The sequence below is a fragment of the Parasteatoda tepidariorum genome, chromosome 6 (genome assembly GCF_982258835.1).
Source record: "Parasteatoda tepidariorum strain Cologne lab strain chromosome 6, Ptep-v5.0, whole genome shotgun sequence".
NCBI classification, from domain to species: domain Eukaryota; kingdom Metazoa; phylum Arthropoda; class Arachnida; order Araneae; family Theridiidae; genus Parasteatoda; species Parasteatoda tepidariorum.
Window position 1 is genome coordinate 59,715,306 of NC_141760.1, and position 288,358 is coordinate 60,003,663.

At 28.0% G+C, this 288,358-nt stretch overlaps 9 protein-coding genes and 1 long non-coding RNA gene across 37 annotated transcripts in view; 7 read left to right on the plus strand and 3 right to left on the minus strand.

The window, feature by feature from the left end:
- Positions 1-3,762: 3,762 nt before the first annotated feature.
- On the plus strand, positions 3,763-9,237 carry Dsp1 (Dorsal switch protein 1). The gene is made up of 4 exons (XM_016072940.5): positions 3,763-3,923; positions 6,905-7,062; positions 7,147-7,321; positions 8,318-9,237. The coding sequence occupies exons 1-4, from the start codon at positions 3,777-3,779 to the stop codon at positions 8,516-8,518; spliced, it is 681 nt and encodes a 226-aa protein (XP_015928426.1). The 5' UTR covers positions 3,763-3,776; the 3' UTR covers positions 8,519-9,237.
- A 6,769-nt stretch (positions 9,238-16,006) lies between these two features.
- LOC107455387 (gamma-tubulin complex component 4) lies at positions 16,007-52,971 on the minus strand. 8 transcript variants are annotated; one of them, XM_087165927.1, is made up of 18 exons: positions 52,946-52,971; positions 51,836-51,958; positions 50,725-50,812; positions 48,426-48,558; positions 45,967-46,118; positions 43,927-43,989; positions 42,540-42,619; positions 40,623-40,779; positions 40,406-40,526; positions 39,148-39,272; positions 34,179-34,335; positions 30,860-30,958; positions 28,742-28,868; positions 28,121-28,298; positions 27,534-27,668; positions 24,675-24,791; positions 23,120-23,259; positions 16,007-16,141 (listed from the first exon to the last, which is right to left on the minus strand). In XM_087165927.1, the coding sequence occupies exons 3-18, from the start codon at positions 50,803-50,805 to the stop codon at positions 16,132-16,134; spliced, it is 1,875 nt and encodes a 624-aa protein (XP_087022053.1). In that variant the 5' UTR covers positions 50,806-50,812; positions 51,836-51,958; positions 52,946-52,971; the 3' UTR covers positions 16,007-16,131. The 8 variants fall into 8 exon arrangements, with proteins under 8 accessions (XP_087022053.1, XP_087022049.1, XP_087022051.1 ...); XM_087165923.1 differs by having other exon boundaries at positions 52,722-52,961; XM_087165925.1 differs by lacking the exon at positions 52,946-52,971 and adding an exon at positions 52,811-52,876.
- Positions 52,959-76,191, plus strand: Pbp49 (proximal sequence element A Pbp49). Its single transcript, XM_016072933.4, has 9 exons — positions 52,959-53,328; positions 54,800-54,892; positions 58,221-58,317; positions 60,479-60,625; positions 62,869-63,003; positions 65,341-65,423; positions 67,808-67,972; positions 68,091-68,198; positions 75,908-76,191. The coding sequence occupies exons 1-9, from the start codon at positions 53,159-53,161 to the stop codon at positions 76,053-76,055; spliced, it is 1,146 nt and encodes a 381-aa protein (XP_015928419.1). The 5' UTR covers positions 52,959-53,158; the 3' UTR covers positions 76,056-76,191.
- Positions 76,192-81,558: 5,367 nt separating this feature from the next.
- On the plus strand, positions 81,559-106,476 carry LOC107455391 (heterogeneous nuclear ribonucleoprotein K). Of its 12 annotated transcripts, none has more exons than XM_043047352.3 (14): positions 81,559-81,753; positions 82,412-82,490; positions 82,568-82,689; positions 85,174-85,230; positions 86,981-87,024; positions 92,251-92,323; positions 92,409-92,522; positions 94,050-94,178; positions 94,256-94,386; positions 94,725-94,982; positions 95,836-96,067; positions 104,826-104,903; positions 104,997-105,166; positions 106,294-106,476. In XM_043047352.3, exons 2-14 carry the CDS (start codon positions 82,478-82,480, stop codon positions 106,316-106,318), a joined length of 1,446 nt encoding a protein of 481 aa, XP_042903286.1. In that variant the 5' UTR covers positions 81,559-81,753; positions 82,412-82,477; the 3' UTR covers positions 106,319-106,476. The 12 variants fall into 12 exon arrangements, with proteins under 12 accessions (XP_042903286.1, XP_071034710.1, XP_042903288.1 ...); XM_043047351.3 differs by having other exon boundaries at positions 81,607-81,753; positions 82,565-82,689; XM_071178602.2 differs by having other exon boundaries at positions 81,641-81,917; positions 82,565-82,689.
- A 1,545-nt stretch (positions 106,477-108,021) lies between these two features.
- Positions 108,022-111,459, minus strand: LOC147808069 (uncharacterized protein C15orf61). The gene is made up of 2 exons (XM_087165930.1): positions 111,042-111,459; positions 108,022-108,278 (listed from the first exon to the last, which is right to left on the minus strand). The coding sequence occupies exons 1-2, from the start codon at positions 111,436-111,438 to the stop codon at positions 108,154-108,156; spliced, it is 522 nt and encodes a 173-aa protein (XP_087022056.1). The 5' UTR covers positions 111,439-111,459; the 3' UTR covers positions 108,022-108,153.
- A 363-nt stretch (positions 111,460-111,822) lies between these two features.
- On the plus strand, positions 111,823-116,106 carry LOC147808070 (uncharacterized). Of its 4 annotated transcripts, none has more exons than XR_015434701.1 (3): positions 111,823-112,075; positions 112,340-112,545; positions 115,062-116,106. It is a non-coding gene; the product is annotated as an uncharacterized LOC147808070 (long non-coding RNA). The 4 variants fall into 4 exon arrangements; XR_015434702.1 differs by lacking the exon at positions 115,062-116,106 and adding an exon at positions 114,208-114,343 and having other exon boundaries at positions 111,884-112,075; XR_015434705.1 differs by lacking the exon at positions 112,340-112,545 and having other exon boundaries at positions 111,884-112,075; positions 115,062-115,318.
- Positions 116,107-120,920: 4,814 nt separating this feature from the next.
- epsilonCOP (coatomer subunit epsilon) lies at positions 120,921-147,074 on the plus strand. Of its 2 annotated transcripts, none has more exons than XM_016072953.4 (10): positions 120,921-121,135; positions 122,493-122,659; positions 133,643-133,742; positions 134,541-134,590; positions 141,168-141,221; positions 141,370-141,451; positions 142,083-142,238; positions 142,321-142,389; positions 145,509-145,583; positions 146,930-147,074. In XM_016072953.4, the coding sequence occupies exons 1-10, from the start codon at positions 121,037-121,039 to the stop codon at positions 146,972-146,974; spliced, it is 897 nt and encodes a 298-aa protein (XP_015928439.1). In that variant the 5' UTR covers positions 120,921-121,036; the 3' UTR covers positions 146,975-147,074. The 2 variants fall into 2 exon arrangements, with proteins under 2 accessions (XP_015928439.1, XP_042903284.1); XM_043047350.3 differs by having other exon boundaries at positions 120,923-120,993.
- A 19,171-nt stretch (positions 147,075-166,245) lies between these two features.
- Positions 166,246-222,271, plus strand: Syt4 (Synaptotagmin 4). Of its 2 annotated transcripts, none has more exons than XM_016072948.4 (5): positions 166,246-166,622; positions 210,316-210,817; positions 216,125-216,500; positions 217,629-217,752; positions 218,865-222,271. In XM_016072948.4, the coding sequence occupies exons 1-5, from the start codon at positions 166,583-166,585 to the stop codon at positions 219,170-219,172; spliced, it is 1,350 nt and encodes a 449-aa protein (XP_015928434.3). In that variant the 5' UTR covers positions 166,246-166,582; the 3' UTR covers positions 219,173-222,271. The 2 variants fall into 2 exon arrangements, with proteins under 2 accessions (XP_015928434.3, XP_015928433.3); XM_016072947.4 differs by lacking the exon at positions 166,246-166,622 and adding an exon at positions 184,236-184,526.
- Positions 222,272-224,992: 2,721 nt separating this feature from the next.
- Lon (lon protease homolog, mitochondrial) lies at positions 224,993-257,499 on the minus strand. 2 transcript variants are annotated; one of them, XM_043047348.3, is made up of 21 exons: positions 256,784-257,499; positions 256,612-256,700; positions 255,090-255,206; positions 254,923-254,951; positions 253,427-253,599; positions 253,132-253,264; positions 251,742-251,800; positions 250,161-250,244; positions 249,942-250,073; positions 245,275-245,363; positions 242,047-242,185; positions 240,072-240,194; positions 239,936-239,991; positions 238,922-239,009; positions 237,540-237,662; positions 235,485-235,601; positions 233,758-233,898; positions 232,363-232,528; positions 228,586-228,797; positions 227,026-227,190; positions 224,993-225,208 (listed from the first exon to the last, which is right to left on the minus strand). In XM_043047348.3, the coding sequence occupies exons 1-21, from the start codon at positions 257,234-257,236 to the stop codon at positions 225,065-225,067; spliced, it is 2,832 nt and encodes a 943-aa protein (XP_042903282.2). In that variant the 5' UTR covers positions 257,237-257,499; the 3' UTR covers positions 224,993-225,064. The 2 variants fall into 2 exon arrangements, with proteins under 2 accessions (XP_042903282.2, XP_071034716.2); XM_071178615.2 differs by having other exon boundaries at positions 257,354-257,402.
- Positions 257,500-257,809: 310 nt separating this feature from the next.
- Positions 257,810-288,358, plus strand: part of vap (RAS p21 protein activator vap) — a 32,917-nt gene continuing 2,368 nt past the window's right edge. The window contains exons 1-22 of one of the 4 annotated variants that reach the window (XM_016072944.5): positions 257,810-258,230; positions 260,035-260,184; positions 261,918-262,053; positions 262,577-262,647; positions 263,493-263,610; positions 267,369-267,453; positions 267,990-268,134; positions 268,427-268,502; positions 270,236-270,383; positions 270,502-270,599; positions 273,206-273,279; positions 273,700-273,787; positions 275,354-275,589; positions 277,531-277,607; positions 279,048-279,220; positions 281,327-281,486; positions 281,820-281,962; positions 282,235-282,350; positions 286,102-286,188; positions 287,277-287,344; positions 287,474-287,571; positions 288,217-288,294. In XM_016072944.5, coding sequence (XP_015928430.1) covers positions 258,055-258,230; positions 260,035-260,184; positions 261,918-262,053; positions 262,577-262,647; positions 263,493-263,610; positions 267,369-267,453; positions 267,990-268,134; positions 268,427-268,502; positions 270,236-270,383; positions 270,502-270,599; positions 273,206-273,279; positions 273,700-273,787; positions 275,354-275,589; positions 277,531-277,607; positions 279,048-279,220; positions 281,327-281,486; positions 281,820-281,962; positions 282,235-282,350; positions 286,102-286,188; positions 287,277-287,344; positions 287,474-287,571; positions 288,217-288,294 — 2,601 coding nt within the window. In that variant the 5' untranslated portion in view covers positions 257,810-258,054. The remainder of the gene's footprint in view (positions 258,231-260,034; positions 260,185-261,917; positions 262,054-262,576; positions 262,648-263,492; positions 263,611-267,368; positions 267,454-267,989; positions 268,135-268,426; positions 268,503-270,235; positions 270,384-270,501; positions 270,600-273,205; positions 273,280-273,699; positions 273,788-275,353; positions 275,590-277,530; positions 277,608-279,047; positions 279,221-281,326; positions 281,487-281,819; positions 281,963-282,234; positions 282,351-286,101; positions 286,189-287,276; positions 287,345-287,473; positions 287,572-288,216; positions 288,295-288,358) is intronic. The other 3 variants (XM_016072945.5, XM_016072946.5, XM_071178616.2) reach the window with 3 other exon arrangements.

Sequence of the window (288,358 nt, forward strand, 5' to 3'; positions counted from 1 at the left end):
CCTCACATATTTTCTTTTTGTTTAAACAAAAATAATAAAAATTTAAAAAAAAATAAAAATAAATAAATAAAAATAATAAAAATTAAAAAAAAAATAATAATAATTTCAAAAAAATATTCTTTCAAAAAATAATCATGAGATTGAGATACTCATGAAATTTTTAATTAAATTATATTAAGCCGTCCCATTAAAAAAATCATTAGTTTTTTAACTAATAAAAAACAGTTCTTTTTTAGCTTTAACTTTGAAAAATTAACCCAAGAAAATTTCTGATATTTTCCATAAATGCTTTTGCCGTAGTGCCTATATTTGCAAATGATTTGCTAATGTGTTATTTTTGATCGTCATGAAAAATAAAAAAAAAATAAAAAAACTTAATAGAACAATCCGTCACCTCACCCTCTTCAAATCGCATAAATCTTCAGAACTAAGTAGAGCTTTTTTCTTTACGCATAATAATATCAAAAATAAAGAATGGTAAATAACAATGTTAAATACACATTTTCTTATAATAATAAAAAAAATAAAATCCCCTTCTCAAATGCTAGCTGAATACCAAAAAGAAGCTCATTTTATATTTATGATTAAGGATGGTTTAAATAAATACTATTGAACACATTAGGACGAGGTTTTGCCGTTAGATCCACTCATCTCTGTCAGAGATAAAAAATAAATAAATAAAATCGTTACCTTACTTATTTCGAATTTTGTTTTCGAAGTATACTAATTTTTACAATTTATAAGAAATTTTTGACCATAGAGCAGTGCTTTACATAAGCATTGCCCATACCGCCATCTCCCTTGTCAGCAACTATATGTACAATATAATATAATATGCATATCTTAAATCTATATTTCCTTTAGAGCAAACATAATAGTTGAATTCTGTAATATTGAATTGTGATATCAACCCATATATTATTTATCATTAAGAGTTGTATTTTAAGCACTACAAACTTTAGGTTGGATTTCTCTTATCCTCATTTTAAAACAATTAAAACGTCCGATTAAATTTGCAGATTTTGGGGGAATTAATATCTATACATGGTCACTCGCTGGAGAGGGGTCAAGGTATACTTGCGCCCTTTTGCAAATTCATTAAATTAAAAATTATATTTTGCTTTTGAATCTAATTATTTTTTTTAATTTCATGCTTAACTAATGTTTATTTGCTTAATTAAAGGTTAAAAAAAATAAGGAAATAAAAAAAAATAGAATTATTTGTTTTTCTTCTGTGCTCACACCATATTTGAATTTAAAAAAATCAGCTTTCATTAATTTTTTTCTACTTTAAAGTTCTTAAAATGTATAAAATTTTTATTAAAAAATTTTGGTTTAGTATCTTGATTACTTACTCATATATATTTTTGAGAACTATGAAATTTTTTGATATTTTAATGAAGCTTTGCACTCGAGAAAATTCAACGAGCGGCTTCGAACACAAGAAAAAGTAACAACAAATAGAAAAGCTTTACAAAATCAAAAAAATGAAGACTTAAACAAAAAACTTCTTTTTAAATAAAACAAAAGGAAACATAAAAAGTTTACAGATTTTGAGATGGTTTAATAGCAAGAAAATGTTTAAATTTAAAGTACAACTAAAAATTAAATTAAAAAAAATCATATGCCATTTTTGAAACATTCTTCAGTAAATGGTTAATAAAAATAGTAAATATTTAAATAATAACATCAAATAAATAAAAAATCTTAGTTCTTTGATTAATATTCTTTGAAGACACCGAGTGAAGAGATTATTTATTTTCAAAATATTTTTCCAAGTATATAATTGTTCAACTTATTTGTTGGGGTTCACTGAAAGAAAATAAGGTACTAAATTTTTTTTTTTCACTTATTACATTCATTAAAAAAAAGCACTTTTCAAAAAGAAAAATCTCTGATGAAGAATACGAAAAAATAATGGTTTATACTTATGAAGAATATGAATAAATTGTTCTAGTTTATTATCGTTTAAGAAAAAATAAATTTGTAAAGATTAATTCCTATTTATTTCACTCTCATCCTACAAACCAAAGAATCAACAAATAATATAAGGTATTGTATCTTGTTTTAAATGGGCCTGAACTTGAGATCGTATTTATCATGAAAAAAATATATTCCCTAAAGTTCTGCCGATCTTCTTTTTTTTATATAATTCTTCCAATCTTGCTTGTTTCCGCTCAGTAATTGGTCGAAATATGCGGAGGGATCCTTGTCAGTTAAAAAGATTCTTCGATACCATTGGATGATTTTGTGCGGCATATATGAAATTATCCAATGGCAACTGCTCCCGACGCTACCTACAGAGAACCTCACTTGGAGCGCTCTTGAAGCGGCGGCGTGAGAAAATCCTATGTAGGAAATCAAGTAGTTCTGTATAACGCTATTCGTACGGGCTAAGCTTGGAAAATTCTATCGTAAGTATTTAAATAGAATCTTAAAAATATATTAAGTGTTCGAAAATTGATTAAAAATTCGTATTTAATTTCTCCATACTGTTAACTTTGATTCTCTAATAATAGTTTTTCTGAAATAATTTTAGTTTAATAATTATTCGATATTTATTGAAGTGAAGCCTCTCCATAGACATAAAGGAGGCTACAGACGCCATACTTTTGTATTGGGGGAATCGTATTTGAAGGTGTTTTTGAAAATCGAATTATAGTGTAAGTAAAGTTAAAATAAATTTTCTAATGAAGGAGAATTGAAGATAAGATCTTAAATAAAAAGTTTTCAATTCAAGTTTTCTTTCGAAATTTCTTTATTTAAGAGATATTGATTTTTCAAAATGGTATCCCAAATGGTTGCTGTGCGGCTTTAGTTATATTCTTCGTAGTAAAAGCTGTGTAGGGTATTCGCTAACGTTATACCTCAATAGCAATGTTAACTCTATGGATAGGATCGGACATAGAGTTGCAATGGTAGCTTCATGTAGTATTGGAAAAATGATTTTTAATTAATTACTTATCTGATTCGTCATCATTGTTGGAGGATAGGTAGCCATTTTATGTTCTCAAAAGCTGAATTCAACGGGGTTTTCACTAATAGAAACATGGTCTGGAGATATAAAAAAATGAATAATACAGCTTACTATAGAATTATATTGGAGTTAATGCGCTTTTGAGAAGTAAGGTAAAAACATAAAATTTTAATATTTTACTTATGTAAGTAAATTAAAAAATAAATTAGAATTTATTTCTACATTTTTATGCTGCATTTTAATTACTTAATCTTATTTCTTGCTTTTGTGATGACGTTTTCTAAGTATGCTGTTGTTACTTAACAAATAAATTAAAGAAATATTTTTTAAACACTTAATAAAATTTACAGCATTAGAGAAATGAAATATTTATTAAGTTTGAAAATTTTTATCTCGAATCTTAACTTGAAATAGATTTAGATTTTTTTTAAAATTAGAAATTCTATATTCAGTTATTAGTTTTGCCTTATTAGTTGAAAATTTATGTATTATTTCCTATATTTAAAATTAACCTTGAATATATTAAATAATAATTATTCAATGTTTTTAAAAGGCCTGTTTTCTAATATTTGATATGGTTTTAATTAGAATTTTTTTTTTGCAATGAATAAGTTATCTATATTTTAAAAATATAAATACACCTGCATGGCTTTTATTGATAAAACTCAACATCATATTAATAAGGTTTTAGGATATGTAAAGTAAAAATTTGTCTTAGAATTTTTTTTTTAAACTTTTTTAATTTGCTGTAATTTTTTTAATTTGCTATGATTTTTTTAAAATAGATATACTGATTATAATGGGCAAGGGAGATAATAAACCTCGTGGTCGGATGTCTGCATATGCATTTTTTGTGCAGACCTGCCGAGAAGAACACAAGAAAAAGCATCCTGATGAGAGTGTAGTTTTCTCAGAATTTTCGAAGAGATGTGCTGACCGCTGGAAGGTAAGATTTAGTTCTTTTGCATGAATTTTGACGATTGATTTTTATATAGATATCTCTTTCAACTTTAAATTTTGTGGTACATACTTATGTTTGAAAATTTTTTTGTTCGCTTCAAAATTTTTAGGTTAAGTATTTCTCTAAATAGGATTTTCTTTTTAAAAATTAAGTATTAATAATGGGACCTGAAATCTATATAGTGTTGAGAATGTGTTATGTAGGATGAACTTACTAAAAATTTCTCATTTAGTTGTTAAACGTTTGTTCAAGTTAGCATTAAAAATTTTCTATGGCATCTTTTTCTTTGATTAAGCTTAAGTTACTGGTTTTTGGGATCAAAAAATTTATATAAAATACTCCATCGTTTAGGTATGCAAAAATCACTTTTTATATTGAACCATATCAATTAAATTGAATTAAACTAAAAACTGAATGCATGTTGGGCTAAACTTTTTGAATTGCGATACTACATAGTGGATATGAAGTTTTATAATAAAGTATTTATTTTGCATGGAAACTCAATTACAATTTACTATTTTGAAATTGAATTGAGAATTAAAAAAAAAAAAACACTAATCAGTAAATCCATGAAAAAAAATTTATTTATAGCCAGTATTAACTAATTTGAATGTAACTGCTATCCAATCTTGTTTTGAATTTTCTATTTTTATTTCCTAACATTTTCTACAAGTTCTGAGATGGTTAGAGTTATAGAAAATGAAATTACAGTAACATTTTAAAATAAAGATATATTCATAGGTATACAGTGCGTAAAATAAAAAGACCAACCTGATAACTTCTGATCAAATGATCGGATCTTCACCTTCTAGGATTTTATCATAATAGCTTGAGGGGGTGACCTCAAATAGGCTGATGATTTAGTGCAGGCAATATTTTTTAAGTTATGCAATTAAACACAAAAATGTACATACTCTGGAAAAAACATAGTTTTTCGACAGATTGGGATTTCTGGCCTTTTAATTTATATAGATTAATCACAATCTGGGAAATATGGTCCCAATAGTTAGGACCCTAGTGTTAATTTTACTTTTGCGTACTTTGCTATATCTCAAACTTTTTAAGCAAATTGAAAAAAATTTGCACATAATTATAAAATTATTTTATCATAAAATAACTCCATGCAAAAAACTTTTAGTAAATATTCATTTTTATTTTATTTAATAATGGTTGAAAAATTTTGAATTGTAAGGCATACTATTTTTTGCATAATTTTAAAGTATGTAATTTTACATGGCAAAATACAAAATTTGTGCAAAATTAAGTTCCAATATAGCAATGAGAAATCAAATTTAATTTTTTGGTGCTTCTAAATTTACATACTAAATGCTCAATAATCAAAATTCAAAATAGCTTATTAATTTTTAAATTTATTTTTTTTAAGAGCATTTGTGAAAAATACACTGATGCTATGTTCATTTTATATCAATATCTTTTACTTATGTACTTACAGCTAAGCAATTCTATTAGATTATTAATAGATTTTTCAGTTTCATCCGATTTCTTCTTTTTTTTATTCCAAAATAGGTTTCTTTCAAACAAGATATTAAGCATGATCTTCAAGAATGCACTCTTATCCCTTGTCTTAAATCTTGGATAAAATATTTTTTGGTCCATTTTCTATATTCTATACCCAAAAAATCTAGTACTTTAAAAATTTTACCATTCAGCAATTGTGTACTTTCATGGTCACATTAATTTCAGTGGTTCACTTAAGAAAAATAATTTTGAAATTTCCATATTTGTACTTAGACCCAGACAGTAATATGCAAGAACTATCTCTAAGAATCAGGAGTCTGTTTAGAAGAAATTTGGGTCCGTTAGTGGACCCTTCAAAAAATGATTTTTCCTTTATTCGGACCCTTCACAATTTTGTTTATCTTCATTATTGTTTTTTTAATTGAATAAGCCCTTCCCAGGACAGAAAACAAGAAAGAGTTTTGTCTTCGGCAGACGCTTCTTCCACTATACGTATGAAATGAATATTCTGCTTTCAGCAGTTAAAGCTAAATACCAAATATTTGCATGTTGCATCTCTAATTTAGAAGCAGCAATTGCTGTTTATTTTTTAAAATTTAATTTTTTTTATTATAATTTTACAGTGCTGAGCATAATTTCGTATTTCTTTTCAATTTAAAAACTCCTTGAAATTTTTTTTGCAATAACTGGACCCTATTTGCATAAATTCATAGAAGCAGGGCCCTGGTTGAAAGAATGTGACTTAACGTGTATTTTATATTCACATAGTACGAGTAATTTTTTCACAATTTTACAAAAAACGGACCTGTCACAAAATGTCTGGACAGACCTCTGTGAATAGACTAAGACTATGAATTCCAGAAAACATATTTTTTATTTTCTGTTCTTTATTTGTTGAATTTGTCAGCTAGTTTACTATTCATTCCTTTTTAAGACTAATTAGCTTTGCTTGTATTCTAAAGAATACTGAAAGCAAACAATTTTTCCCTTTTCAAAAAAGTTTTGAAGATTTTTGCGTTATTATCGGCACCAAGTGATTTTGGTGACTTGAGCAGTAGTCGGTAGGAAACTTTAACAAAATATCCCAGAAAAGAGCAAACTCGGGCCTTATAGACACTCGGAAAATCTTAAGATTAAATTATAAGTTTAAAATTCTTTTGGTACTTTGACGATTGTGGTTGGCAAAAACTGATGCCAACATGGAAATATCTCGAATATTCTTTTCTGTTGATTAATCCAATTTTATTCAAATTAATTGCTAATCTAGTTCAAAACTTTTTTGTTAGACTTTCTATAACATACAAGAATAGTGCTTTATAAAATATCATTGAGTAAAAAATATTACTTGCTTTGCTTTATTGATAATTGTGACACAGCTCTACCCAAAGAATAAATACTGTCTTGTAATATAATAAATAATTTAAAATTCAATCTTCAATCAGTATTCTTAAAAAGTATAACCGTTAAATATTGTATTTATTTTTTAGACCATGAATGATAAAGAAAAAACCAGGTTTCAACAGATGGCAGAAAAAGATAAGAAGCGATATGAATCTGAAATGGCAAACTACAAACCTTCAAAGAATGAAAAGGGTGGTAAGAAAAGGAAGCGCACAAAGGACCCAAATGCCCCCAAGCGATCCTTGTAAGTTCATAGTGTTTATTTTGGTAGAGAATATCTAGGTTATTTTAAAGATTTCCTTTTGCATAAGTATTTTTACTCTTACAGGTCTGCTTTCTTCTGGTTTTCAAATGATGAACGTCCTAAAGTGAAAGAGTCTATGCCAGATTCAACAGTTGGAGATATTGCTAAGGAGCTTGGTCGACGATGGAATGAAGTTTCTCAAGAAACCAGAGCTAAATATGAAGCTTTAGCTGCTAAGGATAAAGCCAGATACATGAAAGTAAGTAAAATTTTTATGTCGATACTCGATTACTTGAGAATGAGATTTTCCATTTTCATGCTTTACATTTCTTTTCCTCAAAATTTTACCGTTTTTGTAAGGTAACCATGCTGTCAAAAAATTTGATAGAAATGCTTACTGATTTGATCATGCATTAGTAATTGATATAATTTTTTTTAATGCATTTCTCATTTTCCCCCCTCTCATTTGAAAAATGTAAGTACCAGAGAATTATATTTATTGCAATATAGTAGGGAACCAATTATCCGGAACGATCGGGACCATCGCTTTTCCGGATAACTGATTTTTCCGGTTTTCTGAATCGCTACGAAAAGAGTTTTTTTTTTTTCCATTGTTAAACCCAACTAAAAAAAGTTGGAAATAATCTTTAAAAAAAGAAAAAACGATGAAGTAATACACTAATGATTATTTCCAAACTGATGGTAGGGTAAAAATCTTTCAAAAAAGAAAGAAAAATCCTAAAATCTTATGAGGAAAAAAAAAATTTTTTTTTTAAATAAATGGTGGGAAAATTCATCGAATTTCATTCCGGTTTTTTGATTTCCGGATAACGGGTTCTGCACTGTATAATCTAAGTTTTAATTGTTTTTTAAGATAAGATGCATTTCTCAAGTTCATGTGCTTTACTTTTTTAAATCATACTTGCCATAAGTTAATGTATCCTATCTTATTAATATATAAATAAAATTTAGGGCAATTGTACTTTGCCATTGTTAAAAACATTAATTAGGCTTGATAAGTTTTGTTTAACGATGCATTAATTACAATAACTTTATGATTAATAGATTATGTAATGTTGAAAATGATCTTCTTTAGAGTTGACATGAGTCATTAGTAGGGTATGGTTAGTTAGGTATTTGATTAGATATAATTTTATTTATTAACATCAATATATATTTAAAAACATGTTATTTTTGGAAAACAAAATTATATTTAAGTATCTTTTTTATGTTAAATTATTATTTTGTATTGCAGGAAGTAACCGCATACAAAAACACTGGCGTAAGTGCAGGTGGTGGCGGCGGCGGTGGAAAGAAGGCCAAGAAGGCACCTGCTAAGGGTAAAAAGAAGGCAGAGTCTGATGATGAATCTGGTGAGGAAGAGGAGGAGGAAGAAGAACCAGAAGAAGCTGAAGGAGAAGATGACGAAGAGGAGGAAGATGAAGATGATGAATGATCAATATATACCTCACCCATCATTTAGACAGCAATTCAGATCTGTCTTAGTAAACTTGTTAATAGCATTTTCAATGTAGGGGTTTATGGAATAGGTGTGTTATTTGTGCATCATTGTCTCGGCTCAGAAAAGCAACTACATGCTTGCTGTTGACATCATTCCTTTGGCATTAAAATTTATTGAAAAAAAAAGAAAAAAAATCTTTATCAGCTTGAATGTAGGTTTGCTCTTCTGACATTCAACGGTCATCCTCATTATTCATATTTCTTTTCATTTTGATGTACTTATGTAATAACTTCATCTACCAAACTGGCTAAACACAATTTTCAGGGTTTATCTCTTCACTAATTCATCCACTTTGCCATCTGCTTACGTGGTTGCATCTGTACATATTTTCCATTTTAAATTCTTTTGTTTCGTTTAAAAAAAAGATGCAGAAACATTTTTCTATTGTATACTTCAAGCTGGTTGAATAAATCTACCTCTATAGTTAATTCCAAATTTTTAATTTATTAAAATCCCTTTACTTCTTTAAATTGGAGAATTAAAAAAAATTGTATTTATTGTCTGAATTTTTGAATTGACTCTGAAAGTTGTTTGATTGAATTAGCAAATCCCTACATTATTTTTTCAGACTGTACATTTTTAAATATTGTTTAGTGAAGTACATCATTTTAATGTGTTAACAATTTGTATTACAATAAAACATGGTTTTGTCACTCTTGTTCTTTTTCCTTATCTTCTAATATTTTTCCATAATTTATAGCAAAATAATTTAGCTAACTGTCAGAGTTCCAAGAAGCTTAAGCATAGATTATTTAGGTTTCTCATACATCAGAGTTAGTAAAAAAAAAAAATTTGTTTAGCATACAGTGACTAATACATATGGTAGATGTAAAAGAATTAAATCTGCTTTTCAAAGTTATGTTAAAAATTTGCATCCCAAAGAACATTTTGATAGGATTTGCAGTTGAGGCATTGGAACCAAGTGCTACGATGCTTGAAAATTATTTGCAAATGTTAACAATTTTTTCTGAGCTATGAAAGGCGTATATGTAGAAACCATTGTAAGGCAACTCTACTGATCCCAATATTATAATAATAAAAAGAATTTTATGACTGAATTTTGTAAATCTAAGGAAAGGAATGTACTGAGTAGCTGAATCTAAAAAAATTAAAACTTTAATTTTTTAAAAATTTAAAGCAAATTTTATTAATAATAAATTATAGGTTTTTCCTTCAACTCTCTTATAAGTTCAACAAATATTTAGCAGTATCTAATATTATAATGAAACATTTTAAATTTAATGCATTAAAAGTATCCATTTTTTAAAATCTTGAAAGTAAAATTTTTGATTACAAGATTTGTTACTGCATTTATTAAAAATTATGAGTATAACTCCTGAATTCATCAACATAATTTGATAAAGTAAGATTATTTATTTTTTCATAAAATTACTGAATCTCTAAAATAGTTTGAAACAGTGAATCCTGTGGCTGAAAGAATTAGACTTTGCCTAAATTACAAGCATAATTAAAATAAAAAATTTTAGATTAAAAATTCAAATCTTTCTTCAGACTATTTGAAAAGTCTTAATTCATGGAAAAAGGACAGCCTGGAATGTACTAAATCATGACTGGGAAATAACCAGTCTTAAAATGTGGATAACAGTAATTGGTTATTGAGATTAGATTTAAATAATTCTAACATCTATTAAAATTATTTGATAAAATTCTACCTTTTTAGTGAAACTTTTCATGTTGCTACTGTTAGTCAGAAATTCTAGAGTTTAAAACATTCAAGTGATTGTATTTGTTCTATTTCGAGATTTTAAAAAAGAGTAATTCTGTAGAATTCATGATGTAATAAGAGGCTACTGCATAGGTTTTATTCAGTCAGAATTACTAAATTCAAAGAAAAATATTTCGGTTAAAAGGAAAAAAAATATAGAGAAATACAGAGATTTAAATCTAATGATGTTTCAAAGTTATGCTAAACTGGAACTGTTTCAAGAATTTAAATAATGAAAGGAGACAACTGATACTCCTTTAAACAAGTTTAATAAAAAAGAAAAGCGTCTAAATTTTGAGTAAAACTTTAAAAAAAAATCTGAAATATTTGGTTAAAAAGATAACTTTATATAAATAAACAAAGCTCTGAGATATTACATATTTTAAAGTTATGCATACAATTTAAGTAAACAACAATTTACAAAATTTGAAAGCTTAGATTTTGAAAAATACATGTTGAATATAAAATCATTTAGAATATATAAGATTTAAATAAAGATTTGCCACAAATAAAATAAAAATTTTTTTTCTTCAATTCCTAGAGAGCTAGATTTTCCTTACTAACGGTTTTCCTGGTTTGAAAACATCCAACGATAATGATCATTTCTGTCAACCAATATGCTAGAAGATAATCTGACAAATAACACTACAATACATATTTTATAAAAAATAATGAGTTTTATAATTGTTTTAAACCACTGGCGTCGGAACCATAGGGGTCCGGACCCCCCCAATAATTGGGAAGCCAGGATTCATTATTTTGAGAAAATGTTTCCATAACTTTTAATTTCTCTCTCTCTTATTTTTACAAAGCGCAACTTATTATATTATATAATTAAAAGAAAATTAGTAAAAAATAAAATACACACAGAAAAATGCTCTGTCTGAAAAAATAAAACTGGTGTTTAGAGAACTACAAGAAATGTCACAGCCACCCTTTCCTTCAATAAGCAATAAAGCACTCTTCCCACCATTCCTTTCTTCTCACTGTTAATTGATAAAGACGATTCTCCCTCAACATAACACATAGTCATTTGATACCCAAAAATAGCCGCCTTAGTTTAGGATACGGGAAAATGGTTAGCATTTCTAACTTATCTTTATCGTATTTATGGCCCAGGGCTCTTTTGTCCTCTTTTTTAAAATGTCAAATATCAACAGACCCCTACCTATTCATAAATTGTCCCAAACAGGCAATTATCTAGAATTTCTAGGGGGGATTTCAGTGGGGGGAGATTCTCGTAGACATCTTCTATTTTTTTGGGTTTTTTTTTTTTTTTTTTTTTGGTGGTTTTGTTAAGAAAATTTCTCTGAAATAGAATCATTCTCAATCTTCTCTTACGTATAAGCGCTCACAGTGTTATTCCATCATTATTTAAACTAGACATTTCCAGTCAGTTCGAAATTTTGATAAATATAAGTAGTAATTCTGTTTACTTTTATATTTTGTTTCATTAATTGCTTTAACTTAAATTATTAGTTGTTATTTTTTTAAATAAAGTTTATTTAAAGTTTTTGTAATAATGTTTATCGTTGGATAATAAGAAGTCATTAAATAAATTCTGGGGAGGTAAGCAAATGTTTGTATTAAATCACTTACTAATACATTTATTATTATATGTTTGCAAGAATTGTTTTATAGTTTGTATATTAAATTTATTCATACAGTACATCATTTCATGGTTTTACTGTTCATTGCGCATGAATTTATTTTGAACGCACTGAGCTACTTTTTATTTATATTTGTAAAATCAATGTAACTTTTTAATTTTTAAAAATATAAATAATTATCAATTATATATATTAATTTTCAAATATAAATAATTATCACTAACTTGCATTTTAATTAATTAAAACAATGAAGAATTACTTTAAATGCAAAAGTTTCCTAAAAAAATTCATATAATTTTATTACGGTAAAAAAAACTAATAAAAATATTTTTTTTAAGAATGGGACAAATTGTTAAACTCAATTTATTGTATGAGTGCTTAATGATTACTTCATGTAAATTTATTTATTTTGTTTTTATCAAAATAATATGGGATTTTTAAAGTAATTATTTTGTGATAATAAGCATTTTCATAATTTGGTATTTTCAACAAATATTTTTTCTGAATTAAAAGTAATAATTTTTAAACTTTTAATACTGAAACTATAAATACTGCCGATAGAGGAAGGAAAATAAGATTTCTATGTGTTGTCTTTTTTATTTTTTCGTGTACATTTATATGAAGTTTTTATGCTTACCAAAATAAATCATGCGATCCAAGAAAACCAAAAATATCTCATCTTATCTGTTTCTTTGCTTGAAAATAATAAGAAGATAAATACATTAAATAAAATGTGCATAAAAATTATTCCCATCACAATTATTATAATTTATCATTTCTTCAAAATATGAATACTATAGTTCTGTCAATTAACTGAATAAAATTTTATTTTCCTTTTTAAAGACAATTTCGATTTTTAAAACGTTTTGAACCGGAACAAGATGAGAAAATGGCTAAACTTAAAACTGCTTTAATATTTTTGAATTTCTCAAATATTTTTTTTTTTTTTTTCTTCTTCTTTTTTTTTCTTTTGCAATTTAGTTTTATAGATATATTTATTTTAATCTTGATAATCTCTACCGAAACCAATATTAAAGATAGTTTCTCCAGTATTATTATTAATGTTGTATGTTTCATCTCAGAAATCCAGATCAATTAAAATTCATAGTAAAAAAAATTTTTTTTTTCGTTTAGCAAAACGTATTATGACTTTTTCCTTACATTTTTTTTTTAAAAAATTCCACTACAATTTGAAATGTTAAAATATGCCCCAAAAAATTTATCTCATTCATGATTGTTTAATCACGTAGGATTACATGACATAATATTATGCATTTATAAATTTCATGTCATTCTCAGCACAAACTTTAACAGACAAAATGTTCTTTTCAAAATAAAACTATATTTTTAAAACACTGTGCATATTGAATTTAAGTAATTTTACTTTTACCTCAATGTATTATTTAAAGAAATTATGCTTATTTTTCAATTGAGACTTTTGAAAAAGGGACATACGTGACACATAAAAATGATATGTGATACATGATTACTTCATATATTTTTAATACTTTATATGTTTTAATTTTTACATATTTTTAATTTTTTAATATATAGTATTGTAATAAATAATGTATCAATCTACAGCCTCTCAGGGGCTAAATCTTTTAATTAGTTAAAAATATCAAAAAAATTTAAAGTATTATCAATTTGTAAAGTTTTAGTCGTTTCTATGATACAATTCATTTTTTAATCATAGAATAAATTTGCAGTATTTCATACATTATATAGCAATCAAACACAGAATACAAAAATATGAAAGGTTCAAAAGTTAAAAATAAAATTGATGAAATTTTGCTTTTAAATAATGCTTTTTTATAAAAAAATGTATTAGAAAAAGAAGAAATAATCCTTTAATAAAAAATTGGAAAGTAAAAATAAAAATTATTTATTTGTCAAAATGTTGTTATCATGCACTATTCTGCAGTTTCTGCCTACAGAGCAAAAATTTAACTTACTGAACTCAGTTTTTTTTATTTTTAGTATGTTACTATAATTGAAATAAATAGTATTTTTATTAAAAAAATATTTAGCTATTTTAGACTAACAAGCCTAGCTCTCAAGGCAGTTTTTGAGGACAAATATATTTCCCCGCCTGAAGTAAATTACAAACTTACGACTCACCACAACTCAATTTTTAATTGATATTAATGTAATAATTGTATTTACTGCTTATTCTACTGATTCCCATTTTGAATCACACCTTCACATTGCACAGTTGCATGAGCATCATCCGGAAAAAATAACTCCCCAGTTTAAAATTTTTATTAATTTACAAGCCGAATACCAGTTCAGCGCATGGGGTAGAAAATAGGAAAGTAAATAATTAATAAATCGATGTTAATCAACATGCACAAGCATGTACCAAAGCAATTAATAAAGTTGAAATAATTAAAAAAAATTATTTATTATTATTTCTTGCTCTTTCCAAGAAATTTCTGTTAGATCAATGTGCTAACCTAATATTTGAACAAAATTCAATTTTTGTATAATTTTAATTTTTGCATAATTATAATTTGAATAAAAATTTAAAGACCAGTGAAAAAAAATTTAAAAATAAAAGGGATTTAAATATTATTTTATAATTCATTTTAAAATTGTTAAGAGGTAACGCAACAAAGAGGATTTCTAATTTTGTAATTATCTGAAAAAAGTGGTATGGCACAAAATTAGGGTTTCAATTGAAGTCAACATAAAAAAAATAATATTTAAAAAATATAAAAATTGAGAAGCCTGTGTAAGAGTCTTTTTTTTTTCGAATTACTTCAACTATTCTAGTTTTCATAGAAGAAACTAGTTTTTAACAAAGTTAGGTATATGTTTTATATTATTGTAATCTCCTCTTTTATCACACGAGGACATAGTTTCTTCTTTCCGCATCCTTTTTTACCATTATTGTCTTTCAATTTTAAGAACTTACTGACTAGTCTTTGATCTTGAACTACCTATCATTATCATCGCAATAGCATGAATATTTATTGAAGAAAAAGCTTCTATCGGTTCTTTTCATGATCAGTTAATCTCTTTACCTTTGCCACCAAAACTTCTAAAAAACGCAATAAAAAATACATAGCAAGAATTCATGGCAAATTTGCAAATAGAAATGTTTTTCAATCGTCGTAGTAGCCATAGTATTTTTAATTATATTTATTTCTAAAAATTACTGGTAGCCTTTAAGTTTTTACTCAGGCTAAAATACTAATTTTGATCTTAACAATTTTTTCTACATAATTTTACATAATTGCAAATCTTGTTTGTAGCATTATTTCTTAATAATATACTTTAAGAATTAAATAAAAGGGATTTAAATTGTATTTTTCGATTTCTCAAACGTTTGCTCTAGTCTGAAAATTTTTACTCAGACAGTACTTTATGTTGTATTTCATTATAGATTGTTTGATTTGTAATTTTATGCGCATTTAATAGTATTTTTTCACAGAATTGTGCACATGATGCTCCGTAAAGACAACTCCTTCGATAAATTTCTAGAATTCTTGTCACAAATGAAGTAAAAAAAAAAAAAGGATAACAAATCGATATTTCAGGGGGGGGGGGGGGAAAGAAAATCAAAACATGAACAAAAATTTATGTTTAGTTGCCGAAAAAACATAGAGGAATTGAAAGACACTTATTTGAAACACTTCAAACTTATTTCGGCAATCAAACTGGTTTGAAAGTTTCAATTCCGTTTATCTTAATAGTGATTCTTACGACTTTCTTATCGTTTTTTCCCGCTTTTAAATGGTAGTTTGCCATTCCAAATTTGTATAGTTTTTTAAACTTAATTCTTAAAGATGATTCTAAAATTATATATGAGGAAGTAGATTACGGACCACTCTGCATCATAGAATCGAGATGTTTCTTGATTCTATGATGCAGAGTTTATTCATTCATTAGAGTTGTATTCTTATTATATATATATATATATAATAAGGGGTGATATTTTTCTTTTTTTCTCAAGAAGCGTTAAAATAACAGTCTTAAGTATGGTCCCCCCAATAAATTTTATCTGACGACGCCAATGTTTTAAACAAATTCAAAAATTTCCCTATTCAACATTGCCTTAACAAAATTTAATGAAAGATAAACATTCTATAAAACACTTTAATGCATAACAAGATAGTACAAGCAGATATTTTACAATAAATGAACAATATATTACAAATGAGGAAATGAAAACAACATATTAGAACTGATGTTTAAAGCACATTTTTTCACTTGATCCTGAAAAGGAAGAAAAAAAATTATATTAAATAATATGCATACTACCTATGTGAAAAGGCAAGTAAAAATTACAAAAATAAGTTAGGAAGAAAAAGAAATGTAAACAATTTAAAAAACACCAACAATATTAAATCATGATGTTTGATGAATTAAAACAATTCAATGTATTGAAACTACAATAATTTATGATAGAAAGGATTTTTTTAAAATCAGGATTGATAAATATTGTTTTTGTATTTTCCCATCAAATAATTTCTTTTTTAAACACGGTTTTGTTATAATAAACTTTTATCAACTAATTATTTTTTTATAAGTCTTCTGAAATTATCTGTCTGAATTAATAAAACAAAGAGTTTGCGTGCTCGTGTACCTCTGTCTTATATGTGCTGAACTGTTAGTGCTATGATCTTGAAATTTGGACACCACGAATAAAGGGAAATTTTAGCCAATAATCATATTAATTAAAAATTTTTACTTAGTTCTTTCTAGAGGAATTTTTGAAAGATGAAATTTTTTATACATTTAATACTAGGCATTGTTATAACTTTTTTTCTTCGATTATTTAAAAGACAACATAGGGATGTTTGCTAGTCCATAACTCTAATTAAAAAAAAAGAGTTTTTTGGAAAGCTTTTCAAGATCTAATTATTTTTTATTTGTTATGTCATGTAAGCTCAATGATCAGTGCCAGACTTAGCCTAATTGGGGCCTGGGGCAAAAACTTCTTTGGTGCCCCCTGTCTGCTTCAGTAATGAAGAACTGAACTTTATGGAGGTATTTAAAATTTTCACCTCATTATAGATAAGAAGAAAATTGTCTGGAACTGAAAATAGCCATAAAATCCCCCACCTCTCCAATGGTCAGAGGAAATATCGTTCTATCCATTTGATTGATTTTCAGACAATACTATGTCCACTATGCCAATACAGTTCTTTGATTATTAATGCAGTCATCTAGCTGCTAAAATTTCATATCCTTGCTGACATTAGAGATGAGTTCAGCTAAATTTTTGCAATTACGATGACTTAATTAAGCCAATCAGAAGCCTGTATTTTTTAAAACATCGCAGTTTGCGATATGTAAAAATACAGGCTTTTGATTAGCCATATTTATCTATCGTAATTGTGAAAATTTAGCTGCATTCCGCCCTAGAAAGCCACGGATTTACGAAATATAGATTGTGATCATATGATAGATTAATGAAGAAGCTAACATAAAACTGATGGATTTTACATTGTACAGTCGGCAAAAAAAAAAAGATATCACCCTGAATAACTTTCGTTCGAATGATCGGATTTTCACGAACTAAGTGTTAATCTTAATGGTTCCTGGGGGTGACCTCAAATATGCTAATTAATTAGTGCTAACTATTAATTAAGTTACGAAATCAGACACAAAAACGTACTTTCTCTGAATAAACATATATTTTTTCTTACATATTTGGATTCTTAACCTTCAAAATATAGGGGGTAGCCGCAATCTGGGAAATATGGTCCCCATAGTTTGGTCAGGAGAGCGATCCAAAGTTCGTACCCCTTAATGTTAATTTCACTTTTTACGTTTTTAGTCATATTTTAAAAACTAATAAAGCAATTCGAAGAAAATTTCACCCAGTCATAAAACTCATTTACCCAAAGATAATTTCATGAAAAAAATAATTTTTAATAATTGTTAATTATTTTTTATTATTTAATTAAATTAAGGATGAAAAATTTTTGAATTATAATGTAGGAATTTTTTTATACCATATTAATCTACATATTTTTCAATTGAAAAATCTAAAGTTTCAACTGTTTTTATTTATTAGAAGCTGAGAAAAATAAAAATTAATTATTTTTAAAAAAATAATTAGCGACAATGAAGAAATGATTAAATGGAGCGATTAATATTAAAATGTGATAAACTTGCGAGGAACATGACTTCGCGCGCTTAGCATAAAATTTCATTCATATTTTTTTCGCTAATAATCGTTTGCTTATCTTTTCATTTTTATTTTTTAAGCTATAAAATACGATGTTTCTTCTTTAGTCGTCTAAAATTCTATTTGCAATTTAGTAAAGAAATTTGAATAAAACATTTTATTGAATAAAATACATTTTATTCAGAGAATGTGGAGTTTTATAAAAGCATGCTTCTGATAGAATATGATTATACAACAGATTGTGCTTCTTTAATGTGATTATTTTTTTTTCTCAATAACTGATAAAATTTCAATAATATACATACGAATGAATAAATTTGGAATAAAATATTCATCAATTTCTTGAATATATATTTTATAAATATTAATAAAAATACGCAGTCAACATTTTTAAGCATCTCTCACAACATCGCAAATTTCTCAAAATCTTATAGGGTAAACTAACCAGTGAAGGAATACTTAAGCTTAGCTTGTCTTTAAAAAAAAATCATAAAAATTTCAAAATTTGTAATTTTAGCTAAATGACGTATTTGTTATTAAATGCATGTCGACATATTTGTTATTAAATGCAAATTATGTAAAAAAAATTTAGATAACTTACATAATATTGTTTTAAGCTTTTGGTGGTTTAAATAATAAGTAGTAAGATAACCAAGTGAAGGAACAGTTTTTAAATTGAATAAACACTAAATTTTCCAGTGAATGAACACTTAATTTTGAGAATGTTTGATGCTCGTTAGGAATCCTTAGGCCACACAGATATCTGTCGCCCTGTAGATGCCTGAATTGACTGATTTTAACACAGGCGGGCATTAGGAAAAAAAAATCTTTTAAGTTTTCGTGCCCCCATTTCAGTATCTTAAGGGCCTTACGAGCTCTGTTTAAAAAGAGAGTATCATATCAGATATATATATATATATCTGATATATATATAACAAAAATAATCATAGTAGCAGTATTTGGTGGTAAATGTAGCTTATCGTAATTGAAGAATATGCTGTGCGACATTTTATGGTGAATTTGCGAACGTAAGTTTCAGAATGTATCGAAACATGTGGATGCTATTTGCTAATCATCTTTATCCAAAGAAAACCATGTAACGTAAATATCTAGCAAAATGAAGCAATTTTTTAAGCAATGAATCGTACAATATGCAACATAATATTATTTCAATATCTTATTCTTAAACATAACATATTTCAATGTTTTTAAAATGCCACTAAACATTCAGCAATTCTTTGAGTTATAGAAAAAAGAAATCGTAAATTACAGAAAACCTTGTGAAAGAATTACTATACAATCTACATTTTATTTTTCATGCACTTTTTTTTTCTTCAAACTTTCATGCCTAGAAGACTCGATTAAAGCTGTAAAAATCATTATCCCTAGAATTTTGTATATAGCTATTATAAGTTATGTTAATTTGATTTTAGTATGAAATCCTCGAATAAACATAGCAAAAATAGCATAATCTAAATAATATCAGATAAAAAGCTCATGTATTTAAATTCTGAAAACTTATAAATCGATTCAAATTTTCTTTTCGAAAGAGATTAAAATAATTTTTTATTTTATTTATTTATTTATTTTTTTTGCTTTTTGGACATAAATGAACTTAAAAATTGTCTATTGCCTAGAAACTTCGAGGTGTTTTCTATTAACTATTAATTAAACCTCTCAGAGCAATCACAAAACATTATTTCAATTTTTTTACAGTCAGAAATTGGTTGCCTAGCAACCTATAAAATTAAGCGTTTCTCTTTTGAATCAGTCAAGGGTTATCTTAAAATATTTATTTGCGCAGGCGACTTTTTTTGGCGGTTTTCTGGACTATCGCCAAATATATAAACCTTTATTGCAACCCAATTTACGACCCAATTGTTTTAAAATTTTGTCTACCCCCCCTAATTCAAGTGTCTAGATTCCAAATATGTAAAAAAAAATATATGTTTATTCAGAGAAAGTACGTTTTTGTGTCTGATTTCGTAACTTAATTAATAGTTAGCACTAATTAATTAGCATATTTGAGGTCACCCCCAGGAACCATTAAGATTGACACTTAGTTCGTGAAAATCGGATCATTAGAACGAAAGTTATTCAGGGTGATATCTTTTTTTTTTTGCGGACTGTACTTCTATTTTGTTTAAAAAAGTTCATTAAAGAAGGAAATTTAAAACAAACTTTCTATTTCATTTGGGGTCCCCCTCTAATGTGGGGAGGGCAACTGCCCTGTATACCCCAGACCTACTCAGGCTCTGTCCATGATTAATGTGAATAGCATGTGAGGATTGTCACTGAATTAATATTTCTAAAACCACATGTTTATTTTGGTTAGAGTCATGCTTTTAAAATGTGTTTTTATAATACTAAATGCTAATTATTTAATTTTGATAACAGATACTACTGGCGTTATGTTAATTTGTGCTGTTTTATTAGGTACCAAACATTCTAATATATATTTAAGTACTTACAATAGGTACTGTAGTAATAGTGTTTTACTACCCCAGAGTAGGGATATGTACCAGAAAAAAGTGCTTGATTGTGGTAAATTTCGGCTCTCATCAGTTGGCTTTGAGCAACAAGATCATTACAAATGATACTGAATATAGTTAATTGTTATTTTGATGAGATGAACTTCTAAAGATGTGTTTTGCTTGATCTACTAATGTAAAAGCCTTCAGAAAAGGTAACTAATAAAAAAACGGAAATTATTTATGCTTTATTAATTGCATGGATAAGCCTTTTAGTTTTGTGCTTGATTTTGTAATGTTGATTAATACTGATTAACATATACTGATTAATTTACATTTTTCACCCCATACAAAGAACAGTTATTCAGCTAGTAAGGTATAGAAGTATTATGCTTTTGTAACTGTACATTTTTTACTGAAATGCACCAATATACATAAAGAAATGAAACAAACTTTTCTGAGGTTATTAAAAATTAGGTTATATTAAAATTATTTAAAGCTAGTTTAAGAACTATAAAATATTATTGAAAGCATTTGATAAAAATATATACAAATGTAAGTAAATAAAAGAATGGAATGGATATAGAAAAAAGAAAATTCTCTATAGTAATATAAAAGGAATATTACATTCCTTCTCTAATTATATAGTCAATTATTATAAATTAATATTACTTTTCAAATCATGGGCAAAACTTTATCACTGTTGAAAAGAGAGGAAACTGTGCTGAACATCACTGTTGAAAGTAAAAAACAGGGGATAATATGTATTACTTAATCATTTGACTTCATTAACAGTTAGAAATTTTGAGAATTGATTTAATTTTTTGTAACTGGTCAAAAATCCACCAACAGCAAATTATTGACTATAACTTACATAAATCTTTTAATTATTACAACTTTAGCACAGAAACCATTTATGAAACCATTATGAACCATTTACTAGACAATTAGGAAAAGTATAATATTCCTCATAAACATAAAAGGGAATATTTTTTTTCTTAACTCCCATCACATTACTTTCAAAATCGATATAATTATCTAGATTTATAACAAAACTTTATCACTTTTTATAATATGAGTGATATAAAGTGAAAAACTCTATTTTTTCTTATTGATTTCCTCTAAGCTAACTTGTCTCTCTTACCTGTTTGTCTGGTCTCTCTAACCTATGCAGATTATGGGTTATGACTAATCTAAATTTTTAATTAGTACTATAGTTATTCTTCAGAAACTTTAAATTTATGCCCCAACAAATAAAATACATTATTTAAAACGTTTTTTGAGATGGAGGAAAAAATGCAAGGTCAAAACTTTATATACACTTTGTATAAATATTTTTATAAAAAATTTAAATAATTTGCAGATTTAGCAATATCCTAAAATGGAAGTGAATGTAATTTTAAAAAATGTAGTTTAAAATTGCAACCAAATAATGTGAAAATTTTTAACATCCAGTATTCCTAAATCTTTCTTAATCCTTAGTCAATTTTCTAATCAAATAATGATGGGTGATATGCATAAAAAAAAGGTCAGCCACCTATAAATAAGTGAATAAAAACAGTACATAAGCTAAAAAAGCAAATTGTTATTACCAAACCTTTTTATTCCATTTGTTTCACAAAGAGTTACCTTAATATGATTTAAGATTAATGTAGTAAATTGTAATTTTGCATTGTGTCAGAAATACATGCCATATAACAAAACTACAGTGCACTCCCGATTATCCGGGTTAATCACCGGGATAGGTCGCACGGACAATCGAAAAACACGGATAATCCAAAAACTCCTTTTATTAAAGAAAAATTCAATATCAGTACAAAATATAAAAAAATTACTGACATTTGCATGCATAACATCAAACTAGGAATTTTCCTTTTTAAAAAATGTGTAATGCGTCTTCGCCATATATCGATACACATATTTTACGAACCGCAGTAATGTCACCGTAATTAAATCCTCCCATATTATCTAATAAAGATTCCACAGAGCAGCAGAATGAGAAATTGTATTTCATTCATTTACTACATCTTTGGCATCAGTTACTATCATCACTATTTGATTTAACAACATAACGATGTCTACATCAGTCAAATACTGGAAGCCAGGCTCACACGCATCACTTTGAAATCAATCTTCTAAATTTTCTTCATAAAGAATTTCCAAACCTTAGATTTACTTTTGCTTGTTCGAGAATACTGTTATCATAGTTTTCTTGAACATCTGATGAGGATTGTTCATCAAGCGGTATCATCTTTCTCCACGATCGTGATAACGTAGACGATTTTCCATATCATCCATAACGTAGACGATTTGTTCCATATACTGCAATCCAATAACGAATATTGCTTTCCAAAAATTTGGTAGTGTTATAACTTCATGAATCAAATTTTTTTAATCTTGAAAATGTTTCTCGCTTTATACTTTTTGTGTGACTCCGGAATGAGCATGGATAATCCGCAAACCGGATAATACGCGCACGGATAATCGAGAGTGTACTGTATATTAATCCCTTAACACAAAAGTCAAAATAATTTTACGGTAAAAAATAAGTTAAGGGTTAAATAGTTATTGGAAAATAATATTTACCCTCCAAGTTGACAACCAGATGTGATAAAATACTTATTATAATCAATACGTAGCAACAGTTGGGCTACATGAGGGCTGACTTGTTGACTTCTGACACTAGACAAAATTCGAAATAAAAGAGCAGAATGTCTTTGAAAGTTCTACAAAGGAGGGAAAAGAAACGAGTGACACAATTGCAAACATGTTTCATAAATTCAAAACACTTTTGAGTATTTAACACAATTACATAACATAGGAAATATTTAATAAAGTTTCACAATTCGTCCCAATACATAACTGAATAAATAGTACAAATGTCTTAAATAATTTATTTTAAAAAGTTATATGAAACTACATAATGTTGCTTAAAATTATTGATTTCTCCAGTAGCTCATCATGATTAAAATATGTGACAGTTTATTAAATTAAAAGGCATGTAGGGAATGCATAAAAACTTATCACTATATTAAAAAAATAACTAATAGAATTTTTTTATTTTATTATTGTGTCAGATGTAAACATTGATAGTCAGCATATCAGACAATGAAGAAAATACAGTGAAAGTATGATTGTAATCAAAATGGTTTGATTCTTATAAAAATGCAAAATAAAAATTAGAAAGGTTACAGTTAAGACAGGAAAAAAAGTTACTATTTTTAGAAAATAAGATTGATTTGAATAATTTTAAAAATAATTTTGAAATTCCTTGTATTAAAATAATTTATTGAAAAATTTTCAAACAAAATATGTAAATTAATGTTTTTTTTTTTGTTGTAAATTATTAATGCATTTAACAAACAATGAAGAAATTTAAATATATGCACACTACCAGACGTTAATTTCAAGTAATTAATGAAATAAATGTGTAATCCACATTATAGTTTCAGATAAAGTTATCCAGTAGCAAGTAATTACTAATAACATTCTTTGTTAAGGAAGAAACTAAATGAAAGATTTTTGCTGCTGTTTCATAGAAAAGCAAGGGATGTAAAAGATAGGCAAATTATATAAATTGTATGCATTTTACAAAAATCTGTGGTACATTCTTGTGTCTGATTTCATAACTTAAAATATCGTCTGCACTAACTAAGGAGATTATTCACACCTATTAATATAACTTAAAAATAAAAAAAATAACAGGCTTTTCATTCATTATAATCTTCATAAATTTTTTCCCCTGTTATTTAACAATGCAATGCATGTAACAGAACTGCTGTAAATTTTTGAACATATTGCATCATTTTATGAGAGGGAAACTTGCATAATCTGAGCTTTTAACCTGATTTGATTAATCCTAAATAACTATTTTAAGAAGATTCTATTTTAATATTATAAAGTTTTAGCATGTTTTTGGATTTTATACTATAATTTATAGTCTCGGAAATAATTTAAGTAATATAAAAGAAATGATAAAAAAATATTAACATTTAATTTAACAGTTGAATAATAAGCAAATAGAATTCTAAAATTCGGCTGATCCAGTTATGTTCAGTGCAAAAAAAGAAAAGAAAAAAAAAGTATTTGTTCCACGACAGATATAAACAACATAATTGACATAAAACAATAATATACATACAAGCTTCAGATTTTCAAACTGGGCTATTTCTTTTTGACTTCTAGTTGAACTTAATCTACTGATAAGGTTACAAAAGGATGAACACAACTCTAAAATTTCATTAAGAGACAAATGCACCTAAAGGAAAAAGTATGAAAAAAAAAAAAACATTTACACATCCTGCTTAAACATTATAATAAACCAAAATATTGCAATGTATAAAATATTGTAAATTTTATTTCCAAATGCCGGGTTAAAGTTGAAACCCCTTCCTACGTAAGCAAAATAGGCAGCAAAAGGGGGCTAGATTAGTATCTATTTGAGAGAAGTGTAAATGCTGGCATAAAAGAGTCTTGCTTTCCCATGATATAGTGCATATTCTATTATCTATTTTAATTGGGTTATTTTGATTGTGTTTGTCATTCACTAAATGATTTTGCTAATAAACTTATCAACTTATTTTATTAAGCAAATACTTCTTAACGAAACAAAAATACAGTTTGTCATCATGAACTAATATTTTCCAAATCATAAGTAATTGTTTTTACACTTGAAAAAAAAATTTTTTTTTTTCTAGGAAAACATTTCATAGTTGATACAAAGTGTATTGTTTGATTACGAAAATATGTCTTTCTTAAAATTACATTTAATAACAATTCTCTTGTCCACAATTTGTTAAATGAGTAATTTAAAAAAATATTTTTTTTAAATAGATTTTTTTTTTTTTAAAAAAGGAAGATAGAAAAGCGACACATAGTTTGCATAAATGAGAATAAGAAATTAAGAAAATAATTTTTTTAATAATGTTAGAGGTTTATAATTGTGGAATACAAATATTTTTTATGGATATGTAAATATAATATCAAAAAATAATAACAAATGGCTCAAATGATGATTAGCAACATTTAAATAGAAAAGAAAAGCATTTAAAAATTTATTAGTACTTTACAACTACTAGTTATGTAATATTTAAAATTATGTATAAGATTAGTGATATATTTTAAAATCCTCTAAAAAAAGTAAATAATTATTTCATAATAGTGTAAAATATATTGTTTTATGCATCATTAGAATTTATGATCATTTCATTAAAAAACACATAACTCCTTATCATAATGTTTAAGCGCATGTTTTAAAAATTAGAATTTTATAATAATAAAATATGTCATAAAAAATAGAAAAGTAAGAGTTTTTAAAAGGTGTTTAGCTTTTCTCAGAATTGCTCTAAGAATAGTAGACTATATATAAATCTCATATTTTGCATTATGAAAAAATATTTTACAGTTTTTACTTTTTAATGTAGCAAGTAGAATAACATAGATTCATAGCAACATATACTTTGAACTAAAACTAGAAAAAATTTGGATTTTATTATTTTAATGAGAGAAATTAGAAAAAAATAAGATATTGAAATATTTGCAATAAAAAAAAAAACTTTTTTTTGACTAAAAGTTAAATGTATAGAGTGAACATAATTATAATTTTTCTAATTGCATATGTAGTTTTTTGGCTTTTAACAAGATTAATATTTCCAAATTCTTAAGCAATTTTTATGTAACGAATTAGTTTAAATTTAATTCTATTCCTAAAATGTGAAAAGCATCGTTGAAAATTTTTAATCTTCAAATTAAAAATTAATTACCAATCTTAGTTAAATTTTGCTTTAAAATGAATTTTTTTAAAAATCTATATAAAAGCTATACTACACAAGTTCAGTTAAATTCAGTTTTTTTAATTTGAATATATATTGTTTGAATATATATCAACTTAAATATACACTTAAATATACACTGAAAATATATATTGAGAATTATTCCTGGAGGCTGAGAATAAATGATTTTTTCTCAAATCCAAACCATAAGATAGATTATACTTCATAGATTAAGACTTATTTTCATACATTTTTCAGAATAAATTTTCTTTTAATTTTTTGATGAAAACAGCAAGTTTTAGTAACAGTAATGATTAAAAAGTATTTAATTAGCCAAAATTAATCTGAAGAATAATTTGAAATTCCATTTTTCTTTCACTATAACAATGTGCAACAGAACATGACAATCAAATATTGAATTACTAAATTAGTAAACTAACAGCATAAGAAAAATCAAAGTAAATAAATCTTCTTCGAAATTAAATTAACATGTGACCATGACGTCACATAAGATAACCATTGAAGTTGAGTTGAAATCCCAGGTAGAAAAGAAATTTTTTTCTCCCTTCTCATTCCAATTAAAATCTTTGTAAGTTTTTTTTACAATTCACATTACATTTGTGCATGCAGCAAGGCTGTTTAGAAAAACTTAATATTCAATAGAATGGAAACCTGCAATATGAACTCCAGAGACATATTTTCTACAAATAAGTTTCTTTTTTCTCCACACCAAATTGTTACAACTAAGTTGTCATGCATGTTACATAAAATAATATTTCTATAAAACAAAAATTGGGACAAACTTTTTTTTAAGTGAAAAAGAAAAACCAAAATTAACAAAGAATTAAGAGCACAATATATAAAATTTTTAAAAAAATAATGTATCATATACTTAGAAAGGTAAAAACCAAAATTTCAAGAAGAAAATAGTAATTTTTTAAAACCATTTAAAAATTTTAATTTTTGTGCAATTTTTTTCTTGTTGAAATGAAAAAAAAGTACTATAACATCTTCAACAGTCCTACTACAATTTACATTAACTTAAATTTTATAAATTGGCAGAAATATTCTATTTTGCTGGTTATGGAAAGAAGTTTCAAGAACAACTTAAAATTAGTAAACAATTTGTGTAATTTGAAATTAAATATTGAATAAGTTTTTTTTAAAAATATAAGTTTAAATAAAAAAAAAGAAGCGATAAATTAATAAAATCATAAATGTCTTTCTACCGTTTTTAGTTCCAAGAAGCATCGTGAAATTACATCAGTCAAAAACTGTTCATGAGACTGTTGTAATTCTTCATAATCTTTCACATTTTCCATTTTAGAGATTAGTTTGCAGAAACGAGATTCTAAAACATCAACCTAAAAAGTGAATTTGGCACATGAATTTACATGCACTACAGTGAGCAAAATAATAATAATAAAAAAGAACAGAACACTAAATAACTAATAATCTAATGATTAGACTCAATCTTAATGGTTTGAGAGGTTCAAACTATTGGGACTAAATTTTCCAGATTGCAGCTGCCTACCATATTTTGAAGAACAAAAATCTGAATCAGAAAAAAAAGTATGCTTATTCAGAGAAAGTACATTTTTGTGCCTGATTTCATAACTTAAAATATAGACAGAACAAATTGTTAGCATATTTGATGTTAAACCATTCTGAGTCTTGGTCCGATCATTTGATTAAAAGTTATGCAGGGTGTTTCATTTTTTAGCCAGTAACTTCACAACAACATTCACTCTTTATGACAAATCAACTAAAAAAAATTAAGAAGTTAACAACTAGAACAAATATTCATGAGACATACCAACACATAATACTGAAAGTTATCAATCAGAAAAGACATGCGACATCTTAAGGTCCAAAAAGGTATTAATGAGGAATCAAGGCAATTTCTTTTATTTTGCATTTGTGAGGCCCAACACTGATGCAGTTCCATTTGTGCTCTACGAAGTGATAACAAGAATCTGAACACCATATTGTACCTAGGGCATAAAAATAGCACAGTGTTATATAAATGTAAGCAAATCGATATACTCAAAAATATTTTTGGTTTCTTTAGGCTATAATATTTTATGCAATAAATTAAAATGCTTTAGTTAAAAATATATATGTTTATTATAAGCTGCTTGAACATAGTTTTTTTAACACATAAAATTTCATTCAATTTATTTTCTTTTGAAAAACGAGAAAAAATTATCTTTCCATCAAGGATTTTTTTTTGCATGAAATTTATGCATATTTAATCATTTAAATAACAATCATCAAAAGTGGACTCAAAATAATAAGTACAAAAAATGATCTCACGTGAGAGCCAGCAATAGTAAGAGAATATAATATAATAAAGGAAAAATATATTAGTTTAATTATATTAAATTTATAGAAACTGTTTTAAAAAAATACTTATACTGCAATAGAAAATACATACTGATCAATAACATTAGGAGTAAAAAGAATGTGAAGAGGTGAAAGTACATCATAGTGCAAACTTATAGCAGACCATCCAGTTTCGAGTTTTGCTTTAGATAAGGTACCTTTGTCTATGTCTTCAATATCTGAAAGGTAAAATACTCTTAATATTACAATGTATATTAAGCCATGATACAGTAGGGTGTTAATATACAGTAGGGTGTAGCAATAAAAACTTTTTTCTAAATTCAAAACTTCAAGTTGATTATAAGTTGTCACTTTCTTTTTCCGGTCAGGTTTAAGCACATTAAGATCTCCTGGAATAAGTCAAAAGTCTAACTTTTTTAGGTTAAAACGTAAATTTTAATTTTTCTTAAAAATATTATTAATCTAAAACAAATATAGTTTTCAAAAGTAAAAATGTAAAACATAGAATGTGCAATGATTCTAAGCAGTAAAAAAAAAAAAAAAAAAAATCATATATGAAGTGATCTTATATGATTTTTTGGAATCAATATGAAAATCTTAATTTTCAGTTAACAAATATGAATATTTTCAATCCAATCTTTATGTTAGGCTTTTATGTAGATACCAGAATAAATGCTCACTCATTTACAATAGCAGTATTTTTTGACTGTTTTTAAGGAAAATGACAACAAAATTCCAGACCATGTTTTTGTTATTAATAGTACATATAGTTTTCATAAATATTTTATGATAAACATAGTACAGTGAAACCTCAATAAAACGGACACTCTTGGGATTGAATTGCCCGCTTACGACAGTTGTCCGTGTACGGGAAGGAAACACTAATAACAGAGTTTAACCCCGCAAGTTGTTAGAATAATTGCAATGATATAGAAATAAGTGAAATAATCTACAATCCATAAACAAAACCAGTTTAGTCCAGATAAAAAGATGCCACTGTCTGAAATATGTCACATGAGCAGTATCATTTTCTTTCTTTCCTCTGCAAAGATAAAGAAAGGTGAAAGGAGAATGCTTGATTTTTTAGTAGTGAAATAGCTTAATATTTTTAGTTGTGTGCAAGGTAAAAAAATTACATGCCTTAAAAATGATGGAAAGTTGCATGTTTTTTTCCTTAAAATTTTAAAACAGATATTTTTTTTTCTTTCAAATTTAGAAAAATTGTTATCTGGTTTGTAGAGATAGAAAATAATGTTTCAGGGTATAAATGATTGTCCGCATCTGGTAGCGGGAGTGTCCGTTTTGCAGAGAAGGTACAAAATGTTTCATTTACAGAAGAATGAAACTTAATTTTCGATGTTAAATATTTTATTTTGTAAAAAATTAAATATCGCTAGGTTAAGGTTTAAATGTAGATTTTATAATACAGAAGCATATAAGTTACAGATAGAGGTGAAGGTTTAGATAGGTTAAGGTTTAAATGTAGATTTTATAATACACAAGCATATAAATTACAGACAGAGACCATATTTTGCACAAGAACCAGAAAAAAGTAAAAACTTAATATAATATAGTTTATTATTGGAGTAACATGTCATATAGCTATGAATATCTTACTTGTAATAGAAGTAAAATCTCTTAAAATCAAAGTATTTAGAATGCTAAATTTTTTTAAACAATTATTATCAGCGTAATAAATAGTATTATTAAAATTTAAATATGGATATAAAAGCAAAAAAAAAAAAATTGAAAGAATAAATTCTTAAACAAAGAGTATTTTGTATAAATCAATATCTTAATAAATCTAAGATAATGTAACCTTTTTTAAGCAGAATTTTTTGAAGTATAAAAAATATTTACTTTGAAAATCATTGGCTATTCATTGTTACAGAAAATTTTAAAAATGGTTTATTCTTCCAAGTTTGTAACATTTTTTGTTGTTGCAGGTTTTAGTTAAAAAATGCATTATTCCCAGAAAATACAAGATTTCTCTTGTCACTGTAGAAATCTTGGGTACATGATAAAAATAATTTGGCTAAAGTAATACAAAATTCTAAAATATTTATAGAAAGAATTTATTAAAGTAATGCAAATTACCCAAACTTTAACTACTTTGCCTCAATTTTATCACATTAATTTTATTTTTAAGACTTTATTTCACACATAACATCAAAAAATACATCTAAACAAATCAAACCAATATACTAACTCTTCCTTTTTTCTTGAAATTCAATACGGAACTTTTCAGTTATCAATTCATCATCAGGATAAATTCTTCGGACAACAGAAGTAAATAATTTGCTTGCATCTAAAAATGAAATAAACTTCTGATTAAAATGTAGCAAAATATTTGAAAGCTAAAAAGCTTTATATTACTAAAATTTCTTTACATTACTAAAAAACTTTATATTACTAAAAATCTTCAATAATGGCAGAAAAAACTCATTATACATTGTACAGTCAACCTTTGATTAGTCAAACTTAATTAAGAACTCGAAGGGTGACATTAAAAATTTTGCAACATCAAACAGTGAGGTGTCTGGTTCATTTCAATTAGATAAATAAATGCTAATTTTTTTTAAAATGATATTTTGATTGATTGTAATAAAGTTTAGATCTCTTCAGTTTTATGAAACCTGTTTTTGGTGACGTAGCGTTCTCATGCATTCAACTTATGTCAGTAACATCCGTCATGGTATTTTTATTTTCATTTGCTGTTGACATGATTCCTTATCTGTAGTATGAGATAATTTAAACTTCAGTTGAAAACTTATGTGTCTGAGTATTTTTAGGTTTAACATGTTTTTAAATAAATACTTTACCATGGATACTTTGTTTCTGTTTTAATGAAAGTTAATATTTAGTTGCAATGACATTTTAGCAGCTATTTTGGCTGTCAATTTCATTGACAATCACTTAACTGGCAAGCCGTTTTATCAACACCACTTCGTCTACAGATAATTTTATCAACCTGGTAATTTAATCGATAAACTATTTCCTTGATAGGGTCATTTCATGCTCAGGGTCGTTATGTCATCTGCATGTCTCTGAAATTTGGTATATTTTTAAGTGACTAAATTTTTTTAAACTTGCCTAAAACAACTTAAACAAACTTGCCTTTGTGTCATATACTGCAATTGTCAGAAGAGAAATTTTTTTTTTTAAAATTGCTTACTCTTTATGTTGTACTTACTATGTAACATTGCAAAGATTGAGCCTTTGCTCAATTGGAGTTTTAGAGGTACTTTATTTGCATTTCTTGCTAAGATTATTCGTTAATGTTAATCTTTTGAAGATTATAAATTATACATAATAAATTAGCACCGCAAAGAACTTACTATAATTACTGTAAATGATTCTTGATATAGCAAGTGAAAGAAAGCAGAAAAGTACAGGTGGAACAAAAGAAGAGACTGAATTGTTCATTTTAAGTCATTTTTCTTTTCAACGAAATTCTATATTGAATCCGATATTGCTTGATTTTGAAATAATTTCAGAATTACAAATTGTTTTTTAATTTAGTTTTTTAAAAAAAAATTTATTGACAGTTAGTCTGCGAAAATTTAACCGGAATCGGTGATGTACCAACATTTGTTTTTTTAATATCCAAATTGCAATAGAGCAGTGCGCAAAGATTGTCCTCAAATAATTACTAAGCATGATTCCTTAACCGATGTCATTGAGGCTCTAGTGTGACATTATTAAACAAAGGATATTTATTGTGAGAATTAAAAGTAATTAAAAGATACTAAAGTGACAAATTGGTAATTATGGGGAGGGGGAGGAATTTTTACACCCATTACGAAAATCACATTTAATAACACAGTTAAAAAATTAAGAAGCATTATTAACTTATGAAAATTTTTTAAAGTTGTGATATCATGAATGCTTTATTTTTTTGGTACAGTAGGGAACCGATTATCCGGAACGATCGGAACCATCGCTATTCCGGATAACTGATTTTTCCGGTTTTCTGAATCGCTACAAAAAGCCGTTTTTTTTATTGTTAAACCCAACTAAAAAAAACAAACAAATATTTGGAAATAATCTTAAAAAGAAGAAAAAAAGATGAACACTAACGATTATTTCCAAAATGATGGTAAGATAAACATCTTTCAAAAAAGAAAGAAAAATCCTAAAATCTCTTATGAGAAAAAAAAACGTTTTTTTTTTAAAAAAAAATTATGGGAAAATTTATCAAATTTCATTCCGGTCTTTTGGTTTTCCGGTTTTCTGATTTCCGGATAACTGGTTTTGTACTGTATTTACAGTTCAAATATATCAAGAAATCACAAAGAAATCGAAATTTTAAAAATAATGTAATAATATACTAAATAAAATAAAACAATGTACCTAGGTTCCAATTAACCATGCATCCCTGATATGTAAACAAAAATAAATAGTTAAGTAATTATTAATCTCATACTGTTCTGAAGATTTTGAAAAATGTTATTTTTACATATTAGAAAATCTAATAACTTGTTTAATGTTTACACCGATCAAATGTTTTGTCCATATTTTCTTATCTTTAACATTCATTTTTCTCTTCTTCAAGCCTACTGATAAAATGACCAGTGGAAGAAATGATTTGCCCAAGAAATGACATAGTTGACAAAGTGACCGAATTGACAAAATTACCCTGCAGACAAAATGAAATTTTGTCAAAACGACCCTGCTGACAAGTGATTCCTTTGCTTTGTTTGTATCATATATGAGCATTGCTTTGTCAAGCTAAATACAATACTCACATTTAAAAAATTGTATAACACGTATTTACTTCAAATAATGTCAAAATGTTTGGTTTTTCATTTTATTTTACATTTTGCTAAAATTCTATTTTCTTATCTAATCTTCTTATATATCTCCCAATGCCATAATATCATTTAATATTTCTGATAGTTCACAAAATATGAATAACACTAAAGATCCATGCTCCCATAATTTATTTTTTTAAGCTAGGAAAGAAGATATACATACATATAGGGAAATATGATTTCATAGGTATGCTGATATTTAGACAGAAAAACAGCTTTCTTTAGCAAATAAATTTAAATGCGCATTTTAAATAAAAATGCAATCTACTTTATATTATAGTACAAAATAGATTTGAAACCAAATTTTTAAAAAATTATTTTTAATACTGTGAGTAGTAGTCAAAAGATATTTTATTCTGTAAGAAAATGAAATAAAACATAAATAAATAAAAAAATTATAGTTTTAAATATTATACCATGGATTTCTAACATTAAATAAAGTAGTAAATACAAAAAGTAAGAATAGATAAAGTACCTAAACAAAACCTGTATTAACTTTTGAAGTATTAGTAAGAATTTTGTTCTTTTAAATGTTATGATCATACCTCAAAGTAAATTAAACTATAACTGTGACATAACTGTAAATTAAAACAACTTTTTTGAAGAATATTCATTGGTTAATAATTTGAATATTCTGAAGAATATTCTTTACTGACTTATACACTTAAATTAAACATAATAATAACATTAATAAAAACAAAATTTTACAAAAACCTGTTTCTGCAGATAAAGTCATTGGCATTCTTAACAGTTGGTTAGCTTCACAAATGAAGTTGAGGAATAGCTCTCCATTTCCCAAAAGGTAAAAATCTTTGAGGATTTTAAAATGATTTTTCACATTACATTGCTTAACAATCACATCCCATAAATACTAAAATTAAAGAGAAATATTTTAACTTTTATATAATATAAATTATCGTTTTATTTAATCTGGTTAACAATCTTACATAATGGGAAATTCTAATTGATTTTCTGCACTTCAGAAAATAGACACTGAACAGCCACTTTTTTATGACCACCCCTTCAATATTTCATTTAGCTATTTCTTTCCTGTTTAATATATTTTTGATTTTTCTTGACATGGACTCTAAGAGATGTTGAAAAGTAGTTTTTGGTATGTTCGTGACACTTTGCAACAGTACGAGACTGAATAGTTGTGAATCTAGATGATAAAGGAATCTTTCAACTGCATCAAACATATGCACATTAATATCGAGATATGGAGATTGTGGGGGGGGGGGGCTTATGCAACAAACTAAAGTCTCCATTATATTTTTGAAAGCAATCCTTCACAATAATAGCTACATAGTAAGAAGGATTATCTTTGCTAAAGTATCCTCCTTCCTCATTGCGATAAATCATGAGCATTACAGGATGTATTTAGTAAACAATGATGTTTAGTTGTACAATGTCTTATTTTCAGACTACCATGCACATTAAATCCCGACCTTAAGCTCAACATTAGCCACCTAAAAACAATACTAAGATGAAAAAATTCATTTGATGAAACTGTTAGGTGGTCATAATAAAGTTTTCATTCAGAGTATATGAATAATACAAAATGAATTTAAAATTGCTTCACAACAAGTCATATATTTAAAAAACTGGAAATATTGTATATTTGTACATATGCTGTCATGTAATATTTACATTTTTGTACAAGTATTTATAATATGTTAAGGTAAACTTGCATCCATCGATCTGAAAAGCACCTACTTTATTATTAATATTAAGATAGTCATTGTTAGCTTTGTTTCAAAATTTAATTTATTAACTATATTCAAATTTTTACAATAACTTGTTTATAAATTTAAACATTTCAAAATCAACAGAAAAATTCTTACAAATAATAAATAATTAAATAAACAGAAGACATTTCTTAGTTTCTTCATTTGATTTTCATTTCTAAGATAAAAAAAAAAAAAAAAAAAACTATACAATTTTACGAAATAATTCATAGTGTTAAAAAAAACTTTCTAGTTCTAAAACTAGCCAAGATTCCAATAAAAAAATTGCATCTAAATTGTATCAACTAAAATATTTTCAAAATACAAATAAATAAATTCATAAAAAAAATGATTTTCTTCTGAACATTGAGAAAAATTACTTTTGAGTAGGAAAATAAAAAAGGTTACATTATCATGTTTAATAAATGCTAATGTCCGTAAAATTGTATAGAAAATACTAATAAAATGAATAGGTTAAATTTTTGTCAAAAATAATTTTTGCAAGCCACTGCTAAAGATTTAGGAAAAGGAACATGAGTAACTATTGGGTTTAACAATAAATAAATGAGTATAATTTTTTTTAATACAATACAGGGATGAGATTAGCCAAAATGCAAAAAAGCTGAATTTCCACGATAGTAAATTTTACGCAAGCGCAACCCTTTAATAATAAATTCCAGACAGTTTAAGGTAATAAATAATGTGTTGACATACAATTGTGTACTAATCTATTATTATAAAAACGATTACATTGATACTTAACATTTAGTGAAAAAAAAATTACCAATTGAAAAAATAAAGCTGGAAATTATATTTTTCCTCAGTTCACATAAGAGACAATTACTACTTGAGAAACTACCTGGTTTAACAAATTAAAACTACTAAGAATATACATTAATATTTCATTTCTTTTAATAAATACTGTTATGTGATTTATAGCAAATATATCAGTAATATTACTTTTTAAATTATATTGGAAAAAAAAACTTTAACAATGGACCGAATCATTATTTTCATATTATAGTCTAATCCAGGGATGGGCAAACTACGGCCCGCCGGAAGATTTTATCCGGCCCGCTGATCGAATTTTAACTTTTTACCTTCTCTATTTTTGTTCTACAAAACATATATTAATTAAAATAGTTAGCATTAACAGCTTCAATTGATAAAATGTTGAAAGCAAAAGTTCCTTATAGAATAGCCATAGATTAGCTCCAACTAGTATTTGTCTTTCTCGACGAGCAGACATATGGAATCTAATATAGGTGAATTGTACTTCACATGAGGCTTACTACCCATTTTAAGTTCCAACGAGCGGATTTTTCTTCCGGCGTGAGTTCTAAAATTGTTTACTGCGTATGGAAAGGCTGCGCGCATACAACGTCATTGTAAAAAATGGTGAAATTATTAAATGTATGAAATGGCTACTGCCTTTTTGAGTTATTTGTAAACATTTTTAATCCCAAAATGGCAACTAAAAAATGCAAAGTTGATGTAGAGTGTCATGCGTTCAATGGTGAATTGACTTTATTTTATTTCAGAAGTTAGAATTTTTATTTTAGAAGTTTTTACTCGGCCCACCAAACTTTTTTTTTCTAGATTTTTGGCCCACGACCAAAAAAGTTTGCCCATCCCTGGTCTAATCTAACTACAGCCCTCTGAAACATATCAATAACAGTAAAGTAGAAATATATAGCAATTCCTTAACATACAAAAATTGCTATTTTAGTTTGAAAAATTACATGACAATCAGCAACTGTTTAGATAATTGCTTTTTATTTGATAAGAATTTTGCATTTTATAAGCATAAATAACAGCAATTATAAATAAAATTTTGATGATGAGTTAATTAACTCTTTTTCCCCCCAAATTTTTTTTTAATTAAATCCCTTTTTAAGTGATTGCTTTTGTTTGCTATATCCTTTATGTTTGCTATATTTAGTCGTTAGTCCATCTTCAAACATCTTGTGACAAATCCTATTTTTTCTTCTTTGCAAGCAGAGAATGTAAGTTTTGAATATATTCCCTTCCAGTTTCTCTGATGTTGTAACACTTACATATACTAATAATCGTCGTTAGAAAAACAGTCACCTTTATAGTAACTAATTAAAAAAAAATTTACTTCTTACAAGAATCGCGATAGTTGATCTTAAAATTGCGTGAATATGAATAACAATTATGGATTTTGAAATCACATGAATATGAAACTAGATATACGATTTTGAAAATGAAAAAATACAAACTGGGATATAGAATTTTTTAAACGCGTAAATACAAATCACGATTCATAATTTTTAGATAGGGTAAATACGAATCATGATGCGTAATTTTTAGATTGCATAAATAAGAATTATGATGCATAACTTTTAGAATGCGAATCCCAATGCCTTATTTTAAAATCACATATAAATACGAAAATCAATGTTTGATATTATAAACCGCATGAGCAAATCAACACATTGAATTTTAAACTTGCATAAATACGAATCGCTACATAGGTTTTTAAAAAGACGTAAATACGAATCACAATATCGGATTTTTAAATCTCGTAAATAAGAATCGCAACGTACAATATTCAAATCGCGTGAATAAGAATCGCAACACGCAAATATGAAAAGCTATGTTTGATATTAAAATTGTGTGAATAAGAATCAAGATATTAGCAGATTCCAGGCTTGGGACCTCTAAAAGGCTTTTCAGAAGCACGTCGTTTGAACTATGAAAATCGGATCTATCTGGAGGGCGGGTAAAAAATTCGGAAAATCTTATCTGCTGCGTGTAAAAGGGGAGAAAATAAGTAAAAATGAGAAAGAATTGGTAGCTATGTAGTTTAAATGTTCTGTTTCTCTTTGAAAATCGGTGAATTTTCTGAAAAAATGGAATACTTATTGAAAAAAAATTAAATTTTTAGAAAATCTGAATTTTTGATAAAAAAGGCTGAAATTTAAGAGATAAATGTGAAAAAAGCGGAAATCCGCTAAAAAGCGGAAAAATCTCATCCCTGACAATAACAATGAAAAGTTTGAAATTAACAATTTTGTATTAAATCTCTTACTTAGTTTAGATAATGTATAATACTAATTAATTCAGCTGATTTAGAGAAATTTCGAAGCATAATTTTGCAATAAATGATTGCAAAAGTATCTAAAACCTTTCTGCATAAATGACAGGGGTGTCATTCATGATACCAACTCAACTGTATTTATATTTGTTTAATCTACATTATAACTATCATATGAATAAAAATTTTGCTTCATCAGTTATAAAAGTTACAGAACATTTTTTTTCCATTTTTATATTACTTCATGAAACTCAAGGAGAACAAAGCAAAAAATTTTAAACCAATTTATTAGCATTTTACTTACAAAGCAAACAAAGTAACTTTTTAACTGAATAACCTATATAACATAAACAATATAAAAATTTCAAATTTTTTTTTTTACTTCAGGCTTAAAATTATTAAAAATTGAATGGTATCTTTAATAGGATATTATAAGTTTTCAACAATCTTGATTTTATTTTACAAATATATTTGAATAATAGAGGATAATAATGTACTGAACACAATTAAAAGTTTAATGTAACGATAAAAGAATCAATTTCAAGCACAATTTTTAATGCTAATATGCACTTGTAATTTAATATTATACAAACAAATTTCTTTTTATGAAGTTTGAAAGTTCATAAAATTTAGAGAACAATTTAGGTCAAATTTAAGTTTTGAAAGTTGGTCAAAATTAAGTTGAACTCTGAAAATTAAGCCTTGAAAAATCAATTTAAAAGAAAAAAGCTGCAATAAAATTATGCTGTTATTACTATTAATTACTTATATTCTTTCTCTACTCTTTCTATAATTGAATATTTTAATAAGCTAAACAAGTTTACCGATTCATTTATTTGAAAACTAAACAGTCATAGCACAGAAAAAACCTAATTTTTAGCTCAAAAATACAGACCTCAGATGCACACTTTCGAATATCATCAACCGTTGTTTCAAAATTAAGTAGAGAAAATGATGGCTTCTCAATTAGTTTCTCAAATTTCTTAGCAAAAACCCGTTCTTTTTTTAAAAACAAGGAGTCTGTAAAAAACGAAATATTCAGTAAAATCTCTTTAAATAAAAATAAGATTACAAAAGTATTATATAAAAAATTTTCTGTTGCTGTATTAACAGTTTTAACAAATATGCAATGAATAAAATACCTAATAAAGCATTCATTACAGAGATGTTTTTTTCTTCTTTTAATTTGATTTAAATGTAGTGTTCTAAATTGCCCCAAATATTAATAACATTCTTCTTTTTTTTACAGTAAAAAATGTACTACGTTAGCCAGAGAAAGAAAAACTTTATTTGTTTTTGGGAATAAATCTAAGTCATTGTTATTATTATAGATTATTTGTTTGTGGAAACTTATAAAATAAAATTTGACTATTTTTGAATATTTGATATTAAATCTACATATCAGAAAAGATTGATTGTAGATTTCTCTATAAATGTAAGCCGGAATTTTTATCTTACTGGTTGATTCAAAATATCATATTTTCTTAAGATAGCTTTATTTTTGTTAAGATCAACTATTTTAGTTTATCAGATGCTCTTCAGCCCAGATCTGGGAACATATGTCTTATTTTTTTTTCTTTTGATTTAATTGTTATTTATTTATCTTTTCAATTAGCAAAAATTAATCAGTTTTTTTTTTCAAGCTCCATATTTTTTTATTTCTTAGATACGAAAAAAAAAAAATTGTTCCAAAGCAAAATTTCACTATGTATATTGTCCCAAATAATATAACTAAGTACTATGAAACTATTTTGAATCAATTAACAAATAAAATAATTATTTAATCTTCCTATGTAATATTTTATTATTTTTTAAATGTCCTAAACTGAATTTGTTATATGAATACTAGACTACACCATAAAAATGTTTTTAAATTTTTTTTTTATCAATGTTATTGAAATTAATGACGGTTTAAAATACTTTTTTGCCTATTAAAAAAGCCTATTTTAAAAAGTCTTAAAGCTTATTTTAAAAATAATTTATTTCGAGCAATACCATTATGGTATTAATTAGGAGAAAAAACATTTTTCTTTAAATATTTATAAGCTGAATATTACAAAAATATATCCCAGTGTATAAATCAAAACCCAATTTTTGATTACTAGATAGAAAATTTCTGAGACGTCGGGTATATAATTTAAAAAAATACTTACAAGAATCTGAATTTTCAGTTGCTCCCAAAATAGAAACATATTCACCAACAAATTGAACTTTTGCTGCTAAGTTAGATGGTATATACGAGGGAAGAAGTGTAGGTTCTATAATGTATTTTACCTATTTGAAACAACTTCATCAGTAATAAAATCTTAAGTTATAAGAAAAAAATTTGACTGAATGTCAAAACAATTATAAAATTAAATATTTTATTACATTATCCTTATCAGAAGCAAAGTTACTGTTGCCTTGTGGTCTTTTTGCAGATGTATCTTGCTGAATAAAAAATTCCCTAAATGGATCTTCAACACTTCCATTCATCATTAAAGAAAAAACTTGTCGATACATAACAGAATGGCAACTTTGAAGAATTCTGGGGGGAAAAAATAAAAAACAGAATAAAATTTAAATGTGTTAAATAGCTGCTGATACAGTTTTGTAATAAAGGAATATTTTATATAATTTTTTAACATGCTCCTGCATCAGACCTCTCGGTTATAAGTCAACAAGAAGCCTTACACATTGAGGAGCGATAAAAATAAAACTAAAGACAGTAAAAGATAGTCTTCAACATATAAATATAACAGCAAATATATTATATTTAAACAATTCATGTTTTTAAAATGAAATGTATAATATAATAACTATATATAATATTAAAACGAAAATTATATTGTCCAATTTCCCCAGCCAAGCAAGTAAATATTTAATTAGCTATACCTTTAGATACTGTAAAAGCACCTCTTCAAAATTTTGATTACAACAGAAATTTCAAAAAAAAAAAAATAAATAAATAAATAAATAAATTAAATTTTTTCAATTATTCCCCAGCTTTTACTTTTTTTTAATTAATGTTTCTTTTACTATGTACAAAAAAATAATAAAAAGTTGAAATTGAAATACAAAAGAAGTGAGAGTGATATCAGTTCAATTGCTTATATGTAACATCTGATTGAAATCTTCAAGGGAATTTGGAAATGTTAGAGCCTCGTGGCAGAATTGCGGTGACACAGCGACATTGTTGCAGAACGTTACAGTGTTTTCACAGAAAGATTTTTCACTTGGGAAGAGGAAAATATCGTTTTCTTTTCTCTGCATAATTTTTTGAAAAACGTTTTTTTTCTCTGCAGAAATTTTTTTCAAACATGTCTTTCTTGCGCATCAGAGAGAAGAATAATCATGATTTTTCTATTCTCATTTGAGATTTTTTTAAAAATCGGTAATGACTGGCTTCAACTAGAATTTCAAATAAATTATATAAAATGAAAAATTCAGAAATAGAGTAAGTTAAAAAGATAGTTCGCTCTAGAAATGTTCTTTCATTTATTTTTCTGTAAAGAACACCATATTTTACATACACTTATTTAAGAATCTCTTTTTTAAAGAGTTCCATTCATGTCTTTATTTTGGGAGATACTGCAGGGATTTTACGATTTTTAATTTATGTAAGAATTGGGATTTATTATTGTTTAATTTATTTAAGAATTTTAATTTGTGTAATGATTTACAAAATTCAAAAGAGGAAATAATTAGTGCATTTTTCCACCTACAAAATGTGAAAATATCGCCTATAATATTAGAATTAAAAAATATTACTTTTAAATTTAAAATTTTTATTCCATACTTTCTTCTGTAAACACAACGTTTCCGTTACTTTAAATTAGTAATTGTTATAATTAAAGGTATCTTAAAGCAAAATATTAGTGCTAGGGAAGTTTGTCACAGAAAGCCTGAAAACATTACTGCCAGAGGGTGTTAGAGGATGCAAGATTTTTAAAAAAAATATTTATTTGAAATCCAGTCTTATTTAATAGAGAAGTTTTATATGGTCATATTACATTATGCATATCAAAATTTTAAGAAGAAGATAACTAAGATATAATGAATACACTAAATATAATTAAGATATATTGTATGCAATTATCTTTATGTTAATGAATTTTTTGAATATAGGATTTAGCAATTTTTGTCATATATTTTTTGCTTTTTTACACCTTTACTCTATTTTGAATTGAACAATTTGATATTTATTTGAAAAAAAAAAAGAAACATTAGAAAAGAACATATGTTGTAGTAAACATTAACAGACTTTTAGGAAAAACAGCAAAAAATGTTTGATAAAAAATTATTTACTTATTAATGGCAACTTCAATGAGAGGAACACCAGATACAGAATGTTTGAAGAGTAGCTCTAAAATTCTACAACCATGGGTCTGAAAAGTTATATCAAGCATAGAGATCAGTGAGAACATTGTTAATTAAAAACTGAATTTAATGCATATTTATATGTTAAATAAAATTTATCAGTTTGCTCACAATCATAAGCCTACTTAGACTTGAGAATTGAGCTCCATATTAAACTAATAAAAAAAATAAACTTTAACATAATTATCAACCGTATTGTTTATAAAATTGTAAGAAAAAATTAGCAGTGAAAGTTTGCTGTTCAAAACTTTTCATATGGAAAGACATTGTTAGAAAAGCGTTATAATGCAATATAAAATTAAAGAGGAATGGAATGATAATTAGGTCATCTCATTAATAAAGTTATACAGAGTGAATAGAAAAAACTATGGCTTATTTCGAGATCTAAAAAAATATTGATATGGCAATTTAATTATACTCTTGGAACAAAAATTTTGATATCTGAGCAACCATAGACTATTCTTTTCTTTTTAACTAATACTGAGAGCCAACAACTTTTCCATTTTAGCACATCCCCTCACATTCGTCAAAACCAACAAACTATGTTTTCTACTTTCCCATGTTCTGATTTTAATGTGACTCTGGGAAATCCTCCTGGGAGACAAGATCACAAAAGAATTTCCATTTAGAATGTAGTAAGGTAGAGAGCACAGTTTGTTTGTGATCTAAAACACATGCCATAGGAGTCCAGAAGAAATAATTGTCGGTTTTTGGCCTCGGTAAAATTTGCTGATTTGAATGTAATGATTTTTGCGTTAACAGCCATCCCTTAATTATTGCAAACACTTGTAAGTTAATCTCAAGTCGGAAATTATTTTGCAGATGACTAAAAACTATGCTGTTTTTCGTCGATTGCAAAATAACACCTAAATGAATTTTTAAAGTCTCGCTTTATAATAAATAAAAACAGCAAAAATGGATTTTTTTTCAAAAAATGCTAATTGACATCAGATTTTTACACATACTTCTGCTAACTTAAAAAAAAATGGTGGGTTTCAGAGAGAAAATACAACTTAGGAGCTTTCTTTAACGCACAGATTTTAGACAGCATTAAATTTCACAGTAGGTATTATTTTAGAAACATATACTAGACACTGAAAGATATTGAAGCATTTTTGAAAGAAGTCATTTAATATCTATGCTTAAAATAAAAAGAATTGTTTTTGTATTTAAAATGAATTCATTAAATACATTAAAAATCATTTAAAAATTTTCTATTACTTTTCTAAAAAATAAATAAGGGTAAGCTTGAGTAATAAATATACAAAATTAATATTCAGATTTGTAACAAGAAATTATGACTTTTTATAGCTACCATTTTCTGTTCATCTTGAATTTCTTTCACTATACTGCATAGTACTTCAAAGAGAGGATCCCACTTTAAAAACAAGTATTAATTTATTTAAAAAAAATATGCTTATAAAGTTTTTACGTATATATGCATATAAGTCACTATTGAGTGTATGATAAATGAAATTTTATTAAACAATTGATAATAAAATTTCTTAAATAAGTTCTTCTGTTTTCGGAGATTAGTTTTAAATGACATAGCAATGCAATGATCTTCTAATTCTAATCATATCAAAAATTTCTGCACATACAATAATATTTAAAATGTATATGGATTAGATATTTATCAATAATAAAATAAAATACATAATTTGTCAGCTCTTATAAATAAACTGACATTGAGAGTTTTAAAGGCTTCTTTTCAACATACAGTATAGCTTAGAAGAAACTAAATACATGCTGTTGTTGTTAATTTACGTCGCACTAGAGCTGCACAATGGGCTATTGGCGACGGTCTGGGAAACATCCCGGAGGATGATCCGAAGACATGCCATCACAATTTTGATCCTCTGCAGAGGGGATGGCACCCTCGCTTCGGTAGCCCGACGACCTGCGCGCGAAGTCGAGCACTTTACGGTAGCACAGTTTAGCGAGGACTAAATACATGCAGATTAAGTGTTTGTTAATGCCGAAAATATATATGAATAAAAGTCTAAAGGAAAAACATTAGAACAATAAAATGAGAATAAACAAAATGAAAATTGAAAGAATGTAGAAATAAATAAATAAACTTGTCAAGACATTACTCTTTAGTATGTAGGGTAATTTCGCACTTAAATGTTAATATCTTATGTATAACAATAAAAATTTAATACTTTAAAACTATTTTAATATTTGAGATGAAAATCATGAAAAAATTTACAATTTTCAGCCCAAATATTAAAAAAGCTCCAAAACTGTTTACCACTTAATCAGATTTTTTAAAATTGTGAAAAATCATTTATTAATTTAAAAATGAAAATTCAGTTATTTCTGGGTAAAAATTTACCATTAAAAATTCTTAAGTTAATTTTAAAATTGTAACTAGCTTACGATTTTATGAATAGATTGTAAAAATAAAATCTACATTAAAAAAAAATTAGTGATAAATACCTTTAGCAATCTTGTTTTATTATTCATACTTAATAGCATTTGGTAATGAAAATCAGTAATGTTATTTATAATTATAATAATCGTAATCCAATTATAAAATAAAGTTCTGCTATATGAGCGGAAAGTAAAAATTGAAAGATATGGGGGTTTAGCCCCCTGCTCTCTCACCAAGTGTGATGATCGTTTAACATTGTATCTACACATAAAACAGTTTTGGTACTTTTCAGTTAGCTTGGCACAAGCAAAAAAATTAACCTAAAAATATAGACCTCCACTAACTTCTTACCTTTTTTTTAAAAAAAAAAAAAAGTAGCTGAATTTTCTTGTGCTCAGCAAACCGAAAAGTACCAAAACTGTTCAACAAATCAAAAGGAATATTGTAAAAACTGATTTGTTCAAAAAAATGACGCCATATGGACTCGAAAAGAATTTTTTTAGAATTTCCTTAATGATTATGCATTTCACGAAATTTTTACATTAACTCTGAAAATAATCTTTTAATTGGAACAGTAAACACATTTATGGCTTTATATTGAATATATTACACACACACATATGTATATGTACATACATTGTAAAATGATGGAAGGAAAATGATTTTAATTAAACCTTTTCCAACACTTTTCATAATATTAAGAAAGTAGAGTAAAGTTTAAAACATAGCAGTTTTGAAAGGAAACAATTTGAGGCAAACTTAAATATATTAAATTTTGCAGGAAAATTGAAAGGTAATTAGTATACTTTGAGATATTAAGAGTTTTCCTGAGAAATGCTTTTTAAGGCAGTGGAAATTTAATTGCGTAAATTTGATACGAAAGATATTTAAACTATTTTATAAAATAGTATTAAAATTTTAATACTTTAACTAGATTATGATTTTGTTACTCATAAAAATGTATATATTACATACTACCTTTTCTAGCTTTAGAAAGTGGGTTAGAGGCAGAAAAGGATCTTTTAACAACTCTTGCTCAATTTCAACAAGTTCTTGTTGATACATGTTGAGAACTGTTTCTAAACCACAACAAAATGACTTTAAATAAAGACCTTTGACTTCGTAAGGATCTAAAAACATTAGAGATAAAGACATATGTAACAAACCTTTTGATATAATTAATTTGAATTACAGAAGAAATACAATTAAATAAAAAATGCAAAAAATTAATAAACAAAAATTTCTGATGACCCCAAACCTACAGTTGGTAAAGTTATTATCACAAAGTAAAGATAAAATCAAAAGACTTTTTGAATAAATGATTTGATTCTGGATTTTTATTTTATTAAAAAAAGTATGTTTCTTTAGAGTTCGTAACTTTAAACATTGCTTGCACAAATTAATTAGCAGATTTAAAGTTAGGCCCTCGAGCCATTAAGATTGAGTGTTAGTAAGCGAAAATCCAATCTTTAGATTAAAAGTTATTCAGGGAGTTCCATTTTTTTTTATGCACTGTACATTATGGGAAATTAAAATAAAACTTTGCATACAGTGCTCTTACATGTGAAAAAGTTTTGAGTAAAAAGTGATAACACATATTTTTTCAAAATGTCACTTCCTTATAGTCAATAATTACACAGTACAGTAGTCAGAAAAAGTCCTTAGTTGCTACTCAGGGGATATCCAATTACGGTACTGACGCGGAAATCTCAGCCTTCTTCGCCAATGAACAGCAGTGACCCATGCACAGCAACTTTCATGGAACCATCATTGAGAAGAAAGTGCTGAACGATTGCATGTCTATTTGTCCAAATGCATATCCGCAGCCAATGTTCATCTCTGTCACACATGGCTTGTGATGAACCATATTTCAATGTCTCTAATTTTGGAAAGTGTTATTTGTCAAACACGCTATACTTTTTCCATGTCTGCACATGAACAGTTTACAAAATTAGCCTTTTGCAAAATGCTTCCCCCCTTGGCTTTAAAGTCAACGAGTATGCCTTTTTGGAAGCCGGAAAAATTCCTCCATTTCTACATTATGTCATCTGCAATGTTCCTGATTCCTTTAGATACCTTTCATACACACTGCACTGACACCTGCCTTCTTTGATTAGTTATTTCATGTTGATGTCAAAAGAAGGTGAAGGTCACATTAATGTGACTGGACTATGTATACCCAGCAAGAGCTTTAATTCTGCCCAAGTTAAGTATAAGTCTATATCCAAAGATGCTTGTGGCAATAACTTATGTTTTTTATTTCTACAGTTAAAAATATTGGTTATTACTTTTTACCCTCAAATTCATATGAATAATTATTTTCCCAAATGAATTTCATTAAACACACTAATAGTCAACATAATTTTTTCTCTAAGTGCAGTAGAACCTCGATTAACCGAAGTTAATTGAGCCGATAAAGAAGTCTGTATATTTTTTCTTTCCTGAATGAGCCCTGAAAACACTCAACTTCCAAGAAATATTGACTCTGAGAAGTCAACAGAGGTGAACAATGCTTTTGTTTCTAGTGGCCGTGTGGTTCATTGAACACCAGGTGCAATCCGACTGTACTTTCCTAACAATGTACTTTTGCAACGAATTGCAACTGGATATTTCAAGATATAGCAATATAAATTTAACAAATTAATGTATATTAAATTCAAAAAATACAATCATTTTTGAGATTTCTGTGGTATTTGAAAATGCATCTTTTAGTTTACTATTAAAAATAGTAAACGAATTTCTATTTGCTTTTTAAAATTTATTACTAGTAGTTGATTTCCTTTTTAAATTTCTGGAGCTGTGAAACATAACTTTATATATGTTTATTTTTATTATTCAAAAAAGAGTTCTATTGCTTTTTATTTCAAAAGATGTTAAATTTGGGAGCAAGGCGAGTTTTTATACAGTTTCTATTAACCAAAATTTCCGATATCCAAGGTACTATAGGTTCCAATTAACTTGGATAAGCAAGGTTCTACTGTATATGTAATCCTTATTTTAAAAGAAAAAAACATTGATGAATGATTAATAATTATTTGGTTAGAAGGATTTTAATTTAAAAACAAAAGAAACTATATAAATGATTTAGCTTTTACCTATTGCAGATTCTGAGTAAAATTTACGGCAAAATGGACCCATCAAATTTAAGTATGAAAAAAACTAACATAATTTTGCCACTTATTAACAGCAGCATAGTTTCACTGAAAGTAAGAAGCTACATATATATAAAAATGCAGCTTCTTGCATTATACATTTATGCAAAAATTAAAATTGCAATTGATTTAAATTTTTTTAAAACTATATCACTGTTTTTTTTTATTCAGTTTAATAATAAAAAAAGTCAGAAATTTTGTGGTAATTTACGCAGCTAACACTCCCTACGGCTAATTGAAAATTATATATGGGGATGCGCGCCTAAATGGATTTTAAATAATTACCTCCAGATAAATCTGCAGAAAATTTATGTACTTTCCCAAAATCATGTAAACGTCTGTATTTTGTTGCAATCAAACATAGACGATCCAGAATATTTCTCTCACCAGGGTGTAAATTTGGAACACATGATGAAACCTGTAATTATATAATTAAACATATATATATATAAACACATATTATTAACAAAATATATAATTATCAAAAGATTCAATAAAATATCAAAAACAAATTAAATCACAGTATTTATATCATATTCCTCTTCCAAAAAAATAAATAAATAAAAATAGATGAAGATTATTTACATCTACCACTTATTTATAAAAAAAATTAAATTGAAAGAAATGTATTATAGATTCATAAGCAAAAGGGAGTTTCTGAATACTGTAACGTATGAGATGGAAAAGGACATGTATGTTTAAATACATTTTATTCCCGAATTCAATTGTAGTCACTATTTGGTGCTTAAGGCAGTTCCCAGGTATAGAGGTGCACCCTTTTGCCCCCCCACAAACTACACCTCTCTGCATACAAGCATTACCAAAAGATTTTATTTTCATAAGACCTAAATGTTACTGAAATTCATCAAAATAATATTTCTACCAAAGCTAGTCTATTCTTTTTTTTACTCTACTAATCATGTCAATTTTCATGAAAAAAAGTTTGCTGAACAATTTTTAAATTTAAATTCATCAGTCACATTTCAATATTGGTTGTTTTACACGAAAGGAAATAAGCAGATTGAAGAACATGCAATGGCAGATAATGCTTAATATGTCTGACAAGAATTTTTCTCCTTTATTAATGTACTAATCTCCTTTATTATGTACTAATGTAGTAAATGCACTGCGTTCACTACATTAGTACATAACAAACAACCAATGAACAATGAAAAACAATACAATCAATGTTTATTCATGCTTAATTGTGCTCAAGTGGAGATTAGCTTATAATTTTTAATCGCCATTTGTTATAATTAGTCAATCTGTGTCTGTTAGCAATGGTTCTTGATTTTTTTTGATTTAAATTGGATTTTTTTTTATTTAAATTGGATTTTTTTTATTTAAATCGGATTTGTTTGATTTAAATCAGATTTTTTAAATTTTTATTCAAATAAACTGTAAGAAATTTGATTTATGATTCAAACAACTTTAAAAGTGTTTGATCAAAATTAAGTTATTAAAACTATATTAAAACAATATTTTAGAAGCTCTAACTACCTAAAACAATTTTTATTATAATACATAGATTTGAATGCATAGTAACCTTTTTGAAGCAAATGCATGATTGAAATTTAAAGAGTAGATGAAATAGAAAATTTAAATCCTATTTTTGGCATATTAGGGTGATTTCTTTTTAAGATAACCTCAAGCTTTAGAAATATTAATGGATTTTTACAGCTATGCAAGTCTATATTAAGAGGGCATTAAATGTTTACTTTAATCTGCACTTTCAATCTGAAGAATCAAAAGATTTTTAAAAGTGTAATTTCAAATGTGTTGGAATTCAACACACACCAGGAAAGAAAGTAATTTCGTTACCTAAAATTTATTAATGCAGCAATTTATTTAAAATAAATTTTCAAACTAAGAAAAGAAAATAATAAAAGTATCAATAATTTAAAACACAGTTTTTTAACTTTTTAAATCAATATATATAAATAAAAACATCAGTTGATTTAAAAAAAATAATAATTTGATTTAAATCACGATTTTAATCGCGATTTAAATCAACAAACCCTGTAGCAACATTTAATTTTGCTGTCTAACCCCTAAATCACCTACGGGATAAAGCAATGGGGAGATTTTCATATAGTGATCTGTGGCAGAATAATCGCCAAATTTTGGCAAATTCCGGGCAGCGGCTTGTGAGAAACGAAAAAAACAGCACAGAAAGGTATAGCTTGTAGCTATCCCTGGACACACATTTACATGTTTTTTTACAAACATTTACAAGTTTAAAATCTATTTGGCACCTTGGCGATTGTATTTGGCACGGCAGATCGCAATGCGGAAATATCTCCAAAGGAACTTGCCCGTGAATCTTTTGCAATCCCAATCTCTGTTAGCTTCTTCTTCTAGCATAAAGTTACAACTAAAAATGCAGTGAAAACTCCCCACCGCTTCACATGTTTCGACAAATTAAGTTTAGAAAAAAAGTCTTGAAAAGTTGCTTCTCCTCTACCTCACATTAAAATTATTTATAACATTAAAACAGTATACTTAAACATTTACAAATTATTTCAATGTAATGTTGACTTTTTATTAATATTGACTGATACTAATCGACTAGTTTCTTGCTTACCGTAATATTTTGTTCCTTGGATGAATGATAGAAAATTGTACCAGGAAAGCCACTCAGGGCCATTAAGAGCTCGTGAAACATATTGTTGCTAAAAAAACAAAAGACAATTTAAAATCGATTATAGAAAAAACTCATTATTTAAAAGATTAAGTTTTTTAATGAATATCATTCAGCTAGTAATATAAATTCTAGTTCATTAATATGAAAATTTATTTTTTGAAGGAAATTTCCTTTTTGTACAAGAAATATAGAAAATGAAAAATTTGTAGCAATTTGGTTAAACAGTAATATATAATAATATATAGGTACTATAAAATTTCATCACAACATAACTTTAGTAATACAATATGACATAATTTTAAAAATAAATAAGCTTGCTTGGATGTGGCAAAAGGAGAGATTTCTATTTTGGTATCTGTGTCAAAATAATTTTCAAGTTTTGGTGATTATGAGCAGTGGTCAGTAAGACACTTAAAATATAAATATATATATATCATAGAACTATCTTGAAGGGTATAACTCACAGCCAACTTTTGAAGATCATTACGTATATAAATATAATATTTTAATTTTTGCAAGTTTAAAAACCTTTTGGTGTCTTGGTAATTTTAGTTAGCACAAATGGGTACCAATGACTATGAATTATATTGTTCCAATAAAAGCCTTTCCATGCTATTATTTTTAAAATTCACATGGAACTGCCCAGATATAGTAAAGATGAAGACTATTTTGGCACAATTAAGAAAAATCTTACTTATTTTTCAATTAATATTAAGGATTTTGAGGCATGGTGCAATAAGTAATAATAATAATAAAAAAAATAATTCATAGATAAACTGCATTTAAATAATTCTGTGTTACAGTGGCAATGATCTGAATTATAAAAACAAATATTCAAATTTATCTTGACTTTACGAGTGTAATACATAAAATTTTATTTCATATTTAATATCATAGTTAGTTTGGAGAATTTATTTTTTATTGTTTTAGGAGACATTTTCATAACAGTAACTATCTGCGTTTATAATAATTGCCAAAGTGATTTTGAACATAAAAATGTGGAGAAAAAAAATTTATGTAGAAGTTTGCCCAAGAGTAGCAATGAGCTTACCTTTAAAGTTAGTTATCTTCTGTGATGGTTTAGATAGATTTCTTGTAACTCCGAAAGTCATCAAAACCAAGAGATAGAGATCATTTTGAAGCACGTGTCGATATTGAAATATTCCCTTAATTCCTAAATAGGAGACAAGTAATAGATAATAAGTTCCTAAATAAGAAAAGTTCCTTTTAGGTTTGTACCTTTTTTTAAAGCCAAAAATTAGATTTATATTCTCAAATCCCTTTTGTCATATTACAGAAACACAAAAAATGTGCTGTTAATAATGATCATTATTTTTACTTTGATATTCAATAAGTGATGTATTGCAAACATTATATTTTAATGTTTCAAAATAGTACATTTGGTAATTTTGAGACCTTAGCAACAGTATTATACGAAGGTTCACATAATAAAAAGCCTGTGCTGAGGTTCTCCGAGAATATTTCTCAATCTTTATCTGCAGCAGAATGATTACTAAATCTTGGTAAATAACAGCCACCAGCACACAAGAATTAAAAAGAACATTACAGAAGGGGATTTCAAAGAGTATAATTTATAGACACTATAAAAAACTCTATTTTTAAACAATTTGTAAGTTAAATATCTACTTGGCTCCTTAGCAAATGTAGCTGGTGAGACAGATCATGATACCAAAATATCTGAGTAGTTTACATTAAGTGAATTGGATTATGAACAAAATAAAAAAATATGCGTACAAACTAAAATTTGTATTAAATCCTATGTTTACAAATAATATATATAGTTTCCTAGAATAAATTATTTCATCAGATTTTGAAGCAAAATTGAATTATTAGAAATATCCCCGTTATTAGTTAAGATAATTATAGTTGAAAACCTTTATTTTTATTCAAAATTACTGTAAAAATTTTCTTATAACCTTTATGAAATAAACTGGTCTATATAATATACTGCTAACAGAGATTTTTCATCATTCTGTATCTGATTAGGACTTATAAATAAACTAACTTTGAATTGATTTTAAAATTTGAAAATGAAAAAAAAAAAGAGCTCAATCTTAAAAAGTTCATTCGTAAATGAAGAACAAACATAACTCAAAAAGATTCGTTGTTTGCCAAGCGAAGCGTAGTACACTATACATACGTTTTTGGATTTTGGTGCGCATCATTGGTGCGCATTATCAAATGGGTACTTTTTTGCTTTACGTGTTTTTTCAGTATATTTACAATGAAGCAGAAATAGGAAGTCAAAATCCCCAGACTCATAAATTTTAATTGCGAGAACGAAATTTCTCGTTAATATAATTCTACTCTGAAATTTATCTCTCATCATTTTCAAGTTTTTTCATTTTCCAAAATGGAAAATGTACATAAAACTGCCACACGTCCATGGATTTCAAAACCACTAAGCGTGCAAAAATTTTTGACAGATTGGATGGAAATTTTAAATTCCGAAACCGAAAACTTCCCCGAGTTAAAAAGTATTATGAGTGAAGAAGAGTTTTCTAAAGTTGAACAAGAATGCAGGTATAAGATTACAAAGTTATTTAACTACTCTTCTGTAATTGTTTCTTAATTAGGGGATGGTATTTGTCCATCTTGCATTAATGCGCAAAAAATTTGAACGTCTTACATGAAGAAACCTTACCTACAGTAAACACGTGGTTGCAGAGAAATGCGTTCTGAAAGAGGTTTGGAGGGATGGTGTTCTGTTGTTCTTAAAGATTCTGAACAATACTGGTAAACAGGGAAGCTAGATAATGGGGCAGATGTTGAAAATAATGAAAGATCCAGGAAGAAAAGTGAAACGGATTTTATTCTAAATGGCGCAATGAGAAATTTTTTTCAAAATGCGAGAAATTCGCGAATTATGAAATTGGTTTATAGAATGCGCGAATTTCTCGCGGTAATCACTTTTTAATGCGAGAAAAGAAAAAAATATGCGAGATTCTCGCGCTGTAGTGAAAACAGTAACACTGGTACTACCACTTAAATTTATGAGAATATTTTCGACTGGGTCATAAAAAAAGTTTCACAGAGAAAAAAAATTTATAAGACAATAAAGGTCTTTTAGAATAAATTTAAAGTAATGTTTAATAATAATGTTGAGATAATAGTACCAATTTCAACTTCTGTAAAGATTAGAGAGGAAGAGCCGTCCTTTCATTTAAAAAAAAACTCATCAGAAAAAAGCTCGCTATAATAGGGCTTAAGTGACCAGTTAGGTTTACCACACCACACTATCTCACCAAAGATGTGAAAAGCGTTTGCATAGTACCTACTAGCGCCTTTTCCTCTATTTCAATTAAGAAATGGAGCTGCTGACGCTCCCTTTCTCCCTGAGTGTTTCGGGATCCCGGCATGCTCTCAGCCAGGCATAGGGAGGAAAAACTCTCTTCTTACAAACCTGGTGGGAAGGGAATTCTCCTACTATGTCATAATAGCAATCTGCGGGAAGGTTCCATTGCTATAATTGCAACTCAGAATGCCTAAGAAACAGGATTTATCATTTTTTATGGGGAAACAAAAACAAAATTTGGAGAGATTTCTGTATTGTGATCTATGGCAGAATAATTGCAGGGATCTGTCTAGGTTTTTCTGAGAGGTACCTATTTCGTGAAAATTTACGCATAATTTGTGAAAAATAAAAATAATATTAAAAAATGAAAACAAAAATATGTATTTATTGTTTTTTATGGGATAAAATTTTTTTTTAAGAAAAAGTATTTTGTGAAACTATTGTTTTTCCTAAAGTCGAATTTGTGAACGTACCACTAAACGGTAGTAAATTTGGCCTGGATATATGGATTCTTACACATAGTAATAAAATAATAGAAAAAAAAAATACCCCAAAATCTTTAAAAAATACAAAAATGACCAAAAATTAAAAAAAAATGCCTTAAACATTTTAAAAAAAGTGTCCAAAAATGCAAAATATGCTTAAAAATGCAGATGTCATTATAATAAAACTTTATATTTTATAACTTTTCTTGTTTAGTACTGCTGCCATGAAGTGTCCAAATCAGCATGTTATAGAATTGTGCTCAGCAGACTTTACTGTACCTGATGATGTTGATCTGGAAACAGTAAGGTAATTAGTTATTAATATTTTGATTACTAAATTATCTTAAATTTGGATACATATGTAAATTAGTCGTTAACTCATCTAATCTATTTGACATGGTTGTAGTGATTGAGTGCATTTAGTTCGGAAAGGCACACATAGAAATTTTCAAGTTAATGCTCAGTTTTTATTAATTTTTCAGATGTTTATAAGTGATATACAACTTTGATTTACCTTTTTAGGTTAAATAGTTCAAGCTGCAGAGAATGCTATTTTACAGCAAAGAGTATCATTATTTGTATTTGTTCCATTCTGATGCCATACTCTATTAAAGTTTGCTTAACAAAAAGAAAGAAAGAAATATTATTGATTGCTCAAACATATTTAAGGGCAACATAAGTGGTTTTTCGATTTTGTAATAAATTAGGCCATATTTTTTTCGCCATATTTTTCATTTTGACTCCATATTTTTCATTACAAGAGACTTATTTTGCTTTAAATACTATTGAGTTTCCATGTTCACTTTAAATGATTTTACTGGCAACGTTTTACTAATACCAAATCGCATCTTTAATCTAATCTCTTTACATTTATCATGATTAGTTAGTCTTACTTTTTTAAAAGTCAAAATGAATATGACATAGTGTGTAATTGAAATGCCAGTTGCATAAAGATTTATTTTTCTATCATTTTCAAGAAATATACTGTAGATCAACGAATGTTGTACACATTTTATTAAGCTTGATGGTTCAAATGTAGAGATTTTATTTAAAAGGTTGGGAATGCAAAGGATGGACAAAAACTGTTTAATAATGCAAAATTCATTATTGGATTTGACAAATGCCGAGAGAACAAGTCACATGCCAAAAGATTTCAATTAAAAAGCAAGATTCAAAAAATATTATCATTATGCTTCAACAGTCATGGGAATGATCCAGGGGCAAAAAATTTTAAATCCAAAATCAAAGCAAAGAAAAAGATTTATAGTGCCAATTGAAAATTACGCGAAAATACTCAAATTGAATATTGAGTATTTTTAGATATTCACTACCAGATATTGCTTCTCTCAATTATCTTTTTTTTTTCTTCTTTTTTTTAAATTAAGGATTTAAGGCTTGCATGAGTAGCAATTTCTTTTGTCAGAGGAATATAAAAAATTGGTTTTTAGCTTACCTTTAGTAATCAGGTGTTGTTTTAATGCAAAATGCATATGTGACCAGAAAGATAGCGAGAAGTTCTAGCTAGCAATATTTTGAATCGCTTTGTATTTAGTGCAATCAGTTTTGTGTAATTTAATATCATCTTTTACAAAAAAAAAAATTCTTCTCCATAAGAAGCTTAATAGTAAAAAAAAAAGTTTCCAAAAACAATAAAAATTTTTTTTATATGTTTCTCATTTCAATAATAGTTACAAGGCTTCATCTATATTTCTCAATTACTAGTTCAGTAACTTTGTAATTTACTAAATATTTCTGTATTATAATATAGCCCTGTATTATAATATATATATTATAATATATAAACCCTGTATTATAATATATAATTATAATATAATCAGTGTCATGCAAAAAAAGTTATCAAAGGATGTTTGCATTCCTTGTAGTCCCCTGTGACTGAATCGTGGCGACACAGCGACATTGTCGCCAAACGATACTGAGTTCTTGCTGAAAGATTTTTCCTTTAGGAAGTAAAGAACTTTAGTTTCTTTTCTGCAGAGATTTTCGAAATTTTTTTCTTTTCTTCAGAGTTATATTCAAAAACTGTTTTTTTTTTCCCTCTCATCAGAGTGGGAAAAAAATGCTTGTGATTTTTCTGTTCTCATTTGAGAATAATGAAAAATAAAGAGTAATAAAGTAAACAGTTTGGGTTTTTCTTTTCTGCAGAAATTTTCATTCTATTTTTTTAATGCAATTATTACTATTGATTTCCTCATAGCTTTTAAAATCAGATATTTTTAACACTGTATTATTTATTTCAACAACTGAATCTGAAAATGAAAAGACGCACTTAGTAACCCCTTTTTGAAGAGTCCAATTTACATGATTTTGCTGTCAATCTTTTTTTTTTTTTTCATTAGTTACTGCTGCGGATTTCACAATTTTTTTTAATGTGATGATGATTTACAAAAGACGAAAAAAAAATTTTTTTTGTCTTTTCCCCATACAAATTGCAATAATATTAGAATAAAAAAATATTACACATTCAATTAAAAAAGTTTTTTTCTTCTTTGAACTTGATGCTTCTGTTACTTTAAATTAGTAACATGTATATTTGTAAGTTTTAAAAGCATCTTCCAGAAAGATATTAGTATTAGAGAGGTATATCGCAGAAAGCCCGAAAAAATTCTGCAGCAGGGATGTAGCCTGTGGAAGAAATATGTAGTAGATCTCATTTTACCCAACATACAAATTATAGTAACTGACGCCCATTCATTGTCATTAAAACCCATGCATTAAAGGGCAATTGAATGCGTTAAAAAGTTACATTAAAAAAATTTATAAAATTTGGAAAATCTAACATGGAAAAAGATGCAATATTCAGCTTAGCTGAAACCTGATCTAGTTTTAAAAAAATAATAAATTTTGGAACAAAGCTCCAGAAAGTTACGGCTAAACAATAAAGAAAAGAAGAAAGTGAAAGAGAAAATAATGATGTTTATTTTACTGAATTCAAAATAACAACTTTGAAAATGCTGCTTTTGATAAATTCCTAAATTTGGTAAATTTCTACATTCAATGCTCAATATAATGGGTTATCCAAGGAAAAATAGGCACTATTATATGAAGTTATTATAGCATAAACATACAAAGATGTAGTAAATATTATTATTTATTCATGGCTAAAAACATTAGACTAATTTTAACAAAACAAACCTTATTTTATTTTTTAAGAATTAAAAAACTAACAAACTAATAACTAACAAGTGGCATTGATAATAATGCACTTGTTTTTTTTTAATTGTTAATACATCCATTTAAATACATATTAATTGTTCACTAATGGTAAAATTTTTTGTTATGTGGCTTATTATAGATCATAATGCTCATAAAATTTTGAGAAAAAAAAATCTTTAAGAAGAAAATTTGATTTCAAATTTGACCCTGCCCTTATTTTTGTTACTGATCAAAACTTAGAATTGTTTATAGATACAACTGATTTTAAATTGTTATTTTAATTACAATCGATATAAATTCAAACTATTTAAAGTATAAAATTGAGCAAAAATATAAATGTTAGTTAAAATGTTTTTTAAATATTTGCTGACAGTAAAATTCTATCAGCTATTGTTGTACAATTGGCAGTAAATTTTATTGTTTTACTCTATCTTTTTTTATGCCATTTGTATTTTTTATAGACTTCAACAAGAAGAGTTAACAAGACGAAAAAATGACCCACAGTATGACGCTATTGCTTATAATTCTATAAGATTTCACAATTATCCTCTTTATCAGGTATTGCTTTACTATATTTTTATGAAATTCTAGGAATAGTTTTCAAATAGTAACTAATACTTTTTTAATCATAGCATTATTGGAAAATCAAAGCTAACTTGATATGTAACTACTTGAAGCTTTAATTATGTTTTGTTAGAAAAATCTGAACTTTTCTAGCTATATGTTCATAGGTAGAAAAATTACCCATTAATGTCTTTTCATTAATAATCTTCTTAGTGATAGGTAAAAAATATTTCTGAATTTTTAAAATAAAATTATCTTTAAAGAAATGCAACCAATGCAGAAAAGATTATGTGAAAACTGATTTTAAAAGAAATTTTATACTAAGATTTAAAAACGAACAAATTCATTTTGTATAAAAATGTTATATGGATGGTAAATTTATTTTAGATTTAATCTAATTAAACAATAAATTTCAATTCAAAAATTAGATTTTAACGTTTAAATTATATTTATAAAATTATATAACTTAGTACATTTACTTATATATTAGCATAATTTATAGCTAGTTTTTAGAAATTTCATGTATTTTATATTGTTCTTCAATTTCTTCCCTATTGTCTTGAAAAAAATATGTTTCTTTCAGAAGAATGCTCAACCTGAAGTTTAAATTACTTAATTTCCACATGATTATGTTAAATTATGCAAACCCTTTTAAAGTAACAATGCCCCAAAAAACGTAGCTCTTCCACCTGCTGGTTATAATTTTTGGAACTTTTTTTTCTCCATAACTGTAATATTTTGCATTTTAATTACCTATACACAATGCATTACATTTATAGTATTCTTAGAATTGTAATCAAGACAAATCATATTTATATACTTTAAAAATGACTGAAAAGTATAAATATCCTTATTTTTGGTGTATTCCAAGACAGAAATAAATACTCAATTTATCACTCAATTGTATTTTGAAATATTTATTTATTTATTTTTATAATAAGCAACGATTATTAATATAAATAAATAAATAATAATAAATGAAAAAATGAAGTTGTGTACTAAGGCTCAATTTGAGAAAATTTTGTTACTGTGCTAAGAAAAGAAATTTTTTTGATTGTTAAGAAACATTTGTTTTGATTGTTTAAAATGATTATTAAATAGTAGTGCTGAATTACTTCTTATTTCCCAGAATAATTCATACAGATTGTTAAGTCTCTAAATGTGCTTTTTTTTAAAAATTTTTTTTGAAAGTTAATTCCAGTTTAATAATTAGTCAATTGACTATAAGACTTAGTAATTTCAATTTGAATTTTATTTTAGGAGAAAAATAGTTTTTAGATCAAAATAAATGAATATGTCAACATATTTGAATTGAATAAAATAATTAGTAGTTTTTTTTTCCCCAGAATAATTCATACAGATTGATAAGTCTCTAAATGTGTTTTTTTTTTTTTTTTTTTGAAGTTAATTCCAGTTTAATAATTAGTCAATTGACTATAAGACTTAGTAATTTCAATTTGAATTTTATTTTAGGAGAAAAATAGTTTTTAGATCAAAATAAATGAATTTGAATGATATTTGAATTGAATAAAATAATTAGTTTTCAATTTTAGAAGATTTTTGTTAGAATTTTATAGTTTTATTTGTGTGTGTGTAATTTTTCAATTGATGTAAATATTTGTTTAATGTTTCCCTTTTCTATTCAAAAAGACTTCATACTAATCTTACTACGAATCATTACTTTATAAAAAAAAAATTTTACTTAACACAACATTTAAAATGTGTTATATATTAATCTGTAATAGTAATTTTTTTAATATATTGAATTTTTTTAAAGAGTTTTAAACATTAAAGTTTAATATTTTAAAATACACTCAACTAGTAATTTGAATTCATACAGATTATGACTGGTTCATTGGTTGAGTAAAGATTAGGACTTAAGCTTCTAGAAATGATATTTTTGAAAATGGAAAATTTGTCTGAACTAAATTATGCAGAAAAGTTGGTTCTCCTTGTTACGATATTGGCTTTAAAACTTATTCTTTTTTCTGATAAATAATCTTTTTTGCTCTTTTGCAAGAATATTTTTGCTCTATGTACTAAACTTATGTTTCTGATAAAAGAAATGGTAATTAAATAGATTTTTGTGAATAAAAGTTACTTTTGTTTTATTTTCATATTTGTTATGATATCACTTATTTTTAAAATATGACAGAACTCCAGGGGTACAAGTAATTCGGAAAAGTTTGATTTTGTTCCTGTCAAAGAGCCAGATGTTGTCTTAACTGTCCAAATATTTCGTCCCGAAAAGCGATATTCAAGCCATACTAAAAATGCATATGCCAGGTTTCCTATATTTCATGTAAGTACTATTTTAAATATGTGGTACCAAAATAAATTCTTTACTTTTTAACAAAATTTTAAAAAAAATTTAAATTTTCAAGGGAGCAAAAAATGAGAAAATAATTATAATTTTGTCACCAAGACATAAAATGTAGGGCACATCAAGTACAAAAGAAGAAAGGAAAATTTTGAGTTATAATAGTACCTGATTATAATTTTATTGTATTTTATGGTTTTTGTTTTAGTGTAAGAAAATTTTTATTAAATTTTTTTAATTTGTTCCTATTTCTAGTTATTGTCTGCTATTTTATATATCTCCAAAAGGTGACAAAGTGGTCATTGGGATGCAAATGGCTATAAATTTTAATTGCACCATTAATAAAGCAGTGATAACCAGCCTTTTACATTAAGTACTAAGTTTTATTTGAGTTTTTAGCACTGTAGCTAGTCGAAAAAGTGGTCAAGATTTTAATTGATATTAATAAAATATCTACATAAATTCTGCTTGTAATGGTAAAAGAAAATAAACAATTACAACTTGTTTTTTCATTCAGATCAGAGCTCCAGTTAAAGTTTAGCACTCTAGATTTCCAATAAGTAAAAAAGATTTCTGTTAAAAAATAGTTCAAGTTATGATTGCAAGATTCTTCTCTCACAGAAGAAAGGGGGTTAAAAATTATTGTAATCATGCATTACCCTGCAATAATTAAAGAGACACTTTTTGACATTGCTTTAAATTTTTCATGAAATACAGTCAATTCGCTATAACTCGAAGTACGATAACTCGAATATTACTATAACTCGATTTTTTTATGAGGTCCCGACCCTTTTATCTTCAATTTCATGTTAATTATTCTCGATTACTCGAACTTTACTCCCTTTAACTCGATTTTTTGGGATCTTTTAAAGCAAAAAAAAAAAAAAAACTAGGAGCTGATATCTTGCCCCTTCCTTTGCAACACACACACAATGTCTTTCGTACTCTTCATGGAAAAGCTAAAGCTGTCCCTCTTGAAGTATGTGAACAATGGTTAAATGAAACGTTACCAAATTTACTTAAAGGATACAGTTAAAATGATGTTTTCAGTATTGATGAAATGGGTTTATTTTTTAAATGTCTTCCGAATAAGACTATGATGTTGAAGGATGAAAACTGCTCATGGGGTAAAATGAGCTAGGAACGTTTGACTGCACTAGTTGGAGGAAATGCGTCTGGGACAGAGAAATTGCCCTTAGTTGTTATTGGAAAATACCGAAATCCCCGATGTTTCAAGAATGTAAAAACGTATCCTTTGGATTACAAGTCTAACAAAAAGTTTTGGATGACATCAGTTTTATTTGAAGACTATGTAAGAAAATTGGATCGGAAATTCTTCGCTAAAAAAAGAAAAGTGATACTCTTTATGGATAAATGCACAACGCATAGTGATCTACCTAATTTGAAAGTAGTAAACTTGCAGTTTCTCCCGCCAAACACAACAGCAAAATTGCAGTCGATGGACCAGGGTATCATAAAGTGCTTCAAACAGTCTTATCGTAAATGGCTTGTCAGAAAACTGATCTTAAATATTGTAAGCATTTAGAAGATTTGTAATTAATAAGCATTAATTAAATAATCCGACAATATTTTGAAAGTCCAAAACCGAAACTAACGATAAGTCGAACTTCCGATATGTCGAAGTTTTTCGTCAGTCCTATCAGATTCGAGTTATCGCGAATTCACTGTACTTGGAGGATAATTTACTTTAGAGTTGTTTAGTTTGTGAGTGGGTTCAGTTCGTGAGTTCAGTGGTAATAAATGTATTCTTTAAAATTTGATGTTGATTTGTTATAAAGTAATTGTGACCATCCAGATGTATGAGTAATTCAAATATTCAGATTAAAAACTGTGATAAACATGTGATGTTTTTAAAAGCTAACAAAATTTTAAAATTTCTGTTAAACTTTATTGATGTTTAATTGCAACTATTACGAGAAAAATCTGGTTGAAACTTAAAATTAGCACCTCTGTTTATGCAAACGTAATTCGAAATCAGAAGATTTTCCATTAAAAATAAAAGTATTTTCTCATAATATTAAAATTATGAAAAGTTTTCTTGAAAGTTTTTTCACACTTTTGATTATTAATCATAATCCAAATGTTTAAAGTGTATGTATTAATTTTAAAAATAAATTATTTTATTTTATCAAAATAATGCATTTATCATGTTAATGTAATAATAACATGGCTTTTAAAGAATAATATGTTTTAAAACCTTTTAGGTTGATCAAGAATTTTTAATACTTGGATCTCAGTATTTGACAGAATTACGAGATCGAATACAATGTGTTTCTGACAAGGCAATTCCAGGAGATTACAGTGAAAATCCTTTTCAAAATATTGAAATTACTTGTAAGGTGATGTAAAATTTTGAAATAAAATAAGTTTGGAATTTTATTGCAATAATACTTATATAACTTCTAACTATCTAAATTGTTTCATTTTTATTTCTTTAATGAGTTAAATTTCATTTTGCTTATGCTTGTAGTGTATTTAATCAAATGCATAAGAGCTTTCCTGGTTAATAAAATTTTCTTTATTGTGTAATATCTTTATTTCTTAGTGTCTTTATTTCTGATATTTTTTTATTCCTTTAGAAATAAGCTAAGTTAATTATTAATAATTTGCTCCTCTTAGTAGAGAAGAGGTAACTTATTGTAAATTTGTTTTACACTCTCTAATTTTGTAAAAATTGTTTTATGAATTAATAGTTTTCATAATTGTGACTTAATCTTTTGTGATTTATAAAATTTTACTTATATGGTTGTAGTAATTACTCATATATTTGATAATCTTCATATGTAAAATATTCACTATAAGTACCAAAAAAATAAGAAAAAAAATAGTAAAAAGACTTATAGGTCAAAAATAAATTTGTATTTTATTTAGAAGTATACAAGAATTTTTTTTATATATTTTTTATTATAAAAGTTTGATTATTTTCGTGGTTTTGATTATTTAAAGCCAGGAAAAAGAGTTGTTTTTATTATTAGAACTTACTAATAATAACATTTGTTAGAGTTTTCTCAGTAATCTTTTCTTAAAGATAAAAAGAAATCATGATTTTAAAAATATTTTTAAACTAACTGAATACCCGTTTTGTATCAAGCAAAGAAAAGTAAACAGCCATCAAATCAGTGTCGAACATCACAAAAAAAAAAAGAAAAAAAATGCACAAAACTGAAATTCACATACAAACAAAATTAATAGAGCAAAAATAATTTCAATTATTTTATTTATTATTATTTTTTGCCCTTGGTAATGACTTTAACATTATTAGATTTTTAAAAAAAAATGCTTTTTTATTAGTTGTTCATCCCATCGTAATAAATTAGTTGTATTCGGTATCGCTTGGCATAGTGCTTTTGCTCAAAACCTTGAAAAAAAATTATAGATTTAAAAAAAAAATTATAAAAATAGAGAGAGAGAGAAACAATTAATTTGAGTTGGAGGTATACATAAAAAGATAGTTTTATAATAAATTTTTTGAAATTGTTTGTTAGCAATTTTAAAGGCAAGTTTTATGTATTGTATGTATAAGAATAAGGTATATTTGAAAAATTAATTATAAATTTTATGACACTGATTGCAAAAATTTGGGTAATTTGATATAATCTGTCTAGAAAAAGCAAAGAAAAAGGCACAAAAAAAGTTTTTTTTTTTTAATGTTTGTGGCTACTTCAGCTAATTCAGAAATTTCAGCTAATTTACTATTAGAGTAATCCCATTTATGAAAAATGTAAGCAATTTATTGAAGCTGAAAATATTTTCAAAATTTTTTAAATTTATACGTGTAATTTACTTGGAATGTGTGTTTGTACGTCTTTATTTCCATGTTTATCCAATCCATTCTTGCCTAAAATAATTTTAATTTAGGTTGGGTCCAGCGTAGTGGATACCCATTACCATATTTTTCAAATTTTTTTACTTTTATATGCTATTTTTAATATTTTTTTTTTAGAATTTTAAGATATTTGTGTAGTGAAAAATAAAATCAAAAGAAAAACCAATTTAAGTTACATGATGAAACATCAGCTTATTTTTAAACTAAGTACTTAGATTATGATTTATAGATAATGCTTTTTTTTTCCCCTCATAAAAAAAGGGGGGGGGAATGTATACTAATTTGGAAGCATGTTGACTGTGAAGTTGTAAACTTCTTTTAAAATTTTTTCTTTTTCTAACAAACTGTTGAATGCACTATAAAAAACCTGTATCCAATTAAAGGGATCATTTAGCCCCCTAACTACATTACAGTGAACCTTTCATTCTAGATTCAAACTTTTTCAAAAACTATTATGATTTATGCTTTGGAAAAAAAAATCACGGAGAATTTAAATTGTTATTTATTTTTGTTATTATTAACTATTATTTATCTACAGAAATTTTTCCTGTGATTTGATATTTATTTATATATTTAAAGTTTAGAACAATTAAAAGTAGGATACAATCCCTTAATATTATGGAATTTATTTTTCTGTAATTACTTATTTAAGAAATTGCAATTTTTAACTATATTATTTTAATATATTATCTACAAACAATTATATTTCTTTCACTAATATGGTTACATATTACTTCGAACAAAACAGTTTGTTCATATTATATCTCTCTCTTTTGGTACTGTTTGTTTTTATCAAAATTTGTAATGTTTGTTTTTCTTTCTAACTTTATTTTTTGAAATTTTTATAAAGGACTTGCATAAATCTGGTTTCTTTTATATTGATGGGATTTTCTATAATGATATGAGACATCCTGATTGTCGAGATTATAGCGAGTAGGTATATTCCTTTATTCAACAGTTATAATAATGCGACTAAATATTATTATAGTAATTCAGTAGAACCTCAATCGATCATTGTTCATGTGACCATTCATTGTGAATGATAAATGCAGATTGAGGTAAAATATCACATAATGACTTGAAAATTGATGAAAAGTTATAAATAATTATTAACTTGAAAATTGGTTAATTTCACAATAATTATGGAAATTTTATTTGAAAAACTATGAATTAACTGCAAAAATATTTAAAATGGAAAAAGAAATATGTTTATTTACAGGAGTCTGTCCAGGCCAAATTTACTACCACTTAGCGGTACCTTCACAAGTTCAAATTTAGGAAAAACGGTTGTTTCACAAAATACTTTTTCTTTAAATTTTATTTTTGTATCCCGTAAGAAACGATAAATTCATAGTTTTAACATATTTTTGTGTTGATTTTTTAATATAATTTTTTATTTTCACAAACTATGTCTAAATTTTTACAAAATAGGTATCTCTCCAAAAAACCCAGACAGACCCCTGATTTATTTATTTTAAATAGTTGCAAATTTTAGTTTAAACACACACTTTTTTTTCTCAGTGCAAAGAATAAATTTTCAACATTAGTAACAGATTGCTATTTATTTTTTGAAAGTTTGTGTGAATACAGAAAATTTTTCATTATTTCAAAGGCTTCAAGGCCTTTTGTAAATGTTGGCCTTGATTGAGATTTCATTCTGCCGTCTTTATCCCCGGCCCGTACAACCGTTTCTTGAGCATACAACACCATGAGTTTCAACATTTTCATCAACTAATGCATAAACATTTCAAACATCACATCATGTGATGTTTGAAACATTTTTCATCAACTGTAAAAAATCCTCATGTTCTTCTCAATCATTATCTTTAGAGTTTTTCTTTTCAGAATGTAATTGCTTAAATTTTTTTTAAAATGTTGCTAGAATTGCTAAATGATATTGAATAACTGAACGATTGGTGCAATCACTGATATATGTGAGAATCTGATAGTTTCAAAAACAATCTAAACAAATATTATTAACATTATAAGAATGACATATGTGTGAAGAGACCATTAAAACAAGACAATGCATATGGGAAAACGAAAGATTCAAAAATAATGGGATTAAAGTTCCAAATCCACACAGCTAACACCAGTATCATTAGGCCATGAATAATGTGGGAAAGATCCACTTGATCTCATCAATTGATTCAAGCATTTTGATGCTCATCGCCAATTTGCATTTATTTTTTTATGTACCACATATTGTTAAACACTAAAATGAAATCTTCTTATCTTAAAAACCAAATAAAATTTCTTATTAAAACGAAATTGAATATTTATTTTTTGTTCTATAAATTGAATTAAACATCCAGTTTTATATGAAAAACAGTTTCGTCTATTTTTTATCTGGGTAGTTTATTTCACTGTAAACGAAACGTTTCAATCTTGTTTAAACTTAATACATTTTTTTTCTCCAATTTTTCCTTACATTATGGTCATTGTGAACTCTTTACTTTTGTGTACATGTGAATAATACTCTTTTACTCATCTCTTTGCTCTTCCATATTTAACAGCATTAAGCAAGAAAGGTAGTACTGAATCTATCAATGCTCTTTGATTTTCTTTTTCTATAAAAATCTATCTTTTTTTTCTGAAAAGATCATTAGGGGGACACTTAGAAATTAAGAGTCTTCACAGGTGAACTTTTTTGTGCTATTTACAGATTTTAAAGACATTATTTTATGTATAGTTAAGGAACTAACTCTAATTTATAATTTTTTTTTATCCTTTTTGAAAGATGACAATTTTTGTGTTTTCTTACTATTAATTGATTTATTTTTTTGTTTTACTAATAATGTCTTTCTAATGCCACTTCTTTTGTAACACCTTTCCAGCACTTTTTATTGTCATAACATTCTCAAAATCTATAAAAAAATGTAATGTCCTTTTGATCTTTTGTTACCTTTTTAATTATATGTAAAATTTAAATTATTTTTCTGATCTACTTTGATTATGAACTGTTTTTCCCTTTCTGGGCTTGCACAAAGAAAATGGCTTGACTACCCACATGCTTTCTTGTAAGCAAACTATTAGTTTTATGCTAGATGTATAGAAATAGTGAGGATGGAAACAAAGCTTTCTAAGTTATATCAGTTTAAAATTTTCAAAAGGATTTTTTAAGCTTATTTTTTAGATTAGTTTCTGGTGTTAACCTGCTATATATAACAATATAGATCCCCCCCCCTTCTGTTTATAGATCAGCATCATTTTTTCACTTATATTTACTTAATTCTTTATTTTTTTCCTTATAGTTTTTAATTCTGTTTGACTTATTTATTTATTTAGTTGTTAATTATAAATGTAATTTTTTTCAGTATAATTATGAAATGGTCTGAAAGTGCCCAACGTGGTATTGGGCCTTTTCAGAAGAGGTTGATGGAAAAAACAAAATTTATAGATTTAAACTTACAACTTGGATATCCTTATGTATATGTTCATCAAGGAAACTGTGAGCATTTCATCGTATTCAGTGATTTGATGTAAGTTGCATAATTTTTCCTCTTTGTGCTTTTTTCTTCTTCTATATTTTTCAATTTTGTACATTATTTCAATTTTTCTAGATTTTATGTAAATTATAATTTTTAAAATTTTATTTAGGTTGTTTGGTTCCCATCATAATAATAACAGGAACGAATATCCCCTGTATACTGTACCAAAGCCAAAAAAATGTGTTGTGTGTATGGTCTGTCACATTCATATTGCTGCGTAAGTAAACTGTGACACTATATTATTTAAGTATTTTTTTCTTTAATTAATTTCTGTGAATATACATGTTTTTCTCTTCAATTTCTAAAACCAATGAAACAATTGCAATTTTATTTTAGCTTTTATTATTTATTGTGAGTCCATCTCTATTTCGAACACATATCAACTTAGTAATCAACTCCAAATAATTATTGCGAAATGAATTCCAAATATTTTATGATTAAAAAATATGAGAAGCAGAACTGATGAATGAAGTTAAGAATTTGAGAAGTAAATATGTCACAGAAATTGTAATTTTATGAGCACCTAACCAAATTTATTTAGGTGTTTTGGATTCTAATTGAATTAATTCTTTCTAATTAATTTTGGAAAGAATTAATGATAAATGTAATGTAATTTCGGAAATCTGGATACAACAATATTTTGATAAATCCTGGAATAGAATCAAGTGTCTTGATGAGAAAATAGATGAAAAATTTTTTATAGTAAAATTATTCATATAAAATTTTTTTTCTTCTCTAAAATGTACTTGATGTACATTTTTCTAGATACCAAATTATTTCAGGCGTTAAATGTTTCAATTTTTTTATGGTGGTTTTATGTTAAACAGTGGTTTGAAAACTGGTTACAAGAACGTCTGAAAAAGGAATATTATTGTTAGGCTTTCTTTCAACTATAGATTAAATGCATGTGTCTTTAGAATCATGAGAGTTTCCTTAATTTCTAATTGAGGTTCATCCAATAGAACTAAACAGTCATCAACATAATGAGTCTAGGATAAAAACTGTATGGCTTCAAATAACTAGAGTTCAAAATAGTGTATATATCCTTACATTTACTATTTTGAACTCCAATAATTTTGCATTTTTTCAATCTCAGAAAATATTTTAGTATCATAAATTCTTTTGTTCCGTTAGAATTTTTGACATTAAAGTTTAACTAAGCGTTTATACAGTAGCCTCTCATTTTTGAAGACTATCTAAAGAGAGCACTTTTTGTCTGTGTCTGCTCTAGTCAAAGTTTGCATTATATAACATTCCTTTAATTCAATATATATAAAAATGAATGTATGTGTGTGTGTCTTTTATAGACTCCTAAACCATCCGATGGAAAGCTATGAAGTTTAGCATACAGATAGTTCAAGGCTCGAGAAAGGTTACCATCGACATTAGAATATTTTAAGTCGCACCGTCCGAGTGGGATGAGCGAAAAGCGAAATGGAATTTTCTGTCTGCTTAAGAGTTAACCATTATTTTAAATTTAACGATTCAATTTTTCACGTGTTTTAAAGATATTATCATTGATAATTTTTAGCTTATAGCTTTATTTTATCAAAAAATAGTTTATTGCATGTATTTAAATATTTAGTTATTTTATTTTCACTATGTCAGATAAATTTAATGAACACTATGTGGTCTACGTCACCAAATTTCTACTTTTTCTGATACTACATGCTTTTATTTGAATTATATTAATTCTTTTAAATGTGTTTCTAAAAAATTACTTATTTAAAATCAGCGGTAATGGAATAGAATGTAAATATTTGTGTATTCAAAAGCAAAATTAATGTGAAAGGGGTACTAATTTGTTGAGCAGAAACATCAAGAATTGATGCCAATGAGGCTTAATTAATTAAGGTAACCTATGCATATTGAAATAAAAGAAATAAGCTATGTACTAGAAAGCAAAAGAAATGGAGTAAAGATATTTATTTGTCTAGAAGAACTGTAAGAAATAGTCAAACTATCATTGACGAAAATGATGCTTAATTAATGTTGGTAATATATATTAGTAATTGAAATTAAAAAAAATTACTTCTAAACTAAAAAGTAAAAATAAGTAGAAAAGGTACTTATTCGCATTTTGGGTAACTGTAAAATATCTACATATTATTATTGACTCTTATCTTAACTAAAATTGATAATGTGTATTAATTGAAATAAAATAAAATAAGCTAAGTGCTAAAAAGCCAAGCTCATGGAGGAAAGGTTAATGGAAAATTCATTTAAGAAAACCATAAAAAAATCGCGTCACTGATGAAGCTTAATTCATATGTATCACTGACAGTAATATGTAGTACAGGTATTATGGTAATTGGCAAATTGGTTTTGATAAAACTTCAACAACATATTTTCCATAGTTTCTGAAAATATTTTTTCCAGTGGTAACTAAGATAGTGTATTAATATTTTAATGAATTAAAATTAAAAGAACTTTTTCTACCACTACTTAAAATATTTTAACCGTAAATTGAAGGCCAGATAGAGAAATGGTCATGCTCCAAAATCCTTATGAAGTTCTTATATTTTTTTTAAAAAAATTCTACTTTAGTTGGCTGCCACTCACTCAAATGTTAAAGGGTTGTGTACCAAATATACTAATATAGGTATAAATGTAGGTATAAAAACAATATTTGGTGATTATTAAAACAGCACCAATCAGTTCTAATGCCGATACTTTGGAATTAAGCGTTTTACGGCCCCACAAAAGGGATATGCACCTGAGAAACACACATTACATTTTAGCTATCATGAATTGGTATGAGTAATATCATCATGTCAGGTGATGCTAAATACATTTTATCTTAATTCCAATGGTATGAATTACAAACAACGAGCTTTACTTATACTACAATAATGTAAAGACACCGAAGATTACGACATATAACATTATATTAAAAAATTTAAATTATTTTAGCTATATTGAAAAACTTAATGGCAAAACCAGGAAGTGACATTTTCAGAAAGAAAAAAGAACACATGTATCCGAATTATTTCTTTACCAATTTATTAGAAGGTGGGACTACAACTGTTTGCTTTATTTTATTTACCATTGCCTAATTTAAAATAAAAATCATGCAAACATATTAAAAACTAATATGGATTAGTTATGTTAAGATAAAAGTAAAAGCAAAAACAGTTCTGTTACATTAAACAAACCATATTGACGCCACCACTTTATGTTATTTTCTTTATTTCATTAATTCCCTTAAAAATGTCATTCTCCTGGTTTTTCCATCATGCTCTTTAATTTTGTCGGTATATGCCTTTCAGTTTTTAGCATCATTGTGTTGTGTTTTTCAGTATTGATTCTTTTCTTCTTTTTATTCACCCTGAAGAACGGATATTCCGCTAGTTGCATATAAATGTATATAATTTCAAATGAATGATTTTTTGATTTTGTGACTGTAAACAGGGTGGCCACTCACTCTGGAAACCGGGAATTCTCAGGGAATTTTGAAATACGACTAGAAAACCGGGAATTCTCAGGGAATTTCACGTCGATTCTGGAAAATAATTTTGTTGCGCGTCGCCGCTCTTTTCTTCCCATTCCGTTATGTTTAGTTTTTCGGAGCGAAACGCATCTGCTTCATCGCGATCAAGCATCACGTGATTATCCTCCAATGAACGCTTCGTGTCCCCGCGAAAAAGCGGAGATCCGGTTTTTCCCCCCCTAATTTTTAAAATTTCCGACCGTGTTCCAAAAACTAAAATTTTTTGGGAACTCCTATTGGAGAAACCCAAGCCGCCCGAACGATAGTCGGATTACTGCGAATTCCGCTATAGAGTGGAAAAGAGTCTAAGCATTTCGTTTCGACCGCCAATATTAGATTTTTTGTTTCTTTTTTTTTGTTTGGCTGATTTTCGGAATTTTAAATATTAGGAACTGCACCGGAATCTGCTAAAATCGCGATTTTTAATCAGACGATTGTAATATCAATCATCGATTTTCGTATTTAACGGATTTAAAACTTACGTGTTGCAATTTTTTTACGCGATTTAAAAATCGTACTAGCAATTCCTATTCACTAAATTTAAAAATCCAATATCGCGATTTGTATTTAAGCGTTTTTAAAACCCAATATTGCGATTTGTATTCTCGTGAGTTTAAAATCCAACGTCGCGATTCGAATTCACGCATATTTAAATCCAATTTTGCAATTCGTTATCACGCAGTTGAATATCAGATATCGTTTTTCGTATTTGTAGGCTATTTAAAAATTACTCACTGCGATTCGTAATCACGTGATCTAAAAATTATGCATCGTGATTCCTATTTACGCGATTTAAAAATTCAATATCGCAATTTGTACTTTCGTGTTTTTAAAAATCCAACAGCTCGATTCATATTCACGGGATTTTAAAATCCAAAATCGCGATTCATATTCACGCGATTTTAAAATCCAACCGCACGATTCATAATCACGCGATTTTAAAATCCAATATCGTGATTCATATTCACGCGATTTTAAAATCCAAAATCGCGATTCCTATTCACGAGATTTTAAAATCCAATATCGTGATTTGTATTTTCGTGTTTTTAAAATCCAACTGCACGATTCATATTCGCGCAATTTTAAAATCCAACAGCACGATTCATATTCATGCGATTTTAAAATCTAATATCAAGTTTCTTGAAAGAAGTAGAAGTAAGTTTTCTCTTGAGTTAGTTACTGCAAAGATGTGATATATTTTTCATTAGTAAGTAATTTAATAGTCGTGCCTTCCTATAATTGCTTAATTTTTTTTAATATATTAGTGGTCAAAATTTTAAAATTATATTTAAGAAAAATTTAAAGTTAACTGTCTAAATGCTTCTGCCACTTTAAATATTGAATAAAAATCTCCCAGCATAGTTAAAAGTTGCTTTTATAAATCTCAGTATCATATAGAGCACTCCCTCCCCCCCTCCTCCCAGTGACCTGCGTTGTAAAAGTTCAGCTTTTTTTATTTTTCTCCACTTTCATGCCTGATTATAGGGAGTAATTACAAAAAACCATAGCTAGTTGTGATTATTTAGTTATGGGCTTTGATGAAAGTCTAAATAAAATCGCTCAGAAACAACAAATGGACGTAAGTGTTCGACTTTGGAATAAAGATACAAATAAAGTCCAGACACGATATTTGACATCAGTATTTTTTGGTCATTCAACAGCCAAGGATTTGTTGGATAATTTCAAAGAAACCCTTACCCAATTTTCCATCAATAAAAATAAAATAATTCAAATATCTATGAATGGACCTAATGTCAACCATAAATTTCGTAATGATCTTAAAAAAGAACTTGAGGAAATGCCGCAAGATCCTGTGCTGTTAGATATAGGTAGCTGTGGACTGCATACAATCCATTGTGGATTTAAACATGCAATAAAGTCTACAGGGTGGAATGTAGTGGACTTTTAACGGACGCTATACTACATTTTTAAAGATGTACCATCACGTAGAGCTGATTTCGTATGTTTCACTGGATGTGAAAAATTTCCAAGGAAATTTTGTGCAATCCAATGGGTTCAAAATGTAGAAGTTGCTGAGAGGGCATTAGAAATGTTGCCTCATATTTTCGAATTTGTGAAAGCAGCAAAGAAGGAGAAAAAAATCTATGTTGGCTCAAAATATTTCAGTGTACTCTCGGAGTGTATCAAGGACAGTTTCTTTGCTGCAAAATTGTCATTTTTCCAATCATTAGCTGCTTTTATTGAAACATTTCTCACAGAATTTCAGAGTGATGCTCCATTAGCTCCTTTACTTTTCTCTAATTTAACATCAATTTTAAGATCTCTTCTTGATAAATTTATAAAACCCGATATTTTAGTGGAGAACTCTTCAAAATTAGGTAAAATAGATTTGTCATTGGCAGATAATCTGCTTCCAATCAACAAAGTTGCTCTCAGTTTTGCAGTTAAGGTTGAAATAAGGAAAATAAAAGATTCTTCACCTTCTGAAGAATTTTCATTTAGGAAAAAATGTGCAATTGCTTATAAAAAATTCTGTTAAAAGATTTCAGAAAGATCACCTTTTAAATTCCAGTTAACAAGGGGGCTATCTTGTCTTGATCCTGGTGTAATTTTAAATACATCTATTGCTGAAAAACGGCTTTCATCTTGCCTTTCAATGTTGGTATCTAGATATTGGATATCAGGTATCAAGGCTGACAGTGTGAAAGATAGTTACAAAACTTTCATTCGGAATCCTCTAGTTAAGAAAGAAATAGAGCAATTTGAGAAGAGGGAAAAACGACTGGATAATGTTTTCTTCTCTCTATTTGAAGTTTGCAATGCACCAGAAAATTTATGTTCCTTTGTTAAGTTTCTCCTCATATTGTCACACGGAAGTGCTTTTATAGAAAGAGGCTTTTCTATTAATTCAGATTGTTTAATAGAAAATCAACATGAAGATAGTTTAGTTGCTCTAAGGCAAATTCATGATGGTGTTATGGATGCTGGTGATGCTGACAATATAACTGTGACGAAATCCATGATAAACTATGGAAAACAGTCTCACACACGTTATATCGAAGTATTAGAAAAAAGGAAGGAGGCAAAATGAAAAATTAAAAAAAGAATTGCACGCTAAAAAACAAAAATTTACGGCTGATTTTTATTTAGAAACTTCTTTAATTGATGAACAATTAAATGCTATAAGAAATTAATTTTTAAAAGTTTTCAATTATTCACTTGTTGAGCTATTTATACTGTACAATTTGATTAACTCCACTTTTTAAAACATCTCAAACTTAAGTGTCAAAGAATATATTATTATATATATAGGTATATTTTTTATATTTGTATTTAAAATGAGTTTCCCAGATAATATAAATGAACAACATTATATGACTAAATATTTTTGGCTTTTCATTTATTGATAATTTATTTCACAAGTAATTTCGATCTCAATTCTAAATTTTTAGTTTGATGGAGTTGATCAATTTATAACAACTATATAACAACTTTTTATTTTATACAAAATAAAGTTTTTAAAATTCCTTGAAATGTAGATTTTTATTTTTATAATCTTTATAAACTATTATTAATTTTTAAGTTTATTTTTATGGTTGAATATACAGCAGTTATTTTTTTATATGTAAATTTTATGACTGCTATTTCAATAATCTATATTTTTAGCAGAAATATGTGTATTAATATATATTTTTTGGTGCTGGAAATGCCTAACTTTTTACACCTGTTTTATCAGAGAACATTTACACTTTTTTCCTCATTCCAATGTGTCATCAGATCTTGTAAAGTGTATCCACATTTGTAAAAGAAATTCATACAACACATTTTAAATGCATCACAGCTGTATATATAATTTTTTTTTATTTACTGTGTATCTAATAAATTTATGAAGTCTCGTTAATGTTGCGTTGTGGTATCTGGAATTTTAGAAATTTACTCTGGAAAGTCTGGAAAACTCAGGGAATTTTTTTTGGTCTGGAGAGTGGCCACCCTGGTAAATAAATTTTTCTACTTAAAAAGAAGGAAAATAATTTACGATTTAAAACGCTGTTTAAAATAAATTTGAATTTGAATTATTTTTTAAAGTAATATTATCAGGTATTTTTTGAAAATAAAACTAGTCATGCATTTCACTTCAATCAATAATTTTCTTATATAATTTATGATTTAATTGCTAACTCATTAATTATTTCTATTTGTCCCTATTATATCTATATAATATCAATTTTCTTCTGTTTATTAAAAAGTGAAATAATATTTTTTTTAAAAAAATTGAAGATACTACTTTAAAACTAACCAACTTACTATACATCTTATATGACTACATAGAATTCTGATAATTGAAAATTTTACCAAAAAATTCCTGACAAATTAGCTAAGATAAGATGGATTTTAAATCCTAATTTTTGAAGATTTAATTCCATGTTGTGTGAACATTTGAAGCTTGATAAAATTTTTCTATTTGCATTTTTCAGGTGGATAGTTTTCAATAACCAGCGTGTTCCTGAAACACCATTTTATTTTTGCAAGTCCTGTTTTTTTAGCTTTAATTATGATGAAGATGGAAAAAAAATTGGAGAATTTGAAGCATATCATCATATTGATCGAAGTACCATCCTATGAAAGATATTATTGTTTCATCATGTCCATTATTCCTTTTCATTTATTTATTTTCTTTTAAAGAAATATTGATTTTGTATATATTTTTTTTTCATTGTTTAAAGATTTTTCATTATTAAATAAATCCTCATATCTGTCATTTTGTTTCAAACATTGCTCATTATTTTGTATGCTATTATTAGCAATAAAATTCTCATTTTAACTTTAGTGTCAAAAAATTAAATTTTTTTCTGTAATGCTCATTTATATTAAGGATTTGTATTTTTCTAAAACACGGTTATTTCTCGATTGTGAGATGAAATATCTGAAATAGAAAGATATTCTAGAAAAACCCAAATTGAAATAAGTTTTTTCACACAAGATATTAACAAATTGAGTTTCTTTATACTATGAAATGAAATATAATTTATATTGCCTCCACTGTACTATGCCTCCATTTTAAGAAGCAAAAAACTCAAAATCGCTCTGCTAGGGAGGCCCTTTCGTATTTGAAAATGTAAAAATCTCTTATAAAAAATGTTTTTTATAAATCACATTACGTCATTGATAAATTTAGATTAACATAGATATGCACTGACTCAATCTGAAATTTAAGGTGGTTAGCAGGGTGGACACCCACCTGGAATTATCAGAGAATTTTTTTATACTGGAAGAATCAGGAAAATTTTAATAAAAATCAGGAAATTTTAAAGAAAAGCTGGGAATTTTTTCTTCAATTTTTTTAACTCTATTGTACTCCCATCCAAAAGAATTTTTGAATTATTTTTTCTCAGCCGAGCCAACCAATCACACATTTTCTTAGAATCGCTAACAGCAATGTATGTCGACAAATTGTTTCATAATTGCTAATTTTCACGATTTCGTTTGAACCTTTTATAACATATTTAAATTTTTTTTAAAAATTTTAAGAACTAATTATATATTAATATTTAAATTTACTGTTTTGTTGTTAAATATTTGATTCAAAATTCGAATTGTATAATAATGAAATTCACAAGATCGAAAGTTCAAAAATGTTGCTTGTATTCCAGGGATGATATTTTCAAAACTATTTCTACTTTTACCCGAAAAAGCTAACAACGACTAAGGCATGTATGGGAAACATATTAAATGATGTATAAACGTAAAATATATTTTTTTCCCATTCATATGTGTTTATTAGGAAGAAGGAAAGCAATACTTTGTTTTCATGTTCGACACGGAACAGGTGCAAGTTTCTAGTTGTAAAAACATAAACAATTAGCTACGCTAAATTAAAAAACCATGTGTTTATTAACCATGTGTTTTTTCCATTAAGTATGCAACAAGAAATGAGACAATTTTGCATTAGTGACGTTCATTTTTGTATACTGAATCTCTTAAAATAATATGTTAAAAACAATATTACTATTTAAAAATTTGACTTATTGGTTTATTGGACATTTGTTTAAAGAAAATATGATCAATGAATTTTATAAGAAGCTCTGTTTAGATAAAATACAGTATAAAATGGCTTTATATTGAAATGTAAATACAGTGACTCACAAAAGTGTTCATACACTTATGACTTTCAATGAAATAAGACCAGTACTGTCTTCACGCATGGGCACCACCAGGCAGTGCTCAAGGGCCCCAATCACTCAGGGGACCCCTAAGAATCTCACTTTTTATAAATTGTATTTAAAAAAAGACTAAAAATAAACAAAATTGCCTTATATATTTTTTTTAAATAAATATATTCTATTGTATAAAGAGTGTAATTTGTTTTTCTTTCTTCAAATAGTGATTGATTATCATGCAAACAACAATAATTTGAACAGTTTATCACCAGGGAAACATAAAAAAAAACAAGCATAATCTATTTTTCTACGTTCCAATAAAGTTTTTATGAGAATTAAGTTTTTTTGTGTCTACTAAAAATAAATTTAAATACATTTAAATCAAAATTTGTTCATTTAATTTAAGTTTAATATTTAAATTTGTTCAAATTATTGCATATGTTAAAAATGCTTTATTTTGTGTATGTGAAGTTTTTTTAGTTCGATTTTTAGCAGTATGACCTATGTAGGTCCCAAAACATTTCTCTGCCTAGGGGCCCTGCGTGTTATTAAGACGACCTTGAATGAGATTATCTATTAATTAAAATGAATATTTCAGCTTGGATATTAAATAATAAAAACTATATTCTATTCTTAGCTGAATTGTATGGAATATATTTAAAAAACTCAAAAGTTTATTTTTAAGGAATCAATCATCAAAAAGTAACAAAAACTTTATTTCACAAAAGTCATTGTATACTTTCAAAGGATTTTTTCTCCTGCAGTAAATATTCTAATTTTTTGTTAAAATAGCATTCGTAGAGTTTCTTTTCGCATCTACAATGGCTTTTAAAAGTCTAGTCTTTAAATAAATGTAACTAGTTTTTTTTTTTTTTTTGTCAGGGTGAAATTCGAGTGAAATATTTTTTTTTTTTATTAAATTTTACAAAACTTTTACAACACTCAGTTGTGAATTTATGAATTTTTCCCCAAATTTTATAATTTTAATCTCTGGTATGAAGTCGTTCTTTTAAGCATTTTATTTCATAATGCACTGTGGAATAGGACACAATAAACTAATTGAGCAATATTCAATACTGATTTACCTGGTATGATGACAAATAATCAACTGTCAAATATTGCCTATTGTTTTATTACAACTACAAGCCATTTTTAAATGTTAAAAGAAAATATTATGGAGTTAGCTAGTAAAAATTAAAAATATAATTTTGCTATCATAAGTTTCATACTAAATTGCAAATAAACAAATTATTAAATGAAAAATAATTGAATAGAAAAATTAAAGCAATAAACGATAATTTTAATTCGAAAATCCGAAACATTTAAGTGTCTGATGATTTTTTTGAGGCAAAATTTTTGTTACTTTTTGATTGATTTCTCGAAAAAAACTTTCCCTTTGTTTTTAAATATTCCACGCAGTTTTATTAAGAATAGATTATACATCTTATTATTAAATACCCATTCAGAAATATTCATTTTAATTAATGAATAGTGCCCTATTTCAATAAAAGTTATAAGTGAGCAAACACTTTTGAGAGCCACTGTAATTATAAAAATTTGTTGTTGTATAATCATCTGGAATGGTTTTCTTTTGCTTACTGAATATACATATATATTTGGCAATAGTTATCCAAGGTTTTTTTGGTCATTCTGTACTTGCCATTTGGTAGGTAATCAAAACTACTTATTTGAGCAAAAACTACTTGAAGTTTTTTTTTTTTGGTTAATCGCGGGCACTTGGGTCTAGAATTACTTGAAGTAACGCATTAAAATTATTTTATTCAATAAATACAATATAATAACAAGCTAAACATACTGTTTTCTTCACATATCTTTTTTTTTTTAAATTAATGTTGTATCAAAACAATAAAAAACAAAATCTTGCCAAATTGTTCAAATAAATTTAGTCTAATTATTTTTTCACGATGATGTATAAAAAATAACGTTTTAAATAAAACACTTTATACTATTGACATTTTTCTTGTACCCATTCAGAGAGAAAAAAAAAAAAAAAAAAAACAAGCTGACCTGGAAATTTTAAAATTTTTACTTGGAAAAATCAGGGAAATTTGAAACCTGATTTGAGTGGTCACTCTGGTTAGTAATCATGTAAAGCATAGGTTTTTAACAGGAGATGAGTCGCCTTGGTGGCTGGTGTTTACTTTAAGTGGGGTGCTAACAAACTAATAGGTATTTGAGGGATATTATGATTTTCTAGAAGGCTATTAAATTCCTAAATTTTTGGTTTCGTATGGAAGAATTTGCATTTCTAATTTTCAGTATATTATTTGTTTGAGGCAGCTATGTTATTAAAATTATTATTACTATTATTTATCAAGAGGAAGACAAAACGCTTTTTATCGATGACAAGAAAATACAATATAATACTTATCAAAGGGCTGATGTGCCCTTCAAATAAACTTAAAATTTCTTTGATCCTGCGACTTTGCTAAATTTTGCCTAAAAGGTTGATTTATTCTTCAACTTAACTAAGCATGAAGCCTAAAAGTGGTCAGAAATTTATTCAAGTCATTAAAATTCATTCTCTTCTTTTATAAATTTTTATTTTCTTTTCACTCATTTTATTTAGCACTTTATTAAAGAATTCTGAATATAACAATGAATTTATTTGTATAGTTTATGTGTTTCTTCTGTTAATAATTCAAAGAGATATTGAAATATAGTTGTTCTTTTGTTGACTTACAAAATGTAACTCTCAGATTTGATTTTAAGATGTATTTAGTCATGGTGCAACCCAATTTCAAGAGGGACAGAATTAAAATAAACAACCGCAAATAGCTCTCTAAATTTCATATGTAAGGAAAAAATTCTTATTTATTTCTGCTAAATATTTGCAAGAGAATTAATTACTTTTTATTTTATCTCTTTTTCGCTTTAGCCTTGATGAATTTAAATCGATGATTATTTATAGAAATTTATCTGAGTGTGTCTTTTAAAGATTTCATATTACTGTGGGAGTTATGTACCCACTGCAACCCCCTCCAACAAAGCCCTTGAGACTTAACTCAGTCTTCCTTTTACCAAAGCATACATAGCTATTGCATTGCAAATTGATATAATAGTATATATTTCTAATATACCTAATATTTCTAAAAATAATATAAAATCATAAACAACATCTCTGATTTCTCTCTCTCTCTCTCTTTTATATGTATATTAAAAGATGATTTATTTAACTTGAAAGTGACTTATTTACTTTATTTTTATTCAAATGCTTAAAAATTTTACAACTTAGTTAATTTTATTAAAACAAGTTTAAAAAACGTGACCAATGAATGGTTTTGGAATTCAGTTTATTTAACTAATTAAAATTAATAATTAATTTTTTATAATAACCAATAACTATTAATGATAATTAATTTTAGTAACTTAAATGCATGGATGCAGAAATGCATCATGATAAATTTTAAAAGATTTAAATAGGACTAAAAATACCTTTTTTTCCTCCCAAAAAAGCTGGAAATATTATGATGTAAAGGACCGAGTTTAAGGTAAAGTGTTCAAAGAGAAAGAAGTGAATTACTTGCTAAATATTTTTCTTGAGAAAAAGATTTTATAAAGAATAAAACAATTTTTAAAATAAAATTGATAATGATGTTGTGAGTGAAAGTGAAAATAAATGTAAAGTATTTTATAATTTAGAGAAGTGTGCATGAGCAAATTTAAAAAAGAATAAACTTTTACTTTCGGTGCCTAGGTATTTAAAAATATTTAAGAACATAATCTGCTTACTCTGAATCAAGCTTTAAGATCTCTTTTAAAGCTTTTTTATTTTCCCGCCAGATGACGCAGAAGCAATAAAATTACTGCCAAATTTTAGGAGCTATTCGCACTGTATATAAGAAATTTACTAATTCCAATTTTTCGTGATTAAATTTCGTGTCAAACCAATCAGGTTCCGAATTACATGACTGAATTCGCATTTGCAAAGTTTTTGTATGCAGTGAGAATAGGACCTTTCTTTTTTTGTGATATGGGAATCGTAATCGAAGTTCAATCTAATCATAAATTATTTTTTTATTATTCTTTGCATTTCACAGACAATTATAAAGATAAACGCCGGAAAATTTACTGTTGAATTTTTTAGGCTTTAGTTGTAAAGTAGAAATAAAACTGAGTATATCTTATTTGATAAGATTTAAGTAAGTACCTACTTGTAAATATCTTGCTTTTATGAGAAGTATTTTTATGTTTTCTTGATGTAGCATATTATCGGTGTTCTTTTTCACGATTTCCTAAGTGAACTACAAACTGTTCCGAATGCTTTAATTTTCTAATGTTATTTAATGTTTGAATATATTTTTTAGTAAGTATGAGTAGATACTTTAAAATATAAACAGTATAATTAATTAATGAACATTTTGTAGCTTCCAGCTGTGCCGACATTTTGAAAATGGCGATTTGAGTTCTTGATTATAGTTTCTCTTAAGACCACTTTTTTAATTTACCTCGTACGTAACAATCTTAGTTTGCAGGTTTAGTTTTGTAAAAAAAGCTTTTGGTACACAAAATGAAATATAAGCATATCTTAGATTCTTTCCTCGAAGTACCTACCTAAAAATGTCTCTTTTAAATTTATATGTCGAATTAATCTTATTTATAAAAAATTTTGATTACTGTTTAAAATTTTTTTTAAAAATCTCATTTACTGAATATATAGTCAGCTTTATAAATCACTTTTTTTGCATGCCTTCACATTTTAATTATCATTATTAAAATGTTTAAAGATTGGATTTAATGTTCTTTTAACATAGATTTTATATTCTCCAAACATATTAATATTTGAATTATTTTTTTCAGGTGAAGATTTACTGTGTCACTTTTTTTTTACCTTTCCCATTCCATTAGAATTTTATTTTTATTAGGATGACTGATATTGGTGAGTAACTGAATTTTTCTTTAAAGTGTGTTTTATAGTATTTGGTTCTTTTCTTAATTGATTCTTTGTCTTAGTAGGTCCTTACAAAACATCAATTAAGCGTGAAGCATCTCAAGACATGGGTGATAGTGAAGGTCCACCTAAACGTCCTAGGAGCGGTGGTCGTGCAGTTGACGTTCGATTTTTAGTACAAAGTAAAGTAAGTGTATTCGTAGTTCTTGTTTTTAATCAATTGTCAGATAGTTATATTGTTTATACTATTTTGAATACTGTAAAGCTTGTATAATTTCAGAAGGTAAAATTTTTTTCCAACTTTCATTAAAATTTACCTAATTTGAAAGTTTTCTTAAAAAGTTTTCCAAAAGATTTCCTTGTTCATTTATTTATTAATACTTATTTTCTACACTATTACTTGCTTCAATTGTTAATTCCTCTAGTTTAGTTATTTATATTCAAAATTTTTAAGTTATTTGTATCATAGAGCGTTAATATTCTCCAATAGGCTATGAACTTTTCTACCAATAGTGCTTAATATCTGACAGGGTGACTTTTACCTGGGCATTGCACTTTAAGCTGCAATGTTTAAATATTGAATCATAATTTGATCAATTGTGAATGCCTGGACTATGAAAATAAATTTTAACTAGCATTTGTTCTCTAAACTCTTAAAGTAGTTCTATGTGTATGAATTTATTTATTTCGAATTTTAAATGTTATGCTGTTCATTAAAAAAAAAGTTCTGATGATCTGCTACCGGATTATTGGGAGTTCGTAGTAGTTGAAAATGAAATGTTTAAATCAGGGTTGGGTTTTTGACGTCAAAAAGTGGTTTTTGACATGACAAGGGTATAATACTGGTTTAAACCGTCAAAAACCCGTCAAAAATGTCAAAAACTGAAGTTTGCCAAGAAAATATATAAACTTCAAAACTACCAACAGTTGCCATGCATTATATTAAAATTTAATTATACTATAGGTAATCAGCAGGTTTTAAAATATTGTTTAATTAAAATTAAGGTAAAATAACAGATTTAAAATCTCAGAAATTTATATTCAAATGCATGTTCAGAAAAATTTTTGCACAAAAATTGTTTAAATATTTATATTTAAAAATTTTTTTTTTCTTTTTGATACTTAAGAAAATTAAAAGTTTATTACTATACATTTTTGACATATAAGGAACATATAACTAATATTTATAAGGAACTTACAAGTTATGTTGTATAAATACAAACTTGATATAAGATACAAGTGTATAAAATTTTTTTTTAATGTTATACCGAATATCTTTATTATCCAGTATGTTAATTTGAATTTAAAAGTAGTTATTTTTATGAATAATGATAAATATAATTCATATTGTTTATTATATTTATTTACAATTATTACACTTATCATTTTAAAACTATTTTTATCTCTTAATTTTTTTTTCCTCCACTTGTATTAAGAATACAAATAATGCATATCTTGAAAGCAAGAAGTAATTATTCAACAGCTGAATATTTAGATATTCAACAAAGCTATATCATATTCAGCAAAATGAAATTCACAAGTATTTGGATAAACTAAATTTTCAGCATAGTAAATGAATAGGCTGAATATACTGTAAATCGACACTAACTACTCTGTGTATTTAACAGAAAGCACTTAAATTTGTATTGTCTTATGTTAAAAAGATTATTAAGAAGATTTAAAAGAATATTAAAAAGACTTTTCTTTAAAAGAAGATGTCTAATGTACAAAACTGCTATTGTTTATCTTTAAAAATGTCTAATTTTTAGTATAATCTATACTATACACTAAATTTGGTTATAAATAAATTTTTTAATAATATCACTGCAGATTTTCAATAACACATGAAAATGAATACATAATATTACAAAAGATAGGAGTTTTCAAAAGTACAAGATTTTGGTTACTATTCAAAATATAAGTGTTTCTTCAAAATTTTAAATTTATTTTTTCTAGAACATATTTAGAAACACTATCCTTTAAAAAATATATAAATTTTATGTATTAATTAAATTTCACATATGAATATAGGTTTTTGACATTTTTGACAGTGAGGTTTTTGACGTGACGGTTTAAACCATGGTTTAAACTGTCAAAAACTGTCACATGTCAAAAACCTGCCAACCCTGGTTTAAATATAAAAATTAAAAAAAAAAAAGAAACACATTGAAATGACAATTTGAAAGGAATACTATTTTTTCTTCTAGCTTACCTGAATTTAAGTTGATGACTAGGTTGACAATACATAAATGAGAAAAATTGAAATCCTTTATCAAGATTAGGTTCTCTGTAAAATTCGCCAATTCCTGTTATCGGAATAGTTGGTCTTTACACCCGATGTAACATTAAGAAAGAAAAAAAACTAGTTACAATTTCAAAAAATATATGTATATAAGCTTATACATGATTCTTTCACCCATTGTGCAACTGTTACTATATCAAGTTTTCTTAAATTCCCGCTTTTTGTTATGAAAAAGCTCCACATGTAATTTAGATAGCCATCATTGTAATATTTTAGTGTGTGCCAAGTTGCACTAAACTGTTCAATTCTTAATGGATTTGAAATGCCTGAATGAATGTTCTTTCATTTTTGCTTAATTAGTGTTCTGCTTAATGTGAAGAAACTGTTTTCAATTCTATTAATTGAAACAAGCGTTTATTTTTATTTTAGAATGCTGGTGCAATTATTGGAAAAAGTGGTTCAAACATAAATAGGTTAAGGACTGATGTGAGTAAAATTAGATTGGTTAATGTATCATAATAGTTGATAGTTAAGATTTGTTTATCTGAAAAATCCCTGTTTAAATACTTTATTATTTTTCAGATTATTTCTTTAATATTGGAATCTATTTCACATTAAAATGTAGTTAGAATAATACATTAAAAATTAAGTACCTGTCAGAAGTGACTTATGATTCAAAAAGTTTAAAAATTCAGGCACAGTGAATTATATGAATTTTACCTTGTCGGGCCATTCTGAGATCTTATATTACTGGAAACACTTATCACATGGTTATAATAGGCCTGTAAACTTCAATGGTGGCTTGTAACACCCATAATTTTTTTTTTTTTTAAAAAGTAGATACTATAAAATTTACATTACTTGGAAGAGTTATTTTAAAACAAAATCTTAAATATACATTTATTATTACAAGAGAGTTAAAGAAAAAACACTATTTTTTTAAAATAATTTAAGTAAAAAGTTTTATTAATTTTATTGTTCATATTTTTTAAAAAAATTTAATAGTTTATGTAAACTCAAAGGCCTTTGGTGTAGAAATTTGGAAATAAAACTGAATAATGATATAAATAACAGATTTCTTTTAATAATTGTTTTAATGTATATCTGTAATTTTTAAGAGGCATAAGTTTATATACTTTTTTTTTATAGCCCAAATTTAAATGGTACTTAAATTTTATAATGATGGAAGCTATGTTTCAAAGAATAAAGGATACTAACTTTTGGTTAAATTCCATCAAAAAAAAATTTTTTTTTTTGGCATTATAGTCATAGAATATTTTATTTTAAACCAACGATAGTTCTTAACAAAAAGTTGTAGTTGAAAAGGCACTTCAAAATTACTAATTCTAAATAATTTGATAGAGGGATTTTTGAATAAATAAAATAAAATGAGCATTTTGAGAAAATTATTCTATGCATAATTCATATATATATATATATATATATATATATATATATATATATATATATATATGAATTATGCATAGAATAGAATATATATATATACATAGAATATATATATATATATATATATTTGTTAAAAGTACGTACTATTTCTATATCTTTTAAAGTTCAGTTATAAATGATAAGGTAGTTCAAGATCTTATTTTATTTTGAACCGTTTGGGAGCTACTTTGAATTATTGCTCAATATTTGAAATTTTAAAGTAAGATAGTACAAATCGTTTGTAAATTTTATAAAAAATTAGCATAATACCATAATTGTCAACTGTTGAGTATAATATGAACAAATTGTTAGATTTTCACTTATCAATTTTTTATAACTTTTGTTTGGGGGCATTAAATATTTTTTATAAATCTGTACAGCTTTTTGATGGACTAATATAATATATTTGCTTAGTTTACAGATTTGAAAACATAAGTTTGTCCATGTGGGCTTATTTCTTTAGGAAATTTAGTAATAAAAAATATTGCTAATTACCTCAATATTTGTCACTCATTATGCTGTATAGATTAATTCTAGATATGTTTTTCCTGTGAATTATTTGGGCTAATGAATTAACCTTTCTTTCCCTTATATGCCCTGTCCTCAACATGGTTCACCCTTTGCCCTGCCTGTGCTGATGACATTTTATCTTACTTGAAAATTTATTGCCACCTAAAAATATGGAATTCTGATCTTATATGGATATCTGCATTTCGAACATGACTAATCATGTTCTGTATTCTCCACAATTTTGAATGCCCTTGCGGAAATGGGTCCCTCACCCCTGAAGTTCTCAGCAAGTGTTACAGTTCCCGACTGCCCTGGCCCAGAACGGTATGCTCTTGTGACTTTGCCCCTTTTACATTTTTACTTTTCTATACTTTTATGATTTTCAAAATCTGATATTTAGCGACAGTTATTTCATGCTTTGCTTTGTAAAAAAAAAAAATTTCTTTGCACAAGGTCTTGCTTTTAAAAGAATAAAAAGATTTTTTTTTTGTTTAAGTCGTAATACAAGACATTTTTGCAATTATAGGTTATACAAACAAGTTTAGAAATAATTTGTCTTGAATTAAAATAATTATTTTTTTCGGTAATTAAAAGTTTAAATACAGTGGAGAAATTTAACTAAGATATGTCTTAATTTTTTATTTGAAATAACTGTTATGAGCTAAAAAATTTCTCTAAAGAAAATGAAGCAACAAAGAATTATAAGGCAAATTATTGTATTTTTGTTCCACCTGGCCTGTTTTGTACGCCTTTACTTTTTTATAATGAAATACATATTTAAATGCATTTATTTTAAAATATGCATTAACATAAACAAGGTGCAACCTTATTTGAAGCTGGAGTTAAAAACATCTTTTTACATACTCCTTTAGTTTATCATTTCTTAAAGCAATATATTCATTATTATGAGATTAATTTTCAGGTTTCCACATTTACTTTTAACACATCTGATTTTTTCGATATACTTTAATATCGCTAATGTTTTCTTAAAGCTATGGTTCAATTGTCATTCAAGGTATTTTTTCATAATATCGATTTTTTTTTTTTGTTGGAATAAAATTTGTTTGAAAAAAAAGCTATTTTATTATGCTACATTAATTTGAAATGTCTAATGTTGATAAAGTGAAAAGAATGTGTGAGATAATAAAAATTAAAAAATATTTTTGCTTTGTATATAACTTTTTGTAATTATAGGGAATCAATGAAAGGTGTGCAGAAAAACCAGAATACATGAGTAACTTATCAGATTTTCATGTTCTTATATGCAATCATTGTCATTCAATGGTTAGGCCTCAAATGTACTAATTAATACAAGTAATTTTAGAAATTATGAAATCTTAAATTCATTTTCTTAAGTGGAATTCTCTTTTTTACGAATTCCTATTTTTGTCCTTATTAATGTGGGCAGGGTTGCCACAGGCGACTAAAATGCAACTATTTTCAGCATGAGGTGACTATGGCAAATTTTTTTTTTTTCTGCCTGAGAAGGCTAAAAAAGAAAAAGCCAAAGAACTATTTTCTGGCAAAGAGAGTATTGGGAGACTTTTCTGTACTACCGGCAATGTTTTTCTAGCATAAATTTGGTTGAAAACCTGTGGCCCACAGGAGATTCTAAACATTCATTTTTTTTTTTTTTTTTTTTTTTTGTTTAAAAAATAAACATTTTGAATTGCAAATTTCAGTCATCACTTTCTTAATTTGCTCAATTTGCACAGATTCCATTACAAGTCTATTTTGTTTCTCAATCATCTTTTCAACGGTTATTGCTACAAAATTCTGCTAGCTTTAAAAAACTAAACAAAAAACAAATTTATTACGATGGGTGAATTTTGAATTTGAGTAATCACCATTTCACAGTTTATATATATATATATATATATATATATATTTGCTATATATATATATATATATATATATATATATATATTGTTTATATATATATATATTTGCTAAGTCAATTATTGACAAAAGGGAAATTTGTTTTAGAAAAAAGTATGTTCTTTTTTTAATGAAAGTGTTTTTTCAATAAGTTCTAGTAATTAAAAGTATATAATTTTCTGCAAATATACAAATTTTTTTGATACAAAAATTTTGTGCTAGATCACTAACGTTTATATAAAAATTATATTGGCCACCAACTTGACTAAATGAATCATGGTATATGACAAGTCATTTAATGAAATTTTAGTCATATTTTTGTTCGTATTTAGGCAACTATTTTCATGCATTTTGGCTACTAAAAGCAACTATTTTGTTCATTTTTTTTCTGGCAACCCTGTATGGGGAATAATTATAATCAGGAAAACATGGGGTCCTAACAAGAGAATGGTTACAACATAGAATATCTTATCCTTGGTTTTACTCCTTTTTTTCATCTCACCAAAATCATTGAAAATTAAAGAAATTAAGGAGAAAAAAAGTTGAAAAATAAAAAAAAAATCAACCCCAGCTTAAATTCAGGCCATTTTGTGACCCCTTAACAAAGTTCAAATTTTAAAAAATGCCCCCTTCACAAAATTTGAATTTGTAAAAACACTCCCTTTTCATAAAGACTGCTTCTTCGCAAGGTTTCGCTTTATAAAATTGATCACACTTGGTGGATTCTTGGAACTTAATAAATTTCGGCTTGAACTGAACCTGTGGTTAAACATCAGAAAAAAAGCAAATTAAAAAGTTAAGTGTCGCAAATCATGCTCACTCGATTTTTAACGAACAGATTTTGTATTTGTGTGGATCTTTGCAGTTTGATTTCTATTCCATGACATGTTAAAGCTTGTGTTAGGATAGTTGTAGTTTTTGATTTCTATTCCATGACATGTTAAAGCTTATGTTAGGATAGTTATAGTTTTTGATTTCAATTCATCAAACAAAATAATAGAACGAGTGAAAGGTTAAGAGTTAGCAGAAGAGCTTTTTCCTACAATGTTCACTTTACTTTTGTCAAAAAAATTTTGATGTAAGTATGTGCTATCTTGTAAACAACTAATTACTCCAACTAATAACCATTTATAAAGACAAAGGCATTGTAAGAAATGTAAACCTTTTACTTTATCAAATTACTGCTTATCCCCCCTTTTTTTTTGAAATATTGATATTAAACATAAAATGTAGTAATTGCTAAAACTGGATGCTTTAAGAAATTTTCACAAAAATTTCTACTTTTCACATTAATGGGTCTAAGATAATAAAACCTGAGGCAACCCATGATAAAATTAACATTTAAACATTTTTTCTTACATTCTAAAATTATTTTTATTACTTTCATTGAAACATTTTTTGAAATGTAAGATACATAAATTCTTACATTTTTGACTAATCAAATGATTTGACATTAGAAAGCAAATTGAACAGGTCATATGTATTTAAATTCCAAATTATAAAGTATTCTTCAAGTTTTGTAGCTCACTAAAATAAAAAATAAATATTTGAGGCACTTTTAAAAGATAAGTTATTTATTATTGAACATTTTTGAAAATTTTAGATTTTTTCTAAAAACTAATAAGTATTGTAGAGAAATAGATTTTGTTTATAATTGATTTTAAAATGTATTAAAGAAGAAAAAAAATAAGTAATATAAAAAGTTAAGAACAGAGTAAAAAAAATTTAATGAGTAGATTTTACATTATGAAATATTAGATATATATATATATACTATGAAAGTAAAACTGAAATAAATTTTATCAGGCATAAATGTTCATAACTGTTGCTTTTTACGCTTATGTGAATCTGGTAATTGGGTCGATACAATGTTTTGAATATAAAAATCTTAAGTTAGTAACTTTCATTAAAAATCAAATTAAAAAAGAAAACCCTTCTAATATTGATTTCTTTAATTTATAACTGAAAAATTAAACAATACTTCTAACAATTAATTTTAACAAGTAAGCAATATCTTGTCTTTATCTTTATTGATGTGGTATTTTAAATGTGGACTAAATGAGCTTTGACATGTGAAATAGCATGTTATGACATTTGTTCAGACTTCAAATTTTTTAAAACATTCAGTTATTTGGCACTTTGATTTAGAACAAAGTATATTCAAGAAGGGTGTTTATGTAAATTTTTTTGAACATTAAAAGTGATTGTTGATTGGTAATGATTCATCTGTAAGAAGAGTGAATACAATTGTGCTGTATAATTTGTAACTAGCATAGGTATGAATAGCTTAGTTTTATTCATAATTATTGTGCTATTATTACTATGTGCCATAATTGAAAATCACGTACATAATATTTTTTTTATGGAATTCATGAAATATAAAACTACTATAACAGACATTTGCTGACATAATAGATGTCATCAAATGTCGGACCACTTAATGATGTAGCATTAAAAAGGCAAACTTTCTTGTTCATTTGTGGTGGCACGATAGATGTGATATACAAAATAACTGCACTACTTCCCTTTATAATGACTGCCAATTTCTAATTTCATATTGATGATTGTTTCCAACATCCCTGGTCCATATGGGTTTTGGATAATAAATCACTCTGATGTATATGGGCTAATTCTGCGGTGATTGATGCAATTTCTAAATGTTTTATTTAGAATAAAAATATAGAATGTGACTGATATTACTTAGAAAAGACATGGAATGAAATAGGGGTGCACAACCTATTTGAGTGAAGGGCCACTTGCACAGCAGGTAGATTAGCGAAGGACTGCACCCATATTTAGTCATGTTAGCTGCAAATATAATTATTTTTTTATGTAAACATTGTTTTAAGCACTAAAATTTTATATCAGTAAATTTAATAACATATTTGTAGAAAATTAATTACTTTTAATTATTTACATTTATTTAAAAATAAATTTTTTTTTTTGTAGTTTAATTTATTAAAATATATAAATATATATGTTAAAAATATAGAGAAAGCAAGGGAAAAAAGATGTCGATTTCCCAAAAGAGAAGGAAAAAAACTTATGTCTTTAAAAACATTCACAAATTTATAATATTTTTTTAAAAAAATTGGAAAATAAATTTAGGAAAAGGTGTAATCCATTATAGTACAAAATAAGATTCAATATTTAGTATTTTTCAGATATTTCTCTTGAATTATTAGAGCTTTTAGGAATTTTAAACATTTTCTTTTTAGTTTTTTCCTAAAGAAATCACCTAACCTGAAAAAAATTTAAAACAAAAGAAATTATAAACAGTAAATAAACTTAGTTGTACTGTAAAGTTGTAACATAGCTGTCAATTTTCCAGGAAACTGTCTTTATTTTAAGTGATATTTTTCTTTTGTTTCCTAAATTTTTAAATTTTATTCAGAATGACTTTAACCAACATTATTATTGAATAAATTGAATCGATTCATAAATGAATGGCAACATAGGTGTCTATCATATGAAGGTTCTGGCAAAATATAAAAATATTTCTGTTAACAATCTATTTTTCAAATCTTAATTGGATAACTCTTGGAAAAATATTGTTAGAAAGGCAAAAGTTGGCAGGTATAACATAGGTCTGTTGAAAATAGTAATTGGAATATTAGTTATTTCGTTACGTTTGTGACAAACATAAAATTTCTATTTTTTGTTTTAATCTAGGATATTGGCTATTGTTGCTGATATTGAAACATTAGGAGACATTTTACTTGATGTATTGCCTAAACTGGAAGATGTGAGTATTTTTTATCTCATGAACTTATTTTTAATACGTTATATTTTTTGAAAACTTTGTTTTAAATGAAAATTAATTTTTCCAGTATGCTCATAACCGTTCTATGGAATTCGATTGTGAGTTGCGTATGTTGTTGCATCAAAGTCATGCTGGGTGCTTGATTGGCAAAGGTGGATCTAGAATTAAAGAATTAAGAGAGGTACATTTTTGAAACAATGTTTTGTGTGTATTATTTTTCTGTTCCAATTAATTTTTAGTAAAGCTTTAAGTATATGGGCTTGAAGTAATCTTATTTCTTAGTTTCAAAGGCATGCTTGTTTATATTGATTTTTTTATTTATTTCCAATGTGCTCAGATTAAACTAAAATTACAGCAAAAAAATAGTACAAATAAAAGAAAACAATATGTACAAAGTAAACAATATGCTAACATTCGCTAGGAGTAAGGTGGTTTTGCTATTGTTTCTGAAGCTGCAACAACCGCATATGAAAGTAGAAGATTTGAGAGATGCACTGCCAAATTTCTTTTTTAGATCATTTTTCTTCAACTTTCTATTTTTATGAAATCTAAAGAGACAAAGATGTTTCATATCGCCTGGCTTAAATAGCAAAGCTAGTAACTAGCAAAGATAAAACAGCAATATAAGAACGTTGCCCTAAATACAAAAAAATGTTTTTTTTTTACAGCCCTTATAAAGTATACTATATAAATCCTTACATAAACAAAACTCCATTATCTGCCAGACAAATCTTCATAGTACAGTAGGGAACCGATTATCCGGAACGATCGGGACCATCGCTATTCCGGATAACAGATTTTTCCTGTTTTCTGAATCACTACAAAAAGCCGTTTTTTTTTTTTATTGTTATAAACCCAACTAAAAAAAAATATTAGGAAATAATCTTAAAAAGAAGAAAAAACGATGAAATAATACAGTAATGATTATTTCTAAAATGATGGTATGGTAAACATCTTTCAAAAAAGAAAAAAAAATTGTAAAATCTTATGAGGAAAAATTTTTTTTTTTAAAAAAATGGTGGGAAAATTCATCGGATTTCGTTCCGGTTTTTTGGTATTCCGGTTTTCTGATTTCCGGATAACGGGTTCTGTACTGTACTATCAAAAATTTTGACAGTGTTTGTGATCTTTTCCTGTGGCTCTACTGCTACAAAGAGAGTAAAGCTGAGTCTTTAACAAACCCTTACAAAAAAGTTGAACAGTGATAAATCCAATGAGCATAGGTGTCGCATAAAAGGTACATATTTTTTTTTGAAAATTTCCTAATAGGTAATTGTGGATTGTGTCTCATCCTTGTTCCTGATGACACCTCTAACACCACTTGTTCTGATGTAGCAAATTCTGACTCAAATTTTTTTTTATTACTGAAACCTTGCTTAGCAAAGAATAGTATCTATAACTAGCTCTATAAAAATGCCGAAATGTCTTAGGGGTTCTTAGTTCTATCTAAATTTAAACAAAATTTCTCTTTGATGTCAAATTAATATTCCAGGATATCTTAAAAAAATATAATTATGAATGAAAAAAATCAACATAATGTACCTTAACTTTATCTCTGTGGTAAAAAACATTTATGTGCTCTTCTGTATAATAAAATGTTTAAAATTATGTAACTCGCTACATGTTAAACTTCTAGTAGTTAAAACTAAAATAAAGGTGTATGTAAAGTTAGTAGTTATAGTGTTAATTTTATCTATTTTGGTTGTAGAAAACTGGTTCTCAGATAAAAATTTTTACTAATTGTTGTCCAAATTCAACTGAAAGAATAGTGCAGATCTCAGGGTATCCAAATGTGGTTGTCAATTGTGTAAAAGAAATATGCCATATAATCAGCTCGGTAAGTATTTTTTGCTATTCTTCCTTTCCTCTTGAACTTTTCATGTTGATTGTACAACAAGATTTTCCTTCTCTTAGGCTCCTATCAAGGGACCTAACAAGCAATATGATCCTCATCATTTCAATCCCATGTTTTGTAATGATTATGGTGGTTATGAAGATTCTGGTTCAAAAGGACGTGGAGGGCGTGGTTCTTTCAGAGGAGGAAGGTTTGTATTAGTACCTTTACTTCACAAGTAGGGATGTCAAAATTATTTATCTGTCTTTGTCAAACTTTCAACCTTTGAATACCAATATATTCAAGAAACTCTTTGAAAATTTAACTTAAGATTTGTTTTTTGAAATGTTATTGGTGACTTTTGCCTAAAAATCACTGTAAAATATATATTATATATGATTTTTTTTCTTCAAATTTTTTTCGTTTCTGTTGCCATCTACAGACCTTAAAGTACTCTGTTGCGTTATTAGTCTCAAAATTGGACAAAAAATTTAGACTAACATTTTGTATTCTGTTGCTGTCATGTGCTAAAATATTTTTTATTTTTAGGAGTTCAAATTTTAATAGACCACCACCTCCAGCCTGGCGTGATGAAGTAGTAGATAATTTTAGTTTTGGGGGTCCTGACAGTGGATCCAACCGTAGCCGTGGTGGATTTGGTGGAGGAAACAGTTATTCTGGCCGAGGGGGAGGACGTGGTATGATGAATCAAAGCCAGGGTGGAGGAAACCGTTGGAATCAAGGATCTAATACCGGTGGAAATTTAGGTGGCTGGGTTACTGACAGTGGCAGTAGCTATGGTAGTAGGTGAGTAAGTTTTTTCAGTTATAAAATAAATTATAAATTAAAGTAATGAGATCTATCTTAATTATTTTTAAGAAAAAAGCAATATTATAAGTTAAATGCTTCTAACCTATTTATTTTGATTGACTGTTGAGCATTCCATATTTTTTTAAAAAATAGGGTTCATTAAAAGAAATAATGCTGCAAATTTAAGCACAGAAAATTTGCTGAAGATGTCAATATTTGTCCTTGTAAATATATAATAATTTAGTTGAAAAATTTTATTAAATCTGCAACTAACAGGAAATTTTTTGATTAAATCCTATTTTTAACATGTAATTAGCAGAAATTTTCAAAATTTTATTTATTTATTTTTTAATTTTTATATAATTTTGACTTTTTTTTATATCCATAGTCCTTAGAAATCCTTAAAAATTAAGTTTTATTTTGGAAAGTAATAGCCCAAAAAAGTATTTATTTAATTTCAGTTCATGGTTTTTAAAAATCCCCAATATCCAGTAATCACTAGTTGATTGGAAAGATTTTTTTGTCTTACAAAATATTAAAAAAAAAAGTTTATTGCAATGAGTGCCTGCATTCACTATAGAGCATTTTGTGGGTCAAGAAAGGTTATGTGTAAGAGGGGCTGCGTACCTGCGGTAGTAAGCATGTCCTCTATATGGTTTTTGCTCTAGTTCTATTGAAATGGTTGAAATTCTAAACAGTTGGCAATGACATTAAAAAAGAAAAGAAAAATACTTATATAAAGTTCAACTTTGTTTTCATAAAAGGTATTTAAGTGGTAATTTTTTTCTTGATATTAATTTTGATAGGATTTATTTTTGGCTCCTCATAAATGAATTCTGTGCTGTTTCAGTGGTCGTATGATGGGATCTGCTAATGGGCAGTCTGGTTACATGGCTCAAGGATCAGCTGAAAAATCTATGGGACCTGGGATGGGTGGTCCTCGAAATCCAATGATGAATAGTGGCATGGGAGGATATCAAGGAAATGGTGGTCCTGGAGCTGCAGGAGCTGCTAATAGGTATATGGGAGGTCCTGCACGGGGACAGCCTAAGCAACAGGGCGGATACAACACAGCTTCCCAAGTAAGTTATTGTTAATTAAAGTAAGTTATTGTTAATTAAAGTAAGTTATTGTTATTTAAGATGCAGTGACCCTCTCAGTTTTGTTACTAATAGTTATTGTTGAAAGCTTTTTATTTTGAAAGTAAGGTGACCAGGTTTTTTTTTATTTTAAAATATTTAGTTTAAAATACTTGTTTTTAACATGTTTAAATTGTTTTTTTTTTCTGAACAATAGATCTTTTTTATAACATTTGTTTTTTTTTTTTTTTTGAATCTCGTATACTTTTAAACTTTTAACTTTTTTTTACACTTGCTACAATTTTTTCCACTGAATTCATCATAAATCAATCTCAAGCCATGCAATTTTTAAGAAATTAAATTCATAGCTATAGATTTTGGTTATAGCTGAGTTAAAGTGACCTTTCTAGATACAGTGTTTGAAGTTGTTAACAATATCTAAAAAGAAAAATGAAAATCAGGCTTTAAGATGCAGGAAATTACTTACACTATTCATTTACATCTACATCAACGTGTTTCTGTCCGGCATCCTATTTACAACAGAAAATAATCCTAAGAATTTTTTATACCCTCTAAAGCAGTGATTTCTAACTGGCGGCCCTAGACGTTTTTTTTTTTTTGCGGGCAATTTTCGTGCGGAAATCTATGGGTTTTAAAATACTTTTCTTTCGTTAAAAACCCCCCCTAATTTCTTCGTTTCTGTGAAATTTAACATACCAACCGTGCAAAGAAATTTATTTTGCAGGTTTTGCATTAAAAAAAATATTTATTATTATTTGTAATTCAATACTTTTGTTTTGTACAACTTGATAAAAATCTGGCTGTAGTATTTAATGTTCCTTTAAACATAAAAGAGTCCTATATAAAATTTTGATAAAGTTGCGGCCTGCCATTTGACTGGTGTTTTTAATTGCGGCCCCCGGCCTCATGTAAATTGGAAACCCCTGCTCTTGAGTTAGCTTCTACCATATTCGTGGTTTGTCCAGTTAGCTCTATTTTTCCTACCTTATTTATAATTGGTCCAATTAGCTTTATTTTTCAACTTAGTTGTCATTATGCAATTATCATTATTTTTATGTGTTGATAAAATCTCCTGGGGAAAATTAAACAGTATATCAAAAAATTTCAATTTATTTTCAAAATCAATTAAAAAATTAAGTTGTTATTATTATTATTAATTGAAAATATATGAAAGCATATTGCAATACTTAGTAATGAATTTGTTTTAAAAATTGTTTTAATTATCAATTTCATACAAGTAGGGTATTTATTCATGGAACATGAGATAATTTTTTTATAATTGTAGTTACCCCTAGTAGTTTTCATTTTAACCTAAAAAGATGCTTATAGTAACTCAGCAATTGAAAATCTTTCATTGCTAATTTTCACTTCTTATATTGCCAACTTGCTAATCTTTGTTTGAAAACCTATTCTATAGACACACAAATTGTTTATCAAATAGCGTTCTTCTTAGGATTAAAAAAAGGGCAGGGTGCTTCCGCACAGAAAAGAGCATTTTGAGTTTTGAAAAGGCTCTCACTTAACACCATAAATATTGATAAAAATGTGTAATATTATGCAATTTAATTTGAGCCTCATAATTTTTTAAATTACCCTCTTATACTATTTTATGTGTATATTTGAAAGAGTAGTTCTTACTCATTATTAAATAGGAGAGAAATTTGTATGCAAAAAAATAAAGGCTTGCTCTGCCTTTATTTTTTTTCAGTTTCTCTGCACAAAAAAAAAAAAAAGAAAAAAGAAATCAATGAGAAGTTTTTCTTTAATTTAAACTGATAATTAGGAAAATATATGCTTTTAAATATGCATTTAATATATCTTCCTCTGCCCCCCCCCCAAAGATTAACTTATAAAAATTTAACCAGTTGAAAATAATCCTAACAAAGTAAATATTTGTAATACTTATCAGAACCTATGAACATTTATAATACAAACATTTTTATGAACTATTAACATTTTTACCAGTATATAATAATTATTTAAACAGTTAATGACTTTTTAAAAAAAATGGAATATGAATAAAAAATCTGTTTTTAAGGGATGGCAGCTTATTTTTACAAAAACGTCGCATTTATAGGGATAAAAGAGCAGGCGTGGCGTCGCAGGCCGCTCTTCTATAGACGCTTAGGGAGAACACTGATAGAGATAGATCATTTATTAATTGATAAATTATATTTATTAATTGATAAATTATGAATTAATTGACTTTGTTTTATGGAACGAAATTTTTTTTATGGAATATTTGTAATATAACTTTTAATAACTTTTTAGTCTTTTATTTGTAAAAAGGTGACACTTATTGTTTTAGTTATGTGATTTAAATATTTAAATTTCTTTGATTTACTTAATCTTAGTTAGTTTTCGTTATGCTTATTTAAAAGTGTTAATTTGTTACTGTTAGATTGACCAGAGTTAAGTCTTTGCTTCAGTTGTGTTAGCTTCATTTGCACATAACCTCATAAAAATGTATAGCTTTACTTATGTTATGTGGTGTATGATTTTTTGTAGTATTTTTTAACTACTTGAAACGCGCAGGAAATCTTTTTTGTTTGAAATTACTACACAGAACTTTTTTGTTAAAGCTACAATTAAGAGTGTTTGTTAATTTTTTTTTTTTTTTTTTTGTGTGTGTGAATTAGTTGATTAGTGAAAAAATTTGTGTAATCAGGATCGGTGTTTAACGGAATATTGTATCAAATTATTTATTTATAAATGTATACCTAATGAATAAAATTAGATGATTTAAAAAAGTCACAAATAGTATTTATTTTCTCAACTTTTGCGTCAGATTAAAATAAAAGTTTGAGTTAAATGGTAATAAATAGATTACAGAAATAATTTATTTCAATGAATAAATTTTACGTACATATATTAAGTTCATTCAATCGCATTTCAATACTGATCAGGAGCAACACAGGTCAATTAAGTTTTGTGCCAAGTTTCATCTAAATGAAAAATTCTATTTAAAATTTAAGGGAAAAATTATAATTAAAATTTACTGTTTCTAGTTTATCTTTAAAAATTATTTTGCAAATATTCATTTTTTTAACAATAAATATAATGTTGCTTAAAGCAATTGGTGGATAGCTATAAAAAGTCAATATTATGAATCTCTACCTATCATCATCTTATTTAGCAAACGAAGAAAATAATTAGTATCATAATTTTGAAGAAAATGCCATACAGGACGTCTTCCTCAGATTTTAATTTAGTTATGTTATATTTTTCCCCCAATGAAGTGTTGATTGTATGGTAAAGAGCTGAATCTTCTAATGGTTTCTCACTTAAAATATCCATTAAATGATGATCTTAATGTTTTTCCCATTCATTTTATGGAAATGAGTTTTTTTTAAAATTCCATTTGCAGTTAGTTAGGTTCTTAATTTCTTTTAATTTTTATTGGTTGTTAATTCTCTTTCATTATGTTTCTGTTTTTATTGCTTATATGGACCCATTCAGTCTGAACAGGAAGTAAACAAATTACTAAAATGCGTTTAGAGCAAGTACAATGTTAGTATACATTGGTGGTATTTTATAATTTGTTTTACTATCGAATTTTCATTAAATGAAGTTTTAGTTTAAATCTTTTAGGGTTTTTTTTTTTTTTAAATTTAATATCTTGAGCTTTATCATTTTAGTTAATTTGGAAGTTTTTTAAAATAACATTAAAAATTGTTTCTGTAAAATTTATGATCTGTAATTTAATATCTTAAACGAATTTTGTATCCGAAACAAATTATAAATTTTAGAATTTAAAACTTGTTTATTCCACTGTCTTTCTCGTACAGTTTCATACGAGTTAAAGACCCATGAAAATCACAAGTTTTGATCAGTTTAATTTTATAAATATTTCTTAAACTTTTCTCTGTGCACAGTCGTCTTTAGGAGATATAAGAAACTATAAATTTAAAAGATTTTGTTTTTTCGCTTTTAATTTTGTTTATTATTTTAGCAGTCATAGATCATTAAATTTGAGTTTTCAGTTTTTTGCTATTTTCAATCCGGTTAATCAGGATTCCCTTGTATTTGATTTTATCTTGTTAATTTCTTTGCAGTGGAACCGCAACCCCAACCCCAGATTCCAGAAGTAGATGGTAGAATTATATGAGATGTCAAATATCTAATCTCCTTTGAAAAGATTTAGTCTACAATGATGTCGACTGTGTGTTTTACAGTGTATAATATCATATTTTAAGACAATTTCTTTGACGTCAGCCCTCTAAACTTGTATTATAATGAATCTTATATTGTGGCGATTGGATTGAAACATCTTCACTTTGTATATCAGTCTTCATTCGTATAGAAGACATGATTGTTAACATCACGCTAAATTTTTAGTCTTGTGATTTAGTTCAAATGAATTTATATTGTTTCTTTCTTATGACTCCATGGGTACCATATTTCATGTACATTTGGTTTTGAAATAAATTATAAGTTCAACATTTTTATTCCATATTTATTACAATTTTATTTGTCACTACAAAAACAATTTTTTTTTTTAATTGAGCAATTTTGTCATAATAAAATATATTAAGTCAGGGTTGCCACTCCACAGGGAGAATCTGGAAAATACAGGGAATTTAAAAATCGCCTAAAATAACAGGCAAAATGCAGGGAATTTTGATTTTTTCTTTACAAACTGGGAAATTACAGGGAATTTGTTTCTTATTTTTGTTTTTTAAAAAATCGCGACCACTCACAACGTAATCTATGGGATATTTAACCATGATATTTTAGCTAAAACTAAACTATTTTATTTACTATAGCATTATTTAAGTATGTTCAGCTGTTTTTCCAGCAATTAAACTAATAAATATAGTTAGCCTAATATAGCTCACACAAGAGCACAGTAATTGTTGTTTCCCCTTAGTATATTGTGTATAATATGTACAGGGAAATCACAGGGATTTTTTTTCCAGATTTGAGTGGCAACCCTGTAAGTAAGCTTGCATTTCATGGTTAATTTTTTCTCTCGATAAAATGTAGACTAGAATAAATGTTAAATTAGTAACAAACCTAATGTACTTAAAGTATCATAAACTTTTTGGCTATGGGATAAGAATCTTCACGCAAGCAGTTGCAATCTGTCTTCAAACAGCAAATATATTTAAAGAAACAAAACAAAAAAATTGTATAATTCGGTTCCTTAAATTTAATTAGTTTCAAGTGTGACTTGAAAATATAGTGTTGTGAAGATTTACATTAACATTTCTCTCCTTGAAATATTGCCTTATCTCAAACTTTTAGAAGTGCAAAGAAATAGAGGTTGACAGGGAAGAGTTGATTTAATAAATATAGGTATATATATATATAAATTTTTGTTTGTTAAAAAATACTTACTAAGGATTTAGTATACTATAAATATGCTTGCTAAAATAAAATCAATAAAATCCTATATATATATATTTACTAACAGGGGTCTGATAAATTTCTAGGAGTTAGTGTGCTGTGAAATGGAGAATAGACCAAACACTACCAAATTTTATTTAAAGCGCCTTTAATATTATTTGTAGACCTCTGTATTTATTTATATATATAGAAATAACTTATAGAATTCAACTAATTTCAATACAAATAAAATTAATCTTTCTTTATAGGGAAAGGGTAATGAGTTGTAGGTGATAAAATTTTCAGATATATTAATTCTAAGGAACTGTACTGATAAGATTTATTCTCAAAAATTATATTTTTGTGTTTAATATGTGCAGGACATGTTTAAATTTAAGTGTAGTTCTCCCTCTGAACAACGTTAAATTTTGTGATAAAATTTTTTTTGTGCATTATCCTTTGTTTAAAATTAAAAAAAAAAAAAAAAAGGGACAAAAGGGCTTGTTTTCTACTGGATGGTAAAAAATTTTCAACTAAGCACAAAAGTCTTTTTTTTTCCTTCCAAATTTTGTGCTGGCATCAAATCAATATCAAGGAAATACAAGAATAAAATTCATTTCATCATTTACGAAACATTTATCATATGCTTGTTTAAAATGCTTATAATTTATTGTAAAGAGTTTTAAAATTTTATTTTTGGGTGGGGGAACACTCAATTACTAGCCTACTAAATATAGTATTATACCTATGTACTTTATTAGGGTGTAGTGGTGAGACTGATACTTGTTTTCATTTTGCAATGTTTTCAAATTAAAAACTAAGACATAAGGCAGTACAAACCTGACAGTCTCTCTTGATTTATCATTAAGTTGATAATGAGACAAATATCTATGCACAATCTATGTTAGTAATCAATGTTCAAAAATTCACCTTTTAATTGTTTATTATAATTCTTGTCTTCATATTTATAATAAATAAAAAAATAAATTGAAGTTATGTTAAAGAATGTAAATTTTTTTTTACCCTTTATTACAAAATTTTTAGCTATTAATATTGTAAATTATTTTAATTCATTAACATGCTGTAAAATTTGACTTAGCAGAAATCTAAGAAGCATACTTAATAACTATCTTCCCATATATTATTTGGAAAACAAATGACCTTATTTAGAACTTTGCATTTTAATTAAGAAAGAAAAATTCTGACTGTCATAAAAGATTTTACAAAATTGATTTTAAAAAAAAAGGAAAAGTGACCAATTAAACGAATATTATTCATATAACTAAATTGTAGGGATAACTACATTCATAATATACTTCAATTACTTGATCGCATCTGATGGGTCCATTTCAGCTCTTATATTGCCATGCAATTGAAAAAATAATGTAAGTGCTTCAAGAAAGATTTTTGGGAAAATGTCTTAACGATTATTTTCTTTTCTAATACTATCAATGCTAAAATAAAATTTAAACTGATAAAAAAAAATGTGCGAAATTTATAAAAATCCCAATTTTGAATTTCTTTTTGTGCAGCATTATATTTAGCCTTGGCTTTTTAAATACAGTAGGGAACCGATTATCCGGAACGATCGGGACCGTCGCTATTCCGGATAACTGATTTTTCCGGTTTTCTGAATCGCTACAAAAAGCCGTTTTTTTATTGTCAAACTCAACTAAAAAAAAACAAACAATAATATTTGGAAATAATCTTAAAAAGAAGATAAAACAATGAATTAATACACTAATGATGATTTCCATAATGATGGTAAGTTAACATCTTTCAAAAAAGAAAGAAAAATCCTGAAATCTTATGAGGAAAAAAAAAATTCTTAAGAAAAATGGCGGGAAAATTTATCGAATTTCGTTCCGGTTTTTTGGTTTTCAGATTTCCGGATAACGGGTTCTGTACTGTACAACACAAATTCAAATACTTGGCTTTCCAAATAGCTCAGCAATCAAAGTTATGAAAACTTTGTTTAACTCACTATATATATTCTTTTAAACTTGTAACTAAATTGAATATTAAAATAATATAGATATAGCTGCCACTTATACTGGATTTTGTTAGTTTCTCCTTTATTCAAAATTTCTGGTGTTAGATTAACTGTGTGAAATTGTCTACAAGTATAGGTTTGATAATTTAACGTAATAAATTTTTTGAGTGATTTTTTTTGTTGTCAATCACAAATAGATAATGTTGCAATTTGCAGTGTAATATTCTTTTACATAGTAATATTCATGTTAACTCTATGAAGTCTGAATGTTTTGCTTTTATTATTCAAGCATTAAAAACACTATTTTAAGAAATTTGTAGTGACAACTTAATAAAAACTATTCATACACTTATAGAGAATAACATTCTTTACTCAAATGTGCATACTAAGAAAATACCTAAGAATTAAAAGTAAGTTTTTAAAATATATCTGCTACTTCTTTAATATATTAAGGCAAAATGGTAGTTAATAAGTACTGATCTTTAAAAATTTACATATCTGGAATATTTCTAAGTGATTTTTAGAAATATTTTAAGCTTTTTCTTTGATTTTAACTGCATAAATTTTTTATTGTTTCTCTATCCAGTTGTCGTGAAAATTAATATGCAGTTAGCAGGTTAATTATGGATGAAAGATGCCTAAGAAATATTAACTTTTGAACTTAATACTGTGGTTGAGTTAAAAATAGGAAGTAAAACAATGGGGTCACTGTATTTTAGAAAATAAGTGTGTAAAGATTTTAAGGACACTCAAATTGTGAATATTTAAATTAATGAACTGTTATACAATAATTGTGTTGTATGTTAAGAAGTAGAAAAAAGAAAACTTGAGATGTGAGATAAATTCAACATAATTCTGGAGGGAAAAAACTTAAAAACTAGTCAAACCTTTACTTTCCTTCGGGTCCTCCTATAACCTTATTTTCATGACTACAATTAATCTTAGAAACTGTAATGTCTCGTTTTCATATCTTGCTCAACTACAAAAGTTAACTTTCATTCTTTTTTCTATTAATGTAATGTTAGTTTCCATTGATATTTAAGGAAATAAACACCCAATTTAAAATTTCTATTTTATTCTCTAAGTGTCTTAACTTGTTGAGTCAAGCATTTCTCATTAAAAAATCAATTTTTTACCTGTTAAATTGATATTTTTTTAGTCAATGATATTTTCAGATTCTTTTCATACTTTTATTAGAGTTAAGTATGGTTACAATGAAAACTTGGGATTCAACTGATAGGAATATAAATGAACTTTATTTACTAAAAGATCCGCCACACGAATTTTTTCCCCATATTAGGTCGCAAAAGTTTTCCCCTTAAGTTTAAATATTCAAAATATTTTGAGTGTCTTTAAAGTTTTGGTATTTGTTATAATATCTTAATGAGAATCACAATACTTACTGCATTTTATACTTAGAATACTGGAGAAATGTTTAATGTTCCCATACCTAACAGTGATGGAACATATTCAGTAACAATGACAGTATCTAATGAAGTAAGTTCAGTTTCAGTAATTTATTTTTTAATATGATCAGAAAGTTTGTGTTTGTCAAAAAAAAAAAAAAAATTTTACACATTTTTAAAAAAGGTTGCAGGAGCTGTAATTGGTAAAGGTGGACAACGAATACGAAGAATAAGAAAAGATTCAGCAGCAATAATTAAGATTGAAGAGGGTCCAGAAGGATCGAAAAAGCGAACCATTACAGTAACTGGTGCTTTGAATCAGTTACAGAGAGCACAATCATTGATAGAAAGGAGGTTTGTGTCTTATATTACAATAGATTTAATTTTCTAAAGTGGTTGATTTCCATTTAGAATTGAATGTTATAAATATAAATGCTGAGACTTGAAATGATGCATTTTGAAAGAACTTGTTCTTTGCATTGTAGATTTATCTACGTAAAATTTGAGCACACCAGTATTATATATACCATACCATAAAGGTGCCCATATTTTATGTTGGCTGCAAATATGGTAGTTTTTATGGAAAGATTAGTCTTCTAAGCATTTTTTTTAATCAATAAACTTTGTAGCATATTTGCAGAAAATTAAATCTGTTTAGTTATTATAATTAATTCAAAAATAAAGAGAATGATACTTTAATTAAAATTTACATTTTTCACTGCTTGAACTTAATATAATTCTAATTGGTTATGAAACGTATCTAACAGAAATTACTCTAACTGAATAAAAAATAAATACAGGATTTGTTCATAAAAATTTATTTTGACGTAATTTTCATGATCAAGGGGAATGTGTATTTTCTTCGTGGTAGAAAAAATTGTTTGTTAATACTTTCGTCAAAATACAATTTGTTTCGCCGAATGCTTGGCACAGGATCAGTATATATATATATATGTTTAAATTACTTGTGTACTGAACAAAATTCTTTTAATTCCACTAATTAAAATATAAAGACATTGCCTTTGGGAAACCACTAGGAAAAATATTTTCTGCATATGGAAAATCAGTAATAGTTGGAGAGGTGATGTTTTCTTCCTTTATTAAATATGTATTTAATATTTTTTTTATAAACATATTTTTTTAAAATATGACAGTCCTCAGGGGGAAAAAACATTTTCATGTATATGCATTTATTATGGAAGGTTTTGTTTTGAAACAGTAATATAGTCAACCCAACCTAACCCTTAAGTGTCATAATTATGCAAGTAGTAATATGTGGGGGGAGGGGCAAATCTCTTCATATCTCTGTTTATAAGACCTACCTAAGTATTTATTCTGTCTTCTTATAATGAATGACTAGTGATTCTTATCTGTCTTGTGCAATTATAATAGATTATTTTGTTTATTTATTGTTTAAAATGTTTTTAGTAAACTAAATACATTTTTCTTGGTTTATTGATTTTTTCCCCCTTCCTTTGTAGCATTCAAGAAAATGGACTCGAGTGATACCTCTACTTATTTAATTGCACTATTTTGTACAAGTCTCCTCATCATCATAATTCAGAAACTATTGTTATCTTCTATGTTTGTTATGTTTGTGAAGTTCAATGAGTTAAGAAATATTTGGTTAACTTTTTGATAAATAAATTAAAGTTAGACCGAAATGTGTTTTGAATAGTTTCATTACAGAACTAGTAATAATTGTGTTTTGCTTAGAAAGTCATTAAATTTCTTGAAAACTGATAAGAATCCAGTCTCTCTCTCTCTTTTTTAAATTATAAAGAAGCCTTAACTTTAAAATAAACAAGTTTGTAAAGTATAGCAACAATCTATTCATCTAAGTTTTTTACATAAATGTTTAATGTTACAAAATGATTTCAAAATTATTTTTTAGGTAATTTTGATCTTTAGAAAGTAATTTCCTATCATTTTATGTAACAATTGTTCTAAACCTTTTTTTGACTTAAAAAATAATAAATGTTAAAATTATATAAAATAATTGTTATGCAAGAAATATTTTTTAATTATGTGGCATTTACTAATTGAATACTTGTGTTAATGTCTTAATAAATTTTTCAATATCTTTTTATAAACTGTTTAAGGCATCTTTATACAGGGTGCGTAGCAAATTCTTTCAACAAAAAATAAGCACCTTTTAAGTACTTTTTAAGCACTATATACATTAACAAAATGCAAAATAATTTTCAAAGATTTTACATGATAAAATAACTAGCTCCAGTTGTAGTTTCTGACAAAGAACTCTTCTTGATTATATTAGCCACTATAAAGAGATAGAGATTTTTTGGTTTGATTTCAGAGGGTGGAAAATGAAACCTGAAATAGAGAATATCTTGCAAAATGCAGCAGATTTGCACACGACAGTGCTAGAATCTCACCAAACTCAGCTCAGTAGGTGCACATGCGGACTCGGAAGTCATCAAACATGTAAAATGATTAGTGCTTTCATATGCTGTTGACCAACAGTACGCTGGAATGGATTGTGATTGAATGAATTGTGAAAACGTTGAATAGAGCAATTTAAAAAGCACATTTTTGCATAATTCATGGCAAAAATCAACATGGGAAAGAAAAAAAAAGGGAAGATTAGGCACTTTTTAAAAACACCCCATGAAAAAAGCACATTTAAGGACTTTTAGAAATCGAAAATAAGCACCTTTAAGCATTTCTTAAAAACGCTACCCGCCATGATATATACAATAAAAATATTAAAAAGAACTTTCTTTTTGAATAATTAAAAAAATATTTAAAGATCCATTGTTTTCTTAAATACGTTAATTTTTTAAATAAATTTAACTACTCACTCCAATGCTTCTTTTAAATATTCTGAAGAAAAGATAAAGCTTTCTAAAATTTCTGGTTCACCTTCCAAAAATATTAAACAAAATTAAATATAAACATTAAAGCAAAATTAATTTATGAAATAAAGTTATTGTTTCAATATGAAATAAAGTTATTGTTTCAATATGAAAAAAAGTTTATTGTGACAATAACTTGGAAGAAAAATTATTTATTATAATTACATTAAGTTCTAATTCTAGTTTTCAAAATTTTTAGTGTTATAAAACCATTTAAAAATAGTTACCCCTATTTGTTAAGTTACTGAAATAAGGACATTTTGTAACATAAGAAAAACAAAAGCACACATATAGAAAAACAGAAATGTGATCAAAATTAAACAAAAAATTATCGAGTTTTAATTTAACTTTTAATTTTTCACACTTGGACAGAGCAAAAACATTTGTGCAGTCTACTTAGAAAAGTTTATGATTGTTGTATATTGTATTATAAAGAATATAATAATTGTTTATTAATATAATATATCAATACATGGATGCTTTTTCTTCAATTAAAAAATATATTTTTACATCACCTAAAGAAGTAGAAACTATTTCTTCATGTTTAATCAACATGGATGCTCCTATTCCATAAGCTAATGTGGGCAAACCTAGAATGAGATAAAGAAATATTTTACATAGATCAAACACAGCTGTAAAAATTAATAGAAATGGAGGAAAATTAAATGTCTTTTATTGTATAGAAATTATGTTTCACCTTAAAATACCAGAAAAATGTTATATATATCAGATCCAATAAATTATGCAACTATGAAGCAGCAGTTTTTTAAAATGCAAGCAGGCTGCCAATGTCCTCAAAAATAAGTATTTTATAACTAAGGTATTAAAAAAGTTACATTTTATCCATATATGAAAACATAGTAATTATTAAAGTGAAATGAAATAGTCCAAAAGCTTTCAATATACAAGAAATATCCAATCGAGTAAATAATAAGCTCACCGACAGGCCCAAACCATTTGCAAGAATGAAACAGGGATAAGTTGGATTGAGTTTTAGTAATAAAACTAGTTTCGGACTTAAAATCATAAGGACAAACTTATTACAATTGGAGCAACAATAGAGGATACTCAAATCGCCAAGTTATTTGATACTGATTTAATGATCGAAAACTGATTTAATTAAATTGAGTAAAATAGGAGAAAAAAACTTTTGCCAAAAGATTTCACATAAAAGATATTAAAATTCAATTCTGATAAAATACACTAAAAAACAACATAAAAAAGAAATGCATTAAAGAACACCATTTAAAACTATTCATTTTTGAGCTTAAATAATAATAGTAATGTAGCGATAAATATTACACATTAAAAATTCTCAAATAATTTTAGAATATCAGTTTTACAAATCCAATTTTTCTTTACAGTAATTTCATCCATAGTGAAACCTTGAACTATTGTTACTCCAATTTTTTGTAAGTACACAGAAAGTTAATTGTTTTGAAGCCTTCTGAAAATGTTGCCTATGGTTGTGGTTTCACCGTTTTCATCAGTATCACTTTTTGAGTTTCAGCAAAGGTTTCAGGAACTTACAACACAACTAGTTTTAACATTTTCCTGAATCGATGAATAAACATCAAACGCATACTTTGAGACAATGTCCCAAACTGTAATAAATCTTGTTCTCACAAGCAAATGTTGAAGTTCAATCAATCCTATTCTTTCAATGTGGAGTGACTTTATTATTTTGCAATAAATATAAAAAAAAAAAAATCCATTCATTTAAATTTATTATTTTATTTTTAAAAGAAAATATTTCTCCCATTTTTAAGGAAATTTAATTTAAAAAACAATCGGGAGAGAGAGATTGATGGAATTTAGTCAACTGACTTTTTCAAGACTGAAGAGTAGAACCTATGGTTACTGTATTATGTCCCAAAACAAAATAACTTAAATATTTATAATCGGTATAATTTTTGAATGCAAGACACAGGAATTTGCAAGTTTAAAAATGGGATCTAATAAGTACTATTACTGAGATAAGAATAGCATTTGTTACAGAACTGTTAAAACATTTTGATATATTCGGGAGAAGAAAAATGCAGGAACAATGGATCAAGATTCAACAGCAGCCAGTCTATAATTTATTATTCTAAAATTATTATTCTCAAGTGTTAGCTCTCAGTTTATCTCTGGAGCATTTAAGTTCAGAAATACCTATGAAAATGTTATACTCTTTGAGGACTGTGATTACCTGATTCTCACTTCACTGCCCATATATGAAACAAGCTTTTCTAACTTTAGCAGCAAAAGGATGTTATCTCAATTCGGTACTCTAGTATAACATCTCACATTATTTCGTGGACATTTATGTAACTAGTATACATAAACAGCAGTATAACAATTAGTAAATATATATATATACTCAAAGCAAAAGGATCTGTGGAAGAGGTTTTTACTGGGTAAATCTTAAAGGGATTTAACTAAATTAAAAATATTTTAAAATATCAATTAATAGAGTTTGTGGAGAGATTTCCGTATCGCTATCTGTTGTTTAAGATTGCAAACTTTTTAAAAAAAATAATATGTAGAGGTTTGTCTGAGGTTACAAGTTATGTCCCTTTGAGTTGGACCCCTTTTGTAATGTTTTATATTATTAGTTTCTTGTAGGGCACTGCTTGCAATTTGCCAAGGGGAGTTTTGATCGTGATGCAAGGAAGAATACTTCCGGGAAGTCCACCCCCGGGAGAGATTTTTAATAAAAATGTCATAGAAAGGGACCAACTCGAATGATATAACTTGTAGCCACTCCTGGGTAAACGTAAGCATCCTAAATAAATAAAAAATTGCAAGTTAAAAATCTATTCGGCTGGTGAGATTTCAGAGATTCGATTGTAATTGGCACGACAGATTCTGATATGGAAATATCCCCTTTGCCATGATTTGATAAGGGGATATTTCCGTATCGTGATCTGTCGTGCCAACTACAATCGCCAAGGTGACAAATAGATTTTAAACTTACGAATTTTAAAAAAAAACAACAACATGTAGATGTTTGCCCGGGGATGGCTACGAGTTATACCTTTCGAATTGTTCCCTTTCTGTGATGTTTTATTTTTGTTTCTTGCGGGTCACTGCCCGGAAGTTTCCAAGACTTGATTCTGCCACAGATCATGATACGGAAATCTCTCCGATAATTTTGCCGAAGATCACGTTACGGAAATATTACAGTTATTTTTTCTCGGTAAATTTGGAGCATATATATATATATATATATATATATATTTTCAAAACACGGGATATAAAAAGAATAGTGGGAGAACAAATCCTTGCCCATCCACATTATTGTCAACGCCCTTAACATTTTATCTATGTCATACATACGTTTACAGTTCAAAAGAAAAATGAATACCCACCTAAATTTAACACTTTTAATAACAAAAAAAACTTGTTTTCCAATTCTAAATTGTGATAAGGCCTTTTAGTACAGTGGTATTTAATATACGGATAACACCCTGTTCTAAGTATATGATAATTTATACCATCCACATCCCAATTAAAATGCGAAAGGCTAAAATGATCGTTGATTACATTTCGATACTTTACAAAATATGATGTCCATTGTGGATATTTTTTTTGTCTTATGTAACATGTTAACACTTCAGATGAGTGTGATTTTTTTGTTTTTAAAACTGGGTGATAATATAGATGCAAGCGAGTGAATGGTCCGTAAATTGTACGATTAATCATGAAACAAAACTTATTATTTACAAATAAAAAATTATCTAAGCATGAGAGCTGACGAATTTTCATGAAGTTGCCATTTATTTTTTAAAAACTTCATTGCGCAACATTTTATTTCTGTCACAACTAAAAATAAGAATGGACCAATTTAAAACAAGTTCAGCAACCTAATTTAACATTTTCATTCATTTTTCAGTAAATAATCATAAAAAATCATTATTTTAGAATTTTGTAAGAGTTTATCTAAATGAAATGGCATTGATTTCACAGTACTAATGCAACGTGTTATTAAAAACCTGGCAACACTCATCCGTAAATACAAAACCAAAGCGGAGTGTCTATTGCACCGATTATCGGCGCAGTAAAATTCATTTTGCTATCTTACCGATCAAATTTTTAACCAATCATAGAGCGTATCTGTCCACGTGACTCTCCGATTTTTTTTTCAAAAATAATTTAGCTCTGTTTATCGTAGTCGGCAGCTACAATTTTTGTAGCATCTTGATTATCTTCATATGAAGAATAACAAATAGCCATTCATGAATTTGAAAAAGAAAAAAGGACGATCTTCTGGAAGAGAGAAGCGAAAACTTTACAAAATGCTTCAAAGAAATTTAAAAAATTTGATAAGGCTCCGCTGGAATTGAAATACACATGGTGGAAGAGTTCATTAAAAAAAATGTACAGATAACAGTCGCCAATCCAAGTAAGTAAATTTTGTATTGTTTAATTAATTTTTAAAATTTGTTATTTAAATGAATTATTTAAAATGTGTTAATTGAAATGTGTTAATTGTAATGTCACCATGTCAATAGTCACTATACACCTTGTAAAGAACAATTTAACACTCTTGTTTTATATGTTCTCTGACCTGCTATCTATTATTTTATATTGTGTCTGCAAGCCCTTATAGAGTTTAGTTTATACATTTTTTATACGTAGTTTGTTTAAAAAATTTTTTATTTTCCAGAACCTTTACTCAAAATTGTCCAGCTGCTGTCTCCAGATAAACAATTTTTGCAGATGAAATCAATGAATGAGGATCATGACCATGTCCTCTCCGAATCTTTGTTCCGTTCTTCGCCTAAAGAAAGCCTGATACCTGTTGAGAACCAAGAGAAAGTTCAAGAATATGTGAATCTCCAAGTATCTATATTTCTGTTCCATTTCATATAGGTAAAAATTTTTCCTACATTTACTCTAATTATCTCCATTTTCTATCATAATATTGTTTGTATAGTTAAGAAATTATTTTGTTACTCAGAGTGATTTACACTGACTTACGTGTGAATATTATAATATCTATTTGAACTTATTGTTGTTGCTCAAATTGTTGTTAATGGAGATTTCTGTATCGTGATCTGCGGCAGAGTAATCGCAAAGTCCAGGAAACTTCCGGGCAGTGACCCGCGAGAAACTAAAAGAAATGTCATAGAAAGGGACTGACTCGTAAGGTATAACTTGTAGTTACCCCTAGGCAATTATCTACATATATCAGGGGTCTGTCCAGGCCGAATTTACTACCGTTTAGCGGTACCTTCACAAATTCAACTTTAGGAAAATGGTAGTTTCACAAAATACTTTTTCTTAAAATTTTATTTTTGTATCCCTTAAGAAACGATAAATCCATATTTTTGTGTTGATTTTTTAATATAATTTTTAATTTTTCACAAATTATGTCTAAATTTTCACAAAATAGGTACCTCTCAGAAAAACCTAGACAGACCCCTGTATATTTTTTAAAAAATTTGCAAGTTTAAAATCTGTTTGGCACCTTGGCAATTGTAGTTGCTTCGCCAGATCACAATACGAAATATCCCCTGTTTTTTTACCTTGCCATAATGTCAAATGTATTTTAGTTATATATAAGAGCATAGTAAATTTTCATATGCAGTCCTTGCTTTAAATTTTATGTATCCATAAAATATGGTTAGAAGCAAAGACACATAGAAAATTCAAATTCTGAATTTGTTTTTGACCAAGTAAGATAAGTTTTGAGGCAAATTTAATGTTTGTGTTCTAAAAATAAATTCAATGAAATACTTGTAAGTAAAGCAAGTACATTGACTTTAGTTATGCAAACTGTTATAACAATATAATTTTTTTAATAATTTAATGCATGACCCTTATAATAGTATTATATTAGTAAACAATTTGTTTCCGATTGAGGAAGAATATATTTGGAGTGTTATTATCATAAATAGTGATTTTGTGCTGACATTTAATATAATTCATATTTCTTTAAATATCTTTATTCACTTTAAATTATGACATAGTATTTTTTATGATAATGATCTTTTTTTTATAAGTTTTACTGTGTAAATATTTTTATTTAAATAGTATTGTAAAAGCTTAAAAATAGAAATAAATCCAAAAAGTTAATATAAAATGCATATAACAAAATTAAAAGGAGTTATAATAACGCATCATCACCAACTCACTAATACATATACAGTGATACCTCGAGATACGAGTTTAATTCATTCCCTAACCTTGCTCGTATCTCAAAGCAATTTTGCCCTTTGAAATGCCATTAATCCGTTCCGTCCCCAAAAATGCTACCCTCAATTGTTTTTGTTGTGTGTTTTTGAATAAGGAAAATGTATTTATAAATGACAAATACTATATAAAAACATAATAAAAGAGAATGTAAAGCAGAAAAAACTGCTTTTATAAAGTGTACATGCATATTTGTATTTTGGTTACTTAAATGCAACTTACACACAACTTAAATGCTACTATATGCTTAATTTTAGTCACTGCTTTTCTCTTCACTGGTCTTTGCTTTTTTAGCCAGATTTAAAAGCTGTCCAAGGAGGTTTGTTTCTTCTTTTTCAGAATGCTGGAGAAATGAGTTAGGCAAGTCTCATTAAATAGCTTCGATGTACTACCAGTTTCAACTTTTTCAGGGTGTTTCTTTTCCACGAACTGTGAAATTCTCTTCAATATTCCCAAGAATTCTTTTATCTCATTTGTAGAGATAACCTCCTCCACCTCTGGTTCTTCCTCGAATCCAATTTCTTGCAGTACGCCCGAATGCTCACCCATCACCAGGTCCGTGGATTTTCTCAGAGGCACAATCTCCTCCTCCGCTGGCACTTCGAGTTCAAATCCTTCAAAGCTACGGACTTAGCCGACAGCACAATTTTCGGCTATAGACTTCAAGGCTCGGTGGGTGAACGGGAGCATTGTCGAGGACGAGAAGGGCTTGCAAGGCCATTCCTCGTATCTCAAATAACTCGTATGTAAGGGCATTCGTATCTCAAGGTACCACTGTATTTGAATCTTTTTTTTTTGTTAAAGACACAATTTTTAACTCTAACATTATAAAATATAAATGCAACAATAATGTGAAAGGAACAAGTATATTAATCTTGCATTAAAACAATTTCAATTTGGTCAGATTTATTATTTTCCCTTCCTTAGCTTTTCTAACAGCACAATTTAGCAAATGAGATTACAATACACAATTTAGCAATTCTTTCTAAAATTAAAAAAGAAATTTCCTTTTTGTTTTGTTTTGCATATTTAAAAAAAAATCACTCATTAAATGGCCCAAAAATTAATTCTATTATTTATGCCGGGTTCCCATCGTTCTTAAAAACTACTTTATTTTTATTTTAGCAATTTTTATCTTCTGCAATGATTTCTTTTATCTAGCTTTTTTTTCTTAAAATATTTTATATTTTTAGGTTTAACGACAAAAGTTGTTGGTTTGAAGAGGAAGAAAGGTAATAGGCCCACTCCTTTTACAAGAAAAGCAGTTTTGGAGGGAAAAAAATATGCTTATGAACTGCTTTGTAGATGAAGAGACATTATCGAAGACCATAAATAAAGGCATTTTGAAGAAGCTGCTATAGAATGTGGTATAGAGAAGGTTTCTTCTTGTATGGAATCATGTGTTGAAATTAATGAAGTGAAGCTGTTCTTTACTTCTGATGGGTGGCTATTGGTTAAAAATGTGATTTTACAAAATCGAGAATGATGACATGGGAATGTTATTCATGCAAACAAGATTGCGGTATGGTGATACTATTTTGTGCGACTCTTATTCGCAGTGGTATCACTATTCCTGTGTCGGCCCTCTGCAGCCTCCAGAGCAAAAGTATTGTTCAAAATCTAAACTTTTTAGACTTTTTTTTTTTAGCTTATTTTGATTTTCTTCCTGTGAGATATATTTTGAATAGATATTTGTCATGTGTAAGCCAATTTTGAATAAATATTTGTCATGTGTAAGCCAACCTTATATTTTTTTTAATTCTGAAACAAACTTTATTTCTTAATTAGTAATTTTTATTGCCTTTTTTATAAAAAAAAATATTTGTTTAACCATTGTCAAATTTCAAGTAAATGTCCACATAAAAACTCATCATTTACCTTTCATTATTAATTTCTGATGGACTTCAATGACATAAATTTTCCCACCAAGTTGTTAAATAATTAAGTTTCTAGGTATAGGTGTTACCTATTTTGATAGAATAGTACTTTACTTTCAATAAATTTGCATTCAGTATGTTCCTTTTAACTGTAATTTATGTAGTATATGTTTCTTTCAACTTTGTGATTGCTTGCTTCTAATCCTAATTGTATAAATTTATATTTAGTTTTTTAAATCTGCTACATTTTTGTCCAATAAAAGTTTAGTTTCTTCCTGCATTTGTGTTTGATGAAATTTTGATAATATACAAGGTTTTGTATTTATAGAAATGTTTCGAGAATAAATTTTTAAAAAATCTACTCCTTTCTTTCCTACACTTAATCTTTAAATATTGATTATTTAATTCCTATTTATCAACTTCCTCTGTTTTATGAAGATTTTACTTTGAAAATTATCTTTTATATTTGATTCTTAATTTAAATAAGTGGAACTTAAAAAATTTTAACCTCCACAACATATGTATAATATCAAACATATATAGTACCAAACATGGTATTACTTTGATACAGGCACTGAAAAAATTAAATCTTATTTAATTAATTTTAAATCTTAAATGACAATACAAATAAATCTGAGTTACTTAACATTCCAGCAGTTTATCTTCACACAATTTTATTTTTTAACTTATTTTTGTGTCTACTCCAGGTTAGTGAAAGGACATTTTATGCTATGTCCCAGGTTCAAAAAACAAGTGCTTTAAATTTCTCAAGAAATACTTAAAGGATTATTTTGTAACTTTGAAGATGTTTAGTTTTTTGCGCATCAGACACAGATCTATAGCGATTCAGTTGAAATTTGAGACTTCTACCCGTAAGGCAGAAAAAATTCTAAGTTTAATTACAATAATTCTCTTAAGTGGTAAAGTGACAAATTTAGCTTTCAGTGGTCCAAAAGTAATCGTAACTTGTTTTGTCAATAGGCAGGGCTGATTACGCTCTTGAAAAATCCCGAATTTTTCGCTAACAGTGATCCTAAGATCAAAGGTTCAGACGTTTCAAAAAATCATTGATCACAGAAGTTTCTGGAAATCAAATTTTCAAAGGCGAAACTTAAAAACACAGTTTATTTTATTTGTTTGTAAGGGAGAGCCAGATACTTTATAAGCTTATATTCCTGATAAATATTTATTTTTTATTAGTAAATGGTTATTATAATCATAAACTCAAGAAAAACATACTGTAAAGCCTTTTTTTGTGCGTTGGATAGGGACCGCATAAAAGAAATCATACAAAAAAAATTATAAGTTATTACGTATAACAAACAACTTTGTACGATATAGTACCTAAAAAAAAAAAATTTATGCGGTGCTTAGGGACCGCATAAAAACAGTTGGACTTTAAAAAAATACATCAATGATTTATGAGAGAATGCTTTCAATTAAATTAGACCTAAAGAAATTTTAAAAATAATTAATTGTCCATGTACATGGAGAAGTTTTCAAATTATGCGTTAAATAGTTTGCTGCTACTCGTCGTAAGCAAAACACGCATCTTCTGAAATGGTTAACAATAGCTTGAAGATAGGATTTCAATTGATTTGTTTCTTAGTACCATAAAATCGGTTATCAGTTTTATGACGACGGTCGACTGGTCAATTGCTTGTAAACCTCATGAAGTGTAACTTTAAACACCAAATTGTATCTCAAAAATTTCAGAGTGACCCTCGTATGTACGTAACTGACTCTGCCTTATCAAGAGATTGTTTAAAATAAGTGAACAGAGCATCGCGAAGTCCAGATACATCGTTGTCAAGGAGAGACCACGTAATCAGAGTTCGTCCACAACATGTATATGTACATTGATAGGAAAAATTAAACTGGCGCTAACGCCGCTAAGATTCATATACCGCATAAAAATAAATCGCACAAAACCAAAATCGCATAAATAAGGACCGTACAGAAACAGGATTTACTGTATTTGTAAATTTTAATTACTTCTCCTGGTCATCATAGGTATGTATAAAATTTTAAATATATTCTAAGTAAACTAAGAAATATTGAAAAAAAAGGAAAAATCTGAAATAGACTAAAATTATGGAAGAAAAAAAACTTAACGCTTTTTTTTTTTTTTTTTTTTTTGCATCCTGACTGAATTAGGAAGTAATATGACCCTTCATCCATTAGTTACATATGTAGTTTTAGTTTAACACAAAAGAGAAATTCTTGGAAATTGATCATGATCCGATCTAACTGTACAAACAAGTACGCTTTTAAAACATTGCCCCTGTCCCTGAAGCTGATATGCCTTCAACCATCAAGATTAGAAGCAAAGCTATTTTAAACTGAAAATATTTTGCCATAGTAAAAACGAATTGACTATCCTTTAATGGCAGAAAGGGATGTTTGTCCTGAAATGTATCGTAACATACATTCCATTCGTTTTTCAGCCTGGAATGTACAATGCGCAACAAAAGGAAAAAAACAACGAACTGGACCACCCTGAATAACTTTTGATTTGATGATAAGATGTCTAGGACTTGCAAGTCTGTACTAAAATTAAATAGAAATCGCACTTTCTTCCAATAAGCATACCATTTTTGACGGATTTGGATTTCTAGACCCCAAAATATACGGGTAGCAGCAGTCCATGAAATATGGCGGTCAAGAAAGTGCTCCAAAGTTTGGACCTCTTAATGTTAATTTTACTTTACGCATTGTGTTACATCAAAATTTTTTAAGCGAATCGAAGAAAATTTTCAAACACTTATAAAATTCATTTATCCAAAAATAATTTTTAGTAAACTTTCATTATTTTTTATTATTTTATTCAATTTTGGTAAAAAAAACTTTTGAAAAGTTATCAAGTTTTATTGCATCAGTTTTTAAATAATATAATTTTACATGGCAAAATACAAAATTTGAGCGAAATCAGTCGAATAGTCTCTTAGAAATTGAATTTCAAAAGGGCTAGATATTTAAACTTCGATCTCTCAGGAACTATTCGATCGATTTCGCTCAAACTTTGTCTTGTAAAATTATAATTTTTAAAATGGGTGCAAAGAATTGTATACCTTCTTTTAAAAAGTTTTTCAACCATTATTGAATAAAATAATGAAAGTTCACTAAAAATTAATTTTTTGCATAGAATTATCTAATTTGCTTTAAAAGTTCTCGAGATGTAGCGAAATACACAAAATAGTAAGATTTATTACATTAACTTCTCCTGGCTATAAATTGTTGCCGCTTCCACCTATATTTAGGGGGTTCGTAAATCTGTCTGTAGCCTTCCAAAAATGATATATGTTTATTCAGAGAAAGTACTTTTTTTTTGTCTGACTTCTTCGTAACTTAAAATATCGTCGACTCTTATTAATTAGCATATTTGTGGTCACCCATCTCTTGAACCATTAAGATTGAGCCTTAAGCGTGAAGGTCTCTGATCATTAGATCAAAAGTTATTTGAGTGCCCTTAAGGATAAATCGAGGTATTTTTCAAAGGTAAAAATGAAATTAATATTTAAATATGTCATTAGGTTGAAAAGGGTTCAAATGAATATCTCAAAATTTACCTCAAATATAGCTCCAGAGGTATATGTAACAACCTGAGGTGCTTCGATCTTACATTTGAGGAGAGGTAGATATTTACTACTTTAAGGTGTTTCTTTTTCAACCTTAGGTTATTACTTATCAACCTGAAATATAATTCTTTACACCTATGGAACTATTTGTTCAACAACCTTAGGTGCTTCATTTTAACACTTCAAGTTATTCTGGATCTGCCTAAAGTGTATTTTTTGACAATTGCAAAGGTAATATTTCATTAACGTGAAGTGTTCGCTGCTCTACTCATTACATAACAAGAAAACTGACTTGAGCCTAAAATAGCTATTTTTAACGCAAGTAAGTAAGAATGTTGGGCCCAAGCATTATAAATGTGAATGCACACTTTAAATATTGCCGATGATTTCCCCATCATTTTAAATTTAAAAACATTAATCTGAAGACAAAATGTTGAGTGTAGATATAGATTCCTAAAACACGGTTTCAAAGTATCTGTCTTTGGAGCTCCCACTCTGCATTTTTACATTATAAAACCAAGTGAGAGATTTTCTTGGACGATGGGTTGGATTTTGTCATTGGAATCCGTCATTCACTAAGAATTTTGGAATTAAATGACTAAGCAAAATTAATTACTTTTGATAGTTAAATAAGACAAAAATTAAATTTTTTTGCCATTAAATCCTCGTTATTGGATACATAATTTATTGAAAAAAGTTATTCAATCTTCATTTAATTTATAAGTCAACCACCGAAAATAAATTACATAAAATATATTTGATCAATATGAAGTTAATAACATTAATAATTTATAAGGCAAAATGTTTTCTCTCGCAGTCCCAACAATTCTCTACAAAAATAAATAACTATTAATATTAATATATTATGTTCAAATGCTAGATGTATTATAAAAAGCTGTATCGCAAAATATATTTTCATATATATTAATGGTATACCATTAATTCCTCTGTCACTTTATGTAGTGTATTATTATTATTATAAAAACAGTTGAATTTAAATTATAATTATGAAATATTATTATTAAAAAATATTTTTCAACCAGACAATTAAGTTTAATATAATTTATTTAAATAACCGTAATAGCTATCGCCCCTAAAACTGTCTCAAAAAATTTATAAATTAAAAGAAAAATAATAATTTCGAAAATTTTGGTACCCTTTGAAATAAATGATAAATAAAAAATAGATATACTTCACCAGAAAAAAAGTAGGAAAAGACACCTTTATTTGTACTTTAGTAAAAACTTTATTTAAATTATTAATTAAAATATAAATTAGTCGAAAGAAACAATTAATATATTTAAATAAATCCAATATAATGTTAATAAATAATTTAGTTTTTAAAAATTCTATGAAAAATTTTATACGCTTTAAGGAAAAAAGAAATAATGTTCTTTTATTTTTAAATTTTTTGTTGTTGGTGAAACAATGACAACCCATCAAACAATGACAACCCATTACCAATTTCACATACACAGGTAGAAAAGCATAACTTATAGCTATTGTACCGATGAATTAGTTTCTGTAAAGTGGCGCTGTTGTCAACGTCGGCGCGATAGCTCTGAGGCTATCTTACCGATAGTCGGTGTAATAGACACTGCCAAACCAAAAACAGTTTTGATATTTGTTTAGAGTACCGCTAATAAGATAATTTAATTTGCTTGCAGCAAGTAATTTATTTAACTATTTGTTCTGTTGATTTTGATTGCCAAAATGTCTAATCAAACAACACCTGATGCTCTCTTTGAAATTAAAAATTCCTTCTTTATTGGAAATTATCAAAATTGCATTAACGAAGCTCAAAAAACAAAGGTTAGTGATGGTTATTGTACTGTTGTGTTAATTATGGTTAACTTATAATTAATACTCCAGTTATGTAACTAATTAGTGACCCTTTAGTTACTGTTGCTGATATGTAACTTTAAAAAGAAATTTTTTTTTTATACATATTTGATATTAGATTGATAGCAAAAATAAACATGATAGAGGTTTGCTGTTTATCGTCGAGGAAAAATTTCTATGTCAGTGCTAACAAAAATAAAGGATTAAATACAACCGGGCCATGACATACAAAAGTAATTATTAAAAAAAATTAGTAGAAGGGGACCAACTGGTAAGGTATAACTTGTAGTCACCCATGAGCAAGCCACAATACACACACACATATATATATTAAATTTTGCCAGTTAAAAAATTTTGGCACTTGGGGAAAGTAGTTTGCATGAACAGGTGTGGAAACGAAAATATGCCTATCCACATTGCCTACTTCTGCAACTTTTTGTCTGAGTCTACAATTTTTTCTGTATTATGTTTAGTTTACTTTACTATGCTATCAGTTCTCGTTGAACAGGGTATATGTTTTTTAACAAAATTAAAACATGTAGCTACAATTTTGAATGTATTGTACAAAAGAGGATGGTCAGTGTAATGGCAATTTTGCTTTTTATGTTCTTAGTCAAATTGTCATAGCTAATTTCATGAATAAAATTAGAACAGACCATTTAATTTATAGGTAATGAACCAACACTGGTCCTAGTTCCGTTTAAGGAAATAACATTAAAACTATGTTTTGCTTTCCAGAGGTATAGATTATTTCATCAAAATATTTTAAAACTTGATAATCAGAACAGTAGAGATAGGTTGTGAAATTTTGTTGTTAAAACAGAGAATTTTATGTAAAAAAAAAAAAAAAAATGCATAACCAGACTTTCTTTTTCGGGAAAGAACCAGAGGTGAAAATTTTGAAATTTAATTCTGAGAGGTTAATTCTTTTGCTTTTTAAAAATTATTAAATTTTTCCTAAGAGCTATCCGATATAATTGTAAGATAATGTTTTCATTAATGAAATAGAATAATGTTCATTTGTGATTACTGATTATCATTGCATTTTAAGAATCAAAAATGTTTCTTTTTAACATGGTTACATGAAATTTTGTTGCCTTTTTAATGTAAGAATTATTTTATGTTTTTTTGAGAATTTCTTGGATGGAACTTTCATAGTACCTGGTCTGCAAAGTAAACAGGGGACACAACCCTTTACTGATCAAAAAAATATTTTTTATTTTTAATTTTCAATTATTTTGAAATTTTATTATATTTTTCTTATCAAATAATTTGCGAAAAATTTTATTTTTAAAAATACCATTCAACAAATTCTGATATCTTTTAGTTTAACAACCCAGCTCATCAGCTTGAAAAAGATATCTTTATGTACAGAGCCTATATTGCACAACATAAATATGGAGTAGTGATAAATGACATAATGCCTTCCAGTCAGCAAGAATTGCAATGTATTCAACTGTTGGCTTCTTACATGAGTGGAGATGCAGATAAAAAGTAAACCATGTGATCCTATATTTATATATATTTCTTTTTTTGTTAAAAAATGTTGGGAAACTTCAAATATTCTATTTGTTATAAATTCTAATTTGTTGGTCAAGAAAAAAAAATTTAAAAATTGACCTTCTTAGTTTAGTGTCACGACGTTGCCTCGTGACAATTCTCGTGGTCAAACTTGTTAATTAAACAGTTGATTAAGATCCCGTGCTCTCATCTCGCAATCGAATGGTCAGTTGAACTTTTAACTTTCTAGAAATTTGTCACAAGATGATTGATTTGTCGACCTTCGGATGCATGATAAGAACACGAGACCACGTTTAACCCCTTAAAATAATATATATAAATAAACTCCAAAAAAGAGGAGTTGGTCAGAAAGAGAATTTGCCTCTCAATAGTCTCCTCAGTCCGATTGCCTCTCAATACGAGCAGCTATGGGTAAGTGTGGTCCTCCTTCTCCTTATTGATATGTATAATGATTAGTAATAAATAAAATGTAACTTTAACTTTCAATTTGGATATTCTTTAAATATATACCCGTCACATTATGGTGCCTTTAACAAAAATATTTTCAATGCTAATGGATAGGGAGTTTACTATTTCAATATTTTTGAGTGATTTCTTTTGTTTTGTTTTCAAATCCTTGTGTTATGATAGTGTTATGTAATTCTTTTATGTTCTCTGTTTTTTATGTAAAATGGTATTTACTGTTAAGATTCTTTCTTTATTTAAATAAATAATATACACATACAAGAATTTTTTTAAAATGTCCGATCCCCCAAGCCCAAATAAGATCGCTGGATATCAGAATTTAGTAAACATATTCGATGGAGAATTATTTTCAAATGTTAAATATTTCCTTAAAAATCTTGAAGAGGTTGGTGAAATCGCGGAATGGAACGATGCGGAACATATTGCCGTAATGAAGAGTAAGTTAAAAGGTCCCGCGTTACAGTTTTTCATAGAAGACCCTGAACTAATTCATGAAAAAAAATTTGACAGCATAAAAATAAAATTCACTAAATTTTTTGAAAGCAAAACAACACTTTCCCATCGTCAGCAGCAATTTTCAAACTGTAAACAAAATCCGGGTGAATCCGTTCGCAGTTTCTCGACAAGAGTCTCAAACTTGACTATAAATTATTTCGGGATAGAAAATTCATCGAAGGAAGATGCGGGTCCTATAGTCGACCAAACAAAATTGGCAAAATTTTTGGAGGGTTTGCAAACACCTCTTAAGCGTTTAGCCCTAAGCAGAAACCCAAATACGTTCGATGAAGCTGTAGAAAGTGCGCTATTGGATGAAATGAATTTGAAATTCACTTGTGATCCAGAAAGCTGTAATAATGTTGAGACGGAATCAGAAACGGGACTCGAAAGAAAAATGACCGAGTTTCTTAATAAGCAGACTGAAATTTCAAGTGCGATGATAAGCAATCTCGCAAAACAAATCGAGAAAATAAATATAAGAGGACAAAATCTAGGTTTTCACCAACAAATGCCACAAAGAAATCAAAAGTGTATCCACTGTGGTCGTCAAAATCATGCATCTGATCAATGTTGGTTTCAACGTAATCAAAACATTCGAGGCGTTAGGCGCAGATTTTCAGATAATCAACGCACCTCTTTTCATAGGGATAATAATAATTACAGGCGACAGGAATACAATAATGCTCCTAACACCACTCGTGCCTTTCAATCGAGGTCAATGGCCCATCCCACACCTTCTGCAGATAACAGACAGACTTTTCCAAAGCAACGTTATTTAAACTTTCAGAGGGAACGATAAAACCCCCACAGTTCTCTCAAAATGTAAGGGGTTACAATGATACAAACTTATCTTATCAAGTAGGAAAACATTGCGCATTACCAGTAATCCAATTAAATGTAGGAAATATAAAATTTTATGCTCTTTTGGACTCCGGAGCAAGTGTATCTCTTATAAGCAATAAAGCATTTCGAAAAATACCTTCCGAATTAATCACATTTAATAGTTTTAATCCTAATATCAAAATTACTACTTTAACTGGAAATGAAATAAAGTCTAATGGTAATGTTACCTTATCATTCTTAATTACAGACAAAGTTTTGCAGCATAATTTTACAGTCACTAAGTCAGATCTTGCCCAGGACTACGATGTAATTTTAGGTTTCGATTTTCTTTCCTCATTTCAGTGTAAAATAAACTTTGAAGATAAAATGGTAACTTTTAGTGATTCATCCTCCCAAATACATAAATTTGGAGTGCATAAAATTAACGTATTATTAATGAAAACTACTGGTAAACTTGTGAAAAAGGTTAAACTTAAGCCAAACGAATCAGCCGTAATTAAAATTAAATCTAATCATAATATTCAACCAGGAAGTTCTGTGTTATTGACACCTATTAATCTAAATTACAACGTTGAAGTGCATAAATCGCTGTGCATGGTTGATGAAAATGGACAAATCCCGTTAGTAATAAATAACCTCTCAAAAACAAATTTACATTTAAATAAGAATATGAAAATCGCTTACATAAATTCTGAAATTAAAGCTAACAAGAATGAATCTATTGCTGATATTAGGAGAAAAGAATTAAAGTTAGAAGATTTTGATATGACTGGAATTCCAAACGAAGCAAAACAGGAATTATCAAATTTGATTTTCGAATATGCTGACATATTTAGCACTTCCTTAAAAACAATAGGAAAATGCACATTAGAAGCTCCTCCAATAGAAATAACTGACTTTTCCCCAATTCAATGTAGACCTTTCCCGGTGCCAGTATCCTTGCGTGACACACTTAAAAGTAAAATTTCAGACTTAGAAAATTTGGGCATAATTGAGAAAACAAATAGCAGATATAGTTTTCCTTTAATTTTAGTTCGAAAGAAAGAAGAGAACCAGTGGCGTTTAGTAATAGATTATCGTAAACTGAATCAAATTACAATTTCTTCAACTTATAAGTTACCTTTAATCTCCGACATTTTAAACTCCTTGCGAGGCGCAAATTATTTTAGTACCTTAGATGCCAATTCTAGTTTCCATCAAATTAAACTACGCGAAGAAGACAAACATTTAACTGCTTTTTCAAGCCCATATGGCAACTTTCAATATAAATATTTAAGTTTTGGAATGAAAAATTCAGCTTAAATTTTTCAGGAAACAGCGGACAAAATCCTTAATGGTCTACAGTCCGAAAACATATCAGCATACATAGATGACGTAATTGTACCCTCATATTCAATCTCAGACTCCATCCGTAAACTACGGCTTGTTTTTGAGCGTTTTCGTCAGTATGGCTTGACTTTAAATCCAAAAAAGTGTAAATTCCTTCAAACAAGTATCCGATATCTAGGACATATAGTAGATAAGGAAGGTTTAAAGCCCCTTCCTGATAACCTTCATAACATAAAAATTTTTCCAATCCCCAATACGTTACGCAAACTGAGGCGTTTTCTTGGATTAGCCAATTATTATCGAGATTTTATTCCAAATTTTTCTGAAATTGTAGCACCTTTAACGGAGTTAACTGAAAATAGACATAAGTTTCAATGGAACTCTTTCGCACAAAAAGCATTTGATCTAATTAAAACAAAATTGTTGTCAGACGTCATGCTTAAACATCCTAACTTCGATGATATGTTTTACCTAAATACGGATGCATCATCCATTGCAGTAGGTGCAGCCATTCTACAAAAAGATAAAAATGGAATTCTACGTCCAATAAGTTATTTTTCCTATAAATTAAAACCGCATGAGAGAAAATGGCCATCTATGCATCTTGAAGCTTATGCTATTTTGCTGGCTATTAGACATTTTAAGATGTTTCTCTACGGTAGAAAATTTAGAATATTATCTGATTGCAAATCTTTAAACTATTTATTAAAATTAGATTCACCAGCTAGTAAACTTTCGCGTTGGTTATTAGAACTTTCCAATTATGACTTTGATTTCGAGCACATAAAAGGTTCGCAAAATTTTTTATCAGATCTCTTATCAAGAGATATAGAAGAAACAATAAATGCTGTAAAAGTTGATGTACCTGATATAGACAAAATCAAATATGAACAAAGAGCAGACCCAATTTTAAGTCCTATCATTGACTATTTGGAAGGTAAAAGTGCTAATTGTAAATCGCAATGCGATAATTATTTTTTGAACAATGGATTACTTAAAAGAATTGCCAATAGGAACAAACGTGCACCACGAAATGAATATTTTGAACAAATTGTGATACCAAAAAGCTTAATACCTCATGTATTAGAAGGTTCCGAAACAGTGCATTTCGCATTTTCAAAAAATTACCGTACTATAAAAGAAAAATATTACTGGGCAGGTATGTACAATGATATTAAAAATTTTTCCAACTCATGTAAATTATGCATTGAACGAAAAGGTTTTCCAATAACTAAATCACCTCTTCAAAATTTTGTGACACCCTCTCAGCCTATGGAACTTGTGAGCCTAGATATTTTAGGACCGTTGCCAATGTCCATGTCAGGAAATAAATTTGTATTGACAATTATCGACCACTTTACTAAATATAGCATTCTTTACGCTTTAAAAGATATTACAGCTCAAACAATTGCTAATAAACTTATGAAATTTATCATAATTTTTGGCATTCCTAATGCAATACTAACAGATCTAGGGACAAATTTTCAAAGTAATCTTTTTAATGAACTTTCACGCCAACTACAAATTAATAAATTAAAAACTACACCTTATAGACCTCAAACTAACTCTCAATCGGAAAGATTGAATTTAAGTATTAAATCAAGTTTAACTTGCCTGTCGGAAAAGACAACTGATTGGGACACATATTTAGATTATTATAACTTCATTTACAATAATTCTTATCATGATACTACTCATGAAAAACCTTCATTTCTTACGTTTAACCGTGATCTTAACTTACCTTTTCATATATTAGAAGAAAACTCCCACATTCACTATTTTCCATGCGAAAATTACATAGAGGATAAATTATCTAAAATGCAGTTTGTTTATCGTAATGTTTATAAGAATCTCGAAATGTCTGCTGAAAAACAGACTCGACTTCGTGAAAATATTGCGCAAGAAAAATCATTTCATTTAGGACAAAAGGTGTACCTTTTTACACCACGTACTAATCAATCTACTGGAAAGGCATTTGCAAAGAAGTTTTCAGGCCCTTATCGGATAGTAGAAAAACATTCAGATTTAAATTACTCAATAGTCGATACAAAAAAAACCCGTGCAAAACCTTTAAGATGTCATGTTGATAGATTATTTCCCTTTGTTGAAAGACGAGCTGATTTGATTTTACCTTCTCTTAATCATCAAGATCAGCCTACATCAAATATAGAGAATTTAAATAGTCAAACAGCTACTAATTCGTATTTGTTTTACGAGGAGAGGGAAACTGATGATTACATTCCCCCTTATCACCATCCACAAAAACGTCCTGCAAACAATTCCTCCTCCACTGAGGTACAAAGGACTTTACCAACGGAGATAACAAACAATAAAACGCCTAACTGCGCAGCCGCAGACATCAGAAACAACACCGCTCCTGCAAATAATCCAACTCATAGCCGATATGATTTACGGCTTCGAGCAATTAAGACTGATGAAACCAAGTCAGCTAGTCAAAAAACTTCGATTACGGATAGATTTCTGAATTGGGCAATCACCGGAGATAAGGATCAAGCGGACAAGAATATTGTTGACAAAATGTCGGATGCACTCGCCGTAAAACTAATGGACCTACAAACGAAACATGATACTACTATTAATACGCTATTTCACAAACCTCAGAAAACGCGAATATATTATCGTTCATATTGATTTTATGAAAAAAAAAAAAAAAAAACTTTTTTTCCCCTCTCGAAATATTTCTCAAAGAAGAAAAAAAAAAGGATAATATTTAAATAAAATTCACAAATAAAATTTAAAGTTCTAGTGGATAACAAAAAAAAAAAAAAAAAAAAAAAAAAAGAAAGAAAAAAAATCTTTTCTACGTAATTTGAAAGAATTTTTATCTGTGTAAATACCTTTATCGAAATTGGGTACGTAACGGCCGAACTTACCCTTGATCAAAAAAGAAAATTATGATAGTTCACTGTTCAAGGAGATATGTTACGCTGGCGTAAAACAACTTCTTGAGCATTTCAAAACATTATCATAAGTATTTATACATATTATTAATATTTAATATTTTTTTTTCAAAAAAAAAAGAAAGAAAAGAAAAGAAAAGATAATCAATTGAGCAGATATTTTTTTAATAATTTTATGTCTTTTTTTTTTTTTAATTTTAAATTTTTATTTCCTCCCTGGTTTTTCTTGATTAATCTCTATTATTAGTACTAAATTTTTATCTTCATAAATTTTATAGTTTCCTTGTTATGTTACATATATAAAATCACTCAAACTATTGAGATAGTAGTCTCTCCTTATCCAGCTTTCCGGCGGTAACAACTTAAAAGAATTCCTAACTTTTTTACTACATATCAATACTCTTTATTCTAAAATAAAATATAATTTCAAAAAAAAAAAAAAAAAAATGTTTTTTTTTAACACAACGCAATTTCTTCCATTATAGAATCATGACTTTATTAAATAAGTAAATACAAAGAAAAAAAATACATAAGATAACATAATTTAATTAAATAAGGAGACCACACTTTCTATCCCTTATTATAGGAATAATCATTCTTTTCCTACTTTGGAGTTCCTACTTTGGAGCACAGATCTCAGCTGTTAAAATATGCCAGAGAGATACCCCAGCTGGATATTCGTGCACAGAGGCATCTCAAAATCTTACAGACCAAATGGATTTCCCAAAAAACGCATGTCACCTTGTAAATTGCAATGGATGTGTTTTAGGTCTAAAAACGTTTATCTGGTCAGAGGATCAATTTTTCGTCCCGACAATATTCCACGAAAAGCCATCTTCGCGTGCTGGGAATGTTTCATACTTCCAATGCCATGACAGTTCCAACAAGCGCTCCGACACATCAATACCATGTGATTGTGCCCAAAACTGCACGGGAACCCAGGAATTTTGCCAGTTGAAAACATGTGATTTAAATTCAACTTGTGAATGCAACGTGCAGCACTTACAATATGATTTGCAACATTCCTCGGATTCACTTTTCCTTACAAACCCAACCCTGATATTCGTTCCTATATGTCTACATAGAATACCAGCGCGCCATCACCGACGTCAGTTATTAGAGTATGAAGCCGCGTCATTCACGCAAAATAACATTACTTTACTTTTCAATGACCCCATAGTGACAGTTCCAGAAGATGGTAAATTAATTGCAAGAGCTGCAGGCAATGAAATTGTTTTAAATATCTACAATGATCACAATGTTATACTACCAGTGGAGTTGGTAGCCTTTAAGACAAAACTCACGCTAATTTTCATTACTACATCTGGTAAAGCAATCCATGGTGAGGTATTGCTAGAGGGCAAAGAAATATGCCGAGCATCACAGTGTTTTTTTTGTTGGACCTTTTTCCAACAAATCCAATGTTGGCCATCATATATAGCGTATGGCATATATTCTATTCTTGTTTTATTTACCCTAGTGCTTTTAATTTTTCTAAAATTAGCATGTAAAGGACTCATTTCAGTGATAAAGGTGATTATTTTTCTACTGCGTAATTTGACCAGAACTGCAAAGGCATTCCTACGCTTTTTCATGCTGGGTGGAGCAGTCATTGGAACAGGGATAAGAAGACAATTTAATGACTTCCATAATTACCTCGAACTTCAAAATATACCATTGCCTCCAACACAGGCATCGTTACTTGTGTTACTATGCATTTTTCCAATGATATTAGCTGACTGTTCGACACATTCACTCATCACATCTGATATACAAAACTGTCACACACGTGAAGGCGTGAGAAAATGCGATATGTTCACTACCGCCGAAATCACCCTCAAAGGATTGGATTACGAGGCCTGCCTTTGGTTCCAGGACTCTAGAAAGAGTAATTTACTACAGCTTAAATTACGCTTAGTTTCATCACAGTGCAGCTTTTCTACCAAGCGTAAATACTTCACGTTTCCTGTCCAAGAACGTACCATCTCACAGTTAGCATGTCCTCAAAATTATCAATGTGCATGGGGAGAGCATTGCGTTGCCGGAAAAGAATTTGAAGGACTCACCGACGAAAGCCTCACCTACCCAGGTTTTAATGCTTGTCATCCGTCAAGTATAGGGAGTGGATGCATAATTGTATCCAGAATGGGTTGCCTGTTTTATAGATTGTTCTTTGTTCCGGATCTGTTGAATTCTTGTGAGGTCCGCAAAATCATTGGACACCGTTGCACCTATACTATAGCGGTGGAACGAGCCAGGAATATGTCCACGGAACTCCTCACACTACAGTCAACCGCCGTCACTTCTGATGGCATATTCCTAGAAATCTTAGGTTCTTACAATCAGCCTCCACTCCATCTATCAGATTCCTTAGTGCTTCGAGTAGGTGATCCTTCCGAAGCATATCTTATACAGTCCAGTCCTCAAAACCATCCAACCGCAGGTATGGTTGGGCAAGTACAAGCTAACACGAGCTACACAAAAGATTTTATTTTTGACAAGGACATGGTTACCTGTAATTTTTTTGAAACCACGCTACGTTGTGAAAAACGTCCAGATGGGTTGCAAACCATGATTTCAACAAAAGAGAATTCTCTTCCTCTTACACGAGATATGCACCTGCTAGCGGTTGAAAAAGGTGTACTGAAGTCGAACTTACTTTCTTCGGCACCAGTAAGAGTGCAACTTCATTTTAAAAACTATAAAATATCACTAGAACACAATGAAATATGCCCGAAAATAACCTCTAAAGATATTAAATCAAAAGGTTGTTACAGCTGCCAAATTCTAAGTGAAATGTACATAACAGCTCTTTCCAATTGCCAAGCAGGTACAGTATCTGTAGAATTTCAAGTTCTACAGTTACATACACAAAGCCTGTTTTTAGAAACTGAACCTAGGGAATTTAATATTCAATTCTTAGCGGAGAAAAAGTGCTATGATGAAAAGATATGTTTGGTTTCAAGTAATATGAAACATTGTCAACTAATATCTTTCTGTTTAAATGAGCCAAGCCTTAATTTAATTCAATTAAATACTTCTTATACAAAATCTTACGTACAAAGCGATTCCTCTGGTACAGACTTTTTTCAGTTTCTTACAATGCCTACATTTACTGGTATTTTTTATTCCTTAAAATTTATAGGGGCTGTCCTTCTAATTATATGCCTATTTATATCAGTATGTTCATCATGTATTACTTGTTTTCGAAAATGATTTATATGTATCGCATAACTAACTATGTTTTAAATATAAATTAAATCTTTGTAAATACCATGTTAAGTTAATATGGTGTTATGCAAGAACTATATTATGTTTTTTTTTTTTTAGAATATGTATACCTAAGAGATTTTTATTATTTTTTTTTATTTTTATTTTTATTTCTTTCATGTTTCACCATTATTGTAAACCTAATTCGTAGAATTTTGTTCTTATGTTCTTGAATTTTCCCATTCTATTAAAGAAGCACAAATGTAGAGTTAAAATGCTTCATGTAAAATATGTATTTCTTTGAAAGGAATTGTACGAGGAGCTCACTAACCCCAGCTGCACCCTATGAGTGAGAATTCTTTTTTTTTTTCTCTTTTTTTTTTTAATAGGTTGAGGTGGATATTGTCACGACGTTGCCTCGTGACAATTCTCGTGGTCAAACTTGTTAATTAAACAGTTGATTAAGATCCCGTGCTCTCATCTCGCAATCGAATGGTCAGTTGAACTTTTAACTTTCTAGAAATTTGTCACAAGATGATTGATTTGTCGACCTTCGGATGCATGATAAGAACACGAGACCACGTTTAACCCCTTAAAATAATATATATAAATAAACTCCAAAAAAGAGGAGTTGTTCAGAAAGAGAATTTGCCTCTCAATAGTCTCCTCAGTCCGATTGCCTCTCAATACGAGCAGCTATGGGTAAGTGTGGTCCTCCTTCTCCTTATTGATATGTATAATGATTAGTAATAAATAAAATGTAACTTTAACTTTCAATTTGGATATTCTTTAAATATATACCCGTCACATTAGCAACTACTTGTACAAATTTTCACTTGCCAGACCTGGATAAATTTTAGCACCCAGTTTTCAATCCTAATTGCCCAGTGCTGACAAATTATACTATATTTTCCATACAAGCTGATTCACGCCAGTATTGAAGCAAAGCATATATGAATGTAATTATCTTTAATTTAAGCTGCATTTTATCCAAAACTTTGTTTCTTTCATGAGTGTTGCTCAATAATTCCAAACCAGCCTGATTACAGTTCTCTTAATATCAGACTAACCGTTCTTCTCCTGTCATCACAAATATTGGCAACTTTCGCTGAAAACATTTCTCACAACAACTAGTTTTTCCTGATGCCTTATCCAGGATTTTATTTTTTGGTTGCTATATGAATGTATATGAATGTAATTATCTTTATAATTTGCTATATGAATGTAATTATCTTTAATTTAAGCTGCATTTTATCCAAAACTTTGTTTCTTTCATGAGTGTTGCTCAATAATTCCAAACCAGCCTGATTACAGTTCTCTTAATATCAGACTAACCGTTCTTCTCCTGTCATCACAAATATTGGCAACTTTCGCTGAAAACATTTCTCACAACAACTAGTTTTTCCTGATGCCTTATCCAGGATTTTATTTTTTGGTTGCGTTTTAAGATATTCAAAAATACAAAGTTTTATATTTAAAATGAAAAATCTGCAAAATTTAACAATTAGGGAAAGCAACTAGGTTAAATGTCAAGAAATTTCATTTAAGTGCTTAGATGGTTTAGTAATAAATTTTTGGAAGTGAACTGATTAAAAAAAAGCAATTTTTTTTCCTTTTATGTATATTTTTTAAATATAGTTTTCATTTAGTATTTTAAAATGTTATAAATTTTTTTTAAACAACTATCTAGAAAAAGTGTTGTTGACAAGTTGGAAAAAAAACTTCAAAGTATCAACCCAGAAGATAAATTTTTACCTCTTGTTGGTGGACTAGTTTATTACTTAGAAGAGGTAATATTTTGTTTAACATTATTATTTTTAAAATCTTTTAATGTAACTCTCATTAACTTGCTAGTATCTTTATTTCATCAACTCGTCCATTATAAGAACAGATGTTTAAAGTTTCATCTCATGGATAGAATATTATGACATGAATTCACTATTCCTTCAAATATGGCACCCTTAATTAAACATAATTTTTTTTTCATTACTGTAAATAATTTAAAAAACAAGATTTATAAGCTCTTATATTTTCAAGATTGAATCAAATCAAAAACTTATTGAGGAGGAATGATTTTATGTGAATAAACTTATTTCTAATTTACTGGCATAATTTTTAATTTTAAATACTTTATTTATATTATTCATTAAGTTTAGGCTCTTTTTATCTATGAAGTTATAGGAAAAAAGAATATAAACCAATTATTTAATGAAACTTTTTTTTTTAATAATAATGAATAAATTGTATATTTTTAGGAAGGGGAGACATTTGTTTGCAGAATAATTTAAGCTGCGTCATAGTAATATACAAAAGGGATATGAACACTGTGCTAGTAACAAAGAAAATCCAGAATTTATATGTTAATATATATATATATATATAAATAAGAACAATAGCTGGTGTCAGGTTTTTCTGTAGGATTGAACAAACCTTTTTTAGATTTGATATTTTGAGAAATTGGATAGATAATCAATAAGTTGTACATAAAATTTCAATTTTATCTTCTTGGGAGAAAAATGTTTTCTCTGTTCTGTGTTTATATTTCTTTAATATTGTAATTGGTTTTTATGTTTCTTCCCTTTTTTCAGAATTATGATGCTGTTCTTCGTTTGCTTCACAAAAGTGATAATCTTGAATGGTAAGAAAACAAAGCAATTGGTTCTATATTTCTTGAATATATATATACATATACACACAGTAAAACTCCAATTATCGGAATCAATTGGGACCGGACCCCATTCGGATAATTAGATTTAAAAAAAAAAAAAAATGCTTATTTTAGATAATTACTGTATGTATAGTGGAAATGAGGGAAAAGAACTGTTTTTAAGGAAAGAGATCTTTTTATGAATAATGTGTACATACCTTGCAGTAAATGAAAGTTATTACATGCTAAACATCTCAGTTAAAGTAAGCTGTTTAACTGTCTTCATCTGTTTTCGGGCAGCTAAGTCGCGCATCCGTTTGACAGTGAGAAGTTGCATATGGTCACACTTGGGTTGGTGCTCCATCCACTTCAATGCAGTTTCAAGGCCAGCAAATGCTTTACTAGCTGACGGCCCTGTGTCTTCCTCAATTTCAGCATTAGGGTCATCTTCTTCACTGACACTTTCCTCCATCACACTTTCAATAAGTTCATCATCATTCAAAATTTGAAATCCACAGTCTGATTAATCATGCGTCATCCACTCTCCTATATCTTCAGCTCTGACATCTGAATATACAGGAATCTTCAAAAATATGTTTCTGAATTCCTCAAGAGATACGGCATCCACATCTTCTGTCTCTTCCCTTTTTTTTCTTCATTAACTTCTTTTCCCCTTCTCCTTTTCCTTCTCTTCTTTAGTTGATACGCCTTTTAACTTGTTCCATGCACATCTTAATGAGACATCTTTAACCAAATTCCAAGCTTCCGCAACCATGTACATGCAATCTTTCAAATTTATCTTTTTGTGGTTATCCAACACACCTTCTTCATCTTTTCCCTCTACTAAAAGCTTCCTTAAAAGTTGTCTTCGGTAAAGATGCTTCATTGGTTCAATAACAGATTGGTCCATTGGTTGCAACAAGCTTGTTACGCTTGGTGGCAAAAAGATTGTTTTAAATTGGCCATTTCCTCTTTCCAACAATTCTTCTGTGGGTTGAGTTGGTGCATTATCAACGATCAAAAGCACAGGACTTCCTTCTTTTCCAAGAGATTTTTGGCGTTTTTTCACTTCTAGAATGAAAATTTCATCATGCCACTCTGTAAACAGTGCTGCAGTCATCCAAGCTTTGCATTGGTTTTTATAAAATAGGGGAAGTTTTTTGACATTTTTAAATGCTCTTGGGCGTTTTGACTTCCCTATTAACAGAAGGGGTATTTTATGGCTCCCAGTAGAGTTCGCGCAGTTAAGCACAGTAACGCGGTCTTTACTAGCTTTATGCCCTGGCGCACGGCACTCTCTTTTAGAGGCTAAAGTGGTGGTTAAGCTTTCCATATTAGACCAGTCTCATCGGTGTTGTATAAGAAGTCGGAATCGTAAGAGGCTGCTATAAATTTAAATTTTTCTATAAACTCTTGAGCAGCTTTGGAGTCTGCAGATAACTTTTCACCACTTAAATCTAGTTCATGAATACAGTGCCTAGACTTAAAATTCCTTAGCCAGCCGTTACTTGCTTTGAAAGATAAATAACCCAGCTTTTCAGCTAAGATCTTAGCTTTTCCACAAAGAATGGGACCTGAAATTGGGTTCCCTAAAGAACGTTGCTGTAAAAACCACATAAAAACGGCACTTTCCAAATCTTTGTTTGTGGCGGCCTTCATTGATTTTCTCGAAGAACATCCATCCTCATTTTCAAGAACTGACACAAAATTTATTAGAGTAGATTTGCTCTTTTCAATTTCACAGATTGTAGCTTGTCCAGCACCATATATCTCAGCCAACTGTTTGCTCGTAACTCCTTTATCTGACATGATTTTTAGCTTATCCGCTAAGGATAACACAACACGTTTTCGTTTAGAAGCCATACTAAATGCCGCAGTGAACTTAAAAATAAAGCAACATATAACGTGCGAGTATACCAACACAGTCGCAATAACAGACCAAACTGACTCAAAACAAACAGTGTTGAATAGGCTGTACCGCCCACCTGGTGAAGGACCACATCCAATAAAAAGCCGACTATCCGCGTGTTTTGCGTTCAACATCGATTTTTCCTTCAACCCCTCAGGAATTTTGACTTTCCCAACAATCGCCCTCTCACACCTGCAAAAAGTCTCATTTTAATTGCTTCCTTGATTTCTCCCCCCCCCCCCAATCCACTGGGTGAACTGACAAGCGCCAATTGGCACAAGCAAGCTGACCAGGGGGTCTAGCGTTCACATTTCTTTATCTACAAACAACATTCCTAAGATTACATTCCACAACTAACATCCTTATTCATACGGTCTCCCATGTGCTCTTTTGTCACTGGATTCCTCCTCCTTTGTTATTCCTTTTATTTATTTTTGTCCTATCCTGTAAACTTTCTCTGCATAAATCTTTCCTTGGCTTTACTAACATTTTATTTTATTCATATTAAAAAAGAAAGAGAAACTTATCTTTTTACAATAGTTCCATAGGAATTCTGAAAGCGATTCGGATAATCGGCGATTCGAATAGTTGGAGTTCGGATAATTGGAGTTCTTCTGTATATATAAACTTTTGTAAAGTCGAATTTATACTTTAAAAAGTATTTAGGTAAAATTCATTCTTAAAAACAGATGATATATTGAAATGAATTAAATTTTGGCTAATAACATAACTGTTTTATGCTAAGGAATTTTTGTGGGATGAAGATAAAATAGACCTTGTGTGAAATAATAAAAGAAGCCTGTAATGAGAAGGTGTTTTTCTTTATAATAAACTGTACTTTGGTAGTGTATACATATAAAAGAAAATTGCCTTTTTTTAAGTTGAAAGTTATTTTGTATTTTTGCTGGTGCAGTAAATGGCATCTTGATTTATGCATCTATTGATATTTTTTGTACCCTATTTTCTTCAGTCAAGAATTTTCTCTGTTGTATTAATACTATGCTATGATGCATAACTATATCTGGTATGAATAATGTTTTATAGTCCCGGTGGCAACATTGTTGCAGAAAGACTTTTCCTTTGGGAAATAATAACTGTACTTTTTTTACTAAAATTTTTGAAAGATTATATCTTTTCTTCAGAACCCTGTGGCAGAATTTTTTCTGACTTTCTGCGACAAACCTAATTAGAACCAATATCTTTCTGCAAGATTTTTTTATCGTTATAAATGTATGTGTAATGAATTTATAATAATAGATGAAATTCGTGTTTATAAAATAAATCTACATGCATAGAATAAAACTGTAATTTCATAATATAAGTTTACATTTCTTAATAAGTTTAAATTGTTTAAGTATAAATTTGTATAATCTTCGATAATAACGAAAAGTTATAAATGTGTAGATCTGAAGACAAAAATGCTTACTAGAGCATAAATAAAGATTACCCAGAACCTGTAATAAGATAGAACTTATAGAAATAGCTAAGAATGGACAATAAGATTAAATTTATAAAACAAGATAACTGAATTTGAAGTATTAGTTTAAAACAGTATGATTTAATGTTTCACTATAGTAGTTATATCAGGTACAGAAACAAATCAGGTGAAAAAATTAATATTGAAGTTGAGTAATGAAAATAATAAAATAGTATTGACTATAACCGAATTCTAAAAGCAAAAAAATTAAAGCAATGTTTGCTTCAATTTTTTCTACATCTAATTAATTTTACCTAATTAATTATATTCGATTAATATTGGACTGACTTATTGAAAGATTTTTTTTTTTAAAAAGGAGGTAAATAAAACTTTTTTCGTGATCAGATTAAGTTCAGAACGAAAAAAATACACAGCGCTTGTGATTTCGCACTGTATTGTGTAAATATATAGCACTGATTCCACACGAAGTATGCAGAGGCAGTTTCCGGCTCAATATGCTCAAGTCTATTCAACATCTCGAAACGAAATAGTCTTTATCAGTACTGAAACATCGGTATTAGAGCCATATTCATTGGATGCGATTTTTTTCGCATGCGTATAAAATGCTCTGTTCTCATAAAAAAACACAAAGCAAATTACTGCGCCAGCGATAGAGACCGAAGTTGGCAAATTTCCAAAAATAGCTTAATAAAGGGGAAAAAAATTCTCCCCTTTTTATCCAGTAACAGTTTGTGTTGGAGATTAACGGAGAATTACGAGCGCTTTCTCCTTCCGCGGTACACTAGAAAAAAAAATATTTAAAACAATTCTGTAAGAAAAAAAGTTTGCAGAACCATTATTGCTTCTGCAGAATTTTTTTGTTTCTGAAGAAAATGATTTTTTTTGTTGGTAAAACAGCTTCTGTTTCTGCAGAATTTATTTTGAGAACTTTTGTTTGTGGCAAACCAAAAATTTTTATTTCCCAAATAAAAAAAATCTTTCTGCAAGAACTCAGTCGCTTTCTGCGACAATGTCGCTGTGTCGCCGTGTTTCTGCCACGGGGCTTCAGAATTATATTCAAAAGATGTATTTCTCTCGCATTAGAGTAAAAAAAAAAATATCCTTGTGATTTTTCTATTCTAATTTGAGAATAATGAAGGCAAAAAATTAGGTTTCTTTCTCTAGAAATTTTCGTTCTGTATATTCATCCACTTATTACTACTGATTTCCACGTAGCTTTTAAAATCTGATATTTTTAATACAATATTATTTATTACAGCAACTGAATCTCAAAATGAAAACACTAATTTAGTAACCCCTTTTTGAAGAGGCCGATTCATGTGAGCTTGGCATCGATCTCTTTTTCCGTTAGTTATTACTTCAGATTTCACCATTTTTGAATGTGATGATGAATTTCGAAGACGCCCGGTGGCTGAGCGGTAGCGCTTCGCTCTGTCGTGCCACAGGTCCCTGGTTCGATCCTCGGGCCGGGCAATTTTCACTCAGCCTTTCATCCCTTCCGTGGGTCGATAAATGAGTACCAAGCATGCTTGGGAACTAAACACTGGGGGTTCCGTGTTCGGCTGACCACCTGACCGGAACATCTGCTCCTGCACCCCAGAACCCAAGGTCAAGAAAACTGAGATGGGCACAGTAGGCCTTGGCCCTCTATGGGCCGTCGCGCCGCTGAGTTTAGTTTAGTTTTTAGATGTATTTACGAAATGCCAAAAAAGGAAATAATTAGTGTGTTATCTTCCTACGAAATGTAAGAATATCGTCCATAATATTAAAAGTAAAAAAAATATTGAATATTCAATTGAAAAAATTATTTGATTTGATCCTTTATTTTATTTAATTTAATGATTCTGTTATCTTAAATTAGTTATTTTGAAGTATCTTGCAGAAAAATACTAGTATTAGAGAGATATGTTGCAGAAAGCCTAAAAAAAATTCTGCCACAGGGAAAATAGTGTTTTCAAGAATAGCAGTATGCTATTACACAGAAATATAACTAAATTTCATATGATGTATGTGTAATCAAACATGTCATTTATTTCTTTTTCAATCCTGCTAAATTTGCTGGTAGATTTACGTACATTTTTTTAAATTTAAATTGTATTTAAGTTATTAATTTCTTTACATATATTGTTTGTGTTTTTTGAAATAGTTCTTTTGATATTTATTAATGGATTTTTTTTACATAAACCACCTAAATAAAATCATAGTAATTTATGTATTCATTGAAATTTTGGCAATTTTGTATGAAAAATTTAGTATTGAAGGATTTTTTCACGATTTTAAAAGGATTGCTTTAATTAATTATTAATATTCTTTATGTGCTTGCATTTATCTGAGACATTTTAATTTCAAATTAAATTTTTTTTATCTGAAATGTAAGATAAATTTAAAAGAAAAAAAAGAGAAAGAAAAATTTCTTAATTTGTTGGTTTTTCACAAATTAACATACTGAACATTAGTTTACCATCTATATGATAACTGTTAATAAATGAAATAACAAAGTTTATAATTTTTTAATCTTTACCTTTAGTGATGTTGTTACCAATGTTGTTACTCTTTCAATTATGAATGTGTCAAAATTATTTTCGATCTTTTTAAGATTTACACTTTATAGATTTTTCTTTTTAAGATTTGCACTTTATTTTTAATGTGCGAATTCTGTGTTTTATAAGAATACATTTGGATTGCTACAATATAATATACTAAAATATTCTTCTTTGACTTACATAGCTTTATAAAAAGCTAAAAATTTATAATTATTTTAAGTTGTATTGTTAAACTTTTTCATTGGTTTTAAGCATCCAATTAACTTGAAAGATTCTAATTGCATTTGGCTGGATTATTTAGCACGAACTGTAAAGTTTAGTTTATAGTTTGCTTTATCATGTTTTATTATTTTTCAAAAAATTATTTTCTGTTTTAATTTTTTATGCCTTTAAAAGAATATTATTTAACCTTTGTGTAAGTTTCACTTTTACCTACAGCAACAAAAAATAAATAAATTATGTACAACGTTTTATATGCTTTTATGAGTTGATAGTTTATTTATTTTTATGACTAAGACTAGCAAATTAAGTAATTAAGTATATTTTTTTATTAATGTTTGGTAATGTTTAAAATTACTAAAGTTGTTTTTATCACTTTGTAAATACAATTATATTGTAATCTATGCCTGTTTTAGTATAAATTTGTAACAATATGTTTTTTTGTTTGTCTTTTTGCAGTTGTGCATTGGCTATACAAACTTATTTGAAGATAAACAGGGTCGACTTAGCTATGTAAGTATTACAAATCATAAAGAGAAAAAATATGAAAAAAATGTTTTTTTTTTTTATATAAAAATTTTATGTAACCTACATCTCATTTTCAAGTTTGCTTTAGCATTTTTTTTAAAAATATTTTAATATGCTATTTTTATAAAAACAGAAAAGAACTTAACTCCATGAAAGAAATTGATGAAGATTGCACTCTAACTCAACTCTGTCAAGCTTGGGTGTATTTAACAAAAGTATGTTTTATTTAATTTACAATTTATATAAAAAAATAGCAATTATATGTAATTATAAATCAATATTTTGTTGTAATAAATATTGTTTTAAATTTTTAAATAGTCCACATATGATTGATTACTTATTACACCTGATCTGTTTACATTCTACTTATGAAATCTCTGGGGGGAAAATTTGGAAGCCATATTTTCTGGTGGCTGTTTTTTTTTTTTAAATTATAATTGTCGATTTAAAATAAATAAAAAATTGAACTTTTGTTTGATTTCTTTGTCTTAAAATAGTAAGAATTTTTCTAGTAGCATGCTTATAAATTATTTTCAAACTCAAATTGAAAAAACTTCAGAAATTATGTACATATTTTTTTTCAAGATACTTTTTATGTGTTTTATAAAAGTAAAACTATAATCAGATCAGTAAAGAATTACACTAAATGATTTAATTTTCTTTAAATATTTTCTTTTAAAACTTTGTCTGCTAATGAAGGTGATCCAGTCTCTTATGTTAAAAAGCTAAATATGATGGTATAAATATTCTTAAAATTTTAATATTAATCTATTTTACTATTATTTATTAATCTATAATTTCATTTTATTTTTAATTATAATTTTTTTTATTTATTGTGTGTTAAAGAATGGAGAAAAAGTTCAAGATGCCTACTACATTTTCCAAGAATTAAGTGACAAATATTCTTCAAGTCCTATGCTATTAAATGGCCAAGCAGCTGCTTTGATAGCTTTAGGAAAATATGATGAAGCTGAGCCCCTACTGCAAGAAGCTTTAGATAAGGTTTAAAAAAACATCACTATACTTCTAAAAATTTTTGTTCTAATTTTCTGTTTTTCATTTCTTATCTTCCATTTCATTTTAGGATTCAAATTGTCCTGAGACTTTGATCAACATGATTGTTTTAACTCAGCATATTGGGAAAAATACAGAGGTTAGTTTATAATTTTAAAATTTTTGTTCAATTTATAAAAGCTTATTTTTGCATCTTAAACTCTGTTTAGATTTATTCACAACTTCTTCATTTGTTGTTGCTCTAGAAATATTAAAATCACATTATTTTATATTATCTCACTTTAAAATAATTGAACTCTGTACATTTTTATCATTGAATTCAGAAACTGCTACTGCTCTTGTTTAGTATCTAATGCGTGTTTTAAATGATTTTATCATTAGTTTCTTCCAAAATTTGGTATCTGTTATTGTTGTTCGTTCAATATAAGAAAGTTAAGTTCAATGCTTTTAGTCATATTTTCAAAATTAAGTGCATAAACAAAAATTTTTAATCCAGTTAACAGCTTCCAAATGGGCCAGAGAAAAAATTCAAACTATCCAAAGTTTGAATTACATATACACTCTCGAAAAAAAAAAAATTGCTTAACTACAGGATCAAATATTTACTTTACCAAAGACTGTTGCTGTTACACCTTTTCGTTAAATCAAATATTGTTCACTAGCTTCATTCTTTGTCATTTTTTAAATTTATGGCCCGTATTTTTTTATTGCTTCATTAAGCTTTTTTCCTTTTTAAGTACTGCAACATTGTCAGCTTTAAATAATAACTTATAATGAACTTACAATTTTGATTGCCATAATAAGAACATAATGATAGCATTGACTGAAAATACACTCTATAACAAAAAAATCGACACCCCAAGAAGGAGTTGTCCGATTGAAACGAAAATTGGTGGATAGGAAGACAATGTACAGAATAGTAAACGATTAAAATTTCAGAATAATTGAATAATTTATTGCAGAGTTACAGTAACAAGTTCAATAAGGTGTTGACCCGCCTCTAGCCTGGATACAAGCTGCCACACGGCGTGGCATAGATCGATAAAGCTCCCGGATTTTCTCTTGCGGTATTTCCTGCCAAATTCGATCCAATTGTCGAACGAGGTCATCAACATTCCGTGCCAGATGCAATCGCCTTCCCATCATATCCCAGACATGCTCGATGGGAGAGATATTTGGTGATCTCGCAGGCCAAGGAAGAGTTTGACAAGCTTGCAGACAGTTCATAGCAACATGTGCCATATGTGGTCTGGCATTGTCCTGCTGAAAAACCAGCCCAGGGCGCTGCAAAAGGCACGATAGCAAAGCAGGTCTTAGGATGTCGTCGACGTACCACTGTGCAGTAAGTGTACCTCTAATGACGACCAAAGGGGTCCGACTGTCAAAGGAAATGGCACCCCAGATCATAATGCCTTGTTGAGGGCCGGTGTGGTGTGCAATAGTGAAGGCAGGATCCCCCCTCTAACCTGTGCGTCTCCAAACTCGTCTTCGATGATCGTCAGGACACAGTTGGAAGCGGGATTAGTTGCTAAAGACTACACGTCTCCAACCGGCATCATTCCAACCTGATCGAGCCATGGACCACTGTAATCTGGCTCGGCACTGTAATCGGATGATTGCTTCTTACTGCGTCGATTTTTTGTTATAGAGTGTATTACAATCACTATTATAAGGACTCTAAAGAGCAAAAGAATCGCTTCTGTTCCAGAAAAAATGCTCCTTTCTATCTTTTCTTTCAATATGCAGTGAAATAGATTCTCCTGCCAAAGGTCCAAGGCAAAAGTATGACCTGCAAAGGTGTCCAAATCTTTTCACAGGTTTGAATGACTTATCAAAAATAAATACAGTTGAGAGAGGATTTCTGTTTTGTTTTTCTTTGAAGGATCATCATAGGAGCAATTTTTACTGTAATAGTTTGAGGGCAGTTATATGAAAGACTACAATTAATCCAACAATAAATCTAATTACCCAAAAGCTTTAACATTATTTTTGTACAGAACTCTAGAGACTGTGCAAAAAGTTTGAAGCAAAAAAATTGCTATGCGAAACATTTTCTATCACTAAAATGAAGGCTAACAAAATTAAATTTGGTTCTAAAAGGTTTTGAAGCAGTCCATTAAAAAAAGTACATTTATGCACTGAATTTCAATGCTGGTTTTATAACACTTTATCAACTGTTAGCTCTGACTTATTAATTCATTTACTGAAAAGCTCTGCCAATTGATGAGGATGGCACATGAAGATCCAAACTTGAATGAAGCACTCAAAAGTATTTTGAATCCCAATTTTATTTGAAACAGTTGCTTTGATTTGCAGTTATATTTTAGCCTGAAATTCGATAGACTTTTTTAAACCCTCCTGATAAGAATCTAATAGCAGTTTCTTGTTTTAATTGTAGTTTGTTTAATTTTATTTGAAGGTTTTGGATTTAAGAATGACTATTCTTTGGATGAGTAAAGCATCTAATCCAAATATATGTTGTTGTTTTTTTATCAGATATTTTGGTTTGCAGTTTCATTTTAATACGTAATCAAAATGGTTGGCTGAAATCCTCCATTGGAAATATAATTAACCTAGTAATTTTTCTTTTCTTAACCTCTTCCTTCTGGCTCCCGTAAAAATGACGAGGTGAGGTTTCGCCCTCTATTTCTCGTTCCCGTGATATTACCGTTTACTTGAAAATTAACCGATCGTCAAGGGGTTAATTATAATTTTTTTAAATTTTATATGAAAGTGTTTTGTATTATGTGAGAGTATTCTTTTTGCTTTTCATGTGCAAAAATATCTTAAGGTTGACAGAAATGTTAGTTTTGACTTAATGCCATAAAAATGCATTTTACTTTTAAGAGAGAATGTAACTGATAATGACATCAATATTGATTATCTAATTATCACTTTCAGGGGTCTGTCCAGACCGAATTTACTACCGTTTAGCGGTACCTTCACAAATTCAACTTTAGGAAAAAAGGTAGTTTCACAAATTTAATTTTAGGAAAAACGGTAGTTTCACAAAATACTTTTTCTTAAAATTTTATTTTTGTATTCCTTAAGAAATGATAAATCCATATGGTTTTTTAAATATAATTTTTCATTTTTCACAAATTATGTCTAAATTTTCACAAAATAGGTACCTCTCAGAAAAACCTAGACAGACCCCTGACTTTTCATTGCTTAATTTCAATATGTATGTTATCTTTGTGAAGAAAATAAATTGTTTGTCCTCACTATTTATATACTTCAATATACTTTTTTTTATAGGTTAGTGTTCGATATTTAAATCAACTGAAGGATTCTCATGCTCTTCATCCATATATTAAGGATTATAAAACTAAGGTTAGTTTAAAAGTTTTAATAAAATACTATTTTTATTCTACTTCTAATTATATTTGTGTTTGTTAATTTCTCTTCTCTTAATTTGTATGTTAGAATTGTGCTTTTCAAATATATTTTTTTGAATTTCTATTTTTTCCATTTATATTTTTGGGGAAACTTATCAAAGAATCTTTTAGAATTTTGTATAATTACAAAAGCAAAAAAATTTCTTTCATAGAAAAGGAAAAATGAAAATACCCCTTTTTTTATTTCTAATTCTAAGTTGTTTTGCTTTCATCATTATTATTTCTTTATTCAAGTTCTTTGCTAACCAGATTTTTTTAAAGTTTTACAGTAACTCTCATCATTGAAAACAAAAAATTTTCGTACAAAAATCAGATTTTTTCCTTTTTTGTAAAAAAAAAAATTTTTTTTTTTGCGTAATAATATAAATGAGGATAAAACTTAAATTAATGCTTGCAATAAGTGAAACTATGAATATATCTTTTTTTCAGAATTAATAACTAAACTTTGGAAACTGAATCAATTTGAAGATCTGTGTAGAATATCAAACTGCAATAACTAATAGATGTCTCTATGACTTTAGAGACAAACTTAAGTCAAAATTTGTTTTCACAAAACCCAAAGTAAGACTTTAATAGACTTTAAGGAAGTAAAAACTGGATACTCAATAAAAGTGAAAAGGACCCGTTTTTAATTTTTGATAGAAAAATGCTACAAAGATTTTTGTTCCAACTAAAAACCGATTATTATATCAAAAGTTATTCAGTGCAAATTTTGTTTTCCATTTTTTGATCAATTATATCCATTTTTTTAACTATTTAATTGTACTTTTGAACAACTAATAAGTATTCCGATTTATGAACCTCAGTAACAAAAAAGCTTAAAAATGGAAGTATAACTTAAAAAATAACTTGTAATTAAAATTTTCAATTAATAATTACACAGAAAAGAAAGCAAGTTACCTTTTTGTATTCAATAACTCGGCAGATGTTGTTTAAAACATTCTGTGAGTCTATTGTGAAAGAATTTAAAAAGGAAGAGTATAAATTTTTAACTTCATCTTGATAAAAAAAATCGAGTTATCAGAAAAAAATCTATGGTTATTTTAAAAAAAATCAACATGGAATTGCGTATAAAAGGGTGGGGGCTGATGAAAAATTCAAGTTATAGGAATATGCGGATTATTCTATATCGAGCTATCGCAAATTGACAGTATAGCAATGGGATGTAAGGCATATCAATTTGTGTGTGTGTGTGAATTAATTGTTTTGTGTTTGATATTTTGAAGTTATATTTGAAATATATTATGTAATGCATTTTTCATATAATAATTTTTATTTTAGGAACAGGAATTTGACCGTCTTGTAAAAGCCTATGCACCTGCATAAAATTATATTACAGCTTATGGATCTTATTGTTTTGTTTTCTGAATTTGTCATCAGAAATTGTATATTATTATTACTGTATTAAATACTTTTCTATAATGCATATTTTCTTCTTACTTTAATGTTTGTATATTCTTTCAAAATCAAATTTTTGAATTTTTAAAGTTGATAATTACTAATTAAACTTGCAATTTAAAGTTAGATCAACTGGACAAAATTTCACTAAGTAATAATTTTTAAACTAAAATTTTTTTAATTAATATTTTAATATGTAACATTTATTTGTTTTCGATAATTCTATCTTTTAACAGAATATTCCGTAGACTGAAAATAGTATAAAAGTGCGCATAATTTATCTAGATGTAAACATACAAATATTTAATTAAGAAAAATTAGAATAGTGCATATCCAAATTTAAATTAGTTAACTTTAATAAGTTATAGAGATATTAAAATTCTATATTGAACTGCAATAAATATGAAAATAGTTATTTTTGAAAGTAATTAAACATAAAAAATAATAAATAAAAATCATTTTTTTGCACTACATTAAATTTTCATTTAATGTTTATGGTGAAACTATTCTAGTTGGTCATTTTTAGTTTCTTCCATTTTGTTCAATTTCTTGCGTTTCTTCCAGTTCTTCTACTTTCTTCCAGTAGAAATTGCAACTCTGATTTCAAATGTAATATTTTACTTAAAATTAGATTTTGTAACAGTAGATGCTTAGCAAATATTTTTGTACTAAATGTAGAATAATGCAATTTCAAAATGAGTTTTTTTTTTTTTTTTTCAATTCTGAGAAAAAACTAAATATGGATATCAAATGAACATATGTATCATCCAGTTGCTGAACTACATAAGTATAATTAAGATTTTTAAATTTTTACTGAAATGGATGATACTTAGAAAACTTTGTTGCTTGTAGTTAAGTAAAAACAATGTAGAGTTTCACATTAAGAGTGAAATGTATATTTTTTCCCTTTGGAAATTGTAAATATGCTTCTCAATATAATCATATTTTGTTTCGGAAAATAACAGAAATGGATAAACTTAATTGATTTAACTCTAATTTTATTTAAATTTTAAACAAAATATCAACATGTAACAAATTCAATCACAACTTAACAACCTACACTCAAATTAACTGTTGTCTCCTTCCTGCTTATAAATTTTTGTGACTACAGTAAATTATCTAACAAAGTAGTAAGTAGCTCCCTGCCACGAAAAGTTTAAAATCTCTATGCTTAATGTTATGAATCAATAAAGAATGTTTATCTTGTTTTTAAAAAAATCAGCTTTTGAGATTCAGCACTGAGGAAAAGCTATATTACTGTCCAAGAATAAATAATACCAAAATCTTCAAGAGTTATCTTTAAAAGCAAATAACCTTTATATAAACCCTTTGCAGCACAAATTGTTTAACTTCCACTTTTTGAAATATCTCAATTTTAAGATATTTCAAAAACTCGTAATAATTTAGTTATAATGAATTTCACAAATATAAAAATTAAAATACCTTAACTCCAAACTGAATCACCCTGGATAACTTTTGATATACTGATTGGATTAACTTGTACTCAAACTTCATGGAAGAGAATAAAACAACAAAGAGATATGTTATAAATTATATAGTTTTTTTTAAACCTATTTTGATATTAAATTTTGCTCTGTATAGTTTTAATTAACCAGGATTAGACATTACATAAGTTTAAGTGTGACTAGTGTAGACACTAGGTAGGGCTAGCGTGGACATGTCTACAATGTCCCGTAAAACTTCCATTATAAGAAATATGAATTAGTTACAAATGAAACAAATCTGATGTTATTAATTTTCTAAATAAGAATGATTTTGTAGAGTGATATACCTTTCCAAATAGTTATTTCAAACTCAAGTAAGAAAACTAGCTTGAAATCTTTATATTAACCAATTTTTAAAAGTTTGTGAGACTTAAACATGTTTTATCACATTTGTTAAAAGAAGAAAACAAATTTTTATATATGTATATATATATATATATTTTTTTTTTTTGCCGTACATTAATAGAACAACTCAAATAGAACATTGCACCACCCATATTCTTTTTTGAGACTTGTAAACATTGTTCCAGTGTTGCCTATTTTGGAAAATTGTTATTGAAATAAAAACTATTGTTATTAAAATTGATTCAACATAAATTTGGTTCTGTGCTTTCACATAATTCAAAAAACGGTTTTCATATGTACTGGTTTACGTTCAAAATGTAGCAGGATGATAATTAGAAATTAGTATTTTAATCAGATATTAGTATTTTAATCAGATATTTCAATATTTATTTATCCGATAAGGATGAGATTGAAATTAATTTCTTCTTAGCTTTAGATATACCTTTCTGAGTATAATAAATTATTACTTAATAAGTTATCAAATTAGTCCATATTATCCCCATGTAGTGTGAAAAAAAAAACTTTTTTGAAAAAAATATTGTGGAAAAACTAAACAACATTGTAATTTCAGATATAAACCAGAATGCGGGTATGTGTCCAAACTATTCTTAAAAGTTACTACATGAGTTAAAAATAATATTAAAAAAGAGTTTTTTGACGTATTTGTAAAAAAATGTTCCCACTAGCCCTTCCTTCCTTATATCCACATTACAGATAAACCACTTTTTTTGATAATTCTTAAAAGTTAGTTTTAGCTAGTCCTGAGTTTGTCCAGTAAAAGTTGGGAGATCTTGTAGGTGAAGCTCGGGTATGATCGTGAATGTATACAGGAGCTTTTTGCCATGTTTGATCAATTGTGATCCAATAGCCTTTTGCCATGCTTATTTACCTTTAGAAACGCTTTACCTTTAAAAATTTCACTCAATGCTTTAGCTTTCCCGATGAACTTCCTAAGGATAACGTCAAAATATTTTGCCCATCCTTTTTTTTCCTTCTAACATTGAAGATGGTTTTGAGGCAGAATGTTAGCTCTTCTCTTCTTGTGGATGATCATTCACAATTATTTAAAATTTATATAGATTTAATTATTTAGAATTTTTATTTTTTTAAAAAAATCAAATTAAATGTTTTAGGTAGCATTTGATTTGCATTTTTTAAAAAAAGTTGGGCATTGCAGTTGACTGCATCACTTCGACACCTATGCAAAATAGTAACAAGCAAACCCAACTCTAACAGAGCTCATTTGCTGAGTAACGTAAATGGATTGGCACATTTTAATGCTGTCGATCCACAGAACGTTGCCAACAATGAGCTTTTCCGAATCAACTGTAGTGAATGAAATGTCCTTTTAATGTGATTTTATTATTAACATAGAAAAATGATAATAAACTTTTCCACGTCTTTTTTTTTTATATAATAATTTGAGGGTGATATTTTATCATATAAAGGAACGGTTTTTCAGTCCACTCAAATTTGATAAATAATGGAGAAAAAAAATTATAAAGTTTTGAAACTTGACTCGTGAGTGGTCTAGCAATGGAAAACTCCCCACTCACTTCCTGAGAGAGCGTTTCTCACCCGTTCCCGCTAAAATATAATTTTTCTAAATCCTAGGGATGAAACAAATATTTAATATTACTTGAGTAACCTCAGTACATAACCTCATCTCGCCTCTGAACTCATAAGTGTTAAACTCTTTAAAAATAATATTTTTATTTTTAAGCAATTAAATGTAACCTATATAGATCCTAGTAATGAAGAAAAAAGTTACATTTCTCAGGAGGTGGCGTTATACCTACACCCTTATCCCCTAAAACTAAGTTTTAAGTATCTCTGGAGAAAAAAAATTATGCTATTTTTATTTTTAAATTAAGCTATTAAATGTTGGAATTTTGGTAAATGAATCTTATTATTAAAAAAAAAGTTTTTTTTCCTAAGAATGACATTTCCCTCCCTTGCCCAAAACTATTAATTCTATGATGCATCCAAATAAAATTTATTTGCTGATTTTATTTTAAATTTTAACTAAACGTAGAACTTCATTTATATCACGATTAACAACTTATTTTATATTTTATGTACGCACACTCGCTATAGCATAGACTTAATTTACCCTATTATTAACGAACAATTAAATGATAGGGATATTTATCGAAAAAATGGTTTAAAAATTATTGTGTTTTCCAAAAATGTACGAGCTTTCCCTCTCTAATTTTGGAAGAATGAAATTTTGTATGAGTAAAAATGTCACCCATATCTAAAAACTTAAATCCTGTTCTTTCAAATAGTACGAACAGTTTTATACACATAAAACGTTTTTCCTGGACTTATATAGTTAAAGAAAAAGTATGTATGCACATATATACTATTTACTAAAAGATCCATCTCAACTCTAAATTTACGTTATGATTATACAGGGTTATTCATAATTCCCTCCGCCTGTAAACGCCTTTTTTCTTTACTACAACTGGCTTCAGTGGTACATGTTACTGCCATCTACCGGCAACTGCTTAAATTAAATGATTGATTGATGTAAATTTTTGGCGCAAGAGCCATGGTTTGGCTATACCGCGCTCAAACCTAGGTAAAAATTACTGTAGCTTTGTTAAAATCAGAACAATTAGGCTGAAATGAGCAACTTGTTCAAAATTAAAACAACTAATTTAAAATTTGTCAACTAGGTTATATCTAGAACTAAATCAAATTGTAAAATCCGATATGTTTGATGTACAGTATTAAATTTGGATGAGGTGTGTCTCCAAGTAAAAATGATAAAGTTGGAAAGTCACAGTTAAAGTACTGTCGTCTTTTAGATTTAAATTTCATACACTGGGTCAGAAAATGTTTTACTGTAAGAGACTCTGCAAAAATTGCATTGTGGAGGTGCTTCATTTAAAATTAAATATTTGTTTGTCAAGCGGGTTGAAAGCTTAAATTAAAACTTGAATACTTTCAGAATAATTTCATATGTTCTTTTTTGCCATTTTTTTACTATAACGCTTCGAAACCCAGGAGGGAATTATGAATAACCCTGTATATACTTTAGCAACATCAACTGTTTAAAAATAAGAAATTTTAAAAAAAATCTATTTTGCTTCGCAATAGTGATAGAATCAAACGATTTAATCCTTGATTGCTCAACATATAGATGAAATGTTATCCCTTTAACGTGACATTGTGTTAATTTTTTATTATATGAAATTGCCATAAATATAATCATAATTATGTCATAAATAGATCACAGGGTCATCACCTTTTTCATTTGTGCCGAAATGTCTATGATCAGGCAAAGAAATTTCAAGTAAATGGTAATAGTTCGTGTTAAACCGTTATGTGGTTGTTAATGCATTAAAAAAAATCGTCAGCCATAAAACTGAAAATCATGTGATGGATTAGATTTTTTTTAAAATTTGTTTTCACTAATTAAAAAAACTTTGAAAATTTTGAACTTATATACCAGTTAATAAAAAGAAGTATATTTAATGTTTCTTAACTTTTTATTTTTATTAAATTTAAATTCTTCAAAGAAATATATTAACTAATTGCTGTTTATCTATACATCAGATCTTCCGTAAGGGGCCGTTCAAAAAGTACGTACATCCCGAAGGGGGGGGGGGAGGGGATTTGCTATTATGTACGGTTTGTACGATGGGGAGGGGGGGAGGTATTATACAAAGTACGTACTTTATAAACATACACCAAATTTAAATTTGACTTTATCCTACACACTCCTTAAGTAAATATTTAATTTTATTTAAAACATAATTATTTTAATTTTTATGAAAAAGGGGTTTAGACTAATAAAATGTACGTACTCTAAGGGGGGGGGGGGGAGTAAGACCTTATGTACGGTAATGTACGAAGGGGGGGGAGGGGTTTGAAATTTCTCCATTTTTGTGTACGTACTTTTTGAACGGCCCCTAATTACTGTCTTTAATAATTATTTTTAAAATTCTCGTCAAAAAAAAAAAAAAAAAGAAAAAAAAAAAAAAAACCATTGGAGGACGAAAACTAACAATTATGCGTAAAAGAATCAAAATGCAATCGAAATATGACAAACCACTTGTTATAACGGCTGGTACAGAAGCATCATAATCCAGTTGGAACTTGAAATTGTTCCTATTTCGTCTTCCAACCCTTTTGTTTCCTTACGTGATCAAACAGGTTTTGATATATTTAATTCCATTGTTCTTTTTGTCCTGCTTGTATATTAATTTGCAATTCCTATTGGACATACTTTTTGGTGCCGTTTTGGAAGGATTTAAAAATAAAAGTTGTCCCGAAATTTACGCAAGATTTGAATTAAATGAATAACACTATTTTTTTTCCAATTAGAGATTTTTTAAATTGAAATCTAAAGTACATTGAAGAGGGTTATGTAATAGAACATTGGGCAAATGAGCTGCATGGCTTTGCTCTTTTATCGAAATTTTCGGTTACCATTTTGCATAAATGCGACTAAATTCCGTTGATGGAGTGCTGAATATCGTCCTTCAATGCATGGATGGTCGTGGAATTGTTTGCATGGGCCTTTTACTCCAAATAAACTAGTAGAAAGATATTCAAAGGGGTTAAATCACATGATCTAGAGGGCCATTTCTGATCACCAAAACAAGAGAATACACGATCAGCAAATGTCTCATACAGTAACTGGATTGATTCATGGGCTATATGGCGTGTCGCACTTGTTGAAACCACATGCTGTTGTATACACATATTGAAACACGCGTGTACTGGATGGCCGGTGTATTTAGCGTTCCCAATTGATCCAATCGTGTTCAAGGTTTCAATAACTCTTTTCACAATTGATGTTGTTGTAGTTCATTTAAGTCGCACTAGAGCTGCACAAATGGGCTATTGGCGACGGTCTGGGAAACATCCTTGAGGATGATCCGAAGACATGCCATCACAATTTTGATCCTCTGCAGAGGGGATGACACCCCTGCTTCGGTAGCCCGACGACCTGCGCGCGAAGTCGAGCACTTTACGGTAGCACAGTTTAACGAGGGCCAATACCGCTCACCCTCGGTCCCTACGCAGGCTGATCCAAGTGGTCACCCACCCGCACACTGACCGCAGTCAGTGATACTTGACTTCGGTGATCTGCTGGGAACCGTGTCTAAACGATCAGTCCACTGCGGGACCACAATTGATGAAGTTTAATTAATATCCCAACAATATTTTGTGCTGAATTTGAAAACTATATTTGAAATATTGTTCGAAATGAAAACGCGTTGTTCTTTCGTGTAGCGTTTTATTTTTACTAACCCTTTATTGTCAGATGTCTAATTCAAAGTTTTTTTTTTTTTTTTTTGCTTGCCAACATTAAATTAATTTTTTATTTAAATCAAATATGGATGGGTGATCGTGTAAAGCTAAGGGTGGTGGCGCTAGTGGTAAAATTGCTCTTTCCAGACTTCCGGGTTACTGCTTTCGATATATTTTTACGCCGCAGATTGAAAAAACGCGCCATCATATTATTGCATCATATCTTTTGCAGTATTTCACATGTACCGAGTTCTTTCCTTCAGCCTTTAAACTTCAGCATTATCATATTAATATTATAATCATTAGAATATTTTCTAATTAGGCTGACTTAAAAAGATATTTTTAAAGATATTTTTGGCGACATTTTATTGAAATGTAGCCATACAGGGGATAAAATACAAAACATGGCAAACCTTAAGAATTATTCACAATGAGATATTAACTTTCCAAAAATTTTTTCGGCCTTACGACCTCTGAGAATCAATACATTTCAGAAAGCTCTTATGAATGGTACAATTATGTTTAGATTTGAACCCAAATTACAATAACAAAACTGCACAGAATATTAGGCTTGTTCACACATCGCCTCGTAGTCATAACATAAGCGGAAGGATACACCGGAAATTTTCTAAATTTCTTCCGGTTTCAGGACGCTTGTTATTGTTTACATTAGACCACCCATCCATTGAGCAAATTTTGGGACACCCTTTGAATGTTGAGGGTGTAATTACAGAACACTTTAAAATTATTCAACTTTTTAATTTGCTTTTTCTATATATATATATATATATATATATATATATATATATATATATATATATATATATATATATATATATATATATATATATTCTTCAATGATAAGTTTTTATAAATACAACATAATGAACAGTAGACTCAAAGATAGAATTTCGTTCTTATGATTTAATTTTGTTTGCTCATCTTAGAATATTCTTCACAACGTAAAGACTTTAAATTAAAATCATAGATCACCACTGTTTACGGGAATTTCGTTAATCCGCCGTGCTCTAAATCTAGATGAAAATTCATTCAATTGTTGACAAAAAGCAAAATCGATTTTTCAACTTACGTCACAACATTTCATGAGTCGTCATCAGATAATGTGGGCGTAAAAACCTAATTATGTGCAACGATTTTCAGAATTTTTTGTTTCTTCCTTCTGACTGTGAATGTGACTAGATATAAATATTTGATGCCTAGTAGAAGACATTAATCATATGACATTGGGCATAAATTGATGTGACCACTTAAATTAGTCTTTCTGATAGATGAAAGTTAATTAGCGTTTCTGAACAATTGAAGCAAACGCGTTTACACTAAATAGATAAATAAACAAATAAATGAAATAACAAAGAACGCAGATTTTTTTAGAACACAAACACAGCAGAAAAGTTTTTTTTTTAAAAATTAAGAATGAAATTACTCGTTTACAAGAGCTTTTTTTAAAGTCTAAACTGAATAAAAGTGTCTATCTTAATTTGTCAATCATGTTTATTTTCATTAATTCATTAGTTTATTCTTTAAAAAAAAGACACTACTCATAAAAGAAGTTTGGAAAACGGAATCAAACGCTGTGTCCATTTTCGTAAAACATGCATTTCGAGCCATGCTCATTTTCTTAAACACGTATTTTAAGATTCCGAACTGTGTCCAGATTTAAAAATTTACCGACATAATGCTTTATTTTTTGCTCATTTCTTTTTCTTAATTTTTAAACGAGCCTTATATTTTTACATCTATGGATGTTAAAGTTGCATGTTAATGTACAAGTTCTTCTGTTAAATTTTTTATTAATAAAGTTTAAAAATAAATTAAAGTAATGAATTTATAAATAAGTTATAAACAATAGTTAAAAATAAATTTCACTGATACTTTTGTGAACTTTAATTAGTTGTGGACCTTTATACAATTAAATGAGTTGAAGCTGTATTGATAGATCGATTGATCTGTACCTTCGCCCATGACGTATATTTTTCGAATCCTTGTCAAAAAGGAAGTGAAAGTACACACAACTAAAACTCTACCAAAATCTTACAAGTTATTACTAAAAAGGCTATACTGGAAACATCAAAACATGTTTCATTGGTTTAAGAAACAGAAAAATGTTGAAAGGTGGTTATTAAAAACATCTATAAGTTTCTTCTGGTAGTCAAACTGGTTTTGATCCTTTTTATCACACTTTCTTTACATGTGATTTAAGAGATTTTGATTGAGTTTTTTTCTCTTAATTTTCTTTTAATTTACTACGCTTTCATATTTGATAAGGATTCTAACTGCATACATTAAGGGAGGACATTGCAGAACACTCTGTATACCTCAATTTGTTTTTTTAGTTCTTAACGGAATGGAAGCATTCTATCAGGTCCAACTTATTTTCCATTCGAAGAGAAACTGTTATTTTTATGTGAAGAATAAAAACGAAAATATTTATATTTTAGTGAAAATGTATTACTTAAAGTAAAGACTTCCCGCAACAGCCTACTGTGGGCCAGGGGGTTAAAGCTTTATAATTTCATAACCAATGGAATGACTGTAACGATGTGGTCAGCATTGCGCACTTGCCGCCTTTACTACCCAGACAGATTGGTTCTCATGGATCTGAAGCAGGTACAGGTTCAAGCAGCCATTGAAGGGTCAAACGTCAGTTCTTCACAATGTCATTTCAGAAATTTATTGCTTTATAATTTTAATTAAATATAATATAATGCAGTGATTCTCAACCACTGTGTCGCGGCACTTTTATGTGCCGCCGAATTCCTAAAATGTGCCGCCAAATATTAGAAATGATAAATTAAAATTATAATGCTTTTTTTTTATTACGAGTAAAGTTTAAATGAAAGAAAAGTGTATATAATATTATACATATATGTATACTTTTTATAATTTTACCACGCTTTAACAGCGTGAACATCTTTGTCGGCGATTGTCTTGCCTCTGATAATCTTAAAATAAGTTAAAATAAGAAGGAAGTGGTTAAATTGTCTTTGACACACAATTTTTAAAAATGTTGGAAATTTAATGACTATTAAAATTAATAATTAACAAAGGCTAAAGCAAGCTAAATATCAACTTTCAAACGGAAATAAAAGCTAATCATTAAAGTAAGCTATGCAATTAATAGTTATAAAAACAAATTAACAAAGGATAACTAACAAAAAAAAATAAGCTGACAATTAATAATAAGCAAAAAAAACTAATTAACAAGAAATCACAAAAAATAATGAATAATGTAAAAAAACTAACAGTTAATAGCTGTAGAAAACAAGCTGACAATTGATAACTGGCAAAAAAATAAAATAATTGTTGCTAACTAATGAAAAATTAGTCGAAAGAAATAATTAATCCCTAAATAAACGTGCTGTTGTAGTACATATAATTTTATTTCACATTCAAAATTATTATCACAAACTATTTAACACAGTGTATTATAGTTAAGTAAACAACATTTAAACTAATTTTTCTCATTGTGTGCCGTCAAATTTCGAAATCGTTAAAAGTGTGCCGCCACAAAAAAAGGTTGAGAATCACTGATTTAATGTAATTAATTATAATTAAAATGTAATTTTAAATTTGATAACAAAATCTGTGATATAAGTAATAAAATGATTTTTACCACGGCATTCTCGGCCTCGAGCCCAGTAAGTAAAAATACCATATGTCGGCCTTGTTCCATTAAGGCTTAATTTTACTACTAAAAGTACAGAAAACTGCTCTGAGACTCATTGCCACAAGTTGATACCCCTAGGTGGCGCATATGGATGCTGTGGTAAATAGAGCTCTGATTAAAGTTACTAACAAAAATTAGTCCATCAATTAGAAGAGTTTTTAATCCGAACAGAAAATATTATATTCTTATAACATAAATAAAGGACTTTAATGAATGCTAAATCAAACATCGAATATGTTAAATGAAAAGTAAGGTTCATTGCATTTAGTTTAAACAAAACCGAAAAATATAGAATAAATAAACAAAAAATATCTTAATTTTCTCCGAGAAGAGAAAAATAAGTTATGTCCTTACTTCCCCAGTATTGATTTTTGGTTTAAAATTCCTTTTTTACAGAAAAGAATAAATGGCGTTGAGTGTGTAAATACTTTTTATGCATTAAAGTTGAACCCCGTTTAAATTTTTATGTATGCTAATGAAGACGAAATGGTAAGTAATAAGCAAAAAATGTAAATTTGTTACTGGCATCGAAGCATTTTACCAATTAGCATTTTTATAAAAATTGTTACCTGAGTTTTTTTTTTTTAATATATCTATTGTAGTTTTTTCCAGTAAGCAATTAATTATGTTCATCGTTGCAAATGTGAGCGAAAATGTCTACCTAAGAATTTGTAGAATTTTTTTTTTTGGTAAATATGCTAAAATAAAAGATTATTTTCAAAAATATTGATGAATTTGTGCATCATTAAGCGATTTTGTTAACAAATTATTTAGCAGGAAAAAAATTAATAATGTGCCCGAATTACAGACCGATAATATTTTTATGTCAAGTTTTTATCAGGATTTGTATTATTTCATTAATAATCTTTCTAGAAGCTTATAAGCTTTAATTAATAATTTATCATTATTAATTTCTCATCACAATGTTAACAAAAAATCAGTATTTCAGTTAAATTATGTATTTTTTTTAAATTGTTAATTATTTTATCATTACCGTGGAGCTTATGACTTAATTGAATTTAATGCAGACAGTTATTAAAAAAAAATCTTTTTTGTTTTCTGTTTGGACTTAGTAATAAAATAAGCCATTTATGTCATAATTGAAAATAAATAACATTTTGTGTTCTCAGATTAAATAATGGCAATATATAATTGGCTACATTATTCTCTGTCAAGTGTTTATAAAATGTTAAAACAATATTCAAGGAATAAAAACTACTCGGATATGAAAGATAATAAAATTAATTGTTTAATCTTAAATATTTTTTTAAAAATATTTTATGAATGCTTCAATGTGAATTATTTTTTTCTGTTAATAAAAGTTTGGAAAACGATACTACTCATGAAAGTGTGTCTAATGCAATTATAATTCTTTAGTTTGAAAAATTAAACAAGAAGACGCAGAGAAAAACAGATTTTTATGGCGCAGTTTTAGTTAATAGAAAACTAAACAATTCTTGAACACATTATCAGATGAAAAAAGATTTGTTTGAGGATATTTTCTTAATTGGCTGAACATTAATTTCTTCGTTTTGAGTGAAAAAAATCAAAATCTAATAAAACAAGCGATATATATATATATATATATATATATATATATATATATATATATATATATATATATATATATATATATATATATATATATATATACACTGACTGAGCAAAACTCATGGGATACCCACCTAATATCTGGTTGGGCCCCCTCTGGCCCTGCGGAGTGCAGCGATACGGCGTGGAAGTGAGTCTGCAAGGCTCTGGAACACGTCCGGAGGCAGTTGGCACCTGCAGAGCGGCAGCCAATTGTGGCCTGTTCGTGGGTTGAGGATTCAATGTCCTGAGTCTGACGTCGAGGGCATCCCAGATATGTTCAATGGGGTTCATATCAGGACTTCGAGGTGGCCAATTCAGTCATTGGATCTCACCTGCATGCTCGTCAAACCAGGCACGGACGATATTGGCGCGATGTGGGGCTGCGTTGTCATTTTGATACACAACAATATCATCAGGGTGTTGAAACATGACAAAAGGGTGGAGATGGTCTCCAAGCAGCTGAAGATGCCGCTGACCAGTCAATGTATCATCCAGAATGACCAGGGGGCCTATTCCATGCCACGAAAATGCACCCCACACCATGACTGATAGGCCACCAGCCTGGACTGTGCCCACTTGGCATGCTGGATTTATCGCTTCGTGCGGTGTGCACCACACACGGTGCCTCCCATCAGCATGGAACAGTTGATAACGTGATTCGTCAGACCAGATCACGTTACACCACTGTTGCAGTGTCCATCCGTGGTGATTGGTGGCAAATGCAAGCTGAATTGTCCGATGACGCTGGGTTAGCAGTGGCACACGTGTGGGGCGACGGCTCTCATACCCGAGAACACGCATGTTCCGACGGATTGTCCACTGGGACATGTCTCTATCACTGCCAGTGTAAAATTTAGCAGTGATTTGTTGCACATTTGCTCTCCTATCTCGAGTTACCACTCGTCTCAGGTTTCGCCTGTCTCGGTCATTTAGGGCCTGTGGACGCCCAGTATGGTGTCTGTTGTGGACTGTGACACCCTCATTCACCCATTCTCGGTAAACTCTCGACACGGTTGACCTTGGGAAACCGAATTCCTGAACCACTTCTGAAATGGAATGTCCCATGCGTCGGGCACCCACAACCATGCCGCGTTCGAATGCCGTCAACTCACGACGACGTTGCATTTTACCTGATCACTCACACAGCCACTTCAAGCAATGTCTAACACACAACTGAGACCGTCGCGGAGGCCACCAGGTGGCGTTGGTCACACGTTCTGTCCATCCACAAATCAGAGCCCTGCTATCCCATGAGTTTTGCTCAGTCAGTGTATATATAAGTTCAAAATGAAGAATAAAACAAAGAAAAATTATAGACATATGAAAAAAAGGGGGTGGGAAATAATAAATAACAAACAACAGTTTATTAAAAAAAAAAAAAATTTAAAAAAAAATAAAAAAAAAATGAAATGTTAATTAAAAAACCGGAAAAAAAAAGATATTATCTTTTCTTCAGCCCACACGATTATATCCGCAAAACAGAGTGCTTTTTGAGATTGTATCAATAAAGCACTCTGTTTTGCGGATATAATCGTGTGGGCTGAAGAAAAGATTATATCTTTTTCTTCCGGCTTTTTTTCCGGTTTTTTAATTAACATTTTTTTTTTAATAAACTGTTGTTTGTTATTTTTTATTTATTATTTCCCACCCCCTTTTTTTCATATGTCTATAATTTTTCTTTGTTTTATTCTTCATTTTGAACTTATCTAATGAGTGCTGTTTACTTGCAGCTTAAGCGCAATAAATGAAGCTTATTGTTTTTCTTAACTTTCTTAGTGTTTTCTTGTATTTATTTATTTATTATATATATATATATATATATATATATATATATATATAAATAATATTATATATATTTATTATATATATATTATATATATATTAGATATATACACACACACACACGCACATATATATATATATATATATATATATATATATATATATATATATATATATATATATATATATATATATATGTATATATATATATATATGTGTGTGTGTGTATATCTAAATAGAAAAAAGAAAATGAAAAGGTCGAATAATCTTAAACAATTTGAAGTAGTATGAGTGGAAGACACCATTAAAAATATTAAACTCAAGTGTCTACATTTGTAGAATTTTTTTAAAATTTTATAAAACTAAATACTCCTTGTTTTTAATCAATTTATTGCTGATCAAATTTTTCGCACAATAGACAAAAAAAATGTAATTGCAATAAATTTTGGTTTGCGTTGACACTTTTAAAAGCAAAGTACAGGTTGTATTTTGGGATGAAAACTTTTTATTTATTTATTAATATAGATTTCCCAAATGTGCGAGCTCTTTAGTTTTAAACTAGTAATCATTTTAAGTCCTTTAATAATTTTAAGTCTGAAAGTTTAAAAAGAATAGTACTAAAATATATTAGACAATGGATTAAGATTCAATGAGGGCCCTAAAGGATGGGGCTCATTTAATCGATCATTTAAAATTTACTATTTTAGCCGAAATCTTCGAGAAATTATTTTCCGATTTCGTATCCCCTTGACGCAAAATTTTAATTAAACTTATTTTTCATACTTTTTCCATTACTTTGTAATAATTTCGATCAAAATAAGCTAAAAATATTATATTTAGCATTTTAATAATTTATGGTTATGAAATACAGCATGAAACAGTTGTGTCTCTTTTCAGCATTAAAGGTAAAATCTTCGAAGCACGGCTCACTTCCAAACAATAATTTTTCAAATTTTCATTTATATTGCAGTTATTTAGATCTGAGAGAAACAGTTGAAATACCAAATCAAGAAACCTGTCAAGTTGACCACCCTTGTAAGTTGGGCACCTGCTTAAGTTGACCTCAATTATCAAGAACGGAATTTTTCCTATATAATATGAAAAAGCAAAACCTTTCTAACTTGACCACCTGTCTATCTTGTATGTTGACCACTGAAATAAGTCAATTTTGTCTAGGAGTATTATGAAATTCTATTCTAAAACCCTCATAAGTTGACCAGGAGAAAAAAATTCAGAAAATTTTCTATCATTTTGGCAATGTGTGTTAAAATTTCACTTGTTTGGTGAAATAGTGTAAAAAGCTAATCTAAAGCCTTTTGTGTGTTGACCATCAGGGGAAACTGTAAGGGGTCAGCTTTTGACCATTTCTTTCATCCGCTCATTGAAAACAGGTGTGTTAGTTGAAAAGTTGCTCTTCCAGTTGCAATAGTGGCATTTGAATATAGTGAGTAGTCCAGTGCAATAGTGAGCATCTGAAATATGCTTTGATCCTTTATTTATGGTCTTTGATCTTTAAGTGTAGTAAATAACTTTTAAAGTGTTCAAATAATTTTATTTTGTTAAAGTTTTAAAATTACATGTTTTCGTGTTCTGATATTTTAAGAAATTATATTTATTAAACATTTCACATGCATAACTAACGAAATAATTTTTTAAAAAAAAATTCGCTAAATATTAGAATTATATGTATCAAATTTAAGTTCATTCAGGTTTAAACACATTTCTTAAGATATTCATTTACATATTTTCTGAATAAAATTTTTAAGTCAAGTAAAAAAAAATTTAATGTATAGCAACATGATACAGGAAACGAAAAAGTAAACAATGACCCACCCCCTCTATAAGTTGACCACTTGTCTAAGTTGACCACTAAAACAATGCACCACAAGTGGTCAACTTACACAAGTTTTACGTATTGATAAATTTTTAATATGAATGAAAAAATATTGTCATTTTTTGGATTTTATGTGCTTGTACAAATATAATTCTGATAATCTAACAAATTTATTAGGTTGTTTTTCATAATTAAAAGAAATAAGATATATTTTTATAATTAAAAATACCTAAATATATTTTTGCTTGGATAAAAAGCCACCGGTGTCTCCCATCAGCGTCAAGGAAATAAGGATTACATGTAAAAGTTGTTTTTCTGCAATCGTATGCTTCACGCAGTGAAAAAAAATCACATTTTTTTCCCGTTCCTTCTGCCTTTTCCTCAATCAACTGGGTGTGAAAATATTGTTACTTTCTTATAAATCAGACAACTGTAATATCTTTTGTTTAAGTTTTAAATCTTATTTAGATTATAAATTAACAGAAAATAATGTTACAGAAAGTGCAAATCTATGTATTTAAATTAATATTAAATGATTTTATTATTTTGATGAGGACAAAGTAAAAAATATGGATTTTCATGTGGGAAAACCTGATCATACTCCACATTTAGTGGATCTATTCGATGAGAATGCTCAGATAGGTCATCATTTTTAATTGATTTAATTATGCATCCAAAAATAATTTATTTTCTCATACTAACAGTCAGATGTATTTTTAGGGGATCGAGAGATATACTTTAAATATACAGATGAAATGATGAAATATTAAATAAATTTCTAATTTTTTTACAACATTCTTTAAAAAAAAAGAGCCATTTTGTGTGGAATACTATTACGTGTTGTTTTTTATGTTAAGGCTTTGAACACTGTAAACTATTTCCAAGATGCTCTTTTGTTTTCATTCAATCACATATTATCACGTGAATGCATTTGAGAGTCATATCTGAAATCTAAATATAAGATTTAATTATATAATACGCTTATTTCTTTAAAAAATATTTTAAATTGATTATTTATGATAAGTAATTATTTTATGAAAACTAATTATGTTTATATATAAATTATGTACATAAGGTTGACTTATGTTTTAATAATTAAGGATATTTATTCTGAACCTTTTTGTTTAAATATATAACTGCATTTTTTTTGTAACAATTAGCTAAATTTTTTATTTATATGAGAATTTTCTACCGAACTTTTATTTTTAATTTCATGAATTAAATTCAAATCAAGTTTTTTGTGTTACAGGTATTCCTAAAATTTTAAAATTAGGAAGTAAAATTGGTATAAAATAAAGTTTCTTAATTAAAAAAGAAACTCTGGCCTTTAAACTCAATTTAAATTGTGATTCAATCATCTAACCCTCATGACAACAGTAACTGCTTTTATAACAAATAAATGTAGGAAATTATATATATGATGAGAATTTAATGATATTTAAAAAATTTACTAACTTATAAAATGAATTTTAAGGAAACAATTTCCTAAAGTTTCTTTCTATTCAAATAACACTTAAAAGTCAGTATAAATTAAAATACTTTGCGCTCACAAATATTATTATGATTTACTTATAATGTTAATTCTTCTTACAATAATTAAAAATTATAATTAGACATGAAATCATTATCTACAGGGTAACAAAAAAGTATAGGGATCACTTTTGTGGCTATCTACCACTAAAGTTTTAAAACTTTTTTACATATATAGCTTACTGATCTAAAGCTCTGCTATTAGACTTTCAATTGCAATGGTATTTCATAAAATCACAAAAATGCCTTTGAAGAAATTTGACAAAAAGCTAATTGGTCAAGTACAAGCATTTTTAGAACTTCGCTGGAGCCACAGGATTATACAAACCCATTTTAAAAGGAAAGGTATTGCGATTTCACTCAGCCATATCAGTCACATAAAGAATTCGAAACTCGGATCGATGAAAAATAATGCAAAACCAAAAAGAAGTGGACGGCCAGGCATATTGAAGAAATCAGATTTGCAGAAGCTTGATAACATGACATCAAAACCGGATGCACCAACACAGGAAAGCATGGCTAAAGCTCTTAACGTGAGTCAGCAAGTTGTGAGCTATCAACTAAAACAAAAGTTGGGAAAAAAATGCTATAAAAAGCCTAAATGTCATCATTTAAGGGAGAGATTGGTGCAGATTAGGAGGCAACGTTCATGGCCCCTCTACAAGCTTCTCCGTAAGGACAGATGGCGAAAGTTCATTACAACTGATGAAGCTTGGATCTATCTATCTGATACCAATGCTGAATCTTAAGTTCAATATCTTAGTCGCGGGCAGAACAGGCGAGACTTGACACCATCAACCACGGTGCCTCATCCCAAAGGCGTAATGGTTTGGATGGGCATATCTGCCCATGGTGTGACCAAACCTCGGGTTGTGAAACCTGGGGCCAAAATAAATTCTGAGTATTATATACAGAAGATATTAAAGCCCTTTCTTAAGGATGATTACTGCAGATTGTACCCTAATGGTGATGCTGTGTTCCATCAGGACTCTGCCCCATCGTATGCATCTAAGGTCACCCAGAAATTCCTAACAGATCAGCAAGTGCAATTCCTGAGACCAGAATAATGGATTCCAAACAGTCCTGATGCTGCACCATGCGACTATTTCCTATGGGGACATCTGAAAAACAAACTGAATAAGCGAAGAATTTCTACATTGAGAGGCCTTCAAAGAGCTATTGGAGAAGAGGTGAAGAAAATCCCCCAGGAAATCATTTTGCGGGCTTTAAAATCATTGCCGAAGAGTTATAGACAAATCTATTATGCCGGAGGTCGACATATTGACAAGCATCGCTGAATTTATGTAATAAATTTTGGAAATATAAACATTCAAAAATGATCCCTATATTTTTTTGCTACCCTGTATGTCTTTTTTTTAAGTCTCGTTGTTTTTTATTGTTCAATACAATTATAAATTATCGACTTCACTTTCGATAACTGATTTGGTAAACAAACTCCTAAATGTTTCATATTTACTACTATCAAAATAATAGCCTTATTTTTCTGAATCGACAAGATTGAAGAAACACATCATCTCTTACTCAAAACCAGAAGTAATTACCATCTCTTGCGTTCTTCCGCGAAAGATTTATTTGGGCGTAGTAAAAGGTGTGTACATCAGACACCAAGGAGTCAGATTGGAGCCGGCCGCCCGTAACCATAGAAACGAGGCACACAATGATCGACCCTACGCCCCAAGGGCTGCTCAGAAGGCCACTTCTACATCAACCGGGCATATACCCTGTTTTTTTAGCGTGAGTGAGTCAGCGAAAGAAACAAGCAACTTTGGACTGGCTATTATTAACAAGAAACGTAATAAATCGCGTATAAGAAATCAATTGAAGAACCATTGGATCTTCCAGAAGTGATAAACAAGAGAGAAAAGGTCCGATCTGACCATTTTTCTCTTTGTACGTAAGCCATTTCGCCCATATGGTATGAGTGTTACGTAAGATATTTTCAACAGTTTGTAGCGCATTCGTGAAAGATCATGCCTCCACCAGGTCCTGTTGATCAGATTCACATAAAAGGTGAGATTTATCATCCATGAAATTCGTGAAATGTTTTAAATGGGTAAAATGTTTAGAGTTTTCATAGGTTTAAAGCCATTTGTATGCTTTTTTGTGTATTTTTATGTTAGGGTTGATCTTTATATTACGACCATATGGGATCAAATTTATCCCTCTACTTTGCGGGTATAAGCATGATTAATGCTCGTATACACTTTGAAAAAATGTATAGTCTATACCTTTTATGTGTTTTAATTATAAAAAAATCTTATATTTGAAATACAAATACGTAAAAAGTGACAAATATTATTAAAATATTAATTCGTAAAGTTTAAACACTAAAAGATAAAATAACTGTAAAATTACTGTTAATAACTGTTAATTAAGGTTGCTGCTAATATTTTTACAAAAGTTATGATCAAAATAATTTGATTAATATTTTTTTATTGTCATTTTCAATTCATTGATGTAATATGGAGGGAGGAGGCATTTGATCATTCCCTTTGATCTCTTCTCCTTGCACCAAAAAAGTTTAGTATTGTTTTGAGAAGAAGAAAAAATATGTTCAAGTAAGAAAAACTAATGATAAATAATTAAATTTTATAAATAATAAATTACTTACAAACTAATTTCTTAATTGTTTTTTTCCTTAGAAAATAAAGGATGCGCACCTTTTAGACTTGCGTAGTTTAATGCCTCGTCCTTTCATAATATGATCTTTTTCTTCCTTTAATTTCGAATAGATCAATAAATATTGATGTTTCAAAATTATTTTGTAAATTATTTAAGAAATGGAATTGAAATTTGAATGATATAAATTGTTTATTTTTCATTGCATGAAAGTAAGAAATCTGTAGATTGTTTAGAATTTAGTTAAGTAAACATGATGTTTTTTGTCACAGAGAGAATTTATAATAAAACACTAGTCACGTGGTTGGAATCACTAATTAACACTCATGTAAGTACCCTTATAATATTAAAGTAAGAATCTTTTAACATTTTTCTCAGACATATTCAAAACTGTTTTTATGATTTAAATATCGTTGAAATTTATAATTTATGAAAAATTATGAAATTTGGATAAATACATAATGCAATGAAGATAAGTTTTTCGAGTCAAAATAAGTTTCAAAAACCACCATAAGGTGGCGTATCATAGCTGTATAGACACCATACACAAATAACAATCAATATTTTTCCAAACATTTAGCATCTTCTGCTTGAAAAAGATGCTCAAAATGATGGCCTCTATTGTTTGCAACTATCTAGGAGCATAAAATCGCGTTTTCAGTCGTTCAAATCACGTGTGTTGGGAATGTTACGCACATGGAATGCTTTGTTATCTTTAAGTTCTGTTAAGTTAAGTGTTATCTTTAATAAAAGTTTTTGAAGAGTCCCTATAACTTAAAGTCACTAAGATTCAAGTCTGGTGATCTAGGAGGCCAAGCTGTAGCTAATTTTCTTTCCCAGATAAAATTCCTATAATTTCATTATGCTAGTACCCGGTTTTCGTGAAATTCTGCTGCATATCTTTGTAAAGAGACTACAGACAAATGCTAACTTTTATCATGGACACCTTTTTAACGTATTACAATTACGATCATTTATTAACTCAAATTGTTAAAAATTGAGCCAAAAATAGGGAGAATTATCGTAATGTCAGAAAACTTTCGAAAGATGTAATTATGGCACATTTCATTTTTTCTATGCTAGATATTTATTTGAGAAAAAAAATTAAAAAATGCTGCGTTGAAAATATTTTTATAAATTTCACTTCAGTTATAACTAGAAATTAGAATTATTAATAGGTGTTTTATTTACAAACATGAAGAAAACTATTTTTATGAATTTACATTCGGTACAAAGTTATTCCTGCGGAAGATACATACTTACAAAATGTTTTTAATTAAAATTTTAATTATTTGAATGTGTCATGTGGGGAAAACAGTAAGATTGCTCATTATGTTAATTCAGAGATTACGAGTCAATATATTTTAATTTCGTTGTTAATCAACACAATTATCAATGTTCATTATTTCAATGTACATTATTTCAATTACAATTTTAATAAATATTATATTATTGAAAATAATGATATGCACTCAAAAAGTATCTTAAAGACGTTTGAAATTTATTTATTTCCCGAAACAAGTTTTCAATTCCTTGATTAAGTTTTTAATTGCAAATGCAAGATAAAAATATGATTGGGAAAATGCAGGATTTACAAGCAGGATATTCCATAATCAGCATCTTTGATAAATATTTTAGAACCCTTGTCAAGAATGGATTAAAAAATTATAATCATATTAGAGTTCATAAATTAATATTTAAGCGAGGGAAAAAAAGAAGCACTCTATCAATCTCTATCCAATCATTATAGGAAAAAGAAAGGATTTAAAGCATTAAAATGCTGTTTGCTTTTGAGGTTTGCTTGAAACAGAGAGGATTATACCCATGTGTCCATACCATGTTATACCATGTGTATTATACCAATCTTGTGGTGATTAATATAAACACCTTTAAGTTTCTACCTGCAATCAAACAATTTTTTAAATTTTTAACTCTGCCTTCTTCAATAGTGTTTTGAAACATTTAATTCCAAATAATTATTAAATAGTCTGAACTTAGTGCGCTTTTTGAATTCTTACTTTTTTGCGGGCTTTTGTTGATGCACGTCAGTTAAAATTGAATGATATTTTGAATTTATTATGATCATAACAAAAAAATTTGTTCACGGACATGCAACCTACAACATAGTCAGAAAGCCAAATCGTGTAATTTTGGGAAGTTGTTAATGCAATGTAATTAAGTTAATTAAGTTGGGATGTTGGTTAATACTAATATATAATTTTTACGACTCAGTGTAATTTGGGTCATTTTAAATTTAAATAAATTTTTGACAGTGTTCCTGATAAAGGTTACTGTCTCCAATGTTTTGATTTTTAAATAATTTTGAGTTATATTGTTAATACTTCGCCTTGTCACACTGCGACGCAAATGCTGCGGGTTGGTTATCCGCGGCATACCCATTTATATATGTTTCAAAGTAACCTTCCTTAATGTCCTTTTATACTTGGATGTAAAAGTTTCAGAAAATTTTTTAAAAATTCTCACTCTGAGTGTTCTCTAACTCTGATCTTTGGGTTTCCTAAATAACTTTGACTTCCACAAACATTGTTCATTTAGCAATTTGTTTTTCTTGTTTTAGAGATTGTTAGGAATCATTCACTATACTCTTCAGATAAATCTTACGCATGAGCTTTGTTTCCAAAAATGAACATTTTGCTGCAAGGATAAAGTATAAGGATATTACAGACATTAAAAACTTCAGATTTGAAGAGCATTAAAAAAAGGACTTTAAATATTGGGAATAAAGCAAGACACATAAAAAGACATAGGTCAACTTGCACTTATGATATCCCATGATTATATGTAATTTTTATTACTGAAATAAAAGTCGAAATAACATTTTTAAGCATCCAAAGTAGTTTACTATATGCTTTTAGAAAATGTATATACACTATCGTGTATATACATTTCTCTTTTAGTTCATAGTTTACTGTACGCGTTTAGTAAATGTATGTACATAAAATTTCTATTTTAAAAATAACGTTTGTGCAATACCTTCTTAATACATTAGATACAGTAAAACTTCCATGTCAGTTTCCCTCCCCTCTTATTTAACGGTAATTAAATCCCCTGTTAATTGAAAATGATTTTAACTTATCGAGTAACAAAAACTGTGTCATACATACCACAGCACAACTAATATACAGTTTGAAATTTAATTTTGAGAAAAAAAATTAAACATTTTGATGTTGTCCCAGGATTGTTTTCCGCTTTGTTAGTATAATTATTGTATTAAATTATTTCTGCTGAGTGGGCAAAAATGAGTCCCATGGCTTTCTGGATGTTCTATTTTTAGATAAGATTGTCATTATTACATTTGTTGCATTCCAATAAGATAAATCAAGGATAGATTATTTACTTTCCCCTCTGTTACTGGCATAAGTGTTTTAAATATACTCTTTCGAGTGTTCTTTTAATAAGCGATAAGATCAAATTAAGAATTTTAGTTTTATAGAAAATTTTTTTTTTTCAATTGAACCTGTGTAAGTAAATTGATTTACAGTTTCACCTCTGTTATTTCCTTGTATTGACTTTTAATTTAGTATTTTATTATACATTAAGTTTATTAAAAGAAATATAGGTCGATATTAATATTTGTAAAATTCAGTAATTTGCGATGCAAGAGCATTTAAAATTTAACGCTTCTGTCAGCTGTACCTTCTGTTGCCTTTTCCCACTCAGTTACCAACCTTTTTTTGAGATTTATTTCTTCATTTAATTTAATAAAAAAAATTAGTAATTGGCACTGTAATTTTGACTGGAGAGTAAATTGTTTGTTTGATCTTTCAGGTAACTTATCTTTTTATTTAAGTACTTTTGAACATTGGTAACAAAAGGGAACTCAAGTTGATGTTTCATTTTTTAACTTTATGTTCCTAATCAAAAAATGTACTGATGTTGCAAATTTTTTAGACAATAAACATTTCTATTACAACTGAAATTTTTCTAAGTAGAAAGTCGAATATTTAATTTAAGAAAAATTTTAAAAATGATGCATATAATTTTGTTTCGGCTCTATAAATAAGAATCGTGCTTAATGTCTGAACACAAGAAGATACTTGTGTTCAGAAGATTCTTCTTTATAGAACTTAAACTATAAAATGTCCCTTTCTGTACCTTTATTTGTGTTTTATTCACATTTTGCTTTATTTATACATAGCACAAAGTACTCTATTTTCATTTAAATGTTTTTCTGAAGATTTTACTACAAAGGAATAATATAAATGAATAACATCAGGTGGATGTTATTTCGAAATATTTTATTTAATTAATTTACTGGATTTCTGGTAATTACAGTTCTGGAAATTAATAGATACACCTTATAATATCAGTGTTTTTTTATATTTAAGTATTTTTGTTACAGTTTGAGCTGTAAAAACTTAAATTTGCCTGTAACGAGAATTCGATGTAATAGTACTTTTCCTGCTACTGTGTATTTCCGCTATAATGAGCTTTTACTTCAAAAAGAAATCGCATTGAATTTAAAAATAGATAATAAAACAATAAAACTTTTTAACGTGAGCTCATTCTTTAACATTAATTTTTGCAAACAATGAATTTGCAATCGAAAAATAAAAACAATAAGAATCATTATTATTTCACTCTGGAAAACATGTTTTTTTTTCATTTTTAAGATTTTTTTCCTTCAAGAATTTTATTGTTCATTTATTGTTGATTAAATGTATTTACAGCGCCTAAGAGCCTAGCATTCAAGTTTTGCAGACTAAATAATGGGAAAAAATTATTATGTTTTATTTTCCTGAACTTAATTCAAAATATTTAATAGTTGAATAAACTCAAAATGATGTTTTGATGTGATTTCAAGCCCAGACATTTTAAATTATTAAATTCAGCAAAATAGAATTTAAAAAAATAAAAGAACATTTTATTCCTATAAAGGAAATCAATGCTCCAGCGAGGGAGTGGATGATAAAAGGATGAGAAACAACAGATGATGCCAACTGGAAAAAAGAAACTATTTGATTTTTCTTTTCGCTCAATTTCAGACGTAGAAAGTTTTGAAGTTTCATCTCGATAATCTTCCTTCTTTTCAGTGTTTCGAAACTTTTCAACCATTCTTTTTTCACTTTCGTGCAGCATCTAGCACTTTTTTCTTATTCCTTTCTTTTTTTTACAAAATAATTACATGTGAGCTAAAACGCAAGGAAAATAATGGATTTAAAAGTTAAGTATTCTAAGATGGAACGTTTTGTTTTGAAAACAAGAAGAAATTGAATTATTAAAATCTTAAATAAGGAAAAATTTATTCCAATGCATAAAATCGATGTATCAGAATTTAATGCTTCTTTTTTAAACACTATCCTTATTCGTTCAAATGCATATTTATATATTTTTTCTTTTATCATATTAAAAAAAATCGTATACATATTTTTAAACTGCTTTTATTTTCTTATAGTAAATCATTCAGGCAAGCTTCTTTTGGTATATTATAAATCATCTCTAATGATTTTTTAAAGAGTTTGAAGGATCCGTCAACCTCAAAAACTTAAAACTATCATACAAAAAAATTTCCTTTATAAAAAAAAAACTTGATAAATTTCCATTAAAAATAACCCAAAGTCAAGATGAAAGCGGACACGAGAAAAACAGTATTACAAGTAATGCCAACTTCGGATTAAAGTTTTTCTAACCGAACTATCAACGTTATCGCTTTCTACTTATCTTTCGTTTACAAATGTGTACCCCCTTAGTTTACGCTCTAAATATAAATTTCACTTCCTGATATTTACGTTGTTTGAGGTTTGCATCCGTCTGAATAATTGAACAATGCTTTGGGGATTTTGATTAAGAAGTTAGTTTAAATTCGGAATTTAATTAGAGTTTTTTTGACAAACTTATTCGTTAGCAACTTTAATGCATATTTGCTTGAAATTACAAATCAACATTTAATACAATGCTTATACCAGCAAGTATTCAATTAATTCGAATCGATAAAAACCACATTATTGAAGGACTTCATTAATTTGATCGCCTACTCTTGTTTGCTATTGAATTTTAATTAAGGGATTTTTACTTGCGGAAAATTTATTTGTTGGTGGAAAAATTCTTTTTTCGGTTAATATTTATTTAAAATTTTCTTTTGAGGGAATTTTGAAGTTTTATTATGACGGATTAAGACGGTAATACCAACTTCATACAACGTAATTTTGAAGATAACATAAGCTTTTTTAGAACTACAGATACTTCTATCATAATCTATTATATATAATTCTTCTACACAATTTCTACTTTTTCTTATTTACTGACCTTTATATAAAGTCTCCTTACTTTATTAAATGATAATCTGGAATATAGCTCATAATTCCAATTTATTTATTTTTATAATACTAGTTAACTAGCATAATTTGGGTTTATAGAAACACATTTTAAAATGGTAAGTATCGAGAGCTAAAATCTAATGTAAATTTTTGTTTTGAGTTTCCAGTATTTTCAATACATGCCAGTTAGTTAGCCAGTTGAGTTTCCAGTATTTCAGTATTTTTATTGTTATCTTTTATTGTTCAATGAATACACTGGCGGACAATTTTTTTTCTGTTCCATGAGAATTTTTTACAGATGTTAGATAATTTCGCATCTCTGATTTCAAATCTGCAATTAGTTTTTTCTCTCTTCAAGTTACAGTTTTCTTTAATCTATTTTTTTGTCGAAATGTACTAGTTTAAAAACGTTATATATTAAAAAGGGGTCGTAGAAATATTGTGAAAAATTTCTAGGAGAGTTAGAGCATATAATTAGGATTAAAATTGCATAGGAACCCCTTCCTGAAAATGTCGTCATACGCTACTGTGTATTAAACTGTTTCTTCGTGCTTCTGAACAAGTCATAATAGGGACGCGCACCTAGCTGCGTATGTCAACTTTTCGGGGCATGGGTTTCTATGGAGTTTTAATCCTACTGATGTGTCTTACCGCCCCCAGAAGTTTGCCTCAACATTTATGCCATCGTTATTTTATATAAGAATTTTGAACATGTAGATTTCGACAAAAAATAGACTAAAAATGTCATTTTAAAATATCTGTAGCTCGAACAAAACTGATTTAAGATTTAAAATCTCCACATCCGAATTAGGCAAGTTCAAGTATTTGTCCCCAGTGTTATTTATCAGGCAATAAATTTAATATTTATTACTACATTAACAATTTTGATGAGAAAATTCATGAAAAAAATTCGTGCTTTTTTAAATGACCTATATATATATATATATATAAGCTAAAAAATTGAGAAAATATGGGAAAAAATACAAAATAATGACAAGAGAAAAAAATTATTAGCAATAATATTTTAAAAGAATTTAAAAGATCATAATTTTTAATACCTTAAAAAAAAAAAAAAAAAAAATTATTAATTAAAGTTTGGAAAACAAAACTAAGAAAAGATATAATCTCTTCATCAGCTCACACGATTATATCCGCAAAAGGAGTGCTTTCTAATATTGTATTAATATAGCCAAAGCAAAATATATCAATACAACAGTGTGAGGAGTACTCACAAAATTTTAAACGAAATTGGAACACATTAAGTAAAAAATATGTACGGAAAAACAAAGAAATATATCAAGCAAAAAACTGAAAATAAAATGTAAAGAGATTAGAGATCAGTACACGAAAAGAAATCTACATAGTGAGGAGCGAATTAAATGAACTTACGCGTACCGGAATCTTTCAAGAATGATTTATAATATTTTCGTAATAAGATTGCCAGATTACAATATATGAAAACAGAAGCATAAATAAAGTGATATCTTATGGCACGTTCTTACTGCAAAACTGAAGCGCGTCTAATTTGTTAGTTACCTTGGGTGGGCCCGAAAATGGATGCGCGCAAGGTAATAATATAATACAGGATAATTTAAAGCTTGTAATTAAAAAGTTTGAAAATTAAAACAACTATTAAAAAAAAAAAAAAAAAAAAAAAAAAACAGGATTTACTCATTTTGAATTGATTTTCAGCAGGAGTCAAATTATTATTGCTGCTGAAGTCCGAAAATTAGGCTCAAAGAGCAATGCCCTAAACACACGAAATTAGAAGACGAACTAAAAACGGAAACAAAAAGAAAACGAAAGTAAGCTAATAGTAGATAGTAGATAATATATATATATATATATATATATATATATATATATATATATATATATATATATATATATATATATATATATATATATATATATATATATATATATATATATATATATATATATATATGCATGTATATATATATATAAGCAAATAATATATATGTTAAAAAGCATACCTATTTACCTTAAAACAAATGTTCAATGGATAAATACTTCATTTAAGGATTTTCTCTGAAAATAAAAATCCTTAAGCAGAAATGAATAAATGTGATAAAATCATTAAATGTTTCTAAAGTAACATCCAATTTTCTTAAAAAAGTAAATAATCGAATACATTTCATTTCGTTGCAAAACAAATCGAGAATCCCTCATTTGAATTTCTAAAATGAGTTTTGGAATCTAGTTAGCTAAAAGTAATTGTCTCAAGCACAACAAGATTCAACGATTGTCTTACGTTTAATTATTTCTATTAATGTGTTAATTAGGTAGTGAAGCCGCACTCTTCGAATCCTTTTTGCGGCAAAATTGTCGTGGAAGTCTCAATAAGACCCTCTAATCAATAGCATTAGCAAACAAATTGATTACAGGTTGAAACAATTTCAGCGTCTATTTTCGTTTGGATTCGCACATTTGCAAGGAAATTAGAATGTTAATGTTACGAGAAAGTACTTTAGCTGAAAAGGAAAACGATACAAAAACTTACATTGGAAGAAAAAGAACATTCTGAAAATAAATGTATTCTTTTTCATGGAACAATACTTTTCGTATTTGAAAAGATATTTTCTCTTTCCTCAATATAGAGTACAAATTGTATCCCCGAATTAATTTAAACTTTGGGGAAAAAAAACTATTTGAAAAACTAAAAAACATAAAATCCCAGGATTGAACTTGTTTTTTTGGCAACATGAAAATAGTTTATTAATCAAATAACTGACTAAGGTTTTAAACCTACTCCTACACTTCAATGAAAAGCCAGTACTCTATTTCAGACTGAGAAAAAAAGTATGGTCAAAACTACTATATTATGGATAAATTTACTGTGTTTCTGTCTCTATGGGAACATCAAAAACCTTGGCAATTTTTAACCTAAGCGCTTTGGTTAGGATTTTGGTTAAATTAACCATAAAATATAGTATTATGATATGTGATAAAATTTAGTAATTATGACAAAATTTCATGATTTCATCATATTTTTTAAGAGCAGGGAATAAAAACTGTTTATTCGGTTAAATTTACTCTTCGGTGTTTTATTTTTTTGCAAATCTGTGTTTATAAGACCTACAATTTTGAAAACCGAAATTTCCTGACAACCGTACCATATGAATAAAAAAAAACCAAATTAATAGCTTATAAATATCATAGATTTTGGTTTCATTACCAGAATTATGATGTTTTTTACCATTACCATCATACAACACGGTAATTTTACCTGATTTTCTTTCGCTGTGAAAAACCATTCTGGTTTTTATAGAATTCTGTATTGGATATTTCCTAATAAGGTTGATAGAACGTATTGAAATAAAAAAATTTTTTTAATACGTGATTGTGAACAGACAAAAAAAAAAAAATTAAATCTAAATTTTTGACTTTTTTTTAGTATAATATAAACATTTTTATGATTAGCGGAGTGACTAAGAATTCTCACCATGGATTCTTTACATGCAGTCTCAGATATTTTAGTATATTAGAAGACATTTCTTTTTAACAACTTGAAAATGAAATTCATTGAAAACAATATTTTTTTTAATCGTTTGCATGATTAATTTTTCAATTTTCTACTGATTTATTTAAAAATTTAAATGTAATGTAATTTCTGTTATTCGTAGAATTTTTCTGTCATTGACTTTACAGTTTCTGTTTTTTTAAATAATAACAAATTCAGATTTCCAGAAAATTCCCTTCAGCAAACATTATTCTTCTTTTCTATTCAAATCTCCGCAGACCATATTTTTTTAACAGTAAATTTAATAAGTTTTAAGCAGTTTATACTTGTAGTCACTTAGAGTTCATGTGCGGTTTTCTATTTACAGCTTTCGAATAAAAGAATGCTGATTATATTATCAGAAAAAAAGTTTACATTTATTTATGTGAATGTTCAGAATAAGTAGTTTGACAAAAGTTGTTTGTTAAATATAAGATTAGAGTTTGTATTTTAGAAATTGTAGAATTCATTGTAGTTTTTATAGTACATAGATTGCTAATTAACCGGTATGGTCGAGAAATGCCTCGTTTCGAGCAAATGAATAACCCGCATAATCGAATTTATATATAATCTGATTAAAGCTTCTAAAAAAATAAGAGTAGTAAAATTATTATATGACATTAATAAATATTTTTTAATACAAAAGGAAGAATATATACTAGATATACATTTTAGTGTTTTATCATGTTATTCATAAATTTTGGCAATTCATTGCTGATTAAACCACAAAATCATGGTTTAATCAAAATTTTTATAGGTCTCGGTTTTCTTTGTCTTTTCGTCACGTATAATTGAGTTTATTCACAATTTAAGTAAATTTCTTCAATAAATGTCCTAAATGGCAGGGAAAAAATATTATACAATAATCGAGTTTTGAAAAATTATTATACGTATAATCGAGTTTATTCGAAATTTTATTAAAAAAAAATTCTTTTTTAAAATTTCTTAAATAGGAAATAATTTAAGGATTAATAATATAGGAATAATAACTGTTCAGGGAGATAATAAATCCTTATATAGGATATAAGTTTCTTAATAGGATAGGAAAAGTACTGTACAACAAGAAGAGAATGCACTTACATTTTGGTATTAAAGCACGTTATTTATGCATTTTGGGAATTCATTGTTGATTAAATCAGAAAACCATGGTTTAATCTAAATCTTCATAGGTCACGGTTCGTTGTCTTTTTGTCACATATAATTTACGTACCAGTACGTACCATGATAATCGAGTTTATTCGACATTTAATGCTAATTTCTTCTCTAAATGAAAGGAAAAGCGTGACTATGATAGGAAAAACGCTATTTCGGCATGAAAAACTTCTCAACTCTGTACAACTCATTCGCAAAGTGCATTTCCAACCATTATCCTATTCTTAACTTTTCTCCAGGTTTTTTACAAAAGAGTTTGAAATTAAATAGCATATTTTGATACATATTGATTGGCTACTCTTGTCCTGGCTCATTTCTCAACAGCTGTGAATGACGTCATTTCTTGAAATTCATTAAAAGCCATTTCCCGTTCCAGAAATAATGCGAGCTGCTGGGATGCTCTCCTTTCAAATCGATTAAGGGGATACTTTAATGAATTAAAATTACTTGGAAGCTCTCCCTTTAGATTTCAATATTTTTAAAGAAAATTATTCTTTTTATAGCAATTTTGCATTTTTAGACAAAATTTTCTTTTTTATGGTTTTATTTGCTACATATAATCTGGCATTTGGTGCAAAAAGTACTGACATAACTTCTAAGAGCACACTTATTGCATGTTCTGGGTCTAACACTATTGTGCACATATTTTCAACACTAACGTTCTCAGTATTCTCAGTATTTGTGTGCACACACCACAATAGTAATTTTTTGGTATAATTTTTTTGGTATATCACACATCATGTCGGAGATGGGAACGTTAATTAATTCAACCACTAAAAAGCACTAATCAATTTATAAGGTTAGGAACTTGTTTCTTAATTTAAGCTAGATTCATTTGGAGGTTATTTGAGAATATCCTTACCTCACGTTATCCCCTTCTTAGCAGAGTTATACATAAATGTAGAAAATTAATAAGAAATATAAGCACATGATAAAATTTTTGACTGAATATAAAACAAAACTTATAATGAACCATAGTAAGATAATTACCTGAATAAAGTCGAAAACTTTTTTTGCAGTTGTAGTAGTTACATTTCGTTTACGACCAAAGTATTTTGATATTAAATCGAAAGATGTTTACCAATTTTAAATTCGAAAATAATTCAATTCAAATAGTTAAGTCATTGTACAATCCTAATTAAATTTTTAATAATAATGTGTATAATATTCTATAATGTATTCCAAAACTAGAATATGAAACATGTTACACGATTCTCAAATTTTCATTAATATGATAACTAGGCTGCTTAAGAGAACGCTGTGTTAAATCTTTCGCTTCCATAGATTTTAGGAATCTAAATGAATCGAAGCTGATGTTAAGTTAATAAAGAAAATGCTAATTTGTGACACAATTAAATTAGAAAAAATTAAGTGTTCTTTGTATCATTTAATTTTTTAGGTTTTTTGGTTTGTTTGGTTTTTTAAAAACAAAAAAAAATCAATTTTTGTTAAAATGTGAAACCATTTTAAAAATTACACCTTTGTCTGTTTTTCTAGATAATTATTACTTCTAGTAAATGCAGGCACTGTAGCGATTTCTGTACTCATATGTCATACTAGCTCCCCAATATGTCTACTACATCAGGAGACAACATTTTCACTTCGTCATCGTATCTGAATCAGGATCATTATTGACAAGCCAGTCATCTTGTTTATTTATGATGCGTTTAACATTTTTTTTAACCTCTTGTAAATCTATATAGTAGTAATTTTCAAAGCAAATATTTAATCCAGCTATTTTAATTAAAATTGTAAAAAGAAAACTTCGTCTGTATAATTTCTTTTTTCCTTTTTAGGAAAACGCACGTTTGTCTCTACCTTAATTATCCTTTGTATCACTTAAAAAAATGGCTATTTTCTTCCCATATTTAAACCTTAATATATTTTATGAAAAAGATGAAAAGACAATGAATAAATATTAAGTTTTTATTGACATTTATTTTTTGCCATCATAAAAACCATTGTTATAAAAATTTAAATAATCAATTTAATAATATTAATCACTCTCATAGAACTCAACTTTCTATTTGCGTGCTACAAAACTTATTTCTTAGACTGCTGAGAAGGCCTCAATTTTATCTAGGGTAATATATCACGTCTGAGCATAAGCAAGAGCATAAACATCTGTTAATTTCGCCAAATACAAATTTTCAGACTTCATAAATCTCTTCTTGAGGGACAATTTTAAGAACTAAAAAGAAAAGTGCAGACAAAGTCTTTCATAACATTTGCGCTGAATTAACTTTGAAAAGTTTAAAGACTCTCTGTTGTGTGTAGAGATGAGTATATCATATCCGTGGACATATATTATTGTCATGATGATCAGATCACTATTTAAATTTGAAAAATAAATTAGTGCATACTGTTACATTGAAAAAAAAACTATTATATTATCGTGCGAATTAAAGTAAATTTACTTAATATTGAAAAATTTATTTCAACATTTCAACTATATATATGTACTTGTATTTGGATATAGTCATTGTGTGAAAAAACAGGCAAATTATTGAATGTCATAAATAACAAGTTAAGTTCGAAAAATAGAATCAAAGGTAATTAAATTAATGGGTACGTGATCATTAAGGAAAGTGGCACGCTATCGTGGGATAACAATAACCCAATAGGTTCAAAAGGTCACAAAGTGTGAGGTTTGAACAAATTGGTATCACCAAATTTGGAATAAGGGTGAAAACTAAGAATTAATCAAAATTCAAGATTAAAAGATACTTACAGATAAATATCATTCTTATTGCATTAGCTTTATACTCCTGACAATATTAGTTTGATGATAATATTACGAAATTTAGCAAAGCTGAATATTTGTAAACATTTCAACTGTCTGTAAATGTTTTACATGCAATATTTATGCATACAAATTATTTAGTATTAATGACTCAAATTGATTTAGGTGTATACAAGCATTTATTATGAGTAGAGCCCGGATTTTGATGACCTGAAAAATATAAACTAATGCCCTTAAAAAGTGCAAAAAAATGCCCTCAAAAAGTGCAAAAAATGCCCTTAAAAATGCTCTAAAAATGCAAAAATTGCCCTCAAAATGCCTTATGACATGACTTGAATAAAGTAAAAATATTGAACTAAAACAATGTTTTACTCTTCAAAATTATTATGAGTCATTATAAAAAATATAAAGCAATGCAATACTTGTTCTACGTTCATTAAAGTTTGAAAAATATGTTTTATATCCTAAAATAACAACAAAAAAAAAAATGGAAAATGTATTGACTCCAAAACATTTTAATTTTGTATCGAAACTTTAATGAATATAACAACTTCCATCTCATAATATTACTAAATATCAGAATTACATTGGATTAGTAAATGATTTTTGATATTTTGAAATGTAAACGAGCGTCTCTTGCCTGGAAGTAAATTTTTGTAAATGGAGAAGCTTCTTTCAACGTCTACTGATGTTATTGGTGCGTACTTGAAAAAGACGGTCTCATTTACTGACAATTCTTCTTCAATTTGAAAAGATGTTGCTTCACCTGTTAATATCCTAGAGATTTTCTTCATTGTTTGGAAAACCACTGTTCTTTTCCAAAACTTTGTTCAATTTAGCTGCTACACTCTGTGCTATTTTTCCTTTTGCTTTTTGCAACACTTGACTCACTACGTCAATATGATTTATTGCATCGCAAAGTTCCAATTCTTGTTTCTCCAAGCTTGTAATTGTCGAGGATACAATAGCAAAGTTAGATTTGATAAATGATAAGTTTCCTTCGATTTTATCAAAGGTCAACACGTTTTGCGCTATCTTAATTGATGCAGCATCTTCTGAATCAAGACAAATTATAAGACAAATCTTGCATTTCATGAAATAAAAATGCCCCAAAAAATAATAAAAATTGGAAAAAATTAACAGTAACTTAAAAAATGCATTAAAATGCAAAATACGTCCCAAAATTTAAAAACAAATGCCCTATAAATCTAAAAAAATGCTCTAAGGGACAAAAATGTCCAAAAATGCAAATGTCATCAAAATCCGGGCCTTAATTCTGAGCAACATTTGTGTGATACTAGTCCATTATGACTCACAGAAATTATTGATTTTACTAGTCCGTAGACAATTTCACTGGCTCTTTTTCTAAACCCTATAAGCTTACAACTTAAATATTAAATAAATAAAAATGTTAAATAAAACTTTTAAATTGTTGTTAACTAATTAAAAAATGCAAATGAAGCTTTGCATAAATCGAAATTTTATTGCAGTCTAACCCCGCTATAATAAACTCGGGATGTAGTGAACGCTTTGTTGTAGTGAATGCCTTTTAGTGGGGCTCGTTCGAAATGTTATTTAACTAATGTCATTTCATACGGTTATTATTAACAGCTAAAAAATTAACTGTTCATTTATAGAAGATTTAAATTTCGTTTTTGCAGTTGTTTCAATAAATGTCACAAAATTGACTTTCAATTAAGAGTGAAGTAATACACATCATAAAAGAGTAGTTAAAATGAATTATTTCGCTGGAATAAGTAGTGCGAATGATAGAGCGAATCGATCGCAAAGAAATTCCAACTTTTAAAATCAACTTTTTTTTACAATAATTCCAGCTAATATTAAAAATGAGCAGTTACAGTTAAAAATGAAAAATAATACGCATAGTAAAATAGTGTTCAAAATTAGTTATAATTCGCTGGAATAAATAATGCGAGTGGTTATAAAAACAGGCGAATGGTAGAGTGAATCGGGCGCACAGAAATTTCAACTTTTAAATTAACTTTCTTTTAAAAAACGTCGGAAATAAAAAACATAAGCATTTAAAAAGGTTCCAGAAATGAAGACAACGATAAACGGCCGAAAAATTCACTATAGGGGACAACCACTTCGTTATAAAGAGAATATTTTGAATGTTATTTATAATTCTGATTAAAAATAGGGAGAAATTCACCGTAATGAAGTTTTATGGCAGAGGGACTCTAAATTTTTTGTTAGCTAATAATTTTTAAAACAAAGTCTGTGCTATTGCAACCACTTTTTGCAACATTACTACTGCAATATACTAAAAACCATTTTTCCAAAGATTTTGGATATAGTGAACCATCATTTATAGTGGACTTATTGTTAGGTCGGCAGACAGTTCAGTATAGCGGGTTTCGACTGTTTTGTGTTTTAATAAACTGGTTAAATGTCACATGTTTACCACTAGTTAAGCGTCGTGTTAAAAGTAAAATAAAAGTGATTAAAGTAAAATTAGACGAAGAAATACAAAGAATATGTAATATTATTCGTGGAATATTATTTCGAGATGGTCCAAATCAGACATTAGTAGTCCCAGACCATCGTTAAATTTGAGCCCTGAAAAGTGTTATAAATATTAAATAAGCATTATTATTATATTTCTTTATATATTATTACATTACATTACATTATATTATATTATATTATATTATATTATATTATATTATATTATATTATATTATATTATATATTATTATATGTTATATTATATTACTTTATATTATGTATTTAACTCTTCTTTTGTTAACATGGAAGAACGTAAATACTTTTCGCTCCGTAAAAGATCCTTAAGGGAGTATCTTAATTACACATTTTAGGTTTCTCAAGTCAGGTTTCGGGGCTCATTTAAACCACAAATCTATTTTCCATCTTAAAAAATTCTATTTACCCTAAAATTAAAGATCATTATAATTACAGGAAATTGGTCGCCGTCAGATGTTAATGTTTTTTATATTTATATTATAAGAACTTACGATGTAAAAATCATTATAATAATATGCTGAGATATTTGGGAAGGAAATATGATTAATAACCAGTTTTCCCGGGGAAAATCTCTTCAAAACACTTTAACCTTTGGGAATTGAACGAAATGCAGGTAAAAATGACGTTTGGTAGTCATTCTTCATAAAACTTCTTTCTTCACACGTAGAGAGAGTATCTGCTTCCACAGATTTCTCACCACGGGTATTTAGTAAGTCATGGCTAAAAGCGTACACTCACCCACAAATGGGAAAAAGAAATAATTTCCCATTGGTCGGCTGTTGCTATAGCAACCGCCTCTACGTACTTTAGCTGAGCAAGCGCAATGGGGAAAAACCAGTCAATTCAATGGTTCGATGGAATATTCCTTATCTTAATCGGAATATGTGAAGAAACATTAAAAAACTATTCACAATTGTTTTGAACTAATAGGTTCTTCTAGGGAATGTGTATGACATGATTGGGTGTATGAGTTAAAAAAACAAAAAAACAATCGTGTTGACATTTAGAAGTAGATTTAAAAACTGACATGCATTTACGAAGTATATTGGCAGAATCGAGAGAAGATGGCCCTGAAATTAAAGCAGTGGAAGAAGGTTCTTTTTTTTAAATTTCTTAATATTTTTATTATTTTTAAAAACATGTCTTTTTATTTTCGAAAGTATTAGAGATATTTTTAAGCTTATCTATTTAATTTTTCGCTATAACTGGAGGATTTAAATATAATGATATAATCAGTTGTAATAATAAACAATAATTAAATTGATAAGAAATAAAATACCTATTAAAGAAGTCTGTTATTGTAAGAAGAACTATGCTGTACTTCTAAAAGCAAATTATGTTCTTAAAATTGATTCATCATGAAAAATATAATTTTGAAAGTTTTACTTAGTTATTTTAAATTTATTATTTATCACAATATTATTTATTTTGATTATTTTTTTGCTTATTACTTAGTCAAAATTTATCATTTGATTTTAATTCTGATTAAATTTTGTTAAGATTTTAAAGTTAACCAGTTAATTATTTATTGTATATATAATTTGCAGATCATTATATAAAATCTCTTAAAACTTACATTTCCACGTTTAAAGGATATATATATATATATATATATATATATATATATATATATATATATATATATATATATATATATATATATATATATACGATAAAAAAACATAATTATATACATTATTATTTTTGTTTCCAGGCGAATTTCTTACATTCAATTTAAAATTTATTGAGCTAAATATCCAAAATTTTTCATTGTATTAACATAAATTTTGTTCAAAAGATTTAGTATCCTGTCTTATTTATAATAAAATTTAAACTTCATCCACAAACTTCTTTTAAAATTCTTATTTAATTTTTGGTTGCAATAAAAAATCTTCAAATATTTTTCGCCAAGGAAATTTTTAAAATTTTGTAAAAAGTTTATTCTCAATATTCTTTTACTATTGTAAATTATTATTTTATATTCATCTTCTTCATTGCATACACTAATTGAACAAATATTTTATAAAAATTTGTTAAAAAACATACATTATTAAAAAAAAGTTTTTGCTTCTTACTTATCGTTTAATAGTTTTAAAACATTACTAGATACCTTCCTCATAAAATACTGTATAATAAAATATAATAGCATGCTATCATCTGACAATATAATAATCAGAATAATCATAATCAGAAACGTATTAATAATAGTATTCAAGTTGATAGGATTGGATAGCAAGGCGAGCTAGGAATGGGGCTCCTAAGTTTCTTTTAAATATTTTTACATAAAGGGTACAGAAAAATTTCATTATAACTTTCATTAATTTTACGAAGATTACAATCAAAGTTTTCTTGATCTTCTTTGTGTATTAAAAATCATATTACGTGATTTTTTTGACCAACGAGAATTATTTTTAAATATTGTATATAAAGAAATATTTTTTAAAAATTGTTCTTTTTTTAGTTCGATAGTATAGTGAAAAAAATTATACCAAGCACTAAGGGTAACTATCGTTTTGATCTTTATTAGCCTAAATTAATATTAAAAATTATCAAACATTGTTGAACGCATTTCTGCTTGTACAAAAACTATCACTTTCCATTTAATTATAAATATACCATTGTTACATAAAGTAGCAAAACTTAGTAACAGTTACTTTTAAAAACTAGTTTTGATGTTTAATTGTATGAGATCTATTTTAACGTATGGATTAGATTCTTTCAATGGTAACTTTCCATAACTTTTTGGGTATGAACAGAATTTTTTAAGCGATACAAACTAAATCTACCATTTAAATATGCGTTCAAAGCATACATTATTTTTTATCAAATATTGATTTATAAAAATGAAAACAACAGCAATAATTTTTCTATAATTTTTGAACAATAATTTTTTGCAGACTTGGTTGATTTAAATAAAGTTTGTTATATATATATTCGAAATAGATTATCAAATCCTTATTTTAAACTTCACAATTATGGTATTTGATAGAAATAAAATTGTACTTTCCTTAATTCCTTATCGGATGTAAATAGAACTTTTTAAAACTAACTATACAGACCTAAATATCAGCTCAAATCATATTTTATTTCTATCAAGATTTAAATATAAAAATTAAAATTAAAGTAATTTTCTCAACAACTATTTGAAAGCTTGACTGTTTTAAATTAACCTTAAACTAAGGGTGTTTTGGGAATATACGCATTATAAAATCATTATTTCCGTTATACAGTTAACGCATTTGATGGATATGAAACCACTTAATTTTTTACAAAGGCTTTTTCACAAATAAAAATTGTATTGAATTGTTAAAATGAAATAAAATATATTTTTCTGAGAGGGAGAACATTTTTACCCTATCTAAAAGCATCTTATTTTCCCTGCGTGAAGATATAGGTTGCCGTAAAACAACTTTTACGTGATACTTTAGACCAGTGTTTCCCAACCTTTTTTGTACCATGCCCCACCTAAGCCTTTCTAAAATTCGTATCCCCCCTTATGTAACATATACATAATTTTTAATATTAGAAAATCGAACTGTTCACTTAAGAAACTTAGGAAACTGTTAGCGAAACAAAATAAGTAAATTTTCAGAACATATAATGAAAAATTCAAATTCGAAATAATTTTAATAAAGATTTTTCTATAATAATTTAATATTTTAATTGTGTGAGATTCTTGCCCTTGATGCTTGCTGCTCGTAGATTTTATCTTAGGTTCCAATTTGGTTAGCTTCAGTCTCAATTCTCCCCATTGTGTTATATCCAGACGATTTCTTTTTTTTCCCAATAAAATCATTTACAGCACTAAATCCACATTCAGCTAAATATGAAGATGGAATCGATAACAATAGTTTTCCTGCACATTTGATTGAATTTGGGTATTTGTTTTTTGTTTCCTCACGAAGCCATGACATTACTCCTCTCATATTAAATAAAGTTTTAACTGACTAATCATTTTGCATTTCTGCAAGTTCTTGATATATTTGATATATCAGGCAAATCCACTAACATGGACTGCAACATCCATGTTGGAAAATAAATTTGTTTTAAATCAGAATATCTTTCTTTTAAATCAGCCGATAGAATTTTCAGATGATAGACAATAACAAGTAAAGCGGAATCATTTACTTCACATTTTTGGAGCCAATGAAACTGTTCAAAGTTTTTGTTATTAATATATTTCTGACATAACTCAATAAGGGTAATGAAGCCAAATATCTTCGCTTTTGCATCAACAAGAGTTTTATTTGCTCCTTGAAGTTTCTTATTTAATATATTCAGTTTTTCAAAGATATTGGCTAAATAACTCACAAATGCTTTACCATCGACTGTAAGCAGATACTTCATTTCAGGTTTGTCGCCTTAAAAATCCCTAAGTCACATAATATTTATTGACCGCAATTATTTAAGAATTTGCTTTTTTCTTTCGATTTTGTCACCGAAATCTCGCATTGCATTTAAATGGCCCAGAGCAAAAGGTTTAAACTCATGTTGAGTCCATTTTTGAATTGCAATCAAATTGCCCCCCGGTGGGGCGTGGGCCCCACGTTGGGAAACACTGCTTTAGACTATTGCATACATTTTAACATTTAAATTATTTTAAATGTTACGGCCTACTTTAAATTTATTTCCCTGACGTTTCAATCTATCGTGATATATCAATACATTGTGAAACAACTATATTTTTAAATGTTGCTATAATAATATTCTTAAAAAGCATTCTCACTAAGGTGAAAACCTTGCATTACAAAAATAGAATATTATAATATTATAGAAGAATAAATTTATCGTTAATGAATAATATAAAGGCCACAATTATAAGCAATAGACAATTAAAAACATAGAATACGATAATATCGCAAGTATTATTAATAACATAATTATCGAATACACTATTGTGGTTGGTTTTCATATATTTCATTGAGATGACAAAAATATTAATGAATGTGAAAAATAATATAAATTAATTAAAATCGCAAACTCGCGATATATCGTTAAATATAGATATTTATTTATGATACTATATCAAAATTCCCATAAAGCAAAAAGTGAGAGATAATGACCGATAAATTATTCCTTAAAAAGTATTTTAAAGTCAGGATATTAGACATATTGTAAACCTTTTTATGATATAAAAGTCCATGTTTGGCTAGATTTTGCAGCACAGAAATAACCCTCACTAACTTGCTTTCAACAGTTCTTTTATGGATCATAACACAATATTATAATCTTTATCATTCAAACAGAATAAAAGAAGCAATCAAAAAAATTGTTATATAACAACTACCGTATAAATATGTATTATTCTATATAGTTATTCTAGTAAATCATTCTATACAGTTATTAGTAAAATCTCATTCTTTTAAACTGAAACCAATTATCTATATTAAGATAAATATAAATCATTGTTTTTAAATTTATTTCTTTGTTTAAATATAGTTCTACGCAATTTATTCTTATAATTAAGCATTTTTTCTGACTTTAGCAATCTGCTAATTACTAACAATTAACTATTAAAATTTTTTAAAGAAAAAAAAGCTTTGTTAAACTTATAACTTTTTTAATCTCAGTTACTTATATAATTACCCAAACTGAAATTCCATATAATTGCAAACTCGACATACAATTTAAGCCTATGCCGACAAATAATTTTAGCCTCACCAGGTATATATTGTTTCTAGGATACATTCTTCATAACTGAGTATCAATTGAATTATTTGATAGTCATAATTTATTCCTCAAATTATCTTTTATTTTTCAAAGCAAATACAGTCTTTTTACTAAGAAATCTTTGGTGTGATAAGAAGAACATATCAGGGAAAATAAGAAGAAAATGTCAAATTTTTTTTACGTTTAAATAGCTATTAAGATATTTTTAATATTTCGTGGCAGAAATAATTAGGTACAATTAAGAGTTTTTTTAATTTCTTGTTTACCCACTTCATTATCCTTTGTTTCGAAAGAAAGAAAAATTTTATTTTGCTAACGGGGTTTAAAAATTTTCTTTATTAAGACAGAAATGACTTAAAGTCCTAAAAACATTTATGGAATTCATGGCTTGGAATTTGATAGAGTAATTACTAACTGCAGAGGATTGATTATTCTTATTCGTCTTTACCTATTATTATTGTTATGGATGAGTTTGCCTTTATTCGTTTTAACTTATTCCTTCTTATATAACAAAAGAAATAAAAACAGTTCTTAATAATTGAAACTAAAAAGGTGGATGAAGAGACTAAGTGAAAGTTTAGTAAATTGGCTTTAAAATTTATTCGTTGAAATTACAAAATAAAGTTATGCATTTCCTTTTATTCTCCAGCACAAGTTTTCACTTTGCAAAATCTATAGTAGCTGTTATTAACTCTTTCGAATAGTTCTTTTGAGCATTTAAAATAACTACCAAAAGACGGGTTTTATATAGTTACTCCTCATAGAGTTTGATGCCCGATTGCTTAGAATCTTTTCAACTTCGAAATTACACAACTGTCACTTAGAACTTTCACTGAGATTTGCAAAATTTCTAGTATTTTTTAAGCAAATTTATATCGTATAGTTAACTCTTTGGCTACTAACGGGACTCATTTGTCCCAACAAATGTTTAAAAATTACTAATGGGGTTTTTCACCCCATTAGTTTTTACTTAGAAACTCATTGTAATATGTCCCAGTCGTAGAGTCGAATCAAGTATACGTGTTTCATGTGTCAAATATCCCCTAGATGGCCTTACCTAGATGGCGCTAAAGAGTTTCTTGCATGAAATAGCATTGTGATTTTGCGCTGGGACAGATATATCCCATTAGTATTCTTCATCGGGACAGATATATCCCACTCGTATTCTTCATTGGAATTGTTATGCCCATTCATATTTTATTCATATTTTCTCAAATGAACATTGAAAAAAACAAATATGAGTTACCCAATGTGTAATGTCGGGTTATGCAAAGATTGCTTCACCCTGTATCATACCATGCAAAAAAAAAGTCCATATAATAAATTTTTCCGGAATGATAGATTTGCTTGTAGTAAGTCGATCACTACAGGTGGGACACATGTATCTCACCATTAAGTAAGGCCGGGACATATATGTCCCAGCCTCTAAATTGATAACCACTTGTCAGAAAAATCCCAAATACTAAATTTGCCTTATTTGTGACCTAATTTGTCCTTTTGAATAATAAACGGGACAAAAAATCATTTTTTAAAATTAGTAGTCAAAGGGTTAAATAAGATGAAAATAAGATCTTTTTTGGTAAGTCACAATTTTTTTCTCCAAAAAATCTCTCTTTGAATTGTGATATACTAAGTTTTTCCATTAGAACTGATTTAAAAGATAATATGAAATTCTTACAAAAATGTGAGTCATGATATTTTATGAGTTTTAATTAATAATAACCAATATACATTAGTTTATAATATTATCTCATTTTTCTTATGTTAGCTTACTTATTATTAAGGGATGAGAGAGGAATCCCAGCTATCACAAGAACTGCAGTTTTTAATAAAAAACTAAATATAAGCGTACAATATTCTTCAAAAAATTCTTCACTGATTCAATCTTTTTTCATAATCAAAAAATCCTAGAGATGCAACAAGAGAGGGTCATTTAAATTTTAAAAAAGTATTCGGGATATGCTATTTGAAAGTTTACTTTAAACTTTTCTTTTTGACTTTAGAATGCAATAGGAGTTTTTTCGTTCTAACTCTTTGACATTGCTCTACATTATAAAGGATTATTATTAATTTTTGTTAAAATATTTTAAAGGAATCACTGCAATTCGTCCCCAGTTGCACTACATTTTTAAAATTTTAAAATTTAAAAAAAAAATCGAAAAATGTGAAAATTTTGCTATGAGTGAAGTTATTAGTTATTAATACGCATAATGATATTAGTACGCATAATGAGCGTGCCTTATCAATGGTGATTGGGTGAAAATTAGTTTGATACTAAGAAGAAACAAGCGAGGAATCTTTTTATGAATTACGGCTAAATTAAATAATTTCAAAGCGTGCATTTAAGAAATCAACCAAAGGGGATAGTAGTCAATCTAGAAACTAAGAGTTACTAAGAAATACACACAAAATAACAGAATTTTAAATTTTTTATCGTGACTTTCACGTAAATGTAAAGATATCATTTACTTTTTGTTTTCCATGAAAAATTCGGAAGTAATATGTGAAATTATCATTATTCTTTATTAAAAAATAACATTTTTAAAAAATGGACAATTATAATCAAATTAAAAATCTATTTAAAAAATTTTTAATTTCCAGCTTTATTCTTTCTGATCAGTCAGATTAAAAAGGAACTCTTATAATATAGACTAAATGAAAGGAACGGTCTTCTGTTAAAAATATCAGAAAAATTGATCAGCATATTTTAGAAATGCAGAATTATAATGTGATTTTCTTATAAATCATCAAAATATTAATTCATTTTACATGTTTGTCTGGCGCATTTTTGCAGCCAAGTCTCGAGAGGAAAGTTTAAATAATGGCTTATTTGAAATATTTGTAATAACGAAATTCCCAAATTTATGACTAAAATACATGATTATTTCGGAATATGGAATTTCAAGAATGAATTTGCATGGAATTCATTATTACTGTATGTATTCTTTAATGTTCTTTTAAGGCTTCCAAAAGCTTCTAAGAATTTCGAGTTTTTTGTTTTCCCTGCGGAAAGATAACATTTGCAGAAAAACAACTTTTACATGTATTTTACTAAAGCACTCTGAGTCGAGGGCAAGCGTTAAGTGAATGAAAGTAGGGTATAGTTGACTTAATCCTATAAATTAAAAGTGCTTTTTAATAAAATCTAAATATTAAAAAAAGACAAAGGTTATGCGTACTTACATATTTTATTTTGGAGCTGATCAAACACTCAATTAATCAAGCTAAGCAACGTGAATAAGATACAAATAACATCACAAAAATGGACATAACCTCAAAAGACACTATTGCTGACCTTAACAGATGTGGTATTTATCAATTTTTTTGTTAGTGTAGTCCTCTGTATGTTGAACAAACCAAACGTATCCTTAAATTTCGACTTTTCATGGAAGATACTTTCAAAAATCAGGATGTTGAGAGCTGCTCCATCGCCCTACATTGTTGGAATTTCTATCATAGGTTTGAGTTTCCTTCTGCTAAAATCATCGACATAAAATTCTTAGCTATTGATCTTGACTTCTGGCTATTCTATTCCATACTTCTAAACTTCTAATATTTTAATTAATGATTTTTCTGGTAATTTTATTGGATTTTCTTTCTCAAGTTTGTTCTTCTTCCCCTATTGGTTAACAACTTGTTTATCTACCATTTTCTTCTGTCATTTTATGTTTTGTCACTGAGTGAAGTTCTTTTTTATTAAACCGATATTTGTGCTTTTTTTAAAAAAACTTTTTGCTCGTTGTTAAGATTTATTCATAAACGCGAAAAAAATTTACCCTATCTTTATTTGGAGACAATCGATAGATTAAGTGACATCCAATAATGAGAACAAGTTCACATTTTCGTAGACTCCCATAAACCCACAGTTGCAGAAATTTTGTTAAAAAAAAGGGAAATTATTTTCACCACAGAGTCCGTGTACTTGACCTTACCACTGAAAAAAAAAAAAGCATTACTATTACAATACCATTTTGAAGCGCGAAATCATTTTATATTCCTATTTAGTAAATATTATCATATCTTACAAAAGCAAATTTCTCCCAATACTTGATCCAGGATTTCCCTTGTCTTCTGGATTGGGTTCAAAATTACAAGGCTGCGGAGTTTTGCATTAGTTGTCATAAAAGCAAAATTGAGTAGGCTGTTCAATAACGGTTATGAAATAAAATAAAAATCTCTTGCAATGAACCGTGGTGGCTCTGGGGATAGAGAGCTCGCCTCTAATCAGGCGACCCAGGTTCGAACCCAAGTGTTTGATAGTTGCTATGAACTCTCACCGACCACAATGCTGGTGTAAAATGCTCGCAGTGATAGACAGATCGTGGATTAGAATCCCTTTGCCGTCTGGCTAGGTCGGCTGTTCAACGCCGGTTCTAAATTAAATTCTTCTTTAAAAAATAAAAAGAACTTGAATAAATCATAAATTGAATAAACCAACACTTTTAATAAAATAAGTAAAAAAATAATAATTAATTTGAAGTTTCACGCAAATACATTTGAGGGCCCTTATGATGTGGGATCCTCCGCAAGTGCCCTGCTGGCCATGCTATAATCAGGCCTTGATGTTTTCAGATAGTTCTACAATCGACGAAGCTGTGATGGGATTCCTAAGCTATCGCTTTTAAAAAAATTTCCAAATTTATCTGGTACTTAAAAACATACAAATTATTTGAAATTGCAGTGAAAATGGAAAAATTTAAAAATAATAAATGTATCCCTATACGTGATCCAGGAGTTCCCTTGTCAAAATTACAAAGCCACGGAGTTGAACAATTAGTCGTGGTTAACTCAAAACTGGATCAGCTATTCAACGACGGTTATAAAATAAAATAAAATCTCTTGCAATATAATAATAGGTTTGAGTATAAAATATCTTAATTTATATTTCCGCTTTTTTTATAAAATGTAAATAACATCGAATTTTATTTTTTAATTTTGAATACTCAAATATCTGCATTTGAACTGTGCAATTTTATTTTTTCTTGATAAAATTAAACTTTGACTAAAATTATTGAGCACAAAATTGAATTATACTCACGTTGAGAATGACATAATTAGTTAAGCATAATAAGTTTTAAATTTTTTATACTAATATAAAACGAAGTTTCCCGCTTTGCGAATACACCATTCTAAGATTTTCTGCGAAATAATAATTAATATTGAAATAACGATTATGAACAAACTCTAAGTACCTGAAATAGCACTTTTATATTTAAGTTATATTAAACAAACCTAATTTATGTATTTAAGCTTAAACCCTTTTTTTTTCAAAAAAAGGAAGAAAAAAAACTGAAATTGCAATTTAAACAAAGTTGTAAATGTAAATTATAAATGTCTATTTGTATTAAAGTTTCAAATCGAGTCTTATATCTTTAAATCTTTATGTTTAACTCTTTTTTTCAACTGCTAATTAAACAAGAATTTTATAATTAAGTTATCACTAAATATTAGGATGTGAAATAGTTCTTTGTTTTAATATCTAAAGTTATCTGGGGGTTCAGTTCATACTCGACAAGAGCATCTGGAATCAAGTATAGGGGAGAGTCGGGTAGCCCCGTCCACTTAGAGAGTATTGCTTAGATTTCAGTATAATATTGAGTAATCATCAATATTTTTGTATGTTTTTATTGTTTTATCATCTAATTAAATAATGCAAAAAGAATAAACCAAAATAAAAATAATTTAACTTTAAAAAATGGAAATTTAAAAAAACATGTTTTTCAGCTCTTTTCAAAATGTGTCGGGTTGCCCCACCCAGTTACAAAAATTAGGTTTTTTGACTATTTTTTCAGGTGTAAATGAAAATCATCAATATATTGACAATAGATAAACCTCGTTTATCATTTTTGTAACAAAATTATTTTATTTATTACATATTTATATACTTTTTGCGAATTTTATCATTTAATAACATATACCAGCTGCATAAATGCTTGAAACTTTGAAAATAATCTCTTTTTAACGTAACAATTAATGTCCGATGGCCCATTGACTTGAAAAAAATATTCTATACATATGAAATTAACAGTGGGCTGGGGTACCCGACACTCCCCTACAGGTTAAAAAATGAATATTTTAGTATCAATTATCAAAGAACATATGTGATTTAAACCACTTGTTACTATCAAAGTGATCCTTGATCTAAACCGTCCGGACTGTATGGTGGTCAGGGAGCTGATCTCAAGTCAGAAAGGTCCTCCTGTGTTCGAATCCCAGATTGGGCATGGATGTTCTTTCCTTCTCTTCTCTGTACTATCTGTCCTTCCTACTGTGGGAGCAACGTTTGGCCCACCTAATATGATGCCCCTGAAGGAGTGTCAACAAATATACCCTTCTGATACCCGAATGACAAAAGTCAATATCCGGGTGTGTATTGGGGTAAAAAACAATGTAATTTAAAGCGCAGGGAGCTAACATAAAAATATCCTAAGTAATTTTCTTTTAACAGTCGGGGTTTTTCATGTACTATCTGAACTGCTTCAGTCAATTGAATCTTAATGGTTCAAATGTTTGAACTTCTTTGCCAATCGATCTGGGTGGATCTCCCCTTTTTGCAATAGTAGTTGTACAAACTAAGGTAAACAACGTTAAAGAGCACTGTTAAGTGAAGCCAGAGGGCGTATGGGCCAGAGAGAAAAAATAGTAGTAGTAGATGTTTGTAACTGCAGCGATGAACCATCGCCACATCTCTCAATAAAAATTATTTTGTTTTGAGAAAAAGAAAGCTATTGTAAGTGCATGAAGTACCTACTTTCCATGCAAAAACATTGATTGATCGACCCTTGCTGGTCCATGTAATTCTTTCATACAAATTAAATATTAAGTTTATTGTTACAGTCCTCTTTTCGTAATTTAGAATATTTAAAACACACTGACTCGATTCAGAAGTAATCGAAACGCACATAATGGTCCACGCCTAGCCGGAACTTTGAACAAATAAAAATGGATATTAAGACAGCGAATCGTCAGTGTGGAGCTTTGAAAGCTAAATTAACAAATTTAGAACATTATGTTACGTCAATTAAAGCAATGTCTGCGGTGGAAGAGAAACCAACGCTCATTGAATTAAATCATAAACTAGATAATCTCAAGAAATTTGAAACTGATTTGGAAAATCTACGGCTACAATACTACAAAATTGCAAAAGATGAAGATATAGAAGAGATCGATTCATCCCTGTTGGAGATTGAAGAAAGAATAAACAAAACACAGATAAGTCTTCTTTTATTAATTCAAAGTGTATCTAACTGTACTGGTATAAAAGATAAAAACATTAATGAAGATAAACCAAGACTATTTAATTCTTCTTTACCTACTATTCCTTTACCTATGTTTAATGGTGATTATGAAGAATTTAATAACTTTAAGTTAGCTTTTGAAAACTTAATCAATTGTCATACTTATTTATCAGATGCACAAAAGTTATTTTATTTACGCTCATGTTTACAAGGTAAAGCAAAACTAATTGAAACCAGTGAAGATACTTATGTTTCATTAATGAAAGCTTTAACTGAACGATTTGAAAATAAACGTGTTTTAATTGATACACATATAAACAATATAATTAATTATCCTTCTATGATTAATGAAAATGCAAAGAGTTTACGGGATCTTTTAGACAGTGTAAACAAAAATATCAGATCTTTGAAATTGCTTAATTTTGAAAGAAATAGCCTTTCGGATGCATTGTTTATAAATATAATAATTCCGAAACTAGATAAAAATACCAGAATCCAATTTGAACTAACGTTAGAAACACAAGATATCCCGTCTTTAGACGATTTGTTGTTATTTATGGAAAAAAGAAGTCATGTTTTGGATTCTATCAATAGAAATGTACAAGCGAAAACCTCTACCCCTATGAATAAACTTTCTAGTAATTCATTTCAACGATCAAAAAGCGCATTACTTAATTCTCAACTTAATGCATGTGTTATATGTAAAGATATTTCCCACTCTATTTATCAATGCTCCATTTTTAAAAGTTATAGTGTTTCAGAAAGATATGAACTTGTAAAGAAAAATAAATTATGCATAAATTGTCTTCGCCCAAATCATACTGTAGCTTTTTGCAAAACGAAAACAAAATGTTTCTGTAAAAAATCTCACCATTCAATGCTTCACCGGGATAATAATTATTTCACTTCGCCCACTCAATCTACGATTCCCGATGTGAAGGTCGCTCCCCCCTCTACCCCTCCTTCATCAAATATCGAAACCGCAAGCTCGGCGCTTCTCACATCTGGAAATTCAAACTTTGTTTTGATTAATACTGCTATAATTTACATCCAAGATTCGCATAATAAAAAAATACCCTTGAGAGTTGTTCTCGATTCTGCAGCCCAATCGAATTTTATTTGTAGTGAAGCAGCAAATATTCTAGGAATAAAAAAGGAAAAAATGAATATTCCGATTAGCGGATTAAATGACAGTTCATTCAGCGTTAAATCTTATATGACCACTCGTTTATCTAATTTAAATGATGATTTCAAACGCTGTGTGGATTTATTAATTGTTCCAAAAATAACTGGACTATCCCCTTCTAGAACTCTAAATCTTTCTGATTTGAAACTTCCCTCTAACGTAACATTAGCTGATCCTCATTTCTATGAACCAAATAAAGTACAGATATTATTGGGAGCTGAATTATTTTTCTATTTTTTAAAAGAAGGAAAGATTTGTTTAAAAACTAACAACTTAATTTTACAGAACACTTGTTTTGGTTACATTGTCTCAGGAAGTATTGGTTATTCAAAAGCGGAAACAAATCTATTTTCAAGTAATCTTTGTTTTTTGACTTTGGAAGATATAAATAATTCAATTAAAAAATTCTGGGAAATAGAAGCGGTTGAGGAAAAGAAAACAATCAGTGATGAATTGGCTTTTTGCAACAAACAATTTAAAGAAACACATTATCGAAAGGATGACGGACGATATGTTGTTCAAATGCCGTTAAATTCTGATAATGTAGAATTAGGTGATTCTAAAGCTTTGGCATCCTTGCGGTTAGAACAATTATGGAGAAAATTAGAAAAAAATCCTAATATGCAAAAACTTTATTCTGATTTTATGCAAGAATACGAAGATTTAGGCCACATGGTTGAAGTAACATCGGAAGATAATTTGAATTTGGATTTTGTACTTCCTCATCATGGTATTTACAGACCGGAAAACTCGAGTACTACTCTCCGCGTCGTTTTTAATGCTAGTGCTAAATCTACAAATCAAAAATCATTGAATGACTTTTTGCTTAAAGGAGGTATCATACAAGATGATTTATTTTCTATTATGCTCAGGTTTCGAAAGCATTCTTATGCTTTTTCCGTGGACATAAAGAAAATGTTCCGTCAGATTGAAATTAACCCATCACAGACTCACTTGCAGAAAATTCTTTGGAAGAAAGGAAAGGATGAACCAGTTCGTGTTTATGAATTGAAAACGATTACATACGGAACTACTTGTGCTCCTTATCTTGCTCAAAAAATTCTCCAACAAATTGGCATCGATGAAAAAAGCAAATTTCCTCTTGCAGCTTCTGCAATACAAGATTTTTATATGGATGATTGCCTATCGGGATCATCTAATCTACAAGAAGCTAAAGATATTCAACGAGAATTGACACTAATGCTATCTTGCGGTGGAATGGAGCTCCACAAGTGGTGTTCAAATCATCCGGATCTGCAACTTGGGGATACGGAAATGTATCCATTTGATGATACACCAGAAGAAAAAAGTGTAAAGACCCTTGGAATGCAGTGGTTCACTTCTAGCGACACCTTTGCTTACAAAGTTTCTGTGAATCCAAACCCATCCTATACGAAAAGATCTGTTTTGTCCGAGATAGCTCGCATTTTCGACCCACTAGGATTGGTTGGCCCTGTGATTTCAAAAGCAAAGATCTTCCTTCAACAACTGTGGTTGCTGAAAATTGATTGGCCTGATCCACTACCTCAATCCGCTGCTCAAGAATGGCATAAATTTGTATCAGCTCTTCCTCTACTCGAAAAGCTCAAGATTCCTCGTCATGTCATCATAAACAAAGCAAATCAGATCTTTATTCATGGATTTGCAGACGCATCCGAATCTGCGTATGGAGCTGTTGTTTACCTCCAAAGTATCTCTCTAAATGGTTCTATCTGCAGTCACCTTCTATGCAGTAAGTCAAGAGTTTGCCCATTAAAGACAATGACTATTCCTCGACTCGAGCTTTCAGCTTGCCTTCTGTTAGCTCAACTTGTTCGAAAATCTTTAACTGCTCTAAAGTTAGAGATAAACGGAGTGATGCTGTTTACTGATTCCACTATAGCGTTAGCCTGGATCAGGAGCTCTCCTCATTTATTAAAGACCTTTGTGAGTAACAGGGTTACTCAAATTCAGCATCTTACAGACACCTTTCAATGGAATCATATTTCATCTCAGAACAATCCTGCAGATGCCATTTCTCGAGGACTTTCTGTTCAAGAAATATTAGTGAATGATTTTTGGTGGAACGGTCCATCCCATTTGACTCAAAAAACTGACTTTCCACAACAAACAGCTGAGAGTGTGGCAGATACTCTCTATTTGCGTGAACTCAAATCTCCTAAAGACATTAATTTGAAAAAGTGCACTGCTCCTGATCCTAATGACATTCAATCTGTTTCTCTAATTACCACCAATGATAGATCCTTTTTAGAACAAATTCTTAACCTTTCTAACAGTTTTGTTAAACTAATTCGAATTTTATCCTTTATTTTTAGATTTATTCGTAATTGTCATAATCCAATATCTAAGAATAAGGGGTTCTTAACCATTGAAGAGAACAAGCATGCAGAAAATTGGCTTCTGCTTTCATTGCAGTCAGGTGAGTTCCAAGAGGAATTTAAAAGGCTCAAACAAGGTGAACAAGTTCCTTCTAGGAGTAAGTTATCTTGTTTAAATGTATTCTTGGATGGAAATTCTCTAATTCGTGTTGGTGGCAGACTTAGAAACTCTGATTTATCGAATAATAGTAAATTTCCCATTGTGCTGCCCAGCAAGCATAAATTAACTGATGTAATTTTGAATCATTATCATTTGAAGTATTTTCATTTAGGTGCACAAGCACTCTTGTTTCAAGTGCGACAGAAATTCTGGCCGCTTAACGGCAGAAATAATTGTCGTAAAATTGTTCATTCTTGTGTGATTTGCTTTAAAAATAAGCCTGTAAGTGTTCAACAAATAATGGCCGATCTACCAAGGGAACGTGTCACTCCTAATTTTGTCTTTAATGTGACAGGGGTTGACTTCTGTGGCCCTTTTCTAGTAAAATTTAAGAATCAGCGTAAAGGAGTGTTAAATAAGATTTACGTAGCTGTTTTTATTTGCTTATGCGCAAAGGCTATACATCTTGATTTTGTTTCAGACTTAACCACTCAAGGATTTATAGCTTGTTTGAAACGTTTCTTTGGTAGACGAGGCAAGTGTTCGAAAATCATGTCTGACAATGGAAAGACATTTGTTGGAGCAAATGTGGAGATTAAAAAACTTTTGAAGCTTGTCACTTCCCGCGATGAAAACTTGTCTAACTTTCTCTCAAACGAGAATATTGTATGGGAATTTATACCCCCAAAATCACCTAATTTTGGGGGCCTTTGGGAAGCTGGGGTGAAGGCTTTTAAATTTCATTTCAAACGAGTGATAGGTGGCCAAAAATTGACACTTGAAGAATTTGTAACTATTCTAGCTGAAATAGAAGGAGTATTGAACTCCCGGCCCCTCATTCCATTGTCAGCAAACTTTGATGATTTTCGAACATTAAGTCCAGGTCACTTCATAATTGGGAGACCAATAAATGGCCTTCAAGAACCACTACTTAGTGATATCAAGGAAACTCATTTGTCCAAATGGCAAAGGGTAACTAAATTTAGTCAACAAATTTGGCAATTGTGGAAGAAAGATTACTTGAATAATTTGCAGAGTCGAACCAAATGGAAATTTAGTAAGGACGATGTAAAACAAGGTACTCTTGTTTTAATGAAAAATGAGCAACTTCCTGCCACACAGTGGTCAGTTGGAAGAATAGTGGAAATATTTCAAAGTAGGGATGGAAAAATAAGAATTGTAAATGTACGTATGCCTAATGGTAAAATTTTCAAGAGAAATGTCAGGGACATTTGTATATTACCTCTTGAATGAAAAAAAAAATTGTTTTTCTTATGAGTATTCTTTTTAGGAGAAATTATTTGAGTGAATTAATTTTGTTTATAATTATATGTATATTAATCAGCACATGTTATCCCATTGTATTTGTTCTCAATTTGTAATCATAGCAGAATTTAGTTGTTCATTATTTTTTATGATTCTAATAGTATTCATATGTTCTATGTATTCTATTGTTAGTTATATTGTTTATTGAAATTATGTAATTGAATTTCAATCGGGGGGAATGTTAAGTGACGCCAGAGGGCGTATGGGCCAGAGAGAAAAAATAGTAGTAGTAGATGTTTGTAACTGCAGCGATGAACCATCGCCACATCTCTCAATAAAAATTACTTTGTTTTGAGAAAAAGAAAGCTATTGTAAGTGCATGAAGTACCTACTTTCCATGCAAAAACATTGATTGATCGACCCTTGCTGGTCCATGTAATTCTTTCATACAAATTAAATATTAAGTTTATTGTTACAGTCCTCTTTTCGTAATTTAGAATATTTAAAACACACTGACTCGATTCAGAAGTAATCGAAACGCACAAGCACAAAAATATTATTAAAAGGAGACAGCTGTTTCGGATGCTCAAAGGGCAACCTTCATCAGTGCAACAGAAAGTTTCGTTGTTTACCTTATTACGTTAACGTTGTTTACCTTAGTTTGTATTTTAGCACAATGCTCGCCCACTTGTGTATTTATTAATAGTAGTTGTAGTTGTTGAAAAATACGCAGTTACTAACGTATACTTAAGCGCAATTCATTCGGCCCGCAAAGCTCTATATTGGTTAAATAGTGCTAATTATTAATAAATTTTTGAAATAAATACGAAAATATTATTCGAATAAAATTAATTTTTTCCGACATTTTTGAAAAAATTTAAATTGAAAGAGGAGTTAGCTATAATCTGAAAAATATGGTCCCAATAGTTCAGTCGCGAGAGCTATTGAAAGTTTGGTTATACTAATGTTAATTTCACATGCAATCATAAAATTCGTTTATCTAACGCAATTTCATATAAAAGAGGATTTTTTATAATTATTTTTCATTTAATTGTAAGGTATACAAATTTTCATTATTTTAAATTATGAAATTTTAATTAAAAACAAAATACAAAATTTGTATTTCTTTTTAAATTTAAAATTACATTTGTACAAAATTGGTCGAATTCAAATTTAAGATGCGAAATTTTAAAAAGTCTTATTTTTAAATTTTTGAGTTCTCAAGAACTACTCGATAGATTTTATTCAAATTGTGAATTTTGTCATTAAAAACTAAATCGTTTAAAATAATGAAATCATTTGAGGAAATAGCAATTCAAATTTTTTTGTTATTACTAAATAAGGCAAAAAACAATCAATAATAATCCCAAACTATTTTTTGCATGCAATTATCTTTAGTTAAACAAGTTTTATAAGTGTATGCAAAAAGTTTTCGATTAGCTTTAAAATTAGATATGTAAAGACTATATTTTGATAGCTATATAAAGGTATATTTATTCAGAGTAAATATGTTCTTGTATCTAATTTCTTAATTTAATTGTTAACAATAATTAACTAGTATATTCGAGATCATCCATTTCAACCATTAAGATTTGCACTCAGTCCGTACGATTATTAAAATAAATTTTTAGTGATATTTAGATATTTTTCTTGATGAATCACTACGACCAGTCTGGTCAAGTAACTAATAGATTTCGATTATAACAGGAGAGAGAAGATCACAGGTTCGTACCCTGAAATCAATAAAGAATCTCAAGGTCAAATACACTTGATGGTTGAGAATGTTTGAAATGAAGGAAGCATAGTATTACAGGCTGAATAAAATTGCAGTTAAAGATTTCCTTACAGTGTTTATTATTTGTTTGAGGAATATATTTTATGCATTCCAGACTTTGAAAAACAGGAAAGAAATTGAAATTTTTCACTTGACATTTCAAACATTTCTATTAAGGAACAATATAATTCTAATAAAGTTTACACCATATTTTAATTCAGTTATTTACAAACTGTTCAGTTATTTATTACAAATGGAATGAAAACTGATATAATTCAGAAAAAGCATAATTTCTCCAACTCTGAAAAGTAATGATTACAACTTTTTTTATTTTACATAAAATGCTGTTTAATTCAATAGTTTAGCTCTAAAATCGATTCCCCTCTTTTTTTTATAAAAAGGAAAGTGTTAAATATAAGTTTTTCCCGATTTAATTATAAGCATACTCTTGTTTCATTAAGTTTGGTTTGGAAATTTCAGTTCTTTCAAACAAACAAAAATATTCTAGTTAATATAATCCTAGTTTGTAATTACAAAGTTTGCTCTTTTGTATTATTGCCATCGTGTGCTTTTACATACTCTAAAATTGACCATGAATTCTTGGAATTTCCATGAATTGGAAATTTCAATTCTTTCAAACAAACAAAAAATATCCTAGTTAATGTAATCCTAGTTTGTAATTACAAAGTTTGCCCTTTTGTATATTTGCCATCGTGTGCTTATACATACTTTAAAATTGACCATGAATTCTGGTAATTACTTTTCTGACAATAATATTTCCCTCAAGTTAAACAATGAAAAAAAATCCTAACAAACTCCTTTAGTTGTTTTATTTTTATGGTGCATTAAGTCTATATTAAATTAATGTTCAGTTAGTGTTGTAAATTTATGGGTGGTTTGATTTTTGTTTTTAAGATATCTGGCTAAAATGGACTATTTAAAAAGCTATTCTGCACCGTGCACACTTTCAATTCAATAGTATACATCTTATTTCTCTAAAAACTAAGTTATCTTTCAATCTCAGCAATACATTTTATTTTTTATTTGTTACTTTGTTTTATCAAATCATTCAAAAACACTTCTAAAACTTTTTTTCATTATCCAGTATTGAAAACTGCAGTATATGTTTTCATTTATTGTTCAGAAAAAAATTACAAGTAAAATTAAACTGCTAAAATATACCTCTTAAAAAGTTCAAATAAAAACACAAAAATTATGAAAAGCGATTTCCTAAACTTTAATAAAAAGCATTTAAAACAGCATGACGACTGATTCAAACATATGATTTTTTTTTCTTAGTAAACATTTGTTTTTTTAACATAGAAGAGTTCAATTTTTATACCCAGCACACATCAACTGTGTTTTTATCAGCTCTCTCAGATCCATCTGATGAATCTGATGATTTGGGTTCAAAATATGGCCTGGATTCAAAATAATCCCACTCCAAAGAAGAACTTTGTCGTTCTCTTGCTGATGACGGTTTGCGTTCTGGTCTTGATGTTGCGGTCCCTGATTTAGGCAATGTTGTTTTTCGTTTCACTCGTCTAGCAAAATTCGTATTAGGTTGAAATCCAGAAACTATTTCACCTTCGTGTTGAGAAGGGTAAAGATTTTCGTAAACAGAAGGTGTAGATTCAGGAGATTCACAGAAGTGATCGTTTAATCTAGATCTCAATACAGATAACGGTATGTTCTGCGAATTCGAGTTTATGCCTGTATCATCATCATCATCATTCAGTAATGCTGCAAGATTAACAGCACCTGTACCTGAAAAACTTTCTCCATTCATAGTTTTAGGTACAGTTTGCAAAGTACTTTCCCTCAAAGTTTCCTTTGAAGTGTGATCAGATAGTTTCAGCGGATTTTTCTTTCGTAACACCACAACTATCAATATAACAATTGCGATTATCAACAGTAACACGATTATAAATGTAATCACTACAAAAAACACTATAGTAAGAATCTGAATATTCGAAAACCCTTCGATGTGATTATGAACAACAATATGAGAATCATTTTGGCTCATAATTAGGAGAACGATAACTCAAAACATGACAAATTTAATTTAGCTACATAAGCTTTGCAAAAAATTGTCATTGTTTGAATACAGCACCATAATTTTCACATATCAGATACTAAAAGCTGTTGGGTGTAGTAACACAAAAAATTAAGAACGCATGCATATTTTCAAAAATCCATAATTAGGATTCTTATCCACATCTTTTAGTTCGGTTACACAAACGAAGGAGTTCTTTGAAAAAAACATGAAAACGCACTAAAAATGCTTCAATCAAATGTTAACATTAAAAGACTTAGTTAATTAAATAACAATTTCTATTATTAATTCTAATATTAATATTTATAAACAAATATTTTGCGTTTCCAGATCATGGTTTAGGCATAATACGTGTTGAAATTTTACAAGCTTTGCCACTTCTTCACAAAATATTAAAATTTAGTGGGGCCTACTTTTCTGAATGATTTTGCAAATCTACCAAACGTTCTTTAGCGTGGAGGTAGCAGGTTCAAATTCCACCGTAACCCTGGATGTATCTTTGCGATGTCCTTCTCTAATTTGTACCATTTGTTCTTTAATGTGACAAGGGCTTGCGATCCGACTTTTCCATGATCACACAATCATGCATATCTATATGCAACAATAAATGAATATCATTTAGTTTACATAAATCTAGAATTACATCAGGGTGGCTGAGAAACTAAGGTCTGAGACTTTAAAAATGAAGACCACAGGTTTGAGCGCTGAGCTTACAGTACACTCATAGCTTACAGGTGAATTACAAATAATTAGGTGAAAAAGGATCAACATCCACTTCGAGAAATATGAGTTTACGATTTCGAATTAAAATAAGAGTTTATTAAGTTCGTGTTCTACAATCTAAATCGTCTTAAAAACAAATTTTAGACGACAATTGCGTAATTGTTAAAGCAAATAAATCTTACAGTTTTTTTAATCGATTTCCAAGGTAATTAAAATTCAAAACTCTAAGAAAGATTATGAATTAGAGTCCCAAATTAACAATGAACTTTAATGATTAAAATTGAACCAGAAGTCGAAGAAAACTTTTTTCTATCTTGTCTAGAATCTTGGTTTTCAGGCAATTCTGAAATGTATAAACAAATTAGGCGAGAAGGTATTGTTTTTTCGTAGAGCCATGAAGTGTGAAAGGAAGCAGGTTCAATTCTCGTATCTCGGATGTATGTTTGTAACTTTATACAATTTGTGGTATCTGTTCTTAAATAAGCAAGTGTTTATAAGCCTTTAGAGCACACAAGCCAGAAGATTTATGTATAAATGGGCGACGCCTTGGGCCTTGTATTGTTTTTAGAACCGGAATGTACAAAGCACAAAAGCGAGAAGCAAAGATCCTCTTCATCACCTTCAGCTTAACTTTTAGAACGGTATAGTGAACAACAGAGGCATATTATAGAAAATACACCTCTCTAACTAAAATAGCTTAAAAAAAGCGATGCGCCATTGTTAGACATCTGGGCCTTTTCGCCTTCTCTTACTACTAGCACTGCGACAGTTTTTGCGACATTTTCCCATTTTTAATCATAGCAATTAAAAACTCGTACAGCTTAAGTTCTTCATTTGACGTATAAGCATTTAGTATTTGAGCTGAATACTCTTAGATGTATATTTTCAAGAGTGTGCATTTTCTAGAAATACCAATAAAAGTTCGTCCCGCAGTGAACTGATCGTAATGACACGGTTCCCAGTAGAACACCGAAATCAAGCATCACTGGCTGCGGTCAGAAAGTGGGTGAGTGATCACTTTGATCAGCCTGCGTAGGGACGGAGGATACGCTGTATCGGTCCTCGTTAAACTGTTCTCCCGTAAAGTGCTCGACTCCGCGCGCAGGTCGTTGGGCTACCAAAGCAGGGAAGCCATTCCCTCTTTAGAGGATCAAAATTGCGGATCATCCTCAGGGATGCTTCCCAGACCGTCGCCAATAGCCCATTGAGCAGCTCTAGTGCGACGTAAATAAAATAGCTATCTACCCACCAAAATAAGTTATATTTTCTGTACTTTACTTTCTATAAGCATCACTAGATAGCAGCACCAGTTACTACAGTTAATAGTTCCATAAAATTTTTAATTTATTGAAATGAAAGATATTGATCTATTTCACTATAAAATTTTCTTTTTTAATAAAGTGGGCTTCCTTTCAATCCTTCTCCCATGAAAAATGGTAAAAACTACTTTAATCACCCTTGAATAGCATAGAAAGCGACTTTTTTGCATTTTATTCTTGAGAGAAATAATGAAAAACTTTTATTTTTATCATTGTCACTAGATAGCAGCATCATTAGAAGAAAACGAGCTCGCTTTAAATTTTATATACCTTTTGAAAGGTGGAGAAGTGCCTTTTATTTTCTCCTCTTCGGTGAAGAGCTTAATTGTTGTCCATGGCTTGGACTGGGATTATATTCCCAGTCGTGAAAGCTGGGTGACTGGCAGTTAGATTGTCTTGGTTTGGAGTCAAATCTAAAACAGCGTCCAAAATGGTTGAATCTTCTTACTATGCATAAATAGTAAATGTATGCTGCGTTTCCTCACTAAATTAAATTTACATTTACGAACTTAAATTGGAAAAGAAAAAAATTTTGAGTATTGAATCCTTTTTTTTTTTTTAAATTTTATGATAGAAATTAGAGTTTCAAATTAAAGTAGTTTACAATTTCTGGTGTATTTTTTTTAGAAACCACCTATAAAATAGTACTTTCACTCCACTGAAAGGGGATATATCAATTGATAGTAATTATAGGCAGGGAATGAAGGTTTGATGTCATATTTTTTTCGATAGTTAACTCGTAATAATTATTGTCTTCTACTGGCTGAATTCAGATTTAACTGTATTAAAAAAAAGTAAACAAATTTCACTTGACTCACTTTCTAGTATCTTATTTTGACGCATTTGCAAGTTTATTCTCTGGTGAGAAGATTAATAATTCAGTGATTATTTGTGCAAAATAATGTAACGCAACTAAATTTATAAAAATTTTCTTTTTTATGTTTCGCTAAGTTTAGACAACTTTTACATCCTCAATTAAGCCATCATTTAATTGCTGATGAGTACGTCTATTGTCAATTTTATCAATTTTAACATGAAACCATGAAAGAATATTTTCTTTCTCATTGCCTACGCTTGAATGATTGATTATATATCATATACAGCAGTGTTCCCCAACCTTTTTATCATGGCGGACCTGCCAACGTTTAATAATTTTACCGCTGCCCGCTGGGGGGCGGGGGCGCTGATTGTTTACATTTTAGATTATTTTAATTTATTAATTTTAATTTAATTGTATTTAAACATGCCATCAAAATAAAATACAGTTGCACCAAAATATAAATATAAAGTGATTTAACATTTTAACTTACTAGAAGTTTTAATCAATGAGATCCCTGAGCTTGTTTCTTTGCAATGAGACGGTTCCATCTGGGGGTCATCGGAGACAATGATACATTACAAACTTTAAAATATTTATGTCACTACCTTCGGGGGCCACTTTTTTTTAAATAAATAAAATTTTAATGGAACACAGATATTTTTAATTTGGGGTATAAACCTGGGAATTTAAATTCATCTTCAATGGAATGGGCGGCCCGGTACAATTTGATCCACGGACCGGTACTGGTCCGCGGACCGGGGGTCGAGGAACACTGATATACAGCATCAAAAAATAAAGAGATATTTTAGAACTTTAATTTTCAAAAAAATATTTAAATGCCCATAGTCCATATTATTAAAAAGAACAAAATATGCCACTGAAGCTGAAGATGGCCATTATTTGCTTTAGCTGTACCAGCGATTCAGAATGTTGTTGTTGTACACATGCCTAAGCTGTGTTCACGTTATCAAAAAGTCTTTTCTTTTCTGATCGAGTGAATGTAATACTACATTTCTTTAATTCCAATCTGTAGCCCTATTTTAAAAAATAAATTAATTTTTACAATGCACGCCATGAAGTTCGATCTAAAATAAAGTCTCGAATAACAATTGTAATCGGAGGATATACACACAATCACACAATTTACAAAGCCAATATGCAACCTAATCTTATTAAATTCAAATTTGTTTATGACCCTAACACAATCAAGTAAATATTATTATTATTGAAAAAATTAAGCTTAATCTAAAAAATAGCACATGTAAGGTACAATGAATCTACCTAGTTTCAAAAATCAGCACATATGAGGCAGAAAAAGTTTAAAAACAAAAAATCCTGTTAAACTTTATTATTAAAAATTCTGTTAAACTTTATTAATAAAAATTCGGTTAAACTTTATAATTAAAAATTCTGTTAAACTTTATTAATAAAAATTCTGTTAAACTTTATTATTAAAAATTCTGTTAAACTTTATTAATAAAAATTCTGTTAAACTTTATTATTAAAAATTCTGTTAAACTTTATTATTTTTTTATTCACTTGTGGATAATTTAACGGAATAAATGAGATTTAAAATACGAAAAAGGGGGTCTAAACGAGCAACTGGAGTTTTGAGAAATTTAGAATTTATTTCTTAAATATTTCTTGTCCTCAGATATTTTTTTTCAAAATTACAATTGACTAAAGAGCACTATTTAGAATTTTTGAAAATAATAATTTATTCTTAGATTATATACCTGCAGATTGGTAAACAATTTTTGTTAAAGAACTGAAACAAACAGTAATTGAGTAAGTTCAGGAATTAAAAAACTATTTATGAGTCTCTCCTCTTAGTAATTTCTTAAGCTTGTTTCTTATAATATTTTTTTTAAATTTTAGTTGCAAAAATTCTGATGTTGAGATAATTATTTTAAAAATCTTAATCTGTAAAATAATCTGCTGATGCTGTTATAATCTGATGCTGTTATAATATCGTCTGTCGTGCTGGGGGGATTCTGCTATCGACTTATGCATATCTAGGATATACCTAGGGGATATACTTAGTAGTTTTTATCAGACTTTATCTTAAAAATTTATGCCACTTCCCATAGTTAAATAGCAATTAAAACTTGCAAAAAATTTATACAAAGCAAATCGTTTTAAAATTCGTGTAGAAATGGATCGTGAAGTGTACACAAACTAGTAGAATAAGATTTACTGTCTCAACTTAAAGAACAATCTCTACTCCCATTATTATGAATTTAAATAAACATATGGATCAGGGCTAATAAATATGAGTTATGAATAAAATCAATATAAGTGCTCTATAAATCTATTTATTCATGTTTAAAAAATAATTTAAATTTTCTTTCAGTTACAACACCTGCTTTGATTGGAATATGCCTCGGAAGTGCTTTCTTCCTCGTCACACTCGCAGCCGTGACCTGTTTTTGTTACAAACGTCGATCACCAAGCGCATCGGCACAGAAGCTCAGTTCTGTCTTCAAAAAGCACCACCCTGATAAACCTCTCGTTTTGCGAAAGCCGACAGCAGTTAAAAGTCCCAGCAGTGGTTCGGTCAGTGGGTCAATCTTAATTAAGAAAAGCCCCAGTCCTACTCAGCCGAAAATCTCACCACCTGGCACCAGAACTTCACCAAGTGGAGGAAACAAATCACCTTTGAGCAGAGATGCTGACAAGTGCTTGGTGGGTTCGAATCATTCGTCAAGGCAAAACTCACCCATCACTGAAGACAAGAAATGCATTGACAGCGAAAATGAGAAGCTGAAGAACAACAAAAATGAAGAGCTGGATGAGTGTAAGGAAAAAGAAGTTTTAGTTGAAAAGCTATGCAAGCTAGGACAATTACATTTCAGGTAATTACACTTTTTCCTCTTTGAACGTTTTTTAACAGGTTTTGAATTATCAAATACTTAAAAAAAATGTTTTTTTATTTAAAACTCGATTTCTGAGGTACTATGAGACCGATTGCATTCAAATTTTATATTCTGTTTTATAAAATTGCATATTTAGAATGATGTAAAAACTTGTATACCTATTTTCACAATTATTTTTACTACTATTTTCAAATATAAAAAAAAATATTAAAATCATTTTTTGCATGCTAAGCAAACTGAATAATTGCGCGCAAAATTTTTCGAATTGCTTAAAAAGCTCTCACAGTGAAATTAACATTAATGGATTCAAACTTTCGACCGCTCTCCTCACCAAAACGATTGGGATCATATTTCCCAGATAACGGCTAGTTCCCATATTTTAAAGATCAGGAAGGCCGGGATAGCCTGGTCAGTAGGGCGCTGGGCCTATGTCCGAGAGCTCATGGGTTCGAACCCCGCCGGCCGAAGACTCCCCGTGTAGTAAAGTGACTGATGCACGTTAAATCTGTCGAGTCACAAAAGTCCTCCATGTTCCCATAACAAATCAATACCTCTGGGGGTACTGAATTAGAGATCGATCGTTCTCTGATTCAGGTCAAAATTACGATCTGTGGATGAATGAAAGGATGTATGAATGGGTCCGCCCTCTAAACGGGTACGACTTATGGTGTGGCAGAAGTCGAATTCTTGACCATAGATGGCGCCACTGAAAAACAAGAAACGCAAACTCTATGCCTTAAATTTGCTTGGCTTTCACCAAGCAGGCTTGTCCGTGTGGCAAGTGACATTAGAAACAACAACAACAACAAAGATCAGGAGGCCAAGTCCGTTGAAAGACGTGTTTATTCAGAGAAATCTAATTTCGTTACTTAAAATATCATCTGTTCGAATTAATTAATTAGAATACTTGAGATTACCCCTTCAAATCATTAAGATTTAGTCCCAGTGCGTGAAGATCCGATCACTAGATCAAAAGTTATTCAGGATGCTTCGTTAACAAACTAGCTATTGAATAACGATCTAGTAACAAATACTATACTATTTTCAAAATTGATTACTTTCATGTCTGAAGAGTCCTGAGCGGAAGAATGCATCTCAATCAATGCTCAATTCCGTGATCTCCTTTGCTTCCCACGTATCAATATCCTCTTCCTTCAAATAATCACCTACCCTTTCTATATTGTCGGGCGTGATGTAGCAGAAAAATAATTAGGCTCCCTCAACTCTTCGGAAAAATAACACTTAGGGTTCAGGAATCACAAACAAAGAGCGAGCAGCATGAATATAAAATGCTTTTCGTTTGTTCAATAATATTCACGCCCACACAAGGATGAAAGTCAGAGCTTAAATGGCAGATGAAGCTAAAAAAAATTTCAGTGTGAAAGTTTGTTGAAACTCATTTTGTGTGAACATATGGATATTCCTAAGCTTCTGAAGCTTAAAACTAATGAAGAAATTAATTGGATATTAAAATCATTTCCCCCTTTTTTTTCATTTGAAAATGAAGAGGTGTCACTTATAAAATCAAGTAATAACTCTCTGAATTCCGATAATTACTATGGCAACCATTCCACTTTTTCCTTCATTGTCTGGAGCTTTACATTTAACACTTTGAAGTGTCATATTTTCATTTTTTGGAGATACTTTTAGGGAAAATTCTATTAAAAACTGACAAACTTTCATAGTCATGGCCTGCTTATGCTCCTTAAATACTATATCAAGCTATTTTTTATTTCCCATGTGTTTTTTATTTTCCATGGTAACAATGTTTTTTTTTTTTCTAAATACATTTTGGAAATATTTTTATTCATTTTTTTAAATCAAGTAATTACACTCAAACTATCATAATCCATTTATTAAGTTCCACTATCAAGCAACCGTTTGAATGATAGGAGGCCCCACCTACTGGTGGATCCTCGGAAAAATTATTTACAATTAAGTATTGTTAATCATTATTCTAAAATTATTACAAGATATGGCGAATTCCAAAATAACTGAATTTCGTAGTTATTAGGCAAAAGATAATTTTTTTTTTCAAAAGCAAGCCCTAAGAATAAAGGATGAGACTAATACGGTTAGTTCAGTTAAGCGTATTAGTGTGGGCGCCAGAGCCAAACTTTAGTAAGTTTCATTGGCGGTATACAGATTAATCTGGTTATTTTAACTATACAGTAATTAAAAGAATTTAAAAACATATATCAGCCTAAAATATAAGCACTATAAACCTTTCAAGTGGCTCCAAAATAAAAAACACAATTCTATATTATAAAATAATGCTATCGAAATTTTTCAAAATCAAAATTCAGCATTACGAAATTATAGACTTTTCTTACATCAAAGTTGGAATTTTGTAATATCACTAGGAATCTTCACCCCTTATTCACACCACTAACCAACCTTCATGATTACTTCACATTTATCATTGATAAAAATTTTGATACATTTTACGAAAACCAAACAAATTGCGTAGAATTTTTATCTTAATTATAAATTTGAAAAGACCTTCTGCATAACAATTTGTAATACTTATTAAATGTTTTGATTAGTAATACTGTCGATCTGAGTGTGATTTATATCTATTCACATAATTTTATTTCGAATAAGTACGGGTAATATATAGCTGGATCCTATAGCTTCGAATAATCCTATATGCAGCATTTTGATACATTATTTATTTACTGGGCCAAATTTTTGAAATAACATTTTGTGTGTTTAAGACGAGCATTATTTATGCAAAAGAAAAAAGTATTTTTCCAATTGTAAGATATGGATAGTAAAAAAAAGAACCCAATTATTTTTGAATAGAATATGATATGATAAAAGCATTCATCCAGAAAAAGAACTCGTTTAAGTTCTTTTAAAATATAAAAATATCTATGAAGGAGATTAGAATTTTTTATATAAGCAATTAGTTTACAGCAATAGATACTTAAAAGAGCATTTAAATGAGAACTAAGAAAATTGTGAAGCATAGTTGAGGAATTCGTAAAAACATATTTTCATAAATAGCACAATTAAGAGCAAAAACAAATATTTGAAAGAAATATTTTATTTACTTTCAAAATAAAAGCTTTAATAAGTGCAGTTTTAATAAATTACCCTGTTTCTTTTTCAACTGTTTTCCATCTAAACATAATCTTGCTTCAAAATTAAAGCCAAATACAAAGAAAGCCATTCTTTTTCATATAAAACGTTCCACAAATAATAGTTTTAATCATTATTTAAAGATTCGAAGTTTAAATAATTGTTAGGGAAGAAATTGCTTTATTTTAATCGGTAAGCTTTTGTTTTAAACTAAAATTTCTTGAGATTTAACTCGAATTTATTATTTGTTCAACAAGGAGAAAAAAAATATATACAAATTGTTTGAACAGCTTTCTGTGAGGATGGAAAAAGTTATTATTCATTGTCAATTTATATTCCATTAAGCTTTAAATCTAGAAAGTATTATCTTAAAGAATCTTTATTATGCATTTAAAAATAATCGTAAAATAAACTTTATCGAATATTTTATGTACTATCTTTAGAAATTTGTGTTAGAGCAAAGCTATGCATTTATTACTTTAAAACCATTAGAATTTAAAGAAGATAAATATTTTATAATCATAAAAAATATGAAAAATTGTTATTCGTGTATGTATCCGCCAATTGCTTAGAAACTTCATTAGAAATAGTTCATTTTGCCAACTGTTTTGTGTTTTTTTTATTTATTTGTGATAGATCATAAATATTTTTTTTCTTCTCCTTTTTTTAGAGATAATCGTGTTAAAAATACTTCTGAAATTTTTTGAACTGATTCATGAACAAAATTTGCTGTTTTAAAAGTTTTTCGCAAGTTATACTTTTGCTTAGTGATGAGATTCAATTCATTCAAGAATCGTTATTCTTATATGTGTACACATTTCTTAAACAAACCGGCACACTTAGGAAAATTTTGACTTCGCATGTTTTTATTTTAATTGATTTATAGTTTTATTTAATTTATATTTTGTTGTTTAACACTATCCTTTCGAAAATTGCAGCAAATGACGTTTTTTTTTCCGAAAAAACATTGAAACTGTTTTTGAATTAAAGATGGCTTCTCTGCATGCAATGAAATCGCGATTCCAAATAATTGGCATGTTTTTAAGTACCAGCTTTAAATTTGGAAATTTTTTAAAAGCGATGCTTATCTATTAAATCCCATCACAGCTTCATCGATTGTAGGACTATACAAATTTATAAAATATCAAGGCCAGATTATCGTATGGGCAGAAGGGGCACTTGCCCCAGGATCTGACATTGTAAGGGCCCTCAAATGCATTTGCATAACATTTCAAACAAATTTTATTTTTTAATCATTTTATTAAGAATTTTGTTTTATTGAAATTAAATTTCAAGTTATGCTTTTCTTTTACAGTTACATTTTTGGATGTTTTATTATATGAAGAGACTTAAAACTTATTTTGAGATACTTAGATAACTTTTTATCAAATTCGAAACAAATTTTTCTAGTATAATTGGTCTTAATTATTAATTATTCATTGAGCTGTCTTTTCACCACTTAGTAAATAGTTTAAAGCTTTAATAATTGCTATTCATGTTGTTGTTTTCTTATTTACCTTACATGTAATTTTTTTTTCTTTGAAAAGAATTTTATCTTATCTTATAAGCGGTGTTGTACAGCCGACCCAATTCTGAGTTTTTAAGTCCCAATTCTAAGTTTGGACCAAACATCGGGTCAAATTAGTCTTCTTGTAGGACTTTTTCGATGGAACTAACCAGCGTTTGCGTTACATGGTATGGAAAGCCACAAAAACCAACCACAGTTACACAGACAGAAAGAGAATTCTTACCTGATCCGCCTACCACTGAGCATTTTTTTACATCATCACTGTGGTCAAGGTTCATATCAAACAGCCACCTCTGGGATTCGAACCTGAGACACCTCAATGGGCGGCAACTGAGGTACAGTGACTTTTTGAAAAGGATTAAGAAATCGATGGTTATTTAAGGGTCCCAAATATTCTGAATAGAGCCTCAATCTCTCTTTATCGGAACCTAAATAACATTATTGGCTTAAAGGATCACTAAGTTATTTTCTGTCTACAATGTACTGTGTCTGTGTCAGCAGCAAAAACAAACAAATTAGAAAAAAGGGAGATAAGAAATTATCTTGCGTAATTTTTAAAAATTCTTGTAAATAAATTTTTGTTTCTTCAAAATTATTTTATTTTTGCATATATTGTAATTCCATAGTAAACAAGAAATTTATTTCTTCCTCCACTTAATCAATTTTCACTGCAGGTTGAAGTATTCTTCCGAAAAGCTATCCCTTCAAGTCAATATAGTTAGATGCTCAGATTTACCTCCAAAGGATTCAAACAACGGGTCTTCAGACCCTTACGTGAAACTTCAACTACTTCCTGAGAAACAACATAAAGTGAAAACGAGGGTTCTCCGAAAAACCCTGGACCCTGTCTATGATGAAGATTTCACATTCTACGGCATCACTCCAAACCAACTGCAGGCGACCACTCTCCATTTCGTAGTCTTGAGTTTTGACAGATACTCCAGGGACGACGTCATCGGAGAGGTTATCTGTCCCCTATCTGGAGTAGAAATAGAAGATTCCGGGAAACAAATGGAATTAGTTAAGGAAATCACACCTAGAAATCTTAAAGTAAGTAGTGATTTAGTAAACGTTTTTTTCTTCTTTTTTTCATGAACCATGCGTGAATTTCTGCAAACTGGATTCGTTTAGACCTGTATTTATGATTTAGTAAAAAAAAAATTCTTATGTATTTATCTGTGCTTTTAAATATAATAGTACTAAATGTCAATTCATATTTACAAAAAAAAAAAACTTGTATAGAAAAACTAGAATTGAGACCTAGTGGTTAAAAATTTATAACCAACATTTTTATAGTTTTGAGATAAATAGATTTTCCTTTCATAGGATACAGCAGAGATGTATGGTTTTCTATAAAAGCGAACTAGTATAGTGTTACCGTGCCTCGACAGAGATTCGTACAACTTGAGAATGAAAGCTCTTGTTTATTATTTAGGGTAGAGAATTTTATTCCTTCGTAAAATCTTCAATTTTCGCATTGTCTATTCAAGTCAATGTTGAATTTCGCGAAATTACCTAAATATGTTCTAACAGGGCTGGTAAATTTATTCCATTCTATTAGGGCAAATCTTCCAGGAAGAGAAATGTTTTATTCTAGAAGCAGAAACTATTGTTTTATCGCAAATGAATATTCAATACACATAATTTATTTCTAATCTACAACCATTGATTAAGAACAATATTCTTACGCTTTAACTGCTAAGCGACAGTAAAATAAAATAATTATCAGTAAAGATAATTTAGTTTTTCCCATGCATTATTTGCGTAGAAAACTTCTTTTTAATTGCTATATTTGTGTTAAAATGCCGCCTCTAATGCTGCAACTGGTACGGACTGAGAATGTAAGCTATTATAAAGCTTATTTACTGAAAAGTAAGAGCTTTATGAGATATAGTTAAAAAAGAACCATGGATAAAAAAATTTGAAGAAATTTTTTGGTCCGAATTGTCATGTTTCGTGAGAATCACCCATATATTAAAGGCGGTGATTAAGGATTACTCTATATATCACATTTGACTAGGGTATATTGCATATTTTGAGTTAGCACAGTTTTCGTATACTTTTCAAATTTTCAATTTTTTTAATTTTTTTTTCCTAGATCATTTATGAAATAAAACTTTTCAAGCAATGAACATCAAATGAAATGTGAAAAAAAAAATTTCTTTATTATTTTTATAGATCCGATACCAAGGACGTGGTGAACTTTTAGTTTCGCTGTGCTACCAACCGGCGGCTAATAGACTCACAGTTGTGGTCTTAAAAGCACGTAATCTTCCCAAGATGGACTTCGCTGGACTCTGCGGTAAGAAAATGTTAAAAATATTTTTTTAACTCTTGCAAAAAATTCCCTGATGCGCTCAACTAAAACAGTTGACAGCAATTCAGTGTGAAGCGTTAAGAGCTTGATGCCTTTCAGAAATCGGAGCAATATTTTTTTTCCGTTTCTATGACACGTACAACAAACGTTTTATTTAATTTTTTATTTTTATGATAATTATCTACCGACGCGTACAGATGCTTTTGTCCGCTGCTGTGGCAAAAGCATCTTGACGTGCGTGACACGTCTTTCAGATGCCACAGGTAAGGATATATGTTTAAACAAAATCTCATTTTGATATAAGTTAAATCATTGACGAATGTTTCGAAAGACATTTTAGTGGGATTCTTATTTCTTTATGTTATGTTGACTTAATTAATTTAATTCTTCTATGTTATATTAACTTCAAAAAAAAGGTTTAATTAAGGCTGTGGATTTGAAAATATAAACAAATCAATCCTACAATATTTGTACTTAGTTATAGTCATTAGTTTCTTACAAAAAACTCATTCCTTTTTCACTGATAACAAACAGCTCGTATTCATGAAAGCAAACTACAAGTTTTGGAATGAATTTAAGCTCGCATAATAGCTGTAGGAGGAGATTTGTATAAAATTCTTCCTTGTTGGGGCCTAAACAATCCAGTATGTGTAAAAAAAATTCTGCGTTTATTCTAATTAGCGATGTTTCAGAAAATAAATTAAATGTTCCCTCTTCCAAAGAAGACACTAACCTTTTTGTGCACCAGCTATTGACTATGACCGGACATTTTCTTAACGCTTGAGATCTAGTTTATAGGCAATCTTCAGTCGTGACGCTTTTGCACTAGATTATGTTCATTGAGCTATATCTGTTAATGCAGTACAAGAATAATTAAAATAGGTGATTGTCTCTATTTTAATAAAGTTAACACAGTCGAAAAATTCTACGGGTATTAAGTCAAATGCTCTTTCTGGGGAAAAAAAATTCTGTTTTATTTTCTTAAAAACCAAAATAGCAAAGCACACCAATTATTATAATTTAAAAAAACTTAGATTCAAAGAAATATTTTTGTACTTGAAAACGTTGTTTTAAAAGCATTCTATTTACTTCCTTAGATCCATATGTAAAAATTTATTTGCTCTACAACAACCAAAGGATTGCCAAAAAGAAGACACATGTAAAGAAGCGAACTACCAGCCCAGTCTTCAATGAATCTTTCGTATTTGAGGTTCCTTACAATGAGGGTCTCGAGAATATCAGCTTGGAGTTTTTGGTTCTCGATTGGGACAGAGTCACTAAAAACGAAGTTATTGGAAGGCTAGAATTGGGCCCAAAAAGCGGAGGCCCCGCACAACAGCACTGGAATGAAGTGTGCAATGCTCCTCGTCGTCAAATAGCAGAGTGGCATAAGCTGAAAGAATGATAAATCCCAAACGCAAGAGAACTGTTTGAAATGTAAATATGTATATGTGTTTAGTGTAAATGGTGCACCATTAGCATCTGATATTATTTATGTCTGTTGATTGTTCGTGGTTTATCAGGGTCAATTTAAAATTTGTTTCATGTAGTTGGTTGTAATATGAAAGTAGGCATTGAACAGTTGAGGATTTTAGTGGTAAAGTCTGGAAATTGTTGTGATGTTTTTGCGGAAGAAAAAAAACCCATAACATCTTTGTTGAAAACTCATTCGATTGAATATTTAACCATTAATCTTACATTTATACCATATTTGCGTGCAATTTTTCCAAACCAGTTATTTGCCGAAAACAAATGTGTTTTAAACTGGTAAAGGATAGTGCTGTATTATTTAATATTAAATGTTTTTATTTTTAATGCTAATTAACAGTCTGTTTGAATAAAAAAAAACATTGCAGACGTTTAAGTTACTGCCCAATTCTTTTATCATGAATGCTTCATATGATTCTAACATTAGTGTTTAAAAAAAAAAATTCCAACCAAATTGAAAACTGAGTAAATGTTTTTGAGACTCAGTTCAATAAATATTATTAATTGAGTTAATGCCATCCTGTAAAACAAAAACAAAATAAAACTAATTTGGATTGGCAATGAAAAAAATAATAATAATTTGATAAAGCTATAGATTTATACCGTTCTTTAAAAACACAAATTACTTTAAATTTTATCTTCCTTTTTTGTACACATAGATAAATAAAATATACTTTGAAGTACTGAAAGTTTTTTCAACGAATATATTCAAATAGCCAATTTCAAAAAAATTAATATAGAACAAGTAAGCTATTAATGACCATTAAAATTTTTATTTTGCTATATTTTCAATGCTAAAATTATAACGTTCAAATATAGGTTAAGGTCGAAAAATATGAACTGGTGATGGCAATTTCATACTTCAAATATTACAGATATAGCAGTCTGGAATTCTATGTTATGTCCACATTATGCAGTCTCACTTTCATAAAAAAAATTAATAAAGTGTGCTCTCTTTCAGACTAAAACAGAATTTGATTTTCTTATTATTCATTATTTTGTAACTTTTAAGATACACTTTCATACGTTAAAAACATGGTTAAAAGGATATCTTCTATTCATAAGGGTTTACTTTTAGCAATAAAAGGAAAGCTTAAAAGTTACGATTTTAAAATAGTATGATACACTTTTCAAGGTACCTTTTATTATCATGTACCTTGTTGTTGGACTAGCTTCACAGCTTAGTTTAATTAAAAAGTGAAGTTATACTACGTGTGTGCAAACTTGTAAGTGAAAGCAACACATCATGATTGGGAATGTAAAGCAGCATCTATTACTAAATTGTGAATATTCTTAAAAATATTAAATGTACTGATCCTTCTTCAACAAACTGTTAAATTTATAATAAATCTATGCAAAGCGTTCATGAAGAAGCTAATCAAATTAGAAAACTAAGAAACGTCTTTATAAGTAGGTTACGAATATTACATTACTAGCATGATGAAATGCAAGACATATTACGAGTTAAACAAACATAGTGTGTTATTTATATCTTTGAAAAATAAGTAAATATTATGGCTTCTGGTGCACCTCCAACACTATGTATTGAACAAGTTTAGACTCTCCGAAATGACATGTTTGTCTTTCATTCTCAGTGGCTTCTTTATAAAAAGAAATATGTTTTATGATATATTTTTGTTTCATAACCCTTGAAAATGTTTACAAATTTAGAACAATGAACCCTCACTTTGTCTCACCTCATGTGCTTCGTGAGAAAATAATATATGAATTACATTTTGCAAACAACCTTTGAACAAAATGAACAATTTAATACCATATTTAATAAGTGTACAATGTAAATTTTTGCATGTCTGGACTATGGATTCCTCCGGCATATATGTGCAGTGGTTCATTTTGTAAGTCATAGAGCTTGAATTAAAATTTACTGCGCTGATTAATACTATTTTCAATACCATTTTTAGTCTATATGATGCAATGTTAGATACTCTTTCCCCGTTACTATCATGTAAATGTCAACCCGCATTGTTATCTAAGCACCTATGCAGTGTTTTGGTGAATGTGAGAGCATCTAGTGCAAATGAGTGCAATACTGAATGTATCAAAAAAAGTGTTCGTGGGTCTCGTTACACAGCGATGAACAGTTTAATGATAACATTATAATTCATAATTGAAAAATACCCCAAAATCCATTCTTAAATTCCCCCTTAATATTTCTAACCAAATTTTTTTAAAATTCAAATCACTTAATTTTGAATTTGCAACATATTTATCAATTATGAAAGTATTTTAGAGAAAGAAAACAACAAATATTTTTAAAAAAAATGATAATATAAAATGTTATAGAAATTAGAAGGTATACATTATTACAAAAGTTTTCGTTTAATGCAATCAACCTTTAGAAAAAAAAACTTTACAAAGAAACATTTAGCTTTCAGAATTTATCAAATAAGTAAAACATTTTTAAGCATTCAAAAATGTTAAAAGTATTACTATAAGACTTAGCTCTTTTCAAAATAGGAGCTTAATAATGCTACCATAAAAATTCCTTCAATTACTTAAATTTATAATTCTTTTTATTCTGGTTATCATCAACTTTATTAAAATATCCTAATTTGGTTGCAGTGAAAGCAAATGGAAATATATAAAAAAAAAACTAATATTTAGTATGTAGGAATAAAGAATTACATATGTTGAGCTATAATGAGAATGATAAGGTATGATTATAACTTTTGTTTTTAATTTAATTACTTTTTACTTTCAAATAAACTAAAAATATGAAATGTAAGGTTTTTTTCCCAATCTGGTCTATGCATGAATGTGTGCTTGATAAAAAAGTAGGCTTCAAGTTTTAAGTTGCTGATGTTCCTCGCATTTTTATTATTATTTATGTTATGGATACTATATCTAAAAATGTGTAAAAAGGAAACAAGATTGTAAATGAAAAGTGTAACAATGCAAATAACTCATGCAGAAGGGGCAGAGAAATCAAAATGAATGTTGATATAACTCTGCCTTGTAATTTTAAAAAGTGAATAAAGAAATTTGTGATGATTCATTTGAAGTGGAATTTTTTTTTTTTTTCACAAAAAAGTTTAAACATAAGAACAGATCTAGAATTCATCATGGCTATCAACTATGTGATTACTTAAATCTTTAAACAGCATTAATTAAACTTTAAATAGGTTTGATTTTTTTAAAAAAGCTTTTTTATATAAAAATAGTGAATATTGGAGGAAAATTTTATAGATTAATTGTACGATTAATAATACGATTACTAATAATGTATTAATAATACGATTAGGGCAGCAAAATATAATGGAATTTGTGACTTAAAATTATTTCTAAAGATTATATATATATAAATATATTTCAATGGCAGGCACTTTGGTCTTATTTCCCATTGGCCTCAGAATTGCTACTTTCTTATCGTTACCCAGTGGGCACCTGTGGCTAAGTCACAGCGGTGGAGTAGCGACCCCCACATCATACAACAATGTAACCCGTTAATAGGGCGGGTTACATTCTCACAAAAGAAAGGATATAGAACAGAGAGAGAGAGAAAGTTACATCCATGCCTACGGTGGAATTCGAACCAACAACCACTGGCCCTGTAGTCCAGTACAGTAACCACTAGACCATTGATCGGCTTCTAAAAATTATATAAACCGTTTGTAATTAGTTTAGTATATTAGGTTATCTTTTTGCCAACATAGATTTTTTTAAAGCTTCCTCATGAACTTGGTGTTTTTTTTATTTAAACGATTGAAAACTCCTCATGCACCACAAAGTATAGCACGAGGCTTACAGAAGTAAGTAGAAAACAAAAACAAGAAAATTTACATTAAAAACAAAATTCCGCAAGGCAGCAAGACTTTTGGTAGTTTTGACCAGTTCTGAAAAAACAGGAGGCCTACAAATAGAAATAACTGTAATTTTCAAATTAGAGTCTGCTTGCAAAGCTTCTGTCTTATCAGATGTCTGTAATCATCTGAAATATTACTAAAAACCCTTTATATAATTTTAAAGCATTAACAACATTATTTTTAAAAATAGAATTGAATATTTTGATTTATAATAATTATTTTTAACAATTTCAGATCCAATAAAGATGAGTTTTTATTTTATAGATTTCCTTGTTTAAAATTTCAGGCTCCTATGATTATGTATTTGAAATTTTAACAAAATGATCCAAGTACTTTTAAACATTCCTCATGAATGACACGAATTTGTAATTCACAACGTAGTAATTCGTGTAATCCACAACGAATGGGGCGTAGCCACTAAAAGGTTTGAATGCTTATGTTTACCTCATAAGTAAGGTTAACTCCAAAGAAAAGGGCAGTGGTTCAATCATGTAATAAACTCTTCTCTGTGTATGTTGGTGAAAGGGAAAACTTTTTTGCACGCTTACGAATCATTTTTTGTTTATATTTAGAGCAATGATGAAGCAGCATCACGAAGAAAATATTTATGTCTTGGTTTTAAGCTCTGACAACAATTAATTTAGCCACCTTACAAAATGAAAATTTGCCCAGCTGCCTATTACAAATCTTTTTTACAATTTCAAAATATTTATGTCTCAAAAAACACATCGAACCTGCTCATGACACATAAGTCTGTATAAAGAGTATTTCTATAAAAACAGTAAAGAGATAATATAATTGCAATTATCTTGTAAAAAATGATAATTAATTAAAGAGAGTGGATTTATTTTGAGAAGTAATACAAAACAAACATGAATTAAAAATGACTACTGATCAAACTCTAATCATAGTTTTGGATTTCAATCCCAAAATTACTTTATAAATGCTAATGAGTAATTAGCAACATCTGCTTTTTTAATTAAAAACCTGTATACCATTGTTCAATTAGCATATTATATGTAAGAAATCATCATGGAGAGGTTACGAACACATAACCAAGTTTTTTTTTATCTTCTTATGCCCCTAGTTTCTCTCCTCTGCTGTCATTAAACAGAGAGAATCTGCTTTGTGATTAGTCAGAAATAGTTCTATCAAAATTAGCCATCAAAGAGAAACTATCGCACTGTTCGCATGATAAAAAGCATTTGAAATGTTACAATTGAATCATGAAACAGACGTTTTTTTTTTAATAAATTGAATGGAAACCAGTAGTTCAATTGAGTATTGTTGCGGTTGCATAAGGGCTAAAATAAGCATAACTTTTATATTTTTTGTAAACCCCAATTTGTTAAAATGCAGAAGATTCACTATAAAATTACTGCAGAAATTACTTAAAATTGTGAAGATTTTTATTTTCAATTTTAATTCCTCATTCAAAAAATTTATAGTACAGTTAATCGGGATATAGTAATAATTATATTCTAATATAATCATTTTAAATAAACTTGAAATAGCTAAAAAAAGTGTTTTTTGTATTTTAGATGCTTAGCATCATATATTTTACATTAATAAATGATTTAAAACATTGGTACAGCGAAAATTCAAGATGTCAACATTTGAGCCAGGCAGAGAGGCTTGCTCAAAGTAAGTTCTAAGAAGGTTAAAGTTTTAAGATACATTTTCAAAACAAAGAAGATTTTATTCTCATTGTAGAAAATGAGGCATAAATGCAGAAAGCTTCTGTAAAATGTAGAAGAGTTGGCAGCTAAGCACCCAAAAAAAATTTTTTAATGAACTTTTAGAAAATAAAAGCATCTCATTTTATTTTTCGATAAATTGGAATCAAACAATTGTAAGAGAATTTTCGTCTGCTTTACAAATAAGCTTTCAGGAGAGTAAATTGAACACAACAATGAAAAATAAATAAATATTTATTAAATAATTATAAAGACCTATAAAATGTAAACATCTTAAAATTCCATATGCTATTCAAATACAATCTTGTAAACATCCTTGTAATGTTCCACAAAATGTACATCCAACCCTTCAGTTATGAACTTTGCTAAATCAGCAAAATCTTTTTTGTTTTCAGCTGGCATTATTAAAGTAGTAACTCCTACTCGTTTAGCCTATAAAAATATAATAAAATATATGAAAGTAAACCTGCAAAAGTTAATGAAGATTAAAAGTATAAAAAAAAAATTACTTGCAAAATCTTAGGATAAAATAGAAAATTAAAGAATGCTTATTTTTTTAAAAAAAGTTACAAAATAGTAACACTTTGCTATAAGCTCATGAATTAACAATATAAAATACACAATTAAGAAAGCTTTTTAGTTGTTATTTTATACTATAAAACAGCAGTTTCCAAATTATTTTTTTTGACAATTTAGCCCTAAATGATTGTCCTTCTATTCCCAGAACCCTGACTTCATAAATCAAGTTCATTAGCAATTATGAATATCTAAATCAAAAAAAAAAAAAAAAAAAAAAAAAAGAACTACCGCTAATTATTAAGATATGTACACTAACATTTATGAATGAAAGTTTTTCATTGTTTTATCAATAATAGTCTTTAAATTATGTTTTACTTCAAACAGTTGCATTCACACTCAGTCTAATTCTGAATTTGAGTTAAGAGTATGCACAAATTAAAAAGAGCTGAATATTTATACTTATCATAAAAATATAAACATAAAAGATCAGTTATAAACGTTGAAAATAGTTATCAAGGAGTCATTTTTGTATTGTTGAGTTTAATTATTTTATTTTTAATTGAAAAGTGAAACGGAAAATACAAATCATATTTTTCACAAATTCATATTTTTTACATAATTTAACCAAAATAATGTTATTAGAAAATATCTATAATTTAAAAAAAAAAAAATAGATTTATTTTCTTACTGGCATTTTTACTTAAGTAATTTAATAAAAAATAACCATAATATTAAATGAATAATGGATTATCAAATAAATATAATATAATTTCGTATTTAAAAAAAAAAGTCTAAACTCTCAAAATCCTTGTGACCCTTCCACGAAACTAAGGTTCTGAGGAACATTTTTTTTAAAACTGCAATAAAGTGTAAAAGTATGCACTTATTTTTCACTCTTTTATACTAGAAATAAAAGTCAATAAGTGAGATTCTGAAAGAAACACCTTACTGCCTAAAATAAGAAAAGTAAAACCCCTCAAAATTTTATATTTTATAAACTTCTGCAAATTAAAATTTTAAAAAAAAATGTATGATTAATCAATTGTATGCAGAATTATTGCATAAAAAAAGAAATGATGTTATTGCACAACACTAAAACAACCCTACAAATGTATAAAGAAAGAGAAAATATGTAGATGTTTCCTGGTTATGTAAATTTATTTACCTAAAAAAGGGTAAACCTTTTAGTACAATAAGGCACATTGTGTATGATAATAAATATATGAGATACAGGGCTTTGAAGTACAATGACCGTACTGTTTTTCTTATCTTGTCTAATTTGAGGTGCCCTCTGTTTGACAGCAGAAATATATTGAAGGTGTACTAGTTTTATATTAGGATACTTAACATAATGTGGCAAATGTATACATAATGCGGCAAACTCTATTCTTTTTTCTTTTTTTAAGTAGAACTGGTGCACTATTCAAATGAAGCCTCAGTGTATTGTAATGTTGGCCATGAATTTAATAAGACATTTATTTGTTATACAACATATATTATGTAATTGAATCTAGTATGTAAAAGAAGCACAGTAAATATAAACAAAAATGGAATTTATCCTTAGATTGCCTGTACTACTTCTTTACAGCTTTATAATGAAAAAAAAAATCTTGTTTCAATGGTTATTTTAAGGCAATTTATAGAATATGTTAAAATAAGTTTAAGGTAAGCAATGAATAATTCAATCACAACAATAATCTTTTTCAAAAGAAGATAATTAAAAAACTTACAGCGATTGATTTTTCTTTAATACCTCCAACAGGTAAAACTTTCCCTGTGAGTGACACTTCACCAGTCATTGCTGTATTTTGTTTTACAGATTTTCCCAGGGCTAAAGATAATAATGCAGTAACCATTGTGCAGCCAGCACTAGGTCCATCTTTAGGAACTGCACCCTGTAACACAGAAGTTTAAATTTTTTTTAAACCTTATCTTTTACATACATAAATTAATATTTTTTCTCGATATCACATTAAATAATACAGGCTTAACTTTTAACTGTATTATTGGGTGTTATTACATTAATAGATGTAATTAATTTTACAAAAGAAAGTTATATTTCTATATACTCATCAGATCAACAATAATGAAATAGTTCAAAATATTGTGATATTGAAATACGAAAACTGAATTTAATATTTAAAGTACAAATTGAAATTTATCTGCTTGAGATATTAATTATACTTCTATGCAATGAACCTATAGCTTGAAATCTATGAAATAGGCAAGGTTTCAAAGCTTAAAAACCTCTAAGCATTATGGAATCAGCAACTATGCCAGGTGAAATATACCATTCCAATATATTATTGCTTTCTAAGACATGAATTAAAAAATTACATTACATTTTTAAGGGATTACACAACGCATTAGAAATTCGATATGCCGTTTCGTGTCTGAATTATACTTCACAAGGTCATAAACTGGCCATAGATATGAACAGCATGTAATTATTGCTAATGGGGTTTTTTGTAAAGAAAGTCAAACTTTTTTTTCTATATTTTTGACTTTGTCCTTCTTCCCTCTGTCACAACGTAATAACACTTCACTATAACCCTACTTGCTTAGTCACAAGTCATGCTATATTATAAAAACGTATCTATCAGTTCACAAATAAAACACATGTTATAGATAATATTTAAAACTCATTTTTTGACAATTCATTGACAATAAGTTCATTATTGTGCTTTAATGCCATTTGTGAGCATAACAATAATGATTAGATATGTACCTGTTTTAATGAAAAAGGTGAAAAATAATTTTAAAATATTTAATTTGCTGATTTAAATATTTTGATTTGAATCAACTTTCACAATTTCCATAACCCCTCTTCACTAAGTGTGTCATCGTTAATGACTGCCCAAAATATGCACATATTTCCTTAAATATTGAATATAATATTATCATAACAAAGAACTAAAATACTTAATATAAGAAACAATTCAAAATATTACTTTTTATGAAAATAGTGTAACTATAACATAAAAATAAATACAAAACCTGATTCATTTCACATGTTAAAAAACATATATACCATTAATGAGAGAAGACCTAGTTTTTATCAGCAAAAATAATTCAAGTCAAATTTTAATGAGGAGACGATATGGAAAAACACTTTCATCTATACAATATGGGTCTTGATCAAAAAAGAACTCTAATATTTGCTAAAAAAATTTAAGAACTTGTTTCAATATTTTGACACTCATTCTTGTATGAAGCAAAATAATTTTTCAATAAGGGGTAATTACTATTTTTCTACAACTGAACTAAGTTTAAATCTAAAGAATACTTACTTCGGGTACATGCAAATGTAAATGAGCCTTTTGCAAGAACTCATTTTCAGGTTGTTCTTGAAGCAAGAATGACTTAGCAACAGAATATGCAATGTTTGCACTCTCTTTCATGACATCCCCTAAATGTCCAGTGATCTGTAATGAGCCTTCATATTTCTTTTCTTCAATTAAAGGTTTGTACTTAGTAGTTTCTATGTAAAGTGTAGATCCACCTTTAATAAAATGCAATCATAAATGAAGAAAGCACTTTGGACACAACAACTAAAGAATAAGCATTAATAGGAATTCAATAAGGCCAACTCATGTATAAGTATTGATACTGGGCAATTCCAAGAAATTGTCAACTTCTAAGTGAAATTTTTTTTTAATGAATTGCATATTTTAATTTTAAAAATATGTTCAAAAATAGCCAAAGTCTACATATTACTGTTTAATTTTTGATAATTTTAAGTTTTTTGAATCTGGCAGCATTCTAAAGTAATCACATGGCTGACAAGTGAATTCTTCACATTTGTGCTCAAATTGTTTTCTTGAAAAATACTTATAAAATAAAAGAAATGTATCTTTCTTTTGCAATATTTTGATAAAAATATGCATATAGTACAAAATTTAAACATTTAAAACATAGCCTTTAAGTCATTTTAAGTTTAATATATTAAATAAAAGTAACTTTTTTTTGTGTCATTCCGTCACATGTTTTAGTATATTTTTTTAAATAGCAACTGCGTTTTTGAATGAAAATTTGTATATTTTGGAATATAAAGCAGATGTGGCATAAGAATCAATGAGAAATTGTAAAATTCTATGCATTTGATTATTAACTTCCAATAACTAGCATGACGGAATGACACATTTTTGGCGATGGAATGACAAAACGAGTCCTTGAGAAGCTTAGTCAAAAACTAGGGAATTATTTTTTTTTTCAATTAACCTAATGGCTAAAACAGCTGTTGAAGGACAGATAAAATGTTGAAAAAGACCAAGATCCCCATGATATGATGAAGAAAAAAAACAGAAAAAGAAAGGCAGAGAAGAAAGCTTCCGCGACAAAAGTTGGACTTAAAAAACTCATAAGTGCAAACGCTGTTGTGCAGAGATTGTGTAAACAAAGAAAAAATCAAATTCTACCAATCTCTTTACATACAAATAATTTAAATTCCCTATACAAATTCCTGCAGAGTCTTGGTAAAGCCATAAAAAAATTGTACACTCACCATAAAAAAAAATTGTACACTCACTTCCAAAATCACCAATAGAGGCAAAAAAATTAATTCATTATTAATTCAGTATGTGAGAAGTATTTAACATCGAACTCAAAAGAAACTAAGTGAGAAAAGTAATGTTGATGAGCTGTTTAATTTGGTTAAAAAAATTTTACTGTCAAGATGATGTTAGTTACAAGCCCCCAAGTATGAAGGATTCAGTCATGATACAAACTCTGACAGAGTAACAAAGAGTGCAGATGCAATATATACTTATGGCCTTAAAAGAGGCTTTTCATAAAGAAGCATATATTGATGTAAAGTGTGTCTTATCTCATTTTTGTTCTTATTCTTATTTTTGTTAAGTGTATTTCATTAATACCTCACAGCACATGCACCTATAAATACCATGTAATTGTGATATTGTTCTAAAAGGCCAAACAAGATGTTGGCTGCTGTAAAACGGCACATAATATGTAAAAGAATTTTATGATTTCATAAAGTCGAAGCAACAAATCGTTGAAGTTTTGTTTTTGTCCAGCTATTCTATTTAAGAGAGGGCAAAAGAGAATGACTTCAGCTAGACACTTGCTACATTATCATTGCCAGGAACAAGAGACCTGCACTAGATGCTCATGTAGTTGAGAAGCGAATCATCAAAATTGGAATGCTTTCTAATTTTAACCAAAACCAAGTGTATGATTTGAAAAGCCACTGTTTTGAAGAGGAAATGGAAAATATGATTGAGGAGTATGCGATCGGCTCTTTAATCATTGTCCCATACTGCGAAAAAAAAGAAGGCACATTTATATGCAGCGCAAATTACTTTGATAAACAAAGACGATTTAGATGTTAAAGTATTTAAAGAACATTGGACAAAAATTGATTTATACATAAATTTCCTGAGAACGAAGATAAGATGTGACATTGGCAAGTTACATATAAAACCTCTTCTAAAACAACCTAATTTTCAAATTGTTGAAATTTTAACTGATTCTTACGTAAATATTAATTCTGTTTATCTGTTACATTCTGTTTATCATTAACATATTAATAAAACATTTTTTAAATGAAGACTTTCTTCCACTAAACTTTTTGTCATTCCGTCACGGTCATTCCGTCACAGCAAATAGATGTTAATAACTGCTAGCCAACCTGAGGTTAATTTTCCAAATTCACAATTTACATTGCTTACACATTATACTAAAAGTAAAAAATAGTTCAGGAAAATAATAGTTGCAAAATTCACAGAAACTACCAGTTCTAAGCGGCATGCCGAAAGCTTGGTTGCCAAAATGTCATTCCGTCACACAAGTAAAAAGTTCATAAAATTAAAAGTAAAAAAAATACAAAATTCTTTTTTTTTAGTTTATGAATCACATTATACCAATAATAATGATATGCATGAGAAAAAATCATGTTTATTTGAAATTAGATGCACAGAAACTTCAATTAATTGTCATCATGCAAGTCAAAATGTCATTCCGTCACATATGGAATTGCCCTACTGTATTAAATTTTAATTGCATTCTTTTAAGTGAAGGATTAAAAACATTCAAAACAGTTTTTTTAAAACATGTTGTATCGTGTTATGCATTCACATATAGTAACATTATGTAAATTTGAATTACAAAGTAGAATTTTTGAATACAAATTTACATTTAATTGCTTTCAGTTTAAAAAGAAATAAACTGGCAATATAACTGACAAATAAACTATATGAAAAGCATCTAATGCCCTGCTAAAGTAAAATAAAGCAGACAAGAATAAAAGAAACACAAATAAAAAAGTTAAAAAGCAGAGATAAAATATTTTCTTTTCTTCAGTCTATGTCTTGGCACTTGAAAATAATACTAGTTTCTACGACAGAAATGGCAGTTTTATTTTTTTATAAATAAATAAATAAATTATTTTAATTGTTCATCTAAATTTATTATTTGCATTATTTTTTTTTTTACTCTTGCAATAATTAAATTTAACTTCTGGTGCATTATTGAAATACTCGAAAGAATGGTGATAAAAAAAAACTAATAAATAATAATAAAAGTGCGATAATAAATGTTTAATTTCATTATGGGAAGGAAATAAGCATGAGGACAAAACTGCAATAATTGAATCACTGCAACAGTAGAATTTTTTTTTCTCTGTGCTTTAAATTTAATTCTGGTTTAATGTTCACTAGTAAAAGTATTTATACCATTCATTCATAATATATATGAATGGTATTAATAATATCATTCCATAGGAATTCATAAAAGTTTTTTTAACTTGGAAATTTTAGGCACCATTAATTATTGTTAAATGATAATATCTAACAAAGTAAAAAGTTATATTCAATTTAAACAGTTAAAAATTGATTATTAAAAACCATTAAAATATTATTAATTCAAATAAAGAAACCATATGGATAAATTTTTAACGTTTAAATAACTAAAATGGTTTAATGCTCTCACATAATACTTAATAAAAATTTATGCCACAGTTAAGAAAATAGAAAAATTTATAATATAGAGAAAATTTCATTTCTATTGAATAAACTTATACTGTCTAATATAAATGACTTAAAATTTTATACCCATAGCAGTCCAAGCCAATCCCATCACAACACCAGGTGGAGTACTTTCATACAATCGGTCATGTGTAAAAACTGGCTTGCCAACGTAATCTTGTAGGTTTTGATCAGTAATCTCTACTGTAGAAATTTCTTGTTTAACTATACTATATGCAGTCTTCCTAAGAATCTGAAAATGAGAGAGAAACTTAATGCAATACTGAATAATTTTATGAATTAAACAATTAAAATAGGGTTGTCAGTAAAGTACAGTGCTTAATATATGAATAATTCTCTATAAAAGAAATGAATATATATTAGTTTTTCCATAAAAAATAAAACATAAGCATTTGACTTTTTAAGTTGTGAAATTTATAGTAATGTGTTGGGAGAGATGTTTTTCCAACTCAATGCAACAAAACTGGAACTGAAGTAATATTCACAAGATATAAGTTTAATATCATTCATAATGACAAATTATTTAGCGATTGGTAAAAATTATATAATAGTTTTCTTTCTTATAAGGGAAGAAGACACCATTAAGCTGTATTCCAACTCACAATATTTTTTTATTCTATAAAGTGAACAATTTTACAAATATAAAGATGATATGATTTAATTTATGGAATAAACAATAAGTAAATTCAATTAATTCTCTATAAATTACTATGCATTTAATAAACATTATTTCTAAATCTTACATGCTAAAATAGAAGGCAATTATGAACCTTTTTGCTCTAATTTAAAGTAAAAAATTGAAAAAAAAAATGAGAGTATACAGTTGTTTCAAAATTATCAAAGAAATATAATGGATGCCTCACTGATCACATTTGCAAATTTATGGATAGTTTATGTTTTTTTCATTTTTGTACAAAAACATGGCATCAAAATGAAATATATAAGGTAGAAAACATTCTATATTTGAATGGCATTCATTTCAAAGACAGTTAATTGGAGAAGTTAAGATATTTAACTGAAAAATAATTTCTGGAAGAAAAAAAAACCAAAAAGCTACAACTAATTATTAAGTACATAACATTTTTTTAAAAAAAAGAATAGCATTTCTTTCATTGTTTCTGTAATTAGTCGAAATAAAATTTTTAGTGATAAAGAACCAATAAGATGAATGTATTTAAGGGAAAATCTCAACACTTGCTTTTTCATGCTTTAAAATTGATAAAATGCTAATTAGGTACAACTCTTAATTTAAAATAACGAATTATATGGATTACTAATAGACATTAAAAATTTGGAAATGGCTAGAGGATCATCAGTTTAAATACTATTGAGTTAAATGCAAAAAAAAAGAAAATTCTTTGAAGCACACTAAAAAATAAAATAAAATTTAATAGATGTCAAATGAAATGCATAATCTACATAACACACAAACTTACCAATTAATAAAAAATAGTTACTCACTTTTTCAATATGTTTTTGTAAATTTCTAACACCACTTTCTCTACAGTATGCTTTTATTAGTTTTTGCAAAGCATCTTTCTCAATTTTAACTTGTTCATTAGATACACCAGTAGATTCTCGTGCTTGAGGAATAAGATAATTCTAAAAATGAAAGGTAATTTTATCATTATGGAAATATAATTATATTTTCCATAATATAACTCTGCAAGCACTAATATCTGATGGTTACTAATTTTTATTTTATAATAAAAGAATATGGAATATTTAATTTTCTTAACTTTTTAATATTTAAAACTTTAAGTATATATATATAAAACAAAAGATTATTCTCAAATGCCAGAAGTAATGAAAGCTAGGGGAGGGAAGCAATAATAACATTCTATTCTCTGCAAAAAAAATAAAGTATTAAAGAAAGAAACATAATATGATGAAAAATGTCTACATGATTTTTTAAAGAAACAGGAACTCAAAAATATTTCTTTGCCTTCATTTTTAAAAGAGGGTGAAAAATAGTACGGCTGAGAAAAGTGGAATAAAATCATACTTGCCAACATTGGAGAAATAAAGTAACAGAGACTTTACTAGTGACATTTTTTAGACTACATGTATAATTTTGATATATCATGCACAAACATGTAAGTAAAAAATAGAAATGAAAAATTGGAAATGATATAATCACTTACATTAAAGGCAATAAAAATATGTACATAAATCTCAAACTAAAGAAGATTTATTTAAAGCATAAATCATTATTTCTTATACAATAAGCGCTCAATATCAAAATAGTTTTCATAATTTTTAATAAGTTTTATTTTATAGAATTTTCACATATTCATGTTTCGAACATAAGTAGCTGATTTGGCTCTGATTAGGAAATTTTTATTAAAGTTATGTTCATAACAGTTACCAGAAAAATTAGTTTTTATCAAAAGCAGGCGTGAAAAATACCCAACTTTTCATCAGAAAGTGATGAGTGAAACTAGGAAATTTTTTTCCTTTTTACTTAAGCGAAAATGCTCTCGCGGAGAGCAGATCCCTAACATAACATCTGTAATATTTTTGAACTGTTTTCATACAGTTCATTTTCTAGTTGCCCAATTGTCATACACCATCAATAATTCTGAAAACAGAAATATACAATTTTTGTTGACTATCTTTAACAATACAATGCAAACAAACAAAGTTGTTACAAGATTCCTGCAAGTAAATAACACATTTGTTATCAGAGAAAAAACAATTCACTAAATAAACAACTCGCAGTAGCATTCTCCCAAGATATGGTTTAACCCATGAAACAGTGCAAGAGCTGCAGAACTGGCTATAGCGCCATCTGTTGAGGAGTAAGAGAAGTGATTTTACAATTAGTGGATATTAATCGCAAAATTTTTTTAAAAAAAATTTCTTCAAGAAAATACAGAGAAATTTGAGAATATACGGGTAAACGGGAAATATTCATAAAATATGGGAGTTTTCGTTAAAAAAAACAGGAGACTTTACAGGTATGTAAAAGCAATACATGAATAAATTACTGCCATAAGTGTACAAACAAAATATGGATTATTAATATTTGAATAACAAAAATAGGGAAAATATTTATATATTTCTATTTTTTGTCTATTCTATTTCTAAGAGAATTAAGATTGATAGAGAAAAAGCCCCCATAAAGATAGACAAAATGCCCCACACAGAATGGACAGAGTGCCCTTGAGAATATCAACAAGTTTCACCTCAGCAATGGATATTTTTTCTTCAGCAACATATCCTGAAACTTCAATCATTTCCATACGGTCTCTCAAAGGTTCTGGAATGGTATCTGTGACATTAGCAGTACAAATAAATAGGACCTGAAAAAATGAAATGCACAATATCATTAGTTTTAAAAAAATTAAATGTTATTTTCTTAAAAATTATATAGTAATCTTTCTTTAATACAGTGTATTGTAATTAATATGAACTCATAGGAAAAGATATTATTGTTTGACGTATCAAAAGTTTGAATAAACAAAAATATCCAATGACCAAAAAAAAAAAAAATGATAATTACAATAACACACAATTGTATTTAACTATTATTTAATAACAAATAGACCAGTCATAAAATGACTTAATTTTAATGATGATCTATGAATTGGATAACATAATAATAAATTAGAAATTTATAAACTTTATAGATAATAATTATATATGAAGGGTTACATAATTTTAAGTTTAGACACAAATTGACCAAGAGGTAGCTTTTAAGAATAATAAAAACATGATTTTTATTAAGGCAATAAGAAGTTTCTATGTATTGTGCTGTTTTGAAAATTATAGGAACTTCTATAGAACTTATCAAAAATCAAGATTGAGGATTAGATTGTAAAAATATTCCCATAAATAACATCTTATGTCTTTAATATATGTGCTTTCTTATTTAGTTTTCATTTAATAAAATAATTTTTATTTAATTTAATAATTTATGCACTTTAAATTTGCACATAAACTGATGGAACCAAATAAAAATCGGTGATGACTGTTTACTTAAATTGGTTGAATTTCACCTGATTTCTAAAATCTTTGTTTTTTCAAATTAACAATCAAAAATAAGATTTTAATTAGTTTAGAAAGCATTAATTTACAGGATTCTGCGTCTGTCCTATTTGGAACTTTATTACATTCATGTAACATATTTAAAATTACATACTTTAAAACATTGAAAAGTAAAATCTTTAAACTATAAGTTGTGTATGGCACATAAATATTATAGTAAGTAGTGATAAAAAATACATGTAAACTGAACTTTTTTGTTTTGTTTTCTATTGCACGAGATTTTTAACTGGATCTTGAAAATTGTCATGGCACTGATTTCAAATATGTAATCAGTTTCTCTCTTCCAGCTTCAGTTTTGTTTAAATAACATTTTTAGTCAAAATGTACAAGTTTAAAAACATTTATAATAGGGGGGTTGCATAAATGTTGCGACAAACTTCTAGGGCAGTTAGGGCATATTAGAAGGATTAAAATTGTACTGCAACCCATACCCTGAATTCCTATTGCATGCCAATCTGGATTTCTCCTATTATACGTTGTTTTATGTGTGCTCCTGAATAGGTCATTACATGGAAGAGCCCTTATCCACATATGATGACATTTCCAGGCGTGACATTTCCTATACAGTTTTAATCCTGGTGATGTGCCCTAACTCGCCTAAAAGTTTTTCACAACATTTATAAGATATCCCATAAAATATGTTTTTAAACATACATATCTATAGAGAATAGACTAAAAATATTATTTGATTACTTGAAGAAAAAAAATAAAACTGTAGCTTTAAGAACAAAAATAATTTCAGATTTTTGTCCCCACACCCAAATCAGGCAAGATCAAGTATTAGCATAAATGCAACAAAAAATTTGCTCCCCAGTGTCACCATTTCAAGTTTATGAGAAGGGAGATGAATAGGTAATTTATGTTTTTTAAGCATTATTTTCTACATTAATTTTCATTTTTTCTGAGTGTGTTAGGTTACTCATATTTTATGGTTTGCTTTACACCTTCAGTGCATTAAACAAAAGTTAGTAAACATGTTGACATAAATGTGAATTATCCTAGTTTGCAATAACGACGTTCACAAACATTAATATAAAAAGTAATTTTCTTTAAATAATATGATAATGAAATCTGCAATTGTAGGAAGATCTACAGATTCAAATATTGTTTTCATGAAATTTAACTTAGGGATTGGGTATTACTTTAAACAATTGGAAAAAAAAGTTAAGGAAATAAACATAAGTGTAGTTTACTTTTGATAAATCTACAGATACATCCAAGTAGTGATCTAAGAAGTTTGAATTTTGTTCCGGATCTAAAACTTCTAATAATGCAGATGAAGGATCACCTTGATAACCCCGGCCAATTTTATCAACCTAAATTCAGGTTAAATAAAAAATATTAACATAAATATAATGCATAAAAATACAAAATAAAAGTATAACTCAATAACAGAATTTATGAAAAATAATATCAACAATTCTCAAGTCAGTCTGAAGCAAACTTTAAGCATGACATTTTCATACAGAGAAAGTTTTGTTCAAATAAACTTAGAGTGAAAACCTGTCATGTTATCCCCCTTTTAAGTTGATCACCTGTTTATGTTAACAACTATTATCAAGAACTGAAATAAACCTATATAACAAAAAGGTACAAAATGTTTGTAACCTAATCACCCATATTGACACCAGAAAATCTTTATCATTCATGTATTAGAATTTCTTTAAATTCCTAAAAGAGTACAAAGGAAGAAAAAAAGAAAAGAAAATGCAAAAGGATTATATAGTACTACATAAAAGCCTTTGGAAGTTCATCTTATGGAATATCTATGAAGGCATTTTTATAACAAATATTATTTTGCATATATATGTATAAAAAAAAATTAAAAATGTTGAAACACGTATAATGTTTGCTAATTTTTTATGCATTCTTGTGCATTGACATATAAAGAAATTATTTATAATAAATAACTGGCATTCATTATCATCAATTTAAAAAAAACTAATCAGTTCAATATTAAATCTATGTCAATTTAATACTAAATCTATGTCTGTATGCTCCTTATTGCCAACTCCTCAACCCTGAGGAATTCACAGCGTCGCGGCTTGACACTAACCTAGCTTCCTCCAGCAGCATTGCTTAAAATTTTTGGTTCCCCTTCATTGACTTGGCACTTTACAGCTCCTCATTGATTATTCTCAAGCAGTTAAATGAACAATTTCAACAACAGAAATGGACAATTTCAGAAATAGAAATTGGGCTGTGTGCAAAAATCTTTTAAGTTAATTCAAAGGAAATACTTGAGTACTGAAAAATCATTTTAAAAATTCAAATGAACACATAAAGATGGACGTGTACCTTTATTTCAAATTTTAAAAGTGACCTTAATTTAAAACAATGTGTCACAACTACACACTAACTTTTTGTTTTAATATCTGTTCAGACTAATTTTGGTTTTATTTTACTCAATGTGTTGAAAATAATAAATTTTTGAATAACATTTTACAGTAAATATGTAAAATATTCTCATATCTTTAACAAGTACAAAATAATTCAAATATACACATAAATGAGCAAAGCATAGAAAAACACAAGTAATTTAAATCCATAGAACAACTAGAAATTAAAAACTCACTTCATCAATCAAAATAAGGGGATTTTCTGTTTTAGTTTTCTTCAAACATTGGATAATTTTCCCAGGCATTGCACCTATATAAGTTCGTCTGAAAATAAAAGGGTGTGTAAAAATAAAGTAGTTAAGAAACTTAAAAGGAAGTTTCTAAACTATGGGTGCATAACACAGATCTTAACTTTGAATTTAATTAAACATTTTTTAATTAAATTTTTAAAATTTACAGATTTAATTAATAATCCTGCCTAGTGACAGAAATAAATATAAATTATTGCAAACGTTTTCTATAAATACCTCATAAACATTATTTTTCCTAATCAAAAGGACACCAATTTTGGGTATGGAATTTGGTATGGGTATGCAATTTAGAATTGGAATTGATTCTTCATACATACTATTAAATGAATGAGAATGTTTTTTAAATAATATTTACATGTGCAAATAAAAATAAGAAAATAAAGTTTCAATAAGCTGATTATTTGATAACAACCATAACAAATTTCTTCAATTAATTGTTATATTTTACAGTGAAAAAGATTTTTAGAAAACATAATCTAGAGTTACGATGCATATCCAAATTCAATGATCCAAACAGATGTATTATTTTAACAGAAAATAGATGAAAGTTAGAACTTTAAATTTATTTATTCAAATAATATTTGAAATCTTTTAAAACATTTTCTAAGGATTTAAAAAAATATATATTTTGCAATAGAATGCCATTTTATCCCATATGAAATAGCCAACTTACTGAATCATGTAATGAACACAAGGCAGATAGTTTTTCCCCTGAATTTATTGTTTAAGACAATATGTTGTTCTACAGGTCAATAAAAAAAAACTGCTATAAGGTAAACATTTTTAAATTGAAGAATACTTTGCATAAGTAATAAATATTTAGCACATATAACATAAATATTTATAGAATTTAAAATAAACTATAGTTAATATTTATAGAATACGCCCCACTTCTTTAGATGCACCCAATCTAAAAAAATAATTTAACTAAAAGCATACCTATGTCCTTTTATTTCAGCAATGTCAGTCATTCCTCCTACACTAAATCGATAATACTGCAATAAAAACCAGAAAGTTCACCAGAAATTGAAAATCATGGAATAGTCACATACACTACATTTTAAATTTTACTTACATTTCTATTTAAAGCACGGGCAATAGATTTAGCAATACTTGTTTTACCAACACCTGGTGGACCATGGAAACAAAGTATTTTACCTTGGGTACTTCCTCTTAGTTTGCTTACAGCAATAAATTCCTATTGAAAAAGAGAAATGAATGAAACTCTTATAATTAATAACAATAGAAAATAATACAGTAATGGATTCCCAATGAAAAAAAAAATTATTCAGTATTTATTAAAGTATATAAAACCACAACATTTACTAATCTTAACTGATAAACAGTACTACTTTCATAGTAAATTACCTTGTCACAACCTGTAATCATTAGCTTGTTATAGAATATTTGCTATAGATGCATGTATAAAAAAATGAAGGAAATAACAATAAGAACTAACCCTTAATTGCACCATATAAACAGCATGGCCCTATTAAGTATTTGGTAAAATACTTAATACTTAATAATAATAATAATAATTACATAGTCATATTTGAATTTTTTAAAATTATAATTAATAATTATATTTACCTATCATAATTAATTAATATACGAGAGCATGTACTTAAGTTTTTAGAATCTGGAAACAAAAACACAGCTTTTTTCAGCACAGTCAATTTGTTTATTAAAATTCAAGCATTTACGCGATCGTCTGCATTTATAGAGCATCAAAAGCTGTGAAATTCTATTAACTGAGATTTTTCAAAAGACCTAAGTGTTAAGTAATTATAGAGATGTCGAAGGAATTTTAGAGCCAAAATTTTTCATGAATTTAGACAAGGTTTGACACACAAACAGTGTAGCGATAGAATGAAATTGACGTTTGGCAGTGAAGCACCATCGAAAACAACAATTTACAACTGGTTAAAAGAATTCTCCCGCGGTCGTGAGGATCTCAGTGGTTGAGAGGATCAACCAAGAAATGCTGTGACTCAAAAAACATTGAAGCTGTGAGAAAACTAATTGCTTCTGATTGTCACATGACATATGATGAAATAGAAACATCTTTGCACATTTCAAGGACTTGCGTATATTGAATTTTATATGATCATTTAAAGGTGAGAAAAGTGTGTTCCCACACTTTATTTCACGCTCAAACAGATACTCATGTGAAATGATGCCAGGAAAATCCAAAAAAATTCAACCTCAGGTGCCTCTAAACATGTGTACGATATCATAACATGTGACAAAACCTGGATTTATACTTATGACCCTGAAACAAAACAACTTTCCACTGTTTAGGTATTTCCAGATGACCCAAGGCAGATAAAAGTTGTTCGGTCAAGGAGTGCTTCCAAAAAAATTATTGCATCTTTTTTTGGTAAATCTGACTACATTGCAACCGTTCCTTTGGAGGATTGTAAAACAGTCACTGCTCTTTGGTATATCACTGCTCTTTGGTTTCTTGCCTTAATTAGTTACAGAGGTAAGAAAAAACTACTCAAAACGTCACATCATTTTGCACAAAGACAATGCAAGCTCACACAAAGCTTCGCTAACTATGGATTATTTGAAGCACAAAAAAATTGAATTGATGACTCATTGTCCGTATTCACTGGACTCTGCTCCAAATGACTTCTTTTTATTTCCGTTAATAAAAAATAAAATGCATGGTCAACGTTCTAACAACCCAGAAGAGGCAGTTGTGGCGTATAAATGCCATGTTTCTGCTGTGCCACGTTCAGAGTGGCATAAATGTTTCGAGAATTGGTTTATTTGAATCCAAAAATGTATCAATGCTGCAGGAGAATACTTTGAGAAGCAATAAAACATATACTTTTGGTAAGAAATTATTTCTTGTATTACCTTCTAAAAAAGATACTCATAGTATCTGATGGGAAGTAAGCACGATATATTTCTGGATCATTAAGGGTTAATACAAGAATTTCTCAATTTTTTTAAAATTTTGTTTCTAAAAAAAAAAAAAAAAAAAATTGTGAGATGCCTACAAAAAAACATAAGTATATTAAACAATTGTAGAGGACAGTTACCAAAATTCTTTTCTTCACATCTTCCATCCCATAGTGATCCTCTTCCAGAACTTGAGATGCTCGATCTAAATCCATATTTTCTTCACTAGTTTTTCCCCAAGGTATACTTGTCAACCAATCCAAATAATTGCGAGTAACCCTGTTATTAAAAAATGTTTAAAGATAACGCTTAGAAAGTTTTCTTAAAAAATAGCTTTTTTTTCTATGAAAAATAGTCTAATATTAACTTACTATGATATAATAATAATAATAATCTAATATTATCTATAATCTAATGTTATCTAGCATAATCCAATACTATCCCTACACAATAACATGTCTATTATCTTATATTAACTTACTAACTAATAGACATTATAATATAAACAAATAATTTACGATTTTGCATAATTAAATGCGGTATAATAACAAACTTTTTTAAGTTAGTTTTGTAAATTTAGTAAGAAGGGGATAGGACAGAATGACACAAAATAAAATGGCATAAATAATTGAGACAAACAACATGCAGTGGAAAATCGCAAGTCAAAAGTCATCTAAACTTCGACTAATAGATATTTTTCGTATAATGACCTTTAAGGTATATAAAAATCAAAACATGCGATATACAGCTGAAACGTAAACCTTGGTGTTGTATAGAATTTTGTGTTACATCAATCATTTCTCACAACATTAAACTTACCAGCTAAACATGTTAATATATGTCTGAAACAGTCTATTATTAATGCTTTAAAATAATTTTTATATACAAACACAGTAAACTTCCGATTATCCGTGTTCACGTTTTTTCTTTTTTGCCAATGTTAAACAACATAGGATTTAGAAATGAGATTAAATAAATTCATCGAGATGGAACTATTTTAAAAGTTTTGATAACAACGTTCTAGCAAACATTCATGTTCATTGCCCAGGGTCTACATTTAAACATTGTAGCTTTAACAGCAATACTTAAGTAAAAGCAAGCATTGAAAGGGTGAAAATGACTAGGCCAGTGATTCTCAACCACTGTGCCGCGGCACTTTTGTGTGCCGCCAAATATTAAAAACGATACAATAAAAATTATAATGGTCTTTTTATTATGAGTAAAGTTTAAATTAAAGAAAAGTGTATATATATATATATATATATATATATATATATATATATATATATATATATATATTTATTTTATAATTTTTCCACGCTTTAACCGCGTGAATATCTTTGTCAGCGATTGTCTTGTCTCGGACAATCTCGAAATGAGTTAAAATAAGATGGAAGTGTTTAAACTGTCTTCGACACACAATTTTAAAAAAATGTTGAAATGAGTAGGAAAATTAACGACTATTAAAATTATTAATAACAAAGAAAAGCAAGCTAAATATTAACTTTCAAGCAGAAATAAAAGCTAATCATTAAAGTAAGCTATGCAATTAATAAACAAACTAACAATGGATAACTAAAAAACAAATATATAAAAAACAAACTGACAAAGGATAACTAACAAAAAAAGAAGCTAACAATTAATAATTAGCAAAACGACTAGTTAACAAGAAATCACAAGAAAATAACAGTTAATATAAAAAAAACTAACAGTTAATAGCTATAGAAAACAAGCTAACAATTAATAACTACAAAAAAATTTTAAAAAAAACTGTTACTAACTAATAAGAAATTAGTTGAAAGAAATAATTATTCCTTTAATAAACGTGCTTTTGTAGCACATATTATTTTATTTCACATTCAAAATTATTATCACAAACTATTTAACACAGTGTATTATAGGTAAGTAAACAACTTTTAATCTAATTTTTTTATTGTGTGCCGTCAAATTTCGAAATCGCTGAAAGTGTGCCGCAACAAAAAAAAGGTTGAGAATCACTGGACTAGGCATTCATAAAAAGCCAGGCAAGATGAGTCATGATTTACAGTTGAACTACAAGGGTGGGATGAAGTTCAAATTTCAATGAATAGATTCTGCACCCGTCAAAGCAGTTTCTTCTCCTAGATCATATTGTTGCTATTCAGAGCAATGGTATTTATAGTAATTAAAGAAATGTAGTTTTTTTTTTTTTTTGACTTGCTTTCAAATGCTGAATGGGATGAGCTATCCTCAGTCGTTTGTTTAGTTCACATGTAACACATTCTTGGAACTCTTATCAGTTATAAAATTGATAACTTACAAAAGAGGGTGGTCCCCACACAACACTCATACCCCTGAAGGAAAAAGAATGACACAGGGCCTTGAATTATTCATGGGCTATATGCATGATTTCAGAATTGTTGTCAGTTGTTTATTTTAAGTTTTGTTATTGATAAGAACATCTAAAAATCATGTTTGCACAGTAACTTATTATAAGAACTAATTTATCTGTTCTGAACATCGTTTTGTACATTAATTTTTCAATAGTGCATAAACACCCAAGTTAAACCATCCGATGATTCAATTGTAATGCAAATGATCAAGGAATAAAACATTTAGATCACGCTAAGAAAAAATAAAGTTATGATACAGCTCTATCATATATGGAAGGACAAATTCCATACATAGAGAAACCATGCAAAGCAAAGAACAATAAGCAGTTAAAAATTTTCCAATTGGAATTCGATAATCCCACTGTAGGCTGCTTTATTCCTCCCATCTAAGTCCAAATATGGGACTTGGTACTGTAATAGGTTAGAAAAGTAATTATTTGTCACCTTTTATTTCAGTTCTATTGCTTAAAAATATATTTACATATCCTCCGAAAAGCTGAAACTCTTACTTAAATGATAAATATTTTAAAAACTAAAAAAAGTTAAACTGTAGGATTTTTAATACACGTTGATACATAATTTGTACATGCAAAAAATTATAATACTGTTAAAGTATTAGAAATACATGAGAAAGTCAAAATATTTTTTTAAAAAAAAGAAAAATTCCAAACAAAACAATCCAATAATCTTGATCTAACATTGAAAACATCTGATTACAAATACATATTTATTTTTTACTTAAGTATTATGTTTATCTATAAATACCAAAGCTAAATAAGTCTATAATTATAGCATTAAATATTTCTAAAATTTCTATAAAACAAAAAATCTAAAAAAAAAATTTTTTTTACAACAAAAATTATGTAAATTTTCAGACACCTTCAGTTAAAACACAATTTCAGTTATAAAATTTGAAACTGCCTACAGAATATTATTTGAAGAAAAAAAACAAACAATGTATCAATTTTATTTAGCAAAACAATTTATTAACCATACCCAAATTCTGAAGAATGGTTGTCTAATAAAGATAACTTATTGAGTTCTTCATCAATTACTTCCATAACTGCTTCTGGTACTGCCAAATTCTTAAAGAGAAAAAGTAAAACTTTATTTAATTTAGTGGTATTTTTTAATCAGTAAATGAGATTGAACTTAAAGGTAGAATAGGTTCATTTAATTCTAAAAATAACTTAAATTTAATTTACTGCATAAAATAACATGGTTTTTCAAAGCTCTTTTGCCGAGGGAAAAAAAAAAAAACACAGATTAAATGCTTGAAGCAAAGCTGTAATTTTAAATTGCACATGCCATTTTGCTGTAAAGATTCATTTGAGTCTTAGAACGGATAAATAATTAAAATATTTTAAAATTACTAAATGTTTTAGAAAATCGCTAAAATTGGTGAAATTTGTCTACCTAGATGAAAATTATCAAAACCAATGGCTTATTCCAATTTTTTTGGAAATTTTTATGAGCCCTAATGAGAACTTTCAAGCAGCCTTTGTGTAAGTTTTTAAATATTAAAAAATTAGACCACAAACCCTTTTCTCGAAACTGTAGCTTTTCTTTATATTGATGGTTTGAGCAATTTTCAGAATAAATATAGAGGATGCTGACTAATGATAGGCTAAATTTGACCTAACAGCCATGAATAACTCTGGGAAACACAAATCAGTTATGAAAATAACATATTTGCAAGCAAAAAAAGAAGAAAAAAACACAATTTCCCGTGCTACTACAGACCAGGGTTGGGTTTTTGCCGTCAAAAACTGGTTTTTGACATGACAGTGGTAAAAACCGTGATTTTACCGGTAAAAACTGTCAAAAACCTACTGTTTTCTTTAATTTATGGCATATAGCGGACAATATATTATTTTAACTTAATTGCCTTTATAAATGAATGTTGTAAGCAATTGCTATTGATTTTGCAACTATATACATGTATTCTTATAGAAGGATATACATTCATACAGAAATATTGTAATATACTTATTGAAAATAGTGATAATTAACTTTTATCATTATAGCTTGATTTGCAAAGGATTAAAAATTTTGCACTTCTTAATTGTTAGAAAAAAACAAACAAACAAAAAAACTTGGAACTATTAATAAATTCAAGAACTAAAGAGAAAAATTTAAAATTTGGCATTTCTTAAATATTAGAAATAAGCTAAACAAAACTTTCAAAACTTGTAACTACTAACAAACTCTAAGACAGGAATGACTTGACATTCTTCAGTAATGTAATATGCCAAATAAAATGATGCTTGGAAATGTTGAAAATTTTGTTTAGTATCCTAATATTTTACTTCAAATAGTATGATTTGATATAATCATGTTGGGAAAATGCAAAAATCTGTTTTTAAATATCTTTTAGCAACTTTTTTTCTAATTTTATTGCCCAAAAATGAATTAATTTTAAATCATAAGCAGTTAAACTCAAATTAAAATACAGTTTTCTCAAAACTATGGGTTTTTGACAGTTTTTGACATTTTTGACAGCGGGGTTTTTGACATGACGGTAAAAACCATGGTATAAACCAGTAAAAACCGTCATGTGTCAAAAACTTGAAAACCCTGCCACAGACACTTAATAAAACAGCCTAAAATAATAATTTAGACACTGTATATCCTGGTACCTGGTATATAAGTTCACCCCCTATTTTTGATTATAAGATAGCAAATTTTTTGTTTATCAGGTCTATAAGTCGAAAACTAGAAAATTCAACTACAAAAATTTCTAAAATTAAAAAGCTTAAGAAAATTATTACATCTACAATTAGAAAAAATATAACAAATCAAGTTACAACCATTGTAAAGTTAGTTTTGTATGAGAACACTGCTAATGTTATTGATTCTGACACAGATGATGTTCTGGAACCTTTAAATTTCTAGCTTTATGGTATGTTTTAAAAGTTTTCATTGTGTTAAATTTTTTTAAATACTCTTGAATAAATTATCATAAATTTTCTTATCTTCAACTTTTTTCTGAACGTAATTTAAAGTAATGTTTATAAAAGCCATTCATATGTTAACAGGGAAGACACTAGGCTTTCAAAATCCCGGGTCCCTGGGACCCATGACTTTTAAAAAACTGGGTCCTTTTGAAAAAAAATGGGTCCTTTACATAATTTTTTAAACAAATACAGTAGAGAACCATTTTTCCGGTATCCAGAAAACCGGGAAACCAGAAAACCGGGAAAAATTTTGCTCGATTTTCCCACCATTTTAAACTAGAACGAAAAAAGCGGAATTTGGACTCATCCTTGAAGTTGAGTAGAGGAAAATGTAAGGAAGGGGAAAATTTTTTTTCCCCGTTTACCCAGAGAAACGTCATTTCCTCTGTGACCTTGAAGGCAGGGAAGGGAGGAATGTTTTATTTTTTCCTTTAGGCCGTCAATCAAACTCAAGGGTGTGGCATGCTGATTTCGTTTTCTGCTTGATTTACGAGGGGGGTGGGGAAAATGCATTGCATGCATATCAGTGAACAGAAAAAGAAAAGAGAAAAATATATTTATTTGACATCAACTAATAAAAATAAAATCTTTTTCTTTTGAATAAATTCTCATTCTTTGGAAGTGCGGTATCAATTGGTTGCGGTTTTTCTTGGTGTGGAATCACATCTGCAGTAATTAAAAATGTTGTTTTTATCAACAAAAAGAAAATAAAATAAGAGGAGAATTGTTTATTAATTTAAACATAGGATTATTTTATGAAGCAGATTACAGTTTTGTTTTTCTGATTCCACTATGTTTGATTTTTTTTCTTTTCGCGATAAATTTCGCACTCAATAAATTAATTCTTTCTATTCATAAATTTTATCATTAGGTTTTTTTTTTTTTTTTTGAATTCCGTTTATTTTGCCTTGTTCCGGGTTTTAATATTTATGCTAGTGCCTTTTTTAACTATCGTTTAAATCATTATTTTTATTTCATTGTCTGGCAAAGTCATACTTAAATAATATGTTATTAGCTTTTTAAGATTAAGAAATTAAAAGTAAATAACTAAATGTAGCACACATACTATAATGTATTTTTATTTGAAAGCTTATCTTTTACAATCACGAATAAAATTGGGAAAGCATTCAAAATAAAATAAAAGAGAGAAAAAATCTTTAGTACTCTTGAAAATATTCCTGTACGATGCGACCGCCAGCTATGAATTTTTCGCCAAAATCGAAACCCCCATCTTGGAACAAGTTTTCAGAGCCCAAACAATAGACTAGCTCTCTCTACCCTAATATCTCCTCTAAGTGCTATAATGGTCAACATTTTGAGTCATAGAACTGGTTTCCCACCTGTGTGTCTAACATGTGTTGGTCTAACTCTGGAGACAGGGTTTTTTTTTTTTTTTATACCGAGGATGCATACCGATTTATTTTTTGCGTCCCAATTTTTCGATTTGATTAAAATGTTTTGATATCAAAGATTAAAAAGTCGGGAAATTTATAAACTTTCTTCAAAAATTTACGCGTCCCGCGGGACTCGTAGCGATCATTTTTTTGCGTCCGATTTCAATTTTTTGCGTATTTTACGCGCAATAGCGCGTAAATGTCTTCCCTGTGTTAAGAAAATATGATGAAAGAAAATAGAATATAACATATCAAAAATTGTTTTTGAAAGGGGTAAATTGATACAGAGTTATTGATATTTATCACATTATTTATAAAGCATGGATATTTCTCAATAAAAAAATATCCAATTTCATTGCCAGCATATAAGTCACTTTTCTGATTTTCTTAAAATTTTGGGATTTTGAAAAGTCGACTTATTGGAATTCACAGTAATAATAATGCTTAAATAATAATAATTTAATTTAATATAGTAACTTCACATTAATTTCTCAATTGAAAAGATAGAATTATTATATAACGAACTTGGCCTAGTATATAGCTTACAGTTCCTTGACTATATTTTAGGTATATACTGTAGTTTTTCATTAGAAAACATAATTATTGGTATTTTAAGTTAAATGCAAAGTTTTGGAAGAAAAAAATATCGATAAATGAAAATATGTATTGTGTGAAAATTCCAAAATACTGAGAAATTTTTTAAAAATATAATCGTTATTGATATTAGAATTTTTTTGTAACTTTATGGTAAATTACTGTTACTACAAATTCCAAAATTAGCCACTTTACAGATTTGTCATAAGAGACTTTTCCATTAAAGAAAAAAAAAAAAAAAAAAAAAAAAAAGCTTTTATATTTTATTTTATTTTTTCGTGCAAATTTTTAATAACTCAAGGTTTTCTTGATTTCTCTCCCTTATTGGAGCACCTTGTTAATTTAAAACATTTTACACTTCTTATGTTGTAAAATATTAAAATATGATGATTCAATACTCTAATCAGTGAGCAAAATTATTGATTAAAATAATTAAACAAGAAAAATTAATTTTTTTTATTACATAAGATATAATTCTCAGAAACAATCATGATAAGATTAACTTTTCAGGTATCAGCTTTTAGCATAGAAATATTTTAAAATACTTTTAAATTCATGAAACGTTTAAATTTTCTACCATAAAGAAGTATAAAAAAAATTTAAATTATTCAGGTTCTTGTATGATTTGAATAACTTTACTGGAAACAAAGCTTACGGCAGTTTAACTATTTCAGAAATAAAATTTTTTTCATGCTATTTTAAATTTAAAAAAAAGCACCTTTAATCTTTCACGAAATTTTTCTTCAATAGCATCTTTATCCTCCTTCTCTAGACCAAGCTCCTTTTTAATAGCTTTTAATTGTTCTTGAAGCATATATTTCCGATGCATTGTTTTAACTTTTTCTTCAACCTGGTATAAAAATATAGATTCAAACATTATTTATGAATAGATTCTAAATTATTGATAATGCAAAATTTAAAATTTTCTGAATTTTACCTCTTTTCCAATTTTTTGTTGTAACTTACTGAGTTCCAATTCCTTTTTTAGCAATGAAAGAGCTAAAAGAAGTCTGTTAGGAATCTGCAAGACATTTGGCAAATGAAAAATCGAATTTTATAACCCATCTGAATTTTATAAGTCTTTTAATTACCCCAAAAATAAAATAACACAAATCCAGACGCATTATTCTAACCCTGCAATACTATTCAACATTAAAACATTTTGCTACTTTAAATTTGACCAGTGGTCTTCAAAATTATAGTATTTAGACAATTTAGCAAAACTATGAGGATCTTTTTCGATTTATATACAAATACAATGCAAATTATTATTTTATAAACCACTAATAAAAAATAAAAAAGATACAAATTCAAATATGAAATGTGTTTAATGGTTTTATTCATTTAACAATATATTTTTTGCTGTCATTTTTTTGTTCTTTTGTCCCCCATCTTTTGAAGTAAACCCTTCATACAACAAATTTTGCAAAGAAATTAATATTTGCTTTAAGTTTATTTTATATTAATTTTGCCTTCTGCTACTAATGAAGATCTTACTTTTTATTAATTTTAAAATAAAATTACATTACTAATAGTATGCTTAAACGTTAATGATAAACTACTATATGTTAAGTATGGAGCATTCAAAACTAAAATTGTTTGTAAAGCAAATTTTGTTACAGTAACAAAGAAGTAACACAGTTCATGCATGATTTAATCTTGATTTAAAGTTACAAGCAAATAAATACTATTAATATGTTTAAATAACTATCAAATACATGCTGTGTGGTACTATGTCAAACATCAAAGAACATTTTGCATTAAAGATAAATTAAAACTAATACTTTCTTTTTTAATTTTTAATGTCTAACCTGAAACAAATATTTGTACTACTTGCAAATAGTTCAACAAAAAACACCTTAAAAGGTCAATAATAAAATGGTGGGGAAAAAAGTTGGTTTTAATGAGCTATGATTTTAAAAATCAAAAGGATTCGATATGTAGCAATTCTTACTAAAATAACAAAGAATTTCATATTCAAAAACCATGACAAACGAGGTACAGTTGTTATATTTAAAAGACAGAATGAAAAAAAAAAAGAGTTAAAAAAAGAGTTAATAGCTATCATTGGAAAAATTTATCAGCTGTTACAAAATAATATCAAACTTATATTTAATGTCAAAAATAACTAAGCTTACAATTAGAACATAAAAATTATTGCATCATGATGTATTAAAAAAGTTTTTAATATACATCTTTCGTACCTATAAATAAAATCATGATTTAAAATAGAATTGAAATGGAATACCTTGAAAAAATTTTCGAATAACTATGAAATATTTAAGTATTCAATGGGATAACTAATAAATTTTTGAATGTTTACAAAAAAAATATTAAATGAGTCTTTAAATAATGCTAAACAAGACTCTTCCTGGAAACTTTCAATACTTGCATGAAAACACCTATATTTGTCTAAAATACTGAAGAGAACTTTTAGTTTTTATTTATTGTGGGAGACAAATACCCACCGCCCTAGTGTAAAAAAAAAAGAAGAAGAAAAACAAACAATAAAGCTTACATTTGTTTCTTCTATAATCTGTTGTAACTCATGAGGCTCAGCTCCAGTTAAAGCAGCACCTACATATACGAGAATGACAATACATAGAAAACGAGATGGGAATAAAAAAGAGAAAAGACAAAAACTGGATGTTTCATCAACTATTCATGCAAGTAGCATAAGTAAAATTAACAAATTTATTATTTATAACAGTAATTAAGTCAACTAAAAAAACTAAAGCTAACAAAAACCTGTACTTGCTAAATATATACATATATATATATATATATATATATATATATATATATATATATATATATATATATATATATATATAGCTAGTAATATGTATAATATAGCAAGAAATTCCTTAGTTTTTACACATAAATATTTTAAAAAAAGAAAATCTGCCATGAGAATTTAAAAAAAATTTTAAATTAAAAACTATTAATCAGAATTAATGCTGAAAAGCTAGGTTTTATCAGCATACTAGAGTCCAGTGGTTGTTTTTAGGAAATTGTATTGCTGTGAGATAATTATAATAATTTTTTTTTAGTTATATAATAATCTAAACTAAAATAGCAAGTTGAAGAAACATCTTGGACAGGATTAAAATTATTATTTAAATCTGAAAATACAGAATGACCTTTGCAGAATTCTTTACAATTAAACAAGTAGCCATAATTTTTCAATGTAATACAGGAAAGGATTACGAGCAACCACAAATTATACAATATTTTACAGAATGAAATCTGTATAAGCTATTTCTGACCAAAAAAAAAAAATTATGTGTGATTCTCAGAAACTTTAAAAATTATTTTTTAAAATATCTATTGAAGGTCTGGCTCTATTTTCATAAATAAATGCATGTTTCTACTGATAGGGCAAGAAAAAAAGAAAGAAAAGCTTACTTTAGAGCATACGACACTATTTTAAAACCTCACATTCACAGTTTATGTACAAAACTATGGAGAATATAATTAAAATTTCTTGTGTTCAACATTTCTTTAGGAAAATTCTAATTATTTCAGGAATAACAGATTTTTTTAAAGGTTTTTATTCAAACAAACTGCTGTAAGTAAGGTGATTTAAAAAAAAAAAAACAGCCTTTCTGTTGTACATTGTTTAAAAAGATGCCCGAATAAATTTTGTTTCAATAAATTCAAATATTTAGTTAATGTGTTATCTCCATTGCCTAAAGAAAATTCCACATTAGATATGGTGATTTTAAAAACTTTTAACTAGAATGCGAAATCGATTAAAAAAATTCATTTTTTCAAACACATTAAAAATGTTCCATAGAAATGCATTAAATAGAGATACAATTGAAACTTTTAAATCTTCCCGAGCTGAAATTTTGAGTATTTTTATGATTTTAACTTCAGTATATCTAATTCCATAGATACTTTACCTAAGTCAGATAAATATTCAGGATTATCGATAACTCTTTGTCCTGCTTGAATCATTTGCTGAACAGATTCTCTATATAGCGGATTTAATGCTATAATTTCTCTAATTGTTTTTACAATTTCTTGTTGTAATGCCTGAAATGAAATAAAAGGGTAGTTAAAAATGAAATAAGAATAAAAAATTTCCTAAAATAAATAAATAAATGAAAAATGATGACTTTGGTTTAATTATTAATTTAATATTCATTGAGAAAAGTTACACTGTATTTTTAAAAATATAGGAAAATATCTAAATACCTTAATCTCTTCTGTAACTTCATATGGTTCATGCTTCACATTTTCAACTTCAACCATTAAAACTGAACCCAAGTTAATCGTTTCATTGCTTGTTGGTACATTGTTTGTTGGTTCATTGTTGATGATTTTCTTATTTTTACGTTTTCGTCTTCTATGAGAATCTGTACCATTTTCTAAACCATAAATAGAAATAACGATGAGTTTCTATTTGAAACATTTTACTTAATAAAACTTATATTTATATTTAAACTATTACAAGCATATGTCATGACAATAATAATAAGAAAAAAAATGCTAACTTAACAAACTCAAACAATAAAGAAAACTTTCACATATTTTACCAAAAGAATTTCATAATAATCGTGTTACCACAAAATTAGAACTTGATTATTATGGTCAGTCCATGTAAAACTTGAAATGCATAGACACATAGAGTGATAAAAAAAGAAGCAGTATACGGTTTAAAAACTTTTTTATTTTATCTCCTTTATAGTCTTTATCTTTCGAAAATATGAAATTAGTATAAAGAATTAACAATAGTTTTTGACAGCGATGTAAAAAAATTATAGAATAAATTAAAAAAGAAATTTACAAAACATTAACAATGAGCTTGCATTAAGATAGAAATAACTTTTTGGAAAAAAAATGAAAAAAAGAAAGAAAGATTAAGTGTTATCTCATTAAAAACCAACTAAAATATCATTATTTAAAAAATACATAACAAAAAGAAAAAGAAGAAATAGATTCAGGAAATTTTATGTTATACCTATACATGTTATTGTAGTTGTTAAAAATGTTAGTTACAAGTTTCAAGGGACTTGTCGAACTTATAAACTTAAATCATTGCTACAAGGTTGCTTTGAGTATAAAATATTTTGGCTCCAATATGATCTTGCATCGAATGATAGTTTGGGAGGTTCAAAAATGTTTATATTGAAGCTAGATCTGTAAATATGTTATATAAATATTCATCTGAAACTTCTTACATTTTTTTTTTTCTTTTTTTAAGTGTTAATTATAAAAAATATATTTTCAATAGAAAGAATAATTTTCATCTTTAATTATTTTCCGAAAAAACTCCCAAGTTAAAGAGTGGCATCCTGAACATTCACAACTTAAACAATTGTTTAATTTGCAATAATGTAAAAAATAGTGAGGATATCTTTATTTCTTTTTTCTTAAAGAAACATTTTTTAAGGTTATAATTTATGCAGAAAATACAAAAATTTAAAAAAGATTTATGTGCTTACATAAATAATATATGTAAGAAATAAAAATTAAATAGAAGTTAAATCTCAGTGTAACCAAATTCTACAAAAAATAGAGAGTATAATTCATCTTATTCTAAAATTATGATAATCACATTCTTTAGTTTTCTGAAAGATTGACAACATTATGGAATTAATAATTCAAACTGGACCTAAGAAAGCATATCAACTAAAAACAATGAACTTTTTTAAAATTTAAGCCTTAAAATTATTTTAAAATCTACTTACCTTCAGATACTTGTTTAATTATTTTTATTCTGGAAAAAATAAAAAAAGTTTAAATCAATTTTTTTTTTACAACAGAGTAAGGATTCATAAAAATATGCAACAGGAAATAAAATGAATAATAAATTAAACTAAAAAGAATATAGGGCGATAAAAAAAAAAAATCTTACCTTCGATAGGCCATGACTATGATTCTTAAGCTATTTCCTAAATCTTGCATTTCATGTATTTGAACGAATGTCCCAACATTATGTAAGTCACTTAAGTTAGGCACAACTTCAGCTTCACTGCAAACAAGAAATATTATATAAATTAAAACATTTTGTTACGCTCATCCATCTTAAATTTTTATTAGAGCATAAACAGTGTATCTAATTAAATCTATATTTAACTGGCAAAAATTTTTACATTTAAGACTTGTGTATCAAACAACTTAAGAGATTTATACACTGAGTGGAATGCAAAAGCAATTTTTGGAACAGTTGAGCTGATTTTTTTTTTTTAATTATCAAGCTCCACAGTTGACAATAACCTTGTCTCTTTTACAGACATGCCATGGAAGAGATGTAAAAGGAAAGAAAAGATGGGTAGGGTAATTAGCTGAAAATAATGATACAGGTGAGCATAGATTAGAAGTGGGTATTTGACGTTAATTAGACAGATTTGTAATTATGCAGATGGAAAAATCATGAAGGTAGTAAAAGGAAGATTAATGACATAATTGAAGTTTATCAGTGTTTCAAATTTCTATATAGTTATTTCTGGAGATTGTATGCTGTGTCGATTTTTTTCATGCACTGCAAATATTATTATAACTACTACCCAGCCCAGTAGTCAGGGCCCAACTTAGCCTAATTGGGGACCAGGGCAAAAACTTCTTTTGGGGCCCCCCTCTGCTTTACTACTTCAGTAATGAAGATTTGAACTTTATGTACGCATTTAAATTTTTGCCCTTTTTATACATAGGTAACGAGAAAGTTGACTAGAACCTAAAATAGCTATTAAGTCTCCTTCTCCAATGGTCATACGAAATATCGTTTTGACCATTTTATTGATTTTCTGACAATTTTATGTCTATCATGCCGTTTTCTGATTGTTAACTTTGTCATCTACCTGTGAAAAATTCTGATCCTTGCTGACATTAGGGCGTAATTTAGCAAAATTTTCGCAAATACGGTGACTCAATTAAGCTAGTCAGAAGCCTGTATTTTTGTAAACATATCGAGCTTTGTAACATGTAAAAATGCAGGTTTTTGATTGTCCAAATTTGACCATCTTAATTGCGAAAATTTAACTGAATTCCGCCCTATAAAGCCATGGATTTACGAAATTTATTTTTTGTGTTCATACGATAGATTAATGAAAAAGTTAAAATAAAACTGCCGGGTTTCACACTGTACTAACATTTTGTTTAAAAGTTCATTAATGAAGGAAACATAAAATAAATTTTCAATTCGATCTGGGGGCCCCCTCTGATGAGGAGCCTGGGGCAGCTGCCCCGTATACCCCTGCCTTTGTCAGGCTCTGCCAGTAGTCACCAAAACTTGGTGCCCCCCTGAAGCAGAAATCATCTCGATTATTTTTTTTAATTCATCAGATTTTAAAAAGTATATAAAACTTAGGACGAATTGCTTTATTTTCAGTAAGGCAAGTAATTGATCACATCAAAATTGTTTAATTTATCAAGATTACCTTTCAGATTTTTTCATAAACACCCCAGCATAAGGCTGATTCAATTTAACTTTTCTACGAATTAAATCAACTAAATTTGGATCTGTAACCTGCAATAAAAAAATATGATATACTGAAAATATCATACACAAACATGAAAATTTTACAAAAAAGTATATTTAAAGGAGTATACATCAATAATTTTGATAAATTTCGGAAACACTGGGTTACGGCTAACAGCAACTACAGGAACCAGAGGCCAAACTTCTGGGATTGTCATTGAAGTGAGGGCACCCATATGTTGTGAAACAGGACCTGATTCAACAGGTGGTTCGGGAGGGCCATCAGAATCACTGCCGTCGTCTCCACCGCTGCTGGAACTACTCCTATCATTTTCGGGATTCTTGTTTTGAGTACAGTATAAAGAACAGGATGCCAATTGAAAGTTATTAATGCGGTGATATTTATGTTTTGAAATGGAGCTCAATTGTAGAGCAGCTACTGATGAAATTCGATGAAAATTACAGTAGTTGGATGGAGAGAAGACTTTTTTTGTGGGATTTGAAATCAAATATGAGTTAGTGTTTTTAATTATACTAGTAAGTTGAAGCTGACGAAACTTGCTTACAGGTAAGCGAAGAAACATTTTTTTACCATTTACTTTCGTTAGAATAAGAAAAATTGGAGTCCTAAAGGACCCTTAATTAGTGATAATATCTGTTAAGAAATAATCAACTAATAGTGTTTTTGATTAAAAACATACAACTTTCACTCCGAAGTACCACATTAGTTTCATGCATGTCAAAAATGTAAACACAAGGATCACATGAAGCATTAGCCAATCATCGTTCAATTTGCCAAGTTGCCGGTTCCAAATTTCCTTTTCGTACATAAAATATTGGTATTAGTTTTTTCTTGGAAATATTCCAAAAAAATTAATCGTACCTTTTCAGTTTAGTTTTACTTGAGAATTAAAGCAGAAAAAAAAGTTTTTTCTTATTGTTTGCAATGTTTTATTTTATTCAGAAGAATAAAAAATAAAATTTCGGCTTTCAACACATCTCATCAAAATTGGATACCTTTCTGGTATGAAAGTAAAAATGTTTCAATAATTGAAAAAATGAAGTTTACAGTACTCATCAAGTTGTTTAAAGTTTATAAATCCTTTTATTTTGGAAAGATAATCTCATTCATGACAGTTACTACGGTTTGTCATAGTATTAACCGCCAGAAGAGTCTGTGAATGGAAAAGTTTGATGGATTTTCGATCGAACGAAGTGAGGTGATTCCAGTGCATTTAGATCATCGATTGCCCACTCTGTACAATGTTTCCTTTTAAATTTGTATCCAATGCAAAGTATTTTCTATGACTTATGATGATTATGCATACTTTTTATTCTTCAATGTGACTTAGCTCACTAAAATCATGTTAGTATAATCCTGTTATGCAGACACTGTACGATCATGGCAGATCATAGTAAAGAGGAACTAGAAAATCGTTTACGAAGACACAGTACTCCCGGTAGTCAAGAAGATGTTCGAGAGACGAGTATTCAAGAAGAGTTTGATCCTTTCTTGGGAGAAGGCGATTTCTTTGAAGAAAATGTTAATATTTCCCTGACGGCCCCTCCTCAATCACAGTGAGTTCTGCATCTTCGTTTAATTTCTTAAAGATAAAAACACTATGTTTTCTTTGTTTTTGTGTTCTGATAAGTTGCTTAAATTGTTATAAATCATTCATTTGTTGATGATGTCAATTTCTCAAGCAATTTCACGTAAGCTTATGTTTTAGTTTTTATTTAACATTCCTGTTTTATAACTATTTTCTGTTGATGTTCTGTATTTTCCTAGATTTTTCATTAATGTAATATAAATATTTACTTCTCTTTACATTCAATAATTGTTAATAAATTACCTTATGTACGTAAGCATCATAAATATATCATGAATTTTATTAAATTAACAAGGTACATTTTTAACTATATCTCTAAATTTTGAAACTTGCATAATATTATTTATGTTAAATCAATGCTCATTAATACACTAGTAAAAATTTATTTAGTCTTATGAAGTGTACCTTGGTAAAAATTTACAATAGTTGCCTCAATTTTTGATATTTTCTATGTTTTATGTCACAATAGTTTTTGTTATATTTTGATTATACTATATTTTGTTACAGCAACTAATGCACATTTAATTATATAATCTTTATTTTAATTTACTGAGCAATATTTATGTTTTCAAACTTAATAAATAAAATGCAGGTTTTAGCCAAATTGAATGAAATTCGCCACCATTTTAAGGAGCACCCAATACTTCACTCTAATCAAATTTTTAAATTAACCCAAGTTTTTTTTTATATATTGATCTCCATTTGTCTCAGGAGAATCAAAAGTCTCCTCAAAGTCTAAGCCTTAAAACCTGACATTTATGATATTGACTGAATTTGGTATTAAGAAATAAAGACTAGTATTTCTTGGTGTAAAGTTTCTTTTATTTACTTTTGCTGAGCTTTTTCTGAGATATTTTTTTCTTAGAAGCAGAAAACAAAACATAGGTTTTCAAAGCATGTATATTGATTTTAAATCATTTTAACCAATAAATTATTAAAAAAATCAAAAACTATAACATTTGTTTTATTTATTTATTTACTTTATATCAATGAAATCAAAATCTGTAATTTATTCTTATTAGGTTGAAAAGTTGGTTGTTTCTTTCCAAATTGTTGGGATTGATTAGCTGTTTCAACTTACTATACTGTAATTTTAAATATAGATATAACATAAAAATTCATTTGGAAGTTTTTCAGAAGCAGTGATATATAAGAAATGATATGGGCTTAATCTAAAAGCCCTCGACCTGGTCCAACATTAGCTCATTAATTGAGGGAAGTTTTCCAGGCTTATAATATAGTTTTCTTACACTTTCTTCCTTCAAATTTAACAGTTATTTAAAATTCTATTATCTATTTTATTCAGATATTAAAGATAGGCAAGAAATTAATAATTAGGAAGTACAGTCAATTTATGGTAAATATATACATGTAGGTACCTATGTTAAAAAAGTGATCTAGTTTTTTTGTTAATTTACAATAAAATAAAGCTTTATAAAATTGGTCAATTTGAGGGGTTTAACTTAAAGTCGACCCCATGCAAATAAACAACTAATTGTCTTTTAAAATTTTACTAAAAGAATAACTCTTGAGGATCGTAGTTTATACAATCAGGTATTGGTATAGAAATATCTCTAATTTATAATGATTTGTAAACAGATGGAAATTTTTTTTCTCTGTATGTATTAAATTTTCTATTTTGTTACTGGAGAGATTTCTTATATAGAAAATCTCTAGTAGACATATAACTAAACCTATATAAGTCTTTTAGCTTAGGAGTTAAAATTTTATTTCTGAGAACCCAGGAATACTTAATACTGATTTATTTTTAGGTGGTATCATGGACGCCTTGATCGTTATAGTGCTGAACTTCGCTTGCAAGCTGCCAGTAAATTGGGAAGTTATCTTATTAGGGAAAGTGATCGTAAACCTGGATCATATGTGTTATCCTACTTAGGCCATACTGGTATCAACCATTTCAGGTATACCTATTTTTATTTACTTCATTATTTTATTTAAAATTGCTCTGAAATTTTTAATAATAGTTTTTATTTATTTGTAAGATTCATGCCAGTATGATGACAAATGTTCTATGAATGTTGCTAAAGTCACACACGCGGACGACAAATTTGTCACCTGTAAAATATGTTAGGAAATTACAAAATATTAACAAAAAAAGTTTTTCCATCAAATTCCATGCATTTAAAAAAAAAAAAATACTAATTTTATTCTTCTACGCATAGTAAAGAATTCAAATGTGTGGTATTTTAATGTAATAATTGAAATTGTAGTTCAAAAACTTTTAAAATTAAATAGAGAAATTTCAAATTTGCATGTTGTGCTGTGCTTTGCATTTATGTACTGACAATTTAATACCCTTCTTGTCATCCCATTCCATACGTTTGACATTCTTATGGTCAGTGTTGCATGCCATGCGCTGAAGAACATGATTGAATTTTAATTTGTCGCTACTTCAAATCCCGCTATTATTTTTTATTTCTGAATATTGCTAAGAGTTGGTCCAACTTATCCCACTTTCATCACAATTTTCATAGTGAGATTTCTTGCCTTGAATTAAAATAAAAAATATTTTGTACTTTTCTGTAATTAAGAAACTGCTCGCTAACAAAAATACTTTGTAGTATTTTCGAATTAGGATAGAAAATATATTAATTTTCAACAATAATAAAAAATTTTAAAAAATTAGGTCGAAAATTTGAAAGAAAACCCGACAAAATTAATTGTTCATCAATAAAGTAATATTTTTTGCTCTTTAAGAATTCACTTTTTTGAAAAATTTAGAATTTTTAGGTAATTAATTTTAACAGTGTGAACATTGTTGATTTTATCTTGTCTGGGACTTACCAGGCAGGACCTGGTTCAAGCTCTCCTGCTGGTTGTAGACTTTCGTAGAGTGAACGAGCTCATGGACCTGATCTAGCTCTGCTGGTCATGGGGATGAGAACAACATATTTTATTAGTTCTTATTTTCTCTGTTTTCCTCATTTATTTATTTATCAGCATTGTAATCTCTTTTTTGAATCTATTTACTATTCTATCTATTAATTATTGAATCTATTATTTATATTATTTTATCTTTTTTTTTCCACATAATTTTTATAAATAAACAAATCTTTGAACATTATAGGATAATGAACCAAATTAGTTTTAGGTGTTATATTGGGCAATAAATAATATTTTATGTGTACCGTTACATGAATTATATGATTGTAAGTTGTAAGGCTCCGTTTTTTTCTCCCTTAATTAAGTTTTTAGACCACTAAATGAATAGCTAAGTAATCCTATTGTACCACTTAATTTTCATTGCTGGCGTGAACCCTATTTATTTGTCTTATGCTATTTTTTTATAAAAATAAAATAAATTAATATTCTTGTTCAGCATCCAAATCTTGCTACAATTCCTTAAATCATACTAGTAAAAAGTATTTAAATTTAGTTGCATGTATTCGATAGAGTAGCTTAAGTTTGTTTTACTATAGTAGCACTACCCATAAGAGCTGTACTAAATTTATTGTTAATGTTAAATAGAAGATTTTTGCTGGGCTGCTTTAAATGTATAGTTATTTGTCACTTTTTTTGTAAAAATTTGTACGTCTATTATTATCATTTTTAATGGGTGTTAATTTATGCTTGTTACTTTTTTAATTTTGGTTGTTTGTTATTATTTTATTTGCCAAAATTTCTTTTCATATAGGATTACTGCTGTGTGTGGAGACTATTATATTGGTGGTAGGCAATTTGATTCACTGTCAGATTTAATTGGTTATTATACAAGCTGGTCTGATTTGTTGAAAAAGGAAAGACTTGTATATCCTGTGCCACCTCCAGAGGTACATTTGCTTATAAAATATAATTTCAAATCTGTTTAAATAATTAATGTTTTTAAATTTTTTTCTCCACCTATTAATATTGAATTATTAATTGCTTTTTCATACCAAATTAATAATGTGTACACAAAAGCTAAATCTTTGTATTTTTTAAGTGCTCTATTAAGTTATTAACTCTTTAATTATATATTTTTAAATATATTTTGCAAATTTTATTTTAAGCATTAGCTTTTTTATTGTAAAAGAATTAAGTCTAAAAAAAATTTTTTTGGATAATAAATATTTCTCAGAAGTAGTTACTATATTGTACAAAGTGCGAAAGTTAATTCTAACATAATTCTAAGAGGTAATTTTAATGCAATTTTAACAGAATTGAAGACACACTTCGTTTTTGTTTAGGATTTTTTTTTTTTAAATGAATCAGTTGTAGGTATAGATAATTTTAGAAGCTTTTATTTTTTTAAGAAATTTGTAAATAGTAATTAACAAACTAATTTGTATAATGATATACTTTTTTGTTTTTCAGCCTGTAAATGATAAAAAACGAGTTGTTGCAATACTACCTTATAATAAGATGCCTGATACTGATGAAATTAGGTATTGTATTATTTTTACATTCCTTAAAATTTAATTATGTATTACCTTTGAATATTATAAAATTCTTGTTTTAGGTAAATATTTTGTCTGATGCTCTGAATTTCTTTAATGTTATGATATCAATGATGAGTCAACAAGAATTTTTAATCTTTCTTTATAAAACTGATGAACTTAAATTTTGCTTAATTCTTTTATTCCTTTTTTTTTTTTTTTTTTTTTTTTTTTTTTTTTTTTTAATAATATAAATATGTGAAGAGGAAAACATGCACATTAATTATTTACCTTCCTTACTTAAAAGCAATCTGGAAAAATTCAAAGCAAATATGCTTTGAGTTTTTGTTTAGGGTCTTAACCTTATTGTTTAAATGTAGTTTTTATAGTAAATTGATGATTATAATATAAATGCCTTTATTAAATGATATATTCAAATATAATTGTGAATTTGCTTTATTGTGTATTATTGTCATTATTTAGTTAGTATAGTACAGTTAAATCTTAATATATCAATCTTGAAAAAAGTGGTGAAAAATTTAAAATATCTAAAAAAAATAAATATTATCAATAGCAGAATAAATAAATAAATCTTTTTTACACAGTTTTTTAAAAAGCAAGCCATTGTTCAATGAAACAAACACTATGTAATAGAATATATTTTTTAAAAAAATCGATTGTTTTCTTGATAAAAGTACAATATTTATGAAAATATCCACTGCGACTAAAACTTTTTGCTGGTTGTAAAGCACAAAACTCAGCTTGTACAAGTGGCTATTTATGTATTTAATTATTAAAAAGAGCATAATTTCTTTCAATTAAGTATTAAAAAAATTATCTCAATGTAATTTCAGTTTCCTAAAAGGGGACATATTTATTGTACACAATGATATGGGTGATGGTTGGCTTTGGTGTACTCTGCATCGTACTCAGGAAAGTGGTTTAGTATTCAAAGAACTTGTTGAAGAATTGGTAAATAAATATTTTTTTCACTTTTCTATTAAACAGATTCAGGTTTCTTATGAAATGCACTCTCTTTAAATTTAAATAAATAAGTTGATAATTCTTTATGATAGTTGTCTCAAATATTATTTTTTCCAATGTACCAAATGCATAATCTAAAAAAAAGTTGTTTGACTCAAATACTTTTTCCGAAAAATATATATGTTTACATAAAATTATTGAATATTTTTTTTTTATACTTCCTTTAGTGTGTGTATGTTAGTTTTTAATTAGTTTAATTGTCAGTTTTTAATTGAGTGGAAAAATTTTAAATGCATTTAAGGCTCTAATAAATAAGTATTGCATATAAAGTAATTTATTTTCATCATAGTTAAAATTTTTATCCATCTTTTTTTAGTTAGAGTTTTATTAATTTTAAGTACTAAGTTTATAAAAAAAAAAAATTCTGTTTCCTACACTTTTTAATTCTAAATCAATGTTCTAATTGTGAAAACTCAATTAACTTCCTTTTCCTTCCTTAAAATCAATTGAAAACTAACTGAATTGTTAAAAAAATTTTCAATTATTAATCGATGCGTAATCATTAAAAAAAATTCTTTCATCAAAACATGTAAATGAAAGGTAATTAGAAGTGTTTTATTTCTTTTTACATCTTTAAATTTGTAAATAACTCGTTTTTAAAAAAATAATATTTTTTTGGTTAAAAGCTCGTTATCCCCCCCCCCTTTTTTTATGTTGAATGGCTATATCTATTACTGCTGATAGTTAAAAAGAAAGCATCCAATAACTTCTGATTATGGTGATAGAGATACAATTTTGATCTAGTTCTTGCCATTTTTTAATTGTATTTAGGCAAGTCAATTTATCATTTTTTCAACACTATATTTTAAAAATTGAAATCTCTTTTTGTTTACTTTCTGTTTTAACTAAAGCGAAGCTTGTTAAGAGTCTTTCTAATAGACTGTATTATTTTATTGTTGCTTTTTCTCGTACGGTAAGACTGATAACTAGTACAGAAAGCTGCGATTCTCAACATTAAAGTTATATTTCAGAACTAAGATAAAAAAATTTATAGTTCCTCTTTTGATTTTTTTTATTAACTTTTCATTTTATAAGCGTTTTTATTATTACAGTATCTTTTAAAAAGCGTTTCTAATGATTGTTATTCTTTTATGATCGCTTTTTTATAAAAATATGACAACTGGAAAAAGTTAAATTAAGATTTTTAGCATTAAATCTTTTATTTAAAATCTAAGAATAATTTGTGTTTTTCTTTCTGTCTTGGTTTTTCTTTTTCAAAAAAATTTGTTTCTATAGACATTGTTATTATGACGGTGCAATTTAAGAGGGTTTCTATTAGACTTTAATCTTCACTTTTCCTTGAAAATATTCTTTCAAAATAAAAAAAAAATGAAGATATTCTTTCAAAAATAAGATGAGTTTTTATTTTTGTGATTAGCTTTTGAATCTTTGTTTTTATGATAGTGCTGCATTTTTAAAAACGTTTTTGATAGACATTTTCTCTTTTAATGTTTTATGGATAATTTTGTTCTGGAAAATATTCTTTTTCACATTACAGCTTTGTTTTAGGAATTACGGGGACATTTTTCTTTCCAACTCTACAACTTTGATTTTTTTTAATTGTTGCTAGTTAGTTTTTTTACCTAAAATATTTTGAATTATCTTAATATCTAATTATCTTTATTAACATAAAGATTCCTATTAAACAGGGTTGGCAGGTTTTTGACATGTGACAGTTTTTGACAGTTTAAACCATGGTTTAAACCGTCATGTCAAAAACCTCACTGTCAAAAATGTCGAAAATGTCAAAAACCTATATTCATATGTGAAATTTAATTAATACATAAAATGTATATATTTTTTAAAGGATAGTGTTTCTAAATATGTTCTAGAAAAAATAAATTTAAAATTTTGAAGAAACACTTATATTTTGAATAGTAACCAAAATCTTGTACTTTTAAAAACTCACATCTTTTGTAATATTATGTATTCATTTTCATGTGTTATTGAAAATCTGCAGTGATATTATTAAGAAATTTATTTATAACCAAATTTAGTGTATAGTATAGATTATACTAAAAATTAGACATTTTTAAAGATAAACATTAGCAGTTTTGTACATTAGACATCTTCTTTTAAAGAAAAATCTTTTTAATATTCTTTTAAATCTTCTTAATAATCTTTTTAACATAAGACAATACAAATTTAAGTGCTTTCTGTTAAATACACAGAGTAGTTAGTGTCGATTTACAGTATATTCAGCCTATTCATTTACTATGCTGAAAATTTAGTTTATCCAAATACTTGTGAATTTCATTTTGCTGAATACGATATAGTTTTGTTGAATATCTAAATATTCAGCTGTTGAATAATTACTTCTTGCTTTCAAGATATGCATTATTTGTATTCTTAATACAAGTGGAGAAAAAAAAAATTAAGAGATAAAAATTGTTTTAAAATGATAAGTGTAATAATTATAAATAAATATAATAAACAATATGAATTATATTTATCATTATTCATAAATATAACTACTTTTAAATTCAAATTAAATTACTGGATAATAAAGATATTCGGTATAACATTAAAAAAAAATTTTTTATACACTTGTATCTTATATCAAGTTTGTATTTATACAGCATAACTTGTAAGTTCCTTATAAATATTAGTTATATGTTCCTTATATGTCAAAAATGCATAGTAATAAACTTTTAATTTTCTTAAGTATCAAAAAGAAAAAAAAAATTTTTAAATATAAATATTTAAGCAATTTTTGTGCAAAATTTTTCTGCACATGCATTTGAATATAAATTTCTGAGATTTTAAATCTGTTATTTTACCTTAATTTTAATTAAAAAATATTTTAAAACCTGCTGATTACCTATAGTATAATTAAATTTCAATATAATGCATGGCAACTGTTGGTAGTTTTGAAGTTTATATATTTTCTTGGCAAACTTCAGTTTTTGACATTTTTGACGGTTTAAACCAGTATTATACCCTTGTCATGTCAAAAACCACTTTTTGACGTCAAAAACCCAACCCTGCTATTAAATAAAGTTTTTTTTTTTTTTACACTTGCCCCATACCTATAATACAGGCAAGTTTTGATTATTTTTCAATAATGACTAAACTTATTTCGTTATTAAAAATATTTATTAATATTTTTTTAAAAAACATTTTGCTATTCGGCCGTCAAGTGTTTGACTATTTTGCCAAATCACTATTCCTTATGTCTCTATTTGATACTTCTTTTTTGATTATACTCATATTTTTAATCTGAAATACTGCTTCTGGGTAAAAGATGATAACTTATAAAATGATTGAATTTATTTTAAATAAAAATAATTTCATAAATGCTTTAAGTAAGCTGCAAGTAACATACATAAAAGCCAAAAGTTTTCAAAGTATATATATATATATATATATATGTTGAAAGAAAATATATGGAATAAATTTATACTAATTTATTTTGTCGTATCAAATAAAATTAAGTCATGAAATGATATATTTTTTTTTGCTGCACTCCTAAGCAAACTATATTGAGTGACCTTGTATATTTGCTTTAGAAACATGTTTTTATCTTTTAAGAAGTTGCATTAAATTTTTTCTTGTTATTTATAAATTAGTAACTTTGCCGAGCATTGCTCTTCCAATAAAAAATGGTGTGCAAGTCTATGAGAGCAATGTTCAAGTTTGTACTAATCTTAAAATTTGCCTCTATTAAATTGATATTGATATTTCAGGATGATGATGTTGATCCGAATGAGATTTATCCTTGGTTTCATGGAACGATAAGTAAAGAAGCTGCTGTGGAAAAGCTTGCTAAGAGTAAGTCATTCCATTTCTTTATTTGCTAGATCAAATAAATACTAATCAACTATGTTATTTTATTTTCCATTTTTATTTTGTGCATTTTCATGGGCTTTGGACAAATCCTGGTACTTTTTATCATCACAATATGTTCGTTACCTTTTTTTTTTAAGTTGATGCCTTGCCTATAATGTTTGAACACTCAAACTCCTAAATTTTATTTCTGAGTACTTCTACAATTACTAGCTTCTTTATATATTTATAAAGAGAGCCCTTTTTTATCCGGTAATACACTTCTCATTCCCATTAGACCTATTACTTGTTATGTGTTATTACATAAACAGAAAAAATTGTGTGAATAATTTTAATTATCTTAAATGCATAGAAAATATTAAAAAAAAATCAATTATGATTAAATTTCAATAACTTAGTATTAAAGCATAGTACTTTTTTTCAGATGATGTTTATTATCTTAATATAATTTAACTTGTACATTTAACATATCTAATTTTTTCCCCCTGAAAGTAATTATTCATCATTTTTTATTTATACAGTGGGTCCTGGAAGCTTCTTAGTGAGACCTAGTGATAATTCCCCTGGAAACTACTCACTTTTCTTTCATATTAATAATACCATTCAACGCTTTCGCATCGAAAAAAGAGGGAATCGGTACATTATGGGTGGACGATGTTTTGATAGGTATTTATATTTTGTTTTATTATGGACATTTAAATTTATTTCTTTATTAATGGCTAATTGATCTTTTAAATGTATCTGTAGTCATTGGTCATGCTGAAACTATATTAGAAAATATATATATATTATATATCTGGATTGACAGTATTAGTTTTTAGCAAAATATAATTGTTATTATGATTAATTATTATATAGTTAGTAGCCACGTTTTTCATAGTTGAAAGTGTTTTAAAATTATTATTGTTATCATTACAATGGTTAATGATTATTTTCTAAATTAAAAATGTATTTACAGTCTAGAAGCTGTTGTGAACAGGTATAAAGTTGAGCAGATTGTAGAAGGCCACCATCTGGGTGAACCTGTTCTCAAAGTAAGCAAAAGTTTTATATATGCGTAATATACAGTTCTATAATTGTTTATATTAAATTATTGTAATTAATTTGTAAATTATTTATGATTCTTTTATATAATACTTAGCAATGTATGATAATTCATTACATTACTATTAGTTTTTGTGCTGCAATATTTTCTCTTCCTGTAGCAACTAGTAAATCACAATTTTTTTTATTTTTTTGCATTTATAAATCATTTATATTTAAGTAGTTAATATTAAGTAAAAAAGTTATATTTTAGAATGGCATTGAAAAAAGTAATCGTATAGCAGTATCAATTGTAGAATTGATAAATTAATTATTGTCACTCATGGTGAACATGCAGAAATTCTTTTTCAACTACTTTTCCCACCCCCTCAATCCCATAATTCTCATGTGATATGTAATTGTTGTTTAAAATAACAGTGAATGTAAGGTATTTTTTACTCAGCCTGAAGTAGAATTGTCCCATTTATTCTTTTAAAATGATGAACGCTGTCAACTTAACGAAAACTATAAACAATGGTAAAGTTACCTAGTGTTTGTGATACAGTTAAATTTATTTCCAACCAAATCATTAGTTCTGGTGTAGGGTTTATCTGAACGAATTAGCTTGGTCGATATTGCAGATATCATTAGTCATTTTTACACAAAATGAATGAAAAATTTGATTTTACATAGCAATTAATTTGCTGAATTTTTGTTTACTTGTTAGTGACTCTTATTGCTATGCTGGTTCTTTGATTCCATGATTTACGTTTATAATACTTAAGTTCGTGGTGTCCAGGGAAATTACTATTTTTTAAAACTTCTGCACGATACATCTAGTAAGCTGGCATTGTTTTTGAAAAAGTGTGAGCAAACTGTCATCCAGTTTCCTTCATAGTGGTTCCCAGCAGCAGTTCACTTAAAAATATTTTTCTCCTCTTCAGAATTATCGGATTTTCATATTTCCACATATTTTAATCATTCTCAAATTTAATTTTAAACTTCACTTATCTCTTTCTTGGTCTTTCTTTATTCAGTCTTTGTTTTTTTGCAAGGTAATGACGTTTCTATTCAACCATGGCATAGTTATGATTAAAAACAATAATATCAACTTGCAAGAGTAACTAGTGGAAAGGATGTACTTATTCAGTATTGATTGCACTTATAAATTTGCTAGAAATTGTAGTGTAGGCTTGATTGGTGTAATACAGTTCCTTAATATACTTTTTTTAATTTCCCCTAATTGCTTTAAATGCTTTATATGTTTTTGATTTCAATTGAATTATTTTTAATTGATTTATTATCATTTATTTTATTTTTGTAAATCTATGATAAGTTTGGTTGAAACTGCAGTTCATATAGTAATGCTAAAATAACGCTAAAATTTTTACTTTATATGAGAAGGCAAAATAAAAATGTGTCCAATTTAATTTGGCAAAAGTTATTGTCCACTCACTATCCTACTATGCTTAAGTTTTTGTGATAAAGATTTTAAAATTTTATTCTAAAACTATATTTATGTGTTTTTAGCTAAGCTAAGATACTTTACATTTTGATTTTGTCCCTTATCCAAAGAACCATCAATGTATTTCATTTCTCTAAAAATCTTAAAAGTACTGAAAATTTTGAAAACCATATTGTTTTTTTACTACAACTAATTTTTATAAATTGTGTTCTCTTAATTTTCCTTTTTTTTTACAATGTTTTAGTTAAAATTATGTGTAATGTTCTTTTATACTTTCAGGCTCCTTATGAATCCAAAGAACTCAGTAAAGCTGAAGAGATTCAACAGAAATCTCATGATATTTATGCAACACTGAGAGAAAGTCGTGAATCTGGAATTGCCAAGCGCAACAAAGGAATTCGCATGAAGGGTTACTTGAATAAAAAGAGTAAGTACATAAATAAAAACTGAATTTTAGCTCAAAGTTCTGCATTATATTGAGTTTACCAGTGATCAAACTTTATTATGTGTTTGATCTAAACTTTTATCATAACTTTAATTCTCAGGTTGTTTTAACCCAGGTCAAGGGAATCGCAAGTGGAAAAACTTATATTTTGTTCTTAGTGCTAAAGAACAACAGCTACTCTTTTTTGATAACCCTCGTGTAAGTACTTGCTTTTTCATCTTTAATTTCTTTGGTAGATTATCATATTATTTTCAATTAAATTAATACAATTAGATGTAGTGGAACACTCGTGAAACTAAATTTAATTTTATTAATTTGAAATCTTCCTTGTAACTAATCAAATTTCCAACTTTTATGATGCATGTTATTAAATTATTTACACAGTATCTTTTTTCCAAGGTTTTAGTAATTGTTTTATTTGACTATAATTTATTATTTTTTTAATAATTATATTTTTACATTGTAACAATATTAGTGAAGAAAATATTTAGCTTAAACCTTTCTATGTGTGTCAGCTTTGCCATTAAAATTGTCAGTAGTGATACTACAGGGTTCCCACGGTCCTTGAGAGTCCTTGAATTTTTTTTTTGCTAAATTTAGGTCCTTGAAAGTGCTTGAAAAACGTCTTAGGTCCTTGAAAAACTGGAAAGGTCCTTGAATTTGTTCAATACTGCCGGCGGCCCTTTTTATAAAACTCCCGCGGATCTTTCTTGTTCTTTCTGTTTTGCTCCTGAGCTCTCTCACGTGGTTTTTAACGCCACCGTTTCTAACCGGGCCTAGCGTCTTGGTGTCTGCCAAGCGCACGGAGCACAGCAGACAATCAATGTGTTCGGGGCGAGACTCCACTTCATCTTCTGTCGCATATGCTTAGATCTTCTTTTTTTTTTTATCGAAACTGGAATACTCTCAAATTTTGTAACAATATGTACCTTGTAGTTTTCAATAAATTTGTCGTTTTACCATCCGCACTTGTCCTTACGTTTGCGTCATTTCAAAACTTTATTGTAAAGCATATTCGCAAAGGCACGACTTCGTATTTGTGTTATGTAGTTTAGACTTGTTCTGCCTGGGAAGTGCTATTTTAATCCCCAATGGATGGATAATCAAGCTTATAAAGAATGGATTTTATCCATGCCCGAAAAGAAGTTCAGAGCCAAGTGCCGATTATACATGAAGGAGATCGACATCGCGAAAATGGAAGAATCTGCTCTGAAATCACACATGAAAGAAAGGTAAAACAAAACAGCAGTCTCATGCCCTGAGTTCTCTTTTTCCAAAGACATCAATATCTAATTCATCTGGTGTAAATACTCCTTCAACATCGTGTGCCTTACTAAGTATCTTACCTCCCAATTTATGGGTCATGGAACTGCAGAAAGTATTTTGTCCTCTTTTTACAAATGCATGGATGATGGTTAAAAGCTCTCTAAAATACTTCAATTGGAAATTCTATTAGAAGCTTCAGTGTGAATTAAAAGAGAAATATTCCCACCAGGTCATATTCATTAGCAATTGTGGATTACACATAACGAATAATGCTTTTAAACATGGTAAAAATGGGATATGTTCCTTCTAATTTTTATTTTCAGAAAGAATTTTTGCTGCATAACATTTAGAGAAGGTTGTGTAAATTATGGATGAATAATTTCAGAAACGATGTTTGATAGAGGAGAGGAGGGGGTTATGGAATATGGAATACCTAAGATTTAGCTCTGCCTTTCATGCAGCCTTCACATGGAAATACACAGGATTAAAGGGTTTCACCATTAACACCTCATTACCATTAGTTATAGATTGTGCTGAAAATGATTTTGTGAATTAATATGTAAAACCAGTAGGGTTGTTTTTATAAAAATATAAATTTAAGTCCATAATACATATACTCTCTTCTCTCTATATAGGCAAAGCATTTAGGTATTATATTTAAAATTAATTATTGCCACAACAAGCATTGTTGCTTCTAGTAAGATAGAAGAGAATAATTTTTAAAATTGGTCTTAGATTAAGGTCCTTGAAAATTTTGTTGAGGTCCTTGAGAAGTCCTGGAAAGTGCTTGAATTTCAATCTCATCATAGAGTGGGAACCCTGTACTAGATTGGAGTTTCAATTACCTACTCCCACAGATGATTGTGCTCCGGAAAAATTCCGTTTTTTTTTTTTCACTAAACGCAATCCGGAAGTTTCCAGAAATCATCGATCGCATTTATGTATAAAAATTCTTGCATATTTTATTTAAAAATATTAGAACTAAAATTTATACTTGGCATCTCTTTTATTTGTAAATATTTTTTCTGATAAAATAATAAATGTGATTAGAGATAATAGTAAACTTATACATAATTATTCATTTAAATTATGCTGAATATAATTTATTTAGAATTTCATGTTTTGAAAATATCAATTTAAATTTATAACGACATAAATTTTTTGAAATGCTTCATTAATGATTTTACTCGAGAAATTTTCAGGATTTTTGAGTTGGGCTCACAATCACCCATGCTACTCCTATTTAAAAAAAAAATATTTAGTTATTTTTTGATTGAGATCTCTATTTTCATAATTTGTTTATTCCTTATATCTTTTAAAAATGAGACAAATAGTTACTTTCTTTTAAGTAAGTTACACTTTTCATGTTTCCCCAATCCCCCAATAAAAAATATGTTTGTTTTTTTATATATTAAGGTATATGCTGCCTTGTTTTTGTTTATTGACACCTTCTATAAATAAATCAGTTCTGCTTTCATTCCCTTAACTTCAGTTATTGTTTATGTATGGAACTCAACTTTTTTTAAATCAAATTTTAGCGCACTAAGCCGAAAGGCTTGATTGAATTGAGCTACACTTACTTATACATGGTGCATGACAGCCTCTTTGAAAGGTAAGCTATTTCTATCTAAAACTGTTACATACAGTTTTATATGTGAACCAAATTTTATGCCATCTAAATATGCTGTCGTTAGTTGAAAATTACTCTTAAATATTAACTCGATTTTATCAAGCTATGTACTATTAAACTTGTTTTTTCTTCATTGAAAATATCATTAAAATTTTTTTGGTTTATCATTTTATAGAACAAGAAAAATACAAGTTTAGCAATCATTGATAATTAAGCTATATCGTATTAAGTATTGTGATTTACATTTCATTCTTCACTTATAAATTATATGAAGTAGTTTCAATATTAAGAAGAAAAAGTAGTGTCAAAAATTTGCTAAGTATTCAGGAAATATAATTATCTGGTTTTAAATTTTCTGGAAATCTAATTATTATTATTGATTTATTTTTCTATTATTTTTAGACCAAATTGTTTCCAATTGGTGGAACGTGCATTACCTTGTATAAGTACAATATACTATTTGTGTGCTAGTTCTCCAGATTTAACGCAGGTAATCTACTCTTTTACTTATATAAGTTTTAGTATCAAAATTTCCGTTCCAAGTTATTAGCAAATCTAAGATTTTGAAGAGATTTTTTAATCTAAGATTCTGAAGGGAAAAAACATTCATTTGAGAGAACTTTTAATTTTTTTCTAAGAATTTGTAATGAATTTCCATTTTACAGGGGAAAATATTATATTTTACATTTTTAGGGCAATTCAACTAAAATAGCTTTTTTTTTTTTAATTTTAAGATAATTGTAAAAATATTTTCTATGTGTTCTGGTCATGGACAAGTTAAATACTAAAGAGACTAAATGTTAACACATTAACAATCACTATTAGTTCAACAGCATATTTAAAACCGTCTAGCCATAGATCCTTCCTGGCGACTGCTCTTTGTCAGTTTTTTATCTTACTGTAGTATGTGGGCTCTTTTTAGTTCAGACAAAATTGGGCGCTATCTTTTATAAGATAATAAAATTTTATATTTTCTTTATGTTAATGCTTATTGTTTAATTGTATTTATTTATTAATCATCAGATAGTTTATTAATAAGCTATCATCGGATAAAATGTTAATTGAATTCTTTTTTCCAAAACTACTTTGTTTGAATTATTATGTGACATGTGTTGGTAGACCTGAATATTAATCATTCTATTTCATAACTGATATTATTCAAAACATTCTTTTATAAAGCATCATATTAAAATAACTTTTTAAAAGTCGGTAAGAAGTCTATGTGCTAATTATTATTAGGTCTCTGTCTATGTGCTTAAATAGTTGGAAAGAGGGTCAAAGTTAATAAATATTTCTCCTCACTGTCACTTTTATCCTTTCACAGTCCACCTCAAACTCAGTTATCAGTAAGAAATACCTTTTAACTTAGGAAACTAATTTTTCTTTATGTTTGACAAGATTAATTTTAAGAAAAGTAATATGATTTAACTGTTTATTTTACGATGTCTAAAATATTCTTCATATTTTTGCTGCATATAACAGACATTTTTGGAACTCAAAAATTTCAAGTGTGCTAAATTGTAGAAGTCATTTCTTTATGGAGGATGTAATTCATAATTGTTAATTTTCTAATTAATTAATTTTCAACATTATTTTTTGATGATATTGATATATCTTTAGAATATCATAATATTAGTTAAGGCTGAAAAATTTTGGTTAATTTTAAACATTTTCCATTATTTAAATTCTGAATATGTTATTCAATTATAAAATAAGCTTGTATCCATAAATGTTAAAAGTTTTTTCTTTATTATCATAAATAGATTATATTAGTCTTATTAATTCTCTAATTGTGTACCTTTCTGTTGACCAATCATGAAGACATAGTAACAATGTGAAAGATATTCTTGTCTATATAAATGACTTTGGGAGTTCCCTTTTCTCTAAGTTAGATTTAAAATGTCTGAGTTGTACAATTGATGACTAAAAAACTATTGAGTTATGTATGCATAATGAATTAAACTGTGGTTCAAAAAAAAAAGTTCAATATTAAGAAGAAAAAAATTTTCTCAAGTGACTATAGTTTTCTTAAAAGATATATGAAATATTTTTTTAGGAATGGATTCAAGCTATCAAACCATTATGCTCTCCTCAACTACCAAGAGGACGGGCCCCTACCCACAATGTTACCGAGGTTCGAAGTTTACACCTGACTCTACTGGAAGCGCACCGTTTACCAGTGAGGCTTGTACCCCACCCTTTTTGCATAATTTCACTAAATCAAGTTAAAGTTTGCCGAACTCAAGTTAAGTGCCCACCTGATCCTATATGGGAAGAAGATTTTATTCTTGAGTACGTTTGTTTCACAAATTTTATGTTTTCTTTTTTTTCTTTCTCCTTTTTGATAATCACTACTGTCATAGGTAGTGGAAGGAAAATTGCTAAATTATTACCTTTGAAGGGGTGGAAGAAGTTCTTCGACGTTATTCTGGTCTCAAAGATTTAAGAGCATAGTTTAAAAAATGGAACTTCATAAAAAGTGGGCACAAAATGATGATTAATTTAACATCTTTATATAAATTTCCTTATCTTAGGTCCTCTTTTAGAATATGACACAGGGTTACAGATCCTCCATTTCCTCTGGTCTCAATTTGCTTCAACAAAGGTAATGAAACTCAATGTTAAAACTGGCACTTAAGATAAAACCATATATTGTGTAGCAGTTTTTTGAAGTGTTCATAGTGATTGATTTAAATCACTTTCCTCTCATCGGACATGTTACTTTCCCACTGAATTCGCTTTTTTCGTGTAATTTTTCATTATTAACTTAACATTTCTAAAATTGATATTGAAATTCAAATTGTACGAAAGTGATTTGAGTATTTTATTTATTCAACCCAATATGTTTCTGCATTGCAATGATTTTTAAATAGCGTTATATAAAAATAAAAACTGACTTTCTATTTAAATTTTATAAGAGTGAATTAGGTTTCATACACTTATTTACTATTTTTAGTAAAATTAAATCTTGTTGGATAGAGAGATAGGTTGTTTCAGAAATTTCAATTGTTCTCTTTATTCAGTTTATTTAAAATGATTTAATTCAGGCAACAATTCAATCAATATTCATAGAAGTTTTAAAAATAATAAATTGAGTTCAATTAAAATATTAACCAAATTCCATTTTTCCAAAGAATAATAAATATTCAGATTGGCTGTTGGTAAAAAATTATACCAATTGAAATTTTAATAAGTTATTTTCTTTTGAAGCAACTAAAAGAAGAATCTTTAATTTAGGAGGGAATAAACTGAAAATATTTATAAAAGGAATATTTTTTATTCAGTTAGTATCTTTTTAATTATAATTTGGAAAGCCTGATCTAAATTTTTGTTACGATGCCAAGTTCAAATTCTATTTTTTTTCCCCATTTCCTAAAAAGAAAGCTATTCAAATTATAATAGTTCTCTTAAAAAATGGTTTATCACTAAGAACTTTAATTCTTCTAACAATAGTTATAAATGGAAAACTATTATGTAACTATTTATATATTTTATATTGGACAGTGTCTTCTTGCCCAAATGAAGGAAAAATGAACATATAAATTAGGAGATCGTAAAAAACAAGATTTTTGTTGTTTACTATTTATTTTTAGTAAAAGCATGCTTTTTTTAAAAAGTTTTAGAAATGTTACTTTCTTGCAAACTTAATTATTATTCAAAAAATTATAAATCAAAACTACTTTTCTTTGTTCTTTAGTTAAACAAAACAACATAATCGAAGAAAATTTTATGTTCATATTAGGTAAACTCAGGCCAATTTACTTAATTTGCAATCAGTAATTAAAAGGTTGTCCTATTTTATCTATCTATGTATAAATTCTTATAATTTTTTTTCTTCATGCGTTTGCTGCAAGGACTGTATTATCAAAAACTTGTTTCTGCTATTTTTTCATATTGTATAATAAGGTTAAAAGAAGCATTTAGTTCAAACTAACACATTAGAAGGCAAATTTTTAATATACATTAGCAATATTCCCATATGCATCCTCTATAAATGTTAATACTTTTGTATAATATCATTTAGTAGCATGATTAAGCAGATATATTATTTCTACTGCAAGGAAGAAAAAAAACCTTAACCCATAAAATATGTGTAATCCTTGTTTATTAAATGCTAATTTATTAGAATATGAGAAAAATATAGTTATTTGTTTTCATACCATTTTCTTTATTTAAATTATTATTAATTGCGTACGTAAATGTCAATTGCATAATTTTATTTTATACTTTTAGAGACATTCCATCTGATATAACATCTTTTGTCATTACTCTTTATAACAAAGGGAAGCGTTCAAAAGATATGGAAATAGGTACTTATTTCTGTTTTAATATCATTTTTTAATACACACTAAACTCATTCCACATAATCTACCTAACAACTAAGAAAAAACATGATGTTTATGAGGAATCATTTTAGTCCGTTAAGGCCAATTGTTGGATAATGGATGGTTAACTGTCTAAAGTTATAACAAGAGTGATGGGGAAAAATAAAGGTGTGTAAATAATTATTTTAACTCATTCGGGTTTGTAAATAACATTTTCAATAGTTTATGGTGCATCTATGAATGAAAACAATAATCATTTTAATAAGGAGAATGGATTTACCCGAAAATGGAATTTATGCAGCACATGCCTAAAATGAATTTTAAAAAAAGTTTAATCAAGGAAATCAAATAAGCTTATATTTCTTTAAGAAGTAAATGTTTGAAAAAAATTACATTCTTTTTATAAATTAACAATTCTGACAATCCATAGTTGCAATCAGAGAGAAAAGTTTGATCTTACATCTCTGAGGAAAAAGAAGAAGAAAAAAAATGAACAACTTCACCTTTTATAAGGGAAGAAGTCTGCCTGTCATTGTCTTTAAAACATATTCTCAAAAGACAGATTCTGCGTTCTAACAACTATTCATTAGTCATTAGCTAATGGCTTATCATGTCTCTCTGCCAAAATCAATTCAAAATCAGTCAATTTCAAAAGAGAAATCAGTATGTCACGAAATAATTACAATAACAAAAATTTAGTCAAAATTATTCAGAAACTAATGTTATTTGATCTTTTTAAACTTTATTATATATACCATTTACAATGGTGCAATAAGTAGTAGTTTTAATTGTGAGCTTCAAATAAGTTTTATTTGCTTACTTCATCTAAAGGCAGTTAGAAGCCACCTGGCTTAAAGTTGGCGAGACCGTCAGAACTTGCTGACGTGAATGCGCCAACATCTAACATGGAAACACGGCTATCCAATTCCAGCTTTGACATTAAAACAAATAATGGGTAATAATCATAGGTAAATTAAAAATTCAATTTCTATAATAAAATGCAATATCTATTTTGTTCTGTGTTGTTTTAAGAGTCTACTTATTTCAAGATATTACAATATTAAACATGCTCACACTTTAACTCTTGACACAATGTCTATTGTCCGATTTTAGAAAACTTTTTATGTTTTTTTTTGTTTAAGTATCCATAATTATCAGTGTTAAGTAACCTTTTTTGGAGTACTTAAAATCTTTTTATACACTAAATAAATGATAAAACTTTTGCAGTTATATATCATGACTCTTGTATTCTGTCTCAAACTTTCAATTTTTATTTTTACTTAAGTATTCTCACATGTCTAATTGAAAAACTTATCCCATGGATGTTGGTTAATTTTTAATATAATAATATATATTATTTAAATAAATAAATGCTTTGAATTTATTATCTGTATGTACTAGACAGTTTAAATTTTATTTTTTCAGCTGATGTTACAGTTGAGCTAGAAAATCTAATAAGCGGAGAGGAAGTCGAAGACTGGTTTCCCCTTGGTGGTTTGACACCTCCTATTAGAGAAGACTGGGGCTCATTGCGTGTCAGAATTAGATATATTCATGAAGTTATAATGCCATTAGCTGAATACAATGCTTTGAAAGAGGTATAAATTGTAGTGTAAATTTTAATTTCTTTATATTTATTTGCATAGTTTAAATTCTGTATGCTACAGAATTCAAAGTGAATTAAGTTTGAAAAATTTTTAATGCAGATAAAATTTAAAATTTTCTAATTTCATTTCGTTTTAGCTATTTCAAACTAAACTTGGTGAAAAAAAAATTGTAAAGAGGGTAAATGTTTTGTAGAATTACAATGTAAATGTATGTATATTTTCATATATAATATACATTACCCTACAATGATGGAAGAGACACTTCGGTTTTTGATATTATTTTGAATTTCTCAAGAAATACTTACACCCTATGCCAGAAAATCAAGCAATAAGCTTGTAACTTGTATCGATTGCTTTGGTTGTTATTTGCAATGATTGCATAAAATTTCATAAATCTAACTTAAATATTCATGGAGATATGAACATTTTCTTCAAATACTAATTTTTTTGTCTCATGTTTTTTATTATAACTTTAAAAATATTCAGTAAAACTAAAAAAAAAAAGTTTTTAATGCAATTTAAAATAATTATTTTTTCTCCGTAATTTTACAGTGAATCATGTTTGGCAACTAATGGAAAAAATATGATTTAAAGATCTTAAAAACGTAAAAAAGTTTCAAGCAATTTTCTAAGTAATTTTTGTACTTTTTAAATGTAAGTTCAAAACGAATGGGAGTTTTCCACATATTTATTTTGTTCTTGCTGTCCATTCATTATAAGGTAGTGTAATTTGCAATACAGCATAATAAAATTAGTGAAAAAGCCCTGATTATTTTGAGCTTTCTTTTGAAAAGTACAAAAATTGTCTAGAAAATTAATCGAAATTTTTTAGATATTTAAATAAAAAAAATTTTCCTCCATTAGTTGCCAAATACGATTCACTACAAAATAATGAAAAAATAATTTTAAATTTTTTCAGAGGGTGCACAGTACAAAAAAACTACTTTTAATACTCATATCTTGCATGCATTTTTTTTAAATATTTTTTTTTTAAATTTAAAAACATTAATTTTGTAATTGGTTTTAAATTGCTCAAAAAATTTTGTTTAATTTTTTTGAATATTTTTAAAGGTATAGCAAAAAAACATAAGACTAAAAAATTATTTTAGATAAAAATGTTCATATCTGCATAAGTAACACTAGATTAACGAAATTTTATACAGTCATTGCAAATAATAACCAAAGTAATCAGTACAAGCTTATTGCTTGATTTTCTGACATAGGGTGTTTATTATGAAAATATTTTGCAGTTTATGAAAGAAAATTTTTAAATTGCTTTATGTAAGATTTTATCTCATGGCTCTTTTAAGTTAGCACTTGTAAGTTCAGATAATTATTTCCTTTTCAGATAACAAATTTAATACAACAAAGGCTGTATTTTGGTGGTTGTTTCAAATTTGCTATCAATTTTTATTATTTCTCTTTGTGGTTGATTTTTGCTGTTTTGGTTCAGAATTTTAAACTAATGAAAATTATGAAATGAATAATTGAAAAAAATTACTAATTGCATGGTATAATTTAAAAAATAGATATTGAGATAAAATTATAGGTTAAAAAGCAAATGAGATAAGCTGGCTAGGAATTTTGTCCAGAAAAAAATAAATAAATAAAATAAAATGCTCTATTCATTGTCTAGCACTATATATTGTAAGAATAGTTGAAATTTAACAGAGTGTTATAAGTTTTTCATGTCTACTTCGTAGGGCATAGGGTGTTGAAAAATATTTGCTTTCTTTCATAATTTATTGTTTGTTCCACTAACCTCTGAAAACTTAACTTACATCATCTTATTACATAACATGAAAAATCACATGAATTAAAAACCTCAAAATGCCAAAAACTAAAAGTTTTTTTTCCTGAATATTGTAGTATAGTGTATTTTGATAAATTTAATTTAATTTTGCCTTGAATTTTAATATCTATATGTTATAATATTTCTGTTTGAGTATTTATATTTAACAAGACTATTTGTATGTAATTAAGTAAAGTAAACTAGGTAGTTTTATTGTTATGTACACGACTGTTTAGGATATCTATTTTATACTTTTTCTCCCTACAACCTCTATATAAAAAATCTGCAATTAATTATTTAAATAGCTTATTATGGAAGAAGATTTGGAGGTTGTTAGTGTCTTAGCTGATCTGTGCCACAGAGATAGAACGCCATTAGCCAATGCTGTTTTGCGAGTATTTAGGTATGAAAAGAAAGAAGCAATGCTCTTGAAGACAATGAATGATAGAGAAATTCAATTTGAAGGTAATTTTTTCTTTTATAATTCTGTCCTCAAATCAGATAGTTTCCACCAAATCATGTAATTTATGCCCTATGTAATTATGTTAGTCTAGTTGTGATAATTCTATTGACTTTATTCTGTGTTAAAAGGAAAAAGCGAATATATTAAATATGCTGAAATATTCTCTTTTTTGTGTGTTTTGTATAGCATCACTTTTTTAAAAGTCTTCATTTGTTTATATTTCTCACTACTATTTTTAAAATTGTTTTCTTTCAATTTTGAAAACAATTTAACAGAAAATATATTTTTATCTTTAGTAAAAATAATTGCTTGACTTACGTTTGAATTTGTTATAGAAGATACTACTACTTTATTCCGGTCGGCCTCTCTTACAACAACATTAATGGACCATTATATGAGATCAACTACTAATGGATTTTTACACCAAGCTGTACAAGATTTTATACTTAAAGTGATGGATAGTCGACAGTCTTGTGAGGTTTGTCCAACAATATATTACTGATTTTTTTTTCTATTTACATATATATACATGACTTTTGTTATATACCCATGATATGTATGCATGACCAATTAAAAGTAAACAAGTTCCTCTGTCCCTATTATACATTTTTGTTTAAAAATGTGAATATTTTGGTTATTAGCATTTTCTACTAACAAACACAAGCTGTGATATTTTTCATTAACTGAAAGTGCAACTGTAAATATATGAATGAAGGTATATCGTTTGCTGACCTTATGATTCTCTTTCAGTTGAATCCAAGCAAACTTGAAAGCCCAATTGAAGCTTGCACAAATGCAGAAAATATGTTGGGCCTTTTAGATGAAGTTATTGAATCGATATTTACCTCTATTGATTCATGTCCAAGGTACTATACTTTTTCCGATTTACTTTGAACTTTTTAACTATATTTCTTTCTCTTAATGAAATATAGTATATATAAATTATTTCGCTTAATTAAAATATATTAAACAGTACACTCTGTATTTGCCATTTGGTGCAAAAACTACTTAAAGTTACACAATAAAAACAATATATTCTGCAAACTAAACATAATATTTTCTCTACATCCTTCTTAATTTTTTAAAAATTAAAGTTGTAACAATCTTTAATTTTTCACAATCTTGCTTTAATAAATTCCGTCTAATTTTTTCAGAATGATTTATTAATAAATTAACATATTAAATAAAATACTTCGTAATATTAACATTTTTCTTGTACTCATCCTACACTTTATGAGAAAGCAAAAACATGCTGACCTGGAATTTGTATGATTTTTACCTGGAAAAATCAGGATAATTTGAAACATGATTTGAGTGGCCACCCTGCTTTCAGAATCAGCTGTCAAAAAATAAATATATATCTTATAGGTTACTGATTCTCAACGGGGGCGGTGAATTTGTTTTGGGCAGTAGGGGGGCGATGAGCATTCAAATTCATTTTTAAAACTTCTAAATAAAATTATTAAATTAAAATTAATGTAATAAATAAAGTAAATCAAAAATTAATATTAACGAAAAATAATTAAATTAATATAATAAATTAAAATTATCCAATACACCATTTGTACCAGCAGTAAGACGAACTTATACGACAACTATTCTCCAATCCGAACTATCGCAGGGCATGAGTGAGTTGTTTTTGCTTCTGACTTATTCAAGCCATTTGGCAAAAATTGAAGTACATGCGCTTTCAGAATGAATGTTTGATTCGATCAGTGTTTCTTATGATTATTTTCGTTCACTCCCTTTCAGTTTTTTCCCCAGTTTGATTCAATTTCATTGATTATTTGACCAGGTACTTGCGCGAATTTGTTCTTCAGCGTAAATTATCTATTAATTTTAAGATGTAGTTTATTTTCTTTCCTCTTTTGTATTTTGCTGCTGCCTACAGTGTCTGTTAATAAAAAAAAGTGTCGTCAATACAGTGTCACGTACTTGAAGTTCGGATTCACAACAATACGGTGTTGCAAGGGATTGATGAGGTGGCTGAAAACATTGAAGTTTCCTTATGCAAACTTTTGATGTCCAACGTATTTCACTTCAAGTTGATGAGTCAACCTTGAAAAATAATGAGGCTTTACTGTTGGCGTACTTCCGATTTATGAAGGAATGAAAAATTATTCAAGAGATGCTTTTTACAAAAAACCTGATTAAAGATGCCAAAGGTAAATCTATTTTTAATGCTGTCAAAGATTATTTTAAAGAGAAAAACATTCCTCTTTCGAATATTATGTCTGTTGCCACTGATGGAGCTACTGCAATGGTTGGTTGACATCGTAGATTTAACCCCGTTTAATTTTGAAGAGAGAGGTACCCCTCCCAAGACAGAGATACCTAGAAAACTCCTCCCATAATTGATGGCCAAGTACCAGATATTTTAGCTGTCCACTGCGAGATTCACAGACAGCATTTAGTTGGAAAAAATCTCAGAGACCATTTGCATCAATCATAGCAATATGTCGATCTCTGCTGTGATGAAAATTCGCAGTAATACTCTCAACGATTAATTATTCAGAGAGCTGTTCCAGAAAAACGATGAAAAATTCAATCACTTGCTACTACACACTGACATTCGCAAACTTTCCAAAAACGCCTATCTCAATAGGTTTTGGAATATTTTCGACTCTGTGCTTGAGTTCCTTGAATACATGACGGATTTATTTGTAAAATTTAATGCTGTTAATTTACAATTTCAAGGCGGCGAGCTCAATTTGATCACTACAAAATTAGCTATTTCTGCCTTTCTAAAAAAAACTCATTTTGCGGAAGCAGAATTTTGGTAGGAATAAGTTTAGCTAATTTCCAATCTTATCGAAATAAAGAATGGTGAAATTATTTCTGATGATACACAAGAATATTGTAATCACCTTGAGTCTTTGTACATTGAATTTTCTGACATTTTAAAGATGTTTTGCCTCTGGAAGTCCCTTAATGGGTTACAAACCCTTTTTTGAATATTGAAACAGCAGAGGTTCAGATTCAGAAGGAATTGGGAGAACTTTCAACTAATAAAACTTTGAAATTTTACAGAATTAACAGAATTTTGGCTTCAAGGTAGCATTTAATAGCCTTCCCTTCCTTCTACCTTGTGGAGCGAAGATTCAGTGATGTGACGTATCTAGTCACAAACAATTGACTCAAATTGTGCAAAGAGGGGACTTGCGTCTTCACCTCATTGAAAATATTGAACCGAACGTTAAGTAACTGGCCCTGAACCAAGCACAATCATCCCACTAACATAGTTACTTGATTGTTTCATTGATACTCCTTTTTAGAATAAGTTTTTTAACTATCTTATTAAGAATAAATGACTCTTATTAAGCATAGGTTTCTCAGGTGTATTTTTTTTTCATTTCCGTAATTATTTTGATTGTAACAAATAGATTGCAATTACTTGCCTTAAAAATGTTGTCTCTTTTAATTCAGCACACATCCCCTCCCCCCCCCCATGCTCTAAATAACTGGATTTTCACAAAGGGGCATGTTGAGATTTTTTCTGATCCTTAGGGGGGCGGCAACGTAAAAAAGGTTGAGAATCTATGTTATAGGTTTTCTTCAAATCCCACTCTCTCCTTAAAAAATCATTAAAAATGAGTATCAAATCAGTAATGTATGTTAGGTATAGAAATCAGTAATGCTTTAAAGGCCATTGAATATTTATTTTAGATTATGTTCAATATTTGGGAGTCAACATTTTAGATTTCTCAATGAATGACGAAAAATAGCCATTTTTTTTTGTATTGTAAAGATTGATATTAAGAAATATCACTAGAGTTCTTCTAACATGTTTTGAAATTACAAATTATTTGTTCCATACATGCTTAAAATGTGCTAAGGAATTTAGAAGTATGAATACTAATATATATATATATATATATATATATATATATATATATATATATATATATATATATATATATATATATATTAAACATATACTTAAAAGGAGAAGAGAATTAATAATTTATTTTTAAAAGTATTATTGTGTGCTAACTTTTTATATGATATAATATCTTAAAAATTACAAAAGAGAAAAAAATTACGTTTGTGTGCTTTTGTAAAAAATTTTCGTATGAAAAAATAGGCAATTAACAATACTGGGGAAATACGAAAATATACATGTCTTAAGCAAATTTAGAAATCTGACCCTTTTCAAATGTATCAAAAAAATTTTAATTAAAAATACGAAAAGTGACCAGGATCTTGTTAAGAGTATAAATTTTATCAGCAATATAATAGTATTATGTAACCAATCGGAACTAATAATTTTAATCTGAGAAGTCAAATTAATTAAATCTGTTTTTAGTCATCTCCTTGGTGAGAATTTAAACAGGTAACGGATAGCTGATCTCATTGCAATAAGCTCAAAGTTTTTACGGTAATTAGAAATTACTAGAAACTTTTTTAATTAGCCTGGAAGAGGGGAAATATACGTTCACTAAAAGTGACCAGTAATTTCAGCTTCTTGAATTATGAAATTCGGTAGTAAAATTTTTTCTTTTAATCTCATGTTTCATTTCATTGTAAAAGAGATCAATAAGTTTTATTGTCCCTGCCTTACCTTATACTTAAAATGTATGGTTCTGGTAATTTTGCTAATGTTATGAATATTTTTAGGACCTTGCGTTACATTTGTAGCTGTCTCCAAAAAAGTGTGATGGCAAAATGGCCTAATGATCCTTTGGTGAAAACTAGAGTTGTGAGGTATAGTAATGCATTTATTATTTAATTTTGAAAATTTATACATATTTTTTTTTCATTCATAGTTAGTTATTGAAGTTATTGATTTATAATAGCAATGAAACAAGATAATAAAAACATGTTACTGTAGATCTTATTAATGTGACATAATACAACTAAAGTTCTTCTGTTTTAATTTTTTCTGCTATTTATTATCATTTAGTTTTAAATTTATAATATTCTTTTTCAAGAAATTGAATTTCGATTATCAATGACTAATTTTTACTTGTAACAAAATTTCTTGAATTTGTCTGCAATTAAAATAGCCTTTAACATGCGAAGTGGTTTACGGGGACATTTTTCTATCAAAATTTTAATGTAAAGAAATTTCTTACTTATAGAAACTTGTTTGCTAATTGCTTTTAGTCGTAATGAGGAACTGATAAATGCTTCTTAACCCTTTCGCACCTAACGGGACACATACGTCCCAAGCAAATTTCAAAAAAGTCTTTTGGGACAGAAACGCTTCTCTGTCTAATGGGATGCTTTCCCATCTGTCCTGCCAATATTTTTTAAGATATTTTCTTTTGCAGAACATAGATGGCTCTACCGTACATAATGATGCCCTACTCATAGTTTATGCTACCAAAATTGTTCTGTTGCAAAAAAAACTCATCACGAAAGGGTTAAATAGATATATTCATTTTACATATTTCGAACATTAAAAGGAAAGTATAAGGAAAATATTTTGTCTCCTATAAATTATCTATCTTGGGAAGAAGATGTAAATGAGAAAAATATGGTTTCACGAGCTTTGTAGAGTGTCTTAGATAAATTTTTGATTAAAAGATCTTTCTTAATTTAAATTCTGTTATTTTTTTGTCTAAAGAAGCATAATTTATTTTGAATTCTATGTAATGAATTTATATTAAATGGTTTTTATAATATTATGTAATAACCTTTTGACATAGGTCTGTTATTTACACAACTAAGTGATGTGTTCAATCACTGATCACTAGCGTACTTATTTGTCATAATAACAATATTATGTTAATTGAATTATAAAATTCTTCCTCTTGTATTAAATATGAGTACCTGTTCTGTATTTCCAGTGGATTTATATTTCTTCGATTGCTGTGTCCAGCTATTCTCAATCCTCGCCAGTTTAACTTAATTAATGGTATGTAGAGTATATAATATTTTTTTTAATTGTTGTTTTTAACTTATATTCATATTTGTATTGCTTTTTTGAAGTTTTCAAAGGCATTTAATGTCTATTTTTTCTTAATTCCTTTAAATCTTTGTTTAGATACTCCATCTGAAATAGCTGCTAGAAGTTTAATATTAGTTGCTAAATGCTTGCAAAATCTCGCAAATTTGGTTGAATTTGGAGGCAAGGTAGTAAAAGTAAGTAGCCATTTGTACCTATTTCTGAGAGAGTTGAAATTTCATCAAGTTTACTTATTTTACTGGTAGTATGGTAAGTTTTACTGAACCTGAGACTAAATGTTCTACTAAATGAAATATATATAGTTATGCGTGATCCTCCTTAACCTAGCAAAATATAGAAACATACAAATTTTTTATTCGTATTCTGATGGGTGTGTTTTTCAAATTTCACTGTGAAATCTTTGGGAATCTAATTTGCTAAACTATATATTGCTTGATTCAATTTGAACTAAAGAAAAAAAACAAATGATTAATATTTTTTTTAGTAAAAATGACAACATTATGTATGCTAAGAGTGAAACTTTTAAAAAATGTTTTGTTGAAACTATTTTATAAAATTTAACTTTAAAAAAAAAAAATTTAGAAATTGATAAAATAAAATTGCTACTGTATAGTGTTTTTGAACTTCTTTTTTTTTTTCGGTAATTAATTTTTCATTTATTTTATTTTTCCTCTCCGATCCATCTTATATATTGCCCTCATAGTTTCTAACTAATAAGTATATTAGTGCTGAAAAAAAAATTATATGCGCCTAGATTAATAAAATGTTACTATTTGTTGTTTTTTTATTATTTATTAAAAAATGTATTCTATTTATTGTAGGAGCCTTGGATGGAAGTGATAAATCCTTTTATTCTAAAAAATAAGAACAGAATGATAAAGTTCCTTGATGATATATCGGTAATATTTTCCCCATTATGCTTATCTAACTACTAGTTATGCAACTAGTTATTTATTTTAAAAT

Bases quoted from the DNA above. Each gene is read 5' to 3' on its own strand.
- Dsp1 (XM_016072940.5), top strand. From the start codon at position 3,777: ATGGGCAAGGGAGATAATAAACCTCGTGGTCGGATGTCTGCATATGCA. The intron at 7,063-7,146 runs GTAAGTTCATAG...TTACTCTTACAG, and splicing joins AATGCCCCCAAGCGATCCTT to GTCTGCTTTCTTCTGGTTTT. The intron at 7,322-8,317 runs GTAAGTAAAATT...TTTGTATTGCAG, and splicing joins ATAAAGCCAGATACATGAAA to GAAGTAACCGCATACAAAAA.
- LOC107455387 (XM_087165927.1), bottom strand. From the start codon at position 50,805: ATGTTTCACGAGCTCTTAATGGCCCTGAGTGGCTTTCCTGGTACAATT. The intron at 46,119-48,425 runs GTAATTATTTAA...TAATGTTTTTAG, and splicing joins TTCTGCAGATTTATCTGGAG to ATCCTTACGAAGTCAAAGGT. The intron at 42,620-43,926 runs GTAGCTATAAAA...ATAACTTTTCAG, and splicing joins TTCAAGATGAACAGAAAATG to ACCCATGGTTGTAGAATTTT.
- Pbp49 (XM_016072933.4), top strand. From the start codon at position 53,159: ATGGAAAATGTACATAAAACTGCCACACGTCCATGGATTTCAAAACCA. The intron at 53,329-54,799 runs GTATAAGATTAC...TTTCTTGTTTAG, and splicing joins AAAGTTGAACAAGAATGCAG to TACTGCTGCCATGAAGTGTC. The intron at 65,424-67,807 runs GTAGGTATATTC...AATTTTTTTCAG, and splicing joins GATTGTCGAGATTATAGCGA to TATAATTATGAAATGGTCTG.
- LOC107455391 (XM_043047351.3), top strand. The intron at 82,690-85,173 runs GTAAGTGTATTC...TTTTTATTTTAG, and splicing joins GATTTTTAGTACAAAGTAAA to AATGCTGGTGCAATTATTGG. The intron at 94,983-95,835 runs GTGAGTAAGTTT...GTGCTGTTTCAG, and splicing joins GGCAGTAGCTATGGTAGTAG to TGGTCGTATGATGGGATCTG.
- LOC147808069 (XM_087165930.1), bottom strand. From the start codon at position 111,438: ATGAAAATTCGTCAGCTCTCATGCTTAGATAATTTTTTATTTGTAAAT. The intron at 108,279-111,041 runs GTGGGTATTCAT...ATCTCATTCTAG, and splicing joins ATTAAAAGTGTTAAATTTAG to GTTTGCCCACATTAGCTTAT.
- epsilonCOP (XM_016072953.4), top strand. From the start codon at position 121,037: ATGTCTAATCAAACAACACCTGATGCTCTCTTTGAAATTAAAAATTCC. The intron at 142,239-142,320 runs GTTTAAAAAAAC...ATTTCATTTTAG, and splicing joins TGCAAGAAGCTTTAGATAAG to GATTCAAATTGTCCTGAGAC. The intron at 145,584-146,929 runs GTTAGTTTAAAA...TTTTTATTTTAG, and splicing joins TTAAGGATTATAAAACTAAG to GAACAGGAATTTGACCGTCT.
- Syt4 (XM_016072947.4), top strand. From the start codon at position 184,460: ATGCATTTACGAAGTATATTGGCAGAATCGAGAGAAGATGGCCCTGAA. The intron at 210,818-216,124 runs GTAATTACACTT...TTTTCACTGCAG, and splicing joins CTAGGACAATTACATTTCAG to GTTGAAGTATTCTTCCGAAA. The intron at 216,501-217,628 runs GTAAGTAGTGAT...TTATTTTTATAG, and splicing joins TCACACCTAGAAATCTTAAA to ATCCGATACCAAGGACGTGG.
- Lon (XM_043047348.3), bottom strand. From the start codon at position 257,236: ATGTTTCTTCGCTTACCTGTAAGCAAGTTTCGTCAGCTTCAACTTACT. The intron at 253,600-254,922 runs GTAAGTAGATTT...TTTATGGTTTAG, and splicing joins AATTAAACAAGTATCTGAAG to AAAATGGTACAGATTCTCAT. The intron at 228,798-232,362 runs GTATAAAATTTT...ATTTTATTAAAG, and splicing joins ATTGGCTTGGACTGCTATGG to GTGGATCTACACTTTACATA.